This window comes from Trichomycterus rosablanca, chromosome 9 (genome assembly GCF_030014385.1).
Source record: "Trichomycterus rosablanca isolate fTriRos1 chromosome 9, fTriRos1.hap1, whole genome shotgun sequence".
NCBI classification, from domain to species: domain Eukaryota; kingdom Metazoa; phylum Chordata; class Actinopteri; order Siluriformes; family Trichomycteridae; genus Trichomycterus; species Trichomycterus rosablanca.
This window is the reverse complement of record NC_085996.1, coordinates 35,129,865-35,375,201: the sequence shown is the minus strand read 5'-3', so window position 1 is coordinate 35,375,201 and position 245,337 is coordinate 35,129,865. Positions and strand designations below refer to the sequence as shown.

General features: G+C 40.4%; 6 protein-coding genes and 1 non-coding gene across 18 annotated transcripts; 3 read left to right on the top strand and 4 right to left on the bottom strand.

The window, feature by feature from the left end:
• Positions 1-3,927: 3,927 nt before the first annotated feature.
• cpsf3 (cleavage and polyadenylation specific factor 3) lies at positions 3,928-15,480 on the bottom strand. The gene is made up of 18 exons (XM_063001418.1): positions 15,349-15,480; positions 13,003-13,066; positions 12,799-12,896; positions 12,582-12,710; positions 12,314-12,491; positions 12,138-12,227; positions 11,853-12,003; positions 11,276-11,451; positions 10,069-10,227; positions 9,358-9,504; positions 9,126-9,278; positions 7,517-7,625; positions 7,328-7,426; positions 7,147-7,241; positions 5,928-6,015; positions 5,063-5,129; positions 4,873-4,969; positions 3,928-4,132 (listed from the first exon to the last, which is right to left on the bottom strand). The coding sequence occupies exons 1-18, from the start codon at positions 15,417-15,419 to the stop codon at positions 4,031-4,033; spliced, it is 2,073 nt and encodes a 690-aa protein (XP_062857488.1). The 5' UTR covers positions 15,420-15,480; the 3' UTR covers positions 3,928-4,030.
• A 1,544-nt stretch (positions 15,481-17,024) lies between these two features.
• asap2b (ArfGAP with SH3 domain, ankyrin repeat and PH domain 2b) lies at positions 17,025-48,478 on the top strand. Of its 2 annotated transcripts, none has more exons than XM_063001416.1 (28): positions 17,025-17,457; positions 25,146-25,218; positions 29,121-29,266; positions 30,550-30,624; positions 31,515-31,564; positions 33,203-33,332; positions 33,424-33,509; positions 33,593-33,668; positions 34,161-34,247; positions 35,620-35,723; positions 36,152-36,221; positions 36,899-36,986; positions 37,079-37,127; positions 37,248-37,414; positions 38,400-38,533; positions 38,609-38,703; positions 39,544-39,733; positions 41,575-41,660; positions 41,751-41,866; positions 42,038-42,105; positions 42,235-42,342; positions 42,462-42,696; positions 44,726-44,818; positions 46,043-46,325; positions 46,428-46,486; positions 46,599-46,657; positions 46,775-46,894; positions 48,031-48,478. In XM_063001416.1, the coding sequence occupies exons 1-28, from the start codon at positions 17,332-17,334 to the stop codon at positions 48,103-48,105; spliced, it is 3,048 nt and encodes a 1,015-aa protein (XP_062857486.1). In that variant the 5' UTR covers positions 17,025-17,331; the 3' UTR covers positions 48,106-48,478. The 2 variants fall into 2 exon arrangements, with proteins under 2 accessions (XP_062857486.1, XP_062857485.1); XM_063001415.1 differs by having other exon boundaries at positions 46,596-46,657.
• A 2,128-nt stretch (positions 48,479-50,606) lies between these two features.
• e2f6 (E2F transcription factor 6) lies at positions 50,607-60,201 on the bottom strand. Its single transcript, XM_063001414.1, has 8 exons — positions 59,819-60,201; positions 57,886-58,061; positions 57,416-57,456; positions 55,696-55,900; positions 54,226-54,381; positions 52,620-52,734; positions 51,492-51,648; positions 50,607-50,939 (listed from the first exon to the last, which is right to left on the bottom strand). Exons 1-8 carry the CDS (start codon positions 60,152-60,154, stop codon positions 50,929-50,931), a joined length of 1,197 nt encoding a protein of 398 aa, XP_062857484.1. The 5' UTR covers positions 60,155-60,201; the 3' UTR covers positions 50,607-50,928.
• Positions 60,202-63,292: 3,091 nt separating this feature from the next.
• Positions 63,293-108,374, top strand: mboat2b (membrane bound O-acyltransferase domain containing 2b). Of its 3 annotated transcripts, XM_063002319.1 has the most exons (13): positions 63,293-63,417; positions 86,343-86,488; positions 86,950-87,027; positions 92,390-92,485; positions 92,619-92,674; positions 99,987-100,041; positions 100,199-100,382; positions 101,525-101,717; positions 102,019-102,122; positions 102,208-102,272; positions 102,898-103,030; positions 105,782-105,933; positions 106,725-108,374. In XM_063002319.1, exons 1-13 carry the CDS (start codon positions 63,334-63,336, stop codon positions 106,870-106,872), a joined length of 1,494 nt encoding a protein of 497 aa, XP_062858389.1. In that variant the 5' UTR covers positions 63,293-63,333; the 3' UTR covers positions 106,873-108,374. The 3 variants fall into 3 exon arrangements, with proteins under 3 accessions (XP_062858389.1, XP_062858391.1, XP_062858392.1); XM_063002321.1 differs by lacking the exons at positions 63,293-63,417; positions 86,343-86,488; positions 86,950-87,027 and adding an exon at positions 89,682-89,895; XM_063002322.1 differs by lacking the exons at positions 63,293-63,417; positions 86,343-86,488; positions 86,950-87,027 and having other exon boundaries at positions 91,256-92,499.
• Positions 108,375-111,329: 2,955 nt separating this feature from the next.
• Positions 111,330-145,073, top strand: kidins220b (kinase D-interacting substrate 220b). 8 transcript variants are annotated; one of them, XM_063002314.1, is made up of 30 exons: positions 111,330-111,491; positions 116,613-116,769; positions 117,902-118,000; positions 118,584-118,682; positions 121,019-121,117; positions 121,196-121,294; positions 121,384-121,482; positions 121,568-121,765; positions 122,931-123,029; positions 123,132-123,230; positions 123,332-123,430; positions 123,523-123,700; positions 124,216-124,380; positions 124,547-124,726; positions 125,591-125,756; positions 126,521-126,672; positions 126,776-127,065; positions 127,191-127,331; positions 128,276-128,513; positions 129,474-129,562; positions 129,733-129,877; positions 129,970-130,132; positions 130,680-130,858; positions 131,700-131,926; positions 133,652-133,780; positions 134,790-134,819; positions 137,794-137,931; positions 138,584-138,682; positions 140,031-140,258; positions 141,234-145,073. In XM_063002314.1, the coding sequence occupies exons 2-30, from the start codon at positions 116,638-116,640 to the stop codon at positions 142,383-142,385; spliced, it is 5,211 nt and encodes a 1,736-aa protein (XP_062858384.1). In that variant the 5' UTR covers positions 111,330-111,491; positions 116,613-116,637; the 3' UTR covers positions 142,386-145,073. The 8 variants fall into 8 exon arrangements, with proteins under 8 accessions (XP_062858384.1, XP_062858383.1, XP_062858381.1 ...); XM_063002313.1 differs by having other exon boundaries at positions 121,193-121,294; XM_063002311.1 differs by having other exon boundaries at positions 121,193-121,294; positions 134,787-134,819.
• Positions 145,074-149,966: 4,893 nt separating this feature from the next.
• Positions 149,967-158,151, bottom strand: id2b (inhibitor of DNA binding 2b). 2 transcript variants are annotated; one of them, XM_063001413.1, is made up of 3 exons: positions 157,773-158,151; positions 153,056-153,149; positions 150,146-150,232 (listed from the first exon to the last, which is right to left on the bottom strand). In XM_063001413.1, the coding sequence occupies exons 1-2, from the start codon at positions 158,115-158,117 to the stop codon at positions 153,093-153,095; spliced, it is 402 nt and encodes a 133-aa protein (XP_062857483.1). In that variant the 5' UTR covers positions 158,118-158,151; the 3' UTR covers positions 150,146-150,232; positions 153,056-153,092. The 2 variants fall into 2 exon arrangements, with proteins under 2 accessions (XP_062857482.1, XP_062857483.1); XM_063001412.1 differs by lacking the exon at positions 153,056-153,149 and having other exon boundaries at positions 149,967-150,232.
• Positions 158,152-194,867: 36,716 nt separating this feature from the next.
• On the bottom strand, positions 194,868-194,941 carry trnai-aau (transfer RNA isoleucine (anticodon AAU)). The gene has a single exon. It is a non-coding gene; the product is annotated as a tRNA-Ile (tRNA).
• Positions 194,942-245,337: the final 50,396 nt, after the last annotated feature.

Sequence of the window (245,337 nt, the reverse complement as noted above, 5' to 3'; positions counted from 1 at the left end):
ATGAGTGAACAGTTACTCAAAAAAACAGCTGCTTTGCCTACAATCTAATATCAAAGAACCAAAATATAACCCTATAAAATACAGGTAGCTAACTAGCAGGCTAACTTGGCTATCTACCTATTAATCTTTACTCTTTTAAAGCCAGTATATTTATGTACTTTTTATTTTTTTACTTTTTTTACGCCATTAGTACAGACTTCCATTACATGTTATCTACAATATAGCTTCAGTGCAAAACTATAGAAGCTACTTTAAAAACTAAACACATAGGCTGATGGACTACATGTGAGTATGTAAAAGAGTGTGCAGGTATACATTTCGTACGTAAGGATTTTTTATATTTGGGATGCAGGAGATTTTGTTTAAATGTGGGAGCTTTTTTTTAATGTGGGAAACATATAATGCAAAATAGACTGCATTAAATCTATGCACATATGACCAGCATTAGTATTAATGGCCTTAATAGATTTATTTAATAAGGATAACAAGGGAATTTGTTTACAGCCTGTTTAGTTAACATTTTATAGAGGCATTTAATGTAGAGTATATGCATGTCTAGTTTATATCTAGTATTGGTAAGTCAGGGTGACATTAACTGTGGTACTTTTTTATTGTATTTTCTGTTCATGCAATTTCCTCCATTTTTTCTCCCTGTTCAGTCGTGTATATTTTTTCTGACCATATTTCATTCATATTTTACCTCTACTGCTGCAGACCTCCACTCCACTAACACATGCAGTATGTTAGTATGTGCAGTAGCTGATCTTTTCTTTTCACCTGCACAAGGCGGGTTTATATAGAGATCTGTATTGTGAGAATCTAAGTCACGCACTATTCCCTATAATCTCGTCTCTGTGCAGGCGCTATCCATCAGCCAGCAGAGGTCATAATTGCAGCAGTTATTAGGAATCCCGTCGGCACATCCTCCTCCCGACAAACCAATTTTTGTTCGTATAGGCGCTGATCAGTTGTTGATATCTGCCATATCAACAACTAATGGGAACACCAACTAATGGGGGTTTTTAGCATATCTGAATATTGTGGGGATGTAAAATGAGGCCATGTAGTGAAAACATTAGCTCACATTAGATCAGCATTTGTATAAAGACGTTTTCCAATATTTGTACTGTAACAAAAGAACTGTTTATTTTTATCATTTATTATATTTTTATACTGCTTTTTTTGCAAGACAATCCTTATACAGGTCCTTCTCAAAAAATTAGCATATTGTGATAAAGTTCATTATTTTCCATAATGTAATGATAAAAATTAAACTTTCATATATTTTAGATTCATTGCACACCAACTGAAATATTTCAGGTCTTTTATTGTTTTAATACTGATGATTTTGGCATACAGCTCATGAAAACCCAAAATTCCTATCTCAAAAAATTAGCATATCATGAAAAGGTTCTCTAAACGAGCTATTAACCTAATCATCTGAATCAACGAATTAACTCTAAACACCTGCAAAAGATGCCTGAGGCTTTTAAAAACTCCCAGCCTGGTTCATTACTCAAAACTGCAATCATGGGTAAGACTGCCGACCTGACTGCTGTCCAGAAGGCCATCATTGACACCCTCAAGCAAGAGGGTAAGACACAGAAAGAAATTTCTGAACGAATAGGCTGTTCCCAGAGTGCTGTATCAAGGCACCTCAGTGGGAAGTCTGTGGGAAGGAAAAAGTGTGGCAGAAAACGCTGCACAACGAGAAGAGGTGACCGGACCCTGAGGAAGATTGTGGAGAAGGGCCGATTCCAGACCTTGGGGGACCTGCGGAAGCAGTGGACTGAGTCTGGAGTAGAAACATCCAGAGCCACCGTGCACAGGCGTGTGCAGGAAATGGGCTACAGGTGCCGCATTCCCCAGGTCAAGCCACTTTTGAACCAGAAACAGCAGCACTGGACTGTTGCTCAGTGGTCCAAAGTACTGTTTTCGGATTAAAGCAAATTTTGCATGTCATTCGGAAATCAAGGTGCCAGAGTCTGGAGGAAGACTGGGGAGAAGGAAATGCCAAAATGCCTGAAGTCCAGTGTCAAGTACCCACAGTCAGTGATGGTCTGGGGTGCCATGTCAGCTGCTGGTGTTGGTCCACTGTGTTTTATCAAGGGCAGGGTCAATGCAGCTAGCTATCAGGAGATTTTGGAGCACTTCATGCTTCCATCTGCTGAAAAGCTTTATGGAGATGAAGATTTCATTTTTCAGCACGACCTGGCACCTGCTCACAGTGCCAAAACCACTGGTGAATGGTTTACTGACCATGGTATTACTGTGCTCAATTGGCCTGCCAACTCTCCTGACCTGAACCCCATAGAGAATCTGTGGGATATTGTGAAGAGAAAGTTGAGAGACACAAGACCCAACACTCTGGATGAGCTTAAGGCCGCTATCGAAGCATCCTGGGCCTCCATAACACCTCAGCAGTGCCACAGGCTGATTGCCTCCATGCCACGCCGCATTGAAGCAGTCATTTCTGCAAAAGGATTCCCGACCAAGTATTGAGTGCATAACTGAACATAATTATTTGAAGGTTGACTTTTTTTGTATTAAAAACACTTTTCTTTTATTGGTCGGATGAAATATGCTAATTTTTTGAGATAGGAATTTTGGGTTTTCATGAGCTGTATGCCAAAATCTTCAGTATTAAAACAATAAAAGACCTGAAATATTTCAGTTGGTGTGCAATGAATCTAAAATATATGAAAGTTTAATTTTTATCATTACATTATGGAAAATAATGAACTTTATCACAATATGCTAATTTTTTTTAGAAGAACCTGTATATGTTTACTGATATAGGCCTAGGATTTCGGTACAGTGATCGTCAGTGGTTTATGTATGTAGTGCTCTTGTCACCTAGGTAACAAGGTATAGGAAAATATAAGTGGCTTTAACTTGCTTATCTTAAGTTCACTTCATTCTGATTAGGGTAGCAGATTGGATTTGTAGCCCAGCTAGAAACAGGGTGGGGTTGCAGTGGCTCAGAAGGTCATCTCACCTCCCAAGATGCCACTGCCAAATGCATAACTGTAAATGTAAAACTGCAAGACATCACACAATACTACATTTAGTCACATACCTAAGGGCAATTAAGTAAAAGAGGCCACCTAGTGGTATGTTTTTGGGATCAAACCCTGGACCCTGGTGCACACGTGTGTAATTGAAATATGGAATGTTAATGTCTGTAAAAACGTATTACTGTATTTTGGTCATTTAGAAATGTAAATCTATAGTGCCATAAGCCGATTTATACTCCAAACACGAGATGTAGCTTAAGCCCGTCATAATCAGGGTCAGGTACGTTGGTAGGAGGAAAAGCTACAGGGCTACAGTTAGTGCTGAACGACTGGATCAACAATACAGTTGATATAACAATTTATTATATTTTTACACACGGACAGTATATTGTTGATAGTTGTACTTGCTGCAGCAAGTAACAAACCCAGTGTTGCTTACAGTAACATTACTGGAAATTATTTCTTTAATCTGGAAGCTGTTAAATATTTTTGTAATTGTATTAATAATGTTTAATATATTTTCATACACTTCAATAATATTACGAGTAAACTAAGCCATTACAATTGTCTGCCATATGTGGGCACTTAAATCCAGATTGAGGGCACCGAGATAAATATTTGTATTTAACAATATTAATTCCCTGTGTTAAATGAATTATTTAAATTTTTAATGTAAGTTTTTTGTGGTGGCCAGGCAGTGTTTTGCATGTTGCTTTATCTAAATGAGTTAAAGAAGAACAAAGTGAAATATTTGTGTGATCAACTGTTCACTCAATAAATGTTTTTTTCACGTTCCTTTTCACACAGTAAATGTACTTATTTTTTTATTTTAAGAATGGTTTAATAAACATGATCAAAGAAACCACATTTGATTTTTCTCAAGTACAAAAACAGAAATATCAACCATCCATTTAAACTAAATCAGTGTTTCACTGTTTTTATTACACGTAATGCCTCAGTGCAGGCCTGTACTGTGAGAACTGAGACTGATGGGAGAAAGTGCTGCTAAATGTTTACATCACAGGGTTCATGGCATCATAGAGCCTCTGCACTGCCAGCTCCAGCATCTCCTTTAGAGACTCATCATCTGTGCTGGTTTCCTCATAATCTACTGTCTGCACACAGAAACACACAGGGTTTTAAATATTAATACAACATTAATATACAAGCATCTCCCACATACACCGATAAGGCATAACATTATGACAACCTTCCTAATATCGTGTTGGTCCTCCTTTTGCTGCCCCATAGGAACAAACTGTGATGCTCTGTGTATTCTGACATCTTTCTATCAGAACCAGCATTAACTTCTTCAGCAATTTGAGCTACAGTAGCGCGTCTGTTGGATCAGACCACACGGGCCAGTCTTCGCTCCCCACGTGCATCAATGAGCCTTGGCCGCCCATGACCCTGTCGCCGGTTTACCACTGTTCCTTCCCTTGGACCACCTTTGATAGATACTGACCACTGCAGACTGGGAACACCCCACAAGAGCTGCAGTTTTGGAGATGATCTGACCCAGTCGTCTGTCTAGCCATCACAATTTAGCCCTTGTAAAATTCACTCAAATCCTCACGCTCGCCCATTTTTCCTGCTTCTAACATCAACTTTGAGGATAAAATGTTCACTTGCTGCCTAATATATATCACCCACTAACAGGTGCCGTGATGAGGAGATAATCAGTGTTATTCACGTCACCTGTCAGTGCTCATAATGTTACGCCCAGTCGGTGTATCACATAATATAAGTCAAGAATTCAGAGTTTAAGAATTAGAATAATAAGACAATTAGACAACAATTAGACATCCACTCAATTAAACATAACCATTTTAACACAGTACAGAATGACACTCACCCTTGCTTCCAAATTGATGCTGGCAGTCCTGCCGTCTACTGTTACACACAGATTCTGTTTGTCCTTTAATTCGACACATTCCTCACCAAACATGTCTCTGTACATTATAATACAACATATGCACAATCAATATAACATATTAACATCACTGTACAATTGATAATAATCATGAATTGAAAAATGTCCTTACTGGAACATGATCTGTAATCTGTTCTGAAACATATCAGGATCCATTTTCTCTTCTTTGGGATGCATAACTGAAAAGACAATCAGAAGGAATGTATTTTTCCATCCACAAATGAATGTACGTATACTGTGTGTATACATGAGGTGAAGCTAGTTTTGAAGAAACTCCAGTGACCTGTACAGAGCCCTGACCTCAGCCACACTGACAGCTTTAAAATGAACTGATACATCAATTGTGGCTTGACTGTCAGTGCCCAGCCATTCAAATGCTCTTTTGTCTAAATGGGCACGAATTCTCATCAACATACTTTAAAACCTTATGAAAAGCCTTCTTCTGTTATTATAGCTAAAAGGATCACATAGAGGTCACATCAGAATTTAATCAGAAGCTCAGTGATGCCCTGATCCAGGTCTGGGAGAAGATCCCCAAGGAGCATGCCCAGATTTTCTCAGGAGTGCGTACACACTACTAAGTTACATAATGAGTTGTCAGGATGAAATTTATGCAAATGGGATCAGCCTCTCATTTAACTTTTTTACTTTGATGTTTGGTGTGATTCTGAACTCAGGCCTCAATGGGTTGATCATTTTGGTTATCATTCACTGGAGTTACGTCAGTTGTTCTTAACAAATTACACAATTAATATCAGTAAAGATATATATACACATACATACACATTTAAATATACAGCTCCATATCCCAGGCATGCTTCAATTATATTATAATTACAAGTAATACGTTAAAATCATACAGCAGAATATTTACATTTTGGCCTGTATTGCTGCATGTGCCTGCATGAAAATAACCTTATGTATAATCAGTGACCTGTTGCTTGTGTTATCGTTACTTATCGTAAATATATGCTTACTTTTCTGAGCTTTTGGATTGGACTGCACCTCCAGAATTACTGTGGTTACTGCATCTGCATACATATCATTCAGAGGATTTGCAACCCACTGTAACACACACACAGACACACACACACACACACACACATTAGCAACCGTCACAATTACACAGCGTTACGTAGGTCCAGTTGACCTCCCCCCCACAGTAACAGCCTACTATGCATGCCTGTTTGGGTGCCAGGGTAGGTCGATAGCACTGTTTGTGATTTTAACCTAAGAGCTGTGCAATGGTATGGGGGCAGTCAGAGTGCCCATGCTAACTCCTGTCCACTGTCAAAACTATTAAGTGTGCACAAAGGTTTTGGAATTGTTATTGTGATACACAATGACTGGCTGATAGAACCGTGATAGAACGTGAACAAGGGAAAAAATGCAGGGGTAGAAAAAGTTAGTCACAGCTCTCCAGAGATTGGCTTCAAAAACATTTCATTAGGGCAAATTAAGTCGTATAGAGCAGCGATTTACAAATATTTAATTATAATTTTTCTCTCATTACTTTCATGTGGCTACCCACCTAAAAATGGGTCCCTGAGAAAAATTACAATACAAGAACGAGTAACATTACATTGTGTTTGTTGATGCATGCTCAAGGTACACGAATCCACAAAGTTGAATCAGTTCATCTGGACACAAGTTTGTTGTAGAGATACGTTTCGTCACTCAATCCGAATGACTTCTTCAGTCTGAGCTGGTGGTGAATACCCCAACCTTATATGCAGCCGGTTTGCATAACGACCGATCACTGCCCATTGCATAACAATGGAACCGGTGATCAGGTCCATATGCAGGTCCATATCAGGTCCATACGCAATTACATTGTGTTGCCTGGGTTGTGTAGAAAATCATGAACAAACTGTGGGTCGTTTGAAAAACCCTGATATAGAGAAGCAACACAGCCACAACAAGTGATTCCAGGATAAGGAAACTTGCTGTAAACAATGCAAACCCTCCAGTCTCCACATTTTGCAGTTCACTAATTATCATACCATATTTATCCCACAGTTCTGAATTTAATAGCAAAACAAATTTAATTCAGGAAGAAATTCTTGCTAATAATCTGGCTAACTGAATTAAGCATATCATATTGAGTAAATGCTGAACTGACTCCCCTGCTTTAAAATCTCCACATTTTTTGGTGAGCATGTTCATATTTGTGCATACTCATATGGCTGCTCTCACCTCCAATATGACCATGTTGGCATCATGAATTAAATTGATGCTGTTAAAGACCCTCAGTGTGGTTTTCTCCGCTGTCTCCACCTCCTCCACATGCCCTAAAACACAAACACAAGCATATTTAGCTATTAAGAAACTTTCCTTTTCTCACACCTCAGACTGTGAACAGTTTCAGAGTACCTACCTGCTAAGTGACGTAACTGGCTGTGCAGTAAGGACAAGGGTCCAGTAAAGGGAATGGCTTGAGTCTGCTTCACGGTACTCATAGACAATTCTGTATAATCTACACAGCAAAAGAGCATTCAACACCAATATTCTTTCTTTTTTTATTTGTATTTTTATATTTGTATTCTGTAAAAGTGCTGCAATTTACTGGAGAGATCCGAGGGCGTGAGGATGTGATAGCTGAAGTTACGTTTCACCAGGATCCCTGAAACCCTTTGACCCTGCACACACTTCTTATCGGCAAGAGAGCCCATAACCTAGAGGAACACACACAGGCACAATTCGAACAAAAACAACAACAAAAGGGTAAAAGAACAGTTTGTTGTTGATGATTTTAGAATCTCTAGCATAAATTCAAACTTATTCTCTAAATGACCGGTTTCCTCAGGTAGTGCTGCATGTGACTTGACCAAATTCAATCTAAACCATGCTATCATTTAATACATGTGTGTGCAGAGTCTTGTGATGGGGGCCAAATGGGGAAAAATATGCAACCACAAGCCACAAACTCTGTAATAAAACAAATAATTAAATAAAAGAAGTACTTATTTATTTATTAGGATTTTAACGTCATGTTTTACACACTTCGGTTACATTCATGTCAGAAATGGTAGTTCTCATTACACAATATTGATCAGTTTAGAAGTTTAATGTCAAACACAGTCATTTACAATTTTGTATCTCCAGTTCACCTCACTTGCACGTCTTTGGACTGTGGGAGGAAACCGGAGCCCCCCAGAGAAAACTCACACAGACACGGGTAATACATGCAAACTCCACACAGAAAGGACCCGGACCGCCCCACCTGGGGATCGAACCCAGGACCTTCTTGCTGTGAGGTGACAGTGCTACCCACTTATTACTATCAGTTGCACTTCCTTTTTATTTGACTTTTTTTATTGATTGATTTATTTCACTCACCAGTCATTAATCCTAATGGTAACATCATTATACATTATTATACTCATTCATTAAAATAACTGTAACGTTTGAGTTTGGGAGATAATAGGATAGGGAGCGTTTTAGAATGTTTATATTTTATGTAATAGCGACACCCTGTGTTCAAACTAGGATTTTCATTTTTTTTTATCTGCCCAAGAGGGGCAACTTTAATTTTATTGCCAAACTACCCCACAGAAACTCATAAATTCCTAACCTGTGTTACCCTAACTCACAAATAGTTATAGCTGGTGAAGCAGTTATGAAGAACAGCAGAGTCAGCGTAGCTATTAAGATCTTCCCATATGGGGACGTTGTAGCCTAGTGGTTAAGGTACTGTACTAGTAATCATGAGGTCACTGGTTCAAGCCCCACTAATGCCAGGTTGCTGCTGTTGGGCCCTTGAACAAGGCCCTTAACCCTCAATTGCTTGAACTGTATAATGCCGTAAATGTAATGTAATGTTAATTAATGCCTTAATGACCAGTAATATAATTTTGTTAATACATTATTTTATTATATCATACTGGGCAAAAAAACCTCTTATCACTTTGAAGCAATCACATTTATGCTGTACTGTGAATGGGTCGCCCTGTACATGCAATCATAATGGAATAAAGACAAAAGCAGTCAACACCTCAGGCTTAATTCAACACTGCACCTATTAAACTAAAATATACTATCATCTCTGGATCAAGCCTCACAAAACCATAATAAGTGTGCTAGTTTACAGTAGTTTTACAGTAAGTGAAGAAAACTCCCTAGTGAACGAGTGAGACAATAATGAAACGACTGATGAAGTAGGGCAGAGTTCTCACCTTGGCCAGTTTCTCTCCTCTGAAGTTGAGTGTGACCGCCTCAGTGTTTCGGGGATTATGCACCTCAATGTGAACCTCATCATTATCCTCATACTCTCTAATAAGAGCTGCCTTCAGGCGAGCCATCTCATTCTGCTCTCCATGAACCAGGATCTAAACACCAGATAAATCACTGCATCAGAGGTGTATTAAACAGAAACAGAAAAAACAGGGTACGGTTCTAAATTCTCACCACATGGGGTGGCTTGAGTGCTCGGATGAACTCGCTGGTTTGCTGATAGTCGGTGTGAGCAGAGAAGGAAATGTAGTCCACAGACATCTTCAGCTGCAGTTTCTGGCCTGACATGGTGGTGATCTCCTCCGGCTCAGACATGATGTGCTGTACACAAGTCAGTCAACATGAACATCAGGGAAATTATTGTACAGTTGGAATCAGAACTATTTAGAATGGCAATTAATTGCAATACACAATAGAGAATTGGAAACAACTAAATCGGGGAGATAAAGGGCAGTGATAGCTCAGTGGTTAAGGTACTGGACTAGTAAACAGAAGGTTGCCACCACCAAGTTGCCACTGTTGGGTCCCTGAGCAAGGCCCTTAACCCTCAGTTGCTCATTGTGTAAGTCGCTTTGGATAAAAGCGTCTGCTAAATGCTGAAAATGTAAATGTAAATAAAGGACTGACTGGTTAATGTGAATGATTAGCTCTACTAATGAACATGTATTGTTTAAATCTATAAAATATACCCAATCACACTCCGAATGCTCCGGAAAGTGTAAAGGCTATTTAAATAATTTATATTTATAATAATTATTTATGCTGCTAATTGGCTAATGTAAAATGTTAACCAAACTGCAATCGGCTCATGAAGCAGAAAGACCGGACTTTACTGGGCTGTGAAGGGCTCCTAGGGATAAAAAGTCAGTGCTGTTATTTTTCTACCTTGGCCAATGTTCCTTCCACACAGTAGCCAGCTATAATGACACCATTTCTCTTGTCAGTGCACCAGCTCTCGAACAGTTCTCTAGAGAGACCACTCTGCATCATACCAGGAGATGCCATCACCACACTGGGGCCAATGTCATCAAAATGGTCCATGCTCTGGAAAAGAAAATAACATGATCATGAGCATAAGTCTAAGTGCTACAGAAGTGACGCTATGATTTACACACTTTGTGTGCCAAGTTTTTCACCCTTTTTGAGTGTGTATCAAAACAACTATTTCAGTTATGTTTTAAGTATACATTTCCTTTTTCAGTTTTGCCTGCTTTTCTGTTTGTTGGTGGTAGATTTGTCCTTCCACTCCAATGTCTGGCGCTCCTTTACACCTTTAGACTGACCCATACCAGGGTTTTTCAAACGACCCACATTTGCCCATGATTTTTTATGCGACCCAGGCAACACAAAAAATGCATCTTATTCCTTTCATCATTCCTTCGCATAGTTTGTTTGTTTATTAGGATTTTAATGTCATGTTTTTACACTGTTTTTACAAGGTTTATCAGTTCACAAGGTTATATCGAACACAGTCATGGACTATTTAGTATCTCCAATTCACCTCACTTGCATGTCTTTGGACTGTTGGAGGAAACCGGAGCCCCCAGAGGAAACCCACTCAGACACGGGGAGAACATGCAAAATCCACACAGAAAGGACCCAGATCGCCCCACCTGGAGATCGAACCCAGGACCTTCTTGCTGTGAGGTGACAGCGCTACCCACTTAACCACCGTGCGTTCCCATAGAAGCTTCAGTTTATGTGCCTGTTATAATCTGTTTGTTTAATTATTATTATTTTTCTCTGCAACCTATTTTTGGTTTGAAAAACTCTTATCTATACAACTTTAAAACGAATTTAAAGAAAGAACAGCTAAAATCAGATAAACTGTTATACTGAGCCCATTATATTTCTGCTTGCTCTGCTAGCTGTCAAAATAACAGGAACCACTGGAATGAAATCAATTAAGTTAACATTTTTGGCACTGCAAGCTCAGTAAACACAAAGTATCCACAGAAGACTTATTATTTATATCGCTTTTTTCCCTCCTAAACAATCCACTTATAATAAAAAAACTCTGAGACAGCATAATTCAAACTTTGAATGCTTAACTCCTGAAAATGAGTACTTCTAAAAATTACAAGATGCTCACCTTGAGATTGCTGATGTGCTTGAAGACAAAGGGATTGTTGATGTTGATGGCTTTGCGAATCTTGTCGTTCATGGCGTTAACATAGGTTTGATACACAGCCATACATTTTTTGGCCAATGAGGAGGCATAGTAAATAGGAATGTCATGAAGTTCAGGATGATTCTGCCAGTACTCATCTGTAAGAAAAAAATCACTGTCACTATCCACTAATAAAACAGCAGATCAGTTACAAATACACTCTGTAATCTGGCAATTAGGCAGATAACACTAGGCAGTGGTAGCTTAGTGGTTATAGTACAAGACTTCGCTGCATAAGGTGATGAACGGTGTCCAGAGACATAGCCAATAATGTTTGTATACACACCCAACCAGCCAATGGCAGAGCTGAGAATCAAACTGCAGATCTAAGTAGTAGTGGGCTAGCAGGATTTACTGCAGTGCCAACGGAGCGCTCACTCATTTTTGAAATTATATTAATTAAAAACAGACTTCAGCTTTTTACAACAAATAACATCTGAACACTGAGATTTGCAGGTATACATTTTAAAACAGAACTAGAGCATTGCAATGTTCTCACCCAGAATGAGCAAAAGCTCTTGTGCTCGACCCAGAGCAAAGACAGGGATGAGACAGCGGCCTTCACGATTCACAATGTCATGAACTGTGTTACAAAATCGGGCCTCTCGTTCCTCCCTCTTCTCGTGGATGTGAGTACCGTATGTGGACTCCTGCAAACAACGTTAAAATAATAAATGTTTCTGTAATTATGTAAAATAATCCAGTGTAGCACAGAAAACAAGGTTGGGTGAAATTTGGTAGAGTTTGTTCTTAAAGCACTGGATTATAAAGGTCAGTGACTCACTGTGATAAGGATGTCTGGTTTAACACTGGGAATTTCTGCTGCCATTAAGTGCCTGTCTTCTTGACGAGAGAAATCTCCTGTATAAAGAATCTAAAAAAACAACAAAGAAATAACCTTGTGATCCACTTGTGATCTGTATGAAAGCATTCATAAATTTAATAATGAACGTAACCCACCTTTACACCAGCGATCTCAATCATGAACATGGCAGCTCCTAAGACATGCCCAGCATGGTAGCACCAGAACTTAATGCCAGCCACCTCCTTCACTTCATGGAAGTTAATAGTCTCGATCTTGTCCATGCTCTCCTCCAGGTCTGTCTCAGTATAGAGCATGTCATCTGCTGATATATTACTGTTGAATCACAAGAATGGGGTGTAAGAGACTTCTATTGTATTCTTCAACCCAGTCAGCAACACAACAGGAGCAGGAGGCAGTGTTTACCTGACTTTGACATAATCGGAAAGTAGCCAGCGGTATATAGCTTTCGTAGCATGGGTCATAAAAGTTCTTCCTTTAAAGCTGGTTTTCTGTAAAAACCACGGCAGTGCGCCACAGTGATCCAGATGGAAACTACACAAGCAAGAGAAAATGTATTGAAAGCAGTTCCAATTAAATAAATCCAAAGTTACTCTCCTAAATAATAAGAAAATAAACTAACTGGCTGATTAGGAGTAGATCAATTTCAGCAGGGTCGATCAAATCAATGTACGGCAGAGCATCCATGCCTTCTAGACCAGGATGGATGCCACAGTCCAGCTGAGAAAAAAAACAACTCATTAATAAGCTCTGAATAATTTAACATGATGATACATCTTTGTAAGGATAACAGATAAGAATTCATATAATATTATAATAAACGTACCATAATTTTACGTCCCTTGAATTCCAGGATGATGCATGATCTACCCACCTCTTGACCAGCACCTCTGTGATTGTAATAAAGAAAAATAGGTAATAAAACAAGCTGAAAAACAAGAAACTGCGAATGCTATTGATGATTTCAGAACTTTTAACATTTAGTAGCAAACATCATACTCATAACCTAAACACAATTCAGAAAAATCGATCAAGCTGGTGGATTTATCTGAGCAAAAACACTTGCCATGCTAGGGACTCAAAGGTGAGGGTTAATCCCAGGTACCCCAAACCCACTGACCCAGAGATCTTGATCAATCTAATTGAGTAGTCTATGGTTGGGGCGACACATTCTGTATACCGTCTTTGATTCCTCATACCGTATGGATTGTCCAAATGCCGCCATACCAGAGCATAGTTAATACAACAGCTGTAGACTTCAGTAGGCAGCAAATCATTTAATATTTCTCTATAGACAGTCAAGAAAGAAGCTTTCAGAGCAATAATTAAAACAGTGGATCCAGGTTTGTCTTACAGGCACCTAGCACCAAGCACCTAGGCATGCAGACTGCTTCTACAAACATTTGTGAAAGAATGGGTCACTCAGGAGCTCAGTGAATTCCAGCGTGGTACCGTGATAGGATGCCACCTGTGCAACAAGTCCAGTCATGAAATTTCCTCGCTACTAAATATTACAGTCAACTGTCAGTGCTATTATAGCAAAGTGGAAGCGATGGGGAACGACAGCAACTCAGCCACGAAGTGTTAGCCACATAAAATGACAGAGCGGGGTCAGCTGATGCTGAAATGCATAGTGCGCAGAGGTCGCCAACTTTCTGCAGAGTCAATCGCTATAGACCTCCAAACTTCCTGTGGCCTTCAGATTAGCTCAAGAACAGTGTGTAGAGAGCTTCATGGAATGGGTTTCCATGACAGAGCAGCTGCATCCAAGCCTTACATCACCAAGCGCAATACAAAGCGTCAGATGCAGTGGTGTAAAGCACCCCGCCACTGGACTCTAGAGCAGTGGCGACGTGTTCACTGGAGTGACCAATCACACTTCTCCGTCTGGCAATCCAATGGACGAGTCTGGGTTTGGCGGTTGCCAGGAGAACGGTACTTATCTGTCTGCATTGTGCCTATTGTAAAGTTTGGTGGAGGGGGTATTATGGTGTGGGGTTGTTTTTCAGGAGTTGGGCTCGGCCCCTTAGTTCCCGTGAAAGGAACTCTTAATGCTTCAGAAAACCAAGAGATTTTGGACAATTTCATGCTCCCAACTATGTGGGAACAGTTTGGGGATGGCACCTTCCTGTTCCAACATGCTCTTCTGGAAGAATGGTCAAAAATTCCTATAAACACACTCCTAAACCTTGTGGAAAGCTTTCCCAGAAGAGTTGAAGCTGTTATAGCTGCAAAGGGTGGGCAGACATCATACTAAACCCTATGGATTAAGAATGGAATGTCACTCAAGTTCATATGCGTGTGAAGGCAGGCGAGCGAATACTTTTGGCAATATAGTGTTTGTATAGTTGTTCACTTTTCTACAACAGACCAGTGGTCAAGCTGTACAGTGGAGTTTGCAAATGTCGTTTTATTTGTTAAAGGGAGAGCTATTATTATTTATTTAATAATAAATAAACAATAAAAATTGCAACAGTTTCATGCGTATTGATTCCATCATTATTGTGTCATTTTGTGGGGTCAAGCAAAGCTTATAGTTCTCAAAACCTTCATTATATACATGGTGAAATTAAAACGTTTTATATTCTATGTACTTATGGCAGTAGAATAAGCCACAGACATATAAAAAGTCCCAGTCATACAAAAAAAAAACATTTCGTGATATACCGTGAAACCGTCGGAATCTTAAAAAATACCGTGATACAAATTTTTGGTCATACCGCCCAGCCCTAATCTATGGTACAATAAACCTCTTACACATGTCAAATGCTTCTATAAATAAATCACCGATATGCTTAACTGGTTTACTCTCTAAATACACCTGCATTGTGGTAAACCTTTCATTCAGAGTCACATTAGAATTAAAGAGCAGCCAGATAACAAGTCCTTAAATAAAAAAATAAAAAGATTTATGGTTTTATAACTGTTAACTGTTTTGTTTAGTTTGAAGCAGTTAGAGTGTATAAACTAACATTTACCATTATTGTGCATATAGGCTAACAACTCACTGTTCTGCAGTTTGTTTACAAACATTTCTATGTAGAATTTTATAAACGAAATAATAATAAGATTTTATATTCTTTTAAGGTAAACTAGCTGTGAACCACTGAACTAAGGTGCTAAACATGCTAACGCTAATGCTACATGCTACAGCCAGTCTGAATTCACTTACAAAGGTCTGATTAGGAGCTGATCGCTCTCCTCAGCCGGAACAGCTACGTCTGATTTACGCTTTGTAGCCATGTTAATATAAACACTTGTAAATACTTCTAACTGCTTTATTTACTTCATGTTTTACTCAATCTTTACTGAATAGTAAATAATACAAAACACATTGGCGCTTTCTGCTGAGCATGAGCTTTATCAACTTCCTGTACTGCCTTATTTCAGAATAAAGGTCTAACTTCATAATAAAACTAGAATTGATTGATTTATTTATTGGGATTTTAACGTCATGTTTTACACACTTTGGTTACATTCATCAGTTCACAAGTTTAACGTCAAACACAATCATGGACAATTTTGCATTTCCAATTGACCTCACTTGCACGTCTTTGGACTGTGGGAGGAAACCGGAGCTCCCGATACGCGGGGAGAACATGCAACTCCACACAGAAAGGACCCGGACCGCCTCACCCGGGGATCGAACCCAGGACCTTCTTGCTGTGAGGCGACAGTGCTACCTACCATATATCCAGAAAGTCGCCTCACAGCAAGAAGGACCTGGGTTTAATTCCCAGGTATGGGTCCTTTCTGTGTGGAGTTTGCATGTTCTCCCCGTGTCTGCATGGGTTTCCTCTAGGTGCTCCGGTTTCCTCCCACAAAGACGTGCAAGTGAGGAGAACTGAAGATACAAAAAAATTGTTCATGACTGTTTGACATTGGACTTGTGAACTGATGAATCTCGTGTAACGAGTAACTACCTGTCCTGTCATGAATGTAATCAAAGACTTTGTTCATCTAAAAAATCTGCTAATTTTGGCCTGGACTGTAAATAGTTCACTAATCTGTTCAATAATGTCATATAAAGTACAAATGTTTTTGTTTATATTAAGACTATTATAGTGTATTACAGTGTATACACTATTAGAGTTTCAGTTTTTTATTTAATGAGATCAGGCTTTATATTAGTAATTTATTCAGAAAGTCATTATAAAGGCTTCACTTTTTTTTTATTATCGTACAAATGGACATATTACATTACAAGGATTGGATTAAACATTGTGGCTTAGTGGGTAGCACTGTCGCCTCACAGCAAGAAGATCCTGGGTTCGATCCCCAGGTGGGACGGTCTGGGTCCTTTCTGAGTGGAGTTTGCATGTTCTCCCCGTGTCTGCATGGGTTTCCTCCAGGTGCTCCGGTTTCTTCCTACAGGTAAAAAAAATTGTTCATGACTGTTTGACATTGGACTTGTGAAATGATGAATCTCGTGTAACGAGTTACTACCTGTCCTGTCATGAATGTAATCAAAGACGTTGTTAATCTGAAAAATGGCCTGGACTGTAAATGGTTCACTAATCTGTTCAGTAAAGTACAGATGTTTTTGTTTATAGTCAGACTATTATAGTATATATACACGTTTAGAGTTTTTTAATTAATGAGAGCAGGCTTTACATTTCAGTAATTCATCCAGAAATTCATTATAAAGACTTCACATTGTTTTTTTCGTACAATGGATATATTACATTACAGGGATTGCATTCAATTGAAGAGTTTTGTGTCGAGTACATATCTCCGCGATTATAGTATCAGGAACGTCTCTGATTGGTCAGTGTCTCTACAGTTTGCTCTCCTATTGGTCCGTTCTCTGTGGGCGAGGCTCTACAGTACTACACACAGGTCGGTTATAGTGAGTGAGGCATGTAGAGAGAGACAGCGGTACAGCGGTGGGGCTGAATGGAGAGCAGAGCTTTTAATGAGACTGTATAACAACAACAACAACAACAACAACATGACTATTTTTAAGCGAAATGGATTTTTTAAACTGTTTAGAGTCTGCTGCTTTTAATTGTCGGTTTTGAGTTTTTTTTAATTATTATTAACTGGATTAAAAAGCAACCCTGAAAAGTTTGGAGTTTCGTTCTCTCCTCCTGGATTTTATTACATATTTTTCCAATTCTTTTTAAAAGTAAGACATTAAAATAAGACTTAAATCATGCCGGACCAGATGTCAGTATTCGAGTTTATGGAAATTACCAATGAAGATTATAAAGCACCCACAACCTCGATCTTCACCACTCGGATGGGACTCTGCAGGAACACAGTAGCTGGACTGGAGGAGGTAAGAGACTCTGTATATTTATACTCTATAATTCACTACTGGACCTTTGAGCACTCTTCTTTAGGCATGTCTGTATTTTGTTTCTGTGGCCACTGTCACTGTCACACTGTTAATAATGCTCAGACTGACGAATAAGGAAAAGAAAACTACTTCCTTCTTCTGGAATCACAGGTTTGCCAGCTGTGGAGCTAAAGGTAAACCTCGCCCATACCTGCATTCAACCAAGCAGTGCCATGTAGGAGAAAACTGTGTACAACTCTTTCTACATAAACTGTAGGTTACAAGGAGTTAAACTACAGTGATATTTAATATTACTTTATTTGCAGACACTTTGTTAGTCATGTCCTGAAAATACAGCTCCCAGATTTACCATTGTTGTATTTCATTTGTGATTATTTATTTAACTTATTTAACAGGTTATTTTCCCCTAAAATAATAGTACTGTAATTTGGAATGCATGTTATTGCACTCAGAAGTCCATCATGTTTACATTTGCGAGCATTAAAGATAGGGCTGGAGTAATGGTATAAGTATGTGTAATGTCACAAGCTAAAATGATTTATTTATTTATTAGGATTTTAGCATCATGTTTTACACACTTTGGTTGCATTCATGACAGAAACGGTAGTTACTGGTTACACAAGATTCATCAGTTCACAAGTTTTATTGTCAAAAACAGTCATGGACAATTTTGTATCTCCAGTTCACCTCACTTGCATGTCTTTGGACTGTGGAAGGAAACCGGAGCTCCCGGAGGAAACCCACATAGACACGGGGAGAACATTTATGATTTATGGAGTAACAGGCTTCCCCCTCCTTACACATTTAGACTAGACTTTTGGAGGTTCTTTAGAGTGTATTTTTTTACCTCTCTGATTAACAGCCTTCATACTCGGATGCTCAATTTGCACAGATGGCCAATTCTAGGAAGATTCAAGGATGTGCTGCTGTTGATTCTGGGAACACTCAAAGCTTTAAGTAGTTTTACATGCTTGCTTTGATTCATATCTACAATATGATCACAGAGATCCACAGACAGTTAGTGCCCCCTGATAGACCCAGGTGGGTGTTTTTTTTAAACTAGGTCCAGTCAATTTAAACTGAAACAAATGTGCTCCAGTTGAGTTCTAGACTCATCTCAAGGACATATAAAGCAAAGATGATGCACCTCAGTAAAATTAGGAAGTTAAAAGGAATTTATTCAAAGCTAAATGTTTTAACTGCATCATATGTGTAAAAAATGTGTGTAAAATGGTAATTATCTTTATTCTAATTTTAATCAACAACTCAATACAGTGCACAGAAAGTCAAGTGGTTTAAATACTTGAATTTGTGAATTTTTCTGTATTATCTGAAGATATAAAGAAATATAGGAATGGAGTGCACCTTATGGAGCAGCTTATGCACCACATTATTCATCCCTAAAGCCAGTATTGCAACTCTGATGGTACATTCCATTGTTCAGACCTTAGGAAAGCAAGTTTTTTTTTTATCTGTAAAGTTCACATTTTTTAACAATGTATGCAAGATTGAATCACACAAAAATGTTTTACAATAATTAAATGTTTTCCTAGAAAAGCTTATATTATTGAATCTTTGTCCTGCTGCACCTTGTGTGTCGAATGTCTGTGCATTACATTTTAGACAATAGTAAATGCTGCAGAAAAAGCCCTTTGTTAGTGAGACAGAAGCAGTTTCATTCATTACAATCAGGCTTTTCTACCAGGAAACTTTATAGGCCTTTGAACTTCTGCTCCCACTGTGAGGCATGACCTTTAGCGTGAATTGCTTTAATACTGACTGATTGGACCGAACATTGCTTGTTCCAGTTGATTAAAGATATTAGAGATAATCAAGCAGCAAGTAGGTTGAAATTTATGATACACTTTATGGCTAATAGTATCTGGACAACTTTTTTTATTTTTTATTTTAAAAAATTTCAACTTTGCTGCAACAGTTCTTTTAAACCCATCCCTGTTCATGTTTAACTGTTCTTAGTGCATAGTGTTTGGAAGAACCATGAGGTTGAGTGCTGACCTCAACCCAGATGAACAACTTTGTTGGTGAACAGCTCTATATTAATGTTAACAGCTTCAGAATGAGATGTCCAACAAACTCATGGTCAGGTGTCCACATACCTACATTAACAGCATTTCATTCATGTGTCAGAAACTCCAACTGTGGCAATTTGAGTTGACTGGACAAAGTTTAGAAAGACACATGTGGATCTAAGGGCCCACGACGTATGCCTAGTTCACACTACACGATTTTTGCCCTGATTTTCGCTTGGCGACTGGTCGGCGCTAGATTTGCCGGCTCGGGAGCAACTCGCTGTTTGCTCGGCGATCGAAACTCGGCTCTCGGTCTCTATGTGTGAACTACTGAACAACTCGATCCGAGTTGTTTGGCTCGGCGAGTTGTTGAGTCATATGAAGTTTTATATCTAGCTTGTCAAATATCTGGATCTGAGTCACCCGACTGGCAATGAGTGCTATGTCGAACAGCCAATGAGAATGCAAGATACGGTGTGAGGGGAAACCTAGGGGAGGACTGTAAAAAGGTGGGACAGGGGCCTGATTTAGTTTATATCAGAATACATCGGCACACACACAAGTTTTACAGTATTTCTGACCTTATCAATCTCTACAAAACACCAACGCTGAATTGCAAAAAATATTTATTAACCTCCAACTCACTATAGAACAATTTATGCTGGTCGCATAGCCAAATCCACTCAGATTCATTTATTTTTTCTCCTTGATTTTATGCTCCACATTAGCGCACAAACTTTGATCGCTCACTACTTGTTGATGTGCATTTTTGGACGTGGTAACATTAAACCTTTCGTCACTTCTTGCGTTTGTTTTCGTGACAGAACGTAGTTTGGGAGACCAGAGAAGCTCGTCTGCGATTCCAGTTGGTGATAGATCATGTAGTGTGAAACCCCCTATCGCCGATCAGTCGTGTAGTGTGAAATACACACCGACTTGAAAGACTCCCGATTACAAGAGATCCAGTCATGTAGTGTAAACTGTACAGCGACCTGACAACTTTAAATGTCGTGTAGTGTGAACTTGGCATTACACTGTACAAGCCATGAAGTCTACTGTCGGTGCCATCAGTGGATCTTGGCGATCAGAGTGGAAAAGTATAGATCAAGGCAAAGGTGTAAAACAAAATGCTTTGGGTGTTTCCCAGAACAGAGTGACCTCTCAACATCTCAACGTTGAACCTTTGGGCATCAATGCCTTAGTGGTCTTAGTTAACTAACCAAACTGTCACTCTAAAATAGCTTCAGAAATAGAGAACCTGCTGGGTAGACTCTATTGAACTCTTTGGACAGAGCATGGGAAACAGTGACTGCACATCAACAGCTAATATAATCTGTATGGTGAAATATTGTGGTGGCACCATCATGCTCACCTTGGGCGCTGAAGTGGTCAGCAGCGTGTTGCAGCAGCTCTCTTCTACTTTACTTTTTATTATTATTGTTACTAACTTTTTCCACTGACAGCATATATAGTTGTAATTGTCATACTGCTGTATAATAGTAGTTGCATTATATAGTCAGTAGTTTTATTTATTCTAATTATTTTTACCCTATGCTGGAGCTGCTGTAACACTTGAATTTTTCCCATGGGGTTCAGTACAGGAATCTTATCTTATACTATGGGGGTGCTGTTTAGTAGCAGTCAAAGGGAGCCTGGGAAGAATTTATGCTTCTCCAGAATGCATGCTTTCACAAACTGGGTTGACAGTTCATCGTTTAACATAGAAATGACTTAAAGCATGGCACGGCTGTGAATGTCCTTGAGTGGACTAGTCAAAGCCAAGCCAAGTCAAGTCAATTTTATTTGTATAGCGCTTTTTACAATGGACATTGTCTCAAAGCAACTTTACATCCTCCAGGAGAACAGACCAAAAGACCACAGACCAAAGCCCAGACTTAAACCCCATCGAACATGAGGAGCTGCCATGAAGAATGGAATAACTACCCAAATCCAGGTGTACAAAGCTTGCAGAGAAGTGTCCGGAAAGACCTGCAGCTGTAATTGCTGCCAGAGTGGCTTTAAAAACGTGTTGAATACTTTTAGGGGCACATTGATGGGTAAAATGGCAATGATGTCCATTCAAAATCAACTCCACGATACAACAAAATGTCCAAAAAAGTTAAGGGGGTCTAAATACTTAATCTTATAAATCAACATCAAAGCAATCACAATACAGGTCTTTGTGTTTTTGGAGGAGGTATTTAAGGATGCTGTTTTCATTTACTGGCATCTATAAATGACAGTTTATGTTTTCTTATGTGAGTTGAAGTGGTTGCTTCCTATTTTTTGACACAAACATCAGCGATGCAGTTTTAGTTTAGTTTATTTATCTCCATGCAGCAGTTGCATTTCCAGTTCCTCCACAAGTGTGCTGTCTTGCTGAAACTTGCCTCTGATGGAAAATCCTCCTGAATGTTGCTCCTCCTCTCCTTCAGTCTCTCAGAAATGTGTCCCCCTAAGGCTGGAGTTCTGTCTTTACCTGCCCTGCTGTGCCTTTCTGTCACTCTGTCTCTGTAGTGTGTTGTAGCATGCCAGCACTCATTCCTCTTTCAGTGTCTATGGCTAGTTTTTATAGACACTTTCAGTCTCGTTTGTGCTAACACAGAGAAGATAAACTCAAGTTCCCTGTTTTAAATCGAAGAAAGATCTAATAGTGACATCATTCTGCCGGGTTACTTCTGCTCTGGTGGCTTTGCTTGGTTCTTCCATGTTAAACAGTGGTTATGGGGGCAGAGCGATATAGACAAAATCATCTGTTATGCTCTGTGTTAGCTTATACACTGATCAGCCATAACATTAAAACCACCTCCTTGTTTTTACACTGTCCATTTTATCAGCTCCACTTACCATATAGAAGCACTTTGTAGTTCTACAATTATTGACTGTAGTCCATCTGTTTCTCTGCATACTTTGTACCTTTCATGCTGTTCTTTAATGGTCAGGAATCTCCCAGGACCACCACACAGCAGGTATTATTTGGGTGGTGGGTCATTCTCAGCACTGCAGTGACACTGACATGGTGGTGGTGTGTTAGTGTGTGTTGTGCTGGTATTAGTGGATCAGACACAGCATTGCTGCTGGAGTTTTTAAACACCTCACTGTCACTGCTGGACTGAGAATAGTCCACCAACCAAAAATATCCAGCCAACAGCGCCCCATAGGCAGCGTCCTGTGACCACTGATGAAGGTCTAGAAGATGACCAACTCAAACAGCAGCAATAGATGAGCGATCGTCTCTGACTTTACATCTACAAGGTGGACCAACTAGGTAGGAGTGTCTAATAGAGTGGACAGTGAGTGGACACAGTATTTAAAAACTCCAGCAGCGCTGCTGTGTCTGATCCACTCATACCAGCACAACACACACTAACACACCACCACCATGTCATTGTCACTGCAGTGCTGAGAATGCTCCACCACTTAAATAATACCTACTCTGTGGTGGTCCTGTGGGGGTCCTGACCATTGAAGAACAGGGTAAAAGCAGGCTAAAAAATAGTATGTAGAGAAACAGATGGACTACAGTCAGTAATTGTAGAACTACAAAGTGCTTCTATATGGTAAGTGGAGCTGATAAAATGGACAGTGAGTGTAGAAACAAGGAGGTGGTTTTAATGTTATGGTTGATCAGTGTATGTAACATTAAGGCATGCAGTCACATCACAAGACCAGTGATAGCTCAGTGGTAAAGGTACTGGACTAGTAAGCCGTTTCAACACTCCAGTGTACGCAGTCATTACAGCAAAAAGGGGAAGTTACCCAGTAACTGAAAAGATATTAGATAGGATAATCAAGTGCAGGAGACTAACCTAGAAAACAAAAGAAAGGAAAAGAAAAATAACCAAAGAATTAAAATATGAAAAATATGGAAATGAAATAGAAACATAACTCAAACCTTAGCAATGAATATAACAAGAAAACTGAGAAATAAGAATGCTCAAACACTACACGAGTGTTGTACGCTAAAGACAACTAACCGTTTACTAACCGCTCTGATTGTTGATTGGAATATAAGATGTGTGAAACATGTCTAAGTCAGAGACAAATTGAAACTGGAAAATCAGAAAGCAGTGGCAAAGACTTAATAAGACATAAACAAATGGTTGTATGCAGCTTAAACAGCTACTTAGTCCAGCCACAGCTTACAACCTAAAAGCTTTCTAGAAAAAAAAACAGTGCAAGAGTCAGAAATTGAAAGTGAACAACGAGATTGCAAGTTGTTTTTCACAGTAACCTTATCAAACTTGAGAAAGAAGACGTTGCGACAACTGTTGAGACCCAAAGCCGCCACAATTTACCATCTAAGTCCCTGAAATTAAATCTAGAATTAGAAAGACAGGAGTCTTGATCTGAGTAACTGAGGAATGTCAGGAAAAAAAATTTATTGGGGATGGTGGTTTAGCCTAGTGCGACTCTCAGTACGCGATACAGCTCTGTGTGGGATCCCAATACTGGCAAGTGATAGAAAGCAGACACAGATTAAAGACATGTTAAAGGGGGCGTGTGATGATCCGGCTCGCCCTGATCTGACTGGGGGGTTGTGCAAGCAGCAGTTTTTTGACATCAGAACTTAATATAGATGTTGCACAGCTTTTTTGCCAATTCCGGCTTCGGCTCCGGCATTGTATCTCACAGCTTAGAAATATGTAGTTTTTTAAAAGCATTGTGATATAATTTTGACTTATTCCTCTTGTTAAATTGTCTACTGTAATGTGCTGACCTGCCATTGAGAACATTGGCTCAGTTATGGATTCATCTCCTTCTGCCTTGCCAAATATGTGTGACAGGGGGGCATGGAGGAGCAGATGATTGATGTGTCAGTCACCTGTGCCTCCCCAAGCACTAAGTCACTCTAGGTGGAATCTAGGTGTTTCTATTTATCATGGTTTCTTTCTCACAAATTTGCCAGACCCTCTGTCGGGAAACCTGCTCTCCTCTTAAAACCCTGTGGGTGTCACTTTTTAATAATAATAATACATTTTATTTATAAAGCGCTTTTCAAGATACTCAAAGACGCTTTACATACATTACATTAACTTTTTAATGTAACATCACACTTTTTGGCTGCTCAGACTGTGCCTGTGCATAGCTGCCCCCCGCTTGTTCTGGGTTTCCTATTTTTTCTCTTTTCAAAGAACTGGGTTGTTGCAGGAGTATTCAACTATTAAATATTATTCTCTATTATGTAATACATAAATACATTCTTTCCTTTTATAATAAAGTACAAATTCAAATTACATTGTGTTTATTTAAAGTGAGTAAATTCAGTAAAACAAAAATGGGTAAATACTTGTCTTCTCACACTGTATACACCCTGTGATTTTATTGCTGTACCACACCCTATTCTCAGTCCATTTTGTGTTTTAAGTGTGACTGCTTGTATAAGAACTTTGTGTTGGTCAGCGGAAAGGAATTCAGAATCCCTGCTGGATTTCATGTGCATATTCAGATGTTTAGACAACCAGTCATAATGAATATGAGGCAATATGGTATTATTATAAAGCATTACCACAGGACTAAGCCTTTTGAAATCATCTGACGAGACATTTCAGTACTAGAGAAAGAGAATCAGCAGCCAAAAAATCATTCTCTTGTCTCTTTTACTTGTTTAATAACCATTGTTATTGTGTTTTGTAGGCTCTTGACGCAGACCGCAATGTTCTGAGCAAAATGAAGAAGTCTGTCAAGGCTATTAACGCCTCTGGTCTAAGTAAGTTTGTGGAAAGATTATTTGGTTATTTCATGATTTCAACCTCTGATTAGTTTCTTGCTCCTGCTGCACCCAATGTAGGTAGAAGCAACTAGGAACAAAAGGGCCATTTCCAAGGGCCCAACAATGATGGATTGGCAGGTGGGGCTTAAGGGGCTTAAAACCTCTGATGTTCTAAAAACTATAAGGCCAAAAGTATGTGGAAAAATCCCTCCTAACTGTTAAGATGTGTTTAGCCACAAAGTTCTATTATATACAAGGGATCTTTAAACAGTTTCTGCACTTTTATATTTTGGTTGGAAACGGTAAAAGTGGGAGGAGTAGTGATTGGTCGTGTCTGAGAGACGCTCATAGTCCTGATTTAGTGCCATCTGATTTCCACCTTTTTGGACACTTGAAGAAGCTTTAAAGGGAAGAAGATTTTCATGTGATGATGATGTAAAAGCAACAGTGCATCGATGGCTACATGCTCAACCAAAAACGCTTTTTGCTGATGCCATTAAAAAGTCGGTACGACGCTGGGAGAGATGCATCGGAAGGTGCCGATGTAGAAAAGTGATGTCATTTGTTTTTTTAAATTCTTAATAAATTGAGTTAAAAAGTGGGAAAACTTTTTGAAGAACCCTCATACAAAAACTCTGGGTGCAGAGATGGGGTTTGACAAGTTTGGTGTGGAAGAACCTCAAAGGTTCACTTAAGCCCCAACCCTTATTGAATATCTTTGGATTGAAATGCTCTTTTAGCCAAATGGGCACAAAATTTCCCACAGACATCTTGTGGAAAGCCTGACCTAAACAGTGGTTGCTGTTTAATGCCTCTTTTCCATTACATGGTACCATTTTCGTTCCATACCTAAGGTGCTAGTCTCCTTTTCCAGTTGCACAAGGGTACTTGAAAATGGGGGGGGGGGGGTTGCTACAGGTGAGGCAGTGATAGCATTATAGTTGTGGAAAGCAGATATGTCATTTTGACTGTAAATAAAAATATCAGTAGCAACAGCAGGACTATTTTTGGTTTGCCCCACTGTGGTTTGTTTGATAAAAGGAAAATTAAAATGTAATGTAATGCCAGAATAAGATATACACATCTAAAAAATATAAGAATATAAGAACATATAACAAGGAACAAAAAACTTAAGGAGTAAGCCTAAAAGGTGCAGATTATAAACATTGAGCGTGCAATTGTGCACTGTGCAAATTAAACAGTACCATGTGTAAATGTGCATATCAAATAATACCATTGTTGTGATGTTTAATTTTCTGTAGCCCTGCTTAAGTTTTTTTGTTGTTAATGTTTTTCAAGACACCACTTCTATCTATGCAGTTGAGTTTTAAATATAGTTATTGTATTCTCTCACGTCAGTGGTAATTCTGTTTGCCGTATTCATGGTCTGCACTGTTTCTTTCTCCACCCACACAACTTGCTTTGGTATGCTTGCAACTAGTCAAAAAGGGAAACCAAATTTAGAATGGGTATTCAGATACAGTACGGGTCACTTGGCAATGGAAACAGTTATAAATGTAGGATCATGGATTTAAAAATGTACCGGACCAAAGGGCACAATGCAGTGGAAAAGTTGCTGCAAAACAGGACAAAAAAAAGTTCACATTCCTCTCATTACTACACACACACCAGTACCTGTCTCAGCAAGCCTTCTGTCTTTTTCTTTTTCTTGCGAGCATGTTATCTCTTATCTTGAGCACTCACGCAATATATACTCTACTATAAGACTAATCATTATGACCACCCCCCAAATATGAATCCAAATATAACATTTTTTAAAATAACAATCAAGGAATGTTCGGGTTAGGAATATATTAAGCGTTGGGCAGATTATAGTTATTTGTAGTATGTGTTGAATGCAGTGCATATTGGCAGACAAACAGACCTGAGTGACTTTGATAAGAATAAATTGTTATGGTCATGCATACAGACAGATGTGTTTTGTTCTTACTAACAGTGGTTTGAGGAGGGACAAACCAAGAACTGCTGACAGGCTTTTTGGTGGCTAAAGGTTATTAATGCCAAAAGACAAAGTTATTTGATGGGGCTGTATAGCCTCAGGCCAGTCTAAGTATTAAGGTAAACCACTGTCCACTGTTGAGAGCACCTACAGTGGACAATCTTTAGAACCGGAAAATCCATCTGAGCAAAATTATTGCATGGTTCCAGTTTTTCCCAAATATGTTTTCAAGGCCCTTAATGCCAAGTTCACACTACATGACTTTTCAAGTCGTCAGGTCTCTGTACAGTTCACACCACACAACTGGAGTCTTTCAAGTTGGTGTGTATTTCACACTACACCATCTATCACCAACTGGAATCACAGGCGAGCTTCACTGGTCTCCCAAACTACGTTTTGTCATGAAAACAAACGCTAGAAGTGATGAGGGGTTTAATGATACCACGTCCAAAAAATGCACGTCAACAAGTAGCGAGTGATCAAAGTTTGTGCCCTGATGTGCAGCGTAAAATCAAGGAGAAAAAATACATGAATCTGAGTGGATTTGGCTACGCAAACAGCATGGATTGTTTTGTAGTGAGTTGGAGGTTAATAAATATTTTTTGCAATGCAGCGTGGGTGTTTTGTAGAGAACAATAAGATCAGAAATACTGTAAAACGTGTGTGTGCTGATGTATTCTGATATAAACTATATTATGCCCCTGTCCCACCTTTTTACAACTTCTCACCTGCGTTTCCCCTCACACCATATCTTGCGTTCTCATTGGCTGTTCGACATGGCTCTCATTGCCAGTCGGGCAACTCGGATCCAGATATTTGACAAGCTAGATAGATAACTTCAAGCGAGCCGCTCGGATCGAGTTGTTGGGTAGTTCACACATAGCGATTGAGAGCCGAGTTTCGATTGCCAAGCGAACACCGAGTTGCTCCCAAGCCGACAAATCTAGTGCCCACCAGTCGGCGAGCGGCAAATATCATGTAGTGTCGTGTAGTGTGAACTAGGCATTAGATGGTCTTGTAATTTTTTTTGTATTCAATTGAAAATGATACAAAGAAAAGATATTTAGTGTTTCTACTAAAACTTTTTTGTGTTTATGTATATACATTCTAAATTAGATATTTAAAATGTTTACCATTAAAATCACTGTGGTAAATCTGTTTTTTTTAGCACTTGTATAAAAAGTTTTATTTGTGAAAGTAAGATGTTTTTTCATTCTTTCTTAATATAACACTTCAGCCCCTTAACAGTTTGGCATTCCCAACGTTGTATATTGCACCACTGCTGCAGGCAGGCCAGTCTAGAATATTCACTCTTAGAACAGAGCATTTTAGTTTGCGGTAATATATGTTCTACAGAACTTATTAAATACAGTCAAAAATAAACAATTATTAGGTGCTGTAGCATTACAAGAAATGTTTATACAGGAGATAAAAGATAAAACCATTGTGTATGTCTCTGCTGATCACAATGCTTCCAAACATGGGACATGCTAAGAAAGAATTTTGTTGTACTGTACAGTACATCTGTATATGAATATATGACAAATAAAGGCATTCTATTCTATATATTCTATTCTGTTAAGACCTTGAAATCTGAGTTAACGTATTAAAATGTAATGTATAAAGAATTGACAGTTACAGTTTAGTAAACACTGGGATTTGCATTAGAATTAAATGTTGTGCTATTAGCAATGGCACAATGCAAAAAGTACACCTGTATTTGGAAACATCACAGGAAGATGGTAAAAATGTGTCTGAAACATTTTTAAACAATACAGTTGTTTACTGCAGTGGAATATTTTGCTTGTTGTGTGTTGTAGAAAGCCTGTGGAAACTTGTTCTCAGCACAGTTCATAGCCAACTTTTGCAAGACTCTCAGGAATACAGTACAGATCATAGCGTTCATATTATGTGTATTTGTGTGTGTGTTATTCCTCAGCCCACGTGGAGAACAATGAGCAATATATCCAGGCTCTAGAGAAGTTCGGGGAGGCCTGTGTGTTTAGAGATGATCCAGATGTGGGAGCAGCGTATATCAAGTTTGCAATCTTTACCAAAGAACTTACTGCTCTCTTCAAAAACCTGGTGAGTGTTGATGGTATTAGTTTTTCTGTCACGTCCCCATTTAGCCACTATTGCTCAGTCTGGGGTTTCTGGTAGATTTTTGGTAATGTTAATATGCCTCTTAATTGTTAAATGTCTCTGAATTGTTCATTTAACTATTAAAAATAATCATTGTAGGATATTTAAAGAACAAAATTTGTATTTTTATTATTAGACTTAATTCAGCTATTTACTTAAGAATACCAAATAGTTTTTTAAAAACTATTCTAGATGGTATTTTATGTAATGATGGCAGATATAATCTTTTTTTTTTTGTTGCCAATATTAGCATTAGCACAGCAAAGCGTATAATTAAATACTTAGTTTTTTATATAGATAACTGTAACTATAAATAGATTATGCTGCTAAATAGTACAGAGATTAGAGTATTTATATTTTAAATATTATATCAACTTAAATAATAAATCATGAACTAGTAACTGTGCAGGTAGCCTCTTTTTACACTTTTACATTTATACTTTTTTAAATGCATTTTGTCCCTTTTTCTCCTGATTTTTAGTTCATCCAATTTTTTACCCAAGTGCTTCCTCACTACTGGAGCTGACCCCCGCCCCGACTGCATCTTTTCACCTGCACGAAGCGAGTTCATATGCAGATCAGCCTTGTGCACAGAGAGCAACACCCTGATCGCATTATTCCTCGACATCGATCAGCCAGTAGAGGTCGTAATTGCATCAGTTATGAGGTCCCTGTCTGGCTCCCTCCCTGGATGAACAACAGCCAAACGTTGTTCATATAGACGCTCAGCCCGGCCGGATGGCAGAGCTGAGATTCGATACGATGTATTCGAAATCCCAGCTCTGGTGTGCTAGCGTATTTTACTGCTGCGCCACCTGAGAAGCTACATTTATACTTTTATCTAACTCTCAACATTAGCTCTGTGTGAACTAGATTAATATTTTTCTCATTGAATTTGTCTTTTTATTTACATTAATACTTCTTGTTTATAATTTTTTAAATAATATTTACTATGACTGATTTATTTAAATGTTTATTATATTTATTATTGTTGAGTTATTTAAATATAATAAATTTAACTGATAACTGAAACAATTTTATTTACATTTCTGGCAACTTGTATCTTTTCTGGCAATCAAATCCGTACAAAGGAATTGTATTATGCTATTGTCAATTTTTTTTTTTTAAACCAAAGCTTGTTCACCCTGTGCACATGCACTAGTCTTACTTTAAACCTTTTTGTTATTATTATACTAATAAATACTTGTTTTTATCTGTGTTTACAGCTTCAGAATATGAACAACATTATTACATTTCCTCTAGACAGTCTGCTGAAAGGAGACCTAAAAGGAGTAAAAGGGGTATGAAGATTACACTTATTTTACTGTGCACTGTATCGAGTTGATTCATTCTAAATCCATTTTTGTGAATGTATCACATCAATTTAAGATTCAGCATTGGTTCAGAGAGTCACTGTTTGATTTGTGGATTGTTTTTTGAAATTTATGATCCTGTTTGATACAGGATCCATTCCTTTGTGTGTATTTTATAATGCGCTGAACTTGACTTGACTATGATACTGCAAATTGCATTACTGTAAATAGTAAATTACATTATACCACATTATACTTTATGTGGTACTGGACATTATACTGCTTGCTGGAGTGGTGATTGCATACAGAAAAGCACTTGCACCTAAACTAAAGTTTAAATAATTAGGAAAACGTTGTGCTTGAATCTATTCTAAATACTAATATGTGCAAGTTTGGTATTAATATTTTGCTGTTGGTGCATTACTGTATATACTTTAAATATCACCCTGTCTTATTTATTAATAAGTCATTCAGTTTGAAAATATGGGGCGCTCAGGTAACACGGTGTTAAAATCTGCTAGCCCACTACCGCTGAGATCCAGGGTTTGAATCTACTGATTGATGGGGAGTCTACACAGACTTAATTGGATTTGTCAGATGATGGGGGTGGCCGAACAGCCTGGCCACAGGAAGGTGCACCTTTCAGTGCGCTCCCAGTGCCGAATCCCAAACCCAAATAAATATAGGAGGGTTGCATCAGGAGGGGCATCGGGCGTAAAATCTGTGCCAAACCAGGTATACGGATCAGAATGATTCACTGTGGTGACCCCTAAAAAGTACTGGATCAGCCAGTATTTAAAAAAAAATCTATTTGAAAGTACTGTGAACCAACACAGGCATTAAATGTTGATTTATTTTTGACTCTTCTATGTCTGTAGGATCTAAAGAAGCCTTTTGATAAAGCCTGCAAGGACTACGACACTAAAGTGTAAGTGCCATTCATGTAGTTTATACCCTTTCCCTAATGCCTACATGTTTTTCAAAGTGCATTATTTCAGGAAAACAGGTCAGGTGAGTGGTAATTCAGCTCAGGGATTATGAATAATCTAAAACAAGAGTTATTTTATATCTTACTATGTTATCTGTGGGTGGTAGCTGTATAAACAATGGGTTAAAAATAGTTGGAATGCCAGTTGTCCCCTTATTTCTAATGTTTTTTGGGTTTCCACTGGTTACTTAACAGGATTATTTATACAACAACTTTATTTTGAGAAGGCTAAGGTTTTATAAAGAAAAAAACCCAACAACAACCTCAAGCTGAAAAAATGGTCGAGATGGTCAGATGTAATCCCATAACTACAAAAAAACATATTTCCTTTACTGTGTAAATTAGAAGCTGGCAAAACATGGTTGTCCACAGTTGCTGTATGTATATTTTCTACCAATATTTGCTTGTTTGTTAAAAGTAGCAATATGTCTAGTCACCTAAACCAGCCGCAAAAATCATTGGAATCTTAAGACATACATTACATAACTGTCCTTCAACTGCATGTTGCTGTGTCAGAGTCATTTCAGACCTTTGAGCTGGACTTGAGTTGCACCTATAGCAGTCAACATGCTTATCACGCTGTGCCTTTAATAAACAGCAGCAGCTTAGATGTGGCCTTTATGTTCCAGTCAAGTTTGTAGAAATCCTATACAGCACTGTATAAGAAAGGACAGAACAGACTTCATTTTTTTAGGAGGCTCAGTTTTTTCTCAATTCCTTCTAAGACTCTGTGGTGGCACCTTTACCACTCTCAGGGAAGCATGGGTAATTCTTCCAGATTTATAGCTGTGGGAAATAAAGAGCATTTAGTTAGTAGATGGAAACTGGCAACAGCAGATTTGCATGCAAATTAGGTACAAATCTAAAAAGCAATATCAAAGGTACAAAGAAATGACATTTAAATTTTAAATTTAAATGTTGGATGACTTAATTATATAGTGTAAATATAAACTAATTAAGAATTTGGTTGGGAGGGGAAAACTCAGAGTGAAAAGGAGAAAGTGCCCGGAAAAGGTTCAAATCTTAACTCTGCTACCGGTTGGCTGGGCAGAGCTCTAGCAGGCACAGTTGGCCAATGCCTGCAGCAGACAAACTTAGCTTCCAGTCTGCTGGGTGGGAAAGACCAGACTTGGGGTGGGGTTATCAATGCTGTGTAAGGACCTTGGTTGCTTAGGGCGCATGTACAGAAAGTGAAGGAGCGCAGAGCTGGGGGCGTGGCTCTCACACGCAAATAAACCGAAATATGGGAGAGTAAGAAGGGATCAGTGGACTGTAAATAATTTTGCTCTTTCACCATCTACTGTACAATACATAATATTGTGAAAAGATTCAGGAAATCTGTAAACAATGTTAGTCTCCCTAGTATCCTCAGTTCCCAAACCATTAAAAGTGTAAATAATAGGAAAGGTGATGTAACACACTGATAAACATGCCTCTGTCCCAACTGTTTTTGAGTGTGCCGCATAAATATAAATGTATAAGTAGAAATACACAGTGTGTAGCTTTATTAGAAACAGTGATCTGCACTGGAGCCTGTCTGAAGCTTCTGCTGTATGCTGGTGTATCTAATCTCCGTAGTAATAAGATCGAGAAGGAGAAACGTGAGCATGCCAAGCAGCATGGCATGATCAGAACTGAGATCAGCGGAGGAGAGATTGCAGAAGAGATGGAGAAAGAGCGACGTGCCTTTCAACTCCAGATGTGCGAGGTAAGAGCTGTGGTTTAGCGTTCAGGCAGCTGTTGCAGTATCAGATCACTGGTTTTCTCTTATTTATTCTAAGCTCTGTTCTTTATTTCAGTATCTCATAAAAGTGGATGAAATCAAAATTAAAAAGGGGGTGGACTTGGTGCAGAACCTCATTAAATATTTTCATGCCCAGTGCAAGTAAGATTTCCATAAAAACTAAGCAGATATGTCAGCAAATATAATCATTAAAATTAGGCATTATTGTTAAATCTTTTGTTCAGTTTCTTTCAAGATGGGGTAAAAGCTGTGGAGAATCTCAAACCAACTATTGAAAAACTGGCCACAGATTTAACAGGAGTAAGTGAGGTTTTGCTTTTGTATAATATTTTGGTATCTTTGTTGTCAATCAGGGCGGCACGGTGGCTCAGTAAGTAGCACTGTCACCTCACAGCAAGAAGGTCCTGGGTTCGATCCCCAGACGGGGCGGTCCGGGTCCTTTCTGCGTGAAGTTTGCATGTTCTTCCCGTGTCTGCATGGGTTTCCTCCGGGAGCTCCGGTTTCCTCCCACAGTCCAAAAACATGCAGTCAGGTTAACTGGAGACACTGAATTGCCCTATAGGTGAATGGGTGTGTGTTTGTGTGTGTGTGTCTGCCCTGCGATGGACTGGCGCCCCGTCAAGGGTGTTACTGTGTGCCTTGCGCCCATTGAAAAGCTGGGATGGGCTCCAGCACCCCCCTCCTCCCCCCACGACCCTAGTTGGATAAGCGGTTAAGACAGTGAGTGAGTGAGTGTTTTCAATCATGCATTGTTTAAAGAATTTCAAAATGGTGTTTTCTTCTGAACACCAGATTAAACAGACACAGGAAGCAGAAAAGAAACAGTTAATCCAGCTTCGAGACATGCTCAAGTTTTCCATACAATCAGAACAAAAAGAAGTAAGTATCCGCATTTCGTTTTCGTTTTGTTTATCTTATTTTAATAAAAGCTCAACAAATGTGCTGCTTATTATTTTTGGGAAAATGTTTTTATATCAGACAAATTTTGGACCTGCTCGACACTAATGTAAACACATTTTTAATAAAAGACTCATTGTACTTAGGTTACTGTATAAGTATTGTTTTCCAAATGTTTTTCATCTTAAATGAAATGTGCAACTAATGAAAAATGCTGGTAATTTCATGCTATGGCGTATCTCTGTTATATCTTCTACTTTTGTTTGTTTAACGATGCTGTGGAGTGAAGTACATAAATCCCAAACTGTTTCCCACACTCTACTTTGGTACACTATATGAAATACAACAATAATTGTTTGTGTATAGCTACTGTTTAGTTCACCTAGTACATTTAGTTTTACATTTATGGCATTTAGAAGACACTTTTATCTCAAGTGACATACAGCAAATTAGGACCTTGCTCAGGTGGCCAACAATGGCACCTTGGTGGTGGGGCATTAACCAGCAAGCATTCAAGCAAATAGTCCATTACCTTATCCATTGAGTCCATATGAATTCATCTTGGTTTGGAGTAAAACTGATCATATCACTGTAGTGTTTTCCTTTAGTCACTAAATATTAAGAAATTGCTGGCGAGTAACCCAAATGTTCCCAGTATTTTCTTCCGTTCCTCTCCACACTGACTGTGAATGGGGCTCATCTGCTGTAGAGATCGATTGTTTCCACCGGCTTTCATGCCGGTATTCTTTGACCTTTTTTCTGGAGACTTTTGGTGGCATTCTGGCTCCTTTATGAGCAGACACCACAGATGGACCCACACTGGATGCAGGCTGCTTCAGTTGGTGAAGTGGCTACTCGAATCCCTTTATAGCCACAGCTGAGTTTCTCTTTCTTTATTCTTTTTTTATGAGAACTCAGGTTGTCACATGATGGTTGACCTAGTAGTTGGCGTGGTGCTAACTCAGTTTAACTTCATTGTGTGATAATGCATTTTGGGGCTTTAGTGGCTTATTGCTGATGCCCCCGTAGGGCAAGCGCATAGCCACTACAGTTTTCTGAAGTTCACTGGGGGCAGTGTATGTTTTCTTCAGGGTGAGCATGTGAAGTGTGATGTCTGTATCTCCATTTGTTAACCAAATTGCCTCTAGCCTAGTTAAGTATTCTGCAATTGGGTTTATATCATGGGTGCATGTTCAGGGTTCACCTGTTGTGCCCCGTTACAGAATGCTTGAGACAAACTGCTTAAATATAGGTTGTCTTGTATCATGTAAAGGAAAGAACCTGAATGCTTTAGCAAACTTAAAACAAACTACACTGTAAATTTTAATTGCATGTCCTTGTCTTACTTTGTCAGGACCTTCAGGCGAAACAGAACACAGGCTACAGTCTACATCAGCTACAGGGCAACAAGGCTCATGGCACAGAGCGCTCCGGCATGCTTTCCAAGCGAAGTGAAGGGTGAACATATTACCCAACACTAATCAGTAACAGTCCCTTATTTTGGGACTTTCACAATACTTTATTTGGTATTATGTTTTACAAAATATAATATGTTATAGAAGAGGTGGGTTCATGAGACTCACTATATGTTTTTAAGTTAGACTAGCAGTTGTACTAAAGGTTCATAGCTGGATTCAGGATTCAAGCAGACTGAGGGCTAATTCTTACCCATGAACACCATTTACCAAGCAAGTAAAATCAATAAGCACAAATTTGAGCAGAAAAGAGAACCATTTATACGTACAAGCAAACACAGCCAATAACAAAGACAATATCGGTGCAAATTGCCATTTTAAAAAGACTGACAGTATTGATAATCTTTTTGTCTAACTGCTGTGTATGAAAATGTTGTTTTGTAATAGTTCTGTCTGTTTGACTGTTTTCAGGCTGAGGAAGGTGTGGCAGAAAAGGAAGTGCTCAGTAAAGAATGGATATTTAACCATTTCCCATGGAACGGTAAGGAAATCTGGATCCAATACATTGTCTGCTTACTATGTGAGGCTATTGTGTATTTTTAAACTTTGCAAGACATTTAATTAAGAGCAAACAGAAGCAGACGAGAGGAAGAGCTTAAGGAGAACTACAGTATTTCAGTGAGAAGTAAAAAAGTGAACCTACCCAACATGTTTCCAACCCTGGGTCACTGTTGGTGCTTTCTTTTGCACCTAAAGGTTTTTCTAGTTTTTCTAGATTTTAACAGCAGTGAACACGATGTTTAATGAAGAAAAAGTCAAAGTCTTTAATAAGTTTATTGCAACAAATATTGCTTGGAGGACTAGCTTCAGACACTGGTGTTGACTGAAAAGTCCTGGTTTGCAGTTGACATCCCAGTTCATTGCAAAGTGGTAAATACAGTGAGGTTAGGGCTCTGTGCAGGCCAGTGTAGTTCCTCTACAATAAACTTGTTAAACCATGTGACTATGGACCTCCCTGTATGCACAGAAGCATGGGCATGCTGAAACAAAACAAAATTAGTTGGTATTTTTTATATTTATTAAGTTTTAACTTCTGTTATCAATAGGTATGTGGCTGTAATAACTCAAATATTTGAATGGGTGTCCACATATTTTGGCAATATAGTTTACTATATAGTTTCCTTCTTAAATTGGTGCTGTTTCCCCTTTACATTGCAGGCAAATGCACCACCGGCAAAACTTAACCTTTTAACCTGCCAAGTGAAGTGCAACCCAGATGAAAAGAAGAGCTTTGATCTCATATCCCGTGAGTCACAAATGTAACTGGCACAGATTTAGCCGAACTACCTATTTGTAAGTCGTCGCTCATCGTGTATCTTTTCTACTTCTTCTAAACAGATGATAGAACATACCATTTCCAAACAGATGATGAGGCAGAATGTCAAGTGTAAGTTGCGATAGATGTGAAATTAGAAATGTTCAAATAAAGAGACATTTATCTAAAAAATGCTGTAAAAATATGATGAATTAAAAACGCTGTTTTTTTCTTCTTAAAATCCGGTTGCAGATGGGTGTCAGTCCTACAGAACAGTAAGGAGGAGGCACTGAACAACGCTTTTAAAGGGGATCAGGACGAGTGCGAGAATAACATAGTACAGGAGCTTAGCAAAGCCATTGTGAATGAGGTGAAGAGGATGAGTAGCAACGATGAGTGCTGTGACTGTGGAGCTTCTGGTGGGTTATCTATTTATTCCTTCTCCACTAACAATATTTTTAAACTCACAATTAAGGCCATATTTACCACCTCTCGTTTACCAAGAGACTTCGTGGTTTGTTTCACATGTTTTATGGACAGTTGTAGTCTAGTGGTTAAGGCACTGCATTAGAAATCATAATATCTCTGGTTCAAGCCCCACCACTGCAAGGTTGCCACCCTTAACCCTCAGTTGCTTAGACAATATACTGCCACAGTATTGTAAGTCACTTTGGATAAAAAGCATCAGCTTAATGCCCGAAAATGAAAATGTTATGGAATTGCTAGTGTTTTAAATGCATCTTGTAGATTTGCTTTGAATTACACTGTCAGGATTAGCATACACTGGTGGGGCAATTAAATGTAACATACAAAGCTTTCATTCATTTATAAAAACACTATCATTGTGCTGTAAACTGATTATTTTGCTTTCAGTTTAACAAGCAAAGTGAATAGCACGATTATCTTGTCTATGAATACAATATTTAGGTTAGCCAGCTCAATATTTAATCTACACCTTCAGCCAGATTGTGTAGATGAGTGTGATAAAAAGTTTTATGTTTGTTTAGTTGGGATGTGGTTAAGGTTTTGGACTAGTAATCAGAACGTCACTGGTTCGAACCCCACCACTGCCAGGTTTGTGCTGTTGGGCCCTTGAGCACGGCCCTTAACCCTCAATTGCTTAGACTGTATACTGTCACAGTACTGTAAGTTGCTTTGGATAGAGGCTTCTACAAAATGCCAAAAATGTAATGTAATGTGTGTTTCTCATCAGCACCAATATCAAGGGTATTACATTTTCAGCACTGACTATTAATATCTGACTGGGTCAGATTTTCTGGATAACAGCTTTCCAGCTTTAAATGATTAAGCAAAGTGCTTAACCCTGAATTGCTGAAGGCTGTTTTCCTTTTAAAAAATATCAGTGTAGTTGAGTTAGTTTGAATTACATCTGTTGTCCTGCAGATCCAACATGGCTCTCTACTAACCTGGGTGTTCTGATATGCATTGAGTGCTCTGGTATCCATCGGGAAATGGGTGTGCACTACTCCAGAATCCAGTCTCTGACTTTAGATGTACTGGGAACATCAGAGCTCTTGGTAAGATTTCATAACTTTTAAGCTAAAGCAGCACTTCTTTAGCATTGAGTAACTCTACTATATGCATTTTTGCAGTTGGCCAGGAACGTGGGAAATGCAGGCTTTAATGACATCATGGAGGCTAAACTATTAGGAGAGGAAATCCCCAAACCCAACCCTTCTAGTGACATGTGAGTAACACACTACAGTCTGTACGCATCAACACTTTTCTGTGTTTTCTTAACAAAAAAACTACAGTTGATTCCTCTCAGACAAGATTAAAACTCATAATCCACCTCAGTCTCTGAGGTATTTCATTTAGGGTTTTTCCACCACAAGCGAGTACAGAAGAATTTCTCAGACAGACAGGCTGCATTGCTTGATGTTGCCCAGCAAAAATTATTTTAAAACAAAACTGTACACGTCAGATGTGTGTGCATAAAGTGTATTCATCATATAAACATAGAATGGTTGTTTAGTTTATATGCAGACGTATTAAAAGAAAGAATAAGACAAGACGTGCTTGTGTGGCGCAGTGATTGATTGCACTAGCCCATCATCACTGAGATCAGGGTTTGAATCCCTGCAGTGTTTTTGCATGGCCAATACACAGACACGATTGGCTGTCTTGAGTGGCCATACACGCAATGGATTGGCACCCCATCCAAGGTATTCCGGGTGAACCACACCCATTATGACCCTGACGAGGAAGGAAGTGAAATGAAAGAGTAAGACACTTTACACTTTACACATGCCTTTATCCAAAGTGACTTACAGTACTGTGACAACATACACCATACAAGCAATTGAGGGTTAAGGGCTTTGCTCAAGGGCCCAACAGCAGTAACCTGGCAGTAGTGGGGCTTGAACCAGTGACCTTCTGATTACTAGTCCAGTACCTTAACCACTAGGCTACAATGTCCCACTTAGCTTGCAGTTATAGAAAAAAACTTTACAAGGTAGTAAAATGCTGTTAGCAAATAAATTTTTTACCCACAGCTAACTGCTGAATTATTCTCTCTCTCAATCAGGCAGAGCAAAAAAGACTTCATCACAGCTAAGTACACAGAGAAGCGTTTCGCCCAACGCAGACGTGCAGACTCAGCGTCCAAACTGCGCAGCCTGTACGAAGCAGTGAAAAGCCGTGACATCTTCTCTTTGCTGCAGGTGTATGCTGATGGAGTAGACCTAACCGAGACTGTCGCTATGGCCAACGAACATGTGAGTTACACACAATAAACACACCTATAGGACTAGTTCAACACAATCACATTGACAGTTTGTTGATATTTATTTATTTATTAGGATTTTAACATCATGTTTTTACACTTTGGTAACATTCATGACAGAAACTGTAGTTACTCGTTACACAAGATTCATCAGTTCACAAGTTTAATGTTTCACAGTCATGGACAATTTTGTATCTCCAGTTCACCTCACTTGCATGTTTTTGGACTGTGGGAGGAAACCGACCGGAGCTCCCGGAGAAAACCCACGCATAAATGGGGAGAACATGTAAACTCCACAGTTTGTTGATAAGATTTAGTTTACTGTATGACTTCAGTTTACTGTATGGTTCTACATGGCATCTGTCATTTACCTCAGGACTCAAATGTGTTTATACAAGTTTTAGAAATATTTGTGCTGTAGGACCCTTGAGACAACTGTATTCTACTGTTTTTCAAACAACCCACATTTTGTCCATGGTTTTACCACAACCCAGTCAACACAAAGAATGCATCAAAACACAAAGCAAAAAATACTTAATTAATACAATTTGGGGCAATCTGGTCCCACTGCAGGATGTAAGGTAAAGCCTCTACATGGGCGTACATGTATTAGTTCTTTTTGTGTTTACGTGCCTGTTAAAATTTATATGTTCAATTGTGACCCATTTTTTGGCTTACGACCCACCCAAGGGTCGCAATCCAGGGTTTGAAAAACCATGTTCTAAGACACTCTCCTGTGAAACAGCATTTGAAAATAGTACTGTACCACTTTTACACCATTTAAAAATGAAGTTCCTATGCATGTTTATTAATGTTTCTACATTGACGAGACCACTCACCTAATATAATGACCCACCGAGACCTGGACTCCACAAGATGTCTGAAGGAGTCCTGTGGTATCTGTTTCCAGGACATTACCATCCTGTCCTTTAACTTTTGTACTTTGTAAGGTGGACCCTCCTACAGTGCGCTGTGGTGCCATCTCTTACAAACGTAAATGAAGCACACATGCCTGGTTGTTTATGTGATCTTGGAGAAAACAGGGTGCATTGGACCTTTTTCCATTGCTTTGATGTCCAATTCTGATTATTTGACTGGTATGCAACTATGCAGCCCTATGCCGGCACAGTGGCTCAGTGGGTAGCACAGTTGCCTCACAGCAAGAAGGTCCTGGGTTCGATTCCCAGGCGAAGCGGCTCGGGTTCTCCCCGTGTCTTCATGGGTTTCCTCCAGGAGCTCCGATTTCCTCCCACAGTCCAAAGACGTGCAAGTGAGGTGAATTGGAGATACAAAATTGTCCATGACTGTATTTCACATTAAACTTGTGAACTGATGACTCTTGTGTAACGAGTAACTACCTGTTCTGTCATTAATGTAACCAAAGTATGTAAAACATGACGTTAAAAAGCCTAATAATATTAAATAAACTAAATGCACAGAAGGGTTAGACGTGTGCTGTGACACATTGAACTCATCACCAATGTTAAGATGATCCGTAATTTGCACCACAGTAGCCCTTCACTTGGGCTATACCAGATGATTTAGCTTGGGTGTACATTCTTTCGGACTTTTTGTGTATCTTTTCTTTAAAGAAGGTTAAAGGGCATTAATATGATGTAAGACTTAAACACTTGCACACAATCGCACATTGTAACTTAACCACATACTTCAAATTTAATTGTGGTGAGTCAATTGTTTTTCAAAGTGTGTGTTATGTAGTATTCTCATTAGAATGTTTAAAATAAACATGCCATGTCAAATGCTGTGATTTGTTTTAATAACCATCAAAGTATGGTATTCATTGACTTCTCTGCTCGATGTGTGTTTTCTCAGGAACAAGGTGAGACAGCACTACACCTAGCAGTACGGATAGTGGACAGAAATTCCCTCCACATTGTAGACTTCCTCGTACAGAACAGGTAATGCAGCATAATGAAAGAGTTGCTGTGTAGAAAAAAACCCTATTGTGTTTATTCTTCATGAGTGTGTATGTGTGTGTGTTTCTGTAGTGGGAATCTGGACAAGCAAACTGCTAAAGGGAACACGGCAGTGCACTATTGCTGCCTGACTGACAGCAGTGAATGTCTTAAGCTTTTACTACGCAGCAAGGCCTCCATCACCATGGGTGAGAGTCCTACAAATACAGTACAACACAAATCTATAATGGTTTAACACACTACCATTTGCATCGTTGCTGCATAGAAATACAGCCAGTTTTATCTACTGTTGACAAGTTGTTGGTAATAATGATGAAACAGTAATAACGAGTAATGTCCTGATTTATTTTATCACTTAGCTAACGAAGCTGGAGAAACACCTCTGGACTTGGCCAGACGACTGAAGCATAGACAGTGTGAGGAGCTGGTAGGCATTAGTTTGATTTATTCACATTTACATTTTCAGCATTTAGCAGACACCTTTACCCAAAGCGACTTACCCGAACTGGTACTGGTTGTTTATTTATCTGAGCCATGCTGATTTTTTCTCTGGCAGCTGATGCAGGCACAGATGGGCAAGTTTAACGTCCATGTACATGTGGAATATGAGTGGTGCCTGCAAAATGAAGACCTGGATGAGAGCGACGATGAAATGGAAGATAAGGTGCACACTGACATGATTCTATTCTCATTCAATTCCAAAATCGTTGGTAAAATCTGATTGTTCAGGGTTACTGCACATATTGTTTAAATGAAATTTTGCACCTCCAATCACACTTGCAGCCCATCCCTCAGAAGAGAGAAGAGCGCCCAGTGAGCTGCTTTGTGCCAGGCGGTGGTCACCCCAACATGGCCGCCCTGATGCGGGATGTGGTCAATGCCGTCAAGGAAAAGCAGAGAGGCTTTATCCCGAGCATGGTGTGTAATGAGACCTACGGTACCATGGTAGAAGGCCCTTCTCCTTCTAACTCACTCACTGTGCCCAAACTTGCTACACCTCCACGCAACCCGTCCATGGGTAAGCACAAACCTCACCTACAAATGCAGTTACTAATGTTTACTGAACCTTTTAAAATGTACCAGCAACTCTATCATGTATTATAACACTGCTTCTATAGAGTTATATGTTGCATATAGGCACAGGAGATATTGTTTTATAGCTTAGAATCTCTATTTTTTGTTATCATGTTTATAGAAAAAGGTTATGATAAATATCAGTAGGAGTACTGATGTTTTTTCAGTGTGGAAATGTCATAGCTAAAGGTATTTGGACACCTGACCATGGGCTTGTTGGACATCCCATTTCAAAAACAAATAGTATTAAAATACACTGATCAGCCATAACATTAAAACCACCTCCTTGTTCCTACACTCTTTGTCCATTTTATCAGCTCCACTTACTATATAGGAGCACTTTGTAGTTCTACAATTACTGACTGTAATCCATCTGTTTCTCTACATGCTTTGTTAGCCTCCTTTCATGCTGTTCTTTAATGGTCAGAACTCTCCCAGGACCACTACAGAGCATGTATTATTTGGGTGGTGGATGATATGGGTTTTTAAACACCTCACTGTCCCTGCTGGACTGAGAATAGTCCACCAACCAAGAATATATCCAGCCAACAGCGCCCCATGGGCAGCAACCTACTGTATGTCCACTGATGAAGGTCTAGAAGATGACCAACTCAAACAGCAGCAATAGATAAGCGTTCATCTCTGACTTTACATCTACAAGGTGGACCAACTAGGTAGGAGTGTCTAATAGAGTGGAGAGTAAGTGGACACGGTATTTAAAAACTCCAGCAGCGCTGCTGTGTCTTATCCACTCATACCAGCACAACACACACTAACACACCACCACCATGTCAGTGTCACTGCAGTGCTGAGAATGATCCACCACCTAAATAATACCTGCTCTGTGGTGGTCCTGTGGGGGTCCTGATCATTGAAGAACAGGGTGAAAGCAGGCTAATAAAAGGTATGTAGAGAAACAGATGGACTACTGTCAGTAATATGGTAAGTGGAGCTGATAAAATGGACAGTGAGTGTAGAAACAAGGAGGTGGTTTTAATGTTATGGCTGATCAGTGTATGTATAGACTTACCTGTATGTGATCTTTTTGGCTGTAACAACGGCCACTCTTCTAAGAAGGCTTTTCACAAGACTTTGACGTATATCTGTAAAAATTTGTGCTCATTCAGTCTAAAGAGCATTTGTATGGCTGGGCACCGATATTGGTCAAGAAAGTTTCAGTTCCACTTCATTTCAAAGTTGTTCAGTGGAGTTGAGGTCAGGGCTCTGTGCAGGACACTGGAGTTTCTTAACCAAGCTTAAGTTCATGTCTTTATAGACGTTAAGCATGGTCATGCTGGAACAGGAAAGGGCCTCCCATAAACTGTTGCTGCAACGTTTGGAAGCATATAATTTTCTTTATTCGATTCCTTAATAAATAAAGGGCAGCTGTAGCTCAGCGGTTAAGGTACTGGACAAGTAATCAGAAGGTTGCCGGTTTAAGCCCCACCACCACCAAGCTGCCACTGTTGGGCCCCTAAGCAAGGCCCTCAACCGTCAACTGCTCAAACTGTACCTCTTAGCAATTGTTGTGGCTGAAACACATGAATTCAATACTTTTGTCCATATAGTGTATCAAATAAACCGGATTTTCAAGGTTATGCAATACATGCCACACAAGATTGGCTGCAGGTGTCGCCAACATGAATAACTTCAGATAAATCTGTGGATTCAACCTAAATAACAAGATAATAAGAGGCCTCTGTTTGGTTTTGACCTTGTTTATTTAGGTTGTATTCTCAGACCCAGGTCTTTCACTTGTCTTTTATGTGTGGACATTTTCTGATCATAGAACGCTGTTGACTTTATAGTTTTGGTCAGAGTTGTATTTTCTTTCCGTCATTGACACTGAGGTCCAACAATCTTTACCAAGGGTGACAATCATTTTAGAATATAATCAGTTACAAAAGCCCAGTTATGTTCATATGGATGAAATAGTCTGGAACTCAACATTTTTTAAACCTGTTGTCTTTCAGGAACTGGAGGATGGAAACCGATGGAGATTGTTGGAAGACAGAGATCCTCCTCAGACCCCTCCAACCCCACCAGTCCAGACAACAACACATATGGTAATAAACTTTCACCTTACACCCCTTAAATGTGCATTTCTGTGTTTTATCAGTGTATTTGTGGTCATTTGAAATTGAAAATCCCATCTGAAACCTACACACTGCATATTAAATGTGTTTAAAACATTAACAATACCAGTGGAGTCCAGATTTTTTATACAGGATACATCACGTGTTGTAGCGTGCAGCCTAAACATATTCAGTGCACATTGAATATGTGCACTGAGGAATAAAACATGATTTTATTTTAAAAGCTGTCATGTTAACTGGTGTTTGATTGGGGAAAGAGGGTTGCTGTCTTATCACATGGATTAGAAATCTTCTATTGGTCTCTAACAGGGTTGAGATCTACATATAGTATGTAGAATTTTATCAAAATATAGAACACATCACTGAATTTCATATCAAGTCTACTTTCTTTGTTGAAAAAACAGTGTGACGTAGTGAACATGTCAGTAATGTAGAACAGTTACAAGGGCTACCTAAACATCTTTTTTATTTCTTTCCATAAACTACTATACTGGTCACGGTTGTGGTGGGTCCGGCTTCAATCCAGAATCATTAGGCACACAAACACACCCTGGACAGGGAGCCAAACCTCCCTCCCCGTTAGACATAGCTAATCTTGTATGTGAAGACGCCTGGCCGATAGCACTGCAGAGATTCAAATCTGGATGTGAGAGGTGGTGGGCTAGTGTAACTGTAGGGCCACCCAAGCATGTTTACCTAAACATGTTTATTAAAACTTGAAATGCTTAAAGCTTTCCCTGACATCATTATTATTGTTATTATTAGATCATATGTAGACTTCTACCTTTATACTGGACATGATGCAAAATATGCACATCATTATTTGTTACAGACAATATTTTACTGTTATTACATCTTTAACTGACAACGTTAATGTAAAACAATGCCTTCTTTATTGGTTATTGGTTAATAAATTGATCCTTAATGTCCCTATTTTCTATAATTAATTTTAAACATGTTAGAGATTGGTGTGGCTGAAAGACCCGAACACAATAATTAAAAGGGTTCTTTACACACTTTTGGCCATATAGCGTAAGTACTTGACCTGCTTGTGGTTTAGTATGCACTGGTGTTGCTTGGTTGATACTGGTGGCACCCCTGCTAAATGCTTCAGCATTTAAATGCTACATTTCATAGATGTGTGTGGATGTTTCCTATATTACATATCTCCAACTAATTTTCTTCCTCTTTCAGTTCTCCCTCCTCCGCCTCCTCCTCCTCCACCTCCACTAATTAAGAAGTCTCTGGAACCTACTATTCAAACTAAGAATACCCCTTTACCTCCGGTACCCCTTGCACCCTTAGGGCCACCTGTGCCCCCACTACCACCCATTATTAAAAAGCCTTCAGTGCCTGCTGCCCCACCCACTTCCCCTACACCTCCTGTTGTTCCGGTGCCCCCTGCACCCCCTTATAAACCACCTGTGCCACCTGTACCCCTACCACCCCGAGCCCCTGTGCTCAAACCCAGCTTAAGGTAAGAGCTTACCGCCCGCATAAATCTGAAGTGTAAATATTATTGTATTATTTACTACTACTTAATATTAAGTTTATTAATGCCTACTGTTTATCATTTCAGAACAGATGCAAATGTTCCCAAAATGCCACCCAGCAGACCCAGACCCAGGGAAATACCAGGTAGATTAAAAAGAGAGAAATATATTATAGAATTATAGCTTTCAATGTACATATTTAGGTATATTATCTCAGTTTGAAGCCTGATTTCTTTTATTTTCTACATTTTAAGCAGAAAAAGATGGTGTACCTCCTACTCCACCCCCCGTCCCCAAACCCAGAGTGGCCCAGTCAGTAAGTTAACACATCAAGTGCTACTTTTAGTAAAGATTTCTGCTCATATCCCATAACAACATTATAAAAATACCAAAAATTACAAACCATGACCTCTGGAATGTGTGTGTGTAATAGAAACAGAAGCCTAAGAGGGTAAAAGCTATCTACAAGTGTGTAGCAGATAACCCAGATGAGCTGACTTTTGCGGAGGGAGAGGTAATCATAGTGGATGGAGAGGAGGACAAGGATTGGTGGGTAAGTGTACATGCAAAGACACACACACACACACACACACACAAACACACGTTGGTCAAAATTCCTGTTGGCTTGTGCAAAAGCTCGCTAGTAATCGTTAGACAGGATAGGAATTGAGATTTAGTCATTATCAGCTGATTGATAATTCAAGAGTGTAATTAACTATCTGAATCTTTTAACAATGGATTTTCAATGCAGATGTCCAAGTATAAGAGTATATGAAAACCAAGGTAGCTAAAGCCTAGATAGTAGCGAAGTGCTTCCAGCCCTTCATAAGGGCACTCTTCCTCATCTCTTGTGCAGGCGCCTTTAATCAGCCGGCAGAGGTCGTAATCGCATTCTGACAGAGAGAGACCCACATCCGGTTCTTTGTCCCACCCCCCAACTGAGCAACCGGCCAATCGTTGCTCATACAGCCACTCAGCTTCGAACCGGTGAGGCAGAGCTGGATTCGATACCGGGTACTCAGTACTCTGCGCCACCTGAGCACAAGGCAATATTTTAAAGTCCAAATGAATGATAAGGATAACACAACATAAAGTGAGGGCGGCTTGGTGGCTCAGTGGGTAGCACTGTCGACTCACAGCAAGAAGGTCCTGGGTTCGATCCCCAGGTGGGGCGGTCCGGGTCCTTTCTGTGTGGAGTTTGCATGTTCTCCCCGTGTCTGCGTGGGTTTCTTCTTGGAGCTCCGGTTTCCTCCCACAGTCCAAAGACATGCAGTCAGGTTAATTGGAGACACTGAATTGCCCTATTGGTGAATGGCGGTGTGCATGTGTGTCTGCCCTGCAATGGACTGGCACCCTGTCCAGGGTGTTACCGTGTGCCTTGCGCCCATTGAAAAGCTGGGATCGGCTCCCTAATTGGATAAGCGGTTAAGACAGTGAGTGAGTGAACATAATGTAACTTGTGTGCTGAGAGAACGAATATCACTTTTCTGACAGCAGCGTACTCTACATGGAGCTGATGTGTGTTTTTGCTTATCCGTAATCATAAGAATACCTAATGGTCTAATTTTTGCAAATAATGATACTGCGGTTACAAACAAGCAAGAGCCAAATCAATTCATTATCATTAAGATATCACATTAAAGTTTGTTTTTATGACTTTAATCTCTTATCGTGTGTTGGCTCTTTCAGGTGGGTCACATTGAAGGCGATCCGACCAGAAGAGGAGTTTTCCCTGTTACATTTGTACACTTTATTTATGACTAATCATACTTCTGATGGTCACAAGACGGACAATAATCCTTCTTCTGCTTTAGGAAAAGAGGTGAAATAGAGATGCTGAATTCTGAATTGTATGTGATCTACAGCCACATGTTCTTAACTAATTTTTACCCAGAAATGACCTCATGTAAGATATTTAAACGTATTGCTTTGAAATATTTTATAGTAAAACGTATCAAGCACACAGATTCTGTTTAAACACATAAAACCATCTCAGTGCTTTACTGCAGAGGCTTTTAACAGGTTGATTTCTGCTGGAATTATTCTTGTTTTAAAACAGTTTGGTTGCAGAGCAACCGTGTATGTACATTGTAGCTGGATGATTCTTAATGCATGTTTTTCCATACGCTCTGGTACTGCATAAGGTCATTAAATCGTTTACATCATTTAACAAGGGTGAATGAATGTCACTTGTCAGTATGAAAACAACTTTCAGTCTTACTTACGGGGCAGCACGTGGCACAGACGTGTGGTTGGATCCTAGAGACGTGGGTTTAAACCTTCCCCCGATCACTTTTTTTTTTTTTGAGGAGTTTTTATTAGGAGTGAACTCTCACCTCCCAAAAAACACACAAACGTTGTATTGTCTACTAATTTGCTCCTAGGTGTAAGTGAATAAGTTAGTGTGGTGTCCTGCAATGGATTAGCACCCTGTCCATTGTTTTGGGAAGTGCTGAACCCACCCTGATCAGGAGAAAACAGTTAGAATCTCAACAGAGCTATTGAACTGGCTGGCAGATTCTTCACTGCTGCTGCAACTGCGACCTCTGCTGGCTGGTCTTCATTATTCCCTGTGTCTTAACTGCAACAATTATGACTTATGAGGAATCCCCTCCGGCATTCCCACCCTTCAGATGAGCCAATCTGACCACCACCATGTGGTTTTTGATACTGTCTTACCTCTACACAGAATGTGGTTTTCTCCTAAACATAATACATGTTTTACTGGGGGGCAGCCGTGTTTTACCTACTTTGTAATCCACGATGTGGTTGATTAAACATCAGAACATTAACCTTGGCTTGGTAGATGGCGCTAGGTGGATTTTTTTTTTAATATATATAAATGCTGCACCCTTGTGGTACCATGCCGAACAGACTCGGGAGTTTTGCACAACAGAGTGTGATAAACATCCAGTAGACAGTGTCCTGTGAGCCTTGTTTAAATAGATTAATGACCAGACTCCAGTAACTGTGGTGTGCAGAACAACATTTTGTACCCTGAGATGGACGTGCTACAAAGCAAGACCACACCATGTTCTGACAGACATCTGAGACTACAGTAGGCTGAGGCTCATTAAAACTGGGCAGTTGAAGGTTGGGATAACGTTGTCTGGTCTTTTCTTTGCATTTTCCCCAATTTTCCTCCCAATCTAGTCCAATTACCCAATTGCATTTTGCTTCCTCTCCTGTTGCTGACCTCCGCTTCTGACGGTGGAGAGCCGTGACTAACACACGCCTCCTTCGACACGTGTGCAGTAGCCAACTGCATCTAATCACTTGTACAAGACAAGTTCACACAGAACTCGGTTTTATGCAGAGTCATGCACTGATCATCATCCCTCTCATGTGATGGTCATACCATCTGGCATCCAACCCAAATGGATGAGCCAATCATTGTCCATGGAGGCACCCAGCGTGCCGGTAGCATAGCTGAGATTCGAAGTCATGAGTTTGAGACGTCAGCTCTGGTGAACATTGTCTGGTCTGATGAATCTGGATTGCTGCTGCATCATGCATATTGTAGGGTCAGAACTGTATGCAAACAGCACAAATCCATGGTCTCAATATTGTTGCTGACCATGTGTATCTTTGTAATTTACCCATCTTATAATTGCTACGTCCAGCATGAATATGTATCACGACAATGAGTTTGGTGGCCTCCCCAGTCAATAGATTTGAATCCAGCTAGTAAAGAACTTTTGGAATGTTGTAGAAAGGATGATTTGGAAGCATGAACAAGCTGTTTAAAAAATATGCAGCCGTTCCACATTAGATAATATATCTTTATCTTGCCCTGTCCTGAACATCCTCCTCGAGCACACAAACCACCTGCATCCATAAACCTCGACTTCCTCTCTTCCTCCAGCCTGGTGGTTCCATCCTCATCACTGTTCTCCTGATATAACTCTCACCCTCCTCTGCACATGCCCAAACCATCTTAGCCACGCCTAGTAAACTCGTTCATAATCCTGTCCATCTTTATCACTCCCAAGAACCGCAGCATCTTCATCTCTGCCACCCGCAGCTAACGCTCTTGTCTTTTGTAGGTGTCACCGATTCTAAGCCATACAACATTGCTGTATGTGATCCAACTGTTTACACTGATCACATCTCAAAAAGGGTGTTTATCACCTTGTAAAGTCTGAATATGAAGTATTAGTATTGGGTTCCTACTGAAATGGCTAGTAACTGTGTACATGTAGGTAAGAAAATATACAATACCACTATATACATTTTCTGATTATTTAATCTGTTTTTACATGGTAATGTATAAAAATAATTTCTAATGAATTTTTATCATCATTAACACTGTACACAGAACTAGCTACTGTTATTTACACATTTTGTATATTTTCAGTATGTACAAGCCGATCAACAAAAAGAAAATGTGCCGTTTCCAAAAAGTGACATGATTAATTCATAAAAATAATACTAATAACTAACAGCATATGTAACATCTGTACAACTGCAGGTTCACATATAAAATCCTGCACATTACAGCTGCAGCACTGTAATCGAACATTCGTATAGTCCTGTTCCACAAGGTCAGTAGTCTGGACCTCATGCGCTGCGAACAGCAGACGGACTCTAGCTAACATCTGTAAAGTAAAAACAGAAAACAAATGATGATTTTTCTAATTATGCCACCCGAATGCCGTTAATAGTCGTATGCAAACGTTTGGACAGTTCTGGTGAACACATCTACACAACAACATGAAATATTATTTTTTAAAGACAGATTTTAGTGCTAATTTGAATTTATTTGGTAAATTTGACATGTTGAAAACCTAAAAGTAACTTTTGCAAATAATTTTATTATGGGAATTCAGCATATAGACACTCTCACTCACTGTCTTAACCGCTTATACAATTAGGGTCACAGGGGGGTGCTGGAGCTCCCGGAGGAAACCCACACAGACACGGGAAGAACATGCAAACTCCGCACAGAAAGGACCCACCCCGCCTGGGTATCGAAACCAGGACCTTCTTGCTGTGAGGCGACAGTGCTACCCACTGAGCCACCGTGCCGCCCCAGCATATAGACAGTAAATGTGTATTTAAATGTGCAGAAGCATGTTCACCTTTTTCATTTAGAAAATCAACAATGTCCAAACATGTGCCTTAGACTGTTAATAGGATTTTTATATAACCTTTGAGAAGTGATGTTTCTATCCTGCTTTCCTCCAGCGTAAGAAAACGTCCTTTTTTCTGTTTTTCTGACTGGGTGCTGCTGCCTTGTCCATCTGTCTCGCACGTCAGTACATGGATCTGACCTTTAGATGCCTTCAGGTGGATTTGAATACGCTCCTGGTGCAGAATGTAAAGATACAAAGTGTTACTGTTTATGTAACTTCATGACAGTCATGATCAACTGTAAGGACACGACAAATTCATTATTAGCAGTGTTTTGTTGTAGAACAGACATCAGGTGTAGAGGTGTATGCAGAGCAGTATCATAACAGATATTTTTTATTTTGTTTAACTATGGCAGAAATACATCCTGGCAGGGTGTCAGTCCATCTCAGGGCAACACACATTTATCCATATACTCACAACTAAGGACAATGTTTTTGAGAGGTGTGTGGAAAGCAAAAAACCTAGAGGAAGCCTACATGAACATTTAGATCATTTGTAAATACTCCGAAACATGCAGCGATTGGAGGCGAGGGTCAAATTTAATTAACCAGAACTTTAAACCATCGATGTTCTGTACCCACTTTACCAGCCGCTCCACCATACAGTTATTTGTTTGCTTGTTTGTTTTATTGGGATTTTAATGTCATGTTTTACACTTTGGTCACATTCATGGCAGGAATGGTAGTTACTCATTACAATATATATTACAATTACATTACAATATAGAACCCAGGACCTTCTTGCTGTGAGGCGACAGTGCTACCCACCGAGCCACCATGCCACCCCATGCAGTTATTTAACAAATATATTGTGTATAATATAACAAAATGTTATAAAGTGGTGTTAGTGCACTTAATTTGGCAGGAGGACATGCCAAATTACGACAAATGGGTTAACAAGTATTGGTCACTTTAAATGCACAGATGTGTTATATAAACACATCCCAGAGATTCAAGTGTTAAAGGTGTGTTACAACCATGGTGAAAACCAAGGAGCTGTTACAAAAACAGAGAAAGGAGATCATTTCATTGCCTCTATAAGAAGATTCATGACACCCTGAACATTCCTAAAAGTTATAAACTTATATTACAGCAGCAAACTTAGGGAAAAAGGTCACGTTAGAGTGTTTTACTTTGGATTACCTCAGTTGGTGTAGGAACCTCCAGCTTGGTCTCCTCAGGTGCCTTAACTATTATTACAGTCTGGTCCTGGAGTGCTGAAATTCCACATATATCATCATATGTCACATATGCTGAGGTAAAACTACTGTTAAGAAAAATACAGGAGAAATCTGCTGTAGAAAGAAAGATTTACCGTGTGGTTATTATTTATCAGCAAATCTGTTTATGATTAACATGAAGCTGCAGGTCAGCACCAAAGCAGCTCTAACTAGCAGGACTTCATGTTTTACTGCCTTCTATTAGTATAATAGTCAAATTCTGTTTGAGTCAAAAAGGTTTGTGCAATTCTGGGCAAATTTCATTTTATTTCTAGATTTTTTTAATTAAAAGTGTTAATGGACGACTGTGTATCTGGTAAATCTCGGAACTCACTCCACTTGTTAGTCCTTAATGGACTCGGTAGAACATGTTAAGCTGGTTAGGAATTAGGGATCTCGAATACATCGTATCGAATCTCAGCTCTGCCTGCCGGCTAAAGCTGAGCGGCCACATTAACAACGATTGGCCTGTTGTCCAGATGGGCGGGACTAAGCCGAATCTCTCTCTCATGACTGGTGCAATTACGACCTCTGCTGGCTGATTAATGGCGCCTGCACAGAGGCGGGGAAAGAGTCCAGATCAGGGTGTGTCTCTCCGTACACAACGCTGAGCTGCACGGCACTCGTCAAAGTGTAGGTTATAAGATGCATACGGCATGCTGCTCGCATGTCGGAGGGGGTGTGTGTTAGCTTCATTCTCCTTAATCGGAGCAGAGATGGGCATTGGTGGAAAGGAAGCATGACACAATCGGGCAGTTGGACGCTCTAAAAAGGGAGAAAATGCATAAAGAAAATATATTTTTAAAAAAGAAATAGGATTTGATTATTAGGAATTTGAGAGTAATGAATTCTGACTGAGAGGAATGAAATCTGTAAATTAAAAACAAAGCTAAATTAATTATAACATGTGGAAGATCTAGGGCAGTGGTCCCCAACCTTTTTTGCACCACGGACTGGTTTTATATAAGATATAAATTCACGGACCGGCAGGGGCGGGGGTATTTAAAATAGAATAACTGTACTACTCACAAATTAGCTTTTTTTGCTGAAATGAGACACTGCTACCACCTAGGGGTTATTGTAGACAATAACACCAGTAAAAAGTCATTTTGTCATTGCTGATGTAGCGATCGCTAATTCTTTATTCTTTCTGTGTGGCCCAGTAATAAATTATGGTACCGGTCCACAGCCCGATGTCATAGGGTGTAATAGTCTGTTTTTAAGTTTAATTCTACATTATGGTAGTTTCTAGACTGGAAGGTAAGTAAAGCATACCATACAAGACCAAAAACATCCAAGAGTAACCAAGATCATAGCACTGTAATAGCACATCACCTGGTATGTACACTCTTTGGATGAGATTCTGAATGCAGCGATTATTCTAATACAGCGATCTGGTTCTTCCTCAATCAGCCTGTCTGCCCAGACAAATGACTACTCCTGCCCTGATCTGCTGAACCCACATTTGCTTAACTGTGAATAGTTACAAAGACCCGAGCGTTAGCAGCACCCGGTGTACAAAAGGATATTTAGCATAACTTTTGAGGTCTGTCAGGTCGAAGAGCTGCTGAGCACAGTCTTTAATTAGCCAGTCCAGAGCTTCCTCCATGGTCTTCAGGTTCAGCAGGTCAACCTTCACCTTTTTTTCTGAGTAGCCTTTGTTGTAGTTTATGGGTGTTGGGCCTCTGGAAAAGAAAGAGGGGAAAATGTAACGCTTGTATTGGCAAATACAGACGGCTCCAGATTTACTACCACACTTAAAGTCTGAACAGAATCTAACCTCTGAAAAAAAGTTTTAACATATTTATTTATTTTATATTTCTATTGTATTCTTTCCCCATGATGATAAATGACTGAGGAAATTGGGCCCCTGTCATTTAGTATTTATACCCCAGTGAAACATAATGAAGCCCATAAGAACAGCTATATGAACAATTTTGCACACTTTCATTCATTCCAAAAAACTGATTTTGTTTATAGTGACTTGGTGGCGCAGCGGTAAAAACACACACTAGCACACCAGAGCTGGGATCTCGAATACATCGTATCGAATCTCGGCTCTGCCATCCGGCTGGGCTGAGCAGCCACATGAACAACGATTGGCCTGTTGTTCATATAGGGTTTGGGTAGTAGTAAGCCATATATGGTCTCCTCGAGACTGATGCACTAAGACCTCTGCTGGCTGACTGATGGCACCTGCACAGAGGCGGGGAAAGAGTGCAGATCAGGGTGTGTCTCTCCGTACACAAGGCTGATTCGCATATATGAACTCGCCTAGTGTGGGTGACAAAATGCATACGGCTGCTGCCCACATGTCGGAGGGGGCGTGGGTTAGCTTTGTTCTCCTCAAATCAGAGCGGGGGTCAGCATTAGTGGAGAGGAAGCATGACGCAATCGGGCAATTGGACGCGCTAAAAAGTCGTGAGAAAATGCATAAAGAAAATATATGTATAAAAAAATGGAACCAAAGACGCTTATTAAAGGAGTAAACGTAAAATTATTGTTTAACCTTTCAATGGTGCAAATCAGATATTGTTGCAGTTTCCATTTCTGTGCAACTTTCTAGTTAGGCTTTTTTGACACTATGCCAACCATCCCCTTGTTTTAGGCACATCAGTGCATTTAGAAAAGGACACTCACTGCTCCCTTCCATACACATGAGCTTACAGGTGACTTGGAGGTTGACTGTTGGTATTTTGATAAATAGTGGGACTGAATTCCCAGACACAGAGGAGTGAAACAGATGACTTAAGTTTTCTGTTATACCAAAAGGACCACTTTTTTGATAGATAGATAGATAGATAGATAGATAGATAGATAGATAGATAGATAGATAGATAGATAGATAGATACTTTATTAATCCTGAAGGAAATTAAGGATTTGTTTTATAATATAGTGCATTTGTACATACTGTTCTACCAAAATGAACTAGATAATTTCTACCTAAATTCTGGATCTATACAAAAGGAATGAAAGCAATGTTTTAGTCTGTACTTACATCCACTGGACCTTATTTTTGGACTTCTTTGTGATGAGCTTAATAGCGTCGAGCACGTGGGTAATGTCATAGACCCGCCTCTTGCGAGTGCCTAATATTTTTGCAGCTTCGTTAAGGTCGAGAATACCCTCTGGAGCAGACTGAAACAGATCTATGAAGCGCTTGGTTAGCTGTCCTAGTGTTACATCCGAGCGGGGAGTAGTGCCTGAGAAACAAAGCATGGTCAGAATACATGGTCAAACTGCCAAGGCACATTTTCTGTAACTAAATAAAGAAGATGGAGACATCTGCCTCTACAGATATCTATAGAGTGGATCCATAATAAATCAGTAATGCAGAATCATTTCATAATGAATCACTCAAGAATTACTCCAACAGTGCAGCATTAAGCACTGTAACGCCAAGTTCATACTACACGACTTTCCAAGTCATCAGGTCGCTGTACAGTTCACACTACACAACTGGATCTCTTGTAATCGGGAGTCTTTCAAGTCGGTGTGGCTTTCACAGTACACGACTGATCGGTGATGGGCTACACCATCTATCACCAACTGGAATTGCAGGCGAGCTTCTCTGGTCTCCCAAACTACGTTTTGTCACGAAAACAAACGCGAGAAGTGACGAGGGGTTTAATGATACCACGTCCAAAAATGCACGTCAACAATAAGCGAGCGATCAAAGTTTGTGAGCTGATGTGCAGCGTGAAATCAGGGAGAGAAAATAAATGAATCTAAGTGGATTTGGCAACACGACCAGCATGGATTGTTCTACAGTGAGTTGGAGGTTAATAAATATTTTTTGCAATACAGCGTTGGTGTTTTGTAGAGAACGATAAGGTCAGAAATACTGTAAAACTTGTGTGTGTGTCGATGTATTCTGATATAGACTATATTATGCTCCTGTCCCACCGTTTTACAACTCCTCCCCTGCATTTCCCCACACACCGTATCTTGTGTTCTCATTGGCTGTTTGACATAGCAATCATTGCCAGTCGGGTGACTCAGATCCAGTTATTTCACAAGCTAGAAATCTCGCTTCAGCGAGCCGCTCAGATCGAGTTGTTGAGTGGTTGACGATTGAGAGCAGAGTTTCGATCGCCGAGCAAACGCCAAGTTGCTCCCGAGCCGGCAAATCTAGCACCGACCAGTCGGTGAGCAAAAATCAGGACAAAAATCGTGTAGTGTGAACTAGGCATTAGTAAAAAAAATGAAGCTCATATACAGACAGTGTTTAAATTGTTCATTCTACAAAATCCTCTGTATGTGATTGATTTTATGCCACATTGTAGTTACTAGACGCTCCTGTATGAAAAGGTTCAGCCCAGTCAATTGCTGCAAGAAACCTGCATGTGTGACTGCTGCAGTCAGCACCAGCTTTAGCCAATTTAGCTTTAGGTTCTGGTCATATAATCTAAACATGGCACTCGTTTTGACAGGTGACCAGTGTTATGTAGAATTAACTGGCTAATTAAAGCCTGCAGAGCAAGGTGACTTTTTGTCTCATCTCATTTGAGTGTGAACTGGAATTTATATTGTTCAGCCAGGCCATCTTGTCCAATGTCAGTGCCTGACCTTACAAATGCTGTATTAATTCCAATGTTTTATGTCCAACAAGCTAACGACAAGGTGTTCACATATTTTATTGCCATATAGTGTTTTAAATTTACCCTTCAGTGTTTTTTTTTTTAATTATTAAAAACAAAAACAACTTCTGGGTTTACCTGGACGTTTTTTTCCTCTTGAGTTTTTAAGATTCTCCTGGCTGAAACAAAAGAAAGAAGGCAACAGAAACATAAGAATCACAGTTTACTGTTCGCTTAACATTAGCTGCAGTGGGTCCAGAGCCTAACCAAAGAACACTGGGCACTACACATAAAACCACTTGGAATTGGTACACACTAATTTAATCACTCTTAAGGACAGTAGCCAATTTTTTTTGTTTGTTTGTTTATTTTATGATTTAACGCCATGTTAACACATTGGTTACATTCATGGCAGGATCACTGAAGTTTACAGTAGCCACTAAAATAAGTAAGAGTGGCATCACTGGTAGACTGGGTGCCGAACAGCAACATGCTTTTAGAGAGTGTTTGAGATTGTAAAATATATATGGGCTTGTTCATGTATTGTGATACACTATTTTGTCATATCCTCCACTTCAACCTCAGATTTATCACACAGTGTAACTTACAGTCTGTCTAGCCATTCTTTGTCAGCTTCCTTCCATGTATGATGATCCGTCTGTGATGGTTCATCCACTGGGTTGTCAGAGTCTTCACCGTCTTCATCCTCCTCATTATTATCATCTTCTTCATCATCATCATCATCATCATCCTCCTCCTCAGCATTGTCTGGAGGAATTTCAGTCTGCAAAAAAGAAGATATATATATTTTTATATATATATATATACATATACTGTATATAAGCCGGTATTAGTTGCAAAAATGGTTATAATAAATGTTATTATTCTATATAGTAGTTCTATACAATAACTGCATCCGCAGATTAGTCACAGGTTCATTCAGTCATTCAGATCCCAAAAAGCAGCCCTACACCATCATTGTACGACCACCAAGTTTGATTGTTGGCATAATGTTCTTACTACGAGGGATCTTCAAGTTTCTGCACTTTTATATTTTGTTTGGAAACAGTCTGAGAGAGCCTATAGTCTGGGGGCCGCACAGTGGCTCTGTGGGTAGTACTGTTGCCTCACAGCAAGAAGGTCCTGGGTTCGATTCCCAGGTTCTTTCTGTGTGGAGTTTGCATCTTCCCCCGTGTCTGTGTGGGTTTCCTCCGGGAGCTCCAGTTTCCTCCCACAGTCCAAAGACGTGCAAGTGAGGTGAATTGGAGACACTAAATTGTCCATGACTGTGTTTGACATTAAACTTGTGAACTGATGAATGTTGTGTAATGAGTAACTACCGTTTCTGTCACGAATTTAACCAAAGTGTGTAAAACAATAAAATCTGAATAAATAAATAAATAAATAAACGTATAGTACGGATATAGCGCCATCTGATTTCCACCTTTTTGGACCCTCAAAGAAGCTTTAAGGTGAAGTAGGTTTTCATCTGATGATGACGTAAAAGCTGAGGTGCATTTGCTGATACCACCTGGTGAGGTGCAAGCTGGTACCACGCTGCATCATAAGGTGAATGTGTAGAAAAGTGATGTCATTTGTTTTTTTAATTCTTAATAAAAAGTGTTTAAAAAAAGTGCTGAAATGTTTTAAAGAACCCTTGTATAAAGTACTTACTATAGAATACTATTTTTTGTAATATAAATGACACACACTGCGATTTTAATATTGGGATTATTATCACCCACCTACTAGGAGGTATTAATATTAATTTATTGCTTCAACAGTTGCTGAGAATGGTCCATTACTCAAATAATACATGCTGCTTATATGTTGGTGACTTTTTGACAAACTGTAAATAGCAACACATTGTACAGTCATGTACAGTCAGTATTATGTACTATTATATCAGTATATTATATTGTATTATGTATTATTGTATCAGTATCAGTTTGTTTGTTTTATTAGGATTTTAGCATCATGTTTTACACACTTTGGTTACATTCATGACAGGAACGGTAGTTACTCCTTACACAAGGTTCATCAGTTCACAAGTTTATATCAAACACAGTCATGGACAATTTAGTATCTCCAATTAACCTCACTTGAACGTCTTTGGACTGTGGGAGGAAACCGGAGTAAACCCACGCAGACACGGGGAGAACATGCAAACTCCATACAGAAAGGACCCGGACCGCCCCACCTGGGGATCGAACCCAGGACCTTCTTGCTGAAAGGCGACAGTGCTACCCACTTAGCCACAGTGCTGCCTGTATCAGCATGTGGGAATGAAAGGACAGTGGTAGCCTAGTGGGTAGAGCTTTTGGCTATCAACTGAAAGGTTGAGAGTTTGAATCCCAGCTATGCCATGCAGCCACTGTTGGGCCCTTGAGCAAGGCCCCTAACCTTGTCTGCTTCAGGAGCGCCGTACAATGTCTGACCCTGTGCTCTGACCCCAGTTTGAGATATGGGATATACACCTGTATATGTATATATGACAAATAAAGGCATTCTATTCTATGATAAAACAGCAGCAGTGCTCACCACCACTTGAGCCGGGTCTGAGGGCTCCTCACCGGGCTCCTCAGCTGAGCTCCACCCTCCTGTACCCAGCAGCGCACCCTCCAGAGGTGGCATGATGGGGATGGCCTCGGGGCTGATCCCGTTAGGGGTGATGTGCTGGGGTAGAAAGTGATCCTCACAGATGTGCTGGTGCTCGGGTGAGAAATAACCCTCCGGCTCCCGCAGCGCCGCCAGCCACACTCTCACCCGGCTCTTCTCCGCCGGGAACCTGAAGAAGCGCTTCCGGGGCCGCTTGATGATTTCTTTCGGATTCGGAGAGCTTTGGTTCGGACATGCTCTCACCGCACACTTGACCATGATCGCGCTAAACCTGACCGATCTGTTTGTTTACACACGCTGCGTTCGGAACCACGCACACACCGCGATACCGCCAGCGCCCTAAGAGTCACGTGACTCCTAATCAGCCAATGAAAAGCGACTATTCGGTGTAGTCTATTTCTACAGGCTTTACTACGTTCTTTAAACGCACTTCTGCCACCTAACGGTCAGGACAGACTTTGTTTTCTAGTGCAGCCGTGCCCATTTGCAGCACTGATCGATTTCATACACTGCCTGGCCAAAAAAAGGTCACTACCTGGATTTAACTAAGCAAATAGGTAAGAGCCTCTAATTGGATAATTACTGCTCGGGTAATTATGTTTCAACTGGCAACAAGTTATTTAACCCTAACTGATGCAGTGAGTCGCTTCTCATTTGTTAAACAACCATGTCGAAAGACACATCCTGTGGTCATGGAAAAGATGTTAATCTGTTTCAGAAGGGTCAAATTATTGGCATGCATCAAGCAGAGAAAACATCTAAGGAGAAGCTGAAACTACTAAAATCGGGTTAAGAACTGTCCAACGCATTATTAAAAAGTGGAAGGACAGTGGGGGGGAAACATCATCGTCGAGGAAGGAATGTGGTCGGAAAAAAATCTTGAATGATCGTGATCGCGATCACTTAACCGTTTGGTGAAATCAAATGGTAGAAAAACTACAGTAGAACTCAGGGATGTTTAATAGTGACAGTAAGAGCATTTCCACACACACAATGCGAAGGGAACTCAAGGGATTGGGACTAAACAGCTGTGTAGCCTTAAGAAAACCACTCGTCAGTGAGGCTAACTGGCAAAAACGGCTTCAATTTGCTAGGGAGCATAAAGATTGGACTCTGGAGCAATGGAAGAAGGTCATGTGGTCTGATGAGTCCAGATTTACCCTGTTCCAGAGTGATGGGCGCATCAGGGTAAGAAGAGAGGCGGCTGAAGTGATGCACCCATCATGCCTAGTGCCTACCGTACAAGCCTGTGGGGGCAGTGCTATGATCTGGGGTTGCTGCAGTTGGTCAGTTCTAGGTTCAGCAACGTTATGTGCCCAAAGAATGAGGTCAGCTGACTACCTGAATATACTGAACGACCAGGTTATTTCATCAATGGATTTTTCCTTCCTGATGGCACGGGCATATTCCAAGATGACAATGCCAGTATTCATCAGGCTCAAATTGTGAAAGAGAGGTTCAGGGAGCATGAGACATCATTTTCACACATGGATTGGCCACCACAGAGTCCAGACCTGAACCCCATTGAGAATCTTTGGGATGTGCTGGAGAAGACTTTGTGCAGTGGTCCAAATCTCCCATCATCAATACAAGATCTTGGGGAAAAATTAATGCAACTCTGGACAGAAATAAATGTTGTGACATTGCAGAAGCTTGTGGAAACGATGCCACAGCGAATGCGTGCCGTAATTAAAGCTAAAGGCGGTCCAACCTAATATTAAGAGTGTGTGACGTTTTTTTTGGCCAGACAGTGTATAAGACAGCGGTACCAGTCGATTGCAAAGTGCACAAATGTCAACGTGATTGGCATGAAATGTGGCCACTCTTTCTTTAATTTGTGGTTTGTTACCATAGCTACGCCTCAGCCCGCCTAAAGCACCTCGAATCTAGAACGTTTTCATTCATCAGTAGCCAGTTTGCGCCATTTTTGCAGTGGGTTCAGAGCCTAATCAAAGAACACTGGGCACTACACACAAAAACACTTCCATTTGGTACACACCAATTTAGTCACTCTTATGGACAACGTACAGAAGCCAATAAAATCAGTAAGAGAGGCATGGTGGCATCAGATTGGGTGCCGCAAATCAACATGCTTTAAGAGAGTGTTTGAGATTGTAAAATATATATGGGATCACTTAGTGTAACTTACAGTCTGTCTACAAAGTTTTCATTCATCAGTAGCCAGTTTGCGCCATTTTTTGCATCATACACAACACTATACAACAACAAACACTATAAATGCACTGAAATAACCTAGAGCTGAGAGGGTTAGGGGCCTTGCTCAAGGGCCCAAGAGTATGTAAGAGCTGTATGGCAGAGCTAGAATTCAAACTTCCAACCTTTCAGTTGATAGCCCAATACCCCACCCACTAGGCTACCACTATCCCAATACTATTTACAACATTATATTGAAAGCCAACATACACTGATCAGCCATAACATTAAAACCACCTCCTTGTTTCTACACTCACTGTTCATTTTATCATCTCCACTTACCATATAGAAGCACTTTGTAGTTCTACAATTACTGACTGTAGTGCATCTGTTTCACTTCATGCTTTGTTAGCCTGCTTTCACCCTGTTCTTCAATGGTCAGGACTCTGCCAGGACCACCACAGAGTAGGTATTACTTGGGTGGTGGATCATTCAGAGCACATGGTGGTGGTGTGTTAGTGTGTGTTGTACTGGTATGAGAGGATAAGACACAGCAGCGCTGCTGGAGTTTTTGAACACCTCACTGTCACTGCTGGACTGAGAATAGTCCACCAACCAAAAATATCCAGCCAACAGCGCCCCGTGGGCAGCGTCCTGTGACCACTGATGAAGGTGTAGAAGATGACCAACTCAAACAGCAGCAATAGATGAGCGATCGTCTCTGACTTTACATCTACAAGGTGGACCAACTAGGTAGGAGTGTTAAAAACTCCATCAGTGCTGCTGTGTCTGATCCACTCATACTAGCACAACACACACTAACACACCACCACCATGTCAGTGTCACTGCAGTGCTAAGAATGATCCACCACCTCAATAATACCTGCTCTGTGGTGGTCCTGGGAGAGTCCTGACCATTGAAGAACAGGGTAAAATCAGGCTAAAAAGGTATGTAGAGAAATAGATAGATTACAGTCAGTAATTGTAGAAGTACAAAGTGCTCCTATATGGTAAGTGGAGCTGATAAAATGGACAGGGAGTGGTTTTAATGTTATGGCTGATCAGTGTACGTCACACTACAGTAAGCGGTCACAGTGTATCAGTGGATACAGCAGTACATCTTGCCACCGGTAGGGGGCATCGTTGAACCCGAACCGCATCAGCAGGAGCAGTGGTGTTGATGGAACAGGAGGAGGAGGAGGAGGAGGAACAGTCACTCTGGGTGAATTTGGCAGCCGCTGGTGTTATATCAGAGCAACAGCAGGCTCATTCCGCACTGAATCATGGCCACCGACACCATATCGGCGTGTACTGGATCAACGCTTCTGCAGCCTATCAGCGACATCATCGACCTGCCGTTAGATCAGGTAACGCTTTAATCCACGTTCAGAACATTCCGCTAGTGCTGCTGCTGCAGGTGGAGGAGACGTGATTACACAGCTCCAGCCGCTACACGCAGTTAGTCGTCTTTTCTTTATCATCCCGGCTGATGGCAGGTTCTCCTTGTTCAGCTGCTGTGTGTTCAGGATGTGTGCGTACTGATGATGTGTCTTGATCCAGTGCAGTGAAAATGAGCAGTTTAATGTGCACATCTTGCATGGTGCAGTGCTTAGAGATGCGCACAGATAGTGTGCACATTTACATCTTCATTATCCACAATTCTGACTGAATACTATTTGAGCAAATGAGGGTTGAGTGCCTTGCTCAGGGACCCAACACACCAATTATTTGTTCCCTTTTGTGTACTAGCTGTCTGCCTGTCTGTCTGTCTATCTATATTATGCTTAAACTGTTGCGAGTGGACATGAGTGTGTTTACCATGTTGTTACATCATTCTTTCTTTTAACAATAATTGCGGACAACAATTGTTGCAATGAATAAATCCCTTATTTCAGCTTGATATGTATTGGAATTGCTACATAATGCAGACATATCTGGACTGCAGACGGGACAGTCTAGCACCTGCACTCTTTGTAAATCCACGATGTTGTAACATTTGTACAATGTAGCTTAGCATTCTTTCAGCAACAACCCAATTTGTGCTTCTTCTATTGTAGTTCAGCCGCTCAAAGATTGGTTATTGGAGTTATTGTGACCTTCCTGTCAGCTTGGCCCCATTTACATGTCAATTTCCCTTTAACCTCAAATGAGGGTTGAGTGCCTTGCTCAGGGGCCCAACACACCAATTATTTGTTCCCTTTTGTGTACCAGCTGTCTGCCTGTCTGTTTGTCTATCTGTATTATGCTGATAAAGGTTAGGACATGAGTGTGTTTACCATGTTGTTATATCAACCTTTCTTTTAACATTAACTCAGGGCAACAAATGATTAAATCCCAAATTCCAGCTTAATATGTATTGGAATTGCACCTGCACTCTTTGTAAATCCACAATGTTGTAACATTTGTACAATGTAGCTTAGTATTCTTTCAGCAACAACCCAATTTGGGCCTCTGATATTGTACTTCAGCTGCTCAAAGATTGACATTTCCATTGTGAGATACCTTGTAAAGATTGGTTATTTGAGTTATTGTAACCTCTGACCTACCATAACAACATGTTTTACTGAAGCTAAACACTGAAGAATATTTTTAATTAAAAAAAAAACACACACACAATGTTGGGACAGGAGTGTGTTTACCATGTTGTTACATCACCTTTTTACAACAACAGTTGTTGTTACAACCCCACTTCATTTCACTTTGATACATATTGGAATTGCTTCCTAATTTTCTTTTTCTTTTTTATTGTCTATCTTTTTTATACTGAGTGCTGTACTGTCCCTTTGCTGCTGCAACGATGTGAATTTCCCCACTGTGGGACTAATAAAGGATTATCTTATCTTATGCATCAGATGTTTTAATAGCAGACAGTCTAGCACCTGCACACAATGTTGTAACGTGGACAATGTGGCTTAGCGTTCTTTTAGCAACAACACTAGAAATACAGTGTCTAGATGTAAGCAGACAGTGGCAACTTTGGCAGTGGTAAGCCTCGAACCAGCAACCTTCTTCTTGCTAGTCAAGTACCTTAATCACTGAGCCACCACTGCTCTAACTTAGTCGTTTAGTATATTGTTAAAGGTAAATTATTTTAATAAATCTCAGTGAACTCATATCATAAAGCATTTTTGGCTAAATGTGTTTTCAGTGGTGTACTGCAATCTTTAGATCTCACCACAGTTTGACAGGGTCAACATCACTACATTTCTGTTTTGCTTCGGACTAGTGTCTTGCTAAAGTCAAACCTTTCCAGTTTAGTCTGTCTTTTTCTCCTATACCTTTCTATACTGTGCATCTTTGCATTGTTTTTCCCCCATTAGTCCTGTCCCTGCTGAATTAAATCATTCCTAAACCATGATACTACCACCACCACGTTTTATGTTGTTTTACATTGGGTATGTGATTACATGAATGATACCTTTCTAGTTGTTTCATCGAGGCCTTTATGAAGAACAGTAATACGGTTGTGTTGCAGGCATCAAATTCTGAATTTGTTTATATTTATAAAATACAATTAAGTTAATCAGTGAAAACATTGGAAATCTTTTCTTTGTATTTTTGTCAGTTTAATTTAGGTTTAGTAGAATTTCACATTGTAGCCTTCCTGCCAGCATGGCCCCATTTACATGTCAATTTCCCTTTAACCTCTGACCTACCATAACATGTATTACTGTAGCTGAAAAAATGGTGTGTAAGTTATTTTTACTTGATCTAACACACATCCTGAATTCAGGCCAATCATTACAGTTTCAGCTCCAACTGCTCCAAGTTTTAAAAAAATGGGACACTAAGAGCATGTTTAATAAAAAAAACACACACAATTTTAGGACAGAAGTGTGTTTACCATGTTGTTACATCACCTTTTTTTTTTTTTTTTTTACAACAACAGTTGTTGGAGTTGTGACAACCCCCCTTCATTTTACTTTGATACATATTGGAATTGCTTTATAATGCATCGGATGTTTTAATAGGAGACATGTTTAGACTGCAGACAGGCCAGTGTAGCACCTGCACTCTTTATAAAGCCACAATTATGTAACACTTGTAGAATGTAGCTTAGCATTCTTTCAGCATCAAGCAGGAACATTCTTAAAAAGACAGCGTCTTCTTGGCATTAATGGTGCCACCAAAGATGTGCACACATGTACCCACACCATCTGCATTAACACACTCCCATACCATGACAAATGTTAGCTTTTTAAACTTTGCATTTGTAATAATTGGGACGGTCATTTTCCTCATTAGCCTGAGGAACACAATGTCCACTATTTGAAAGGTGGACTTGTTAGACCACAGCATTTTTCGACTTTGTATCGGTTAATCTTTGATAAGCTTGAACCCAGAAACATTGGCAGCATTGTTGGACGTTGTTGGCTATCCTTTGCTCATAAATTACTTTTGTTAATGCTCTTTTACACCCAGTCATGATAGCATCATTTGTTTGGCTGTTTTCTGACATTTTACAATATTCTTTAGCTTAACATGCCTCATCCAAGTGTTCCAAGCATCAAATTACAAATCATATCAAAAATACAAGTGCTATTTATTACACTATGGTACAACCACATTGTTCTTATTCTCAAAGCTTTTTCTACCAAGCAAATCTTTTAAGCATGTTGTGGGTATACAATTACAGACTACACTCCACCTGTTGCTCTGTCATTCCATAATTACTATAGTGCTTGTGAAGTGCATCCTGTCACGTATATAATATGGTCTTATTATATTTATACTGATGTACTGTGTTCTTACTAGATAAAAAGTTTATTATAAACTTTCAGTTCCCAGTTTATTAGGTATAATTACCATCTTCATGCACTCACTGACCATTTTATTTTATTTATCTACTATATAGGTACACTTTGTTGGTATACAATTACTAATTGTAGCCCATATAGTGCTGCTTAATTTGTTGATCACCCTCTACATCTCTTACATCTGAATTGGGTTTGTTTGTTTAATTCAGCTTATGATTATGAAGTTAGAAGTTAGTTTCAGACAATATAAGCCTAACCCTAAAACTAACAGATAGATGGATGGATGGATGGATGGATGGATGGATGGATGGATGGATGGATATGATTTTATTAAAAAATACTGTATGGACTATACTGACATCATACTTTGCTACAACAATACATATTAAACACTGTTTACAAATCTCGAGACTTTCTAAACATATATTTTTAAGTATACCACTTTTGTGTGCGAGAATTAGTACATTTCACAGTATTATGGATAACAGGTGATTATGCCAGATGGGCGGCACGGTGGCTAAGTGGGGAGCACTGTCGCCTCACAGTAAGAAGGTCCTGGGTTCGATCCCCAGGTGGGGCTGTCTGGGCCCTTTTTGTGTGGAGTTTGCATGTTCTCCCCGTGTCTGCTCCAGTTTCCTCCCACAGTCTAAACACCTGCAAGTGAGGTGAATTGGAGATACAAAATTGCCCATGACTGTGTTCGATATAACTTTGTGATTTGATTAATCTTGTATAACGAGTAACTACTGTGTCTGTCATGAATGTAACCAAATTGTGTAAAAACATGATGTTAAAATCCAAATAAACAAACAAACAATTATGCCAGAAGAAATAATGCTCTGACAACTGTAATAGACAACGACAAACCCAGACACTGTCAAAAGTCACGCTAACATGAGCTTGGAGGTTGCCTCTGACAAGAATTATATTCGGAAGAGAAAACTGAGGCATTTAGACCCTACACTGTAACTACTGTAAAGCATAATGATGGTTGTATTGTGCTCTGGTGCTGTTTTACTGGTAGTAAAACTAAGGTGATTTTTAAAAGGTGGCAGGTAATATGATTACTATGAAAACACAGATGTGAGATTTGAACCCAGGTCCCCAGGACTGGTGCTATGTAGCACCTACACCATTCGCTGAGCCACTGTTCTGCACATCCTAATACAGCTCTACATTTTTATTCTACACACTGGATCTACCACTGGGGAGGCTGTATAACCGTGTTGTTTTCTCTTGTGGAAAGGGCCAGCCTTGGGTGTTCTCCTCTAATTACTTAAGAGAGAACATTGCTCCCATGAGAGAGGTGTAGGAATCAGGGCAGGAGGAAGTAAAAATCAATTCTGTAATAAATATGATGTCACTATGATTTAATTGGTCCACATGTCTTCGGTTTTATTCTTTTAAATCAATTTGAGTAACAATGATGCGTTTTTTTTTAAAGCTTACTTATTAAATAAACACTCGTCTTTCCAAACCTGACTGTCCCTTTTAATCTTATTCTCTTAAGTATATCAGATCTGATCCAAAATATCCCATCATCTTGCATCACTGTGACACTCACAACCCAAAACACGGTGTAGAACATTGTCTAGGTATGTCCCAGATCTCACATCCCTGTTTTACTGGGTTGGAATCTGGTAACTGCCGAGGCAAACATCATGCCCCCATCCAAGTGTTGTGTTCTATAGATGGGGGCATTGATATCCTGGAAAAGACCACTTCCATCAGATTGAAAAAGGTTTAATTATATTGATTGGGTGATCTGTCAAAATGACAGTGTATTAATTTGCAGGTTTGCTTTCCTATAACAGGTAAAGGCCTACTTTACTGTTGAGATTAGGCATTCAGGCCTGTACCATCCTCTTGGTGTACACCCCATATGCACATGCCTTCTATCAATTGAGAAAATGTTAAATTATATTGATCGGGTGATCAGTCAAAATGACAGTGTATTAATTTGCAGGTTTGCTTTCCTATAACAGGTCAAGGCCTACTTTTTTTTTTTTTACTAAAGAGATCAATCATTCAGGCCTGTACCATTCTCTTGGTGTACACCCTACATGCACATGTCAGATCACCCACTTGACCATCAGCTGCTCATTTGTTTGTTCTTACAGATTGCACTTAAAATACTAGCAGTCTGTGTGTCTAATGCACCTGCCATTTGTGCTCCAATTACACTCACTCACTTTCTTAACCGCTTATCCAGTCAGGGTCGCAGGATGGGTGGGTGTGTGCTGGAGCCTATCCCAGCTTTTCAATGGGTGCAAGGCACACAGTAACACCCTGGACGGGGCGCCAGTCCATCGCAATGCAGACACACACACACATACACACACCCATTCACCTATAGGGCAATTCAGTGTCTCCAGTTAACCTGACTGCATGTTTTTGGACTGTGGGAGGAAACCGGAGCTCTCTGAGGAAACCCACACAGACACGGGGGAACATGCAAACTCCACACAGAAAGGACCCGCAGCGCCCCATCAGGGGATTGAACCCAAGACCTTCTTGCTGTGAGGGGACAGTGCTACCCACCGAGCCACCGTGCTACCCACCGAGCCACCGTGCCGCCCGTGCTACAGTTATAGAAAGAAAATAAACTAAACTAGTAAACTTTGCCACGTGTATTTTGTCTCGTGTCTTTAAACACTTGTTTATACAGCAGACTGTACATGCTCGCTGGCGCTGGCATGAGGAGTGCTTATGCTCAGACATGAATAATTGAGTATGTTACATATTGATATGAGAAAGCACTTAGTGCTTAAGAGATATTTAATCACTGAACAATCACGCAGCTTATTTTTAGCCACCATCGTCAGAGAAGGTTGTGGCGTACACAAACATTTGGGGGAGGGGTTAAGTGCAATTGGGGTTTCCTACACCGCAAATGGATAGTTTTGAACTGTATGCCAAGGTGCACTGGTCTACATGATTGTCTTAAGCTGATAAAATGCTTGGCATTGGAGGACAGGAAAATGTAATCACGAGCATGAAAATAAGACAATGAGAGGAAAACTGTTCTGTGATGAGTTGCAGTAAACTTTGTGCTGGACTGATTTATTCCACTTAAAGCAACAGTGCACTGACACCACTGTGCTCATACTGGGTCGGATTAACAGCTACGCTCTTCTAGGATTAGAAATTATAATGGGTTGAGTATTAAAGAGCAATACAGGAAAACAACATTATGTAAAAATAGAGCACAATGCAGTTGTTTAAGTATTAATCATGCAGCTGTTGGGTCCTGGGTTTGATCCCCACATCCGGTAAGTGTCTGCTCCAGGTACTTTGGTTTCCTCTCATCTATCAAAACATGCAGTAGGGGAGTTGGCCGCTCTTAATTGCCCCCATGTGGGAATAAATAAACAAAAGGCTAAGTGTGTGGCTTGCCGACCCTGACCAGAGTGAAGCGGTCAGTAAAACTCAATGTATGATGTGCAGACCTGTGCAGTCTGTGTTTTATCCCAATTCAGCGTAGTCAATGCATCCTCTGCTGCTGGAGAGTCCGGTCGTGTCCGAGGAGGGTATATTCTCCTGCCTCACGCTCCCTCCGATGCACCGACCCCTTCTTATTCGCCCACATGTTGGGTGAATTCATGCATGAGGCCAGTATTCGCGCGTGGAGAGCCATGCACTGATCCACGCGCTCCTCCTTTTCCTGTACAGGTGCCTACTAACCAAGGTCCTTACACAGCATCAAAGACCCCACCCACATTAGTCCGGTCTTTAACCCTACCAGCAGACTTAAATGGCCAATTTTGTCTGCTGCAGGCACTGCCAATTGTGCCCGCTCGATGGCGCCCAGCTGACCGGTAGCAGAGCTGAGGTTTGAATTCGGGAGTTTAGAATCTCAGCACTGGTGCGCTAGCGAAATATCCCGCTGCGCCACCTGGGCGCTTGAACTGTGCAGTTTTGAATCTTTGCTTTCATTGCCAAATGACCGTTACTGCAACCAAGCACCTATTCTGAGTTTGGTTAGTTTGGAATTTGTCAGAGAATCTTGGGTCTTGGGTATCAAACATATTGAAATAATGTAGGCAAACAACAACCGAGTAGGTGTATAATATAAAGAGACACAAGTTCTCTAATATGATATTTAAAGCAGGACGACATGTTTGCACGGCAGCTAGCTTGGGTGCCAAACAAAAGTGGATTGGCTGCTTTAAATTGCACTTGGTGGAAAAGTATGTGAATGGGTGTGTTCGAAAACCTAGTGAGCTCTCTACACAGACAGCATTTTACGTCATCCTACACACGCTTCTGAGAAGGAGGCTGTTCGAAATCCTAGATGCTTTAATATGCTCACTAGTAAAGTAACTTAAAATTTCAACTGTATTTTGATTCAAGAGCGAGTGAGCATCCGATGCTGCCTTAGTGGTGGAGGCAATCCCAGCATTCAGTGCGGCACAACTTTTCTCACAAAAAAAAAAATATTATTATTATTTAATTATTATTTAATTAATGTAATTATTTTTATGCATTTTCTCCCCTTTTTCTCCCCCTTTAGCGCGTCCAATTGCCCAATTGCATCATGCTTCCTCTCTGCCTATGCCGATCCCCGCTCTGACCGAGGAGATCGAAGCTAACCCACGCCCCCTCCGACACGTGGGCAGCAAGCCGTATGCATCTTATCACCCACACATTGACGAGTGTTGTGCCACCTAGCGTTGTGTACGGAGAGACACACCCTAAGAGCACTCTTTCCTCATCTGTGTAGGCACCTCTGATCAGCCAGCAGAGGTCGTAATTGCACCAGTCTGACAGAGAGAGACCCATATCCGGCTCAGTCCCGCCCATCTGAACAACCAATCAGGCCAATCGTTGTTCATGTGACTGCTCAGCCTCAGCCGGCAAGGCAGAGCTGAGGTTCGATACGATGTATTCGAGATCCCAGCTCTGGTTGCAGCGTGTTTTTACATGTATAAATTATTATTGCTTTTTAATTTGTATAAACGTGCACAAGTGTTTTTATTTGCAAATTCGGGCTTGTCATCGAATTTAACCGTTTTCGGTACTCGGAGGGAGATGTTAGTTGACATGCTAGCGAGTTGTGCCACCCCATCCCATTGGTTTGAATGGCATGAGGCTAACTCTGTTAGCTTAGTTAGTGAATCGCTGTCTAAGTAGCGTGTTCGAATAACCTGCCTTATAAGTCAATGACTTATTAGAATCCTCTCTACTGAGGCAGCTGCCTATGTAGGCAGTAAGACAGCAAGGCAGCTCACTGGGTTTTCGAACACACCCAATAAGTAAGTGTGTTTTGCTCACTGGCATTTTGATAAGCCTTGCTAGTGGGAGGAACACTTGTCACTGTGCTTCAGTGCCAGACCCAAACCAGGATAAAAATGAAGGGCGTTCTGTGTAAAAACTGTCAGCTCAGGAATCCAGACCAGAATAAACGACCTGCTGTGGTGACCTGTGAATACGGAAATAAGAAAAAAACCCACTACAAGACTACTAAGTCTGTATTCAATTGTTATTCAAAACCAGTACAAACATCATAACATCATTCTAATAACATTTCTGAGTCAGGTAGGGGGGCTATACAGTTTTTTTTGCTTTGTAAGGGTAGTGAGATTGAGCCTGAAAGGGCTTTTTTAGCCGTGTGACGTGATGCTTTTGAAGGCTACTTAGACGGACGATCACATACACCAGCCTTCATTCTGCACCACACTGAGCAGTACTGAGTGTCCTAGCAACAAGGATTCCTGCTGATATTGTTTTGAATGGCCATCGAACCCTTTCATTGTTGATCAAAAGCTGCAGCTTAACATCTTCAATTATTATCTTACATCATTATTATATTACATTTTTTGGACATCTGGATGTATTTGGTCATTAAGATTGTTTGTAATGAATAAAGCATCTAATTTGACCAGTTTTGTTTGGTTCTGATATATGATGTTAGAGGTTACATTAATGTTAATGTTTTACATGAGATTGTGTATCATTTGGTTACTTGTGGTTAGGCACGGCTGTGTAAGGATTTTAACGTCATGTTTTACACTTACGTTACGTTCATCCACTGTCTTCAATACCAACTTAAAACACACCTATTCCAGCTAGCTTTTGGGTGAACACAAAGTTGTACTTTATCCTTATTTTTTTATTTATTTCATTTGGAAATATTTTATATACTTTTTTGTATTTTATTATCGATATTTAATTCTATATCTTCTATCTTTTAGTTTATATAATATTTTTTCCTTACTACTTATTCATCTCATAATGTCTTAATCTACCTGTATCTTAATTATTGGTTTCTTTGTCTTTGTATTTTATTACTTTTATTGTAAAGTGTCCATGGGTGTCTTGAAAGGCACTTATTAAATAAAATATTGTAACTTATTATATTATTATTCATGACAGAAACGGTAGTTACTCATTACACAAGATTCATCAGTTTACAAGCTTATATTAAACACAATCATGAACAATTAAGTGTCTCCAATTCACCTCACTTGCACGTCTTTGGACTGTGGGAGGAAACCGGAGCTCCCGGAGTAAACCCACGCAGACACGGGGAGAACATGCAAACCCCACACAGAAAGGACCCGGACCGCACCACCTGGGGACCGAACCCAGGACTTTCTTGCTGTGAGGCGACAGTGCTACTTACTTAGCCACCATGCCGCCCTGATGTTACATGTACTCACACTGGGGAACATTAGTCATGTAAGTAAGATGTTACATCAGGGTTTTCAAACACTGGGTTGTAACCCTTGGGTGGGTCGCAGAAAACAAAATTAACTAATTTAGACAGGCACATAAACCACAGTGAGACCAGATTGCCACCATGTTCATTAATTAAGTATATTTCGTTTTGTGTTTCATTTTGATGAATTGTTTGTGTTGTATGGGTGGTGGTATAAATTGTGGAGAAAATGTGAGTCTTTTGAAAAAAAAGTTTTAAAAACCCTGTGTTACATCATGCTAGATGACAATAGATAGTGTTGACTTTTTAACATGAGGTTAGGGTGGCTGAACTGAGGAACCTTGTGTGGTGAGTGGCTGCCGTTTCTGTCATGAATGTAACCAAAGTGTAAAACATGATGTTAAAATCCTAATAAATAAACACACAAACATTTACATTTTCAGCATTTTGTAGACGCTTTTATCCAAAGCGACTTACAGTTGTGACAGTATACAATCTACGCAATTGAGGGTTAAGGGTCTTGCTTAAGGGCCTAAAAGTGGCAACCTGGCAGTGGTGAGGCTTGAACCGACAGCCTTCTGATTACTGGACCAGTACCTTAACCACTAAGCTACAGCTGCCCCATCATGAAATGAACTTTTACACGAACGTCCTCTTGTTTACATCTTGTAAACCACAGTGGGACCACGATTTTCATTAAATAAGTATAGGTAAGTAGGTATCTTGAAAAAAAGTTAAAAAAAAAAACCTGTGTTACGTCATGCTAGATGACATTAGATATAGGTTATAGGTTTAGCGTGTCCAATTTTTACCCATTTGCATTATGCTTTCTCTCTACTGGTGCTGACCCCCACCCCGATTGAGAAGAGCGAACTGACACATGCCCCCTCCGACACGTGTGCAGTCGCTGACTGCATCTTTTCACCTACACAAGGCGAGTTCATATGCGGATCAGCTCTGTGTACGGAGAGCCACACCCTGATCAGCATTATTCCTTGACTCTGTGCTGTGCGCCATCAATCAGCCAGCAGAGGTCGTAATTGCATCAGTTATGAGGTCCCTATCCGGCTCCCTCCTTGGATGAACAACCAATCGTTGTTCATATAGCCGCCCAGCCCAGCCGGATGGCAGAGCTGAGTTTCGAACCGATGAGTTTGAAATGTCAGGTGTGCTAGCGTGTTTTTATTGCTGTGCCACCTGAGAAGCAACATTAGGTTATTTGAGGTTATGATCCATTGCTGTGACACTGAGGTAACATGCTAAGTTGTTACTAAACAAAAACATGACTAGCTAGTTAGTGTTACATTTAAATATTTGAGGTTATGCTGCATTTGGTTCCTTGATGCACTTTACATTTAATTATGTAAGGTTGCGTTGGATTTAGCTATGTGAGGCCATGTTACATTTACGAATGTAATGTTTTTATACAAGGTTCTATTAAAACCGGTTACATTGGGTTACAAAGTTGTTTGTCTGTATTACTTTCACAGCCTTTCTTTGTTGTGCTTAACTGAACTAATCTTGTAGGGTATAGTTTTATTTAAATATTATTTTATTTCATTTTCATCAACCACTTTATCATGGTTAGGGTTGTGGCAGGTCCAGTTCCACAGGAAACACCCAGAACAAGGCACCAATCTAGTGCAGACTTTGTGTGTGGTTATTTGTCACATATAATGTTTTATTACAAATGATCATCCTCACTAAACGGCTTCCGGATGCATCAGACTTAAACCATGGACCCCATACTGCTATTGCTCTAAAGTGAAACGCTGCTTAAGATACTCAGCCAGAAAATCTGATTTATCTGCAGCCTGACCAGTGGAGACCTTCAGCAGAGGCAGTACATACAGCACATCCCTACAGACTCGCTTCCTGGCTTTACCCTGATGCTCCAGTCTGAGCCTAAGCATTGAAGAGTAGTTCTCAGGTTCCTCTAATTTTAAACCAAAGAGCTACATGTAGCCCAGACTGTAACGAGAAGCACCTGAAGCATGAATTAAAGAGCACTTTAACTGCTGATGAGGGGGATCGAGACCGTACTGCTGCTGAGACGTCAGGAGAATTTAATGACACTTCCGTGTGTTTTTGTAGATCTTCCTGTTCATGCCTGTTTTATTATGTATTGTCTTTTTGTGAATTGCAGTCTCTTGGTTGGCTGATGGCTGTTTTCCAATGGCGGGCCGACTGCAGCGCTCGGAAGGATGAGCTGTTATTGAAGATAAACAAAACTTATTTTTACAAATTTGTCTAATTCCCTTCCATAGTTGGCGGCCACATGGTTTCACCTGCCCACAGTGAAGTCACAAAAAGAGCTGCATCACATTTAAGAGACACTAAACTCATGGTCTTCCACTTGTAGTGTAGGAGCCTCGACCAGACAGGAGAGCTTTATTGTGGCGATAAAATATTGGATTTTGGCGGTGGTGGGCTAGTGCATCAGACCACTGCATCATCCAAATGCCATTAATTGTATTTTTAATGAAGATGAAAATGCTGAGATGTTACTAGATCATTTTGATATGTTTTAAGACACTAAAACAGAAAAAAACGACAATATTTTAATTACAGTCATACATTGTAACTCGACGTTTCCCTTAAACTCGACGTGTGTGATGTAAACAAAGGGGTAAGTGTTAGGGTGCATTAACATGAGAAGTGGCCAAACCGTTTTTGTGCCGACTGTGCCGTTGTGGTGGTGCTGCTTAGCTCTGCTACCCTTCCCGCATTGGGCTTGTGATTTTTTTCAGTGAGGTTTTATTGTATTTTTTTATTGATTGATGTTTTTCATTTGTATTTCAGTGTTTTTTATATGGTGGTACCTTGAAACTCGACATCAATTGGTTCTGGGAGTGGCGTTGAGTTTAAAAAGCGTTGAGTTTCAAGGTATTTTTTCCCATAAGGATGTATGGGAAACCTGTTAATGCGTTCCATGGTCCCGTGGAACTGCATATATTTTAGGCTTATGTAAAATAATAGGGTTGTTTTTGACACTTATACACTGAAAATAACACATATAATATAAAAACACTGAAATATAATTTAAAAACAGTTAAAAATCAACAAAAAATACAATGAAACCTGCTCTTTATCTTCACTTCTTTATTGTTTCCTTATGCTTCTTAGTTAGTAGAGAGAACTTATGAGCAGTAATAATTAAGAGAGGTTTAGTGTTTCAGTGTTGTCCTTTTAACATATTAAGTCACATTAAGCTTTTTTTAATGAGAAGCGTTTTAGACTTTCTCGGAAAAGCTGATTCTCACAATTTCTCAGAACCTCGAGCTGTAACACAAGTTTAAAAGTGAAACAGGAGGAAAATCCAGATAAACACAGATACATGTGGAGTATTCACACTGGATTTGACAGTTATTCAACACAAATGCAGATTCATCTCGTATTTGCACTTTGATGACGTTTACCACTCGAACCGAGCGCTAAAACGTTGAGTTGAAGAGAATCGTTGAGTTTAAGGGTACAAATTTCTTGATGAAGGGTGTTGAATTTCAAAGTTTTTGAGTTTAGGGGACGTTGAGTTACAAGGTACCACTGTGTTATATTTGTGTTATTTCAGTGTATAAGTGTCAAAAACAACCCCATTATTTTACATTACCCTGAAATATATGCAGGTCCACGGGACCATGGAACACATTAACAGGTTTCCCCATACATCCCTATGGGAAAAATACCTTAAAACTCAACGCCTTTTAAACTCAACGTTACTCCCAGAACCAACTGACGTTGAGTTTTAAGGTACCACTGTACTAGATTAAAGACACTTTAAGACTCTAATATCTTGGACAGTTGCTGACCCACTGGACCACATTCTGTCTGCATAGCTGTCGCACCAGTTTTCAGATTCCAGCTTTAATGACGTGCCTGGGGGTGCTAATGATTCATGGTAGCGTTTTCTCCTTTTTTTGTCTCTTCTTTGACCTTTTCGGCTTTGATGCCAGAACAGGCTTTTATTTTGTACAGCCGAGTGGGAGCTGTTGTACTCGGGATGTATTTAACACTTGTTGTGCTGTGTGCAGAACCGTTATAGGCCACGGCTGAACTGTTTATTCGTTTGCTAGTATTCGTAGAGAATGTTTAATGACTTGATCAAAAGATGTGAAAGTTTTTTTAGGCATTACACAAGTATGTGTTCAGCCATGTGTAAGGGTTTGTGTAAGTTGCCATTCTTGAATTTAACACACACACACACACACACACACACACACACACACACACGTCACTACACAGACAAAAACACTCAGGGCCTCAGGGAGCTTCAGATTACACAGGCATGAAATGAGCATCCTTTGTTGCTTTGTCTCCAGCCACCTCCAGCAGTGTAACACTCCCGCTTTCACACTGTACTGTTATTTATTAGAACAACATTTATACTATAAACAGCTTTTATAATAAAAGAAAAAGTTTGTGAACACTTGACACCTACACAGAAGTGTGACCGAATTTGTTGGGCAATCTAAAACACACTTACTGAACAACATGCAACAGTGCCTGCAGCAGACAGAGTCTGACTGAATGATCTTAAAGAGAGGTTCACTTTGTGCACGGAGAGCCGCATCCTGTCCACATTATTCCGCGACTTTATGCAGGCGCCATCAACCAGCCAGCAGAGGTCGTAATTGCATCAGTTGTGAGCTCCCTATCCGGCTTTTCCCTCCCTGTATTAACAACAAGCCAATCGTTGTTCACGTAGACGCCCAGCCCAGCCGGGTGGCAGAGCTGAGTTTCGAATCGACGAGTTCAAAATGTCAGCTCTGGTGTGATAGCGTGTTTTACTGCTGCGCCCCCTGATCATCTATGATTTCCCAGTTCTAATGCTTGCATGCCAGTTGTAGTTGCTGTCGACAGTGGACACAGTTTAGCATAGGCATGGGTTTGATGCCCTGTGTGTTGTGTCAAATTCACTTCATCACATCAGGTATTAAAATGACCTGCATTCTGAGCCACAGTAGATCCTTAATAATAATCCAATAATAATAAAATATAAATAAATATAAATAAATATATACAGTATATATACAGTATATGTTTATACAGTGGGGGGAAATAAGTATTTGATCCCCTGCTGATTTTGTAAGTTTACCCCCTTACAAAGACTTGAACAGTTTATAATTTTTATGGAAGGTTTATTACAGAATATCAACAAAATATCCAGAAAAAAAACATTAAATCAAAGTTATAAATTAATTTGTATTTAATTAAGGGAAATAAGTATTTGATCCCCTACCAACCAGCAAGAATTCTGACCCCCACAGACCGGTTATGTGCCCATGAGGCACACAAATTAGTCCTGTCCCTGTATAAAAGACTCCTGTCACAGAATCAGTTTCTTCTGTTCAAATCTCTCGACCCCCATGGGCAAGACCAAAGAGCTATCAAAGGACGTCAGGGACAAGATTGTAGACCTGCACAAGGCTGGAATGGGCTACAAGACCATCAGCAAGAAGCTTGGTGAGAAAGAGACCACTGTTGGTGTGATAATTTGAAAATGGAAGAAATACAAGATCACAGTCAATCACCCTCACTCTGGAGCTCCATGCAAGATCTCACCTGGTGGGGTAAGAATGATTCTGAGAAAGGTGAGGTCAGCCCAGAATTACACGGGAGGAGCTTGTCAATGATCTCAAGGGAGCTGGGAGCAGAGAAATGCTGGATATGACCCCAAGAACACCATCCCCACTGGGCATTTCTTTGCCTCCAAACACGGCAAGTGGAGTTGATGCCAAAGAGCTCAATTTTGGTCTCATCTGACCATATCACATTCTCCCAAGCTTTCTCTGAATCATTCAGGTGTTCATTGGCAAACTTCAGACGGGCCTGTACATGAGCCTTCTTGAGCAAAGGGACTTTGCGGGCACTGCAGGATCTCAATCCATTACGGCGAAGTGTGTTACTAATGGTTTTCTTGGTGACTGTGCTCCCAGCTCCCTTGAGATCATTGACAAGCTCCTCCCGTGTAATTCTGGACTGACCTCACCTTTCTCAGAATCATTCTTACCGCACCAGGTGAGATCTTGCATGGAGCTCCAGAGTGAGGGTGATTGACTGTGATCTTGTATTTCTTCCATTTTCGAATGATCGCACCAACAGTGGTCTCTTTCTCACCAAGCTTCTTGCTGATGGTCTTGTAGCCCATTCCAGCCTTGTGCAGGTCTACAATCTTGTCCCTGACGTCCTTTGATAGCTCTTTGGTCTTGCCCATGGGGGTCGAGAGATTTGAACAGAAGAAACTGATTCTGTGACAGGAGTCTTTTATACAGGGACAGGACTAATTTGTCTGTGGGGGTCAGAATTCTTGCTGGTTGGTAGGGGATCAAATACTTATTTCCCTTAATTAAATACAAATTAATTTATAACTTTGATTTAATGTTTTTTTTCTGGATATTTTGTTGATATTCTGTCTCTCTCTGTTAAAATAAACCTTCCATAAAAATTATAGACTGTTCAAGTCTTTGTAAGGGGGTAAACTTACAAAATTTCCCCCCACTGTATATATACAGTATATATATATATTAGGGCTGTCAAACGATTAAAATTTTTAATCGCGATTAATCTCAGAATTTCATATAGTTAATCGCGATTAATCGCATTAAATAAAATCTGTGTAAATGTTATAGAAAACAAGGTTTTTTAAGTGAAATGTGAAAAGTGGACGTTTCTACACGAAGTGAGTGTGTTTTGACCCTTTTGGGGCTTCCATAGTTCATGGACTAGCGTGCTTGACTCCGGTATTCAGTGCCGTAACAGATTAAGTTAATAAAGTGTTTTGCTCCCGACAACTTGTGAATATACCGTGTATTTATTTCTTTATTATGCAAGTGCATCCCTACGACGCTCAGTTATATTATTTTAACAAACCGCAAATGAACAACGGTGGCAAGTCCGACATTAAAACGTTGGTTCTACCAGTCAAGTCTCAACATGAACTAGAATTTGCGTTAACGGCACTATTTTTTTTTATCGCGTTAAATTGGGTTTGCGTTAATGCGTTATTATCGCGTTAACTTCGACAGCCCTAATATATATATATATATATATACATATACAGTGTATCACAAAAGTGAGTACACCCCTCACATTTCTGCAAATATTTTATTATATCTTTTCATGGGACAACACTATAGACATGAAACTTGGATATAACTTAGAGTAGTCAGTGTACAGCTTGTATAGCAGTGTAGATTTACTGTCTTCTGAAAATAACTCAACACACAGCCATTAATGTCTAAATGGCTGGCAACATAAGTGAGTACACCCCACAGTGAACATGTCCAAATTGTGCCCAAAGTGTCAATATTTTGTGTGACCACCATTATTATCCAGCACTGCCTTAACCCTCCTGGGCATGGAATTCACCAGAGCTGCACAGGTTGCTACTGGAATCCTCTTCCACTCCTCCATGATGACATCACGGAGCTGGTGGATGTTAGACACCTTGAACTCCTCCACCTTCCACTTGAGGATGCGCCACAGGTGCTCAATTGGGTTTAGTCCATCACCTTTACCTTCAGCTTCCTCAGCAAGGCAGTTGTCATCTTGGAGGTTGTGTTTGGGGTCGTTATCCTGTTGGAAAACTGCCATGAGGCCCAGTTTTCTAGGGAGGGAATCATGCTCTGTTTCAGAATGTCACAGTACATGTTGGAATTCATGTTTCCCTCAATGAACTGCAGCTCCCCAGTGCCAGCAACACTCATGCAGCCCAAGACCATGATGCTACCACCACCATGCTTGACTGTAGGCAAGATACAGTTGTCTTGGTACTTCTCACCAGGGCGCCGCCACACATGCTGGACACCATCTGAGCCAAACAAGTTTATCTTGGTCTCGTCAGACCACAGGGCATTCCAGTAATCCATGTTCTTGGACTGCTTGTCTTCAGCAAACTGTTTGCGGGCTTTCTTGTGCGTCAGCTTCCTTCTGGGATGACGACCATGCAGACCGAGTTGATGCAGTGTGCGGCGTATGGTCTGAGCACTGACAGGCTGACCTCCCACGTCTTCAACCTCTGCAGCAATGCTGGCAGCACTCATGTGTCTATTTTTTAAAGCCAACCTCTGGATATGACGCCGAACACGTGGACTCGACTTCTTTGGTCGACCCTGGCGAAGCCTGTTCCGAGTGGAACCTGTCCTGGAAAACCGCTGTATGACCTTGGCCACCATGCTGTAGCTCAGTTTCAGGGTGTTAGCAATCTTCTTATAGCCCAGGCCATCTTTGTGGAGAGCAACAATTCTATTTCTCACATCCTCAGAGAGTTCTTTGCCATGAGGTGCCATGTTGAATATCCAGTGGCCAGTATGAGAGAATTGTACCCAAAACACCAAATTTAACAGCCCTGCTCCCCATTTACACCTGGGACCTTGACACATGACACCAGGGAGGGACAACGACACATTTGGGCACAATTTGGACATGTTCACTGTGGGGTGTACTCACTTATGTTGCCAGCCATTTAGACATTAATGGCTGTGTGTTGAGTTATTTTCAGAAGACAGTAAATCTACACTGCTATACAAGCTGTACACTGACTACTCTAAGTTATATCCAAGTTTCATGTCTATAGTGTTGTCCCATGAAAAGATATAATGAAATATTTGCAGAAATGTGAGGGGTGTACTCATTTTTGTGATACACTGTATATACACAGAGTCTGCTGGGTGGGAAAAGACGGGACTTAGTGGGTGGGGTCTTCAAACGCTGTGCATGGACCCTGGTTAGCAGCCCGAAAAAGGGGTCGAGGGACTGCGCTATCTGTTTTGCCTTTGAAGCACGAACTACCATCCATATTCTACTCAAAGACGGTCTTTGTGAACCAGAGCTGGGATCATCGTATTGAATCTCAGCTCTGCCTGCCGGCTAGGCTGAGCGGCCACATGAGCAACGGTTGGCCTGTTGTTCAGATATGGGTGGAATTAAGCCGGATAGGGTTTCTCTCTCTCATGACTGGTGCAATTATGACCTCTGCTGGCTGATTGATGGCGCCTGCACAGATATGAGAAAAGAGTGCTCTCAGGATGTGTCTCTCCGTACACAACGCTGAGCTGCACTGCACTCGTCAAGGTGTAGGTGATAAGATGCATACGGCATGGGGCGTGGGTTAGCTTCGTTCTTCTCAATCGGAGCAGGGATCGGCACTGGTGGAGAGGAAGCATGACTCAATCGGTCAATTGGATGCGCTAAAAGGGAGAAAAATGCTCCCCACAGCAACATGGGTCCTGGCGATCTTCTTGCCCTGGTGTGGTATTTTTATTTTGCCGCTCTTTTCCAGACAACAAAGGACCTGGGCGTTCTAAATCAGGTTTGCCAAGAATCTCCCATATTCTCCATTTATCCTGGTCTGTAGGCCTGGCTGGGCTGTGTGACAGATTGGATGCCAGAGAACAAGTGCTTGCTTTGTTGTTGGCTGTTTGTGAAGAGCAGATTGTAGATGTGCATGCAAAGCAGATAGCGGATTGATTTTCTTTACAGGGTGGGGGGTCTTTTGACACTGTATTGTTTCTTTGTACAGTTCATGTAGTAAATGTCCAAAAGCCTGAAGAAAAACAAAATGATTCAATTCTCTATTACCTGTCTATTTTCTCTATCTGATTTGAGCAGTTTGTGGTACAGAAATCGAGCATTTTTATCATTCTGTGCTTAATTAGGCCTGATGATACTTTCATGTATTAATTTTTAGTAACAGCTCAAGGTCATGTTCAAGGTCGTGTTAAGTCTGGCGCCTCACGAGGAACATTAATCACTTGAAAGGAACACATTCTGCACAGGAAGCAAAAAGTATGTAGACATCAGACTGTGAGTATGATGAAAATCCAATTCTGAAACTGTTTGTATTAGTATAGTGACCCCCCCTTGAAGCAGTTACACTCCACTTTTCTGGGGGGCAGCGTGGTGGCTAAGTGGGTATCACTGTCACCTCACAGCAAGCAAGAAGGCCCTGGGTTCGATCCCCAGGTGGGGCGGTCCGGGTCCTTTCTGTGTGGAGTTTGCATGTTCTTCCCGTGTCTGTGTGGGTTTACTCCGGGTGCTCCGGTTTCCTCCCACAGTCCAAAGACTTGCAAGTGAGGTGAATTGGAGACACTAAATCTTCCATGACTGTGTTTGATATAATCTGTGAAATGATGAACCTTGTGTAATGAGTAACTACCGTTCCTGTCATGAATGTAACCAAAGTGTGTAAAACATGACATTAAAATCCTAATAAACAAACAAACACTTTTCTGGGAAGGCTTTTTACATGATTTCGGAGTGTATCTGGGGTAATTTGTGCCCATTTACTGAAAAAAACAACATTGTGAGGAAAGACAGTGATGTTGCATAAAAAATCTGACTTGCAGTCACTGTTTTAATTTATCCCAGCAGTGTTCAGTACAGACGGGATCAGGGTTTTGTGCAAGTCACTGGTGTCATTCCACACCAAACTTGTGTTCCTGTGCTCACAGGCAAGTCCATTTAGACATGCATTAAATCATGCTGAAATGGGAAAGGCCAATTCCAATATAATTAATGTTAGTGATGGGCGTGGCTGAAACACATAAAATCAATTCATTTGAAGGGGTGTTCACATCATTTTGGCCAGATGGAGTACACTTACTCACTATCACCTAGGGGCTATTAGAGCAGCCAGTCTACCTACTGCCTACTGATGAGGCATAACATTATGACCACCTTCCTAATATTGCTGGTCCTCCTTTTGCTGCCAAAACAGCCCTGCAACTGTGATGCTCTGTGTATTCTGACACCTTCCTATCAGAACCAGCATTAACTTCTTCAGCAATTTGAGCTACAGTAGCTCGTCTGTAGGATCACCACAGCCTAGGGCCAGCCTTCGCTCCCCACACGCATCAATGAGCCTTGGCCGCCCATGACCCTGTCGCCGGTTTACCACTGTTCCTTCCTTGGACCACTTTTGATAGATACTGACCACTGCAGACTGGGAACACCCCACAAGAGCTGCAGTTTTGGAGATGCTCTGACCCAGTCGTCTAGCCATTACAATTTGGCCCTTGTCAAAATTTCTCAAATCCTCACGCTCGCCCATTTTTCCTGCTTCTAACACATCAACTAATAATATGTTATGACATAATGTTATGCCTGGTCGGTGTATATATATAAAACACACACACATCCGACAAATACTGTGTTTTTTTCTCTAAGTCAACCACTGTGCTTACTAGAAAAAAACTATAAATGGGACTTCATGTTGAGCAGCATGTGGTGTGTTCACTGTGGGAGAGGAATTAAACTATATACATTATAAAGTCTACAGAACAAAGTATTTTAAACACTTATGGAAGCCTAATCTGATCAATTTGGGGTAGAATATAACGTTTCAAAGTGCTCAGCAGTCTCTTTCACTTCCAGTTGATATATTAGGTTAACAGAGCTGTACTGACTAATCTTAAGGTCGAAAGGGAGATGAAAATATACATTACAAAGAGTTCATTCTGTCTTTATTTGTTATTAATGCTAAATCTTTTTTTCTTTGCCTGTTCCCCCCTTTTTTGTCTCCCAAATATTCCCTCGTCTGTTAACAATTCACCTGCTTTTTGTGGAAAATGGTGTAGCTTGAATATTCTATACATCTATACAGTCTTATTTTCTCCTGTCCCAATTAGTATGTGTGTGTTGCAGGTATCAGTTTCAAAATGTATGTGTAGAAAATACAGTAAACCTGGTCAGCCATAACATTAACAGTAATTTCTTTGTACTTAAATGTTTAAAATAGTTGACAAATCACAGATTCTTCTTTTTACTGTATTTTCTGTACACCGATTAGCCATAACATTAAAACCACCTCCTTGTTTCTACACTCACTGTCCATTTTATCAGCTCCACTTACCATATAGAAGCACTTTGTAGTTCTACAATTACTAAATGTAGTGCATCTGTTTCTCTACATACCTTTTTAGTCTGCTTTCACCCTGTTCTTCAATGGTCAGGACCCCCACAGGGCCACCACAGAGCAGGTATTATTTAGGTGGTGGATCATTCTCAGCACTGCAGTGACACTGACATGGTGGTGGTGTGTTAGTGTGTGTTGTGCTGGTATGAGTGGATCAGACACAGCAGCGCTGCTGGAGTTTTTAAATACCATGTCCACTCACTGTCCACTCTATTAGACACTCCTACCTAGTTGGTCCACCTTGTAGATGTAAAGTCAGAGACGATCGCTCATCTATTGCTGCTGTTTGAGTTGGTTCTAGACGTTCATCAGTGGTCACAGGATGCTGCCCACAGGGCGCTGTTGGCTGGATATATTTTTGGTTGGTGGACTATTCTCAGTCCAGCAGTGACAGTGAGGTGTTTGTCTTTGTCCCTGCTGGTCTACCAGACTTGATGCAGGGCAGTGAAAAGGAGACACTGGGCTTTATTTAGGAACACATTACATTCTTGTACTAAAGTCTTACATAAAGCTCACTGGCACTCATATTAGACTGCTGTTATGTTTAAAAGTGCTTAATCATTCCTTAAAGACATATTTTATATAGTTGGCTATGAAAGTGTAATCTGTTTTGCACAACTTCTCCTCTGAGATTAATTTTCTGTGTCACAGAGATGACAAGTTAAGGTTTATGCTGCCTGTGTTTTGTCATCTGTAAAACTGAGATGAAAAAGAAACAGACCCTGTAAGACAGATTCTCACCTCAGCATTACATAATATACTCAACTGCATTGTGTGAACTGCTAATGAAATGAATTATTAGCAGTCTGGTTTAAATAAACTCACATGAACCTTTATATTGTCGGTAACTTTAAATGGAAAATGATCCTCAGTTAACACGAGGCTTAATCTGTCTAAATGAAATTGAAGAGTCATGCTGCTTTGTTTGACAGACTGATGTGAGACTCATTTCTCTTGTAGGTAAATTTCGTGGCGTGTCAGCTTTGCGCACTCCTCTCAGCTTTTCTCTTCCGCCTCTACCTACATCCCAGTAAGACGAGTCCGTTTGTGAGGCATGTGGTGGCCACTCTGCTGGGCTTCTACTTCGCACTTTTCTGCTTTGGTTGGTGAGTATTTTTTTTAACCAGCAGGAATGCAGAGGGTGTTTGTATGTGGGCACATTTTGCTATGGATATTTTGCTGTAATATCTACAAAGGGTGGCACAGTGGCTAAGTGGGTAGCACTGTCGCTTCACAGCAAGAAGGTCCTGGGGTCGACCCCCAGGTGGGGCGGTCCGGGTCCTTTCTGTGTGGAGTTTGCATGTTCTCCCCGTGTCTGTGTGGGTTTCCTCCCACAACCCAAAGACATGCAAGTGAGGTGAATTGGAGACACTAAATTGTCCAAGACTGTGTTTGACATTAAACTTTTGAACTGATGAACCTTGTGTAAGGAGTAACTACCTGTTCTGTCATGAATTTATTTAACCAAAGTGTAAAACATGACGTTAAAATCCTAATAAATCCTAATAAACAAACAAACTGTAATATCTACCTGTTGTATACTGTATTTTTGTTCTTCTTCTGTTAGGTATGCCGTCCATTTTTTGCTGCAGAGTGGCATCACCTATGGCATCATGATCTTGGCTGGCGTTGAGCACATGCACAAGTAAGTCTGTGTTCTTATTAGTATTCACAAAAGCACAAGCGATGACCCTGCAAAGTGTCCCATAGTAAAATGATTCCTCACTTACCTATGTAAAACCATGTAACTAGTTTTCTACACGATCATGGAGTGTGTCTGTAGAAATGTGTGTGCATTTACTAAAAAGGTCTGGCCAGGAAATGATGTTTTAACTGATGTTCTACAGTGAAAATAAAAAGTGTACATACCCCAGTTACAAAGCCAGTTTTGTTGTGATCATTAAATCATTTCAGAACTGTTTTGACCTGTAGTGTGACCAATAATCTGTACAATTCTGTTAAAAAACAAACTTAAACTTAAACCTTTTTTAATAATAAAAAAACTGTGTGGACAACCTCTTATAATTAAAGGTGTGACTGAGTTCAGAAATAACCAATTACATTCAAAATGTCAAATGTTGCACATCACCATAGGAACATACCCACAGTGAAGCATGGTGGTGGAAGCATTATGTTTGGGTCTGTTTTTCTTCATTTGGAACTGGGGTTGAGGGAATTACGAACAGTTACATAGTCAATTTTAACAAAAAACATTTTCACATTTCAGCATGGCTGTGCACTCACTTCCTTAACTGCTTATCCAATAAAGCTCAGGGTGGTTTGCTGGAGCCTATCTCAGCTTTTCAATGGGCGCAAGGCACACAGTAAGGACAGTAAGGATCGCAGGACAGACACACATACACACACCCATTCACCTATAGACTGCATGTTTTCGAACTGTGGGAGGAAACCGGAGCTCCCGGAGGAAACCCACACAGACACAGGGAGAACATGCAAACTCCACATAGAAAGGACCCGGACTGCCTTGCTGTAAGATGACAGTGCTACCCACCGAGCCACCGTGCCGCCGGGAACAATACAGTAATCGATCAGTCCCAAGCATGTGCCATGCTGATAGACTCCTATAACCAAAACACTGAATGCTGTCATCAAATCAAACAAAGTGTTAGTTTATTGAAATTGGTGCAACCACATATTTATGCAACCACATTACTGTATGTGTTCAATATGTTCTCTCGGCCTTACAGATTTTAGTTTGTTTTTCAGTTGAATTGTATAGATTATAAGTCACATTAAAAGTGGAAAAATCTGTGAAATGATTTATCTTGGTCTCACATCACAAAAAACCTGCTGCTGTAACAGTAGTGTATAGACTTATTATTATTATTATTATTATTATTTTTTTTTTTTTACAATGTAATCTATCAGTGTTCTGGTCAGGCCTCTGTGTAGCTCACTGAACTTCCTCTACTCTAAATAAGTCAAACCGTGTTTTTATTTCCTGTTGCAGCATGACTGCTCCCCTGTGCACAAAGCAAGGTCTATAAGACATGGTATGACGTTTGGTGTGGAGGAACTCCACAGAGCCGTGACCTCAACCCTGACGGACACGATTGAGACGACTGCAGTGTTTGGCCACACAAATGCTTTGTTGACTGAATGTGTTCAAATACCTCCTGACACTTTAAAATCTTGTGAAAAGCCTTTTCAGGAGAGTGGAGGCTTATTTAGCCATAAAAAACTTTATATGTAGAGGTTTTGGGAATGGTAGGTCCAACAAGCTCAGGATTGGTAGGCCCTATAATGGTCAGATATTCACATATTTCTGGCCATAAGTAAGTCAAGTGATCAGGCATTTCTCCTTTTAGCCAGCTATCGACTTTGTGATTTTACCACATCATATGTCACACTGTTTGACGTAATTCCAATAAAACCCAGGACCAATTTCATGGCAGACTGTAATATATCATGTGTTCTCCATGTCAGACTGTACAATGAAGAATTTCTAATAATGGGTACAAGATGGAGGACAATTATATTCTGCTTGCACCATTTATCAGTTAGGTTCCGTTTTTATGCTGACATTTACATTTATAGAACTTAACAGATGCTCTTATCCAGAGTGAAGCGACAGAAGTGCTGCCTCAGTAAACATTTACCTACTCTAGTACAAATAGATAATAGACATCACCCTAAAAACAAATCTGGTGAGCAACAAATTTTTAGGTAAAGCCACTCAGGTGGCGCAGTGACCTATTATGCTACATACAAATAATATTAAAAAAAGTACTACTAGATGAAACTTCCACTGACTAAATCATTTTACATGGTTAACTCAAACCACTGACCTACAGTACTGGCTACAAGAACAATAAAACAAACTAGCTGAAAGTTTGACCATTTCCTAGTCGACAGTAAGCTGAGTTTTCAGCACAGTAGAACGCAGCATAAATAAACAGATGCAGTGTTAGCTGTCACCAAATAATTTATGACTTCCAGTTTAACACAAACGCTGCAGAAGCCCCAGGTAAAAACTGCATTAAAGCATTAAATTCTTTGGGAGCCATTTTTCTGTTTAGCATTATGGTGTGGCAGGTAAGCCAGAAACTTTGTTTCTGTTGAGATGAAACACTCGAGTCTGTTAGCAACATCAGTGTCACCGCTCCTTCAAAAATAGACAACCTGCAGCCACACACTGCCATGGGTGATAATGAAACACCTATACGGCATGTACTGAGCTCTCGGGTGTGTGCGTGTGTGTGCGGGCATGTGCATGTGTGTACTGTACAGAGTGTGTATACTGTTGTGTTTGTGCACTGCAGTGTGTAATGGATGGGTAATGTAGAGTGTGTTTGTGTGTGTGTATTGAAGGGCATGTGTGTATGTTGTAGATTGTGTGTGTACCGTCGCCAGTGTGTGTGTATATGCCTTTTTTTCAAGTGACCCACATTTTGTCCATGATTTTTTACGTGACCCAGGCAACACAAGCAGTGCGTCTGGTCCCACTGTGGTTTACAAGATGTAACATAAAGTCTCCACAAGGGGGCGTTTGGTAAAATTTTATTTAATTATTATTATTTTTCTCTGCAACCCATTTTTTGGCGCACACAGGGTTTCAAAGTAGAGTGTGTGTACTATTGTATGTGTGTATTTGTGTGTGTGTGCAAGTGTGTGTGTACTGTTACCAGTGTGTGTGTGTGTGTGTATAGGATGTAAGTGTGTGAGTGGACTGTATCACATTTATGTGTGTGTATTATAGAGTGTGCTGTTGAGTGTGAGTGTGTGTTTTTTTTCGTGTGTGGGTGTGTATGCAGTGGATTGCGTGTGTGGGTATACTGTGGGGTGTGTTGTTGTGGGTATATTTGCGTGTCTTTGTAGAGTAGATTGTGTGTGTGTGTGTGTTTGTTTTTGTGTCTGTGTGTGTGTTCTGTTGACACTTTTTGTGTGTAGAATGTGTGTGAGTGGACTGTGTATTGCATTTATGTGTGTGTATTGTAGAACGTGCTGGTGAGTGTGAGTGTGTGTTTACTGTCGTGTGTGGGTGTATGCAGTGGATTGGGTGTGTATGTACTGTGGGGTGTGTGTGGTTGTGGGTATATTTGTGTGTGTTTGTACAGTAGATTGTGTGTGTGTGTGTTGGTTTGTCTGTGTGTCTGTGTGTGTGTGTTCTGTTGACTGTGTTTGTGTGTAGGTGAAGGGGGTTACACGGCTGTGTATTTTCTTCATTGCCCCGTGTAGCAGCATAGAGGAGCTGATGCAATTCACCTTTAATGAAAACAATCGCCTATCATCTCTCACACACACACACACACACACACACACACACACACACACACACACACACACACACACACACAGCCTTTGATTTATCAGCCACTCTATTACCATAGAGACCAGCATTCTTTATAAAGCTGCTCTGCATTACTCCAGTCTGTAATTAAATTTCTCATCTCGTCTCAGATATTTAGATACTAAATCCAGAGAGGAGAGTCAGAACAATTCTAGCGGCCCTGAACCTGACAGGGACCCTAAAAAATACCATATATATTTGTGCCATTTTCTTCTCAGCTTTATGGAAATCTACGTAACTAAGCTACACTATATGGACAAAAGTATTGGGACAAATTCCCACAGACATACTTCAGACATAAGTCTTATGAGAAGCCCCATCAGTAGAGTGGCTGTTATTATAGATAAAACGATCACATATCGGTCACTATATTTTAATACCATTTGTTTTTGAAATGGGATGTCCAACAAGCTCATGGTCAGGTGTCCAAATACTTTTGGTCATATAGTGTATAACATACACCGATCAGCCATAACATTAAACCACCTCTTTGTTTCTACACACCCTGTCCAGTGCTTCTGTATGGTAAGTGGAGCTGATAAAATGGACAGTGAGTGTAGAAACAAGGAGGTGGTTTTAATGTTATGGCTGATCGGTGTATAACGAGTACAGAACAGTTTTAGATCAATCACCACCAGAGACTGATCTTGCCCAGTCTATCCAAATGTTCACTGATTCACTGGTTTAGCCCAGCCATGGCTCACCAGTTCAGATGACAATTGTCAAACACAAAATTGGTTAATTGATCTTAATAGACATAAGATTAGATTAGATTCAACTTTACTGTCATTACACATGTGCAAGTACAAGGCAACGAAATGCAGTTTAGCATCTAACCAGAAGTGCAATAAGCAGCAAGTGCAGGATGTACAGTATCTATGATATACATTATTTACAGAATATGGGCAGTGGTATGAACAAGATATGAATATATTATTGAATGTACTATAAACATGATATATAGATGGGAGTGCTATAGACATAATATACAGATTAAGGTGCAGATTAAGATTAAGGTGCTATGAACATAATAGACTAATGTATACGGTCTAGGCTATGAACATAATAGACTAATGTATACGGTCTAGGCTATGAACATAATAGACAGATGTATACGGTGTAGGTGGAAATTATGAACAAATGAGATATGTACAAATGAGGTATGTACAAATGATATATTATACTAAGCAGAAAAAGGTTTGTAGTGCAACCTTTACCAGGAGGAGACATAAAGACATAAAACTATTTTTAAAACTAAATGTGTGACCTGGACACCAGGAACATTCGTTTGTGAGCAGACAATATTTCTAAAGGTTTGGAATTCAAAAAGTAGAATCATGAATTTTTAGTCTAATTAATTTGAGTGGCAACTCAAAGTTTTATCCTGCTTCTGCCAACCGAAATAACATGAAATTATTTTTAGGTAATGTTCTGTTGTTTAATTTTATCTTTCACAGATTTAAGGTATTATTGACTTGCACACAAACAGTAATTTATTCCATTTAATGCTGATGATTAAACAATAGAAACTGTAGCTCTGGTACAAAACACCAAGCATGTGAGTTGATTTTACAGGAATACATTTGGTGAAATGTTGTTTGCATACGTTTTTATCTGTACAATTGCAAATGATGAAGAAATAGGTATTAAGTGATATTAAATACATTTAACTAATTCAATTGTGATTGTTTTTTAGATACTGTTTGGTGTTTGCCCTGGCCTACCTTAGCCTCTGCCAGATCACACGGGTGTACGTGTTCGACTATGGCATGTACTCTGCTGACTTCACTGGGTAGGGGTGAATGTGTGTGTATATGTGAGATATTTATTTAATTTCACTGTTGTGCAACTTAAACATGCATATATTTCACTAACTTATCTTACTCTTACTCTCTATACTATCTTTTGGTGTGTTTCTTTGCCAGGCCCATGATGGTCATCACACAGAAGATCACCAGTATGGCATTTGAAATCCATGATGGTGAGTCATAATTTAATAGTTAAATAAAACAATGTTGATGTTACAAGTTATCTCTATTGAGGCAAATATTAAATACATGATGATGTAAATATTAAATCTTATACTAATGCCATCTGTACAAATCCAGCCAACATAATTACTTCATAATATTTGTGGTGCTCGGGTGATGCAGCAGTAAATTTCTCTATACCACTACTGCCAGGATTCAGGGTTCGAATCAAGTGAAGTCTTTATTTGTATAGCGCTTTTTACAATGGACATTGTCTCAAAGCAACTTTACAGAATCCAGGACCCACAGACCAAAAACTCCCTTAAAATTACAGAAAGAAACCTTGAGAGGAACCAGACTCAGCAGGGACCCCCATCATCTATGGGTGGCCTGGAGAATAATTTGAATAAATAGAATTTACACAAATCATACATACACAAAATTAAATTGAACTAAAAGCTATAACTATCAAAAAAGTAATAATAATGTAACAATTGGAGTTCTTTATTATTCAGTCCAGTCTGTAAATCCCCAGTAGTGCTATTGGCTGGTCATGTGTCTACATTTACACATAATTCAGTATGTCGAATGGATTGGCATTCTGTCAGAGCATTTTACTGCATTGCACTCAGTGATTCTGGAGAAACCGGACCCTCCATGACCCTGACCAGGATGGTAAAAAATAAATTAAAAGTTGGTTTAAGGGCGTGTACTGTGTATCCAATCGGACGAATGTTCTCTGTGTTTATTTCCCTGACCTATGCAAGAGAACACTGTTACATGTATTTTCCAACTGGGGCAGTTGTAGCCTAGTGGTTAAGGTACTGGGCTAGTAATTGAAAGGTCGCTGGTTCAATCCCCACCACCGCCAGGTTGCCGCTGTTGGGCCCTTGAGCAAGGCCCTTAACCCTCAACTGCTTGGACAGTATAATGCCACATACTGTAAGTCGCTTTGGATGAAAGCGTCTGATAAATGCCGAAAAATGTAAATGTGATGTAAATATTCTGTCAAACTGCTCTATTTATACATTATATGGCCAGAACTATTTGAACACTTGACCATGAGCATGTTGGACATCCCATTTCAAAAATAAATGGTATCAAAATACAGTGACCTCTGTGTGATCCTTTCAGCTATAACAACAGCTGCTCTTTTGATAAGGCTTCTCACAAGAAGTATGTCTGTAGGAATGTGTGCCTATTCATTCATAAGAGCATTTGTATGGCTGGGCACTTCACTCCAAAGCTATTCAGTGGGGCTGAGGTCAGAGCCACTGGATTTTTTTTTAAACTGAGCTTTTCTTCATGTTCGTATAGATGTTGCTTTGTGCACAGGGGCTTAATCATGCTGGAACAGGAAAGGGCCCTCCCTAAACTGTTGCTGCAAAGTTGAATGCATATTATTTCCTTTGTATAATTGATTTAATACACCTGTTAGCAACTGTTGTGGCTGAAACACTGAACTGAATAATTAGAATGGGTGTCTCAATACGTTTGTCCATATAGTATAAACAGAGAGGTCAGAAGCGACAGTAAATCTTCATTACTTACAAGGAATTATGAGACCAAACCACAAAGCTCACTGACACTTTTATTATTTTATATATTAATATTCTAAATCAGGCTTTTACTGTTCCGTTTGTTTACTTATCTAAAATATTCACTCCATGACTGACTGTATTTGAAGAATGCAGGTGTTCACAGTGCATCTGCTGCCAACCCCCCCGGTGAAGCTAATTAAAGCACTGGGAGATGGATGATACAGGAGGCTGGAACGAAAGCAGCACGACGGGGCCTTCTGTTCTATTCTCTTCTGTTCTTTACGGAATGAAAAATAACCCACATCACGTCAGCCCTACGCTATACATCTTTAAACCACATCATTAACAACACAGTCTTCCTTCCTTTTCTGCTCTGTATCTGTATCTGTGCTGAACCACAACGAAACCTGCATCTCTTTGCAAAACAGTGTGAGCTGAAACTGTGAAAACAGTGCAGTTAGCAGTGCAGTTAGCAGTTTAGCCAGGACTTATTACTGTGTATAAGGCACAGCTAATTTCAAGATATCATGTTTTGACAGCTTTAGTAATAAAACTTGGCCTAACGTAGTGTAAATGTACTAACTCACTACTATACCTGCATTTGCACATTCTAAAAATCTGCCTTGTTTGCCAGCAATGCTAGCTAATATTAAAACACACAAAAGTAAATGACCATTACATCTAAGTTTTGACTGCATTATTAGTTAAAAATGCCAGTTCTTATGACAATCATATACAACCCCAAATCAGGAAAAGTTGGGACAGTATGGAAAATGCAAATAATAAAAAAACACAGTTTCTTACATTTACTTTGACTTTTGTTTGATTGCAGACAGGATGAACCTGAGATATTTCATGTTTTGTCTGGTCAACTTCATTTCATTTATTAATAAACATCCATTCCTGCATTTCAGGCCTGCAACACATTTAAAAAAAAGTTGGGACAGTAAAGCATTTACCACTTTGTAATGTTGCCATTCCTTTTCACCACACTTAAAAGACGTTTTGGCACCGAGGATACCGAGTGATTTAGAGTTTCAGCTTTTATTTTGTCTCGTTCTTCCTGCAAACACGTCTTAAGATGTGCAACAGTACGGGGTCGTCATTGTTGCATTTTTCGTTTAAAAATTCTCTATTGGGGACAGGTCAGGAATGCAGGCAGGCCAGGCCAGTACCCGTATCCTCTTCTTCTGCATCCATGCCTTTGTAATGTGTGCAGCATGGGATTTTTCATTGTCTTGTTGAAAAATGCTGGACGTCCCTGGAAAAGATGTCTTGCTCTAAGATCTCAATGTACTTTTCTGCATTAATGCTGCCATCACAGAGGTGTAAATGACCTTTGCCAAGGGCACTGACACAACCCCATACCATGACAGACCCTGGCTCTTGGACTTGTTGCTGATAACAGTCTGGATGGTCCTTTTTGTCTTTGGTCCGGAGCACACGGCGTTCATTTTTTTCAAAAAAGACCTGGAATGCTGATTTATCTGACCACAATACACGTTTCCACTGTGTGATGGTCCATCCTAGATGCCTCCGAGCCCAGAGAAGTCGACGCCACTTCTGGACATGATTAACAAAAGGCTTCTTTTTTGCACACTTAAGTTTTAAGTATCATTTGTGCATGTAACTCTGTATTGTAGTACCTGACAGGTTTGCCAAAGTAATCCCTCACCCATGTGGTTATATCAGCTATTGTTGAGTGGCGGTTCTTGATGCAGTGCCGTCTGAGGAAAACTTAATTTTTGCTATTTTGTTTATGCATTTTACCCTTTTCCTCCCAATTTAGCATAGTCAATTCGTCTTCCGCTGCTTGAGACTCCAGTTGTGTCTAAGGAGGGTATATTCTCCTGCCCCACGCTCCCTCTGATGCGTACGCAGTACACCGACCCCTTCTTATTCACCCACACGTTTGGTGAATTCGCGCATGAGGCCAGTATTCGGGCGCAGAGAGCCACGCACTGATCCACGCGCTCCTCCACTTCCTGTACAGGCGCCTACTAACCAAGGACCTTACACAGCGTTGAAGACCCCGCCCATATTAATCTGACAGACTTTAAATGGTCAATAAAATGGTCCTGACAGACTTTAAATGGTCAATTTTGTCTGCTGCAGGTACTGCTGATTATGCCTGCTAGAGGGCGCCCAGCTGACCGTTAGCAAAGCTGAGGTTCGAACTCAGGAGTTCAGAATCTCAGTGCTGGTGTGCCAGCAGAACATCCAACTGCGCCACCTGGGCGCCTGAAATATATTTGGCAGTATGTTGGCAATCTGGTCCCACTGTGGTTTACAAGATGTAACATAAAACCTCCACAAGGGGGTGTCCTTGTACAAGTTTATTTGTTTATGTACCTGTTAAAATTTGTTGATCTCTGCAACTCATTTTTTTGGCTCGTGACCAACCCAAGGGTCATGGCCCAGGGTTTGAAACATTATGCTTGATGTCTACATTGTGCCTTCCCTTGTTTTTAAGCTAAGCCTTTATAGCACCAGTGCAAGACTTCTAGCTTCTAGTTTCGTGCAAATACCTATCTAATGATCACAGTGTTCACCATGTTAGAATGTGTGTGGTTTTCGACACTGTATGGCACTGTATGATAAGAATGTTAGAAATTACTTCATATCTACAGTTTATAGCTAACTGATTAATACCAGGTTATTGCTCACTTCCTGTAGATTTTCATCATAAGCCAGACATTAAATATAATGCGGGCAGATTAGTCGGCTAATCTTGTCTGCAACATAATTCAGCAATAAAACAAACAAGGTTTTTTAAGTAGCATCCTCTGGGTCGTCTCCCCCTCTTCAGTCAGTAAGACGATCATCTGAGGCATGAGGAGGCTCATCAGATGCTCTGACGCAAACTAGAAGGAAGAAGGAAGTTAATTAATTTACGGCTCACTGCTGCTCTCTAATTAGTTCCATTCATCAGCTCCAGTGTCGGGATTTTAGAGGAAACCACTACGCCCGGCTGCACACTAATAAGAAGAGGTGTACTGTAAAAGACAGTTACATCCTTAGATCAGTGGTTTCTAAAGCGGGTCCCGTGACATTTTCAATTGTTACAGAAGCGGCTATGAATGTGATTTTTACAAATTTAAGATATCACACCATTTAAATGTTATTCATAACCCTGGCTGGGTTTACAGGTTATTTTATTGTTCCTATAATCCAACTTATTTACTTATTTCTGACATGTAAATTTAAGAGAAAAAAAGCTTTAAAAAGGACATACTATATTAATTTCCATTGTTTTTGGAATGTCCAACAAGTTTATGGTTGGGTGTCAACATACATTTAGCCATGCCGATCAGGTGGCGCAGCGGTAAAAACACACGCTGGAACCAGAGTTGGGATCTCGAATACATCGTATCGAATCTTAGCTCTGCCTGCCGTCTAAGGCTGAGCGGCCACATGAACAACGATTGGCCTGTTGTTCAGATATGGGTGGGACTCTCTCTCATGAAGGGTGCAATTACGACCTCTGCTGGCTAATTGATGGCACCTGCACAGAGATGAGAAAAGAGTGCTCTCAGGGTGTGACTCTCCGTACACAACGCTGAGCTGCACTGCACTCGTCAAAGTGTAGGTGATAAGATGCATATGGCATGCTGCCCACGTGTCGGAGGGGGCGTGGGTTAGCTTCGTTCTCCTCAATCAGAGCGGGGATCGGCATTGGTGGAGAGAAAAAGGGGAGAAATTGCATTAAAAAAAAAAATAAACAGAAAAAACATACATTTAGCCATAAAGTGTGTGTGTGTGTGTATTTAAGTGAATTTTTCTGTTTCCAGCTTTTTTCCCCAGCAGTTTACTGCAGCAGTTAGCAGTGATGTGCAAATTGTTGCACATAGATCTCACAAGTGTTTTCTTGTTTTTAGTTGTAGCTAATTTTAGGACCCTTATTTTGCTGTTGGGGCCTTTTTAAAGAAGTTTAAAGAAGAAATGTCTGCATCTCTTTTGACAAGGAGTGTTTCACTTCCTCAAGCACATGTGACAATTACTGACTTCATCAAACTTCAGTTTTCCGTCAAGATTTTATTTTATAATATAAATATAATATATACATCGATCAGCCATAACATTAAAACCACCTCCTTGTTTCTACACTCACTGTCCATTTTATCAGCTCCACTTACCATATAGAAGCACTTTGTAGTTCTACAATTACTGACTGTAGTCCATCTATTTCTCTGCATGCTTTGTTAGCCCTCTTTCATACTGTTCTTCAATGGTCAGGACCCCCACAGGACCACTACAGAGTAGGTATTATTTGGGTGGTGGATCATTCTCAGCACTGCAGTGACACTGACATGGTGGTGGTGTGTTAGTGTGTGTTGTGCTGGTATGAGTGGATCAGACACAGCAGCGCTGCTGGAGTTTTTAAACACCTCACTGTCACTGCTGGACTGAAAATCGTCAACCAACCAAAAATATCCAGCCAACAGCGGCCCATGGGCAGCATCCAGTGACCACTGATGAAGGTCTAGAAGATGACCAACTTAAACAACAGCAATAGATGAGCGATCGTCTCTGACTTTACATCTACAAGGTGGACCAACTATTTAGGAATGTTCAATAGAGTGGACAGTGAGTGGACACAGTATTTAAAAACTTCAGCAGCGCTGCTGTGTCTCATCCACTCATACCAGCACCATGTCAGTGTCACCGCAGTGCTGAGTATGATCCACCTGCTCTGTGGTGGTCCTGACTATTGAAGCAGCATGAAAGGGGGCTAACATGTAGAGAAATAGATGGACTACAGTCAGTAATTGCAGAACTACAAAGTGCTTCTATATAGTAAGTGGAGCTGATAAATTGGACATTGAGTGTAGAAACAAGGAGGTGGTTTTAATGTTATGGCTGATCGGTGTATAATGTAATCTAATAAACTAACATACCTCACTGGCTACACACAACCTAGAGGGAGTAAGCTTGGGTCTTGACAGCTTTTAGACGTGCTTCTGCTCTATCATTTCATGCTGCAGCTTTTTGATTGTAGTGCTTTATGTGAATGTGTCCCCTAGAAACATCACTCTTGGTTCTTATACACAAAAAAGATCAACAAATTCTTACATTCACATGTAAAACTAATTGTAAATATGTAAACAAGCTTATGAAATAATAACTGACATTTATGGAAGTTCAAGAGTATATCAGAAAATAAAATGAAAGTGACCTTGGATAATGTTTCACATGCTATGTGTTTTACATTAATGTCAGATCAAATATCAGCCGCTCAGGTGGCACAGCGGTAAAGTACGCTAGCGCACCAGAGTTGGGGTTTCGAATACATTGTATCGAATCTCAGCTCTGCCTTCTGACTGGGCTGGGCGGCAGCATAAACAACGATTGGCTGTTGTTCAGGGTTAGGGGTAAAAAGTCGGATCATAGGTCCTCATAACTGGTGCAACTGCGGCCCCTGCTGGCTGACTGATGGCGCCTGCACAGGGCTGAGGAATAATGCTGATGGGGGTGTGGCCCTCCATACACAGTGCCCATCAGTGTATGAACTCGACTCGTGCAGGTGAAAAATGCAGTTTGTACTGACTGTACATTCCGGAGGGGGCGTATGTCAGTTGAGAGGCGTCCTCAGTCAGCGGTGAAGGGTCGAATCAGTATAGAGGACACAATCAGGGTAATTGGACACGACTAGACTGGGGGAGAAAATTGGGGGAGAAAGTGGGAAAAATAGAAAATATCAAATATCCAATTATATACAAAAAAAGATCATATTTTATGTAATTTTACTGTCTTATTTATTTTTCTGTCTTGCTGTTGACAGGAATGGCCCGGAAGGAGGATCAGCTTACTCCAAATCAAAAGTTGTTGGCCATCAGGTATGTAAAACAGTGACCACAGTGTGTGGAATGATCAGGAAGTAGTGTGGAATAGTAAAATGACTAAATGACCACGTGTAAAAGCTCCACCAGATGTTCGTTGGTTCTGATGTTAATGTGGATTGTAAGGAATTTTGTTTTGCTGGTTTATGTACAGGCGGATGCCCAGTCTCCTGGAGTACTTCAGCTATAACTGTAACTTCATGGGCATCCTGGCAGGCCCCACTTGTTCTTACAATGATTACATCGCCTTTATCGAAGGCAAACCCTTCCGACACAAAGAACAGGAGAGCAGTCGCAAACTACAGGATAAGAACAGGCTGAACGACCCTTCTCCTAACGTAAGGTTTTTACTGAATTTATTTACTGTATTAAGTAGCACTTACAGTTCATCATCATCATCATCATCATCCCCTCACTGAATACTGAAGATGTTGCTCTCTGCTGGAGTCTCTTAGCTTTTAATTACAGTCTCAGTACTGTGGGACTGCATAAACAAGCACAAACAATCTGAGAAAACATCACGCATTCAACAGCTTTTCATTTTGATCATTTATTTTTAATAACCACTTCATCCTGGTTAGGGTCACAGAGGGTCAGGTGCCATGCAGAAATAATGGATGGATTACCAGTCCAGGGAAATGCATGCATTCACTCACTCAGTGTGACCTAGAGGCAATTAAGAGTGGTTTTTGTGAGGGAGATAACCAAATTACATGGAGAAAGTCCTTCTGATACAGGAAGCGCATGCAGAAGTCCTCACAGACCTCAGAATCCATGTTCACAGATTGCTTTGCTGCCCAGCTTCTTTCTTATAAATAAAAAGTTGACATGCATTAGTGAAAAGCCTTTTTCATAATTGATTTACTGTAAATAGTCATACTATGCATAGATATTCCACTCATGGGTGTAGATACTATTATGGAAATGATCAGACATTCCACTAGGGGCTTCTTTTTACCTGCTGAGGACGGGGTCTCACAGAGCACAGTATTTCACACGGAGAGCCTCTTGATGCAGGTGTCTCGGTCAGGCAGCAATGAGGATCCCTGTTTACATTTACATTTTCGGCATTTAGCTGACGCTTACAGTACTGTGACAGTATATTATCTAAAAATTGAGGTTTTAGGGGTCTTGCTTAAGGGCTAGCGACCTTTCGATTACTAGTCCAGTACCCTGACCACTAGGCTACAACTGCCCAACTGAGAATAGCTGCCTGTTTCAGCTATTCTCCCTCCACCTACAGACCCATCATGAGTCTGTGTGTAGGTACCCAGCCGGCTGTTTTATTGCTGCACCACCCAATCACAGATTGTAATGTCTGTATAATACTGTATTGCTGTTAAGTGTTCACACTTTTTTTAACCATGTGATTTAATTTTAATGTTGTATGTTTTATAAAAGTTTCTTTTTGCATTTTGTGTGAGAATTTGTAGATTGTATAAAATAGCTAAGAACGATCCGCTTCTTTTTTCATTGACAGATGGAGGTTATTCGTAAACTGGCTACCTGCTTCATCTCTCTGATGGTCTTTCTTTCCGTCTGCAAAGTCTGTCCCGTGGAACGAAACATTGACGACGACTTCATCGCCAAAACCCCTTTCTATGCCCAAGTGGTCTACCTGTATCTGTCCATGCTGACCACTCGGCCCAAATACTACTTTGTCTGGACTCTGGGTTAGTTTTCTGAAACATACAGTAATAAAAATCTTTCTGCAAAAGTTTTTCATTTCTAATGTAAAACACTAAAGTCTACCACATTACAGGTTAGGTATGGCTAAAATGCTAACTGGACCTTAAGGGCATGTTTGGCTAAAATCTCCCAGTCAAAAGAAACGGCACCTTACTGGTGTGATCAGAGCTGTAATCTGAATCGTATTTTACAACCGAGACCGAATCCAGGATGCTCAGTACTGCTAACATTCTATGTCGTTATATCCTGTGTCTGATCTGTGACCCTGCGTCCATGCTGTTTCAGCTGATGCCATTAACAACGCAGCGGGCTTTGGCTTTAATGGCTACAATAATGATGGAGTGGCGCAATGGGACCTCATTTCCAACCTGAGGATAATGAACATAGAGGTCAGGCTTTTTTTCATTACCCGCTTTACCTCGTTCATAAATTACACAAGAGAAGATTTCTCATTCTCTTTCTGTCCTGTTTCAGTTTGCCACCAGTTTTAAAGTGTTCCTGGATAACTGGAATATTCAGACAGCACACTGGCTTAAAAGGTAAAATGATTGTTGACAGAATGTTCATTTTGTTGAGCCTAGATTTTACAAGGTGCCAGTGTTTTGTCTAGAACCGTATTAAATTTTTTTAAAACAGCACAGGTTCAGGTCACATAGAAGTGATTCTCTAAATGCTGCTGGTATGAAATGAGTAATTTGCTTAGAGGTGTTATATTTAAGGGACAAAGAAAATTTACTTTAGCACTATTAAAATAAGAAGCTAATAAAACAAGTGGTTTAAAATGATGTTAAAACATGATTAAAACGAGTACACATCAATAGTTTCAAGCAGAAACAGTTTTGTTCTTGCAGTTTGCTTGCAGTTTTTTTTCTTGCAGTGTCACAGCTGTGCCACTATTCTGCCTCTTTGCAGTAAATCTAAATCTGAAGGTTGCATTGCTTGCTTTCTTGTAAAATGCAGGCTTATAATTTTTTTTTCTATTTAAATGGTGCTTAATAAAAATGGGCTAAAATAATATTAGAATAATTAAACGGTTATTATTAAATATATTCAGCAGTTTAATTATTATGATGTCAATATATAATACTGGCATCTGCTTAGGTGTCAGAGAAAATTCTCTACAGTTGTAAGATGTGTTTGTGGTTTGTTGTATTTCCTGTGCAGGGTTTGTTACGAGCGCTGTCCTTACAACCCCACAGCCGCCACCTTCATACTCTCAGCTATGTGGCATGGAGCTTACCCAGGCTACTACCTCACCTTCCTCACAGGCATTGTTATCACGCTGGCAGCCAGAGCGGTAAAGAACTTTCTGAAATTGGATGTGTGTGATATGTAAGTCACTTAATCACAATCAGGATCACAGTGGGTCCAGAGCTTAGCCAGAAGGACTGAAATATAGGACTGCAAGGCAGAAATATAACCCCGGAAAGGGACTCACTCACCCAGACCAGGTACATTTTAGGGTAGTCCATCTAAATACAGACATGTTTTGGGAGGTGGAAGAAAACGGATATGGACACGGGGCTAAAACTCCTCACAGGCAGTGACCAGGAGCAAGATGCTATATGGTTGACCAGTCAGGCGACGACATACAAACATGATTGGCTATGTTGTTGGGGGTAGGGGGTTAGTCGAGGCCTTAGGATGGATTGTTGTCCTGTTCGGGATGTGTTATTGCATTGTGCCCAGCCCACTGTGACCCTGACCAGGATTAAGTGGTGGTCAACGTGAAAATCCTATGAAACATTAAATGTGCCACTTTTGCACATGCAACACTGTTTTATTTATGTTATTTATTAATTTACATTTAGCAAATAAACTCTACTTATATATTAAAATGTGCAGAATGAATAATTTATTATTTTTTTCTACAAAAACATTGAACAGGCAATAACTATAGGGTAAAAGAAAAGTTTAAGTAAAAATGTGTGCACAAATTTGTGCATTTGCACTGTGGTACCTTTTTCACTATCTTTGTATGAATGTTCCAGATAACGTAGTTTTTTAATCCTTGACAGCCCTTTTTAATACTCATACAAAATAAAAACCTAAAAACCATGCAGGCATTTACTTGTAAATTGTATATGACATTGTAATGCAGTTATTTTAAACGATTATTTGTTTATTTTGCCTTCGCAGTAAACACATCACTCTTTATATTAAACAATTATTTCAGTTAAGGTGAATATGTAAAAGGACAGGAAGTATTGACTTAGGAATAAAACCACTAATCATGTATCGACTGAAATTTAAACCCTCTTTTAAATGCATAAAGGAGATGAAACCTCCGCAGGTTATTGAAGACACTTCAGAGAAAGGAGATTGATCCACTTAAGCAGTCAGTTAGTGTGGTGCCTGCCTGCCAGACGGCTAATACTTAAGTAAGATGGACGGAAGGCTCAGTGGAGGGCAATGAAGGGTTGTCTGCCTAGATTTAAAACTCACTGAAGCAAGCCGAATTTAATGGCAAACCGCAGGGAAATGTTAAGAGATTCAGGTCTGACTGTATTTTACATTTATGATCTTCAATCCTGGCATTATATGACACTATTCACCTTTAATTTTTACCTTCTTGCTATTTTCCCCTTGAGGCGTTATACATTCAATCATTTGGCATAGTTGGAAGGGTGAAGGGGAAAATTTTTACACTGTATCTATCTATCTGTCTATCTGTTTATGATGATTATGATGATTATGATATACGAGATAATTAAGTGTTCCCTTCATCTTTTAACAGTATATACACCGATCAGCCATAACATTAAAACCACCTCCTTGTTTCTACACTCACTGTCCATTTTATCAGCTCCACTTACCATACAGGAGCACTTTGTAGTTCTACAATTACTGACTGTAGTCCATCTATTTCTCTACATCCTGCTTTCACCCTGTTCTTCAATGGTATTAGACACTCTTACCTAGTTGGTCCACCTTGTAAATGTAAAGCCAGAGACGATCACTCATCTATTGCTGCTGTTTGAGTTGGTCATCTTCTAGACCTTCATCAGTGGTCACAGGACGCTGCCCATGGGGCGCTGTTGGCTTGATATTTTTGGTTGGTGGACTATTCTCAGTCCAGCACTGATAGTGAGGTGACACACTAACACACCATCACCATTTCAAAGTCACTGCAGTGCTAAGAATGATCCACCACACAAATAATACCTGCTCTGTGGTGGTCCTGTGGGGGTTCTGACCATTGAAGAACAGCATGAAAGGGGGCTAACAAAGCATGCAGAGAAACAGATGGACTACAGTCAGTAATTGTACAATTTCAAAGTGCTTCTATATGGTAAGTGGAGCTGATAAAATAGACAATGTGTGTAGAAACAAGGAGGTGGTTTTAATTCTATGGCTGATCAGTGTATGTATTTGTATCATATAGCCAACGTGATAGCCAGTGGTACCCTGACTATTGTTAGGTACCGGGATGAAATCCTCAGAGCCATAGGCAGACATTACACTGGTGCACTGGGCCCTGGTGCAGGACAATGCCGGCCTCATGTGGCCAGAGTGTGTAGGCAGTTCCTGGATGCCAAAGGCCTTTATGCCATTGACTGGTCTTCCATGTTCCTTAGACCCAAATTCACTTGAGATCTTCTGGGATGTTATGTATCAGTGCATCCGGTGCTGCCACTTAGTGCCACAGACTTTCCAAGAGCTCACTGATGCCCTGACCCAGGTGTGGGAGGACATCCCCCAGGACACCATCCGCCATCTCATCAGGAGCATGCCCAGACGTTGTCGGGAGTGCATACAGACACATGGGGGCGTACACACTACTGACTGACGCGATGAAATTGACACATATTGCATCATCTTGTGATTTAAATGTTTTACTTTGATTTTCTGTGTGATATTGAATCCAGGTCTCAGTAGGTTGATGATTTTGGTTTCCATTGACCGTTTGTATGATATTTTGTTCTCCACAAATGACACAATTTATATCAGCAAAGATTTTCAACTTGAATCTTTCGTTCCTTTAATTCTTTTGAGCAGTGTGTGTATATATATTTATGTTTTTTTCCTTCTCTTATTGCTTCCTTAGGTAAGGCACAATGTAAGACCATACTTCTTGGGTTCAGCAACACACAAGTTTGTGTATGATGTCATCACATGGGCGAGCACACAGATAGCTATTTGTTACACTGTCGTGCCCTTTGTGTTGCTGTCGGTCGGTCCCTCACTTAAATTTTACAGGTATGTTCACAATTATAAAACAAAACACTTTTGCTTCTTTACCTTAAAAACTACAGAAACTGATTTTAATGCATCAAATAATAATTTACATTAACAACCTGCATATATAGGCCGCTCAGGTGGTGCACACACGCTGGAACCAGAGCTGGATCTTAAATACATCGTATCGAATTTCAGCTCTGCCTGCCGTCTAAGGCTGAGCGGCCACATGAACAACGGTTGGCCTGTTGTCCAGATGGGCGGGACTAAGCCGGATGGGGTCTCTCTCTCATGACTGGTGCAATTACGACCTCTGCTGCTGATCGATGGCACTTGCACAGAGATGAGAAAAGAGTGCTTTCAGGGTGTGTCTCTCCGTACACAACGCTGAGCTGCACTGCACTCGTCAAAGTGTAGGTGATAAGATGCATACGGCATGCTGCCCACGTGTCGGAGGGGGCGTGGGTTAGCTTAGTTCTCCTCAATCAGAGCAGGGATCAGCATTGGTGGAGAGGAAGCATGACGCAATCGGGCAATTGGGCTCGCTAAAAAAAAGAGAGAAAAAGGGGAGAAAATGCATAAAGAAAATAAAAAAACAAACAAACAAAAAAAACGATCTGCATATATGAACTGTATACCCCATTTCTGCACCTGTTAAAAATTGTTATAGCTAAAATCACCAAATCCATAAGTTAAAAGGGGTTTAAAAGGGGTGTCTACGAGTTACGGGCATGCAGCATATGTAAAACGTGTTTCATAATATATTTTATCTTATCTCCCCTCTCTCTCTACTTTTCTGTTCTTTATTTTAGGTCATGGTACTTTTCCATCCATATAGGCTGTGTGTTGTTGGCCATAGCTCTTCCAGTCAAACCTCGGCACCTGCGACTGAAGGAGCAGCAGAGTTCAGTTTCCTCCAGTTCCGACTCTACAAGCAACCAGAAACTCAAAGCTACATGAGCCCAGTATTTACACCTCCACTTTAGCACACTCAACGGCCAGCGCTCCCATCTGCAGACACATGTGAAGCGAGTCGGCCAATGAAACACAGAAACAGACCAATAAAAACAAACAAGCCCCTGTTTGGACTCATTCAGTTGGTCCATACACTGACCTGGGCTCAAAATGGTGGTACCAGAACTTACTTGGTAATGACTTGAGGGGCTGGGTTTGAATCTGACTGATGGTGATGTTAAGATGGGATAAGAATACCCTGATGTATTGAATCATGCTATTTTTCCTCTAAACCCCCATCACCACTCTGTTATTTGTGAGAATCAGGCAGCAAAATGTTGCAGGAGACAGAGACAGAATTATTTTTAAAAAAGCTCATGAACTGGAGATCCTGTAATATTACCAAAACACATTTGATATTTAAGAGAGCTGACACTAAGGTTCCAAAAATAAATATTGTGATACCTAAAAATAAAAAATTTACAATGATCATGTTTAAATAGGGCAGCACAGTGATGTTGCTGGTACACTTGGTGCCATATAGCAACATGGGTCCTAGCCTTCGGTCACAGTCTGTGATGGGTTTGGCAGTCTTTCTGTGGGAAACTGTGGGTTTCCTCAGTGTAGTCTGTTTTCCCCCCACATCCCAAAATATGTATAAGGTGGATTGGCTACTCTAAATTGTCGCTAGTTGTAGGTGAGTGAGTAAATGAGTGTGTAATCCCTTATCCCAGTTGTATTATGACCTTGTATCCAGTGTTTCTGGGTCCCACCAGACCAACAGCAGCCCTGACTAGAATATAGTAATGAAAATAACGAAATTGACTTATAATTGAAACAAAGCTGAACAGTGACCACCTATTTTTCATAATCTTGGTGGAAAATACGTTGTATATACCATCTATTCTGAAATTTAGTGTTTCCTATGGATATGGTTACCTCTCGCCTTTAAAATCATTGGCTACTCTAAATTGTCCATAGGTGTAAGTGAATGATGCTGTGGAATGAATTGGTCTTTGAATAAAATGAAGTCAATATTGAAAATAAAGAACTATAATAATCTAAATTTGACAGTTTTTATTTGCAGTATTTTCTGAAAAATGTTCAGAATCTTGAAATAATGAGCTAGCACTTTTGATTCCAAGGCTGCTGAAAATGTGGACTGTGGACTGTGGCTGTTTATCTCTGTGCGGTTTACAAATGATTATTTCCCAATTTATACTCTTATAGACTGTCTAGAGTTTTCTGTTATTTTCAAGTATATGATTTAAACCCATAATAATAAGGCTGTTCAGTTCTTGTCATGTCATATTTGGATGAATTTGTTTTTTCATTGTTTTCTCAAAACCTTGTCCCTTCTGATTCCACATAAATCATAGAAATAGATTTTTAAACATGATTATTGATATGTCAGAGTATTCTGCACTAAGGAAAAGCTGTGGATGAGAAATGTTTGCCCAGTGACAAACCCAACTTTGTAAATGTGATTAAATAAGAACCTTTCATAACTTCACTTGTGCTGTGTGTTTATAATATTGCAGTTCATGGTATTCCCTTAGTCGTGATAAGTTCTTATCTAGTATTGATAGACAAATCTGTTTCATTAGTATTCGGTTTATATGCTTATCTCCAACACAATAATGTTCATTTTACAGTGCAGTACAGAATGTTCCTGCTGCTGGTCACTATTAATCATTAATGTGAGGTCATTTGTACTGACAGATAAATAGAATATTCTGTTACAATTAGAAAAGGCTCTAAATGCCAACTTAAGCTAAATTTCCGAGCAGTGTTTCACATCATCTGTCCTGTAATATTTAGCCATAAAACTTGCACTTTGTGCTGTACACATTCCACTGTTGGACAAGAATCATTAACCTAACAAGAATCATTAACAAAAACATCAGGAAAGTGCTTGTAATACACCAAACAAATTCATATCCCATCATGTGACATATTATTAAGTATACACATTTACATTATTTTACAGGCAGAAAGTTTATGGTTAGGTCTATTGTGTTTATCATTAGAATCATGTGCAACCTGTTAAGTGTAAAAGCAACCAGTTTATATAATGTTTAAGCATTTTACAAACCTATTTGGGAAGATTTGTGAGGTCAGGCACTGCAGTTTATGTTTGAATGTATCTAAAGGTGTGAATTGGGTTGTCAGGACTCATATCTTTATGGACCTTGGGCACTGTCATGCTGACACAGTTAAGGGCCTTTTGTTGGAAGCATGTAATTTATTTCATATAATGAAATTTGTAAATCTCTTCACATCTTCAAATCTCTTTGATTAAGTTCGGTTTTATTGTGGTCAATGGATATTCCCAATCATTAGCAATAGTAAGAACAAGCATATTAACTGTTATAATTCTTTTTCTATTGATAAGTCTAATAAAAAATAATTTTGAGGCCAGTACCGACAGAAATTTTTATACAAATGTGGCCTCTGCTGGCTGGTCAAGGTGACTGCATAAGGGGTGGGGTAGTCCCCAGCAGCATAGCATGTCTCACACACAACCTAACATAACACAGTGTTAGGTTATGAAAGATTTCAAGGACCATGAGTAGGGCCTAAGGGGAGCCTGATTAACACAAATGGTCTGAAAATAAGGCCTTAGACAGGAAACTCAGAACTAATATTTATACCCGGCACATGGTGAGAGGTGGTAGCTAGTGGGCCACTGAATAGCATGAGGACCTGGTCGGGTACAGAATGATAGGACTAGGAGATTTTAGACCTCACGGTGACTGGACTAGGACACAGGTTATTGACATATCTCTATTGCACTAAACAACAGTGGTGTGGAATCCGCATAATAGAGCCGTTTTAGATAATAGCCTTTTTATAGTGCCCCACCGTTTTACCCAGTCTTTACACTATTGCAGTGCATTGCAGCGCTGTTAGAATCCACTACAGTAATTCAGGGGCGGCAAGTTGGCACGTGGGTAGCACTGTCGCCTCACAGCAAGAAGGTCCTGGGTTCGATACCCTGGTGGAGAGGTCTGGGTCCTTTCTGTGTGGTTTGCATGTTCTCCCCGTGTCTGCGTGGGTTTCCTCCAGGAGCTCCGGTTTCCTCCCACAGTCCAAATACGTGCAAGTGAGGTGAATTGGAGATACAAAATTGTCCATGACTGTGTTTGACATTAAACCTGAACTGATAAATCTTGAGTTACCTGTACTGTCATGAATGTGACCAAAATCCTAATAAAATGAAAAATAAAACTGTTTTAGGTTGGGGACACAGATTTTGACATTCTTTATAGAGGTTTGGGACACCTAATTTTGGTGGTTTTCTACAGTAATTTGAGACGTAGTTTACTGCAGTACTTTGGGATATCGCCATATTGTAGTTTACTTTTTGGGCATCGACATACTGTTGTGCATTAGCGTGGAGCACTGCATCTATTTACAATAAGCAATAAAGCCGTTTTATAGGCTTATTATAGTCCACCACAGGTTTTTTCACATTGTTGTAGTACTGTTCAGCTCTATTATAGTCCACTACAGGTTTTTTCACATTGTTGTAGTACTGTTCAGCTCTATTATAGTCCACTACAGGTTTTTCCACATTGTCGTGGTACTGTTCAGTTTTATTATAGTCCACTACAGGTTTTTCACATTGTCGTGGTACTGTTCAGCTCTATTATAGTCCACTACAGGTTTTTCACATTGTCATGGTACTGTTCAGCTCTATTATAGTCCACTACAGGTTTTTCACATTGTCATGGTACTGTTCAGTTCTATTATAGTCCACTACAGGTTTTTCCACATTGTCGTGGTACTGTTCAGCTCTATTATAGTCCACTACAGGTTTTTCACACTGTCGTGGTACTGTTCAGCTCTATTATAGTCCACTACAGGTTTTTCACACTGTCGTGGTACTGTTCAGCTCTATTATAGTCCACTACAGGTTTTTCACACTGTCGTGGTACTGTTCAGCTCTATTATAGTCCACTACAGGTTTTTTCACACTGTCGTGGTACTGTTCAGCTCTATTATAGTCCACTACAGGTTTTTTCACACTGTCGTGGTACTGTTCAGCTCTATTATAGTCCACTACAGGTTTTTTCACACTGTCGTGGTACTGTTCAGCTCTATTATAGTCCACTACAGGTTTTTCACACTGTCGTGGTACTGTTCAGCTCTATTATAGTCCACTACAGGTTTTTCACACTGTCGTGGTACTGTTCAGCTCTATTATAGTCCACTACAGGTTTTTTCACAGGTTTTTCACACTGTTGTGGTACTGTTCAGCTCTATTATAGTCCACTACAGTTTTTTTCACATTGTTGTGGTACAGCTCAGCCATATCACAGTCCACTACAGTGGTTGAGGACACAGCCTTACTGTTGTGCACTGTTGCGGTTGAGGACACAGCCCTATTGTAAGTACATTACAGCACTGTTTTCAGTTTGCATTGTTTTGAACGGCAGCGGTGACGTCAGAGGCGCCATTGACTGTAGCAGGTAGCTTAGCTCTCCACAGCAGAGCTTCTCCAGTCGCCTCTAAAATGGCTGTTGTCGAAGATGGAGAGTGAATAAAAACACAGCATTCAACAGAGGGAGACCAAAACACGAAAAACAAACAAACCGGATATTTAACATTTCTTTTTGAAGGTAGGACTAAATATAGAGCTTACTAATACGTCGTTTATTGTGTCGATGTTGATGAGGCAGCGAATCTGTTTATATGAGGTTATTGGATAAAGGCTGTTCTGAACCATTTTGTGTTTATTATTATTATCATTAATTAAATTAAATCGTTTGCAGTGCTGTCATTCCTAATTCTTTACTGTAAAAGGGATTAATTTCATACTGTGTTGGGTTAGCTAGTTAGCATCCTCTTAATTGTTGATAGCATTGTTGACTCTTATACAGGAGATACTGATTATGGTTTAATGTTATCATATTAGATCGGCTTGCCATCCCTCATTAGGACTGTACAATCATTTGGTGTTATAAGTCAAGACTGAAGACACATATTTGTACTCTGGTGTTTAACACTGGTTGAGGGGTGCAGCGACTGTAATTAATAGTTTTAACACTTTTAATATGTATTATGTTTTAGGAATGTAATTTATTATGTTCTTCATGGTATTGTAAGATGTATTTTTGACAGTTTTTATGTTACATAGTATACTGAGCCTGTAGAGCACTTTGGTCAGCCACGGTTGTGTTTAAGGTGCTATATAGATAAACTTTGCCTTGAAATACAACTCATTACCACATTACTTATATTACAGTGGTAACACAGAGAATTACTTATATTGAGGGTTAAGGGCCTCGATCAGGGGCCCAACAGTGGTAACACAGAGAATTAAAACATGGCAAAGGACAGACTTTCTGTTTCTACAGCATTACCACTAAACAAAGTTGGATTTTGAAAATCCAACACAGAACAGAAGTATTTAATACAAGCTGTCTTGAGGGTTAAGGGCATTGCTCAGGGGCCCAACAGTGGTAACATGGTGGTGGTGCAGCTTGAACCGGCAACCTTCTGATTACTAGTTCAGTATCTTAACCACTGAGCTACCACTGCCCTACCTGGTGTTCTTGTATTTCTGTTACTCAACGTTATCACCTTGTGAAAGGTTTAAACAGTTAAAATAATTTAACTGGAGATCTGTTTATTTATTAGGATTTGAACTTCATGTTTTACACTTTGGTTACATTCATGACAGAAACGGTAGTTACTCATTACACAATATTCATCAGTTCACAAGTTTAATGTCAAACGCAGTCATGGACAATTTTGCATCTCCAATTCACCTCATTTGCATGTCTTTGGACTGTGGGAGGAAACCCATGCAGACACGGGGAGAACATGCAAACTTCACATAGTAAGGACTCAGACCGCTCCACCTGGGGATCAAACCCAGGACCTTCTTACTGTGAGGCGACAGTGATACCCACTGAGCCACCGTGCCGCCCCTGGTGGTCTTAGAATAGTGTAAAACTCAACGTCTTCTTAATTAAAGTAATTTCTCTTAGATTTCTTTTGCCCCAGCACATCTTAATGTGAATTTGGAATTGGCGATAGGACCAGATATCCATACCGTCTAAGAACAGCAAAGTGCCAACTGTCAGAGTTAATTAGTATGGATAATTATTTCAGAGAATTAAAGCATGGCAAAGGACAGAGGTTCTGTTTCTACAGCATTACAACTAAACAAAGTTGGATTTTGAAAATTCAGCACAGAAGTATTTAATACAAGCTGCCTTAAACATGATGAAGAGAATGGACCAGCACCAGTCTACCTAGAGAACTCATCAAATCCTGTTCTATACAATCCACCACTCTAGCCACAGGTCTAGCTCGTATTGATCCACCACTCAGGACTCAAGGTTATTCTTTGTATTATCATCTAAGTGATGGAATGAGCTTCCCTGTCTGTTTAGACAGCCCTCTTTAAAAGATGATTGAAGATTCACCTCTCTACTAAGCTCTTCAAACTAAATGCGTTTACTAATCTCCTATTTCCCCAAACCCTTTTGTTCTAACTGGGTTTCAGAAGGATTTGTGTTCTTGGACAGTTGTCTGCATGTACTAGAGTAAGAAAATGTTGACTGAGGAAGCACCTCTGTAAGTCGTCTGCTAAATGCAGTAAATGTAGTCTTAAAATAGAACATCTAGTTTGAATTCAACCAGAATTTTATTACTATTGTTTTACTGAGTAAAAAGAGTGGATAGTTTTCAGCTAGACTTTATTTTTAATTATTACTAACATTATTTCCATGTCTGTGTATTTATTCTTAGTCTTGGCTGAAGGTCATGCTACCTATAATAGAGCTGTGAAATTCATTTTCAAATCGTTGACATGGAAAGGCAGTAAATCTTGCCAAAACAATAAGAAAGAATAAGAATAAACACTGATAAACAGCATCTTTGTTAGCTTTTATCTCATTTCTTTTAAAAGCAAAAAATACAAGAGGATTCTGGCAGCCAGCTGAGCATGTGCAGAAGAGCAGGCGTACACCAAAGCCTAGTGGTCATGAATAACACATGATGCCATTCCGTAACAGTGGTACACACACACACACACGGCATAACCACATAGGTGATGAGAGAAAAGTGACTGTCCTAAATACCAGCGAGGACAGAGCCGTGTACTGTGGGTAAGGATTCAGATTTTGTCTCATGAGAGTGTTGTGTTTGGTGATCGGTGCATTGTTGCTTGTTTCTTGCTTAGCCACCATTGTGTCTTTGTTGTTTCATTTTTTGTCATTTTCAGTTGATGTAAATATCATGTGGTATGCCTAACAAATTAGTAGTCAGGATCAGTTTAGATCTCAGTAACGTGTTGCCTATTCATAAGAGACCACTCCTATTTGATTTAAATGCATCATGCTGCTCTGTGAAGGGTGTCGCCTTGTTTTTTGCTTCCTCCTCACATCTCTGTTGCTGAATATGTACAGTGTAAAATGTGTAGACTTTCCTGGTGACTTGGTCCTATTTGCTTATTTGGATATTTAAAGTGTTACCTGTGTATAGTCTGGTTTGTCCAGATTAATAATGTTACTAAATGATACTAAAGTTGCTAAGAACAAAACGCTTCATGTTGGCACTCATTAATATTTATCCTTAAATATTTTCCTTCTAACCTCAAACTATTAACAAACATTGGCTACATTTCAGCCAAGTGGATATTGGTGATTGAGTGATTGGGTTGGGTCAGATTTTCCCCTTGGATTTCATATTTTATATTTTATATCATGTATCTGTTATTAATAAAATATATAAATAATAAAATCACAGAGTGTTCAGGAAAAATAGTGTTGCATTATCAAATTTTAGCTTTTATATGCAGCTTGTTGCATTTGTAGCAACCAACCCTTACACAGCGCTTCTTAATTTTGCTTTACTTTATTGTGCTGTGAAAACAAACCACACACACTGTACTGTTTGCTTTAATTATATTGGTTGGTCCTGTAATTAAATTGAACACGTTCTTCTATGCCATTTGCCTTACACCATTGATGTTTTATATATTTATATATAAATAATTATTATATACATAACTATGAGATGTTACTCAATCTCATGTATCTATCTTATGCCTAGTTCACTCTACAGGATCTTTGCTCGGCGATCGAAACTCGGCTCTCAATCGCTATGTGGCGACTAAAGAAATATATCTAGCATGTGAAATATCTGGATCTGAGTTGCCCGACTGGCAATGAGTGCTATGTTGAACAGTCAATGAGAACGCAAGATAAGGTGTGTGGGGAAACGCAGGGGAGGAGTTATTAAAAGGTGGGACAGGGGCATAATATAGTTTATATCAGAATACATCGGCACACACACGTTTTACAGTATTTCTGACCTTATCGTTCTCTACAAAACATAACACCCATGCTGCATTGCAAAAAATATTTATTCACCTCCAACTCACTATAGCACAATCCATGTTGTTCGCGTAGCCAAATCCACTCAGATTCATTTGATCGACTTTGATCGCTCGCTACTTGTTGATGTGCATTTTTGGACGTGGTAACATTAAACCCCTCGTCACTTCTCACGTTTGTTTTCGTGACAAAACGTAGTTTGGGAGACCAGAGAAGCTGGATTCCAGTTGGTGATAGATGGTGTAGTGTGTGACCCCCTATCGTCGATCAGTCGTGTAGTGTGAAAGCCACACCGACCTGAAAGACTCCTGATTACAAGAGATCCAGTCGTGTAGTGTGAACTTGGCATTACACTATTTTACACTCAGTCTCATGCAACTATTTTACATCTAGCACATTACATAATCTATTTTATGTACAGAATCTGTTGTCAAAATGTAGCGTTCTATTTAAAAAGAAAATGTGTTAAATTTCTCAAAAAAACAAACAAACAAAAAAAAAACTAGAATTAGTGGACAGAAAGGTCGTGGCTTAACAGTGTATCATACCTGCGTTTTTGTGTGATGAGAGATAATCTGCAATGATGCAATGGTGGTGATGCTGCTGTTGCAGTAAGCCTAGACTTGCATTGGTGCCCCTCATCTTAGCCTGTACCTAGGCTGTTTTTCAGATCTATAGGCAGTTATTTGGCTGTTTTGTCTGGTTTTGCATGTTGTTTAGGATCAACTGGCTCAGTGTTTTGGTGTGTTTTGAGGCATGAGCTATGTCGGTGGAGGGGAATACTTGTTCGAGCAGGTGTCTGGTAAAAGTTAGAGGGAAACTGGCATCTTATCTCATCCTGGCACTAAGAAAACAGAACCACTTGGATTTGAAGTGTGACTGGCATGAGGCCAGTTGTTTTCCTTTTGACATTTTAAATGCAGATCATGTATCATGCAAGGGACGAAACATTAACTATTAAATGTCAGCTGTCAGCCATTCTCGATGACAGCTTAGTTGTATTCTCGTAAGTACATTCTTTAAAGACGTAGTCACAATAAAGGACATTTACTATGTTTAGATTAAACATTTGTAATAATAATAATACATCACATTTATATAGCACTTTACATCAACCCTAAGACACTTACAGAGTACAATACTTTGGTCTTTTATGGCCATTATGTTTTATTATTTAGTTTTTGTTATTATTTTGACAATATAGAATTGTAAAAATTGTGCACAGTAATACAACACAGTGGAATCAAATTAGAAGTTGAGACCAACTTTTTGGCCAATTGATTTTTTTGGTAAAGTAGGTAAAAATTACCCAAGGTAAAATAGATGCTGAAAATAAAATGAATCTTTCCTCATAATATGATTATCAAGAGCTCTTTATATTTTTTTCATCAGGGTGCTGTGGTGCTAAGCAGCAATCATGGACACCACCACTTCAATAAAGATGACTACTATAGCCATCCAGAATCTCTTCAGTTATGTGGAAGAAGAGAACCTGGCTGCCCTCAAAGCCCACCTGGATAAATGTAAAGAGGTGGACGGTCGGAGTGATGTAAGTGAACAAGTACACTACATGGCAGAAGTATGTTAAAAAATAACCCATTCCAAAACCTTAAGAAGGCTTCCCCCAACATTGTTGTTGTGTATCTGTAGTAGTTTGTGCCCATGAGTTAAGAGCATCACCAGGTTAGGAATTAATGCTGGACAAAAAGGTTTGGCCTGCAATGTATGTTCAGTAGCGTAAATGAAACTCATGAAACCATGTCTTTATTAACCTAGCTTTGTGCACAGGGGCACAGTCAAACTGGAGCAGGAAGGGGCCTTCCTTAAACTATTGCCTCAAAGCTAAAAGCATAAACAGTTTCTATCAAGAATTTTATATACCTATTAGCAAGGAATGTGGCTGAATCTTCTCAACTCAATAATTCCCCAATCTAGTCATTTCTAATTCCTGAGTGTGAATCCGCTGCTGCTTGCACAAGCAATGATCTGATCAAGGAGAGGCAGATTGCTACATGCCCCCTTCAACACGTGTCAGCGGCCACTTCTTGTCACCTGCTAGTGTTGGGTTCCCACATAGAGCCGTATAGCGTATGGAGCGCCACTCTAGGCTCAATGTGACACCCATGTAAAAATGTGGACGCTGGCCAGATTGGTGCCTCTGCTAAGATTCGAACCTGCAGCACTGTTTTCTGGCAGGATACAATATAAATAAAACACAGTGGAGCCAAACCTCCATACCTCCTCCTGTTTCTACCATAATATTCACCAATTTTGTACATACCTGATTTTGCAGGCTAAAGCTGTGGAAGTTGTTTACGCAGTGTAAGGCAGAGTGAAAGCTTTTTATTCTTTTAATATTTTAATTACACTGTGTATGCACTGGCTTAGAGCAAACACAGAGGAACTGTGTAGTCTTGCAAACAATAATTAAAAAGGTCTTAAGCAGATGTTTTCTTGGAGATGAACATGTTAGCATGCTCCAAACGAAAGCCAGTGCTTAGCTGTCTTCCTGTCTTACCTCATTCAACATCCTCTCGAAAGAGGGATCGCTTACTTGATTACAAAGAAAGAAATCTCATTTACCATCCGTTATAGGCCTGCATCGATTCATATGCCTTCCAGGCTGTTATTGATTGTCATGCTCATTCTGTCTCTGTGTGTGTGTCTGTATAAATGCTCAGAATGGACAAACACCACTGATGCTGGCTGCAGAACAGGGCAGTCTAGAGATCGTCCAGGAGCTCATCAGAAGAGGCGCCAATGTCAACTTGGACGATGTGGTGAGGAAGCGTTTACACAATGAAGATCAAAAATGTACCACATGAACTGGAAGGGAGAGCGTCCACCGATATGTGACCACTGTAATACACGAATAACCATTGAACATTTAATGGCAAAGTGCACAAAATATAACATAGAACGTCAAAGACTTGCAATACCAAATACCAGATACAATGGTTGAAATTGTTAACAAAACCAAAACAGAGACTCGAAAAATACAAGACTGATAATACACATCTAGAACTAAACACAGAAAGGACACTAGACAAAGAACATGAATAAATAACCTGTATATAATCTAGGTACCTATTTTGCCATGAGAATGACCAATGTGTAAACATGGCATCAAACAAACAAACAAACAAACCACATGTACTGTAGCTTTGGCAGCTAAGGCATTTCTGTCGAATCTCTCAGTAATTGGTATGCAGCCCATAACACACACACACACACACACGCACGCCCTTAGAGCAATGCTTTCAGTCCAACAATTGCCTTATCCATCACTGTTTCCAAGGCAACAGTGACCATGCATGTTGCAGTTTCCATGGTGACGGTTGCTCTCGCTCTCTCCTTCCTTAGGACTGCTGGTCTGCATTGATCTCAGCGGCTAAAGAGGGGCATGTGGAAGTGGTGAAAGAGCTTCTGGACAGCAGTGCTTACATTGAGCACAGAGACATGGTGAGATTAAAGACACTGAAATAAAAACGTGTAGCTTTTTGTTTTTGCAAACAGTTCAAATTTAATAAAAATAAACAAGCTGTTAAGTTCATGGTGCATATGATATTTAGAAGCTTGTGTTTTTACGTGACGTGGCACTAAACCATTATGAGCTGATCAGTAGAATTAGCTGCTGGCCGTGCATTTAGATTAACATAAACCACATTACAGCTTACGTGTTACAGTTCAACATATTAAACCCAATATGTAGCATTTCAGCAGATCTATCTCCCTCATGAAGAATGTATCAATGCACCAATCAACAAACATACACTGATCAGCCATAACATTAAAACCACCTCCTTGTTTCTACACTCACTGTCCATTTTGTCAGCTCCACTTACCATATAGAAGCACTTTGTAGTTCTACAATTACTGACTGTAGTCCATCTGTTTCTCTGCATGCTTTGTTACCCCCCTTTCATGCTGTTCTTCAATGGTCAGGACTCTCCCAGGACCACTACAGAGCAGGTATTATTTGGGTGGTGGATGATTCTCAGCACTGCAGTGACACTGACATGGTGCTGGTATGAGTGGATAAGACACAGTAATTCTTATGGGGTTTTAAACACCTCATTGTCACTGCTGGACTGAGAATGGTCCACCAACCAAAAATAACCTGCCAACAGCGCCCCGTGGGCAGCGTCCTGTGACCACTGATGAAGGTCTAGAAGATGACCAACTCAAACAGCAGCAATAGATGAGCGATCGTCTCTGACTTTACATCTACAAGGTGGACCAACTAGGTAGGAGTGCTTAATAGAGTGGACAGTGGGTGGACACGGTATTTAAAAACTTCAGTAGCACTGCTGTGTCTGATCCACTCATACCAGCACAACACACACTAACACACCACCACCATGTCAGTGCTGAGAATGATCCACCACCTAAATAATACCTGCTCTGTGGTGGTCCTGTGGGGGTCCTGACCATTGAAGAACAGGGTGAAAGCAGGCTAAAAAAAGTATGTAGAGAAACAGATGGACTACAGTCAGTAATTGTAGAACTACAAAGTGCTTCTGTGTGGTAAGTGGAGCTGATAAAATGGACAGTGAGTGTAGAAACAAGGAGGTGGTTTTAATGTTACACAAAACAATCTGATAAAACATAAAAAAATACAATTAACTAAGTCAGCCAGTTTACATAAACAACAAGTTGCTCAACAACCATTTAAGGTGTCCGTAAGAAAATGTGGCTACCAAGAACTACCAACAAAAGACCAACTTGATTATTTTAATGAGGCACTTAATTATTTTGTACCACAATAAAAGGCTGTTTAAATAAATTTTTTTATATAGCTGATACTTTAAATTATGTTCACATATGATTTTAAATGAGTTAACAGACCACACGTTTGTAGGATTTTTCTGTGTATGGACATTTCCTTCGGGATAAATAAAGTATCTGTCTGTCTGTCTGTCTGTCTGTCTGTCTGTCTGTCTATCTATCTATCTATCTATCTATCTATCTATCTATCTATCTATCTATCTATCTATCTATCTATCTATCTATCTATCTAATTACATATTATTAGAGTTGATCTTAGGAAATTATTCTACGTACAGCTTTCTAGCTGTTGTACCTCAATTTATTATTATTTTTGGCTATTTCAACTATTTTCAAGCGACCCACATTTTGTCCATGATTCTTGCCATTACATGGGCAACATAAACAATGCATGAATACAAAACACATTCAAAACGAGACATACTTAATTAATAAAAATGTTGGCAATCTGGTCCAATTGTGGTTTACAAGATGTAACGTAAGCCTCCACAAGGGGGCATTCATGTACAAGTTTATTTCGTTTTTATACACCTATTTCTGTTACCCATTTTTTTGGCTCGCGACGACCCAGGATTTGAAAAACCCTGTATTAGGGGATTCCACAGTGGATCATTCTGGTCTGTAAACCCTGTAAACACTCCTTATTTTATTATCTGCGGTTGGTACCAGCATTAGAACACTCTGGCAGGTGCACCTCCCAATTGCTTGGCTGTTCAGCCCTGTGTAGGCCGATAGCACCACTGAGATTCAAACCCTGGATCTCAGCGGTAGTGGGTTAGCATATTTTACGGATGTGCCACTCGAGCACCTATGGCTGTTGTACATCGATATGAAGATGTTTATGGTTTTTCGACATCTGTGCATACGATATTGAGATTGTTTAATATTAGATTTCTGCAGTGGTGAGACAAATGTATGTGTGGTGTAATGTATGGAGATCTGCAGTTTAGCACAGAACATTTATCATCTCAAGTATAACGCCAAGAAACATGTTTCGTTGAATTGTGTAGGGGGGCTGGACTGCTCTTATGTGGGCTGCCTACAAAGATAGAGTGGTGGTTGCAGAGATGCTCTTGGAGAGCGGGGCCAATCCCAACACTACAGGACAGGTGCGTAATAGAAACATTTCCCTATGTATTGTGTACCTGTGTATTGTCTACTAAACTTCTTAAACTATCCTTTAGCAGTACAGCGTCTACCCCATCATTTGGGCTGCTGGCAGAGGTCACAGTGAAATAGTTAAACTCCTGTTGAAGCATGGAGCCAAAGTCAACTGCTCTGACAAGGTAAACTCATTATTCCTAAGCTTAGGTACCTTAACTTGTATGTTTCTGAACCAGTGTGGCTGACCTGCTTGTATAATTGTTGCACTCAGTATGGCACCACTCCGCTGATCTGGGCCGCTAGGAAGGGCCACTATGACTGTGTTATGCACCTGCTAGAGAATGGAGCTGATGTTGACCAGGAGGGCGCAGTAAGTTCTCTGCTTTGCTTCACATCTATTTCTGTTGTTGCAGAAAGATTTCTGTGTTGATTTAAATGTGTTCTGTTGTGTTTAGAATTCAATGACCGCTCTGATCGTGGCTGTGAAAGGTGGTTACACTGAGGTCGTGAAGGAGCTTCTGAAGAGAAACCCCAACGTAAACATGACTGACAAGGATGGAAACACGGCATTAATGATTGCTGCCAAGGAGGGCTACACAGAGATTGTTCAGGATCTGCTGGATGCTGGAACCTATGTTAACATCCCAGACAGGGTAATTACACATTATTAGTTTTGCTACTTTTTTCTGGGTTTTTCTTACTTTATCTCCCGGTCTAGTCATTTCCAGTTCCCAATTTTGAATTCGCTGCCGCTTGCACATCCTCAGATCTGACCAAGGAGAGCCAGATCAAAACTACATAATGTCTACATAATGTCAGATATTTAAAAACTGATCAGCCAGCTGTATCATTCAGCCAGTTCTTATTGTCTTAAGCAAATAAAAATACATTATGTCTGATCTTAAGTTGCCCTTAACTCAACTCTCTCTCACACTTCTGCCTGTTTTAGATGTTGGGTGTAGCCCATAGTGACATGAGGCTCGTTGTGATTGGTCTATCAAAATTATTTATTTATTTATTAGGATTTTAACGTCATGTTTTACACACTTTGGTTACATTCATGACAGAAATGGTAATTACTCATTAACAAGATTTATCAGTTCAAGTTTAATGTCAAACACTTGCACGTCTTTGGATTGTGGGAGGAAACTGGAGCTCCAGAAAGAAAACACACACAGGCACGGGGAGAACATGCAAACTCCACACAGAAAAGACCCGGACCGCTCCACCTGGTAATCGAACCCATGACCTCCTTGCTGTGAGGCGACAGTGCTACCCACTGAACCACTGTGCTGCCCGGTCGGTTGCACCACCTTCATCAGCATCATGATTCTAACTAAATAGTGTTGCTAATTTTATATTAGGCTTTTACATTTTTATATTTATATTCACACTTTTGCGAAACAGCTTTTAATCCGGGACAATGCTATGGTTTATGGGCTGGGTTGGGTTGGGTTTTTTTGTATTAGTTTACCAACAGCAGCACACGGTTTTTCCTTATACATTGTACAACCTGTGTTATACATTAATCCTTCATGCGCCTCCTACATTATTTCAAAACCCAAATATAAAATCATGTTTTTATTGATCACGGATGAGCACTCAAAAACTCAAGTACTTAAGCCTATTAAACAAAATAGCAGCAGGTTAGCTGGAGGAATATAAACATTCAGCTCGATTCTATCAGACGCGGTCTTACATTAGTCCTGCTTTAATGAAATTCTTAACGCTGATAATGCAGATGTGTCCATTTTATTTGCAGCGGTAACACACAGAATTGAACTGATGTGTGATCTTGTGCATATGTTGATGTTTTAGAGTGGTGACACAGTACTGATAGGAGCTGTGAGAGGAGGGCATGTTGAAATTGTGAGAGCTCTGTTACATAAGTATGCTGACATCGATATCAGAGGACAGGTAGGTCCCTCTCAGACATCATGCACATTACTGAATCACATATGGCATAAAATGTGCTCCATATATTATAAATTCTTTTTCATCTCCTGTTTATTTGCACAGGACAATAAGACAGCTCTGTACTGGGCTGTGGAGAAGGGCAATGCCACCATGGTCAGAGATATCCTGCAGTGTAACCCTGACACTGAGACCACCACCAAGGTACAATGAAAACAAAAAGTGGTGATTTTCATAAGACATAATGCATTGTTGTTTGAAGAGACTTACACTGTTGTGTTCCTGTGTGTCTGTCTGTGTTCCAGGATGCTGAGACTCCCCTTATCAAAGCCACCAAAATGAGAAACATTGAAATAGTGGAACTGCTCCTGGACAAAGGGGCAAAAGTATCTGCTGTGGATAAAGTAAGATAAAGTAATAAATGTTAGTAATAGAACAGAAAAGAGGTGTTTATAATGCATAGCTCATTTAATCTGGGTGTTCTACCTGTTGTTAGAAAGGGGACACGCCTCTTCATATTGCTATACGTGGAAGGAGCCGCAGACTGGCTGAGCTGCTTCTGCGCAACCCTAAAGATGGTCGCCTGCTCTACAAGCCCAATAAGGCAGGAGAGACGCCGTACAACATCGACTGCAGCCACCAGAAAAGCATTCTTACCCAGATCTTCGGGGCCCGTGAGTCAGAATCTTTAAAACTACATTTTATAAATCGGGTTTGTGTTGACATTTTTGTGTTAACCTGTACTAATTAGCTGTAAAATGAACACACAGTGTATGTGGCTTTTTAAAGGCTAGATTGTGCAGTGGTCTAATGCGCTAGCACTACGCAGTGTCCAAACTTGTGAGTTTGAATCTCATCAGTCACTGACCTGGCCGGGCGGCCACACAAACACAATTAACTGTGTTTAAAGGAGGAAGGTTGGTCTTTTACACTCAACCTTGCAGGTTTGAACAGGCCAGAATGCTCTATAAATTATCATTAGTCAGATTATAAATAGTCATCATAAATGACTTGAGTATAGCTGTAGAAACTCAAGTAAAATTCTCCAATGTCCTTCTGTTAGCTCAATATATCTGTATTTATTTATTAGATTTCATACATTTGTTGCATGGTGTCCAATCACCCTTCTGTCTTGTGTGTAGCATTTTGCCTGTACTGCATCTTTTCTCTTTACTTCTATCCGCTTTAGGACACCTGTCCCCCACTGAAACAGACGGGGACATGCTGGGTTATGACCTGTACAGCAGTGCCCTGGCTGATATCCTTAGTGAGCCCACAATGCAGCCTCCCATCTGTGTAGGCCTGTACGCCCAGTGGGGCAGTGGCAAGTCCTTCCTACTCAAGAAGCTAGAGGGTAAGTATAGTGAAGGCTACATGTGTATGGATGGTTTATTGGAAGGTCACAGTTTAAGTCTTACAAATGCCATACTTCCACTCTTAACCCTGAGGAAGGTCCTTAGTTCTCAACTGCACTGGATTGTACTCGGTTATAATATTTTTATATTTTCTACCTGCTGCAGATGAGATGAAGACGTTTGCAGGACAGCAGATCGAGCCTCTTTTTCAGTTCTCCTGGCTGGTGGTCTTCTTGTCTCTCATACTGTGCGGCTCTGTTGCTCTGCTACTCGGTTTCACCGTGGACCCAAACCTGGCCATCGCTGTTTCACTCAGCCTGCTCGCTCTGCTCTACTTGTTCTTTGGTAATTAGTGAAACATTTACTTGTTATTCTTTCCTGCTATTGGACAGGATTGACATATTTGTTACACTAGATGGCAGTGTAGTTACAGTGTCTCGTTCACTGTGAAAGTTGTTATTGTCTTTCCTTAAATAAATGTAATATAGTAATATAGTAATCACCTCTGTTAGGCATACTTGTCATACTGAATAATCATAAAACAAAGCAAGACATTACACAAAGGAATTTGAGTAAAAGCATTTTTTTACATTTTAACTGAAGGAATCAGTGGTGGCTGACCTGCTAAAATGTTCTTGATTGATATAGTGACTACTCATATGTGTGAACACACAATATCTAAAAAAAAAAAAAAAAAAAAAAAAGCTTTTAAGGGAAGGATTGTCTTCCAAGAGAGTGTGAGGTTATTTGCATATGAGCTAAAGCCAAGGGGATCCAGAATTTGAGCAAGTTCATGTCTGATTGAATTAACATTTTGGAGTGGTCAAGTCACAGTCCTGTATTGAACCCATCAAAGAAGCTGTGCAAGACCTAAAATATGCAGATCATTAGATAAACCTAGTATTGTGCCTAGCATTAATTAAAGGCTCCTCTGCTAAACAATGTGATAGACTAATAAATGAGTAGTGGTGTTTGCCCCTGAAGGTTTAGTCTATTACAAAGTTAATTAATAAATACATTAATAATAAAAATAAATGATTATTTTACAAAATTGGCTGTGTATTTATTCTGTTTTTTATTATCTAAAATCATTTGTGTGACAGATCTGCAATAAAAGAATGTAGCACAAGGTCATTCATTTCCCTCATTCTCTTCTTCTCTGTTACCTTTATTTTTATTCATTCTTACATTACTTTCTTTTCTTCTTAGTGGTTGTGTACTTTGGCAGCCGACGTGAAGGTGAGAACTGGAACTGGGCCTGGGTTCTTAGCACCCGGCTCGCTCGCCACATCGGCTATCTGGAGCTTCTGCTTAAGCTTATGTTTGTTAACCCTCCTGAGCTGCCTGAGCAGACCACAAGGGCTTTGCCGGTCAGGTAATGAATCAACTATTTTAGTAATATAAGTAATCACTAATTGCACTAATATCTCAACCTTTAGTAATTTATGCTAAAATTCCTGAATGAGTGACTTTTGGTAATGTAACTATGACTTTAATGACTGTAAACCTGCCATTAGTGCAATAATATGCAGATTATTTAAGTGTATATTGGTAACTGGAACTAGAACAGACCCAGCAGGCTAAGCTACTTGGCCACATTTGTGCTTACGGTACAATTATGCTACAGTTGTGAGCAGCTGGTATTCTAGCAGTTTACCAGCCATCTAGCAAAGTTCTAATGTTTCTGTTATGAGCATTACAGTAAAGTATACGGTCATTCAGTAAATATGAGTCAACTGAATAATGCCATCATTATTTCCCCTAAGCCTTTTTATGCTAGTGCACAATTAAAAACAGCAATTGTTTTTTTTTTTTTGAACATGTTTACAGCTGCACCATGTGTGTGGTGCAGCTGTAAATCAGGCTAGCCCTCTACCACTGGGATCCAGGGATTGAATCCCCAGCAAAGCTGGTCTGGCGTCTGCATACAGACATGATTAGCTATGTCTGAAGGGGTGGCCGTGATGGATTGGTGTCCTTTCCGGGGTGTGTTACTGCAATGCGCCCATTGATTCCAGGCAAACCAGACCCAACTAGCCCCTGAAAGTGGTGGTAAAACATAATTAAAATAAAATGAAACTGAAATCAAATAAACAGCTGCAATAAGACTAACACCCACTCATCTTCTGCTTTTCTTAGGTTCCTCTTTACAGACTATAACAGACTGTCCAGTGTGGGTGGAGAGACCTCCATGGCTGAAATGATTGCCACTCTTTCAGACGCCTGTGAGAGGGAGTTTGGCTTCATGGCCTCCAGACTTTTCCGTGTCTTTAAGACAGAGGACACTCAAGGTAAAGGCCATCGTGTTAAACATTACTGATATGAAAGCATCTTTCCTTTTTTTTTCCATAAAACATCACCAGATACTGATTTTAAAAATGATAATTACACCAGGTAAAAAGAAGTGGAAGAACACGTGCTGCATCCCATCATTCGTCATCTTCCTCTTTATCCTGGGCTGCCTGATCACTGGCATGGCCCTGCTCGCTGTCTTTAAAGTGGACAGCCAAAACCAGACGGTAAACGCAGTGCTGGTTGCCATGGCAAGCGTGGTGGGTTTGGCTCTCGTGCTGAACTGCAGGACGTGGTGGCAGGTAACCGACTCTGTGCTGAACTCTCAGAGAAAGAGGCTGCATAGTGCTGCTAACAAGATGAACAAACTCAAGAGTGAAGGCTTCATGAAGGTAGGCCCACATAATTAGACATTTCCATATTTAATTCATTGCATTGTTTTGATTTTGAAACCCCATCACCGCAGCACATCATCAGTCATATGATCTTACCTGCCGTATTTTTTATTTCCCTACAGGTGTTGAAAAGTGAGGTGGAACTCATGGCTAAGATGGCCAAGACTATCGACAGCTTCACCCAGAACCAAACACGCCTGGTTGTCATTATTGATGGTCTGGACTCCTGTGAGCAAGACAAAGTTCTGCAGATGTTGGATACGGTAAGAAAGAGGACTGTAGAGCAGTTATCTGCCAGCAGAGGGCTGTGTTCTATCACTTTTTAATTAAGAAAAATCCCATGCGTTATTGTACAACATTTATAAATAAAATGTATTAATTTATGCACAGATTCACAAATTTACTGGTATTTGGCCCGTAATCAGTAATGCAGTGTCCGACACAACATGCATTATACACAATTCAGGCATAACATTATGACCACTGACAGGTGAAGAGAATAACACTGATTATCTCTTCATCACGGCACCTGTTAGTGGGTGTGACATATTAGGCAGCAAGTGAACATTTTATCCCCGAAGTTGATGTGTTAGAAGCAGGAAAAATGGGCAAGCGTGAGGATTTGAGCGAGTTTGACAAGGGCAAAATTGGGATGGCTAGATGACTGGGTCAGAGCATCTCCAAAACTGCAGCTCTTGTGGGGTGTTCCCTAACTGCAGTGGTCAGTATCTATTAAAAAGGTCCTAGGAAGGAACAGTGCTAAACCGGCGACAGGGTCATGGGCGGCCAAGGCTCATTGATGCACGTGGGAAGTGAAGGCTGCCCCGTGTGGTCCGATCCAACAGGCAGTTAATGCTGGTTCTGATAGAAAGGTGTCAGAATATACAGTGCATCACAGTTTGTTGCGTATGGGGCAGCATAGCCGCAGACCAGTCAGTTAGGAATGTCGTCTTAATGTTATGCCTGATCGGTGTATATTTTTTTGTGGACACTTCAGAATTTGACTGAGACTACCCTAATAAAAGGCATTCTTTGGTATGAAATAGGGACGGCAATGATTTCTATATCCGATAACTGGCTAGTCGTTGTTATTCTGAAGCAATCAATGAATGTACATCCCAAATTGGTGTACCTAATAAAGTGATTGGTGAGTAGGTGTTCAATCATTGGTTTAATTTTGATCATGGTTAATTCCTCTTATTTCCAGGTAAGGGTGCTCTTCTCCAAAGGCCCTTTTATCTCCATCTTTGCCAGTGACCCTCACATCATCATTAAAGCCATCAACCAGAACCTGAACAGCGTGTTGCGCGACTCCAACATCAACGGCCACGACTACATGCGCAACATCGTGCATCTGCCCGTCTTTCTTAACAGTCGAGGCTTGAGCAGTGCTAAGAAGATGTGTGCACCAGCTCCAGCCAACGGAGACACCGGCAACTCTGAGGGTAAGTGGAACGCTTATGTAGACTTTATTGTATGTTTGGCTGTTTAATTAGTATACTGGGCACTCGGGTGGTGCATAGATTCGGCTGACTGGGATTGCTTCTCTGTCCAAGATGTTCCTGCCTTGCCCAGTGTTGACCAGTGCCTTGCTTAGGACCCAGCACAGGCTCGACCAGAATGATGCAGTTGATAAAAATTAGGAAATGAAAATGTTATTCCATGCCAGAACACCTTCATTATTTGCCCCCAACTGATTAAGCCATGATCTCTGTTGCAGCTACACTAATGGACCACAGTGCACCAACATAAACAAGCTTCTCACCATAGTAGCACCAAAATAAATACTCTGTTACTTCTGTGTCAAGAATTATTTCCAGGCTGCGTCTGCTCCTGTCACTTGTTGAAATGAATTACTAGATTTCAATATTACTAATTGGTTGGTTCCTGGCAATAAAAATGAAATATAACTAGGCTATGTTATCGTCATGTCATGCTGGTTAAATTCACATCACTAGTTTAAAGATGGGGCAGCACGGTGACTCAGTGGGTAGCACTGTCGCCTTACAACAAGAAGGTCCTGGGTTTGATCCCCAGGCAGAGTGGTCCGGGTCCTTTCTGTGCGGAGTTTGCATGTTCTCCCTGTGTCCGTGTGGGTTTCCTCCGGGAGTTCCGGTTTCCTCCCACAGTCCAAAAACATGCAAGTGAGGTGAATTGGAGACACTGCATTGCCCTATAGGTAAATGTGTGTGTGTGTGTCTGCCCTGCGATGGACTGGCACCTCGTCCAGGGTGTTACTGTGTGCCTTTTGCCCATTGAAAAGCTGGGATAGGCTCCAGCAACCCCCCGCGACCCTAATTGGATAAGCGGTTAAGAAAGTGAGTGAGTGAGTTTAAAGATGTTCATAATAAAAATGTTGATTTAGTACATTAGTACATTTACATTTTCTGTGTTCTTGTTTGCAGGCTGGCATGAGGAGCTGGACAGGAAGCTTTCTCAGAACAGTTTGGGTGAAATGGCTAAACTGGGCAGTAAGACTACACTGAATCGCAGGGTGAGCTCATATGTGTCCATCTCAGCCCAAGAAAGGCATTTTTAATTGTTTTTGTTTCTCTAGCATCGCACTTTTCCTAGCAAAGCAAATAAATACATCATAAATGAGATGAATAAATGAAATATAAAAATATTCTACAGTTATAATGTAGTGTGTTTGTCTCTTTTCAGGACACATATCGCCGGCGTCAAATGCAAAGGTCAGTCACACGTCAGATGTCCTTTGACTTGTCCAAGCTGCTTGTTTCTGAGGATTGGTTCAGTGACATCAGCCCTCAGACCATGCGCAGACTGCTCAACATCGTGTCTGTCACTGGTAAGATTAAACCCAGATTGCTTTTTTCTAGTAACACGCTTCTCAAACATAAAATCCTGGCAGCCGCACTAATTCCATTCCTGTTTGTGCAGGGCGCTTACTGAGGGCCAATCAGATCACATTCAACTGGGACCGGCTTGCATCATGGATTAACCTGACTGAGCAGTGGCCCTACCGCACATCCTGGCTCATCCTGTATTTGGAGGAAACTGATGCGGTCCCTGACCAGGCCACTCTTAAAACCATCTATGAAAGGTACAGACCTCAAGCTGTGATAGCATATAGCCACAGTAGCATGTTTTAATAACGTAATTCATTTTCACCAGACTGACAGTTCTGCTTCAATGATTTGCTTAGTGGAATAGATTGCATCAGGTGTAGTCCAGGTTTAACCTGTAGCAAAATCATGTATGTTCGCATAATACTGAACATCCCTGTATGTGAAGATCACATGATTACATGTTGAGTGCAATTCGATGGATTTGAAATGTCCTTTTCCCTTTAGGTCTTCATAAATAAAAACATAATTTTGAATATCTATAATTAGATGGCTTCTCATTCACAATCATCATATTGTGTTGCTACTGGCTGCTTACATGCTTTTTACTGTTTCATAATTAAAAAAGTAATTTTGCAGCTAAATCCAATGTCTGCAAAAGCCAACTTCTTGCCCAGCATCACAAAGCCTGTATTGTTTAAGGCTAGTTTCTGTTTCAGCAGTTCAGAAAGTTCTGGAAGCTTATATTTCCTATGATTAAATTTGTCCTTAAAGGATTTTTTTCGTCCTTGATTTTTGTTACAGAATTTCCAAGAATATTCCCACCACCAAAGACGTCGAGCCCTTGCTGGAGATAGATGGAGACGTGCGGAGCTTTGAGGTTTTCGTTTCCTCTCGTACTCCAGTCTTGGCTACTAGAGATATCCGCACCTTCCTTCCCTGCACTGTCAACCTAGACCCCAAACTCAGAGAGATCATAGCAGGTAAGGAACCTGCAGCCACTGTTATCATTTGTATTTAGTAGGATTAAGGTCTAACCCTTTTGAGTTTTACATGAAAATGTGGGGGTGAAATATCAGAGTATTTCTGCTATCTATTGTTTGTATTTTTACAGAAATGCTCTTTGTCTTGAAGGAATGTCCTTTGTTCACCTATTACAAAAGCTGTAAAATGTTTACGAGTAATACTCTATGTCTCCAGAAGTATGTGGACACCTGATTATGAGGTTGTTTGCCATCACATTCCAAAACAACAGTGATTAATATGGAGCCCAAAGGTTTTCAGTAAGATTGTGGTCAGGGCTACTGGTTTTACTCCACAAACTCATCATGCACAGAGGCGCAGTCTTCTTGAATGCACGTCATTTGTTTTGTATATTTGGTTTTATACAATTGTGTGTGGCTGATACATACTGATGGGTGAGGGGTGTCCATTTATTGTTGACCATAACATTTATATACAGCTCAAAACAAATCCATAAAGAAAGTTGATCGATATTTGATGCCTTTTGTTCCCACTACACTAATTCTGTAGCGTTTGATTTTGTGGGAAATTGAAGTTTTTTTTCTTGGTCTGGTTGTGCCATTAGCAGTTATATCATGGTGAGTCAGGTCAATGACAGGCCCTATAAAGGGAAGCTGCAGTGTCCAAAAATGCAATTCCTGGTATACAGTGTGCCAAAATGACAAATTTTTAGAATGTAACTGCAAGTTTTAACAGTTTATGTTAAAATCTGCAATTTAAATGAATCAATACCCTTTTATACAAACATACTCTGTAGGTGCCTAGTAGTGAACTTCAGCCGCTTTGTTCCTCTCTCAATAGATGTGCGTGCTGCTCGCGAGCAGATGAACATAGGCGGGGTCACGTATCCCACACTGCCCCTGCAGGATCCTGCTGCCCGTCCCACATCCATCTACAGCCAGCAGTCTTCAGCCTGCTCGCCAACCGCCTCCTACAATGGGCCGTATAACGCACCTGGCGTGTCCCCCCAGCCCCACAGCGCCTACTACAGTGGCATGGTTGGCCCTCAGCACCCATTTTATAACAGGGTGAGTAACACTACAAAATGTCCTCTCTGCTCACAGCTTTGCTCATGGATAAACAGCTTTCTGTGACAACAGAGATGAGGATTAGAGCCAGTTACCATGTGGTCACATTTTCCATGTTCAAGCAGTTGGAAGAGCAAGCTTGAATCAGGTTTCACGCAGCTTCCTTTTTGTTATTGTTTTAAATGCTTAGGGCTGCTGTTGTATCGTAGGGTAGCTGAGAGAATGAATGGTCTGAATGACTGAAGATAAACATTTAGTCTGCACGCTGTGGCCTTCTACTGATCTATAATTGCCTTAAACAATCACAGTCTGCTGCTGTAACGATGACGGAAATCTAGTGGATGACTATCACCTCAAAGTTCCAGCTGTGATTTTGCCTAACATTTTCCACTTTTGGTTGATGATGAAAAAGGTTTTAATTTACCATATCCCTGAAAGTCATTATCAAATTTGTTTTCTATCATTTTCATTACTTTACGTCTATTTAAGTTGTTATTCCTGTATATAACCATGTTTGTTTGTACAGTTATGTGTAACGTGTGTGAGTGAGTGAGAGTGTGAGTGAGTAAGAGAGAGACAGGTGGACAAAGGTGGACAAATCACTATCCTGGCCATGCAGGCAAGCATGAGTGATGGTACATCACATGGCTCCTCATGCTGACGTCATATTAATGTTCATGGATTGTTAAATTTCTAGTGAGCTCATGTTGTGTAATGGTAAGAACCACGCTACTGGTAACAGCCGTGCCATAGTTCTGGGGGTTTGAATCTCAGGTCGGGCTCAAAAATACAGAGGGTGCGTAGTGTTATGTGCACCCAGTCATTGAAGGGGGGGGGCATATCAGTGCACCCTTAGTGCCAGTTCCAGGAGGGTTGCATCAGTAAAGGTATCTGGCATAAAAAAACTGTAAGTGGATAAATTATCTGCTGTGGTGACTCCTAACAGGAGCTGTCAAAAGGAATTGTTCATCATTGTCAAGTTTGTATATCAGTACTGTGGCTACCTGAATGTGCCTTAAGTTACCTGGAACTTGATCATTCCCTAATAATCTAAAAATAAAAAAATAGAAGTGAGTGGGAGAGCAATACATGAGTAACATCTCAACCTCACCAACCAATGTGGATTTACATGTGGGGACCCCTAAACGGGCCTTCACACCACCTATGGGACAGCTCGATCATCCAGGGTGGTTCTGTCGTGATGCCCAGGATGTGGTGTAATGCTGGGTAAGTTCCCAGTAAGAGATAAAAGTATGCAAGCATCTCACACCTGTAGAAATCCGGACCGGACAAAGCCCATCATCTCAGTTTCAGAGAAAGAGCAGGTTGCCAATTAGAGGAGTTGGTCAGTATGTGAGGGAAAACCTGTGATATATGAAAACATTCCCACCTTGGGCGAATTAACCCTCAGTGAGGTCCAGGTGACCTGTCAATTAAGAGGAACTGACACGTCAATTACCTGCGCCTCCTTGCTTCCTCTGCTGACCATAATTGGCATGGCAGATGAAGCAAGATTCTGCATCTGGTCCCAGTTGCTCCTGTTATAATAACCTGAAAGTGGGAAGGTGGGAGTGAGAAATCAGTTGCCTGGAAAGCTGGCTGAAGGATTTCTGATTTGTCCACCTCTGACGTGTATAGATGTGTGTATGAGAATCCCTCGTTGTGTTAAAAATTTCTGTTTCATTTTTCATTTGCTAAATTTGTTTCCTTTTCCCAAACTCCCAGCCTTATTTTCCCCACCATGTTTACACGCTGCCTCGGCACTACGCTGGCAGTTTCCATTCCGCTCACATCTCTGCACCTCCACGTGTACACATTAAAGCACCATTTTCCAGGGAGCCTGGTACTGCATTCGTAAGTACTGGAACTTTTGCCTTAGATGTAGACTGGTTCTGATGTTGTTACAATCATTGCACCTGTTTTGCTTTCACAACTTTTATACCTACTGATGTGCTGTTTATTCACAGCTAATTCTTGTCTAAGTCTGTTTACCAGGATGTGTTTCTCCTCTGTTTTTGTATTAATGGCTTTAAATAGAATTTGAAAATGATTGCCATAAGGTAACTATGTACAACTAAGGCCCTACTTAATTCACGGGAGTGAAAATCGCAACACAGACCATTACTGGTTAATTTGCACTATGAGGCGTCCTAGCAATCCTACGGCAATTCAGTTAGCAATCACTTTGTCAAAATGTCTAAAATGTCAAAGTGTAAAGTAGCTAAAAACACGACTCGGGTAACTGAGTTTGGAAAACTCCCAACCAGTTCTGTGGGGTGTCAAAACATGGATGAGAATTGTTGTCTTTGAAACCGTCGCTGGATGTTTTAGGTTTACATTCAGCATTTAAAGTAGGCCGTACTGTGTATTGTAGCTTGCATTTATTTAATCGTTCAATGTATGAGTGTAATTTTATGACTGCTGTGAAATGTGGCACTTTTTGTAAAAGTATGTAAAAAAAATCTGTGATTTTTGAAAAGCAAGGTCTGTGAAATTAAGCACATTTTCCCGTGAATTTAGTAGGGTCTTATGTAAAACCAATAATAAGGTTTTCCACAAAACTCACAGCGCTTTTAGAGACAAAATTCTGAGCTTAAATGTTACACCTGTGTTGTGTGTCGGAGCACTTAACTTCCTGCCGTCTGTTCAGACTCGCATAACACACAGTTAATGACGTCAAGCACCAGCTGTCTTAATGCTCACCAGAGCCTGTAGTGGAATAGAAGCTTCATCTGCTTTGGCGAAAGATTCACCTGTTTCCTTAGTCTACTTTACTTCCTTTTATATGTGGTTTATATGTGGTTCCCTCACCTTCCTTATTTCATTTGTCTTTTTCCTCCTCTTCCTTTCTCGGTTGAAGCAGTGTAAGGTAGCGTCTATGGAAAAGAAGCAGGTATTTAACCCCTCTAGATTTAGCTTACTGCTGCTGTGCTGCCCGGTCATGCTTCTCTTCCTTAAAATGCTGCTCTCCTGCTCTCACACACTCTTTCCTTCTGCATCACACACCCCCCTTCCAGCATGCCCTGTGGGAACTGGTGAACCAGGGGTTTAAAGGAATACTGCTGCTGTTTTGAACCTAATCAATAACCACAATCCTTGAGCATTTTGGGTATTATTATTAAATAAATACAGTACATAAAACAAGTTTGGCTTGAACTGCAGCACTTGCTGGAAACAAAAGTGGTGCATGTGCACTGAGGGTAGGTGAGGGTGAATCTCAATTCAGCAGTCTGAACACTCTGTAGTGCTCATGTGTGTATACGGTGGCTAAGTGGGTAGCACTGTCGCCTCACAGCAAGAAGGTCTTGGGTTCGATCCCCAGGTGGGGTGGTCCGGGTCCTTTCTGTGTGGAGTTTGCATGTTCTCCCCGTGTCCGTGTGGGTTTCCTCCAGGTGCTCTGGTTTCCTCGCACAATCCAAAAACATGCAAGTGAGGTGAATTGGAGACACTAAATTGTCCAAGACTGTTTGATATAACCTTGTGAACTGATGAATCTTGTGTAACCTGTCATGAACGTAACCAAAGTGTAAAACATGACGTTAAAATCCTAATAAATAAACAAGCAAACTCATGTGTGTAGAGATATTTAGCTCCACTCTCAATTCAAATCAACCTTCAGCTGTTGAGAATTCAAACAACCTTTTTAATCAACCGGTTAATCATTAACATTTCTAGTAGAAATGGGAAACCCACTATCTGAAAAAGTGTTGCAATTAAAGCCTAAGAATGGTTGTTGCATCTATTCATCATTTGCATAAATACTTATTGCCCCAGCAACTGTCGTTTAAATTTGCCACATTTATCAGGTGCTTTTATACAAAGCACCATACAGTTGTGATTGTATACAATCCCTGTAATTAAGGGTTAAGGGCCTTGCTTAAGGTAACCCGTGGCAGTCCGGTACTTTTACCGCTGAGCTACTAGTTTTAAGTTCATGTTTGTAGCATTCACACAAGTGTTACAGATACGGTAGAGACAGGTTAAAAACACTGAAGTATTCCTTTTCAATTATTGATTAAAACTCCTTTTCCTTCTGTCCTAGCAAATTTCATTACCAAAATATCTTTAAATTCTACCTCCAATGCTGCCCTAATTCCTCCACAAATGCCCTGCACCTGTTATATAGTAGGATCTGTACTATAGTCGCTTCTTATAGAAGTTACTTCACAATGTAGAGCAAATGTAGTAAATCTACACTATCCATGCTTTCTAAACTCTTTTCTATTACACATGATTATAATCAAGTTATCATTATCATTAATTAGATTAGTTTTACTAACTCTGACATGCACTCATTGGCCACTTTATTATCAGCACCATGCTAATATTGGGTTGGAACCTTTTTTTGAGACAACTGACACTCACTGGATCCTTTTTGTTTCTTTACACTCTAGAAACTGTTGTATGTAAAAATTCCAGGAGATTTTTGAAGATTAAGATATGCCCATCTGACACTAACCACACTGCGAATGATGTCAAGGTTACTCGGTCACATTTTTACCCCCTGTTTGTATGTTGGATGTGTGAATCGTACTGCTGCCTCATGACTGGCTGGAGTTCATAATAAAGTGGCTCTTGAGAGTACGTTTAGCTTTTGATAGAAGTCTAAGCTTACTGACACTAATACTCAAACACTTTACTTACTTTTCCAAAACACTTTTCCTCTCTGAAGGTTTTGATGCTTAAAAAAGCCTAAAAATTCATCAGCAGTTCCTTTAACAGAGATAATCAGGCTTTGCTTTTGAGCCCTCAGTCTGCATTTTTCATGCAAGTACACACATTTGTCAACATAGACCTGTTACTCTGTATGTAGTGTGTAGCAGATCCCACTCACAAACACTAAAAGTGTTTGATGTAGCTCTGCCTTGTAGGTCTTTTCCCTGTAAACTTTCGACATCATCTTCACATATTTTAAGACATTATTAAATGGGCAGTCAGGTGATGTAGCAGTCTGATGTGCTAGCCCAGAGGTCCCAAACCACTGGGCCATGGACCGGTACCGGTCGCACAGAAAGAATAAATGATTAGAGATCCTACATCAGCAATGAAAACACTGCTTTTATTTCCAACACATGGGTGTTTATTGTCTCATATCACCCCCAGGTGGAAGCAGCGTCTCGTGCAGCGAAAAAAAAGCTCATTTGTGAGCAGTATAGTTTTTTTTATTTTATATTTATATTATATTTATTTTACGTCCCCCCCGATCTCAAGCTGTCCATACTCTGTCTGAGGTAGGGAGGTCGACTGGGCTTCATTGCTGCTGTACAATTACGACCTGTGAAAACCCCACCAGTAGTGCAGGCACCTTAATCAGACGGCAGAGTTTGTTGGTATTTGTGTACGCAGTACGGCTGTAAGACTTCGCCAATGGCAGGTGAAAAGATGTGGCTGGTGAATGTGAGCGTGTTGAAGGGTGTGATTAATAGTCTCAACTTTCCTAGGCCAGCATGGGAGTGGTATAATTATTTCTTTGGTTGCACAATAGTTGGAAATGTTCAAATAAAAGTACATGGTTTAAAAAGTAGCTTGATTTTAACTTGAACGTGCATCTTGTTTTTATCCACCGCACATCTTTCCTGTTAATTGATTAATCACACACATGACCTGTTTATACTGTTAGGCTTCTATCTTTTAGAAGCTTTATCTTTTGCTTGTTCAACTAACTTAAAAGTAAACAATTAATCCCTTTCTGAGAAATGATCACACAATTGCCTATCCTGTAGATAGCTTGGGCTGTATCAGCATTAAGCACAGTATTTACACCTTTCCCAACCTGCTTTAGCTACCTCTGAGGGTTTTTGACACCATAATTAGAACTGCATAATGAACAGAATCTGATTTGCTGTACCTGTGTTTGTTTGCATCAGGGCACTGCGTCTGTGGTGTCTGCCACTCCATCTGTGCTGCTCAGCTCCATGAACACTGATATGGTGTGTGAGCGGCTTAAAGCCATAGAAGGTATCGACCGAGCCATGCTAGCCCAGTACACTGCCACCATCAAGCAGGTATGATATTAGAGTTTATATGTGTGCAGAAATTATTACAGTGCTTTGACAATATTGTCTTTATTGTTACTGCAATGCTGATAAAGCTGTAAAATAAATTGATGATGAGCAATTTAAGTAAGTAAGTACAGTGGTACATCAACTGGTTCTGGGACTTGGAGTTTCAAGGTATTTTTTCACTATAATGTATGGGAAACCAAATACAATATAAAAACACTGAAGTACAATTAAAAAACAGTTACAAATCAATAAAAAATACAATACAACCTTGTGTCTAAAAGTGTATCATCATTTGGTGAATCATTTTCATTTTATATGGGCGTTTCCTTACTTATGAGACACCCTGTACGAGGCATTGTAACCAGATAAGGAATATCTATTGATAAACTATTGATGTTGATATTAACACAAGCTATTTTGTTCCCATGCTTTTTAGTGTAAGTGAAAAACATTTAGTTCTCTTGATGGTCAAAATTGGCAAAACAGAAGAAAGAAAGAACAAATGTACTTTTGATTTTATACATATTTACCTTTTATACCTACCTATATCTATTATTAACATTCTGTAAATTACTGTGGTCCTAAACTGATATTTTTATTATTTTTAATTAAAGACTTGTACCTTTCATCATCAGAATTTGCTCTTTTACAGGCCAATGTCAATGGACGAGTGCTATCACAGTGTAACCTAGATGAGCTAAAGAAGGAGATGAGCATGAACTTTGGAGACTGGCAGCTCTTCAGAGGAACAGTATGTGCACTATTTTAAAATAAATAAAACCACTGATAACTGTTGTTTCTAAAGTTGTTTTGAGCTAACTAATAAGTTACTTAAACATACAGTGCTTATTTTTCTTTCACCACAAATAAAAAAAATATTTACTGGTTTTTTTTTTTTAATAAAGCAAATATTTAAATACTACATTTGGAACCAGTTCACTGATCCACACTGTGCCAAATACTGCTTTTGTTTATGCTTCCAGAAAAAGCAGCTCTGATACTAAAGCCTTTGCCAGCTGCAGGTGTATTGGGGGGTTAGTTTGTGATCAGTGCCAGCTTTTTCTTTTCTGTAAGCAAATTGTGAAGTTGCCATCATCCCCATGATGATAATTGTCATAAACATGCATTATTGTTTTTTGTGAGGTCGGTAATAGGTCTAATACATGTCCAAAGAACATAACAGATGAGCTATTCATGAGCTATTGTAAACCAAGTGTGATAAACACATTATTTTCACCTGTCATTCACACAGACAGGACAGACTGGACAGAATGGCTTTAAGATGTCCAGTCTGTTAGGTGCAGAAAAATACAAGAAAAAATGGCCAAATGCTAATAAAAAACAGTCTAAATTGATGAACAGATCGTACCCAAGACATTCACTGTAACCACTTGATAAGCAATTAAATAATTTTCCCACAAGAAAGTTTAAACCACTTAACAGTCTTATTCCTCCAACTGTGAAAGAGGTTTTTGGACCTGGATGTGCAAAGCTGATTTGAGCCAATGCCCACTGTTATAAGAATCACTACATGAATACGTTTTACTTGTCTATGAATCCCAAAGGAAGTGTAAATGATTAACAAAATTAAATGAATTACCCAGTAGTGCACCACTGGTGAGATCTCAAGCTTTTGAGCATGAGTCTTAGGTGTGCTATTGACCAGCCAGGCATTCTTACAGACACCTTTGGCTGTGCCTGAGGGTGGGATGGATGAACAGGCTCTTCATAGGCTGCTGCAATTGTGGCCTCTGCTGACTGATCGAGGCTCCTACACACACAAAAAACTGACTGCTGTTATAAAACCAGAAAGTGCTTTAATAAAGTAATGGTTTAAGGGTTTGTATATTTATGCATCCACATTATTGTAAGTTTAATTTTACTTTAAATTGCTTTTCAGTTAAATTGTACAGATTGTAGGTCACATGACAGAGGCTCCGAAATTATTCATTATCTGATATGATTTATGTATGTATAGCCCTATAGATTTTAATTTAGGAAAGCTAGAGGAGCTTTCAGACGGAATGTGGGTTGTGCTATGTTGTGGAGTTGTGAATAATTGTTCTAGGTTTTGCTCTAATGGCATCCTGATGTTACAGGTGATGGATATGTGTCAGTTGGAGAGCCAAATCCTGCACGAGGAGGCTCCGAGTGAGCAGGGCAGCGTGGTGGGTCCCACAGAGCCTGTCAGGCACCGCGGGGCTCCAGGCCATGGTGGACCTGCCAACACTGACTCCTCACCCATGTACAACTTTAACCTGAGCTTTGAGGAGCTTTCCAACGTTGGACTGGAAGAGATTCAAAGGAACCCCAATCCTACATGGATGGTGAGTCTTCTTAAAGCTTTAGGAGGACGTTTACATTCACACTAATAATCGGATCTTTATTGAAGTTTATTGGATCATTATAGTTTAGTGGTTTAGGAACTTGACTAGTAAAGGGAAGGTCACTGGTTTAAGCCCCACCACCACCAAGTTGCTACTGTTTGACCCTGGACCAAGACTCTTAACACTCAAATGAAACAGTAGTAGTCTAGCAGGTAGAGTTTTGGGCTATCAATCAAAAGGTTGGGAGTTCAAATCCTGACTCTGCCATGCTGCCACTGTTGGGCCCTTGAGCAAGGATTTAAATGCACTTTGTGAGTATACAACCACTGACTCAGCCCACTCTATCCAATCCGTTATTAGAAATAGACCATCGTAGGACCCCCACTGATCAGATATCAGATGGGTGGTGGACTGTCGGACCTGCACTAATTCCAATGTGGTAATAAAATAGTAGTTTGTGTTATCTTGATTTTAGTCTACCAGGTACAGCGGGCGGCACGGTGGCTCTGTGGGTAGCACTGTCACCTCACAGCAAGAAGGTCCTGGGTTCGATCCCCAGGTCCTTTCTGTGTGGAGTTTGCATGTTCTCCCCGTGTTCCTCCGGGTGCTCCGGTTTCCTCCCACAGTCCAAAGACGTGCAAGTGAGGTGAATTGGAGATACTAAATTGTCCATGACTGTGTTCGATATAACCCTGTGTGAACTGATTAACCTTGTGTAATGAGTAACTACCGTTCCTGTCATGAATGTAACCAGAGTGTAAAAACATGATGTTAACAAACAAACCAGGTACAGCAATGTTGTTTGTAATTTTTGGGAAGGCCTTCAACAAAATTTGTCTTCTGTAGGAATTTGTCATGCTGGCACAGGTCCTTACATACTTCTGTCCATATTGTATACATGCATGTAAAATCTGGTCTATTGCAATTATCCAATGTGTATTTTAACACACTAATTATCTATTACGTCCTTTGCAGGGCACTACTCACCGCACCCCAAGTATGTCCAGCCTGAACTCTATGGAGTCGTCCAATGAAATCTGCAAGCTAACTGACAAGCAGCAGGCAGAGTACCACAACGCCTACCAAGAATACATTGCCTCAATGTCACAGCTGGAGACCGGCAGTGGAATGGAGAAGCCTGTGCAGCCCCATCCTAACCAGTTCATGCACTCCAGCTCTGACGACAAAAATAAAGATGGAGGAGACCAAGATGGACGCAAGTCCTACGCCAAACGAGCAGGTGGAAAACCATCGGTGGATACCCCTGATTTTGCTTCCAATGATGCCACTCTAGATCCCATCAGCGAGGAGGACGAGAAGGTCGATCACGGCTCCTCCAAGTCTCTGCTCGGACGCAAATCCTCTTCAGATAAGTTGGGCATCTTTCAGAATGGCGACCTTAAGCTGAAAGCCAATGGGGGCCTGCGCTACCAGAAACTGACCAGCGATGATGAAGAATCAGAGGAGTCCGATAACGCCCCATTGATCAAGGAGGCTAGAAAAGCAGAAGCCAAACGCACTGAGAATGAAGAATCATCTTTAGCCAAGGGAAAGGATTATCTCTCTGAGAGCATGCTGGATAAGAAGGACTCCTCTGATTCAGGTGTCCGCTCTAACGAAAGCTCACCCAATCACTCACTGCAGGATGAAGAGGCCGACCTGTCGCAGTCAGAAAGAACCAACCTGATCGAGCTGGACGAGGACAGCCTGGAGAGTAAAAGAGGTCTGCCCAACAGCCTGAGCGGCCTCCAGGATCCAGCTATTGCACGCATGTCCATCTGCTCCGAGGATCAATGCAGCCTGCTGGCTAGCAGCCCCGAAGAAAGCTGGCCTTCGTCGAGAAGCTACAACCTGAACCGCACGCCCAGCAACAACACCCTCAACAACAACAGCAATGCTCAGCAAGGAAACCGCCAGCGCCAGCCCAACGAGAGCTCCAAAACCACTGGGAGCGAGGTCATTGTGGCCCCCGGATCCAACACCACCTCCTCAACCTCCACCACTCAGAATGAAAATGTGCGCGTAGTGCACCTGAAGAGAGGCCTAAACCCGGGCGACCCACCCGAGATCCGCACCATCACTTCTGATGCAGTCATCTTTAGTGAGGAGCGAGAGAGCATCCTGTAGGGACCCACCCTGGTCTCTGCAGGCTCTCCTTAAGATTTCAATGTGTGCTGCTGCTCAGTAGGGTTGATGATACGGCACATCACGATACTTTAATATTTTCAGTCGACACTGTGTGTATCAATTAATTTGGCTAGTTTTCCTAACTTGATACTGAGTAACAGCCAGAATAAGACAAAAGCGCTGGCCTATTAGCCAGATTTGCCATGGTTTTTGATCCACTTACAGATTATATGCAGTGGCTGCATTTGATAACTGTCACGACGCTGATCGTTTATGTAAACATCAAAGCAACATTATGTATCAGAAAAAGGAAATGATGGGATTATAACACCCCTAGTTAAAACTGACTTAAAACTTCTACCTAAAGGCCGCTCAGGTGGCGCAGCGGTAAAAACACATGCTGGAACCAGAGCTGGGATCTCAAATACATCGTATCGAATCTTGACTCTGCCTGCCGGCTAGGCTGAGCGGCCACATGAACAACGATTGGCCTGTTGTTCTGATAACTAATGCAATTACGACCTCTGCTGGCTGATTGATGGCGCCTGCAAAGAGATGAGAAAAGAGTGCTCTCAGGGTGTGTCTCTCCGTACACAGTGCTGAGCTGCACTGCACTAGTCAAAGTGTAGGTGATAAGATGCATACGGCTGCTGCCCACGAGTCGGAGGGGGTGTGGGTTAGCTTCGTTCTTCTCAATCAGAGCAGGGATCGGCATTGGTGGAGAGGAAGCATGACGCAATCGGGCAGTTGGACGCACTAAAAGGGAGAAAAAGGAGGAGAACTGTCAGTTTCACGCTAAAAGTAATACACACTATTGTATATGAATCATCACACCTGCCGCAGTCACGCACAAGTGAAGCTGATGAGAACAAATAGCATTAAGTGTTTGGTAAGAAGTTTTAAAGCTGAACGACTTCTTGATTGTCCAAATGGCTCATGAGTTTCTCTGTGTTCATGTAATCACAGAAATTGTAATCAACACTTTAAAGCAACGTTTGTCACTGTGTCTGAAAACCTCAACATTTCGGCAGTTTATTAGCTGTAAATCTTTTACACGGTTACTCTCATTATAAGAATCCAAACCCATACCATTCTAATGTCCAACCAGTTTCTGGTTACAGTAACTGTAATGTTATAATATCACTGACACCTGATAATACACACAATGTTAAAGTATATTAATGTATCGTGATATCAGTGTATCACTCAGCTCTCCTGCTCCCAGCTCTTGGTGTTCGGTGTTGTGATGGTGATGCATGCACAGTGAGATGTTCTGGAGTGATGTTCTATTTCAGTGTTGATTAGTGGTAGTTTATCCACTGTAGTTTACTTGTTTATGCTGCCTGCGTCTTTACTGCGTTGTATTACCACTGGTCACTTTTAGATTCAATGTCTACGTTGAAATTGTATTTGTTATTTAATTATGATTTAATGATATTCAGACATAGTATTACTGCATCTGTCTATTGAACAGTGAACGTTTTGAGCTTTAATTGAATGTTTAACTGACACTTGGTTAAAAAAAAATACACTGACCATAAAGTACCCCTGAACTTAACTACATCATTACAAATGCTTGAAACCATAAAACACGTTTTAACCAGTTTGTCTGTTATTCTTTGGATCTGTCGCAGCCTCCTTTTTTCATTTAGTCAAAATTGTCTATTCGATAATGACAGAGACCTGATGTTTTGCTTATTTTGGGGAGGGGGGGTTATTTATTTTAACTTTTAAACCAGAACACAACCTCATATTCTTTGGTTTTGGTTTTCTTTGCGTCATTTATTTATTTGATGTACGTTTCCTTCCCTCCCTTTTCAAGCTCCGTTGGTGATGGGTAGGGTGGGTGAGCTGGTGAGGCAGAGTAGTCTGTTCAACATCTACCAATGTTTTCATTTGAATTCCAGCTTGCCATTCACCAGCTATTCACTGTTTTACATTTCAGCTGAAAAAACTGAAAAGACCAGAATAAATATGCCAATTATTATATGATTGTGCTAACCGGAAATGTTTAGATACATGTTTAGCCATTTTTGTGTGGTTAAAGGTGGCATTAAAGACAGCATTCTTAATCTAAACATTTTACGCTTTTATCCAGTGCAAATTAAATACAATGCAAGCAACTGAGGGCACTTGCATGTGGTTGGGCTTGAACCAGTGACATTTTGATCAACACTCTGGTACTTTAATTGCTACCACTGCCAGTTTTTAATACAGCTGTTCAAAGACATGTTCAGGGGTGCTTTAAAGAACCCATGTTTACCTTTGTGTGAGATGTTGAGTAATCCTAATCAATCATGCTTACAGTTCCTCACCTGTGAATTCTGTTCTGTGTTGTGTTTGTACTGTGTTGGTTGCATGCTCAGTGTAGAAACGTTTCTTAGACATTTTAACCGCAGGACCACAGTAACAACAGCATCCTCTGAGGTTCTTAGTCTTTTATGACTAAAAGTATTAACGCTTCACTGTGGATCCTGATCTAGTTTTTATGAAAGCCTGTAGTGGAGGATCAGTAGCAGTAGGCGCAGTCACCTGCATGTGTCTGACTGCATTACATGTCAAAGAAAAACAGTTTTAGGAGTCGCATGTGCTGTGCTAACGTCTGTGTAGCTGCTCGAATCAGAAAAGTAAATGTTGTGACAGTTGTCCTGTTGAAGGAAATAAAAATAATACATAAACGAGTAACAATGACTCAGTGCTCTCTTTGCCACTTTTGTTTATTAACGTTCATACAGTTTTCAGAACATCAACACCAGAATTTTAATTCAAATTTTTTGAGATGTGTTTGTCTAAAGCTTTTTAAATGGATGTTTGCTGTGTAGTTGCTGTTCAAGGTAGGATTTTCTTCACAAGAATAAATAAAATGCAAAATTAAGTAGACATAAAGGTACACTAGCATTACACTAGTAACCTCCAGAGACACCATAAACAACCATCTAGCAATACCATAATAATGCCTGGGACACTGTAGCAAGCAACTAACAAAGAAACTACAGCAAGCATTATGGAACACTGCAGAAACACCATACTAATGACATCCTAGCAACCATCCCAAGTATTACAATGCCTAATAACCTCCTGGGTTACTATAATCATTTAGCAACATCATCACAATCACCTTAAACACCACGTCTGCCATCTAGCAACATCATATGCCTAAATTTACCATAACCACTGCTTAGAAACACTCAATCACCTATTTGTAATACTACAGCAAACATCAACTACCAGAGATAACAAAAGAAACACAAGAAAAACTACAGCAATCATCTAGCAACACTAGCCATACCATAATTAAGCTGCACAATTAACATTTATTAAAAAAAAAGCCTTTTTATATTAAAGAATTTAATAAATACAAATGTATTTGTGTAACTGGTCATCAAATATTTTTATTTGTTATTACATAAACTTTTATACCTGTTTTATGATAAGTCTGCAACAAATGGTATTCAGACCTTTGAAATAGACAATTTTAGACACAAAATGGTGGCGTAGCATGCATTTAAATTACTAAAGACACTGCTCACTACATCAGAATCTAGACAAGAGTGTTGGCTTTCAAAAGTGATGGATTAACATTATTTAAATATTTAAGTCAATTTGCAGTATTTTTTTAAGATACAAAACATGGGGATTGTGTGGATTTTTATACGTTTGTGACTTTTGTTCATCAAGGGCAAAAGTAAGAAAAGATAAATGTGCATTTATGCCAAGACGCTAACCAACGTCTGTAGCCCTGACACTGGTTTTCAGAAATGTGTCTTATTCATTTGTGTAACTCCTTTCCTTATGTTAACAAATGACTAAGAAAATATGATCTTGCCTTATGTTTATACCCAAGTAATACTGGATATCTAAATGACTGCTAGTTTCCAAACACTTATGTAAGCATCTTTACCTTAGAAATGTAATATTTGTTTTTGTTTTTTAAAGTCTTTGTAATAAGATTTGGCCCGTGTCTGTGTGGGTTTACTCCAGGTGCTCCGGTTTCCTCCCACAGTCGTGTAAGTGAGGTGAATTGGATATACTAACTTGTCCATGACTGTTCGATATAACCTTGTGAACTGATGAATCTTGTGTAATGAGTAACTACTGTTCCTGTCATGAATGTAACCAAAAAGTGTAAAACATGACGTTAAAATCCTAATAAACAAACAATAAGATTGGTATTAATTTACTTTAGTTAATGGTTAAATGTATCTAGCTAATTAACTACAAACATTCGTCTTGACCTTTTTGATCCATCTTTACCAAGGGTGCCAATAATTGTGAAACTATACATAATAAAAATAGAGACTCCAGTCATTTAACTCCTATAACAGAGTTTGCAGGATGAATCAGACATAAGCATATCTCAACAAAGCTGTTCCTATATACAATTATCCATCCTGTTGTTTAAAGAGTAGAAACTCGGCTGATGAATTGAATTAAAAATATAAACATTAAATTCATTAGTCATATTTGAGGCAAGTAATTTTTGCCTGAATAATTATTGGCTCATCAGCTCTTTAAAGATGTTTTCCAGTAAAACATTTATACAAAATGTTATAATGAAACTGGCTTTAGGTAATGCATTCTTAATACATTTTCCAGTCTTTAATTGAGATGATTTGTTATCTCTGATGAAATGTGCATGTCTATGGCTCACTGACCTGAGTAAAAAATAGGAACTAATTTCACTGCAGTTTGATTCATCTTGTAGTAGTGTGTATATGATTGTATAGTATGTATATGATCTACACTCATTTTGAACTTTTTTTGATGTGTGTTTGAGATTTTAATCTTATACACACTCCCTGCTGTATCATTCTTGCTGTTGATTGGACAACACAGCTATTGGTTTGGACATTTCTGCATTTTGTGTATCAGTCAGTAGCATAACTACAATCTTCTAGGCCCCAAAGCATAAGAAATAATGGGACCCTGCAATACAGAGACTTTTACTATAGTAAAAAAAGAGACAATCACTATTAGAAAGGGTCCAAAAATATTTTAGGGTTTCCTAATGCGATGTGGCCCCAGTAAGATTAACCACCATCCCACCAGACACACTCACTGCACTGCTCTTAGTATTTCTGTAACTTGCTAGTGATGACACGTTATTTAAACACTAATTCAAGGGCAGCACGGTGGCTAAGTGGGTAGCACTGTCACCTCACAGCAAGAAGGTCCTGGCTTCGATCCCCAGGTGGGGCGGTCCGGGTCCTTTCTGTGTGGAGTTTGCATGTTCTCCCCGTGTCTGCATGGGAGCTCCAGTTTCCTCCCACAGTCCAAAGACATGTACATGAGGTGAATTGGAGATACAAATTGAACCTTGTGTAATGAGTAACTACCGTTCCTGTCATGAATGTAACCAAAGTGTAAAACATGACGTTAAAATCCTAATAAACAAACAAAACACTAATTCATCAATCACAGAACAGCTGTTAGTAGGAAGCAATGTTTCAAATAAGAAAGAGGGTGAAAATCCCAGGTCTATATGCTATATAAAGGCAAAATGGTCATGTCATAGTCTGTTGATGTTTAATTTATTAAATTTATTAAGTGCTATTTACATTTATTGTTTACAAAATTATTTGGCATTCAAACATCACATATTCAAGCAGAATGAAAAAAAACTGATGCACTTCTTGCCTTATAGTTCTTTACTTTTCACACAGGCCTGAATCATCAGTGCTGGGGAACAAAGGGCAGTTTTTGACATTTCAAGCTGTTTGATATGGTTAATGTCAGGGCTCTGTGCAGGCTTCTGGAGTTATTCCAAATTTGTCAAACCTCTTCTTCATGGACCTCTCTTTGTGTACAGGGGCACAGTCATGCTGAAAAAGTTAAGGGCCTCCCCAAACTGTTGCCAAAGTTGAAAGCAAACAATTCATTTTACAGTGGTGTTCAAAGAAATAGCAGTCCAACATCATTAACCTGATAAATCACTGTTTTACTAGAAGTGATATTTCTACATAGCAAAAAAATTACTTGAAAGTGTAGTAGAGTAATGAAAACAAAACAAACCCAACAATTAGGACATGCATGCCACTCATTCTGAGTAATCGAAGCATTGATTGAAAATAATGATGTTCAAAATAATAGCAGTGAGTTCAATTGGTGAAGTCATTCATTCTGCAGAAGAACGGGTGTCAATTTTGGCCCTTATTTAATGTAGGAGGGGGGCAAATGTTGCACAGGTTGGTCATAGCACATTTCCTTCTGAAATACTGGGTAAAATGGGTTGTTCCAGACATTGTTCTACTGAACAGCATACTTTGATTAAGTTGACTAGAGGGAAAAACATACAGAGAAGTGCAGCAAATTATTGGCTGCTCATCTAAAATGATCTCAAATGCCTTGAAGTGAAAACACAGAAGGAAGCGTGGAACTACTGTTCGAATGGATCAAAGAATAGCCAAAATGGCAAATACTCAGCCAGTTATCACCTCCAGAAAGATGAAGGAACATCTGAAGTTACCAGTAAGTACAGGAGATGATTAAGTGAAGCCAATTTACCAGCAAGAACTCCTTGCAAAGTCCCGTTGTTAAGATAGACACGTCCTGAATGGGTTCAAATTTGCCAAGGAACACATTGACTGGTCCAAAGAGAAACGGCTCAACATTTTGTGGACTGGTGAAAGCAAAATTGTTCTTTTTTTGGTCTAGTGGCCGTAGACAGTATGTCAGACGACCCCTTAGCACTGAATTCGAGCCAAAGTAAAGCATGGTAGTACAAGATGATGATATGGGGATGTTTTTTTTTTGGTTTTTTTTTTATACCATGGTGTTACGCCTATTTATTGCATACGAGGGATCGTGGATCAGATTAAATATATCAGAATACTTGAGGAGATCATGTTGCCCTATGTCGAAGAAATGTGCTTAACATGGGTGTTTCAACATGACAATGACCCAAAACATCTTGGTTACAGACAAACAACATTAAGGTAATAGAGTGGCCAGCTCAATCCCCTGACTTCAATCCCAGAGAGAACTTGTGGGCCAACATCTGAAACACGTTTTTTTGAGGCAAAACCCAAAATTTCAAAAGAATGGAATGTAGTCTGATCATCCTGGACTGGAATACCTGTTCAGAGGTGCCAGAAGTTGGTCGACTCCATGCAACACAGATCTCAGAAACAATTGTAATGCCACTAAATATTAGTTCAGTAATTTAAAGAAAAGTGAAACCTCAAACATTATTTTCAGTTTATACATAGTACATTTGAGTTTTTAAAGAAAAATGCTGGCACTGTCATTTCTTTGAACAGCCTAATATTCATTTTTCTTAACTTTCTGTGAAGGATTAACACAAACTGGCAAAATTTTGTTAATGTTTTGATTTAGAATTGAAAGTAGTATTTTCAGTGCATTTGCATTTATGGAAATAAAAGTTATTCACTTTATTTAAAAATCACTCATTTTTTTTAACACTACTGTGTATAATTGATTTGATGTTTTATACACTTACATGGAGTAATTAGAAGGGTTGCCTACATACTTTCAGCCATATTCTGTATATGCAGCCTTTTTATTCCCCAGCACTGCTGATGTTGTAACCTCTATGATCACACATGACTGCACTCACTGCAATTCAATGTAAAAAAAAGTTTATTTTCTTAATTTATCATTTACATCATATTCATTTGCCTCGCTTTTTAATTTCAGTCTTGTACTGAAGTCTTCCTTTGGAAGAAGAAAGAACGGGTGTAGTCCAAAGAATAAATATAAATCACAACTACAGAACAGTTTATCTCCGTTCAAGGGAAATCCATGTCACTCGAGACAAAGTCCAGGCAGAGGACACGGAAGGATAAGAACAGAAAGAGGGTCCTGTTTTTGCTCCACCAGTGAAACACCTGCAAGAAAAGAAGGAAAGATGTTTAGAGAAAGTGGAGTTCCTGGTCCACTCTTTATTTTACTGGTTCAGTTTTAACTACAGAAAAATGAGCAGTCACAAAAACATGCACTAAATTTTAAATCAGTCCTTATGTCCTATCGTATAGCTGCACTATAGCCTATACACTGATCAGCCATAACATTAAAACCACCTCCTTGTTTCTACACTCACTGCACTGTCCATTTTATCAGCTCCACTGACCATACAGTGGTGTTCAAAATAGCAGTCCAACACCATAGACCTGATAAATCACTGTTTTTAGTAGAAATGCTATTTCTACATAGCAAAAATTTTACTTGAAAGTGTAGTAGAGTAATGAAAACAAAACAAACCCAACAAATAGGACATGCATGCTGCTCATTCTGAGTAATCGAAGCATTGATTGAAAGGGGCTTGTTCAAAATAATAGCAGTGAGAATTTCAATTGGTGAAGCCATTCATTCTGTAGAAGAACGGGTGTCAATTTTGGCCCTTATTTAATGTAGGAGGGGGGCAAATGTTGCACAGGTTGGTCATAGCACATTTCCTTCTGAAATACTGGGTAAAATGGGTTGTTCCAGACATTGTTCTGATGAACAGCGTACTTTGATTAAAAAGTTGATTGTAGAGGGAAAAAACATACAGAGAAGTGCAGCAAATTATTGGCTGCTCAGCTAAAATGATCTCAAATGTCTTGAAGTGAAAACCAAAACCTGAAAGACGCGGAAGGAAGCTTGAAACTACTGTTCGATTGGATTGAAGAATAGCCAAAATGGCAAATACTCAGCCAGTGATCACCTCCAGAAAGATCAAGGAACATCTGAAGTTACCAGTAAGTACAGAAGATGATGAAGTGAAGCCAATTTATCAGCAAGAACTCCTGCAAAGTCCCGTTGTTAAGAAAAACACGTCCTGAATGGGTTCAAATTTGCCAAGGAACACATCAACTGGTCCAAAGAGAAATGGCTCAACATTTGTGGACTGGTGAAAGCAAAATTGTATTTTTTTGGTCTAGTGGCCGTAGACAGTATGTCTGACACCCCTCGAGCACTGAATTCAAGCCAAAGTACACTGTGAAGACAGTAAAGCACGGTGGTACAAAATGATGATATGGGGATGTTTTTCATACCATGGTGTTATGCCTATTTATCACATACGAGGGATCATGGATCAGTTTAAATATATCAGAATACTTGAGATCATGTTGCCCTATGTCGAAGAAGAAATGTCCTTAACATGGGTGTTTCAACATGACAATGACCCAAAACATGTTGGTTACAGACAAACAAGATTAAGGTAATAGAGTGACCAGCCCAATCCCCTGACTTCAATCCCATAGAGAACTTGTGGGCTGACGTCTGAAACACGTTCTTTTGAGGCAAAACCCAAAATTGCAGAAGAACTGTGGAATGTAGTCTGATCATCCTGGACTGGAATACCTGTTCAGAGGTGCCAGAAGTTGGTCGACTCCATGCAACACAGATCTCGGAAACAATTGTAATGCCACTGAATATTAGTTCAGTAATTTAAACTAAAGTAAAACCTCAAACATTTTTAGTTTATAGATAAATTTTTTGAGAAAAATGCTGGCACTGCTATTTTTTTGAACAGCCTAATATTCATTTTTCTTAATTTTCTGTAAATGATGAACACAAACTGGCTAAATTTTGTTAATGTTTTGATTTAGAATTGAAAGTGTAGTATTTTCAGTGCGTTTGCATTCATGGAAATAAAAGTTATTAGAATGATTTTGTGCTTTATTCACTTTTTTAAAATCACTGCTATTTTTTTGAACACTACTGTATAGAAGCACTTTGTAGTTCTACAATTACTGACTGTAGTCCATCTGTTTCTCTGCATGCTTTGTTAGCCTGCTTTCACCCTGTTCTTCAAATGGTCAGGACTCACAGGACCACCACAGAGCAGGTATTATTTAGGTGGTGGATCATTCTCAGCACTGCAGTGACACTGACATGGTGGTGGTGTGTTAGTGTGTGTTGTGCTGGTATGAGTGGATAAGACACAGCAATGCTGATTAAGTTTTTAAACACCTCACTGTCACTGCTGGACTGAGAATAGTCCACCAACCAAAAATATCCAGCCAACAGCACCCCGTTGGCAGCGTCCTGTGACCACTGATGAAGGTCTAGAAGATGACCAACTCAAACAGCAGCAATAGATGAGCGATCGTCTCTGACTTTACATCTACAAGGTGGACCAACTAGCTAGGAGTGTCTGATAGAATGGACAGTGAGTGGACATGGTATTTTAAAACTCCAGCAGCGCTGCTGTGTCTGATCCACTCATACCAGCACAACACACACTAACACACCACCACCATGTCATTATAACTGCAGTGCTGAGAATGATCCACCAACTAAATAATACCAACTCTGTGGGGGTCCTGACCATTGAAGAACAGGTTGAAGGCAGGCTAATAAATTTATGCAGAGAAACAGATGGACTACAGTCAGTACCCACACTACATACTGCACGGTCACAATAAAGTTTATTAAAAATATTAAAGTTTCCTCTAACTTCTCAAAAACATGTTGAAGGTTGAGTGACTACTTTAAATTGCCCCTTGGTGGGAGTAAATCATTGACCAGGGTTAATTTCTGACTTGTGCCCAGTGTTTCCAAACCAGGATCTCAAACAGGATAAAATGATCAGTGAATATTTATTATTATATTTAACTTTATTGCTATGGGCTGTTCAATTTGTAATTGTGCTGTTGTATTATAATAATTTAACCGTGTTTGATGTCTCACAACATACTATATAAGAACAGATGACAATAAACCTGGACAAGCTTGAGGTGAACAGGGTATCTTCCCACTTTAGCGAGAGATCCTTGTGAGCTCATCTGTGGTCGTTTCTCTCGAAAAGTTGCTGAGCTGGAAAAAACAAGTACAAAGTACAAAACAGAAGTTTCAAAACAATAGCCTGGAGTTTCAATACAACATGTCTCCAATGCACGGTGTGGTATTCAGTATTTAGTTGTAATTTTAATATTTTGGCTTTATGAAAATACTTTTTAATGTAAAATATTAGGTGATCACATTTCTGGTTTAAATGGATTTTAAAAAGTTCTTTAATTACTAAATACAGACAGTAAAGATTAGGTTATGGGCATTTAGCTACAGTATACACCGATAAGCCATAACATTAAAACCACTATTTTATCAGCTCCACTTACCATATAGAAGCACTTTTTAGTTCTACAATCACTTACTCTAGTCCATCTCTTACTCTGCATGCTTTCACTCTGTTCCACCACAGAGCAGGTATTATTTAGGTGATGGGTCATTCTCAGCGCTGCAGTGACACTGACGTGGTGGTGTGTTAGTGTGTGTTGTGCTGGTATGAGTGGATCAGAGTTTTTAAATACCGTGTCCACTCTATTAGACACACCTTTATGATAAAGTGAGGCGCTGCTGTGTCTTATCCATACCAGCACAACACACACTAACACACCACCACCATGTCAGTGTCACTGCAGTGCTGAGAATGACCCACCACCCGAATAATACCTGCTCTGTAGTGGTCCTGGCAGAGTCCTGAACATTGAAGTACAGGGTGAAAGCAGGCTAAAAAAAAAAGTATGTAGAGAAACAGATGGACTACAGTCAGTAATTGTAGAACTACAAAGTGCTTCTATATGGTAAGTGGAGCTGATAAAATGGACAGTGATACAACCAAATAATTTCCATCGAACACCATCTGTAGCACAAAAAAAATCTATACTGAGGATGAAAAAAACCCGTTTACTTAAAACTCAGCAGGCGGAAGTTCTAAGAGCTGGTAATTTGCAGTAAATGAAGGCAAAGCAACATGAAGTGTGAAGTGGGTCACATTCATACTTACTACCACACTAAATAGCTTTTCTAACACTAATACATCAGTTACTGCTGGTAGTAAGAACATGTGCGGTTGTAAACTTATAAATATTTGTAGGTGTTCATAAGCATGTACAGTACATGTGCATGTAAAGCAAAATAAGGTATAGCTAAACAGAACTTTTGACTTCTTAGTTTACTAGATTTCCAGATTATAAATCTGGTGTCACATTGGTGACCGGTTCCAAGCTTTGAAACTATTAATCAACAATTTGAAAAGTCTTAAACAATGCCCTATTATGGGTTTTAGATTAAAGTATCCAATCTATCCTTTTTACAGGGAAGGTGTTAAAACTCTTTGACATGGTAATCAAACAAACTCAAGCTTTATTGTATCAGAATTAGGTTACAAAGTGCTAAAGTAACAGTTTAACAGTACTTATGTAGTTAATGTGCTTAATGTAATGTAGTTTATATTGTGCTATTTTATCACACGTGTATTATGAACTAGCAGTAGTCCTCCAGATGATGAGATGATACCAATACTCCATGTTCTTTTGTAGCACATTCAGTAGTTTAATTTTATTTCCTCAGGTCACTCTAGATGAAGCATCTCATAAGAAAAGCTGACAGAAGTACACAAACTCCTTTCAAATAAAAATATACAAAATATATTGCAAAAGTGTTGCAAATATCTAATAAAACATAAAAGGTACATGGCATGCTCATGAACGTACTTACAAAAACCAAAAGTGTTTCTCAAGAAAATTTGCCACACAAGTAAGGTTTAAGTTTGGTTTAAAAGACAGAAACTGTTAGCATAAAGGCAACACCTACAGTTAAACCACATAATATTAATCAAAGTGGCAACTGGCTACAGAAAGGTCACTAATCACATCATTATCAAACACTGCATTTATAATGAACAAACACTACTGTAGTAATTGGAGAGCTAACATTAGTGACCTTCATATTGCTGGTAAAAGGGATTAAATCTGGCAACGTATATTTTTTAAAAATGATAGATAGATATTTTATTAATCCCGAAGGAAATTGAGGTTTTACATTCTTGGTATTTAAGATTTTACATATATGATTTTACATACTACACATTATCTATCTAAATACTTGGGTAATGTAGTATCTGCATTAAGCCTTAATATGCTCAATGTGAATAGTGTTACCAGCAGCGTCATATTTATAGCAGAACTGACCGTCCAGAAAGTTTTCCCTTGGCATGAGGTGACCGCTTGGGTTTTTTTTTTAAATAAAAAAAAAAATCCAACTTTGAGTGACAAAATTAAAGTATCTGAATGAACATTAGGAAGATCTAGCCTACATTTACTAAGGTTAAGACTCAAACTCGAATCCCTGGGGCTGTCCAGCAGCAGTCCTTAATTTAAGCAGTCCAAATACACACATGACTTGGACCTTAAAGTCTAAAGGTGGTAACAGGAATCCATACAGTGCTGGTACATCTTTACTGTAACATTCAATCTTAAAGTTCACCCATGCTTGTTTTTGCTGCTCCTTTAAAACTGACCCATGACATACATACAAGCAAAGGAGAGCTGAGTTTTGTTTGTAAAATCAGTTTTACAGAAAATAAACAGTTTTAGTTGTATGTACAGTATTTGACTTGCCTGTATATTATGAACATAAAATTCTGTGGTAAAGGTCAAGTAACTTGTACACAAAACCATTACATTTTTGTTAAACGTTCTTTAACAATTGTATTTTACGCAATTTCATTACAACACGTAAAACGTTCAATCTACTTTATTTGAAATGAAATAGAACCAGGTAATGTACAGGAACATCAGAATCACCATGTGTACTAAATGTTTACCTACAAGCTTAAACCGATTCATTTCGGTGTATGGAATCGACTCCAAATAGATTCTTAATACAGTGCGTGAATTAGATGAATCGGTTCCTTATACTACGATCAGCATGAAAACAACTTACCACATGATTTTGTGCATCAATAGATGTTAACTGATATTAAAAGTAAACAAAGCGACTGTTTTTTTTCTAGATTAACGAGTCCGTTTTGAGAAAGTAGTAAGCAGAAAGTACAGATTCTTTGGAAAGTAAGTGCAACTACAAGGTTTGTTGGGGCGGCACAGTGGCAAAGTGGGAGTGGGAGCACTGTCGCCTCACAGCAAGAAGGTCCTGGGTTCGATCCCCAGGTGGGGGGGCGGTCCAGGTCCTTTCTGTTTGGAGTTTGCATGTTCTCCCCGTGTCCGTGTGGGTTTCCTCCAAGTGCTCCGGTTTCCTCCCACAGTCCAAAGACATGCAAGTGAGGTGAACTGGAGATACTAAATCGTCCATGACTGTGTTTGATATAATCTTGTGAACTGATGAATCTTGTGTAACGAGTAACTACTGTTCCTGTCATGAATGTAACCAAAGTGTAAAACATGACGTTAGAATCCTAACAAACAAGGTTTGTTAGTGGTAGCCTAGTGGGTAGGGCTTCGAGCTATCAACTGAAAGGTTCCATTTACTGAAAGAATCCCAGCTCTACCATGCAGCCACTGTTGGGCCCTTTAGCATGGCCCTTAACCCTCTTATATCATGGTTTATTATTTTTACCTCACCTATCATTTACTCAGTACCATGTACTGGCCATCACTACACTTGTCTTTAGTCTTGTCTTGTCTCCTTTTTTAGATTTGAATAGTGTTTTTGTATTTATTGTACTGTTGTTTATCTGCACTGTGTATATTGTAGTCTTGCACTTTTTGTTCTATGTTGCACCTTGATCCTGGAGGAATGTTGTTTCATTTCAGTATGTACTTGTATATAGTTTAGATGACAATAAAGCCTCTCTCGAACCCTTGGAAGTTAAATAAATACTTCAGTATACATAAACTTCGTACTTAAATGCAATAACTTTCCAACTCTGTGTGAAATAAGTATAAAAAAAGTTCAGTGTGTTAATGTGTGTCATATGACTAAAAGAATAAACATGTCATGCTTTGTGTTGAAATCCCTATCTGTAATTAGGAGTGTTTCCTGAATTAACACTCCTATACCCAGTATGTACAGTAGTTTGCCACTACATGCATTTGCTTCCTGAAATCACCTAAACCTGATGGATGAATTGCATTTAAGATCACACATGTAGTTCACATGTATGATGTGAACTAGCTGCCCCAAATTGCCCCTATCTGTAAATGAGTGATTAAGTGAGGGCAGGGTTGGACTGTGCCAATCAGGTGCCCTAAAATACAAAAAAAGATGTATTTTATCAGCCAGGCATGTCACCTTTTTACAGAACACCTGAATTGTGTAGGGTGCATTTGTTTAGTACCCAGTGTTTGTACTAGTACTGGTGGTGCTGGACCCCATGCAATCCTGAATATAATGAAGTAAAAATATTGAATGAATGACAATTGATTTGACCACATGGTCGCTTCATTGATGCAGACTTCTAACTAGTTTACACATGTATACTCACAGACTGGTGTATAAATCTGATGGTGCATTAAATAAAAATGTCATATGACTAAAAGAATAAACATATCCTGCTCTGTGTTGAAATCCCTACCTGTAATTAGGATGAGTGTTTCCAGAACTAACACTCCTACACTATGTACCCGAAGTTCAGTGTGTGTTAATGTGTGTTTATTCTACACTGTGTGTACTGCTGTGCATCCATGCATGCATGCTTACCGGAGAGAAGCTGGATGTGGTATCAGCACTGCCGGATGTCTCTGCGGAACGGAGACAGCGCTGTGGTGCTGGGCTGGGGTTAGTTGAGCTGGAATCCAGTGCGATCTGCAGGTCCAGTATATAATCGATGACATGTTGCAGGATCTCGATGTTGGACACGCTGCGGTCCTGAGGCAGGCTGGGTACAAGCTCCTTCAGCCGGCTGTAACAGTCATTCATATCACACAGCACACCGAGCGGCTCATCCCACACACTCTTACCCGGAGAGATCCCGAGACTGTGATCCTGTGAGTAAGAGGGGATGTGATTCCTCCTGAGCGGTAACACCGGACTGATCGCCTTCATAATCACCTGTTTACCTGATCACTCAGCCCGGCTGCACTACAGTCTCACGGTTCTGTAGCAGTAGCGGCTGTTTGAGGGTTTATATACCGAACGCGTGTTAAAGCTTGAAGCTGATTGGCCAGCGCGGCCACGTCATCAGGGCTAAAAGCAACAGCATTGGTTAACCTGAGACACCAGTGAGTGGAGCAATAATGTTTATTTATTAGGATTTTAATGTAATGTTTTACACTTTGGTTACATTTCTGACAGAAACAGTAGTTACTCATTACACATGATTCATCAGTTCACAAGTTTAATATTAAACACAGTCATGGACAATTTAGTCTCCAATTCACCTCACTTGCACGTCTTTGGACTGTGAGAGAAAACCGGAGCCCCCGGTGGAAACCCACGCAGACACGGTGAGAACATGCAAACTCCACACAGAAAGGACCCGGACCGCCCCAGCTGGGGATCGAACCCAAGACCTTCTTGCTGTGAGGTGACAGTGCTACCCACTTACCCACCGTGCCACCCAAAAGAATGATAAATTATAATAAATAATAAATAATTATACAGTAACCATGACTACTACTACTACTACTAATAATAATAATTTTCCCCTTATGAAGTCAATGCACATACACACATATGCACCTTATCTACCTGTAATTATCTCCATTGCACAATTCATTTTTTTTACTTGAATTTAATATACTGTACTGCATCTTCATTGGACACTTTATCAGATGGTGTACTATTGTTTGTTCTATGTTTATATATAGTATACCTTTTTCTATTATTTAATTACATGTTTAGATTTTGACACCTGCACTAAGAGAAATTCCTTGTACATCTGGTACTTATAAATAATAATAAAGATTCTGATTCTAATAGTAACAACAACAATAATAATACATATAAGAATAAGTATAAAATAAGAAGAACAAGTACAAGAAGGAAAATAAAAAGGTAAATGTTATTTGTCTATTACTGACAATCAAGCACCCTGGATTTAATGGCATTGACCACATGGTCGTGTCATTGATGCAGACTTGGCAACCCTGACACCTAACTAGTTTACACATGTATACCTCCAGACTGGTAAATAAATCTGATGGTGCATTATATAAAAATGTCATATGTCATGCTTTGTGTTGAAATCCCTACCTGTAATTAGGATGAGTGTTTCCAGAACTAACACTCCTATACCCATTATGTGGTTTGCCACTACATGTATTTGCTTCCTGGAACTACCTAAACCTGACGGATAAATTACATTTCAGATCACACGCATTTCAGATCACACACTCCTGATTCACCGCGACTCTCTGGCGCCCGGCGCGTGACTTCATCCTTTCATCACCAGTCTCGAGCCAGGTTGCGACTCAGATTTCCATATGAAGTAACCTGAGGTGGAATACCTTTGACAGTACTTTTGTAGTACAATAGTATTAGTGAGGGTCTTATGATGATACTAGACTAGTTCCAGCTAGGACTAGTTGGTGCTAGTGTTGGCCCAATGGGTATTGTTGCTGCTGGACAGCTCCAGGGATTCAGGTTTGAGCCTTGACCCTAGTAAGTGTAGCCTAGTCCTTCCTATATTTCATTCAGGTACTTTAATTTTGTCACAAGTTGAATTGGCTACCCTAATAATCCCTTGGTGTGGGTGAGTAATTAAATTCTTGATGTCATGCACTGCATTGACGTTCTACTCAGGGAAGATTATGATTAAGTGGTTAAAGTCAAAAGATCATGTACACTTGTATAGACCCCTTATTTCACAAGTCTTGGAATTTCAGTAAGTCCGAAACTGTTTTTCCTCTCCTGAATGATGATCAAAAACCATATTAACTTTTCATTACAATGTTTATGTGAGTTTTCTCAAATGATAACAAAAATATACAGTATTAGCTCAAAAATATATAATGCACACAAAATTATTGATTTAATGGTGAAAAAAAACTTTGTGGCACACTTTCCTAACTTCTGATTGACTGCAACTGTTTTCTTTGCCCAGTATTACAAGTATGCCAAAAGTATAACAGTGGGAAAGTCTCAGAAACTCTGCACAGATCTTTGTGGATCAAGAAAACCCAAACTGTCACCCCATGCCAAAGGAGAACTTTCTGTGTGGTCAGACTGGTGGTCAAAAACAGTTCTGCTATGAATTTGAAGCTGCATGCTGGTAACACTATACGCATTCCAGAAAACTGTATTATGTTCTACAGTATATTGCTGCTGTGCCTTTTCTTTGTCCATGTGATTATAATATAAACAGGTTATAATTTTTCCCCTCTGAATTACATAAACATAACTATCCGGACACATTTCTGATGACAGTTTAAAATTCTTAACCATGGCAAAGCAACCACTTTTTAGCTATTAATAAATAGTTGTTTTTGCAGATAATATTGAGATTGAAAGTTGCTTAAATGGCTCTAAGAGACATTATTGACGTGTAAAACTGTAATGCATTTTCTGAGATCTGCACAGAGTTTTCCTTTTCATTTCCCACTCCCCATTGTAATAACTGTCTGAGTCTAACGAGCGCAGTAAAAACAAGCCATATTTAGCCACTTGACCCTAATTCTAAGATGTTGAAAAACAAAGAAAAATGTGTAATTTGGTCATTTTGATCCCACTGATTGATCCCACTATTGTTGATTTACTGAACAAATTGGGTTTGTGAGTAGGCGCCAGGCAATCCAAATGAAGCAGTTAGTTAAGGTGAAATCATTTTAATTAGAAGTATAAATGCTATTATCACAAGATTTTTTTTTTCAAAATGAAACATAATGTAACACACTGTCAAGACTGAATTTAAACAAATACCAGCTATTAATAAAAAATAATCTATAGTCATACTGACCATTGGTAACAGATGTCTAACCAATAACCAAATTTATCCAAAACAAAACCTAAAGTAATCATCCTTAAAATAAAAATTGATGTGTCAGATTTAGTTTGTGGTTATGACTGGGGGCACTATGGCACAGCTGGTACTTTTGGGTTCAGTTCTCACATTCAGTCATAGTCTGTGATGGGTTTGTTGTGTGTTTCTCCTCAAATTTGAGTAGGACTCCTCTGGGTATTCAGGTATCCTTCCACCTACCAATACATGTAGGATGTGAATTGGCTGCCTATTCATGCCACTCTCTATTAGATTACAAATACAAAAACATGTATTTTCAGTCATGCATGTCACCTCTTCACAGAACACCAGCAGTCCTTAGGATGCATTTTTTTAGTACCCAGAGTTTTCTGGTGGTGCTGGACCCCATGCAATCCTGAATATAAGGAGGTAAAAATAATGAATGACTACAACGATCAGCCATAACATTAAAACCACCTCCTTGTTTCTACACTCACTGTCAATTTTATCAGCTCCAGTAACCATATAGGAGCACTTTGTAGTTCTACAATTACTGACTGTAGTCCATCTGTTTCTCTACATACTGTTTTAACCTGCTTTCACCCTGTTCTTCAGTGGTCAGGACCCCCCACACGACCGCCACAGAGCAGGTATTATTTAGGTGGTGGATCATTCTCAGCACTGCAGTGACACTGACATGGTGATGGTGTGTTAGTGTGTGTTGTGCTGGTATGAGTGGATCAGACACAGCAGCATTTTTAAATACCATGTCCACTCACTGTCCACTCTGTTAGACCCTCCTGCCTAGCTGGCCCACCTTGTAGATGTAAAGTGAGAGACAGTTGCTCATCTATTGCTGCTGTTTGAGTTGGTCATCTTCAAGACCTTCATCAGTGGTCACAAGACGCTGCCTACAGGGCGCTGTTGGCTTGATGTATTTTTGGTTGGTGGACTATTCTCAGTCCAGCAGTGACAGTGAGGTGTTTAATAATGTCATCAGTGCTGCTGTGTCTGATCCACTCATTCCAGCACAACACACACTAACACACCACCACCATGTCAGTGTCACTGCAGTGCTGAGAATGATCCACCACCGAATAATACCAGCTCTGTGGTGGTCCTGGGAGAGTCCTGACCACTGAAGAACAGCATGAAAGGGCTAACAAAGCATGCAGAGAAACAGCTGAACTACAGTCAGTAATCGTAGAACTACAAAGTGCTTCTATATGGTAAGTGGAGCTGATAAAATGGACAGTGAGTGTAAAAACAAGGAGGTTTTAATGTTATGGCTGATTGGTGTATGTCATATAATAACCAAGCTAGGGTCCCTAAAACATGTGGATAGCTTGTCCTTTAACAAGCTTTTGATGTTGCCACGTAAAATAGATAATCAATCCTTGATACTTTATCATATGACCATCAGACAATGTGAAGGGCTGTGAACTAAATGGTTCTTTCCAAAACTAAACATGGTTCTATTTTACACCTATATTTTGAACTATGTAGCTTGTCTGGCTGAGTGTCAAATTGGATCCGGCAAATTATGCATGCATTTAAAAGTCGTATCGACTCAAGCCAGGCAGCTGGCAGATATGGCAGGCAGCTATACAACTGTAACACCAACATATCGAATCCCACTGACACTGCTGGCCCGTGGCCACTCTCGCTAGGTTTTTGGTTGTGATATGCCTGAGGCATAAGTTCACAGGACAGGTGCTGTTAGTTGCACAGCCTCATAGCTACGCTGAAACATCAAAGACCGGAAGCAGCGGGAATTGGACGAGACGTCTTAGCTGGCAGCAGTCCTGCTTTTGGCAACTGGGCGTTTAAAACACACCACGTAAGGTGTGAAGAGGAGGCGGCACAGTTTGTGTAGAAACAGAAGAGGTTGCACAAGTCTGTTAAAGAATGGAACAGGAAGGTATTTTGATGACCTCTTTCTGCCCAAAGATTTGTGCACTCCTTCTTTGTTAATGGGTATTTCTGTACCGCACATACACACAGGTGCCTCTAGAACATCATTTTCCAGTTTCACCCAGGGCTCTTTGGGCTTCCCTGCCCATGTCAGCACCAACTGCAAAACAAATTGTGACTGTCTCACATTTCCAAGCCCCACTATTGAACTCCAAATGCATCGATTCACACAGCTTTGTTGTGACCTCACTCTATATCATTCAGAAATAAAGGGTACTGACCGCTGTACTTCATGCATTGCTTTTAGATGCATGTCTTTTGTATGTTGGAGTGCTGCAGTGTGAGTGGCCAGGTGGGAAGAGCATATGTGTGTGTCAGGGGGAGTATGCATGGATGGGGGTGTTGGATGGGGAGCTTGGTGCCCACGGGGAGAACACCTGCTCACCCTCGCCCAACTCCCCTTCCACCTGCAGGCTGCCAGGCATCTGCCCACCTCTGGGTAAAGGAGCTGTCACAGTTTTGGGCCGATCGCTGCACAGCTCTGACCCCGTTCAAGCCGGCTGTCTCCAACGCAGGTCTGTCCGTTATCAGTCTGACTTTTCATGTGCCATTTAGTTGGTGTGTGGAAATACTACAGTTTGCAAAAGAATTGTCATAGACTGGGACTCAACTGAAGCTCACATATACAGTATCTATTTGAAAATAACCTACTTTGCTATTCAGTGTAGTGCTTCTCGGTGTTACACATTACAGTGAAAGCAAACAAGTACAAACATGTTCTTATTAAATCAGGTTTTACAATAAAGGTTGTGACTATTGGTGAGATTTCACTTAGAAATACCACCTGTAATACAGGTAAAGGTAAAGAGTCACAGCAAACACCCTAAAGGTTCTTAAATATCTTTAAAAAAGTGTCTAAAACTACAACCCCAAAGCAGAAAAAGTTGGGACAGTATGTAAAATGCAAATAATAAAAAAACACAGCGTTTCCTACATAAACTTTGACTTTTATTTAATTGCAGACAGGATGAACCTGAGATATTTCATGTTTTATCCGCTCAACTTAATTTCATTTATTAATAAACATCCATTCCTGCATTTCAGGCCTGCAACACATTCCAAAAAAGTTGGGACAGTAAAGCATTTACCAATTTGTAATGTTGCCATTCCTTTTACCACAGCTTTTATTTTGTCTCGTTCTTCCTGCAAACACGTCTTAAGATGTGCAACAGTACGGGGTCGTCGTTTCGAAATTCTCCACACATTCTCTATTGGGGACAGGTCAGGGCTGCAGGCAGGCCAGTCCAGTACCCGTACCCTCTTCTACCACAGCCATGCCTTTGTAATGTGTGCAGCATGTGGTTTTGCATTGTCTTGTTGAAAAATAAATGGACATCCCTGGAAAAGATGACGTCTTGAAGGCAGCACATGTTGCTCTAAGATCTCAATGTACTATTCTGCATTAATGCTGCCATCACAGGAGTGTAAATGACCTTTGCCAAGGGCACTGACACAGCCCCATACCATGACAGACCCTGGCTCTTGTGCATGTAACTCCGTATTGTAGTGCTTGACAAAGGTTCGATAAACTAATCCCTCACCCATGTGGTTATATCAGCTATTGTTGAGTGGTGGTTCTTGATGCAGTGCCGTCTGAGGAATCGAAGATCATGGGCGTTCAGCTTAGGCTTGCGCCCTTGGCCTTTACACGCTGAAATTCCTCCCGATTCCTTAAATTGTTTAATGATATTATGCTCTGTAGAGGGAGAAATATGCAAATCTCTTCCCATCTTTCTTTGAGGTTCATTGTTTGTAAGGGAGAAAGAGAAGGGTTTGCTGAGAGGAATGGGCCCAAATTAAACTGTACTGCACAAAAATACAAAGTACAAAGTCAAGAAACATTGTGCATATACATTTAAAGTTGGCATATGCACTGGAAATACAATAAATAAAAATGTTTTCAGATAGGTACATCGCTCTGACCTGTGCACAGTTGCCGGCCACTTCGTTTATACCAGCCAGTGGTGGATTATCACAGAGAGCCACACTGCATATGGAGATTCATGCTATGCCCTATGTAAATTTCACACCACTTGTGATGGTGCCTCAACCAGATGCATATTTGGCAGCGGCATGAAGAGAAACCCTGTCCAACCTTTCCTTCATCAGACATGGTCAACTGTGTCTGTTGAGTCCCCAGCCTGGTTTATGACACTGACAAGATTAAAATCAAAGTCTTGCATTTTCTGGTGTGATAGGTTAGTGTAAAGGACTGCTGTGTCACATGAGTGCACCTGTCACTCTTAAAAGATGAAACATTTCTTCACTAATGTGAGTGGTCTCTTCCTGGATGATTGTCCCATCCACAGGTCAATAAATCTGTGTGTGTGTGATAAGAAGCATAATTTGATCCCTGCAAACTGTACAAACAATAGTGGCTTTTATAGAAGCAGGTTTGTACTATGGTTAAGTGCTGGCAGACAGGGGTCACCTCAGTCTGGCCATTGCGCGCACACACACACACAGACGGGAATAATAAAGTCTTGTAGGGTCAGTGAGGGGCTAAACATGATTAAAGATTGTTCCTTGAGGCAGGACATTGTGAGCCCATCTAAACTTTGTTTATACAACTTTCTGATTGCTCTTCTCTGGATCTCTAAAGTCTAATTCACTTTCAAACAGCCAAATGGAATAGCAGCATTGGCTGGCACACACACCTACACCTACACACACACAGGCTTGGTTCACCTTCAGCACCTGCAGCAAAGGTCACTGAACAGATGGGCATCCACCTTGAATTGGTAAACCTGAGTATTTGAAGTGGAAGCTTTGCAGCGAACAAGTCTCTTAAACATTTGCCAACGCTGCACCACACACCCCAGTTCCCCACTGCCATTCACACCCCAATGACATTTATTACCATACAGAAAGCCTCTGTATGACCCCACAGCCAAATACGGCGTCTAGGAGAGCACTGAATTCCTTATGATGTGTTTCCTCTGAGATTTTTTTGCAGCCAAATGCCTCTTAGATAGCTGCTGTTTGCTATGTGTATAATGTGTGTTAGAGTTTGAGGCTAAACAAAAGCTAGCCACATCAAGAAGTTGGTCTAAATGACTAAATGGAAGGTAACTAGTCTTAGCTTCAGTTAAAAATGGTTGGCTTAATAATATTAGTGTATTATTAAACATGCTAGAATATAAATACTGTACAGGATATGAATAAAAGTGGACACATGCCCATAAGCATGTTAAACATGTAAAATAAATATTCAAAGGAACTGTCTGTCTTGGTTGAGCCTTTTGTGTTTGCAGAATTATGGTCAAAACCTTCTGTAATGTTAGAAAAGTCACCATCATTGATATTTATAAAACCATTTCTATGGTTATAATGTATAAAGCTATAAGTAACTGATTATGTTCACTTTTGTAAAAAAGACAGAGCTAATTTGTGAACACAATTTAAGAGTCACTTTCCTCAGTGAATGGAGGGTCTGTCCCAAACTGAATGAATGTAGCCCTAATAGGTTGAAGACTGAATGAGTCATCGCAGTGCCAAGCAATTAGGGTTAACGGGTCCTACTCAAATTGGTGTGGGAAACTCAAGGAACCCAGAGGGCTTAAAAATCTTTAATTACGAGGCACCCAGGTGGCGCAGTGGGATATTCCGCTTGCACACCAGCACCGAGTTTCTGAACTCCTCGATTCGAAACTCGGTGTTGCCAAAGGTCGGCTTGGTGCCATCTGGTGGGCATAATTGGCAGTGCCTGCAGCAGATACTAATTGGCCACCGTATCTGCAGGTATGCGATCTGGTATCTCTCAGCAGCGGAAGACAAATTGAGTGCGCTAAATCGGGAGGAACATGGGGAGAAAATACATTTTTAAAAATCACAAAATTACATCAGGTTACCTTGTGTTGTCAACTTTACTAGGGTTGGACTGTGGAAAGTCGAGTAACTTTTTACAATAGACATTATCTTGAAGTCACAATTACAGGAAGAAACCTTGAGAGGAACCAGACTCAGCGGGGACCCATCCTCCTTGGGTGACCTGGAAAGTGGTAAGGTAATGGAATAGTGATCAAAAGTTTAAACCGCACAACAGCCAAGTTGCCACCCTTGAACAAGGCCCTTAACTCCTGATTGCTTGCACTGTATTCTATCTAACTGTAAGGCTTTGGATAAAAGCATCTTCTAACTGTCTTAAATGTAAATGGGTTGATTCCCTGTTCAGGGTGTATTCCCACACTTGGTGTTTTCAGGATAGGCTCCAAACCTACAGAAACCCTGACTTACACAGTAATTTTTTCATTTTTGCCAAAAATGTGTTGGTTCTATAAAGCCCAAATTTTGCCACCTATTCCTAAGATCCTGCTTAAGTATCTACCGGCCAACTCTGCACTTGCCTTCACCCTAGTTAAGTTGTTTCAGTGAAATCTTGCATGTTCCTGAACACACACCTGACACAAGCAGTGGCTAACATTCTGCTGCTCCAAGTTCATAAACTGAAATGATTACAGAGACGTTATTAATGTCAAACTCTGGGGGATCTCTGTGACATTCACTCATCATTCCAGCAGCTGGAAACTATAAAAACTGATATTGCAAAGGGCTCAGCCACCGACTTTACCCCCCCTGAGTGTGTTTGGGTGAAGGCAATAACCCATTAAAATATCTGCAGCTTGTAACTCAGTGTTTTGCTGGTGGGAAACAAAACACTGAATTATATATTAAAGACATAAAAAACAGCATCAATAGCATTACATCAAGAGGAAGTGCATTATGGTTCACCAGGCAGCACTTTTTCACTGGATCAGTTCCTGGACTGCTATTTGGAATATATACAGCTGTAATCAAAATATGACATACCCTTGTAAAGGACAAATTATGTTTTGTGTTTTTATTACAAGACAGTAGATACAATATGTAGCCAAATGTATGTGGATGCCTTACCGTGAGCTTGTTGTACACCCCCTCCCATTTGCGGCAACGACTACCCTGCTCTTCCGCATAGGCTTGCCACACGTTTTGTTCCACAAGTGTGTCTTTAGGAATTTATTCCCATGCAGTTCAAAGAGCATTTGTTAGGTAATGCACTGGTGTTGGACAAAATGACCTGGCTCACAGTTCATCTTCCAATTTACTCAAAAGATGTTCAGTGGGATTGGGGTCAGGCCTTTGTCTTTTTTTGCAGAAGGTAGATTGGCCACTCTAAATTGGCCACAGATGTGTGAGAGTAGGTAAATGTGTATGTTTCTATATATACAGTATATATACTGTATATACAGTGTATCACAAAAGTGAGTACACCCCTCACATTTCTGCAAATATTTCATTATATCTTTTCATGGGACAACACTATAGACATGAAACTTGGATATAATTTAGAGTAGTCAGTGTACAACTTGTATAGCAGTGTAGATTTACTGTCTTCTGAAAATAACTCAACACACAGCCATTAATGTCTAAATAGCTGGCAACATAAGTGAGTACACCCCACAGTGAACATGTCCAAATTGTGCCCAAATGTGTCGTTGTCCCTCCCTGGTGTCATGTGTCAAGGTCCCAGGTGTAAATGGGGAGCAGGGCTGTTAAATTTGGTGTTTTGGGTACAATTCTCTCATACTGGCCACTGGATATTCAACATGGCACCTCATGGCAAATAACTTTCTGAGGATGTGAGAAATAGAATTGTTGCTCTTCACAAAGATGGCCTGGGCTATAAGAAGATTGCTAACACCCTGAAACTGAGCTACAGCATGGTGGCCAAGGTCATACAGCGGTTTTCCAGGACAGGTTCCACTCGGAACAGGCTTCGCCAGGGTCGACCAAAGAAGTTGAGTCCACGTGTTCGGCGTCATATCCAGAGGTTGGCTTTAAAAATAGACACATGAGTGCTGCCAGCATTGCTGCAGAGGTTGAAGACGTGGGAGGTCAGCCTGTCAGTGCTCAGACCATACGCCGCACACTGCATCAACTCGGTCTGCATGGTCGTCATCCCAGAAGGAAGCTGACGCACAAGAAAGCCCGCAAACAGTTTGCTGAAGACAAGCAGTCCAAGAACATGGATTACTGGAATGCCCTGTGGTCTGACGAGACCAAGATAAACTTGTTTGGCTCAGATGGTGTCCAGCATGTGTGGCGGCGCCCTAGTGAGAAGTACCAAGACAACTGTATCTTGCCTACAGTCAAGCATGGTGGTGGTAGCATCATGGTCTTGGGCTGCATGAGTGTTGCTGGCACTGGGGAGCTGCAGTTCATTGAGGGAAACATGAATTCCAACATGTACTGTGACATTCTGAAACAGAGCATGATCCCCTCCCTTCGAAAACTGGGCCTCATGGCAGTTTTCCAACAGGATAACGACCCCAAACACAACCTCCAAGATGACAACTGCCTTGCTGAGGAAGCTGAAGGTAAAGGTGATGGACTAAACCCAATTGAGCACCTGTGGCGCATCCTCAAGTGGAAGGTGGAGGAGTTCAAGGTGTCTAACATACACCAGCTCCGTGATGTCATCATGGAGGAGTGGAAGAGGATTCCAGTAGCAACCTGTGCAGCTCTGGTGAATTCCATGCCCAGGAGGGTTAAGGCAGTGCTGGATAATAATAGTGGTCACACAAAATATTGACACTTTGGGCACAATTTGGACATGTTCACTGTGGGGTGTACTCACTTATGTTGCCAGCCATTTAGACATTAATGGCTGTGTGTTGAGTTATTTTCAGAAGACAGTAAATCTACACTGCTATACAAGTTGTACACTGACTACTCTAAGTTATATCCAAGTTTTATTTCTATAGTGTTGTCCCATGAAAAGATATAATGAAATATTTGCAGAAATGTGAGGGGTGTACTCACTTTTGTGATACACTGTATATATATACAGTGGGGGAAATAAGTATTTGATCCCCTGCTGATTTTGTAAGTTTACCCCCTTACAAAGACTTGAACAGTCTATAATTTTTATGGAAGGTTTATTTTAACAGAGAGAGACAGAATATCAACAAAAAATCCAGAAAAAAAACTTTAAATAAAGGTTATAAATTAATTTGTATTTAATTAAGGGAAATAAGTATTTGATCCCCTACCAACCAGCAAGAATTCTGCCCCCCACAGACCGGTTATGTGCCCATGAGGCACACAAATTAGTCCTGTCCCTGTATAAAAGACTCCTGTCACAGAATCAGTTTCTTCCATTCAAATCTCTCGACCACCATGGGCAAGACCAAAGAGCTATCAAAGGATGTCAGGGACAAGATTGTAGACCTGCACAAGGCTGGAATGGGCTACAAGACCATCAGCAAGAAGCTTGGTGAGAAAGAGACCACTGTTGGTGCGATCATTCGAAAATGGAAGAAATACAAGATCACAGTTAATCACCCTCACTCTGGAGCTCCATGCAAGATCTCACCTGGTGGGGTAAGAATGATTCTGAGAAAGGTGAGGTCAGTCCAGAATTACACGGGAGGAGCTTGTCAATGATCTCAAGGGAGCTGGGAGCACAGTCACCAAGAAAACCATTAGTAACACACTTCGCGGTAATGGATTGAGATCCTGCAGTGCCCGCAAAGTCCCTCTGCTCAAGAAGGCTCATGTACAGGCCCGTCTGAAGTTTGCCAATGAACACCTGAATGATTCAGAGAAAGCTTGGGAAAATGTGATATGGTCAGATGAGACCAAAATTGAGCTCTTTGGCATCAACTCCACTCGCCGTGTTTGGAGGCAGAGAAATGCCCGGTGGGGATGGTGTTCTTGGGGTCATATCCAGCATTTCTCTGCTCCCAGCTCCCTTGAGATCATTGACAAGCTCCTCCCGTGTAATTCTGGACTGACCTCACCTTTCTCAAAATCATTCTTACCCCACCAGGTGAGATCTTGCATGGAGCTCCAGAGTGAGGGTGATTGACTGTGATCTTGTATTTCTTCCATTTTCAAATTATCGCACCAACAGTGGTCTCTTTCTCACCAAGCTTCTTGCTGATGGTCTTGTAGCCCATTCCAGCCTTGTGCAGGTCTACAATCTTGTCCCTGACGTCCTTTGATAGCTCTTTGGTCTTGCCCATGGTGGTCGAGAGATTTGAATGGAAGAAACTGATTCTGTGACAGGAGTCTTTTATACAGGGACAGGACTAATTTGTCTGTGGGGGTCAGAATTCTTGCTGGTTGGTAGGGGATCAAATACTTATTTCCCTTAATTAAATACAAATTAATTTATAACCTTTATTAAAAGTTTTTTTTCTGGATTTTTTGTTGATATTTTGTCTCTCTCTGTTAAAATAAACCTTCCATAAAAATTATAGACTGTTCAAGTCTTTGTAAGGGGGTAAACTTACAAAATCAGCAGGGGATCAAATACTTATTTTCCCCACTGTATATACAGTATATATATATATACAGTATATATATGTTATTATAATTTTTTTTCTTTATGCATTTTCTCCCCTTTTTAGCATGTCCAATTGCCTGATTGCATCACGCTTCCTCTCCACCAATGCCGATCTCTGCTCTGATTGAGGAGAACGAAGCTAACCCACGCCCCCCCCCCCGACACGTGGGCAGCATGCCGTATGCATCTCATCACCTACACTTTGACGAGTGCAGTGCAGCCTAGCTGTGTGTACGAAGGGACACACCCTGACAGCACTCTTTTCTCATCTCTGTGCAGGCGCCATCAATCAGCCAGCAGAGGTCGTAATTGCACCAGTCATGAGAGAGAGAGACCTTATCCGGCTTAGTCCCTCCCATATGAACAACAGGCCAATCGTTGTTCATGTGGCCACTCTCAGAGCTGAAATTCGATACGATGTATTCGAGATCCAGCTCTGGTTCCACCTGAGCGGCTAAATGTGTATGTTTATAATGCCTTGTGATAGATTGGCACCTTGTTTAGGCTTTTTAACTGTTTTTTCCACGTAGTGTTTTTTAGGAGGAAGATTTTACTGCAACCCTGACCACAAAGCTGTGCTTAGTCAAATCTATCAAACAAATCTGAGTTTTAAAAAGGTTGAAATAGCTTATTATGCTAATATGCTTATTAAAATGCTGTTACAATTTTCGAAAGATTGTCCGTTCAAATCCGGGCTCTGCTATGCAGCCACTGTTGGGCCCTTAAGCAAGGCCCTCAAGCCTGTCTGCTCCAGGGGCGCTGTACAATGGATGACCCTGCGCTCTGACCCCAGCTTCCAAAACAAGCTGAAATATGTGGAAAAAGAATTTCATTATACTGTACACGTGTACATGTATATATGACAAATAAAGGCCTTCTTCACTTCTTATTCTTCAGTTCCATCTTTGCCTCCAGTTACTTTCCGTAAGGTGTTTTTCATATGTGTCAATTATTTTGTTTTTGTTTTTTTTTCTACATGGGGGACTCATTTTTAGTACCTTTAACCCACAACTAAAGCTCAGCTCACGGTGCTATGTAAGAGCTTTACCCCAGTGAAGGGCTGCAGCACTTTAACCAGTCCAATCATCTGTTAATGCTTGGGGAAATGATGATGGAGCGGCGGCCTCTCGCACTAAGCTAAAAGAGCCATCATGAGCCATCTGTCCTCTTACGGCCGAGCAGCAGCCCTCCTTCTCAGGCTCTCACAAATCAAGGCCATGCTTTAATAACTCTCTGCCATGCATCATCCACAGCCTGAGCGCAAATGCAATAGTCAGCAAGGCCATGCAATACACTACATTAACAACATGAATAAATTATGAATGTGTTCCTTATTGCACAACATATTCTGAGCTTAGTACATTACTTTTTGTTTTTATTTAATTAATTTTTCCCTTTATCAACCCTGCTCCCACTGCCCCCCACCCTCGATCGAGGACGATCACAGACTTTCATGCACCCCTTCAGACATGTGCGGTGCCACCAATCGCTTCTTTTCACCTGCTAAAGTTGAGGTCTCACAGATTTAAGTCTGTAGAGCCATGCACTGCTATACATGATCAAGAACCCCCTGTGCAGGCACCTCGATCGACCAGCAGGGACCATTATTGCAGCAGCGAAAAAACTTGTCCCTCCTTCTGCAGACACAGAACCAATTGTATGTCCATACAGGTGCCTGGCCAGTCAATAGCACAGCAGTGATTCAAAATCGGATCTTAGCAGTGCAGTGGTGGGCTAGCGCATTAGACAGCTGCGTCACCCGAGCATACATTTATTATAAGTAAATAGACTGTACAAAATGATTGCTTATATAAAATGTTGTTATTTGTAACTTGTCCAAAAGTATGTGGACACAGGCGCCCAGGTGGCACAGCAGGATATTCCGCTAGCACAACAGCGCCGAGATTCTGAACTCCTTGGTTTGAAACTCGGCGTTGCCACCGGTCAGCTAGGCGCCATGTAGCGGGCGTAATTGGCAGTGCCGGCAGCAGACACAGTTCTACTAGGGTGGGATGACCGGACTATGTGGGTGGGGTCTTCAAACGTTGTGTAAGGACTCTGATTAGCAGATAGAAAGGCACCTGTGCAGAATGAATGTGTGAAAAAGGGTTCCGCTAAGGGCTGTGCGCGGGTCGAAGGAGGCGTGAGCAGCAATATACCCACCTTGACTGCAATCAGGGATCCCCCAGCAGCGAAAGACAAACTGACTACACTAAATTTGGAGAAAATGCATAAATAAAAAATAGAAAAAAAGTATGTGGACATCCTTTCTAATCATAAACCCCATTCCAGGAAAAGCTGGGACATTTAAGGCATTTAGCAGATGCTTTTATCCAAAGCAAGTTGCTATTGTGACAGCATGCAATCCAAGCAAAAGACGATTTACATTCACAGCATTTAGCAGACGTTTTAATCCAAAGCGACTTACATTACAGTTACAGTATACTGTACAATCTAAGCAATTGAGGGTTAAGGGCCTTGCTCAAGGGCCCAACAACAGCAACCTGGCAGTGGTGGGGCTTGAACCAGTGACCTTCTGATTACTAGGCTGACAGATATTCTTCAGAATATTGTTGAAAGACGTCCCAGAAAAGTAGAGGCTGTAAGAGTTGCAAAGCGGGGGCAAACTCTATATTTATTACTGTTTTTGTAATGTAATGTCCAGTGAACTTGTGGTCAGGTGTCCACATACTTTTGCCAATTTAGTCTTTAAGAGATACAGCCCATTAATGGCTGCATGAAATACTGGATACATTATATAGATCGAATAAGCAAAAAGGGAAAAAAGACAGGAACATGTTAACAGAACTGTGGTCATAAGCAGGAGTGACATTCTGATTATGTAGTAATTAGACACATTATTTAAGATTAAACTTTACACCGAGGTGGGGGTGGTGAATCCTTCACGGAGGGAACAATAACACAGATTTAAACTTGGCCCTTACTCACACATCTGGAGAATGCAGCAATCAGCATGGCAGCACTAAGAGATTGAGGTGGTCACGTCTTTGTGCTCCAAGGCTCTCGAGGGCCACTTGAACCCTGATGAAAATCACCAGTAATCACTGATTACACCGTTCAGATATATAAAACGTCATTTGCAATTCAGCTTTGTATTGCCCACAGCTACTCACTATGAAAAGTGTGCTATCACTCAAACAAACTGTATTGTCTCCGCTTCTGATTTCAAACATGCACTGCTGGAGAAGAAATGTGTTCATGTCCATGTTTATGCAGTCCATACAACCAATCTGATGACTCCAACATGACCTCAGCTTACACTGAAGATGGACAGAGCTGTCAATTTTATTGTTATTTCCAGAGATATTGGACCTCCACCCTGGAATGGTGTCTTCATTTCCCTGGGCAAGGACATCCGCATGTGTGTGTTTAGCAGAGCCAGATACTGATAATCTAATCTTTTGTTAAAAAAAATAAGGAGGGGACGTCTTTCTTTATCCAGGGTGCTTCCTACCGTCTGCAGGAGCTCAATCCATGTTAAGATTTTATTGTTCATTAGTTGTTTCAGTAATTTTGTTAGTAGCATTTATAATAATGTAATAATATTTTACATGTCATATATTATATTACAATATTATAAATAATATTATACAGTATATTATAAATATATAATATACTGTATAATTATATATAATATACTGTATAATTGCTCCACTTACCATATAGAAGCACTTTGTAGTTCTACAAATACTGACTGTAGTCCATCTGTTTCTCTACATACCTTTTTAACCTGCTTTTACTCTGTTCTTCAATGGTCAAGACTCTCCCAGGACCACTACAGAGCAGGTATTATTTGGGTGGTGGATCATTCTCAGCACTTCAGTTATATTGACATGGTGGTGGTGTGTTAGTGTGTGTTGTGCTGGTATGAGTGTATCAGACACAGCAATGCTGCTGGAGTTTTTAAACACTTCACTGTCACTGCTGGACTGAGAATAGTCCACCAACCAAAAATACATCCAGCCAACAGCGCCCCGTGGGCAGCGTCCTGTGAGCACTGATGAAGGTCTAGAAGATGACCAACTCAAACAGCAGCAATAGATGAGCGATCTTCTCTGACTTTAGGTCTACAAGGTGACCCAACTAGGTAGGAGTGTCTAATAGAGTGGACAGTGAGTGGACATGGTATTTAAAAACTCCAGCAGCGCTGCTGTGTCTGATCCACTCATACCAGCACAACACACACTAACACACCACCACCATGTCAGTGTCACTGCAGTGCTTAGAATGATCCACCACCTAAATAATACCTGCTCTGTGGTGGTCTGGTGGGGGTCCTGACCATTGAAATTCAGAGTAAGAGGAGGTTAAAAAAGCATGCAGAGAAACAGAGGGACTACAGTCAGTAATTGTAGAACTACAAAGTGCTTCTATATGGTAAGTGAGTGTAGAAACAAGGAGATGGTTTTAATGTCATGGCTGATCGGTGTATCGATGTTCAGGTTTAGTTTTACAACATTGTTACAACACATTACATGCTATATTTACTTTTTTGTGTGGTTTTCATTTAAAATGTAATTTTTAAGTTAAATGTTTGTAGCACCTCCTTGAATTTATCATGCACATCGTGTATCATTCAAATGCTCATTTAGATGGGCATTTACTTATATTCTTTATATCTTTTACAGTAAGTTAGAATTGAAGGTATTTATTGTAACATTTTAGTATACTACACTCGCAATATTAAAGGCTTTTCTATATATATTTTTTATATTTTTAAGATAATTACACTATGCTTGATTTCTGTCTTCCTCTCATTCTACCTCTCTGTAAACCTACTTTCTGCAGAATAAACTTTGTTTTCTCTTCCAGCTTGATTCAACACTAGTGCTTTGTCATGCTTTGCCGTGTTGGTGGGATCTGAAGAACCTGCATATCTCAGCAGTTTCATATTTAATAGCACTGTGCACCTCTTTGCATTTAGCCAGAGGGGAACTGGATGTTATGAGGATGTGAGCTGTCAGAATAAAGCAGAGACAGGTACAGATGGTGGACAAAACAACAGAAACAGAAAATTGAAAAGGAGCATGAGTTTAAATTGACAAATGTGTACTTAAAAACACAGATACACAGGAGTTTTCTATTAGGTTGGGAAATAACACTCAAACAGGTAACATCTTAAGTTGTAAGATTTTAAAGCACTGAGATTTCAAACAGCTTAGATTTTTAAAAAATATATTTTCTTTATGCATTTTCTCCCCTTTTTCTCCCTTTTAGTGCGTCCAATTGCCCGATTGCATCATGCTTCCTCTCCACCAATGCCGATCCCCGCTCTGATTGAGGGGAACGAAGCTAGCCCACGGCCCCTCCGACACGTGGGCAGCATGCTGTATGCATCTTATCACCTACACTTTTACGAGTGCAATGTGGATCAGCACTGTGTACGGAGAGACACACCCTGATCGACACACTCTTTTCCCATGTCTGTGCAGGCGCCATCAATTAGCCAGCAGAGGTCGTAATTGCATTAGTTATGAGAGAGTCCCTATCCGGCTTTTTTAAATATCCCACCCCTATTTGAACAACAGGCCAAACGTTGTTCATGTGGATGCTCAGCCCAGCCGGCAGGCAGAGCTGAGACTCAATTTGATGTATTCAAGATCCCAGCTCTGGTTCCAGCGTGTGTTTTTACCGCTGCGCCACCTGAGCGGCAAACATCACTATTTTAATATAATTTGTTTTTGAAATAGAATATGCAACAAGCTAATGGTCAGGTGTCCAAATACGAGGGTTTTTAACTCTATTTATTAAGAATTTCAAAAACAAATGACATCACTTTTCTACACAGTCACCTTCTGATGTACAATATTTTTCCCAGTGTCGTACCAACTGTTTAATGCCATCAGCAAAAAATGTTTTTGGTTGAGCGCGTGGCCACTGATGCAACGCTGCTTTCACATCATCATCACATGAAAACCTTCTTCCTCTTAAAGCTTCTTTGAGCGTCCAAAAAGGTGGAAATCAGATGGCGCTAAATCCAGACTATAAGCGTCTCCTAGTCTCTCTTTACTATTGCTACTAACCAAAATATAAAAGTGCAGAAACCGTTTGAAGATCCCTCGTATGTTTGGCCTTATAGTGTAAATGTAAAGATTTAACAAAAATTCAACATGTACTAGGCAGGTCTGGTTCACCTGTTAAATTACTGGACTATTGATAAGCTTGAGGATTCCACCACCACAAGCTACCACTGTTGGGCCCTTGAGCAAGTGTTTTAAAAACCAGTTGCTTAAATTGCATTCGGTCTCAGTTGTAAGTCACTTTAGATAAAGAATACATTTCTACATTAATTATTATTGCTTGCCATAATATAGATGCATTATTTTAAAATACATTTACCTGTTTTCCAGATGTGCTTAAAGTATTTAAAACTTTCTTGTAGTTTTTGTTATTTGTTTATCTGTGATGATTGAATTACAGACCTCATAACCACACTGCCATCAGAGTCTTTAATCAGGTATAACTCTAGAAAATATTTCTGTTACAAACAAACACACCTCACACATCACCTGGGTTTCTTTGGCTTTAGCTTATTATAATTAATGCACGACACGTGCTCTAAAAGCCCTCTAAACTATATAAAAGCTCAAATCACCACTTTACTGAACTTGTTTATGCTTTTATCCTTGCTTTGGCGAATCTGATCCAGCTCGTGCAAATGGAAGATAATGTTTCAAGCTCACTTATGCAATTATGTTTAATTACAGAATGCACTCCCACAGCAAGCATGCCAGAAACAATTAATGACAAAAAAACACAAAAGCAATTGGGCTCGGTGCCTTGCTAAATGGCAACATATTGTCTTTGGGGAGATTTTTGCAGGGAAAGTGTCCCACTGTCCTCCAGGGACATGAGATATCATCTGTTTCTGGTTAATTATTGTTGCTGTAGTGGGTCGCTGGAAATGTCCTCTCATTGCCATTAGCAGCACACAGAGACGAGATAAACCAGGATTGAGGAAAGATTAATGATCGTTTGCTCGTAAAGGTCATTTTATCATTGGAAGCTGGTTGTTGTTGTTCATTTTTAGGTAAACATTGTTAGTGGTTCAGGTTTGAAAAGAGTAAAGACAATAGGTATAGATCATTTTTGTTTTGTAAATCAAGACAAGTCTGAATTAAATAGATACTACACTATTTGGTCAAGTACAAGGATATCTGATCATAAGCTTGTTGGACATTATATTTCAAACAATAGAGCATCAATCTGAAGTTGGGTCGATTTTTTCAGTTATAACAGCTTTCACTGTTCTGGTATGGCTTCTCACAAGGTTCTGGAGTCTGTCTGTGGGAAATTGACCCTGTTAAGTAAAAAGAGAATTTGGAAAGTCAGGCACTTATGGAAAAAGGAAAGGAAAAAGGCATAACCAGCAGTAAATGTTTCAGTTCATCTAATGTTTAATGGAGTTGAGCTCAGTTTGTGTAAACCACTGTAGTTACCAATACTCATCAAATCATATGTTTATGAAACTCGCTTTGTGGAGGAAAGAGCCTGTTGCATGAAAATTGTAAACATATAATACTTTTTTATATAACTGATTAATTAAACCTATTAACAAGGACTGTGGCTAAAACAATTGAACTCAAAAATCTTGCATTTGTCCGTATAACATATATATTGTGATGCTTATTAATAAAAAGCAGTAATTTCCTGCTGTTTCCAGTTATCACACTGCCATTACACTACTCTGGGTTTTTTTTTTTTACAAGACAGTGCTCAGTTTCCTATGCCAATGTCAACAACTGGACCTTTTACAGGGTCTGTAAGAAATGTCGGCACCGATTCTTTGGAGGAAATCCTTCTGTGGTATATTCCTTGAAATTATTCACAAACATTCTGCTTTTTCATAACCTTTCAATTTCAATTTTTTCATTTGGACACTGACAATTCATATGTAAAAAAACACATTTCATTATCCACCTTTAGATTTGCCACATTATCCTTATCAGGACCACAGCAGGTACAAGGCCCATCCCAGAAACACAACTTCTACTACACCCTGGATGAAATGGCATCCAGTAGACGGCCAACCAGCATGTTTTTGAGATATAGGAGTAGACTGAGCTTAGCAGTTAAGGTACTAGATTACAGAATGGAAGGTCACCACTGTTGGGCCCTTGAGCAAGGTTCTTGTCCATCAATAGCTTGCAGTCCACTGGGTCACAATTATAAGTTGCTTTGGATAAAAGCTTCAGTTAATTTCTCTCAATGTAAAGACCTGAATGGACGGGACTTTGGCATGGTGGGTTGCACTGTCGCCCCACAAGAAGGTTTAATTCCCAATTGGAGCGGTCCGGGTCCTTACTGTGTGGAGTTTGCATGTTCTCCAAAAGTCTCCAAAATCCAAAGACGTGCAAGTGAGGTAAAGTGGAGATACAAAATTGACTTGAACTGATGAATCCAGTAAATACCTGTCATAAATGTAACCAAAGGGTGTAAAACATGGTTAAAATCCTAATAAATAAATACATAAAAACCTGAGTTCCCAGAAAATAAACCCAGGCAGACTTTAAACTAACATGTCAAAGTGTTTGCAGACCTCAAACCTGGGTTTCTTGAGCTGTCAGCCAACACAACTGGCTAAGTCATAGTACTTCCCCTTTTCTTATCATATCAACATACATAGTGGGGGGAAGTGTTATGGTTCGGGGATACTTTGCTGCAGATGATCGAGCCATATTGGCGTATGCAACAAGACCACACAAGAATCAACTAATCCAAAACAAGCAGAAATTGGAGCTGAACTCTTAAAAGGCTGTTTTATTAGTAAAACTGGTAGTTCATGCTTAAAAGTCCTACAACAAGATTAAATAAAATCAATCCTGTCAATGTTTCATCACAACAATGTAAAAGACTCCAGTTATCAGAATGGTTTGGTTAGAGTTGTTGCTGCTGTTTAAGGTGGTCCAAACAGTTTACAGAGACTCTTTCACATGGGTGATATAGGTGTTGATATGGCCTCTTTTTAATAACTCACCAAGTTCCAAACAGACTTTAAAAGCAATGTCTTAACAATAATGGTTCAACTGGAGCTTAAAGGATTGAGTTACTGTGGTTAAGCAGCTAGACAAAAGCCTAAGGTTGTCATATTTGATACCAAGCAAGAGTGTGGGGTACAAGGCTTTGTGTAAAGCACATAATTGTTGGAAATCTGCTTGACAGTCCTGTTTATAGTCCTGATCTTAACCCCATTCAGGACCTCAAAAAAGAATTGAAAAAGCCACATGTTCTTGAATGGGAGATAAACCCTGGTAAGCATGTCTGAAATCCGGTGGAAAGTACTACAATAGAGTTATAGAAGTAAATGAAATCAACTTTTTATTAGTGTCCATGGTTTAAAATAAGATGAAATAAACTCAAAGACCTGATACTTCCATGTAGAACACATTCATTTTAACACGTTGCTGAATTTGCCTAACCTACATTACTGAAGCTGCTGAGCATGAGCTAAGCGTCCGCTCAGTTATACACAACAGAAACTCTTTTATGGCTCTTAACTGTAATACAGTACCGCTTTCCATTCAGATTAACCATAGATTTGAATAATCACATATGAGTGTGTGTTCAGTGAACACACAGGGCAGGAGCTGCAGCTGCATGGTGCTGTACTGAAAGCTGTGTTTTGCATGTGCGCTTAGCAGGACGTCAAAGAAGAGCTTCAGAATGTAGCTGAACGTGCAGATAGAAGAGATAATATGCAAACCGGGTGGCCGCATGTGCAGAGCTCCATTGTCTGACAGGTGCGACTCGCTCAGTAGGTAAATGTTGAAGTTCTTTTGCCTACAACTGCAGAAGCAGGTGTTCATCAGGAGGAAGCAGTGGAAAAACTGGACTGGATACAACAAGTGGATGAGTCGTACTAGCAGCACTGATGTTGCTGTAGAATTTAGAATGTAGGGCCACATATCAAAAAGTATGTGGTAAAGTACTGTGATCAGATAGTAAGCTAGTCTGGAAAGACTAACAAAATTTGTGAATAAACATCATTTTTTCTCCAGGAAGCATAATGAGCAGTCCAGCCTTTTATAATAACCGGTTTTTAGACTGTGGTACTACCAACATTGCTAGAACTTAAAGCTTCCTTAGGTGTATACACCAGATGATACCGTTCACTATAATAATTAAATTAGATCCAACCAGAAGTGCAAGATAGAAATTATTTACATATATTACAATTAGAGTGCAGCAGTGACCAGTTAAGTGAAATGAGAAGACATACACTGATCAGCCATAACATTAAAACCACCTCCTTGTTTCTCCATTTATTACTCTACATACTTTTTTAGCCTGCTTTCACCCTGTTCTTTAATGGTCAGGACCACCACAGAGTAGATATTATTTGGGGTCCGGGATGTTTCCTGCTTTTTGCCCAGTGAATCAGACCCTGACCAGGATAAAGTGCTGATAAAACAGACACTGAATAGATGAATAAAACGTACTCAATTAATAAAATATAACCGTGACGAGGCATTAAACAAGTGGTGCAGCGGTAAAACACGCTACCTCACAACTGCTCTAGAGGTTGAATCTCAGCTCTGCTATCAACCAGCCGAGTGCCTGCACAGACATGATTGGCTGTGTCTCAGGGTGGGTGGGCTAATAGGATTCCTCATTGCTGCTGTAATTACGACCTCTGGCAGTTGCTCAATGACATCTGTGCAGAGATGTGGGAAATAATGGAGATCAGTACGTGGCGTGACTTTCTGTATGTGATACTGATCCCTGTGTGAACCCGCCTTGTGCAGGTGAAAAGAAGCGGTATGGTCCTCCTCAGTGCTAAAAAAATGCACATCTGTTCAAAAAGTACTTTCAGTTAAGAAAAAAAATGACAGTGTCAATTACTTAAACATTTACTTTTTGACTTTTTTAGTATGATACTACAAATCTCACAAAACACAAGTTAGCAGAACCAACAGAATGTGAAAACTGTAAGTGAACTAAATACACTACAGATGTGATGGATAAAAATTCTGCATAAATCACTGGAGTATGTAAATCACTGGAGTTTTCCTTTAAATTGCTTATTTTATGGCTTTATTTAACATTGCTGGTTCTTTGTAGCTCACAACATTTGTTTCCCATCAATAAACCTTTACAGCAGATCCCAACCACAATTTTCAAAACTGAAACTCCTTTTCATCAAAACTTTTAATGGACTTTTGAAGGAAAATGGGTACACTGTCCTAATCTGGTAAGTGTCCTCCTTCTCAATCTGCTTCCATTAGTGCAAGTAGAGCATAAATATGTCCCAGTGGCTCATAAAAGGGCCTGGATGAATGCCTGCTCTTCACAGGCCATGGGTTCGACTGACTGTCCTATTCCGCTACTCCTTGCCAAGCTTGCTTTATTCTTTGATGTGTGACATGCAGAAATCTGTTCCTCAGCAAGCTGTGACATCAATTTTACAGCCCTGTAAATGCCTTATAGTGACGGGTGGGACAGAATTCCATTCAGAAGATGAATAAACTGCCGGGTTAATGAGAGTGCGATCATCGCACAACGGAGGAGACCCATAAATGACTCCATTAAGAATGGGCTACTGGCCCAGGCAAAGTCATTGAGGAGAGACGCTGATCTTGACTAAAGTAATCAAAGTGCTTGCACTGCTTGTACACATCGTCCCCTAAGAGGCACATGAATAGAAATATGCTTACAGCAACCTGAATGACTTGGTAGCAGAATGTTTTCTCACTGGTAATGGTGTAGTTTTGGCAGAGCCTGAGATAAATCACGGGCCAGATCTTAACATGTGGCTTTGATATGCCTGTAGCTTCTGGGTAATATGGAGGTTAGGATTTGGGAGGAAGTTTGGCTGAACCTTAATACTTTCTGTGAAAAGTATTTATGTAGGAGCTTTACAGTAATATCCTTTCTGTAATTACAGACGTATTAGTTTCCTCTGCTATTTAAGCAATTATTTCACCCTGACAGAAAATTCAAGTTATTTTTAGTATTGTCTTAGCAGTGTATGTTCGTTACTGCTAAAAGCAAAATAACATTGTAAGAGTTATCTGTGCAGAAAATGTGGTCAGTAAATAAACTCCAGTCTCACTGAATTTATTGTTAATGAATCATCGTCAACCTTGACAAGATCTATCTCTTAATAGGCTATAAAAAAATTCTGTTGTAATTAAAAACCAAATGCTAGTATATTTAAAAAATCACATCGGAAAGCAATGTAAATGTAAAACGTGTCTGTAGCTACTCAAAATGGCAAAAAAAAAAACCAACCATATGAGGTTGCCAGGTTTCACCTGAGTTGAGCTAAGTTCTTTTAAAACATGTATAAGCCAATTCTTTATTTATTTATTAGGATTTTAACATCATGTTTTACACACTTTTGGTTCCATTCATGACACGACAGGTAATTACTGGTTACTCAAGATTCATCAGTTCACAAGTTCAATGTCAAACACGGTCATGGACAATTTTGTATCTCCAGTTCACCTCATGTACATGTCTTTGGACTGTGGGAGGAAACCGGAGCTCCTAGAGGAGACCCACGCAGACACGGAGAGAGCATGCAAACTCCACACAGAAAGGACCCAGACCACCCCACATGGGGATCGAATCAAGGACCTTCTTGCTGTAAGGCGACAGTGCTACCCACTAAACCACCGTGCCACCCAGCCAATCCTTTAAAACAAATCCTCAAGGCTGAAAAATGTCAGGTGGTATCGAAGGCAAACCGATAAAGCAGATTACATTTTCTGTTTAAAAAATACTACAGCACAAAGTATTGTTCATATTATTCAGTCTTTCTGCATCAATTCCAAGTAAAGTCATTAGAAGCATGATGTTCAAAACGTTTATACTTGCCACCTGTGTTAAAACTAAACTGTACCACTGTGACAGTTCTGGCTCCAATTTAAAATCAACGTATCAACTGCTTTCAGGGAACATTGTCAGTAACACTGTAACGCTCATGTTTGGCGGTCAGTGGTGTTTAGTATGGTAGCAGTTCCTGGTCTACAGCAGCAACAAAAAAGTTCTTGAAACTTTGGCCGAGGAACTAAAATCAGTGCTGGTACCTTTAATGGAAATGTGTCATGGTTCCCAGACACCGTGGCTTTCTGGATTAGTGTGAGTGTCACTGGTTTTGGGCTGCAGGTAGCTGAGCCATCATGCCTGGGGAGCAGAGGGGGATGAAAGGCAGGAACACAGATGTTGCTCCTGCTGGGGTGTGCTGGCCCAGCCAGAAAATGTCATGTTTGGCAGCTGGTGTGAAGCCTTTACTATTTTTTTGTCCCGTCACTTCATTTCCCAATCGCACATATAGGTTTACAGTTTTCCCCCCAAACGTTCAAACACATTTGCAGAGACAGTGGCTCAATCTGTTAAAACTCTAACATGAACTGAAAAGAGTTTTCTACTTTGTCAAAACCCAGTGAAACACAGCACTCAAGACCATGTTCTCTCTTCTCAAAACTGATTTCTTTTACTAAAACGATACACACAGCTATCATGTGCTTACCTCTTATACAGCATCAAATAAACTGATGTGAAAAATGTTAAACACTCCCATTAAAAGTGTTCATGTATGTTCTGGCTTCATGAGGTCATGTTACATATTCAAATACACACTAGTGTAAAAAAAATAAGTTTCTCTTCGATTGTTTTGGTGTAAGGTTTTATTTCAAAAATTGAAACTACAGTACTACATGTACACCAATCAACCATAACATTAAAACCACCTCCTTGTTTCTATACTCACTGTCCATTTTGTCAGCTCCACTTACCATATAGAAGCACTTTGTAGTTCTACAATTACTGATTGTAGTCCATCTGTTTTTCTGCATGCTTTGTTAGCCCCCTTTCATGCTGTTCTTCAATTGGTCAGGACTCTCCCAGGACCACTACAGAGCAGGTATTATTTAGGTGGTGGATCATTCTCAGCCCTGCAGTGACACTGACATGGTGGTGGTGTGTTAGTGTGTGTTGTGCTGGTATGAGTGGATCAGACACAGCAGCACTGCTGGAGTTTTAAAACACCTCACTGTCACTACTGGACTGAGAATAGTCCACCAACCAAAAATATCCAGCCAACAGCGCCATGTGGGCAGCGTCCTGTGACCACTGATGAAGGTCTAGAAGATGACCAACTCAAACATCAGCAATAGATGAGTGATCGTCTCGGACTTTACATTCACAAGATGGACCAACTAGCTAGGAGTGTCTAACAGAGTGGACAGTGAGTGGACACGGTATTTAAAAACTCCAGCAGCGCTGCTGTGTCTAATCCACTCATACCAGCACAACACACACTAACATGATCCACCACCCAAATAATACCTGCTCTGTAGTGGTCCTGGGAGAGTCCTGACCAATTGAAGAACAGCATGAAAGGGGGCTAACAAAGCATGAAGAGAAACAGATGGACTACAGTCAGTAATTGTAGAACTACAAAGTGCTTCTGTATGGTAAGTGGAGGTGATAAGATGGACAGTGAGTGTAGAAACCAGGTGGCTGATCGGTGTATATGCACTGTACAAATGTTACCTAGAGTAGACAAACTAAAAAATACAGTAAAGCACCTAAGTAAGCACTATAAAAACACTACATAGAAAACTAGTTTACAGATACAAGGGCGGCACGGTGGCTAAGTGGGTAGCACTGTCGCCCCACAGCAAGAAGGTGGGCCGTTCCGGGTCCTTTCTGTGTGGAGTTTGCATGTTCTCCCCGTGTCCGTGTGGGTTTCCTCCCACAGTCCAAAGATGTGCAAGTGAGGTGAATTGGAGTTACAAAATTGTCCATGACTGTGTTTGATATAACCTTGTGTGACCTGATGATAATGTGTAACTACCGTTCCTGTCATGAATGTAACCAAAGTGTAAAAACATGACGTTAAAATCCTAATAAACAAACAGTACAAATGACTGTAAAACTGCTGACCTATTCTATTCCCTAAAGGCCCAGATAGCTGAGGCTACTGTAAAGAGGCTCAAAATTGGCTGGACTCGCTGCCCAGCTTTAATTAGGCCTCAATCATCCACCAAAGTTGCCATTTCCTCTGTGTTCTTGCTGCTCCATCGTCTTGTCTAACACCTGTATATTTAACTTGAGGTCTCTTTTATACTCTGACGAATGATTTACATGTTCTTCCAACTAAATTTACACACATGCAACATACAAGTGACTAACTGGTAATCAGGGTGTTGCATTTTGAAGGCCAGTGTGCTAAATGATGCAATTTGTGTTCTGAGAAACAATGCCATTGTGCTTATTGCAGTCTGGAGTCGTGTTGTTGATACATGAGCTTTAAGTTTTCAGAATTGTGTGCATTATTGTGTATACAATTAGGAAAATAAAACTGTAACAAATACACACATTTGCGTATATACTCTGTCAACTTTGCTGTGGAGTTCAATTGGCTCAGGAGAGTTCATACAAAATTTGGGAACATTGACTTGAAGATTATTGCACTGGTTTCTCCATCCTTAAAAATGTACCTTCAACAGACAAGTTTTGTTTCTTGTGGACATCTACAAATCCAACTAAGGGATACTTTAAACATCTCTACTTTTTCTCCAGCGGGAGATACTAACCAACACATTCCACAATCTACTGTATTATTGCTGCTAAATAATGGCATGCTTCCACTTTCACCACCCAGGAGGAAATGTAGAGGACAATTTCTTATAGAGACCAGTGAAATGTCCCCACGGTGTCATAAACGTTACATGTTTCTATAATTTAGGAAACAGCTGGTTCCCACAGTGGTTAATATGCACGCACACACACACACACGCACACACACACACTTAACACTAAGACATACACACACAGACAGTTGAAACTTCTCCATAAATGATATATCATGTACAGTATAGCAGGAGCTTTCAGACACACCGACTGCGTGTGCATGAGATGCAGCTGTCTGAGTAAAGTTTGGAGATTTGGAGTGGAGGTCACAGAGGAGAGGCAGCCAGCACACACTCCTGCATGAGGGTGGCAGCTGCACCGACGACACTCTGCACCATCTCACCCACAGGGAGAAAGAGAAAAGAGAGAAACAGCATCTGTCTGACTGCCCCCATGGGCACAGGCCTCCTACTGCACCAGCCTGGCCAACCTGGAGAGGTACAGTAACAAGGTCACCTCTTTTGCTCACTCTGTCTCCTATCTCTGATTGCTGTTCTGGCCTGCTGCAGGTCCGAGAGCCGAGGTCTCCGCTCAAAGCCGCAGACACAGTAAAAATCTGCAGTTCACAGTTCAGCACCCTGCAAAACAAGCATTAGCAAGCTGGATCTGGGGTATTTAGACTGAAAATTGGCAGCACTTAGACTGTTAGCATAAGTGTTTGAGCATTAACACTGGAGGAATGACAAACGTTTTAATGCAGATTAATGCAAATCTAATAAATAATTACAGTGTTTGTAGGGCTTGCAATTCTGTTCAGTTGCTACAGTTGAAATCAAACGCTTGTAAAGGTACATGTATGTTATTCCTATATTGGAATTTCAATGATTTGTGTTTTTTTGTTTTTCTTTAGTACAAATAAAATAAATAATGATGAAAAAAATACTTAAAAGAATAGAAAATCATGAATTTAGGTGGTTCTCTAGGTTGACGAGCAGATACTGAGTAATATTAATGTCTGAATTAAATTAATGTTTAACATTAATAGTAATTTTTTGCATTTTCCTTTTTTTGTTTCCCAATTTAGTTGTGTCCACTTCCCCTGATTGTACTCCTGCACCAATATGTGCACCTCCCCTGCTCTGGCTGAGTAGAGCCACAGACTATAACGCACCCCCATGACACGTACAGTTACCGGCCAGTTTCACCTGCCAGAGGCGAGTCTCACAGAGAGGCATATTACAAAGAGAGAGAAATGCAATGCTATTTTGGCGATTTTCCCACCCCTCATGAAGTTGTCTTGACCAACAAGCAGAGGTTGCATTTAAAACAGCATCTAGTGAACCAGGGTGGCAGGGTGGCTAAGTGGTTAGCACTGCCACCTCACAGCAAGAAGGTCCTGAGTTCGATCCCCAGGTGGGCCTGTCCGGGTCCTTTTTGTATGGAGTTTGCATGTTCTCCCCGTGTCTGCGTGGGTTTACTCCCACAGTCCAAAGACGTGCAAGTGAGGTGAAATGGAGACACTAAATTGTCCAAGACTGTGTTTGATGTAACCTTGTGAACTCATGAATATTGTGTAAGCCTTAACTACCTGTCCTGTCATGAATGTAACCAAAATGTAAAACATGACGTTAAAATTCTAATAAACAAACAAACAATGCTATTTTGGCGATTTCCCCACCCCTTATGAAGTTGCCTTAACCAGCAGGCAGAGGTCGCACTTACAACAGCAACAAGTAAACCAGTCAGCCTTCCTTCCTCAGACACGGCCAATTATGACAGTTGGGTGCCTGGTCAGGTTGATAACACAGCTAAGATTCAAACTCAAGAGCACAGCAGTGGTGGGCTAAAGCATTAGACTATTGCACTTATAATAATGTTTTTTTTTGTCTTTAAGTTTCCTTAGTCGTCATTTGCACCATGTCTGATTCAGATAAGATTCAGATAATACCTAAGACAAAGACAAGAGTAGTGTTGGTCGGTAAAGAGTAAGTGAGTGCACCATGCTATTTTTCCAAAGGACACAGTTTTACAACTTTATGATTATACACACAGTGCTGTCACAACATGCTAAGAAAAAAGACGTAAACACCAATAGCAGTTGGATGTTTTAAACTAACTGCATACACAAAGTTCAAGTTTGGCTGTTCAAGAAAACCTCTTGAATTGTTTTGGCTCTTTAGATTTTTAGATTTAGGTTAAATTCAACATGTTAAGAATAATGTTCTCTTCTGGGGAAGGGTACAGTGTTTGGCTTTCATTGTATAGATGTGAGGTGGTAAAGTAGGAACCCAGTTGGCAAAGCATTCTGTGTACCATTTGGTCTCAATGCTTTTCTACACCTATGGTTATGAAATTTGGAAAACAACCAAAAAAACAAGGTGGCAAATTGAGGTTCTTTGATGGGTGGCTGGGGTTATCCTCTGATATTAAGATTCAAAGAACTTTAAAAAGATTTACTGTACCTTCAAAACGACACAAATTAGGTTAAGTGCTTTGGGAATCTCAGAGGAGACCTGCTGGAGCTGTTTTAGACACAACCCACTGAACACAGACCAGTCTGTGGCAAAGGATAGAGAAGTCTGTAAGTGGAGCTGATAAAATGGACAGTGAGTGTAGAAACAAGGAGGCAGTTTTAATGTTATGGCTGATCAGTGTAAATATGTATCAAACATCACATGTTCATACTAATCAATGTTATATTGATTTGCAGTGAACACAAACCATGCCAGCAACCTGTCCCCACAGCATTACACAGCCACTGCAATCAATCACTATACGAGTCGTGTCTTTAGTCTTGTAACTTTGCCTTCGTGTATGCTTGCCAAACAAGCAATTAGCCATTTGTTGAGAATATGACAAAGGTGACCCAACTGACCACATCACTTTACTGCGTCTCTGTAAACCAGTGTCTGTTATTTGCACCAGTGAATTCATTTAAATCTTTTCCTCTCGACATCTGCATCCATAATCAAGGACAACCACTTCAGCTCATTTTATAAAGCACCGAGCACGGTTAGATATTAACTGTTTAACTGCATCATGCATTACACCAGTCTGGAACTATCTGCACTCGTTCTCCACTGTCACTAGTCATCCATCACTGGCTTTGTTAGTTTGTTTATTAGGATTTTAAGGTCATGTTTTACACTTTGGTTCCATTCATGACAGGACAGGTAGTTACAAGCTACACATGATTTATTCATTCAAGTTCAATGTCAAACACAGTCACGGGCAGTTTTGTATCTCCAGTTCACCTAACTTACATGACTTTGGACTGTGGAAGGAAACTGGAGCTAACTACAAACAGAAATGACCTGAGGAACACAGACTACACCGTCTTGCTGTGAGGCGACATTGCTACCCGCCGAGCCACTGTGTCACCCATCCATCAGTGTGTGTCAGATTTCAACTTCAGTTTACATAACAGACAGATACAGCAAACTCAAAATCTGAAACTTCACAAAAAAGAAGAAAACTGGTAAAGGCCACTTTCACTAGCTGGAGAAATTAGAACAATCGTTGTTTTTTTTTGGTATGGTGGGTTGTGGAAGTGTCTGAAGGCCGGGGGAGGATGCAGGGACCGGTGTGTCTGCTTGTCTCCATCTGCAGCTGGAGCTGGTAATTATATTTGGGAGAGGTGCCCGCAGCATGATGCCAGCTGCCAGTGGGACTGCCCGGGCAGGCAAAAGCAGACTGCAGCGAGAGCCGAGAGCCAGCATGGCTCCCCTGGCCTCGGCCAACAGCGCCATCAACACCTGCCAGTGAGCCGCTGGGCCACAGCCGGCCCACACTAGCTGAGAGGAAAAGAGAGCAGGAGTGAGTGTGAGTAAGAGAAAGAGAGAGAGAGAGAGAGAGAGAGAGAGAGAGAGAGAGAGAGAGAGAGAGAGAGAGAGAATAAAAGCATGAAAGCTTTGTCCAAATGCCAAAAGATGAGCAGTTTGGTTACAGATACTTCAACATTTGCTGTGTATGTAAGTTTCTTTTAGCCAGTCATCACATTTATTAAATCTCCACCGTCTTTCAACTATCTGTGTGGTTTACAGACCAAAATCTTTGGCAAGTATGCAGCACGTGTAGCCTCTTGTGGCTGTTTATTGGTAGTACAAGTAATTTATCCAGAAATTTGTTTTTACAGCCCTTGGCCGGCTGGTTGGGCTCTTCCACAGACAAGCCATTCTTTAAAACAGAAGTGGGGAAAGTCATGTACTACAACAGCTGTATGTCAAAAAAATTTAATAAATAAAAATAAATAAATAAAAAATAGGTTTAAGGTACATCAAAAAAATTATTAACAAAAAGGCTCAGCCGCTCAGGTGGCGCAGCGGTAAAAACACCTCGAATACATCGTATTGAATCTCAGCTCTGCCTACCGGCTAAGGCTGAGCGGCCACATGAACAACGATTGGCCTGTTGTTCAGATTTGGGCGGGACTAAGCCGGATGGGGTTTTCTCCTCCATCAGAGCAGGGATCGGCATTGGTGGAGAGGAGGCATGATGCAATCGGGCAATTGGATGCGCTAAAAAAAGAGAAAATGCATAAACAACAACAAAAAAAGTAAGTAAGGCTCAAAGTATGTAAGAAATATTACAAAGTAAGTATTACAGTACAATGCTGGTAGGTAATAAATATATATGCAATCTGTGATATATTACACAAATTATAACAGTGTCCTGAGCATTAAATATCCATAGATGTGCAATGACATAAACAGAGTGACAGATCATGCTTCGTGAGTCTGTCCTGATAGTCCTGGTATTGACTCAGTGAGCAATGATGTCCCGGCACAGTGGAGATGACTTATACAGTGAGATCGCTGTTGTGATGAAGATTTACAGTGTCGCAGTACTAGAATATGATTATTACAGTGTATCACAAAAGTGAGTACACCCCTCACATTTCTGCAAATATTTTATTATATCTTTTCATGGGACAACACTATAGAAATAAAACTTGGATATAACTTAGAGTAGTCAGTGTACAGCTTGTATAGCAGTGTAGATTTACTGTCTTCTGAAAATAACTCAACACACAGCCATTAATGTCTAAATGGCTGGCAACATAAGTGAGTACACCCCACAGTGAACATGTCCAAATTGTGCCCAAAGTGTCAATATTTTGTGTGACCACCATTATTATCCAGCACTGCCTTATCCCTCCTGGGCATGGAATTCACCAGAGCTGCACAGGTTGCTACTGGAATCCTCTTCCACTCCTCCATGATGACATCACGGAGCTGGTGGATGTTAGACACCTTGAACTCCTACACCTTCCACTTGAGGATGCGCCACAGGTGCTCAATTGGGTTTAGTCCATCACCTTTACCTTCAGCTTCCTCAGCAAGGCAGTTGTCATCTTGGAGGTTGTGTTTGGGGTCGTTATCCTGTTGGAAAACTGCCATGAGGCCCAGTTTTCGAAGGGAGGGGATCATGCTCTGTTTCAGAATGTCACAGTACATGTTGGAATTCATGTTTCCCTCAATGAACTGCAGCTCCCCAGTGCCAGCAACACTCATGCAGCCCAAGACCATGATGCTACCACCACCATGCTTGACTGTAGGCAAGATACAGTTGTCTTGGTACTTCTCACCAGGGAGCCGCCACACATGCTGGACACCATCTGAGCCAAACAAGTTTATCTTGGTCTCGTCAGACCACAGGGCATTCCAGTAATCCATGTTCTTGGACTGCTTGTCTTCAGCAAACTGTTTGCAGGCTTTCTTGTGCGTCAGCTTCCTTCTGGGATGACGACCATGCAGACCGAGTTGATGCAGTGTGCGGCGTATGGTCTGAGCACTGACAGGCTGACCTCCCACGTCTTCAACCTCTGCAGCAATGCTGGCAGCACTCATGTGTCTATTTTTTAAAGCCAACCTCTGAATATGACGTCGAACACGTGGACTCAACTTCTTTGGTCGACCCTGGCGAAGCCTGTTTCGAGTGGAACCTGTCCTGGAAAACCGCTGTATGACCTTGGCCACCATGCTGTAGCTCAGTTTCAGGGTGTTAGCAATCTTCTTATAGCCCAGGCCATCTTTGTGGAGAGCAACAATTCTATTTCTCACATCCTCAGAGAGTTCTTTGCCATGAGGTGCCATGTTGAATATCCAGTGGCCAGTATGAGAGAATTGTACCCAAAACACCAAATTTAACAGCCCTGCTCCCCATTTACACCTGGGACCTTGACACATGACACCAGGGAGGGACAACGACACATTTGGGCACAATTTGGACATGTTCACTGTGGGGTGTACTCACTTATGTTGCCAGCTATTTAGACATTAATGGCTGTGTGTTGAGTTATTTTCAGAAGACAGTAAATCTACACTGCTATACAAGCTGTACACTGACTACTCTAAGTTATATCCAAGTTTCATGTCTATAGTGTTGTCCCATGAAAAGATATAATGAAATATTTGCAGAAATGTGAGGGGTGTACTCACTTTTGTGATACACTGTACATCATGTATAGTTTAACTGTTCAAAGAATCACTGATACTTGGTAGTCACTTCATCCTAATCATTGCTGCAGTGATTCCAGGTAAATATAATGAAGCACCAGTCTATTGCTGTGAATCACACAAGAAAGACCTCAGAAGAGCCAGTCCACCTACTGGCATATGAAGACAGGAGAAACATGAAAAACTTATAGACAGTGACAGGAGGTGAAAACCAAGTGCTGTCCTCAGGAACCCTGTTGCAGTGTAGCTATAACTCGACCAACTGTGTCACAGTTTAAGTTCTTTAATTTGCACTGCCTCATATATAAGAGTTTCATTTGAAGCCAGTTCAGTGGCAGGAATACACTCTCAAAAGGGCACCAGTTAATCACAGAAAAAAACAACAATCCCTTGAATTTAGATTCACTTTTTGCATGTTTTTGAGAGTTGGGAATCAAACATGAACACATGAGGTGAACTTGTAACACAGGACCCTGGAGAAAATCTTTGCATGTTACCATAGCCAGTGATTACATTTACACAGAGGTGGAAAGTAACAAATTACATTTACTCGCGTTACTGTAATTTAGTTTTATTGAGTACTTGTACTTTTTTTAAGTAGATTTTACAGCCTGTAATTTTACTTTTACTTAAGTATGTTTTGTATTAAGAATTGTAATTCGCTACATTTTAAATAACATCCGTTACTGAGTAAAAAAATTATGTCTGGGAAACTGCTGCAGTGAATACTGCGATGGGGAGTCGGATCTTTTGGCTCGGTTTCTTTTAAAGAGCCGTATATACATAACGACTCCCAGAAGCACGAATTGGTTCCTTTATTTCAGTTTAAAGGGCCGTTCAATAGAATCGAATCATTCTACGACACATCACTAGTGGTTATACAGTTTGAAAAAGTTTTATGGGACTAAAATGACACATTACACATCCCTAAATGTTTTAAATGTTGTATCAACATGTTTTTTTTCTATTATATTGTAATTAAAAACAACTGTTGTGAGATTTATATCCGCGTCCTGTTTGCATTACACAGAAGAGACACGCCCTCCTGTTAAAAAAGTAACGAAGTAACGTTTACTCTGAGTACATTTTAAATGAGTTACTTTTTACTTGAGTAGATTTTTAGACTAGTAACTTTACTCGTACTTCACTCGTAAATTCATTAAAGTAATAGTACTTTTACTTGAGTACAATATTTTAGTACTCTTTCCACCTCTGCATTTACATTTTTGGCATCAAAAGTGACTTACAGTAGTGTGGCAGTATACAGTCTGAGCAATTGAGGGTTAAGGGCCTTGCTCAAGGGCCCAACAGCAGCAAACTGGCAGTGGTGGGGCTTGAACCAAGGACCTTCTGATTACTAGTCCAGTACCTTAACTGCTAGGCTACAGCTGCCCTATATTAAAGATGGCAGAAGAACAGGATGTATTCTTACTTTCAGCTATTAAATTACTCAGGTCAGAAAGACCTGAAATGCAGCGCAGGCTTACTTGGCAGCCTCTCAGCCTTGCTACTTTGAATTGTTAAAGGGGACATGGCTCGTACGGGGCTCGAACCCGCGACCTTGGCGTTATTAGCACCACGCTCTAACCAACTGAGCTAACCAGCCACATTACAGCAGGCCTGACTCACAATCCATGTTCAGTGGATCATCACGAAGATGTCCAGTGGGGATTGGAGGACACAAGAGATCCTTTTACTTGGTGCACGGAGCCACGGTATTGCTCAAACAAAAACAGGGCCTGTCCCAAACTGTTGCCTCTGAGTTAAAATCATATTAATTTTATTAATCTCTTAGCAAATGGTGTGGCTGAAACAGCAGAACTTAATAATTAAGAGTAGTGTCTACATACATTTAACCATGTGGTCCCTTAGGTTAAAAAATTCCTCCAACACTACTTGACCTCAGCTCGTACACTTCTTCTTCCACAGCCAGTTTGTTAGCACTTTGCAGGCTGTACAGACATATATTTATTTTGTCTGTAAAGTGAATGAACTCAGCGCAGCGCTGCCTGACCTCCGAGGCGCTGGCCTCTCTTGCGCCTGACCGGTGGGGTTTTGCTAAGCTTCTGCCGAGTGTGGACGCAGATGGTGCGGGTGGAGCAGCGCATGAATTTCTGATGCTGCAGGGTGAAGTGGTGCGGGGCGAGGCAGATGCCCACTGGCCTCAGGAGAGGCCTTTGTGCGGGCAGCTACGGGCCCTTACGCTACAGCCAGCTGCTGCTGCATCACATCTCAGCCACATGCTTCCCACAGCGCAGCTCCCAAACCTCCACTTTCACGTCTGCTACAGCTAGAAATACATCCAGTTCAGCCCTGAGATTTAAGAACCTTTTAAAGTCACCTTAAACTTTAGAAAATGTGTTCTGGAACATCAGAGGTTTTGCAGAAATAGTCAAAACAAGCCACAACCTACAATGAAAATACTGACTCAAATATAATTTATTTTTTATTTCTGTTGTCTAAATTTGCAAATTTTAAATATACTCACTCACTTTCTAAACCGTCAATCCAGTTAGGGTCGGGGTGGGGGGTGTTTTTGAGTGCTGAAGCCTATCCCAGCTTTTCAATGGGAGCAAGACACACAGTAACACCCTGGACGGGGTGCCAGTCCATCGCAAGGCAGACACACACACACACAATCCAATTCAGTGTCTCCAATTAACCTGACTGCATGTTTTTGGACTGTGGGAGGAAACCGGAGCTCGCGGAGGAAACCCACGTAGACACGGGGAGAACATGCAAACTACACACGGAAAGGACCCGGACGGCCCCGCCTGGGGGAACGAACCCAGGACCTTCTTGCTGTGAGGCGACAGTGCTACCCACCGAGCCACACAATTGTAAATAAAGTAAAATATATTACATAATACACTACCGGTCAAGTGCTCTGGCCCATTACCCTAGTCCGGCCAGCCAAAAACATGCTAACAACTACTGCTGAGATCTGGGGTTCGAACCTCAGTGGTGCTTCATAGTCTTGTGAGAGGTCTTCTCTGAAAGGTGGCTGTTAATAATGGGAATACATTAATTAATAAATAAAATAAATATCACATTAATATTTAATGAATGAAGTGGATTAAGATAAACACGTAATATAGCATTAAACTCGCTTTATCAGGCTTCAAAACTGTTCTGTCCCAGTTACCATCTTACACACTAAACAGTGTGTTAAATTACATTTACACCAGTGACGAGGCTGCTATTTTAAGTACATTAAGTATTTTAAGGATGCTGTGTGTGAATTAAGACACAGCTTTTCAGCTTGACGTCAGTGTACTCAGTGTACTCTCTGCTTTATAAAAGATACTACAGGCACCCTGTAAAATATCTATTTATAAATATTTATTAATATTTATACATGTTTAGCTTCGTACATCGCTTATTTGTGTAATTTGTATTAATGCCATTTGCATTATTTGCATTTTTTGCATTATTAGTAACTGATTTTATATTTGTTTAGAAAGCATTTTATATGAATGTAAATTGACCAATTAACAAAGTTTGTGCTTAAAATGCCCATTTATCTGTCTAAAAACATTCTTTCAGAAGTCATCAGTCCGAAATCCTCTTTTTCTTATTTTCTCACTGCCAGCCAACCTGTGGCACTGGGTCTACCAGACCTCTTCCAGTCAGAGTCCCCCCCCCCCCCCAGAGCCTTTAGATCAGGGGTGGGCAAACTTTTTGGCTGGGGTGGGTGCAGTAAACTAATACAAATTAAGTGTAAAATTCATTACCTAAGAAGTAAAGATTACCTAACTACCTTATTCAATTTTGGTGGAAACAGTATTGATCACCTTTTATTGTGCCAGCCTATCAATTCAGCTTTAGCAAAGGTCGGTAGTGTAGGAGTGCGCAATCTAGTGGAATCAACTAAAACGGCCTTTAGGACAATTTATGTGGCCTGTGGGCCGTAGGTTGCCCACCACAGCTTCAGATGGTGTCACAAACTGTACTCACTACCTCAATGTTCTTCGCATTGTCTCTGTAGAGAAAATACGTGCACTTTTAAAGCTTTTCAAATGGTCTGCCTATCTTCTTCAGTCAGTTACCTTCTTCTAATATTGTAATAGCAAAATACTACATACTGCAGTGCAATGCTGTCAAAGTATTCATTCATAAAAATCCATGACCTTCCTACTATAGACAAAATAATCTGATCTTAAAGACCATACAAAAAATTAACACCATTAGTGATATTCATAGCAGGAATGGTAATTTATGCTTGTATTTTGTGCTCCGTCTTGTATATGTGCTTTTAGTCTTAAATCAGTGAGAAATCTGAGAATTGGTTTTGTATTATCTTGAGTTAGGGACTCTTTTATTGTTCCAGGCACATAGAGTCTTTGTCTTTCTTTGTTTCTTCTTACTGAAAGTAAAACAAAAAAAACCCTGCCTTCTTATTTCTGTTCCACTTTTAGCTTAAGTCTTTACTGCAATATGAATAATATATAATCAACGATTTCAGTTGAGAATGAGTCTATTTGTGGTTCCTGGCAACTGTTCTCTTCAGCTGTTATATAATATTACACAAGGAGTTCAACTGTTGCAAAGTACAGTTTCTGCTCGACCTTCACAGTATTTACATTTACATTTTCGGCATTTAGGAGATGCTTTTATCCAAAGTGACTTACAGTACTGTGACAGTATATTGTCTAAGCAATTGAGAGTTAAGGGCCTTGCTCAAGGGCCCAACAGTGGCAACCTGGCAGTGGTGGGGCTTGAACCAGTGACCTTTCGATTACTAGTCCAGTACCTTAACCGCTAGGCTACAACTGTACATTAAACACTAAATGCACTAAATGCATATCGTTTTCTTTAAATACAAATTAAAAACTTATTTTAAGTTTGTAGAGTGTATCTGTGGGAATTTGTGCCCACTGAGTCAAATAAGCAAATTAAGGATTTGAACTGTACCTGTACAGGAAGGGTCAATGGGTGCCTCATATCTTAAAGGCAAAATGTCACCTTTAACTGTGAAAAATCTCTGAATCTGCTGTTTATTCTGTAGGGTGGGATATTGGTACGAATCAATTTGAGCAGTTTACCTTCTGAGGCCCTTTCCTGGCCTTGTTAACAGTAGGAAATGCAAGTAATGTCGTCTCTTTTTTAAAATAATGTCTGACAGTACAGAATTGGCTAGTATAGAACCAAAAATCTAAATTTCACGTACAAGCAGAAATGATTAATAACAACAAAAACCCCAAAAATATTTGATAACATTTAAAATGCATTTAATGAATCAGCGGCGTTTGACTGTCGTGCTTGTGTTCGAGTTGATTTATTAAATGGTCTTTTAGCGACCTCTACAGGACAATATAGAAAACGTATGTCATGTCTGTTTTCCTACAGCAAATACAGTAGATACATATATTAGGCATTTTATTAACAGATTTGTCATTATGGATTATAAAGTGTAAATTAATGGGTATAATTGTCAATTATATCCATTAAAAATAAAATCCCCAACACAATAAAGTGTACACACACGCACACACAAATCCAATTCCAAAGACAGGCGTAGGAGTAAATGGAGAAAAACAAACTGCAATAGTTTGTAAATCCTTTTGATCTGTATTTATTTATACATAAGGGATCATGACAATGCATATATTAATATGCTAAAAAGACGATTATAGTTTTATTATAGAACGTGGTTATGGTGACCTCATTTGAACCTATCAGCTTCAGAAATCTCCACAAGATGTCAGCATGATCCAGGTAATGTGGAAGTTTCCAGTCAAATGGAGAGCAGGACTGTATTTAGCAGGCTTTATTACACACCATTAAACTGCTCTGAAGATAGAAGCTAATTTGCCTGGTCTAGACAGGAGTAGATATACAATTTATAACTGTTTTATCATTAATGTAATATATAGTGCATTATGATCCTGTAAACTGAACAGTTAGGACAGCTGTATAGTGAGTGAACATACTTATACGCTTAATTAACAGACAAATGTGGTATTATGTCTTACGTAGTGTTATTAGAGTTTAGTGTGCTGGTGCAACACTTTCTTGGAGATTCAAAAATGTAATAGTAGTACCATGCAGTATTAGTGCTGCACAGCTCCAGGGACTCCAGGGACCCAGGTTTGATCCTTATCTTTAGTCACTGTCTAAATATGTAAAAGAACATAAATAAATAAATAAATAAAAGCAAAGTGTACCTTTTAAACTGAGACCCATGCAAGAATGAGAAAAAAACCACTTTCATCAGTGCAACAATTAATGTCTTCAGTTCCCAAGCAAAAACATAAAAAAAATAAAAAGTGACATAACTTTTTTGGAACATAACCATAAAATTAAGAATTAGGACAAACTTAAATATCTCATATTTATACTCTTTAGAAAAAACAGCTCAAATAGGATTTGCAAATCATTGTGGGCTGCAAATAGGAGCTCTGTATCTTTGATCACCCTTAATAAGCCCTCAACACATGACCTCTAAGAAAAGCTGAAAAGTACAGATGAAAAAAAAAAGTATGAAAGCCAAATTGCCACATATTCCAGCTGCTCAATCCAGCAGCAATGTCGACTCAGCTTCTCAAGAAAAAAGACCAAGGGGCAGGGAACTCCACACAACCGGTGATAGCTGAACAAAGAACAAAGGCTGACTGCTACTCCCACATATGATTCAACCTGTGCCCTGGAGGAATATTGCATGGCAGCCAAGTGCAAAGACAAAAAGTCACTGTCTGAGTTCAAAGTAAAAGAATGCCAGCATAAGAGCCAGCAGAAAAGAGAGCTAAACACAGATTAGCCCAGTGTACTGGCCAGGCAGACTGTGCAGGTGACTAAACACAGTCATCTGCACCCCCATGCCCCCTGCTGGCCACAAAGGCATATAGCACTTTTTTTCCTTCTCACATTTTCCCCTTCATCTCAAATTTTTCAGAACTGGGTGTGTAACCTCCATGCATGAATGCCATATGTGTCCATTTCTAGACAACTAAAGTGTTTCTGTAATTTGATTCTAGATTATTTTTGATTATTTTGCTTTAGATTGCTCTTACTTGGTTGTGGTAATGTACAGTTTTTTGAATTCTACAGATTTTTGGGGTTTCTTGCTGCAATGTTGTATGTTTTTGTGAAATGCCACCATTCACCTAGACAGTATGACATGCTTTCTTAGATAACTATATAAGTAATGTATTATTTGAGTACAAGATACTTTTGGAATATAATTCATTAATTGCACAAATCCTTTTACTTAAGTATCTGATTACATTTTATTTTTTTGCTATTTTACTCACTGTGCATATTAACATTATCTAATAATACTTAATACATAATTATTATGATATATTTAATCATGTCATCAGCTCCTATCTACTTAAAAGTGTAACTGTACCAACACTTCACTCTGCACACCCTGTATTCTTCTGCTCTTTTTTATTCTCCTTCACAAATCCCTACATGTCCAATATCATATTACCCCCTGCCTATCACCCATCCCCCACAACCTAACTAGCTTTTCTGCAGGCCCCAAGAGTGCCGCTGCTCAGGAACAATCCCAGTTTATTAAGGTTTGCTGTGGAGGACGGACAGACGACAGATATTGCTTTGGTTTATTATGCAAAGGATTTCTTATTTTGTAGCTTCTTGATGTCATTCATATGAAAGACTATAATTCTGCTCAAATAAACCAGTAGGAGCTGTCAAATTCATCTGAACATCTGTGTGTCAGCTGTGTTGGGTGCGGGTGACAATACTAATATATGCAGAGATTTTCTAAGTAAAATCAAGCACATTTTTTACTCAGGTGTAAATCATACTAGGTTTCGTGCTTTGTTTCCTAATTGTTTTGAATCCATTTTTAATGAACCTCATTACAGCAGAATAACCCTGCTTCATTTTCATTCTCTTTTTACTTTGTCAATGACAGATCACCAAAATGCCAAAAAAATGCAGTTAGACCTCTTTACTGTTCAATATTGTAACTTACAGCCTCTCTTTAAGCAACTGGCAAATCAAATGTGACTCAATGAAGAGTATTTTAATATAGTATCAACACTATTATACTATTAAATCTCCACCCATACACGTTTATACATACACTGATCAGCCATAACATTAAAATCACCTCCTTGTTTCTACACTCACTGTCCATTTTATCAGCCACTTACCATGTAGAAGCACTTTGTAGTTCTACAATTACTGACTGTAGTCCATCTGTTTCTCTGCATGCTTTGTTAGCCCGCTTTTATGCTGTTCTTCAATGGTCAGGACCCCCACAGGACCACCACAGAGCAGGTATTATTTGGGTGGTGGGTCATTCTCAGCACTGCAGTTACACTGACATGGTGGTGGTGTGTTAGTGTGTGTTGTGCTGGTATGAGTGGATCAGACACAGCAATGCTGATGGAGTTTTTAAACACCTCACTGTCACTGCTGGACTGAGAATAGTCCACCAACCAAAAACATCCAGCCAACAGCGCCCCATAGGCAACGTCCTGTGACCACTGATGAAGGTCTAGAAGATGCAGCAATAGATGAGCGATCGTCTCTGACTTTACATCTACAAGGTGGACCAACTAGGTAGGGGTGTCTAATAGAGTGGACAGTAAGTGGACACAGTATTTACAAACTTCAGGAGCGCTGCTGTGTCTGATCCACTCATACCAGCACAACACACACTAACACACCACCACCACCTCAGTGTCACTGCAGTGCTGAGAATGATCCACCACCTAAATAATACCTGCTCTGTAGTGGTCCTGTGGGGGTCCTGACCATTGAAGAACAGGGTGAAAGCAGGCTAAAAAGTATGTAGAAAAACCAATGGACTACAGTCAGTAATTGTAGAACTCCAAAGTGCTTCTATATGGTAAGTGGAGCTGATAAAATGGACAGTGAGTGTAGAAATAAGGAGGTGGTTTTAGTGTTATGGCTGATCAGTATACAGTATATATACAATACCTGATCGGCTAGAAGATGGGTAAAGCTTTTGTGCGATTCATGTCCAGAGATAAAAAATGCGTCATTTTATTCTCACCCCATGGCATGGCACTTCTGCTTACTGCTTATAGGTGTGTACAATTCCCTATTAAATATACAGACCAGCATTGTGGTGCAACAGATAGTATCAGTGCTGCAGAGGTTCAAGACTCTGTCTTTGTGCCCAGTGTTTCTGGTATTGACTTTAGATCCATTGCAACGCTGATCAGAATGAAGCGATTACTACAAATTCATAAACAAATAAACATCATTGTCCCCTTTTTTCTCTTTTCAGAATTATTTCCACATTTTGGACAACATCTGTTTTAACTAATGTCTTACTAAAGCAGAGGTAACGCTATTAAAATCAACAAAATGTGAAATTTAATTCAGTTCTGGAATAAGAACTGAACAGGAAGTGTGGAATAATATTCAGTTCTTAAAATAGTCATGTGCCAGATATTTTCTGAAACTCAGTGCCCTGCGCTGGGAAATGAGGAGGCTGAGGGTTTTCGTACAAGATGAACCAAGGCATAAGGAGAGAGAGAGAGAGAGAGAGAGAGAGAGAGAGAGAGAGAGAGAGAGAGAATTAGGAAACAGATTTCTATTGCAACATAAAATTGTTTGTCAAACACAACAAATATGCTTTTAATTGCAACATTCTGATTATGTCTTCCTTTATGGTGGGTGTAAGGTAAATTTGGTGGTGGGTCATTCTCAGCACTGCAGTGACACTGACATGGTGGTGGTGTGTTAGTGTGTGTTGTGCTGGTATGAGTGGATCAGACACAGCATCGCTGATGGAGTTTTTAAACACCTCACTGTTACTGCTGGACTGAGAATAGTCCACCGTCCAAAAATATCCAGCCAACAGCGCCATGTGGGCAGCGTCCTGTGAGCCCTGATGAAGGTCTAGAAGATGACCAACTCAAACAGCAGCAATAGATGAGCGATCGTCTCTGACTTTACATCTACAAGGTGGACCAACTAGGAAGGAGTGTCAAATAGAGTGGACAGTGAGTGGACATGGTATTAAAAAACTCCAGCAGCGCTGCTGTGTCTGATCCACTTATGTCAGTGTCACTGCAGTGCTGAGAATGATCCACCACCTAAATAATACCTACTCTGTAGTGGTCCTGTGGTGGTCCTGACCATTAAAGAACAGGGTGAAAGCAGGCTAAAAAGGTATGTAGAGAAATAGATGGACTACAGTCAGTAATTGTAGAACTACAAAGTGCTTCTATATGGTAAGTGGAGCTGATAAAATGGACAGTGAGTATAAAAACAAGGAGGTGATTTTAATGTTATGGCTGATCGGTCTATCTATTTATGTCATTAGATTCTCTGTGATATATTTAATAATAGCATTACATTATAGTAATGTACATTAATCCATAATAGCTGTGATTGTAGGATGTTAGCACATAGGTAGCAGACAGAATAATTAGCCAGATCCAGAGTTCCTGTTTCACCATCTCTGCCTACCTGCGGGAAATCCTGAGGCAGGCTGTCAACAGCCAGCAAGGTAATTGCTACTTGCTACAAGTGCGAACCACATATTAGAATCGTAATTTGTATGTTTAGATTCTTTGTGATTTATTTAATAGAAGCCAAATAGGTAGAATTTACCATAATCACGATTGTGCATTGCATTTGATTGTGTAAGCACACGGCTAAAAGGCTGAATAATAACCCAAAGATTGTGTTAGTCACTGGTGATGAGCACCAGCGCTCCAGAGGGACTAAAAAATCTTTCTAAAAATAAAACTGAATAAAATGTTACACCATCACGCCACCCTGAAGTTCCCAATTATTTCTTATTTTAGATTGTAACTTTTCACCTTCTGCACATCATCCCCATTCCAATTATATATAAGATCAATCAATCAATACACCTTTTAAAATCCAGATTGAAACTTCATGGTTGAGTTGACAGCAGTTTCCTAACCAGGCAGATGGCCTTTGCGCCTCTGCTTTAACCTCTGGACTCTGATGGTACAGACAGGCTGGCTTGATGCGTTGGCCAGACATCGTGTCCACTGAGCCCTTCTGACGTTTATTAAATTACATGAAAGATGGAGGGGCATTATGACCTCTCTGTGGCATAAGGCTCAAGAAAAGACCTGTCAACTATCTACAGATTCTCACAATGCTTTAGTTGTCTTTGGTGGGTAGGACAAACTTTTTAACTCAGAGGAAGTAGCTGTTGGCCTCAGGCGATTCTGCCTTCAGTATTTGACAGCAAACACATAAACCTCCTGTCATTCGAGGAAGCCTGATTACAGACCCTTAGCAATAGAGCACCCAGCAGGTTTGCCCTGCTATCCATTACATGGAGCCAGACAGTGGACCACCGTAAGTCCCTTCCTAACTCGTTTTTCCGGGCTTAGACTAATGAACCCGCAGGTTCAAAAGTTAGACAAAGGCTACAAGTCACAGTCAGACAATGACCAGATGACCCTCTCATTGCCCCAGCTACCTTGACCCATCGCCTAGGGCATCCTTCTACTCATCCATACATGGTGTTGTGTTACTGTTGGTTCCGGATGTCTCAGCTCCTGCACACCTTGATTAGGTTGTAAGGCATTACCTCATCATTGCTGCTACCGTTATATGCCATTAAATATCAGCCATCTCCCTGCCATGACCTCATTCAGTTTGATGGCTCTTTTAATGGCGCACAGTCCATACACTGAGCTCCCAGCTCTGGCTGGGAGTAATTAATGACTTCAGCAGGAGCAGTGGCAGCAGTAGAAGCACCCAGTGGTTTCCAGCCTAGTTATTTGCCTGATGAAGTGGACTGGTTCATGGCCTGTGACAGACTCCTAGGGAGGGAATAAGAGGCTCTGTGTAGGGACTTGTTCTTTGGTGAAACAACCTCGCTTTTCTTAGTCCAGCTGTCAGACCCCCCACTCAGGACAGAGGCCAGCCTGGGTCCATCACCAGAGCTGGAAATGGCTCTGTTAGCAGATGGACGAATGGACACTGGAGCTGAGCGAGAGGCATATGTGGGTGCCTAAAGGCATAAAGCTACACTGTTTCTCAGTTCAAGTTTATAACAGTGGAACAGAATCTATATGTGTGACACGGAAGCCAGGAATGGCTCACAAGAGCAAAGCAGCGCTGACATTTAAGAGAGGGAATACTTCTCTTTGCAAGTAAGCACATTCTTTTTTAATTCTAGCAACTTTTTTAACAATGCCCTTTTAGTTTAACACAATGGAGAGAATTATTCAATTTATTTAAAATGAATCCTCATTTGCAGACAATAAATTCTGCAACCCATAACACTGAGTTAATTGACATAAAAATTTTAAGAGGTAGCCCGACCTTGACATTTCTTTATAAAGGACCTAACAAACCTACAGTTTAGTGCATTTGAGGTGGACTAGTACCCTTGTTTAAACATGTTTAAATTAGGGCTGTCACACAATTAAAATTTTTTAATCGAGATTAATCGCGATTAAAGAACCAAATTCATTGTGATTAATTGACTGCAAAAATAACTAAGCAAAATTTGAACAGTTATGCACATTTTTATTGCAAGAACATGTTTACCAATACAAAAATTAATAAAATTATCGGTGTTGCCACCGGTCGGCTGGGCGCCATCTAACTGGCATAATTGGCAGTGCCTGCAGCAGATACTAATTGGCCACCGTATCTGCAGGGGCCGGACTATGTGTGGGTGGGTGGGTCTTCATACGCTGTGTAAGGACCCTGATTGGCAGAAGAGACGCCTGTGCAGAATGCATGGGCGACAGAGGAGGGCTGTCCACGTGTCGAAAGAGGCGTGTACAGCGATGTGCTCTCCTCGGATGCAATCTGGCATCTCTGGTAGCAGCGGAAGACAAAAATTGAGTGCGCTAAATCGGGAGGAAAATGGGGAGAAAAACAAAATTAATAAAATTATGATAAAATTATTCAATTAGTAATTTCTAACTCACGACCGCAAATTGGAAAAAGACCCGTGTTATCGCTATACAGTATAAACACAATGTTGCTGTGTTAAAAGTGCAAATTACCACAGTGACACATATTTAAAGTGGCACAAACATAGTTCAAGTCATTTGATTAAAAATTTTAATCTCACTAAAAATTTTTTATGACAGCCCTAGTTTAAATATGTTTTTGGTCTTACAAATGCTTATCAAATCTTTTTAAAATAAAAGTTTATAACTTGTTAAAAGCATTAGGCTTTCCCCCTTTTTTAAATTCAATTTCACCTTTATACCACAGTCAAATCCAACATTCCTGATTATTTAATGTCATTATGAGGGGGCTTATGGTTAATTTTGGTCCATTTAACTGAACAGCTGAAAACAGAAACCTGCCATAATGGGGAATAAAACTGTTTGGCTCACTTATTAATTTACCTATTATAGAAAAACAATCGTCTGACTCCAACATCAACCCCCTCTGTAAAAATTTGAACTATTGGAGAGACTAGGCAAAAAATTATCTGTGATACAGTTGTATTTTATTTATTTGGTGGCTAAGTGGGTAGCACTGTCGCCTCACAGCAAGAAGGTCCTGGGTTCGATCCCCAGGCGGGGCAGTCCGGGTCCTTTCTGTGCGGAGGTTGCATGTTCTCCCCGTGTCTGCATGGGTTTCCTCCCACAGTCCAAAAACATGCAGTCAGGTTAATTGAAGACACTGAATTGCTCTATAGGTGAATGGGTGTGTGTATGAGTGTGTGTGTGTTTGTGTATGTGTGTCTGCCCTGCGATGGACTGGGTGTTACTGTGTGCCTTACACCCATTGAAAAGCTGGGATAGGCTCCAACAACACCCCCCCCCCCACACACACACACCCCCCCCGCGACGCTAACTGGATAAGCGTTTAAGAAGTGAGTGAGTGAGTGATTTATCCTGGTCAATGTTATGCCAGATCCATTTCCACCAGGAAACACTGGAATACCCTGGACAAGGCACCAATTTATTTCAGATCTTTCATGCCATGCCTTCTACACAGCCATGTCTGTGTAGACGCCCTGCCAACTGATAGCACTGGCACTGCTGAGATCCAAACCTGGATCTTAATAGTAATGGGCCAGCAAAACAGACTGCTGCATCACCCGAGCACACCCATGGGACACTTGCAAACCCAAAACCACGAGGACCATAAAGGCTCATATAACATTTGACAAAAACCACCTGCATAACCCGCAGAGCTTTTAAGTCAGTAGTGATTTTTGGAGGACATAAGTGTTACATTTAACGTTAGGCTAACACAGCATTTTACAATGAGGAAATCATATTTAAAAAGCAAACTAGTGGTGCTTGTGTGATGGTGTGGGCATGCTTTGCAGCCTCCGGGACTAAATGACTTGATGGAACCATGAATTTTGCTTATTACCAGAATATACTGAAGAATAAGGTCATCAGTCCATAATCTGAAAATACTCACACTATACTAATTTGTAAATCTTACTGCATCAAGTCTCTAACTGCCTGCTTAAAAACTCCACTGATGGAAGAATAACTTGTTATACTGTATAATATGGTTGTATTGGGTTTTGTACACAACCAAGTATTTTGTGTCAGGCCATTAGTGTTTGACCCTGTTTGACTTTTTTAGCCCTGAGAGTTTCCATTCACACCATCATTACATGACTCACTATATATGACTAATTACTGATCCTCTCAAACATACTGGGAAATGTTAGAGCCACAGTGACTGATGGGTGACCGGGGAAATCACGTAGCTGAACTGCATATACTAAATGAGAGGTCAGGACAGACAGCTCCCAAAATTTGTCAGAGACTGGACAGTAAGGCTTAACGTAGTATAGGAATGTTATGTCTAGTGCCTGCTAGGGGTTTAAGACTAACTGTCAAATGCATGATGAGTCTCAAGTCCTGGATGAGTAAAAATGAGTAAAAAAAAAAAAAATTTTTTTGCAGTCATGTCTTTACTACACTAGATTTTATAACGAAAGGTTTAATAAGTGCACATGATTAGTGGTCCTTGTCACTGCCAACAAAATCCCACTTTTTACGCCCCATTTGACACAGTAAGGGCTAGATATGCGTGCGGCTAGTGAAGTGGGTGCCTCACAGCAATATGCTTACCAAGGTCCTGGGTTTCATTCTCACTTTTGGTCAATATTCTTAAAGAGTTTTGCATATTCTCCCTGTGACTGCATGGGTTTTAAGTGGGTACTCATGTTTTCCCCACCTTTTAAGAACATGGAAGAGTTACATTGGTTATTCTAAACTGCCTCTACCTTTTTGTGTGAACATGTGAGTAAATGCCCTGTAATTGATTGGTGCCCTGCTCAGGGTGTATTCCTGTCTTGTGCCGTGTTTTCAGGTAGTATCAACCAATTAAATGGTGATAAAAGCTAAAATAACAGCCATATGCTAACAAAAACAATACTATGTAAACATTACTGGAGTCATAAAATGTTTATTTTTGTCACGGTGGGGCTAAGGACTAAACAAAGACAAGACAAAGGGGGCGGACACACACGCAGAGATGTAGGGCAAGATATTTATTAATGAACTAAACAAGGGAATGACAAGAGTATGGAACATGAACTAGGTACACGGACTGGGAACACAGACTGGGAACACGGACTGGGAATATAAACTAGGGATACAGACTAAACATAGGTTAGGAACATAGGCTAAACATAAGCTAGGAACATTGGCTAAACACAGGCTAGGAACACTGGCTAAACACAGGCTAGGAACACTGGCTAAACACAGGCTAGGAACACTGGCTAAACACAGGCTAGGAACACTGGCTAAACATAAGCTAGGAACACTGGCTAAACGCAGGCTAGGAACACTGGCTAAACACAGGCTAGGAACACAAACTAAACACAAGCTAGGGCCATTGGCTAAACACAGGCTAGGAACACTGGCTAAACACAGGCTAGGAACACTGGCTAAACACAGGCTAGGAACACTGGCTAAACACAGGCTAGGAACACAAACTAAACATAAGCTAGGAACACTGGCTAAACGCAGGCTAGGAACACTGGCTAAACACAGGCTAGGAACACAAACTAAACACAGGCTAGGAACACTGGCTAAACACAGGCTAGGAACACAAACTAAACATAAGCTAGGAACACTGGCTAAACGCAGGCTAGGAACACAAACTAAACCTAAGCTAGGGACATTGGCTAAACACAGGCTAGGGACATTGGCTAAACACAGGCTAGGGACACTGGAAAATAACCACCATAAACCAAAATAACCCCTGCCAGCCTGTTCCTCAGCTCTCCTTTTTAAACTGGTCCCTGATTAGGAACAGCTGGGGCTGATTGCTCAGGGGGACCAATCAGGAGTGAGGCCTGGCAGGAGTGAGTGTGCTCACGGAGAAGAGGGGCGTGGCACATATAAGCACACCAAGGCTAGCAGTGTGACAATTTTAAGTAGGCAGTTGTAGCCTAGTGGTTAAGGTACTGGACTAGTAATAAGAAGGTCGCTGGTTCAAGCCCCACCATTGCCAGGTTGCTGCTGTTGGTTCCTTGAGCAAGGCCCTTAAACCCACAATTGCTCAGACTGTATTCTGTCACGGTACTGTAAGTCACTTTGGATAAAGGCGTCTGCTGAAGATGTAAACAAAATTTATTTTCTTTCATGGTTTACTGAGGTCCTATATAAATTATATGGTTTAGACATATATCCATATTAAATTGGATTAAATAACATTAACCACTTCAAAGCCTGTATCTATATATAATTTATTGCAGGGTTTACATGCCATGTCTGTGTAGATGCCCAGCCAGCTGATAGCACTGCTGAGATTCAAGCCTGGATCTTAATAGTAATGGGCCAGCAAAATAGACTGCTGCATCACCCGAGCACACCCATGGGACACTTGCAAACCCAAAACCACGAGGACCATAAAGGCTCATATAACATGTGACAAAAACCACCAACCCGCAGAGCTTTTAAGTCAATAGCGATTTTCTGGAGGACATAAGTGTTACATTTAGCATTAGGCTAACACAGCATGCTCAGCTAATTAAGAAAAGCAAACATAGTGGTGCTAGTGTGATGGTGTTGGGATGCTTTGCTACCTCAGAGACTGGATGACTTGCCACAATTGAATACACAAGAAGAATGTCATTAGTCCATAATTTGAAAATACTCGTACTATACTAATGTTATGACATGCCTCTATGATTATGATTGTTTGATTCAGGTGACAAAAGCATTCCAGAGTAGTTTTTTGCCTAATACTTCCTTCAGTGCAAATGTATGACTGTAATAGATCAGACTGCCACATACATTCAGTAGCTGGTTGATTTCATATAAAAGTAGATTTTAGGCGCACATTATTTCTTCTATGTAGATATGTGATAGCATACGTATTCTATACTTATCAGTGACATTAACAGCTACATGAATGTGCTATAACAGTGACGTATTTCTGTGCTGTTCATATCTTGGTGGAGACTAAAAGAGACTGTTAGGCATTTCTGTTAACAAGGTCTTTTCAAAGAGACAGCAGTATGACGATGAACCGCACAGACGACTCTTTTTCAGTGCAGAACTGCAGGCAAACTCCTGTCATGCACTATAGACTCCGAATGCAAATGCGGACTGATAGCAGCATGACTTTGGCTTCACGTCGAAGCCTGGGTGTCTTATTTGGAGATAAAGAAAGGGATTTGCATGGGTCATCTTGGGTCTCTTGCTCTTTTGATAGACATTGTAACTTAATCCAATTTAACAGTAAAACCATAGGATCAGCGTGCCGTTGCAGTACATTCAGAAAGGATTAAGTTAGAACGTCTGTAAAAAGTGAGAAGGATTATGTCTAATCAAGTTAGGTCTGATCTAATTAATTATTATATTACTTAGTCCAACCACTTTCACATCTCTGCCTGTTAATGCTTTCTTTTAAACTAAACATAAACCAGCTTCCTTTATTAGTGGTACTGGAATAGATCTGTCAATCAAAGTAGCTCATACGATAATGCTTCATTGCACACATCCATCACTTTTACACAATCCTGCATCAAATCAGTGCCAATCCAAGCAGAAGAGAACTCAGGGCTACAGTCAGTCTTGTTGAGCCAAGGCTAACACATTTTATACACGTAACATCTTGCAGGCACTTCTCCTAAATTGTTTTGCACTGCTTATCAGATTAAAATTGTAAACCATTTAAATAAACTGGATCTGTGCATTAATTACTTACAATGTGAGGGACAGTGGAGGTTTAGTGGGTAGAGCTTTGGACTTTTAATCAAAAGCTCATGTGTTCAAATCCCAGCTCTGCTAAGCAGTCACTGTTGGGCCCCCTATGCAAGGCCCTTAACCCCTTCAGCTCCAGGGATGTCATACAATGGCTGACCCTGAGCTCTGACCCCAGCTAGGGCACATGAAAAAGAATTTCGCTATACTGTACACGTTTATACTGTATGTAAATATGATATAAATGTACACGATCAGCCATAACATTAAAACCACCTTTTTGTCCATTTTATCAGCTCCACTTACCATATGGAAGCACTTTGTAGTTCTACAATTACTGACTGTAGTCCATCTGTTTCTCTTCATACTTTTTTAACCTGCTTTCACCCTGTTCTTCAATGGTCAGGACCCCCCAGGACCACTACAGAGCAGCTATTATTTAGGTGGTTGATGATTCTCAGCACTGCAGTGACACTGACATGGTGGTGGTGTGTTAGTGTGTGTTGTGCTGGTATGAGTGGATCAGACACAGCAGCGCTGCTGGAGCTTTTAAACACCGTGTCCACTCACTGTCCACTCTATTAGACACTCCTACCTACGTAGTTGGTCCACCTTGTAGATGTAAAGTCAGAGACGATCACTTATCTATTGCTGCTGTTTGAGTTGGTCATCTTGTAGACCTTCATCAGTGGTCACAGGACGCTGCCCATGGGGCGCTGTTGGCTGGATATTTTTGGTCGGTGGACTATTCTCAGTCCAGAAGTGACAGTGAGGTGTTTAAAAAACTCCATCAGCATTGCTGTGTCTTATCCACTCATACCAGCACAACACACACTTACACAACACCACCATGTCAGTGCCACTGCAGTGCTGAGAATGATCCACCACCTAAATAATACCTGTTCTGTGGTGGTCCTGTGGGGGTCCTGACCATTGAAGAACAGCATGAAAGTGGGCTAACAAAGCATGCAGAGAAACAGATGGAATTGTAGAACTTCTATGTTCTAAGTGCTTCTATATGGTAAGTGGAGCTGATAACATGGACAGTGAGTGTAGAAACAAGAAGGTGATTTTAATGTTATTGCTGTATGTGTAATGTGTTTACGTAAAATGAGTTTGTCCAGTATTAGGATTTGGTAAAAACTCCACTCCACTCCAAATGTTAGGAGTAATGAAACCAGAAATAAGGTGACTTTTGAAATATAAGAGCCGGACACAGAAAGTCTAAGGATAGGGAGAGAACATTTTCCCAGATTAAATGACATTTGAGCTACTGGAGGCTATAAACAACATTTTCATCACTCAGAACCCTAAGACTCCGGCAGTGGCATGATTTTTCAAGGTTTCAAAACATATTAGGCTATTACAGAGTGTTTTGGGAGAGGGGGTCTGGTGTTTGGCTCATGGTCAAAAGCAAAAAAATAGACGTGTCAGATAATGACAAAAGGAATATGAAATTTTTAAACTCATGTTCCTGATTGATGACAGTATAACCAGACAAAATCCAACCCGGACCTACCTCGGAACACAACCCCTCTTACTGGCTAGCTGAACTCAACCTCAGGCTAACTCCACATGTCGTAACCTCACCCTGACTCTGGCCACAACTAAACGCTGGCAAGCTCCATTTTCACCACTCATAATCTGTAACTGAGAGGTCCCAACTAGCTTTTGAGAAGCGGAAGCGTGGCAGTGTTGACTCCATGCTATTCAATTATTAACGCAGCGCCCCTAGCCAGAGCTGGCAGGGGCGTCTCTTCAAAGCCTGGGCAGGGTCGAGCTGGATACTGTTTCCCAGATTGAAGAGCCGGGGTCAAAGTAAAAAGAGACACCTCGTTCATCTCTCCCCCTCGCTCTCTCTGTCTGTCTTTTCATACAGTGTCTAGTCAGTGGTGGGCTTAGTCCATTATAGCAAACTAATCCAACTTAGTGCCAGAAAAAGCAAACAAAAAAAGCATAAATAAATAAATTAATAAGTATGTGTAATATGGAGTCCAGAGTCTTGTGGACCTGGCCTTAAACAAAGCCTTTAATTTTTTCCTGTGTCTGCATAGCACTTTAATGAACAAGAACCATTATAAGTGTAATTATGAAGTGTATATGTACACTGGGAGTATTAAACAATACATCAAAATTAATGGATTCCCTTCACTGTATATGTGGGATTTGTAAATTATCACATTATGTGTAATTGGGTGAATAGGAATGGCTGCATTTAGCTGTTCTCTCTAACTGTACCCTTAAAATGTGCTGACATGATATGTGTTCCTAATAAATAGTCCAGCACACAAATACCGGCACAACACACGCTGCCATGTTACCACTGTGTTTTGGCTCTTTTCCACTGCATGGTACTCTATGGTAAGGTACACATGCGAGATTTGGTTACCCGTCTTTACTAAAATGTGAAAGTGCAGAACATGTACAGTATTAATGATACAATCATCACAAAATCACCATTTACATTTTCAGCATTTAGCAGACGCCTTTATCCAAAAGGACTTACAGTTAAGAGTATACATTGCAAGCAATTGAGGGTTGAGGGCCTTGCTCAAGGGCCCAACAGTGGCAAGTTGGCAGATGTGGGGTTGAAACCAGCCACCTTCTGATTAATAGTCCTGTACCTTAACCGCTGAGCTACCACTGCCCACCAATGGTGTGAGAGAAAACAAGCACCATATTTAAAACCCGACTGCCATAGATTTGATTAAATCTCTGTTTTTATCATTTTAATAAAAACATAAAAAGTAAGGACGCTTAGGTGGCGCAGCAGTAAAAACACACACTAGAACACCAGAGCTGGGATCTCGAATACATCGTATCGAGTCTCAGCTCTGCCTGCCTGCCTGCTGGGCTGATCGGCCACATGAACAACGTTTGGCCTGTTGTTCATATAGGGGTGGGGTATTAAGCCAGATAGGGTCTCTCTCATAACTGATGCAACTACGACCTCTGCTGGCTGATTGATGGTGCCTGCACAGAGACGAGGAAAGAATGCGTTGATCAGGGTGTGTCTCTCTGTACACAGTGCTGATCCGCATATGCACTCGTAGGTGTAGGCAGACATGTAGGTGACAAAATGCATACGGCTGATGCCCATGTGTCGGAGGGGGCGTGGTTTATCTTCATTCTCCTCAATCAGAGAATAGTAGTGAGGAAGCATGACGCAATCGGGCAATTGGACGCACTAAAGTCGGGAGAAAAAGCATAACCAAAATAAAGAAAGAAAGAAATATATTAATAATTAAACATTTTACTTGTTACAGTTATAATTTAGTGCAGTATTGTTGTTTGTAACTATATAATTATTTTTTATATATATTTATTATCATCTCAAATTGCCCCACTTTAAGTGTCCTGGGCTTTCAGCTTCAGTGTGTTTGTGATTAATAATGGAGGATGATGGTTACTATATAATAATTTTATATAGGGTTGAAAATGTCATATATAATTAATTTAACAGCTTTTAAGTTTTAATGAGTGTAAAAGGTTGAATGGATAATGTAAGTTATGTGTGTGTGTGTGTTTATTTGGATGAGTGTTTCAAGCTTGGAGTTTAACAGATCTGAAGCAGGTGCAGTCAGCAGTCCTTTGCTATGTGATGCCAGTCTTGGTGCCAGCATACTCCATCAGAAATCCGTTACCACCTGGGGGGAGATGGGAACCTGCTAAACACTGCTTGGGACCGCCAAGTTTCAGTCAGATTGTGCCCCAGACTATGCCTGTTTAATATTTTATTATAGAAATGGTTGCATACCCAAGTCAAGTGACTTAAAAAATTTATTTAGTCTTTTCTGTCTCTGTGTGTTTTCTCAGCTCTCTGGGGCTGTGTGGAGGGCTGGAGAACACTAGTGATGCACTTCACATCTATTCTTCACCGGGCAGACCACGTCTACCTTAGTAAATCTGTTTGACCTGGTGAAGTCATTGGCCCGAAAGGCTGTTAGTGGTAGGCAGAGTGAATCGTGTGTGTATGCACCACACCTGAGGGGGTATGAACGGGATGGCATGGTTTAGTGTGCCTTTGTTTTTCCAAAGGTATATACAGATAATCAGCAGTGACAGGGTCACGCAACCAACCTGGGTCACCCCATTTACACACGCTGGTGAGGATTTCATGCTGGAACTGAAGACTGGACTGTACACTGTGGTGTAATGTCCTTCTTTTGTGGTATGAGCATATATACTGTACATTGTTTGTGCATTTTTTTAAATGCATTTTTTCCCCTTTTTCTCCCCCTTTAGCGCGTCCAATTGCCCAATTGCGTCATGCTTCTTCTCTGCCTATGCCGATCCCTGCTCTGACCTAGGAGATCGAAGCTAACCCACGCCCCCTCCGACACATGGGCAGCAAGCCGCATGCATCTTATCACCCACACATTGACGAGTGTTGTGCCACCTAGCGTTGTGTACGGAGAGACACACCCTAAAAGCACTCTTTTCTCATCTCTGTGCAGGCCCCTCTAATCAGCCAGCAGAGGTCGTAATTGCACCAGTCTGAGAGAGACCCATATCCGGCTTAGTCCCACCCACCTGAACAACTGGCCAATCGTTGTTCATGTGGCCGCTCAGCCTTCAGCCGGCAAGGCAGAGCTGAGATTCGATACGATGTATTCGAGAGCCCAGCCTGGTTGCAGCATGTGTTTTTACCGCTGCGCCACCTGAGCGGCCCTTTTTTTTAATTAAAGAAGAAATTCACAAAACCCTTTTCCGAAAAGTTGGGGTATTTTATAAAATGCAATAAAAATAACAATCTGTGATTTGTTAATTGCCCCTAGCCTTTATAGATTATTACGCCATTATGAACCTGTGTCTGAGCTGAACCCATTTTATATAGAGTGAATGACAACTAAAAATGTGTTCTGGGGTCAAATAAGTGCAAGTGGCTTGTTTAGCTTGTTATTGGGAAAAACTTATGTGCGAAATGGACAAAAAGTGCCATCCAGACTGTTAGCAGGAAAGGGTGCAAAAGTCATCTGTCGTGATATGGAGCTGTATTAGTGTCCATGACATGGTTGACTTGTGGATGGCATATCTGTGAAGGTAATATTGATGTGGAGGCATGTATGGTAAAGATATTTTAGAGAGATATATACCGCCATCAAGGTAATGTTTTTTTACAGGGAGGTCCATGGTTATGTCAGCAAGACAATGCCAAACTTCATTCTGCACATGCTACAACAGTGTGACTTCGAAGAGACAGAGTGTGTGCTTGACTGGCCTGCCTGCAGTTCAAATTAGTCTCCTGTTGAAAATATGTTGTGCATCATGAAAAGAAAAATCAGATAAGGTCGACCACGGACTGTTGTATTAACCAAAAATTCCACTTGCAAAACTGCAATTTACCATCCTCAGTTTCCAAACAATTAAAAAGTATAAATAATAGAAAAAGGTGATACAACATAGTCTCTGATTCCATTTTTTGTATTGCAGATTAATTAATTAGTTAATATTACAAAATACAGTTACGTTTGTTAGAGAAAGCAGTAAAATATTTTATTTTTACTGTTGTCAGTTAGGGCGGCACGGTGGCTCAGTGGGTAGCACTGTCGCCTCACGGCAAGAAGGTCCTGGGTTCGATCCCCAGGCGGGGCGGTCTGGGTCCTTTCTGTGTGGAGTTTGCATGTTCTCCCCGTGTCTGCATGGGTTTCCTCTGAGAGCTCTGGTTTCCTCCCACAGTCCAAAAACATACAGTCAAGTTAATTGGAGACACTGAATTGCCCTGTAGGTGAATGTATGTGTGTCTGCCCTGAGATGGACTGGTGCCCGGCCAGGGTGTTACTGTGTGCCTTGCGCCCATTGAAAAGCTGGGATAGGCTCCAGCACCTCCCCACGACCCTAATTGGATAAGCGATTAAGACAGTGAATGAGTAAGTGAGTGTTATCAGTTAAATAAAAGTTTTAAAAAATTAACAAATCTCAGATTTTTTTTATTGCATTTTACAAAATGTCTTTTTGTTTTGTTGGAGACCAAGATGGTTAACAAATCATAAAAACACCTTTTCTTAGTAGATGTTCAACTGCCCCTAAAATAGATTTAATTCACCTTGTCATAGAGACTTCAAATCTGCACTTGAGAGATGGAACATCATTCTGTAAGAAAATGTTCCCTCAACTGGTGTTTGATGGTGGTGGGGTAGAGGGTCGTCTGAGATGACACTTCAAAATCCTCCACTGATGTCTAATAGTGTTCACTGCAAAGCTCGAACCATAACCAGTCATGCTTTGTAAATGCCAAACTAATCAGGATAGAAATGTTCCATCAGATTGGTAATCAGTCAGAAGAACTGTGATTAAGTGACCCTTCTTTCTGAAAGTGGGTCCAAACCATGAGAGCAAAATATTCCCCACAGCATGCCAGCTACTAGACATCCTCACTGTTGAGGTCAGTTACATTTGCACTTGCTGCGCTTAGCAGACACTTTTTTTTCAAAGCTGATGACAGCATTTGAGGATTAATGGCTTTGCTCAGGAGGCCAATAATAGCACCTTGTGTGGCAGTGGTGGGACGCAAAAAGGCGGTCCGGGTCATTTCTGTGTGGAGTTTGCATGTTCTCCCCGTGTTTCCTCCGGGTGCTCCGGTTTCCTTCCACAGTCCAAAGACATGCAAGTGAGGTGAACTGGAGATACTAAATTGTCCATGACTGTGTTCGATATAACCTTGTGAACTGATGAACCTTGTGTAATGAGTAACTACCGTTCCTGTCATGTATGTAACCAAAGTGTAAAAACATTACGTTAAAATCCTAATAAACAAACAAACAAACAGTGGTGGGGCTTTGAAACAGCAACCTTCTGATTACTAGTCCAGTACCTTGACTGATGAGCTATGGCTGACTTATATATGTGCTGTTCTACATGATAGTAGTCTTTGTAACTAACGCTCTTGCCATATCAACAATTTACCCAATTTTATTGTCATATAGATCCCTTTCTCTTGCCATCTTGATCTAAAATCAGGTAAACTGGGTATGTTCACCATGAGAATGATATGTATTAATATATTTATTTCATCATGCAGTACACCTTTCTGGAATCATCTGTTATGCATCAGTATTTTTCCCACATTGAATTATTATTTTCTGCTTTAATTTGTCACCAATTTTCTTAATGAGTCTGACATGAATGGAAACTCAGACAGCATCCTGTCTCCAAAAATAGAACTGCATCAGTCTCGGTTGCTGCATCATTTTGGTTGCTAGGTGGGAAGTTGTGGCCAGGCTTCGGGGAACTGCTTGCTTACCTATTGATCAGGAAACAAGAGAGCACTGACAACTTCATTGCAGACAGCAATGCTGACCAAAACTTAAAAAGTCTGTGCACTTTGGAGTAAAGTTACAGGCTTAAAAGACACTCCGGGTCCACAGGGAACCATCAAAGGGAGTTTTGGGTGTTGGATGTTTGCTGTTGGCATTACCATATCTTAAAGGAACCATAAAGTGCTTTTAAACACATAATTTCTGGTTATTCTATAGTAAGTCTGATTTGGTATTTGGTATTGTGTTACCTTACAGCTCTATTACAGTCCTAACTTGGGCCAATTTTTGGTTTGCATTTACTGGTAATGATCTGACTTGAATAATTTACAACTTAAGCTTTCAGATGATCAATTTCTGAGATGCAGCTGTTCTTTTTGCCACAAAAAGACAATTAAACATAATGTGATGAATAATAAATCATACATATTCAGTTGGGAAAACAAGTATTTACTTACCTGCATACTTTCAGTGCATAAATGTACTTCTAATGTAAACACTGTAATTCTGTGGTAAAAAGAAGTGAATATTCAAGCACCCAGCAAATTGTAAAAAAATGTACAATTGTAGGTTGGTATAAAAACAAATGCTGATTTGAACACACTTGACAAAACAGCTTAGAAAGTTTATATACACCAACCAGACATAACATTATGACCACTGATACATGAAGTGAATAACACTGATTACCTCTTCATCGCAGCACCTGTTAGTAGGTGGGCTATATTAGGCAGCAAGTGAACATTTTATCCTCATAGTTGATATTAGCAGCAGGAAAAATGGGCGAGCGTAAGGATTGTGATGGCTAGACGACTGGGTAGGAGCATCTCCAAAACTGCAGCTCTTGTGGGGTGTTCCCGGTCTGCAGTGGTCAGTATCTGTCAAAAGTGGTCCAAGGAAGGAACCGGCGACAGGGTCATGGGCGGTCAAGGCTCATTGATGCACGTGGGGAGCGAAGGCTGGCCCGTGTGGTCTGAGCTACTGTAGCTCAAATTGCTTAAGAAGTTAATGCTGGTTCTGATAGAAAGGTGTCAGAATACACAGTGCATCTCAGTTGCAGGGCTGTTTTGGCAGCAAAAGGGGGACCAACACAATATTAGGAAGGTGGTCATAATGTTATGCCTGATCGGTGTATATCTCCCATGTTCATGCATGGAAGAACACAATCTCAGACACTATAGTACCATAGGACCATACCATTTCTCATCTCGTCTGCCTGCCTTCACTCCCATTACGGGTCACATTTTTATAAAGATTGCAGTTGCGCAAGCCAGAGAAGGTGCTGTATGTTTATGTAAGTAGCTGCTATCTACTGTAGCTTATTTAATACACCTTATTGCTCTCTGTGTTTTTGAATTACATTAGTCAACTGCATACTGATGAATGCTAACATCAACTAGTTTCTGCCTAAAGTTTTGCCTGAAGTTACAGTTTAGCTAACTAATGACCCCCCTCAAACTGGCTCCAAGTATTAATGAGAAGGGTCAGACCCCTCAAACTGTAATTTAAACCATGGTACTAAGCAGGCTACAGTCACCAGAGCTGAAAGTAAAACAATAAAAATGAGTTCATGAAAAAAGCAGAAATATAAAGCCGTGCTTTTGGCGACCAATACACTTAAAGAAACAGTGGAATAAACAGTAGCTCAGTGGTTAATTTACTGGACTAATAATTATAAGGTTGCTGGTTCAAACACGACCACTGCCAAGTTGCTAATGTTGAGCCCCTGAGCGAGGCTCTTAACCCTTAATTGCTCAAATTGCAATTCTGCTAAATGGCACAAATGTAAATGTTTATTGCTGATGTTAATTAGGTCATGAAGGCATACCATAATAATAATCATGAAGACTAAGCACAGTGATAGACTGTGACTAACCAGACTCCTCACACTTGTGATTTTCATTAACCCAGACTAAGAGAATAAGTTGACCCAAATATGCCAGCCAAATGCTCCCACATCAGCTGCACTGATTCCTTAAGGTTTTTCGTAAACCCCTCTTTCATTAGTATATACATAGTTTTACTGTAGTAATTAAATGTTATAGCAGGCACTAAATAACATGCTCATATTGTTAGAATAAATAACTGAAAAATTATTGGCATGTTTACTGGGTTCACAAACTTCATGAATGCTAATTATTTATTAATGTATTTATTTTTTATTAACAAAAAGCTTTACCTTAATCAGGCTTGTGAGGGGTCTGGAGCTTCCTGGAAACAGTGGGCGCAGAAAATGGTGCCAGTCTATCGCAGGCCATCACACACCTACCTATTCACTAACTCACATCACAGATATCTTGGGCCACTTAGAGTGTCTGATTTACCTTCTAGCATTTTTGGGAGTACTTAAAGGAAAGAGCATCTCAAACATCTCAAAGACAGTGGCACTTCAAGTAAGGTGACTTGCAAACCCAGGTCCCCTGGACACCAAAGCTGTGTGGCACCTAGACCACCTGGTATACCATCACTGCCAGGTTGCTACTGTTGGGCCTTTGAGCAAGGCCCTTAACCCTCAATTGCTCAGACTGTATACTGTCACAGTACTGTAAGTCGCTTTGGATAAAGGCGTCTGCCAAATGCTGAAAATGTAAATGTAAATGTATACCAACCTGCCATACTGTACAATAGCAAAAAGCTTTAGTAATAGATTATATAAATAATATAAAAAATTGGGAGGCCCATTCTTTTTTATCACTGTCAGGTAGGCTGTATGAAAGTTATACACCAACTAGGAATAACATTATGACCACTGATAGATGAAGTGAATAACACTGATCATCTCTTCATCACGGCACCTGTTAGTGGGTGGGATGTATTAGGCAGCAAGTGAACATTCTATCCTCAAAGTTGTTGTTAGAAGCAGCACCAAATTGTGATGGCTAGACGACTGGGTCAGAGCATCTCCAAAACTGCAGCTCTTGTAGGGTATTCCCGGTCTGCAGTGGTCAGTATCTGTCAAAAGTGGTCCAAGGAAGGAACAGTGGTAAACCGGTGACAGGGTCATGGGCGGCCGAGGCTCATTGATGCACGTGGGTGAGTAAGTGAAGGCTGGCCCGAGTGGTCCGATCCAACAGACGAGCTACTGTAGCTCAGACTGCTGAAGAAGTTAATGCTGGTTCTGAAAGGAAGGTGTCAGAATACACAGTGCATCACAGTTGCAGGGCTGTTTTGGCAGCAAAAGGGGGGCCAACACAATACTAGGAGGGTGGTCATAATGTTATGCCTAATCGGTGTATAAACTGAAGATGTAAGCTATGGTTAGCATGCACATGCCAATTTGCCACATATATTACATGCACCCAAACTAACTAAATGTCCTTTAGTCATTTGCCATCAGGCCTAAACAGTCTGGCTGTGAGGAAACAGACACCTCGCTTATTTCACATACAATACCAAGGGTTCATAAAATATTTAGCATTAGTATGACTTAGTATCCAATGATATTAGTATCTTAGCATCTAATGATCTGTGCCTTGCTTTAGCCTTGGCATCTGTGCCCAAATGATTAAGGTTCCATTATTAAATACTGACAAATGTGCTATAAATACTGTAAACGACTATGCTGAAAATGTTAGGAATGCATTTTACTTTATGCATAATGCAGAATTCTGAGCGTATCTGCAGTGAGAAGATATTTGAGCCATAAGTTGTCTCTTGACTGGTGGCACTAGATTAGGTCCATCATTGGAAGTGCTTTGACTTGATGAATGTTCTGGTCTGCTTACTTTCCTGCAGGTCTTGATTGGGAGAGATAAATAGTGCCATCCTCACAGCAATAATCTCACAACAGGAGGCCTGCAGCTGAAGGACATCTTATGGCCATTTAACCTTCCAGGAAGCAACTGGCACACTTAATGGCATGGAGACAATTCAAAACCATTTGTCACCAAAATCTGAGGAGCACACGGGGCCGTGAGGGCTGAGCTTAAAGACGGTAATGAGAGCAGTTCCATTCATCTTATTGCTGCTTATTTCTCCAGAACAGCTGTAATGAGGTGTGGCTGTATTACATGCTGACATACATGTTACACACTACTGGGTATGTTTGCTTTCAGTACCATGACAACATGCATACACACCTATAAACACCATGTCCAGAAAAATGTTTACATTTTGTAAAATTCAGTAAAACAAGAATCTCTCACTCACTCACTTTCTTAACCGCTTATCCAATTAGGGTTGTTGTGCTGGAGCCTATCCCAGTTTTTCAATGGGCGCACGGCACACAGTATCACCCTGGACGGGGGGCCAGTCCATCGCAGGGCACACACACACACACACACACACACACACACACAGGGTGTCTCCAATTAATCCACCGAGCCACTGTGCTGCCCTAAGACAAGAATCTAAGATTCATAATTCTCTTGAATCTTTCTTTAAATGACATACAAATAAATGATTTCTGGTGTTTTCACTGATCAACTTGTTGTTTGTAAATATAAATAAATATTACTGTCTGCACCACGTTCAAAAAAGTTGGGATTGGGCAAATTAAAAAGTAAAAAGTTTACAAACTCTTAATATTCAAGTTACATTGTTTGAAACATTCCACAATAAGCAGGTAAACCGACTAAGCATAACATTATGACCAATGACAAGTGAAGTGAAAAACACTGATTATCTTCATCGCTGCACCTGTTAGTGGGTGGGATATATTGGGCAGCAAGTGAACATTTTATTCACAAAGTTGATGTTGGAAGCAGGAAATATGAACAAGCGTAAGGATTTGACAGTGACAGTGGTAAAACGGTGACAGGGTCTTGTCATTTGATGCACGTGGGGAGCGAAGGCTGGCCCATGTGGTTCGATTCAACAGACGAGCTACTGTAGCTCAAATTGCAGAAGAAGTTAATGCTGGTTCTGATAGGAAGGTGTCAGAATACACAGTGCATCACAGTTGCAGGGCTGTTTTGGCAGCAAAAGGGGGACCAACACAGTATTAGGAAGGTGGTCATAATGTTATGCCTGATCGGTGTATATTGGTAACATTTTAATTCATTTACCAGCTTTTTACTTTCTTTTAAGCCACATTTGTATATTTTATTGTTTTACTTAATACATTTTTGTTTGATATTGTAGAAATAAAGTCAAGAGTTTCACCTCACACACATAAGATGACACATTCTTCAAACTGAAAGGTACAGAAATAGCTATATTGTATTAAAACAGCAATAAGAAACGATTCCTTTGAACGTTCAGCTTTGTTTGCTGAGCAAACAGCAAAATGAGTCACAGTCTGTAGCTCCAGGCACAGACACGTTCTCTCTATAAGTAATCACAGTGGATGAGCTTTCAGCAGTATTCACATGATGAAATATCTCAATATTTTTACTATCTCCATCAGGGACCTAAACATAGTCAGCCTGCTGCACCATCCTTTAGTTAATCCGAACATAATTAGAGTATTTAATTTATTAAATCATGACACGGTAGCCAAACAAAACAACAGTGCTGTTACACTAGCTTAGCCAGTGTGCTCACTTAGCTAAAGCTAATGATAAACATGTGTTTGGTTATTATGGTACATATATATATATATATATATATATACTGTATATATATATACAGTGTATCACAAAAGTGAGTACACCCCTCACATTTCTGCAAATGTTTCATTATATCTTTTCATGGGACAACACTATAGACATGAAACTTGGATATAACTTAGAGTAGTCAGTGTACAGCTTGTATAGCAGTGTAGATTTACTGTCTTCTGAAAATAACTCAACACACAGCCATTAATGTCTAAATAGCTGGCAACATAAGTGAGTACACCCCACAGTGAACATGTCCAAATTGTGCCCAAATGTGTCGTTGTCCCTCTCTGGTGTCATGTGTCAAGGTCCCAGGTGTAAATGGGGAGCAGGGCTGTTAAATTTGGTGTTTTGGGTACAATTCTCTCATACTGGCCACTGGATATTCAACATGGCACCTCATGGCAAAGAACTCTCTGAGGATGTGAGAAATAGAATTGTTGCTCTCCACAAAGATGGCCTGGGCTATAAGAAGATTGCTAACACCCTGAAACTGAGCTACAGCATGGTGGCCAAGGTCATACAGCGGTTTTCCAGGACAGGTTCCACTCGGAACAGGCTTCGCCAGGGTCGACCAAAGAAGTTGAGTCCACGTGTTCGGCGTCATATCCAGAGGTTGGCTTTAAAAAATAGACACATGAGTGCTGCCAGCATTGCTGCAGAGGTTGAAGACGTGGAAGGTCAGCCTGTCAGTGCTCAGACCATACGCCGCACACTGCATCAACTCGGTCTGCATGGTCGTCATCCCAGAAGGAAGCTGACGCACAAGAAAGCCCGCAAACAGTTTGCTGAAGACAAGCAGTCCAAGAACATGGATTACTGGAATGCCCTGTGGTCTGACGAGACCAAGATAAACTTGTTTGGCTCAGATGGTGTCCAGCATGTGTGGCGGCGCCCTGGTGAGAAGTACCAAGACAACTGTATCTTGCCTACAGTCAAGCATGGTGGTGGTAGCATCATGGTCTTGGGCTGCATGAGTTTTGCTGGCACTGGGGAGCTGCAGTTCATTGAGGGAAACATGAATTCCAACATGTACTGTGACATTCTGAAACGGAGCATGATCCCCTCCCTTCGAAAACTGGGCCTCATGGCAGTTTTCCAACAGGATAACGACCCCAAACACAACCTCCAAGCTGACAACTGCCTTGCTGAGGAAGCTGAATGTAAAGGTGATGGACTAAACCCAATTGAGCACCTGTGGCACATCCGTGGAAGGTGGAGGAGTTCAAGGTGTCTAACATCCACCAGCTCCGTGATGTCATCATGGAGGAGTGGAAGAGGATTCCAGTAGCAACCTGTGCAGCTCTGGTGAATTCCATGCCCAGGAGGGTTAAGGTAGTGCTGGATAATAATGGTGGTCACACAAAATATTGACACTTTGGGCACAATTTGGACATGTTCACTGTGGGGTGTACTCACTTACTGTATGTTGCCAGCCATTTAGACATTAATGGCTGTGTGTTGAGTTATTTTCAGAAGACAGTAAATCTACACTGCTATACAAGTTGTACACTGACTACTCTAAGTTATATCCAAGTTTTAGTTCTATAGTGTTGTCCCATGAAAAGATATAATAAAATATTTGCAGAAATGTGAGGGGTGTACTCACTTTTGTGATACACTGTATATATAGTTGCCTACTAAAATATACATGTAAGAATGTACTGATACACATTCACACTCGGTGCTGAAATTTCACTTGTGTTTACCTTTGTTTACTTTATTAAAAGCTTTGTTCTAACAGTGATGATATTCAAATCAAATCACTTTTACTGTGACGTTACATTAACACAGGTGTGAAAGGTGAGTAAAAATCTCAGGTGCATAGTCCCCCCCAGTTTAAAATACACATTAATACAAGACATACACTTAACAAAAAATTACAAAGACTGGAGGGAGCTCGTAACACAGCAGCCATACTCGACATCAACTTGGAACAGCTAACCTTCACTTGCTGTGAGGTGACAACACTACCCACTGTTACCCACTATATTTACAAAATACAATCAAGTTGACCAGTAAAACTGGACATCTTTTCTTTGTATTTTTGTCAGTTAACTAAAGGCTTATTGTTTGTTTGTTTATTAGGGCTTTAACGTCATGTTTTACACTTTGGTTACATTCATGACAGGAAGTTACTCATTACACAAGGTTATATCAAACACAGTCTTGGACAATTTAGTGTCTCCAGTTCACCTCATTTGCATGTCTTTGAACTGTGGGAGGAAACCGGAGCACCCAGAGGAAACCCACTCGGACATGGGGAGAACATGCAAACTCCACACAGAAAGGACCCGGACCTCCCCACCTGGGGATCAAACCCAGGAGCTTCTTGAGACAGTGCTACCCACTTAGCCACCTAAAGGTTTAAGAATGAATTCTACTTTTTATTGCACTTTAAGAAATGTCTGGAAATGGGTAAGTAGATTTGAGGTGGACCCTGGGGGTTTATGTTATACAGCGGTACCTAGAAACTTAACATCAATTGTTCTGGGAGAGGCGTTGAGTTTGAAGGTGTTTAATCCCCATAAGGATGTTTGGGAAACCTAATGTGTTCCATGGTCCTGTGGAGCTGCACATATTTTAGGCTAATGTAAAATAATGGGGTTGTTTTTGACACATATACATTGAAAATAACACATATATAAAATAAAAACACTGAAATACAATGTGTGAGAAAATGTTAGTAGTTTGCTGAAAATTGAAACCAATCAATGCATCATTCAGGCTAGAATATTTAATGATCTATAATGACTTAATGAACAGTTAGTGGAACTCTATATGTTTATGACATTGACTGTGGTTTGTTAAGCCAGACTAGAGGGAGAACTCGCAGCTTAAAGTTCCGGATATATAAATAACTGTCAGTAACATTATACACAAATTTCATTGCTGTGTATTGGTGGAATTCACTATTGATTACTACATTAGAAGGTCTGATTTCACTCAGTGCATTTAATGCCCAATAAATAAACCATAAGTAAGACTAAAGCTGAGGTGGGGTTACTTAGGGAACATGCAGATACACACATACTGTCCAATCATGCATAAACTGTGCAATTAAATATCCCATTTATTTCTCTTCTTGTCTGAATTGAATAATGTCAAAAAAGTTTCCCTCCAAACAGATTAGCATTAAGTGATTTTACACAGTGAGTCCATCCACACTGAAGCGACAAATCTTCATGTTACACAGTGGCTAACACGTAATGAAATTACGCCCTAATGTTATGTGACATCTGTCTAGTCAAATGTGAAAGGGGAAAGGTCTATGCTCCCTCGGTTTCCGACGGCACTAATGTGTGTGTGTGTGTGTTTTTGCTAAAGAGCACTGGACTCACTAATGATAGCTCTATTATGAGCCCATATCCATTATCCTAAAGCCATTTTATAAGCATCTGCAGCTGGGACCGAACCATTAGCATGCTGCTGTTGAACTCTAGAAGTGCTGATGCATGGGTTGTGTGCATGCTGCCGAGTTCAGGATCAAGTGGTTTTTAATCATCAGAGAATGTGAAATGGAAAGTCCTTATTTCGGGACGTTTCCAGGGCTTGTCCCGAACTGTAGCCACAAAAGTAGGATAACATCTGTTAATTTGTAGTGTTTGGCTGATCTGGGTGAAGGTTGGAAAATGTAAAAAAATACAACCGATATAGGAAGAGAATAATATTCAGGCAGTGTTTTTGGCATGGCGGTGAAGCTGGAGCAGCTCAGGAAACACTTATACATAGCTTAGATGAGGTAATTTCCTAATGCCTTGCCTGATCCTGTTTCTGTTTGTGGGTTTGCTAGCCCAGTGCAGCAGGTGTTGTCACACAGCTCCATGGTTCTGGGGACCTACGTTTAATCTACATTTGGCATGATCTCCCCGTCTTTGGGTGTGCTCCTAGAGATAATCCAGTTTCCTACCGCCATCCCTAAATATGCCAGTGGGCAAATGAGCTACTCTTACTTGCCTCTAGGTGTGAGTGAACGAGTGAATGGATGAGTGTTTAATGCCCTGAGATGAAATCATGCCAGGGTGTCCAGGGTGTATTGCCAACTGAAGCACACAGTTTCCAGGATAGGCTCCAGACTGCAGACCCTGAACAGGATGAACGGATGAGTGTTTTATGCCATGAGACACACCAATGTTCTGATTTTGGTATTTAAACTTGCATGCACACAAGCTTGTGACACATTAGTGACACATCATGTTGCAGATTAGCCAAAAGTCAAAAGGATGTGGACAAATGAACATCAAATCCATGTGTGTTTGTTATAGGCGTGATTATACAGTTGACTTCCCCCCCACTTTACTATTTTAATAAAAATCACTCTTCTAGTGATATTCTATGGAACAGCACTGCAGGGACCTTTACTGATTCCAGGCACCGGTGTTAGATGTTAAGACCTGGCTTACAGTCTGCATCTCAATTTATCCGAAAAGATGTTGGTGTACCGTGGCTCGGTGATTAGCATGTTGCCTCACAGCAAGAAGGTCCTGGGTTCGATCCCCAGGCGGGGCGGTCCACGTCCTTTCTGTGAGGAGTTTGCATGTTCTCCCTGTGTCTGCGTGGGTTTTCTCCAGGAGCTCCGATTTCCTCCCACAGTCCAAAAACATGCAGTCAGGTTAATTGGAGACACTGATTTTCCCTATAGGTAAATGCATGTGTGTTTGCATGTATGTGTGTCTGCCCTGTGATGGACTGGCGCCCTGTCCAGGGTGTTAGTGTGTGCCTTGCGCCCATTGAAAAGCTGGGATAGGCTCCAGCACCCCCCCGCGACCCTAATTAGATAAGCGGTTAAGAAAGTGAGTGAGTGAGATGTTGGTGTTCAGATCAGGGCTCTATGCAGGTTAGTCAAGTTCTTTCACGGCAATAGCAAACCAAGGGGAGGTGGACACTGATGTCCTGTGAGAGCCCTCATGGCTGTGTTACCTACAAGTTCTCCCTTTTAGTTATGGTTTAATAATTAGTAGTGCCTTATTATGCACAATTGGCATCTTACTACTAATGAGTTAATATCACATCATATCACATTTTAAGTACTTATATCTTCTTTTTACTACTTCATGATGGGAGTCTAGCGTGTCGGCATTAACAATGTCCAGAACTTAGTATTAGACTTCACCACAGACTGGATTGACAGATGGTGAACTCTAATGCAAATCAAATTATGCTTTTTTTATTTTATTGTTACAATGTTTGTTAGAAATGATTTTATTTGTATATATAATTCATTCTAATTGGGGCGGCATGGTGGCTAAGTGGGTAGCACTGTTGCCTCACAGCAAGAAGGTCCTGGGTTTGATCCCCAGGTTTGGCGGTCCGGGTCCTTTCTGTGTGGAGTTTGCATGTTCTCCCCGTGTCTGCGTGGGTTTACTCCGGGTGCTCCGGTTTCCTCCCACAGTCCAAAAACATGCAAGTGAGGTGAATTGGAGACACTGAATTGTCCAAGACTGTGTTTGATATAACCTTGTGAACTGATGAATCTTGTGTAATGAGTAACTACCGTTCCTGTCATGAATGTAACCAAAGTGTAAAACATGACATTAAAATCCTAATAAACAAACAAACAAAAAATCATTCTAATTATCCTCTAGCCCCCCTAAGCAGGATGGATGTTCCCATTGGGTCTGTTTCCTCTTAAGGTTTCTTCCTTGTCATGTTAAGGAAGTATTTCCTTGCCGCTGTTGCCCTCAGCTTGTTCAAAAGAGGGTTTTTGGTTTTCAGTCCAGGATTCTGTACAGTTGCTTTAAAACAATGTCTATTGTAAAAATTACTTAAAACAAACACTGTGTACAGTGGAAAAGGGGACACATTGGCAAACATCTTATGGGGAGATCTAGGCTTGATTGGGCTAAGAATGCCCAAGGTAACTGTCACTGGACAGAGAGGGTGGGGTGCCCCCTAGGGTCCTTTAGTGCCAGGCAACCCATGGCCCCCAGATAACAAAAACGTGCTGTTTGGATTAGGGGTGTGATAAGTAAAGGAGGCTCCAGAGGCACAGGGAGAGAAGTGCTGCATGATCAGGGTCTGATACAAATGTTAATCACATTCTATAACCACATGCTACTTAAATACACGCTGCATAAGGTTTAATTAAAATCCTACGTAAACAGCAAGTGCACCGAAATGTCCTTAGAACAGAATACACAGCTAGAACACGTTTGTGTTGCAGATGTCAATGTGGGATGTCGTTATTGAGGCTGGTTACATAATTTACTGTTGGTAGGAGGTGATAGAGGGGTGTTGCTGGGAAAAAATAAAACAAATGTGTGTTTTGAAGTCAGAGATGGAGCATGTTATTATTAGTGTGAGACAATCAATAAAAAAGTACCTGTAGGAAGAGCGTGGCTCTTATGCTCGGGTGTTTCTGTAACATTGTGATAAAGCAATACTAAGATCCCTGAAATAAATAAATGTTTTAACCTTAATTTCATCAGTGATAATTATAATGTCAATAGTTTAAAACACTTGGAAAGGTCATAAAATAAAAAGTATGTGATGCTGTGTAATACAAGAACCACCAAAAAGTGTTTACGTATTAGAAGCTTCTGGAATGTGAGCAACACTGTTTACAGTCAAGCCAGCTTTACATCACCAAAGTTGTTTGAAATCGTTTGAAAATGAAGCCCCTGGTACACACTTGGCACCTCGATGACATACTGTATAATATGTTTGTTGCTGATCAAACAGGCAAAAAAAGGCATATATGCTTTTTTCTTGCAACACAGTCATCAGGCTATGGTGGTGCTTCTTTTTTCTATTTTATTTATGCGTTTTCTCCCATTCTCTCCCAATTTTAGCGTAGTCAATTCCGCATGCAGCCCTAAGCGGAACCCCTTTTCATCTATGCATTCTGCACAAGTGCTTCTCTATCTGCTAATCAGGGTCCTTACACAGCGTTTGAAGACCCCACCCACATAGTCCGGTTATACCGCCCTAGCAGAACGTGTCAATTATGCCCTCTAGATGGCGCCCGGTTGCTGGACTAGTTATTGAAAGGTTGCTGGTTCAAACCCCACCACTGTCAGGTTTGACATTGTTGGGTCCTTAAGCAAGGCCCTTAATCCTCAACTGCTTGGACAACATACTGTCGCTTTGAATAAAAGATTCTGCTACATTTACAGCATTTACCAGACGCTTTTATCCAAAGCGACTTACAGTACAGTGACAGTATATTGTCTAAGCAATTGAGGGTTAAGGGCTTTGCTCAAGGGCCCAACAGTGGCAACCTGGCAGTGGTGGGGCTTGAACCAGCAACCTTTGGATTATTAGTCCAGTGCCTTAACTGCTAGGCCACAACTGTCTGCTAAATGCCGAAAATGTAAATGTCTAAGCACACAGAAAAAAATTCTTCCAGTAAAGCCATAGTGGGATCCCTTAAAGATTAAGTATTGCACACATACATTCACAGCAAACTTTTGTACTAAAATAACCCCTGTGTATGGTAATTGGTGTGCCCAAGAGTGGCAGATGGCATTGCCAGCAGGGGGCAGTAAAGCAGTCCAGTTATCTTGCACATAAACAGTCGTTCTAGATCTCATGAGACAAGTGAAAAAGCATTAGTGTTCTGTCCTGCACTTGGACACAGGTGAGAGGAAAGGACTGAATGCAGTACTGCACACTGTGCCACCCTGCCATCCTGGAGTGTCTTTTATTTGAAGATCACTTATGCTGATCAGACCACTGATAAAGATGGAGAGCAATCATAGCAGCATAAGTATCCAGTACCTATTTATATCACTAAATCAATAATCATAACCCGATACAGGTGGGCATTACATCACATTCTAATTCATAATCGTCTTATAAACATTCACCAGGAACCCAACTGCTAAAAGGGATCAGTGATGAAGGCTTTTTATAGCTGCTGGCCTCCCACACCAAGTGCCCAGTTCCAACATTGTTTATGTAACGTTATGCTGCAGTTATTATGTTGCCACAGGGACGTGACGGATGGTGTGAAAGTGCTATGTGCTCTCGGGGCACTTTGCATGAACACGCTGATATAATCGTCTCAGTTCGTGAGCAGGAGGCTCATGAATCATTTTCTATCTCAGTCTGTCAGCTCTAAAAACAATAATGACAATGATACACACTGTTCACAGATCTGTACTCAAGAAAAGATGAATCACGAATTCTGTGTACTGTCTGCACCGAAAAAAGAGAAAACATGCTGATAAATTACACCATCATCACTGTAATCGTGCAGTCACTGAATATCATCTGTCTTTTAAAACTTTGATAACTTTACCAGGAAATGTCCACACGTCTGCTATATGGCCAAAACGATGTAGATATTACAATGTTCATCATTTGGAGCAGTGTCCACATACTTTTTTTTAATATATATTTTGTTTATGCATTTTTTTCCTTTTTCTCCCCGACTTTAGTGCATCCAATTGCCCGATTGCGTCACGCTTCCTCTCCACTAATGCCAACCCCGGCTCTGATTGAGGAGAATGAAGCTAACCCACTCCCCCTCCGACTCGTGGGCAGCAGCCGTATGCATCTTGTCACCTACACTTGACGAGTGCATATGCGGATCAGCACTGTGTACAGAGAGACACACCCTGATCAACACACTTTTTCCTCGTCTCTGTGCAGGTGCCATCAATCAGCCAGCAGAGGTCGTAGTCGCATCAGTAATGAGAGAGTCCTTATCGGGCTTAATCTCCCACCCCTGTATAAACAACAGGCCAATCGTTGGCCATGTGGTTGCTCAGCTCAGCCCAGCCGGCAGGCAGAGCTGAGACTCGATACGATGTTTTCGAGATCCCAGCTCTGGTGTTCTAGCGTGTGTTTTTACTGCTGCACCACCTGAGCAGCACTTTTTTGGCTGTAAAGTGTATGTTGACACCGTTCTAATCAGTGTGGCTGGCTCTTTCAGCCTAATTTATTGCATAAAGCATAAAGCTATGCAATCTCAATAGACAAAGATAGCTGTAGAATGGGTCATACAGAAGAGATCAGTGATTTTTAACATGAAACTATCATTGGCTGGGGCGCCACAGTGGCTCGGTGGGTAGCACTGTCACCTCACAGCAAAAAGGTCCTGGGTTTGATTCCCAGGTGGAGCAGTCCAGGTCCTTTCTGTATGGAGTTTGCATGCTCTCCCCATGTCTGGGTTTTCTTCCGCAGTCCAAAGGCAAGCGAGGTAAATTTAGATAAAAAATTGTCTGTGAATGTGTTTGACATTAAACTTGAACTGATGAAGCTTGTGTAGGTGAATCAGGGTTAAGGGCCTTGCTCAAGGGCCCAACAGTGGCTGCATGGCAGAGCGAGGATTTGAACTCTTAACCTGTTAGTTGATAAGCCCAAAGCTCTACCCACCAGGCTAACAGAACACATTACAACACATTTAGGATCAATTAAAATGCTGCCTGTTGGGCTTCATCACTGAACATTGGCCAGTTCCCAAGTCACTGATGGTCTTAAGGCACAAAGGCATTGAATATTTGCAGTCATGTTCCAAAATCTGTTTAAAAGTCACTTAAGCAGCAAAGTAAAATAACAAGCCATATGATTTTGAATAAGATAGTATGAACCCTGTTTAGGTATTCCTTTATTTTTGGACATTTTTTTAATTGCTTGAGTCGGTAGACTGTCTGAACAATTACTTAATAATTGTTTGTGAGAAACTGAGCTCCTCTGATCTCCAGGTTTACTCTTTGAACTCTAGCTGCTTATATTTTGTCCCAAAGCTTCTGAAGTGGTACCTTCATTGTGGTGTTATTATGCAAGCTGGAATAAAATGAAGAGTCTATTAATTTAACAATGCAGCACTGAGAGACGGTTTGATCATTGGGCTGCTGGAGTTTGTGCCCCACCGTATTCAGTTAATCCCCCTCACATGCTGCTTTTTCTTCTGAGAAGAGTACTTGATGTACTTTCTCAAACTGGACATGGACAACGTGAACAAAACAGTTTCTACACACACTTCCAATTAAACAGCATTGATTAGGACTAGGCCAATGCTGCAGGTAAGCTTATTCTTGATCATGACCCCCTCCTCTTTCCCAGATCTCTGTTTTCTCTTTCATCCGCTTACCGTATTGAACCTTTCTCATCACTGTGGGTCGAACCACAGCTTTGATCGTTTGGCAACCCCAGACAAATCCGTATGTAAGCTGCCCCCCATACACACTTTTACTGCTCGCCTGCTGTCTGAGGCTCAAAAGAATTCAGACACAGGAGTGTGTGATCAGACTAGTCAGTTGGTCTGGTTTAAAAATAACATGTCTAATAAACTATACATCTGTACTAATAACATTTCTGATCCCGTTTTATTTGTCATACAATATGGTCTGATTTTCATGCATTACAACAACAGATAAGCAGTTTAGAAGTGAATAACAACACAAATAATTCTAATTTAATGTCTTGTATTGGAAACAGTATCTAAAGCTTTGGGTGTTTTCCCCACTGAGGTTTATATTAAAATGTATAGGTTGTAGAGGTGACATTAAAAAAAACAACTCTAAATTTGCTTTTCTAAACAAAAATATGTTTCTGTGATATTGCATAAATTTCACTGGTCGTTAAAAGAATTGTAGAAATCTGTAAGGCAGATTCATGAAAAACACTACAATAATATATATACACTACTAAAAGGTAAGATTACACACCCACTACTAATTGCCTGTTACACTGTAGAAGGCACAGTATTGAAACTGGTTTGCTTCTATGATTGATACGAATACTTCAACTCTGGAATAATTTTATGAACGCAGAAGCCACTTGTTAAAAACTTCCAGATAACTTCCTGGCTAGAACATAACTAAAATGAACTGTTGCTCAGTGCATTGTGGTCTCACAAGTCAATATGTTATGTAAATTATAAAAACAATGCGTGTAACATTAGCATGCCTAGGTAATCAGAGAGTACGGGTACAAGTCTGGCCTCCCAGCAGTTCTGACCTGTCTCCTTTTGAAAGTGAGCAACAAATAATAAAACCAAATGAGGCAACAAAGGCATTATGGCTGTGCAGCTCCATTACAGTGGAATGAAAAAAAATCCACAATCAAAATTGGATTCTTGGGTGCCTGGAATATTTTAGTCCCAAAAGATTAATGTTACTAAACAAATGTTCAGCTAATAGTTATCAAATATTGTTTTTAAATTTACTAGATGTTAATGATGATGATCCCCAGTGGTGTCCAGTCTGGGGTGTGTTTCTGCATTGCACCTAGTGATTGTGGGAAAACCAGACCCACTGCGACCCTGACCCTGATTAACTGGTGGTAAAAATTAATAATAATAATAATAATAATAATAAAAATAAAATATTTATGGAATTTAGAAGACGTGGCCATCACATGAAGAGGGAACTAAACAGTGTATTGGACAGAACATACATTGATGATGGCATAGTATCTAAAACATTTATTTTTATATTATTAATTTAATGATAAAATAACTAAGTAAAGGATAATTCAATTAATCTAATAGTCTTATGTGATGAATATAAACGGTTTAATAGTTGTGAGCCCATGTTTGGTTTAATACCATCCTAACCCTCTCTGCTCTTATTGTGCCACTGGGTGAACAGCAAAAGACTGTAGCTCTTCTTTTACATGCCCAGGTTGTCTCAATCCCCAACCCTTCAGTTCTCTTGTATATTAGAGACAGAACTTGAACCTCTCGAGTTCTATATAATATTAGTTTTTCATCTGTGTCAGTTTCTGACCTCAGGGCACTGGTGGTTGGATTATTTTAGTTAGCCCAGCAGAAATAAAAATGTGTTGCAGTAATAAAAATGCCTGGAACATTGCTGCACTGCACCCAGTACACTCAGACCAATGCCACATACACAAACATGCCACCACCCTGTCAGAATCAGTGCTGCCCTGATACTCCTGAAGTCAAGAGGTGCCGTGACTTAGGGTTTAATAAAGAGGCTGCAGTAAAATTATACTGTACAGCCGACAGCCATAGCAATACCATATATATATATACAGGGTGGGCCATTTATATGGATACACCTAAATAAAATGGGAATGGTTGGTGATATTAACTTCCTGTTTGTGGCACATTAGTATATGGGAGGGGGAAAACTTTCCAAGATGGGTGGTGACCATGGCGGCCATTTTGAAGTCGGCCATCTTGTATCCAACTTTAGTTTTTTCAATGGGAAGAGGGTCATGTGACACATCAAACTTATTGAGAATTTCACAAGAACAACAATGGGGTGCTTGGTTTTAACGTAACTTTATTCTTTCATGAGTTATTTACAAGTTTCTGACCACTTATAAAATGTGTTCAAAGTGCTGCCCATTGTGTTGGATTGTCAATGCAACCCTCTTCTCCCACTCTTCACACACTGATAGCAACACCGCAGAAGAAATGCTAGCACAGGCTTCCAGTATCCGTAGTTTCAGGTGCTGCACATCTCGTATCTTCACAGCATAGACAATTGCCTTCAGATGACCCCAAAGATAAAAGTCTAAGGGGGTCAGATCGGGAGACCTTGGGGGCCATTCAACTGGCCCACGACGACCAATCCACTTTCCAGGAAACTGTTCATCTAGGAATGCTCGGACCTGACACCCATAATGTGGTGGTGCACCATCTTGCTGGATAAACTCAGGGAACGTGCCAGCTTCAGTGCATAAAGAGGGAAACACATCATCATGTAGCAATTTCAAATATCCAGTGGCCTTGAGGTTTCCATTGATGAAGAATGGCCCCACTATCTTTGTACCCCATATACCACACCATACCATCAATTTTTGTGTTCCAACAGTCTTGGAGGGATCTATCCAATGTGGGTTAGTGTCAGACCAATAGCGGTGGTTTTGTTTGTTAACTTCACCATTCACATAAAAGTTTGCCTCATCACTGAACAAAATGTTCTGTGTAAACTGAGGGTCCTGTTCCAATTTTTGTTTTACCCATTCTGCAAATTCAGAGATCTGGGTCATCCTCGTTGAGATGCTGCAGCAGCTGGAGTTTGTAAGGGTGCCATTTGTGAGTAGCTAATATCCGCCGAAGGGATGTTCGACTGATGCCACTTTCCAGTGACATGCGGCGAGTGCTACGCTGTGGGCTCTTGCTGAATGAAGCTAGGACAGCCACTGATGTTTCTTTATTAGTGACAGTTTTCATGCGTCCACATTTTGGCAAATCCAACACTGAACCAGTTTCACGAAACTTGGCAAGCAGTTTGCTAACTGTAGCATGGGAGATGGGTGGTCTCGTAGGGTGTCTTGCATTGAAATCTGCTGCAATGACCCGGGTACTGCGTTCACCAGACATCAACACAATTTCTATCCGCTCCTCACGTGTTAACCTCTGCGACATGTCAATGGCTGTAAACAAAGAGAAGCTTGTAAATAACTCATGAAAGAATAAAGTTACGTTAAAACCAAGCACCCCATTGTTTTTCTTGTGAAATTCTCAATAAGTTTGATGTGTCACATGACCCTCTTCCCATTGAAAAAACTAAAGTTGGATACAAAATGGCCGACTTCAAAATGGCCGCCATGGTCACCACCCATCTTGAAAAGTTTTCCCCCTCCCATATACTAATGTGCCACAAACAGGAAGTTAATATCACCAACCATTGCCATTTTATTTAGGTGTATCCATATAAATGGCCCACCCTCTTTTTTTGGATGGAGGGGGGCAAAAATGATTTAATTTGAACCATTCAAACCATGATTCTGTGGAAAGGTGGAACTGTTTGGAAGACAAAGGTCTGGTTACATCTGGTGTAAAGCTAATTATCAAATTGCAGGGCAGCACACTTATGGTGGCAGGGGTGGGAGTTAATTCATTTTGTATTACTTTCAATGGGAAGGGGGTAACTTCTAGCTATACTGTAAATTATTTAGAAACATTCACACTAATAGGAAAGATATTTCAGGTCCAGGGTGTTTAACCATGCAGTTGAATAGACCTAAACATTGGTAAGATTACTTACAGAGAGTCTGGCAAAGAAATCTAACAATGCAATGACCATGAACTGACAATAATATCCTCCACTCATCTCATCAAAATAACCCTCAATCAGTTAACCAAGAGAAATGTTCTGATACTATCAAATACCTTTTCATATTATGGTTTTAATAGCTCACTGTTCAGGAATGCAGATATCAGATCACTGATCAAAGAACATCAAAGACATCAAAGGACATTGAAACCATGTAATTATTTCCATACTTATTTTTTTCCTGTGATAATACTTATACTGCTCGGTTAAACAGCTAAAGCCTTCAGTTCCTACTTAATGTAAAAGAAAACTACTAACATGTCAGTGTTGGTAAAAAAAAAAAAAAAAAAACACAACCAAGTTATGCTTGGTCATAGTATGGCACTTTTAAAAAAGTACATTTAGTTATAACAGTGCATTTTGAAATGCAATCTTGATGCCATCTTTTCTACTCGGTTTGTCAGAATTTTTCTTGCTCTACTGTTTGTTTATTTATTAGGATTTTAACGTCATGTTTTACACTTTGGTTACATTCATGACAGAAACGGTAGTTACTCATTACACAAGATTCATCAGTTCACAAGGTTATATTGAACACAGTCGTGGACAATTCAGTGTCTCCAAATCACCTCACTTGCACGTCTTTGGACTGTAGGAGGAAATCGGAGCAGTATTTGGACTCTGGAGCAAAAACATTAATAAATAATGGTGAGTAATCAGAAAATGAAACCACTTCTGCAAAAAAGGTTGCAAGTACAAATGCTTTGGTATAGACTGGTACATCGTAACTCAACGTCACTTAAACTCAAAATCTTTGAAACTCGACGCCCTACGTCGAGAAATTTGTACCCTTAAACTCAACGTGTTCACCTTTAAAAAAAAAATTGATTTATTTTATTTCAAATTTACAATGAACGGCTGCTTTGTTCAGCGCTTGGCTTGAGGGGTGCGGTAAAACGTCATCAAAGTGTGTATATGAGACAAATCTGCATTTGTGTGGAATAACTGTCCAATCCAGTGTGAAAGCTCCACATTTATCTGTGTTTATCTGGATTTTCCTCACTGTTTCACTTTTAAACTTGTGTTACAGCTCGAGGTTCTGAGAAATTGTAAGAATCAGCTTTTTTTTTGAGAGAGTTTAATACTGTCAATAACCAAGCCTCACCTGGTACTGACAATTTAGGAATCACATTTGCAAACAGCTCAAATGATGAAAAGTTGACTCGATTATTGTGTCTACATGTCAAACACTGAACACGAAGTAATAAAGAAAGAGCAACAAAGTCAATACAAGTTCGTCTCCAGAGATCTTGAAGTTCCTGTGTCACTGTGAGCAACATCATTAAGAAGTGTACACCCCACATCACTAAGACAAATTGATAGAAGATTGCAATGAAGGATTATTCAAATGGTAGATGAAGAACGTCAATCAACCCTTAAATAAACTCATGCTGACCTGCAGACACAGACTACAGAGGTGTCAGCTTGCACTGTCTGTTGCCATCTGAATGAAATGGGACTCTGTGGTGGGACACCCAAGAGGATCCAACTGCTGATGGAGACATAAAAAAGCCAGACTGGAGTTAGAAGCTCCAATCCTTCAGGGAGAACTTTCTATGGACAGATGGGAGAGGGAACATTTCAATCTGGGAGACATGGAGCAGTTGGGCAAAGAAGAGTGGTCCAAAAAGAAACTTATTCATGGTAACAGAAGAAATTAATTTCAGTTATTGATTCCAAAGCTTGTGCTACCAAAAATTGTGTTGATGTTGCAAATAATTTTGTGTTGTTCCAATACAGACACTCATTCACTTTCTTAATCGCTTATCCGGGGGGGTTAGGGGGGTTGCTGGAGCCTATCCCAGCTTTCCAATGGGTGCAAGGCACACAGTAACACCCTGAACGCAAGGCAGACACACATACACACACACCTTCACCTATAGGGCAATTCAGTGTCTCCAATTAACCTGACTGCATGTTTTTGGACTGTGGGAGGAAACCGGAGCTCACGAAGGAAACCCATGCAGACACGATGGAGAACATGCAAACTCCGCACAGAAAGGACCCAGACCCAGGACCTTCTTGCTGTGAGGTGACAGTGCTACACACCGTGCCGTCCCCAGTACAAAAAAAAAAAAAAAATGTATGAATACCAAAGTATTTGTAATTGCAACAATTTTCTTTGGAGAAGGGATGCGAGAGATTTTCTGAAACATGTGCAGGGGTGCCAATATTTTTGCCCATGCCCTGTATTTTTTTGCATTTGAGAAACAGTACACCCTGTCTCTGATGGAACACACACGTTAAAACACACAGATCTCATGTTAAACCCAGCAGTGCTTTGATTTCCCTGTCAGACAGAGATAAGTTCAGCTGTATCAGGTACACTGAAAATATGCAAAATGCCTGAACTCACAGATAGGAGCAGATCGGCTCTCCCTCACTCCTGTAGCATCATAATCAAAGCCCCGTCGGCTGTTTAGTCACTGCTAATCACCTAAAGTGTTGGAAATCTATCATTTTTCATGAGGTTGGTAAGCATGAATGAGCAGGCCAGACAAGGCCACTGGTGAATGTGGTCAGACTGACTTCTGGAGTGTGCAGCTTTGATGTGTGTTTAGATGCTGTACTGAGGACAGAGATCTGAGAGTGGAGGTTAGCCGGGTCAGGATGGCATACTGCGATCAAACACTAAAGCGTTTCCATAAAAGGAAAGGTTGATCTGTGAATTTTTCTTTTTCTTTTTTCTTTTTTAGAAATCTGCACTTCACAATCTCAAGGGAATCAAGAAGGACATAACACTCCGGTCCTCTCTTGACCCCTGCTCTGGTGGAGATGGGTTTGTGGGCAGGCCAGTGAGTCGAAATAATAAATATGGGCATCCTGTTAGAGAGAAGTGAAAGGAAAGGGCCAGAAACTACTTTTGTTTGTGGTTGGTTCTTACTTCTACTTTCTCTCTCTGCCTGTTGGTATCTGTCCCCTGTCTAAATCTATAGATTTACATTTAGCAGCCGCTTTTATCCAAAGCGACTTACACAATGAGCAACTGAGGGTTAAGGGCCTTGCTCAGGGACCCAACAGTGGCAACTTGGTGGTGGCAGGGCTTGAACCGGCAACCTTCTGTTTAATAGTCCAGTACCTTAACCACTGAGCTATCACTGCCCTATAGATCAGCACTCAGCTGCTCTCGGAGTTGTTGAGTTACAGTCTATCGAAAGCATTAACAGTATTCTAATGTACTGTAGTTAAAGGAATACACCACTTTATTCAACCTACACTAAACTATAAGCTGACTTTTATAGAGTGACCATATTTTGATTTTCAAAAAAGAGGACACTTGGATGGCAGGATGGCAGCATGGGCCAGACGGACACCTGCACTGGTTGGATTGATAATTTAGTAATTGATGCATCATTCACCATGGCAATGTGTATAAAGTAGGGCTTAAATATTTGACAAATGCATCAATAACCATGCAACTACAGTATGTTGTTGAACTTAAACCAAATAAACAGCTACTTTATAACAAAACAACTAACAAATGCATTTATGGTCAGATAATCTTTTAATTCAGTGTGTGGTGCTATCACAGCACTTACAATAACCTTTATCATAGTACGTGCACTTTTAGAATCAGGGAAAGACTTTTTAACAAGGCAAACGTGCAGTCCATTCATCTGTAACTGTGATGCTTTAAAGTGTGAAATGCAAAAACTCCCTCTGCAGCAGTAACATCTTCTGTGTTACCCGGCCTCACAAAATAGTTTACTTACCTGATGAACCTGACGAACCCTCTCCTTTAGCTGCAGTTTTGTGTTTTGTTGAACTGGCACCTTTACTTAACACTGATACATACAGTACGTGTCAGCTTTGCAGGCCATGCATTTTTCTCTCCAATAATCCCGGCCAGAACAAAAACACAGATTTGTTTTCAGTAATTCGTCTGTGAATTTTTATTTGGACAGTAGTGTCCAAACTTTTTTTTAGGAGGGCCAGATTTGATAATGTGAAAGTGCCCGAGGGCCAACAGTCCCTGATGACATTATTTTAAACAATAAAATATGCATATAAATACACTGTTATTTTATTTTCATACAGCGAACAACAACCAAAAGTAAGCATTCAGATGAACAAATCTGAACATACACAACAAGCTATTTGAATTTCTAACTGAATTTTAAAACTTTCAGAAACTCTGTAAAATAAAAGACGGGGCACATTCAGAAAAATAAAGCTTAACGTGGCTTTATGGAACTCTGAGTTTCTCTAAATTATTACTGGGCATAAGTTCTCTTCACCCCTAAAATTGTTAGGTTGTTGTTTTAGTACAATACGCCACGTTAAATTTTGTCCACGCTAATCGTTGTTCGTACAGCCTGTGTTGCTCTTATCACGTCATATCAATGAGTACTTCTCATTCAGTGTTGCTTCCACCATCTGGTAAAAAGGGGAATTGCATCCTGAATGAGTATAATTTATTTTTTTTCTGTTTGACTGTGCTGGCGGGCCACAAGTAATGCAATTTAAGACAGAAGATGCGGGCCATATAAAATCCGACCTCGGGCCGAGATTGGCCCACAGGCCTGACTTTGGACATGCCTGCGCTAGGGCATTTTTAAGAGAAGTGTGAGAAGGTGGGACCTAAAGATAAAGGTGAAATCAGTGAACACACAAAGAATAGCGCACGCAAAATACAAAAGCCGAATCCCGGGCATTTTCGGTGATTTAGAAATCCTGACGACGCATTTTTAGGTCCAAAAAAGAGGACATGTCCGGGAAAAAGAGGACGTATGGTCACCATAACTTTTATTAACCTTTTAAAATCCATTAGAATGCAGTTGGCACAAAAAAAATAAACACAATACACCACTTCAAATCTTAGAATATCTACTTTTAAGCATAACATTTTAGCCTTAATTATATTTACATTATACATACACCGATCAGCCATAACATTAAAACCACCTCCTTGTTTCTACTCTCACTGTCCACTTTATCAGTTCCACTTACCATATAGAAGCACTTTGTAGTTCTACAATTACTGACTGTAGTCCATCTGTTTCTCTACATACTTTTTTAACCTGCTTTCACCCTGTTCTTTAATGGTCAGGACCCCCACAGAGCAGGTATTATTTAGGTGGTGGATCATTCTTAGCACTGCAGTGACAATGACATGGTGGTGTGTTAGTGTGTGTTGTGCTGGTATGAGTTGCTGCTGGAGTTTTTAAACACCGTGTCCACACACTGTCGACTCTATTAGACACTCCTACCTAGTTGGTCCATCTTGTAGATGTAAAGTCAGAGACGATCGCTCATCTATTGCTGCTGTTTGAGTTGGTCATCTTCTAGACCTTCATCAGTGGTCACAGGACGCTGCCCACTGGGTGCTGTTGGCTGGATATCTTTGGTTGGTGGAGTATTCTCAGTCCAGCAGTGACAGTAAGGTGTTTAAAAACAGCATTAGCATTGCTGTGTCTTATCCACTCATACCAGCACAACACACACTAACACACCACCACCATGTCAGTGTCACTGCAGTGCTGAGAATGATCCATAACCGAAATAATACCTGTTCTGTGGTGGTCCTGTGGTGGTCCTGACCATTGAAGAACAGCATGAAAGGGGGCTAACAAAGCATGTAGAGAAACAGATGGACTACAGTCAGTAAGTGCTTCTATATGTTTAGTGGAGCTGATAAAATGGACAATGTGTGTACAAATAAGGAGGTGGTTTTAATGTTATGGCTGATTGGTGTATTGTACTGTAAAATATATTGCAATATGAATATTCTAAGTTGCTCAGATGGCACAGCAGTCTATTACGCTGCTAAGATCTGGATTTGAATCTCAGCAGGTGCTATCAGCTGACCTGGCACCTACACAGACAAGATTAGCTATGTCTATGAGGTAAACAGCTAGAGTGCCGTGAGAGACTGGCGCCCAGCGAACTTTGACTCCTATAATATAAAACAGGCTTCTATTATAAGTATAAATGTTGAGTAAATGTGTTTTCTAATTTTTCTCGACACATTTTTAAATAATTGTCTGTGTAAGTCATTCACATGCTACAGATGCAGTGTACAGAGATTAATTAAAAATGCTGCAGTGTGTTTAACCTTTAACCTTGCTACTGTAACTCAACACGGTAATAACTTCTACCAGTGTTACTGCTACTGCGTATACTGTTTCAACAACAGCCATTCAGGGAAGAAGGATCATAATAACTTGCATTAGAAGCACTGTTATTCCCACAGCAGGAACAGTTTAGAGCTTCATTTGCATCCGCTCCACTTCCCCTGGAGAACCATAATCCAATCTCCAACCTGTGTCCACGCCTCATGCAATAAAAGCAACAACCACGACGTCCCACATACCCCCTCAGAGCCCGGAGTGCTGGAGGTTCTGCTCCCTGTGTATTTTTGCTAATGTGTGCATTACTTGGCCTTGTCTGGAAAAAAAAGCAGGTTAGCTGTCACATCTGTCACTCCAGAGGAAGCTCACCTCTGATTTCACAGCTGGCTGGGCTTGGTGGTCCACTGTCAATAAGTGATGAGAAGTCCAGGGTCACGTCACCACCTGAGGTTTTGTGACAACAATCTTAATGAGCTATTCCGGGCTCATTTTTCTTACCTGCTATGCTAAGCTGTTATAAATACCTGGCAAAACTGATGGTCATTCTTTAATCTCACCACAGGATGAAGACTCAGTGATACAGTGAAGGTCAGGGAACAGATGGTGCAGGACAGGTTGCTCAAAGGCTCATTATTTACACTAATACATCTCAAAGATATTTTAAACAAAACTATATTACATTTTTGAGCTATACATTGTTATAACATTGCACTGTGAGCCTTTATGGTCTGATATGCTATGATATGGCAGAGAAGGTTCCATAATGCCAAGTTCACACCACACGACTTTCCAAGTCATCAGGTTGCTGTACAGTTCACACTACACGACTGGATCTCTTGTAATCGGGAGTCTTTCAAATCGGTGTGTATTTCACACTGCACGACTGATCGGCAATAGGGGGGGTTTCACACTACACCATCTATCACCAACTGGAATCGCAAACGAGCTTCTCTGGTCTCCCAACTATGTTTTGTCACGAAAACAAACGCGAGAAGTGACGAGGGGTTTAATGAAACCGTGTTCAAAAATGCACGTCAACAAGTAGATCAAAGTTTGTG

Excerpts from the sequence above, each read along its gene's own strand:
- mboat2b (XM_063002319.1), top strand. The coding sequence starts at position 63,334 with ATGGCCACCGACACCATATCGGCGTGTACTGGATCAACGCTTCTGCAG. Across the intron at positions 101,718-102,018 it reads CTACTTTGTCTGGACTCTGG|CTGATGCCATTAACAACGCA; the intron begins GTTAGTTTTCTG and ends ATGCTGTTTCAG. Across the intron at positions 102,273-102,897 it reads ACAGCACACTGGCTTAAAAG|GGTTTGTTACGAGCGCTGTC; the intron begins GTAAAATGATTG and ends TTTCCTGTGCAG.
- kidins220b (XM_063002311.1), top strand. The coding sequence starts at position 116,638 with ATGGACACCACCACTTCAATAAAGATGACTACTATAGCCATCCAGAAT. Across the intron at positions 121,483-121,567 it reads ATGTTGACCAGGAGGGCGCA|AATTCAATGACCGCTCTGAT; the intron begins GTAAGTTCTCTG and ends TGTTGTGTTTAG. Across the intron at positions 130,859-131,699 it reads ACTCAGAGAGATCATAGCAG|ATGTGCGTGCTGCTCGCGAG; the intron begins GTAAGGAACCTG and ends CTCTCTCAATAG.
- asap2b (XM_063001415.1), top strand. The coding sequence starts at position 17,332 with ATGCCGGACCAGATGTCAGTATTCGAGTTTATGGAAATTACCAATGAA. Across the intron at positions 29,267-30,549 it reads CTGCTCTCTTCAAAAACCTG|CTTCAGAATATGAACAACAT; the intron begins GTGAGTGTTGAT and ends CTGTGTTTACAG. Across the intron at positions 42,106-42,234 it reads ATAGACAGTGTGAGGAGCTG|CTGATGCAGGCACAGATGGG; the intron begins GTAGGCATTAGT and ends TTTCTCTGGCAG.
- id2b (XM_063001412.1), bottom strand. The coding sequence starts at position 158,117 with ATGAAGGCGATCAGTCCGGTGTTACCGCTCAGGAGGAATCACATCCCC. Across the intron at positions 150,233-157,772 it reads CCACATCCAGCTTCTCTCCG|GTGTTTCACTGGTGGAGCAA; the intron begins GTAAGCATGCAT and ends CTTTTCTTGCAG.
- e2f6 (XM_063001414.1), bottom strand. The coding sequence starts at position 60,154 with ATGGTCAAGTGTGCGGTGAGAGCATGTCCGAACCAAAGCTCTCCGAAT. Across the intron at positions 57,457-57,885 it reads AAAGAATGGCTAGACAGACT|CCAGGAGAATCTTAAAAACT; the intron begins GTAAGTTACACT and ends CTTTTGTTTCAG. Across the intron at positions 54,382-55,695 it reads AAAAATAAGGTCCAGTGGAT|AGGCCCAACACCCATAAACT; the intron begins GTAAGTACAGAC and ends TTTCTTTTCCAG.
- cpsf3 (XM_063001418.1), bottom strand. The coding sequence starts at position 15,419 with ATGGCTACAAAGCGTAAATCAGACGTAGCTGTTCCGGCTGAGGAGAGC. Across the intron at positions 10,228-11,275 it reads AGCACATCAGCAATCTCAAG|AGCATGGACCATTTTGATGA; the intron begins GTGAGCATCTTG and ends TTTCTTTTCCAG. Across the intron at positions 6,016-7,146 it reads CCAACATGGTCATATTGGAG|TGGGTTGCAAATCCTCTGAA; the intron begins GTGAGAGCAGCC and ends TGTGTGTTACAG.